The sequence below is a fragment of the Rhinolophus sinicus genome, linkage group LG01, assembly GCF_036562045.2.
Source record: "Rhinolophus sinicus isolate RSC01 linkage group LG01, ASM3656204v1, whole genome shotgun sequence".
Lineage (NCBI taxonomy): Eukaryota > Metazoa > Chordata > Mammalia > Chiroptera > Rhinolophidae > Rhinolophus > Rhinolophus sinicus.
This window is the reverse complement of record NC_133751.1, coordinates 49,074,705-49,363,062: the sequence shown is the minus strand read 5'-3', so window position 1 is coordinate 49,363,062 and position 288,358 is coordinate 49,074,705. Positions and strand designations below refer to the sequence as shown.

The 288,358-nt window shown below is 39.9% G+C and overlaps 3 protein-coding genes and 1 pseudogene across 12 annotated transcripts; 3 read left to right on the top strand and 1 right to left on the bottom strand.

Annotated features, from left to right (window-relative positions):
- The first annotated feature begins 56,704 nt into the window (after nucleotides 1-56,704).
- IGF2BP2 (insulin like growth factor 2 mRNA binding protein 2) lies at nucleotides 56,705-198,776 on the top strand. Of its 3 annotated transcripts, XM_074329046.1 has the most exons (17): nucleotides 56,953-56,989; nucleotides 58,546-58,606; nucleotides 138,918-139,000; nucleotides 159,309-159,357; nucleotides 160,443-160,494; nucleotides 163,982-164,045; nucleotides 165,990-166,262; nucleotides 168,126-168,260; nucleotides 176,022-176,144; nucleotides 176,503-176,638; nucleotides 179,209-179,337; nucleotides 188,242-188,310; nucleotides 189,195-189,311; nucleotides 192,141-192,215; nucleotides 193,656-193,787; nucleotides 195,396-195,509; nucleotides 196,905-198,776. In XM_074329046.1, exons 3-17 carry the CDS (start codon nucleotides 138,966-138,968, stop codon nucleotides 196,995-196,997), a joined length of 1,596 nt encoding a protein of 531 aa, XP_074185147.1. In that variant the 5' UTR covers nucleotides 56,953-56,989; nucleotides 58,546-58,606; nucleotides 138,918-138,965; the 3' UTR covers nucleotides 196,998-198,776. The 3 variants fall into 3 exon arrangements, with proteins under 3 accessions (XP_019591446.2, XP_019591447.1, XP_074185147.1); XM_019735887.2 differs by lacking the exon at nucleotides 138,918-139,000 and having other exon boundaries at nucleotides 56,705-56,989; XM_019735888.2 differs by lacking the exons at nucleotides 138,918-139,000; nucleotides 179,209-179,337 and having other exon boundaries at nucleotides 56,713-56,989.
- Nucleotides 198,777-203,675: 4,899 nt separating this feature from the next.
- Nucleotides 203,676-204,552, top strand: LOC109449470 (embryonic polyadenylate-binding protein 2; annotated as a pseudogene).
- A 6,459-nt stretch (nucleotides 204,553-211,011) lies between these two features.
- On the bottom strand, nucleotides 211,012-239,983 carry SENP2 (SUMO specific peptidase 2). 3 transcript variants are annotated; one of them, XM_074329028.1, is made up of 17 exons: nucleotides 239,678-239,983; nucleotides 238,074-238,129; nucleotides 234,468-234,601; nucleotides 233,981-234,013; nucleotides 231,554-231,644; nucleotides 228,000-228,168; nucleotides 226,155-226,258; nucleotides 224,496-224,590; nucleotides 223,894-223,945; nucleotides 222,867-222,930; nucleotides 221,063-221,239; nucleotides 219,545-219,676; nucleotides 218,267-218,470; nucleotides 217,646-217,725; nucleotides 215,540-215,624; nucleotides 213,860-213,955; nucleotides 211,012-212,327 (listed from the first exon to the last, which is right to left on the bottom strand). In XM_074329028.1, the coding sequence occupies exons 4-17, from the start codon at nucleotides 233,991-233,993 to the stop codon at nucleotides 212,265-212,267; spliced, it is 1,425 nt and encodes a 474-aa protein (XP_074185129.1). In that variant the 5' UTR covers nucleotides 233,994-234,013; nucleotides 234,468-234,601; nucleotides 238,074-238,129; nucleotides 239,678-239,983; the 3' UTR covers nucleotides 211,012-212,264. The 3 variants fall into 3 exon arrangements, with proteins under 3 accessions (XP_074185129.1, XP_019591398.2, XP_074185126.1); XM_019735839.2 differs by having other exon boundaries at nucleotides 233,981-234,047; nucleotides 239,678-239,971; XM_074329025.1 differs by lacking the exons at nucleotides 223,894-223,945; nucleotides 224,496-224,590 and having other exon boundaries at nucleotides 212,122-212,327; nucleotides 233,981-234,047; nucleotides 239,678-239,916.
- A 9,286-nt stretch (nucleotides 239,984-249,269) lies between these two features.
- On the top strand, nucleotides 249,270-286,324 carry LIPH (lipase H). 6 transcript variants are annotated; one of them, XM_074328998.1, is made up of 12 exons: nucleotides 249,270-249,584; nucleotides 263,899-264,088; nucleotides 264,421-264,573; nucleotides 265,326-265,693; nucleotides 266,891-266,999; nucleotides 271,498-271,599; nucleotides 273,257-273,346; nucleotides 275,854-276,021; nucleotides 277,322-277,417; nucleotides 279,431-279,542; nucleotides 283,252-283,425; nucleotides 285,044-286,324. In XM_074328998.1, the coding sequence occupies exons 4-12, from the start codon at nucleotides 265,406-265,408 to the stop codon at nucleotides 285,129-285,131; spliced, it is 1,227 nt and encodes a 408-aa protein (XP_074185099.1). In that variant the 5' UTR covers nucleotides 249,270-249,584; nucleotides 263,899-264,088; nucleotides 264,421-264,573; nucleotides 265,326-265,405; the 3' UTR covers nucleotides 285,132-286,324. The 6 variants fall into 6 exon arrangements, with proteins under 6 accessions (XP_074185099.1, XP_074185104.1, XP_074185093.1 ...); XM_074329003.1 differs by lacking the exon at nucleotides 263,899-264,088; XM_019735843.2 differs by lacking the exons at nucleotides 263,899-264,088; nucleotides 264,421-264,573 and having other exon boundaries at nucleotides 249,272-249,584.
- The last annotated feature ends 2,034 nt before the right edge of the window (nucleotides 286,325-288,358 follow it).

Below are 288,358 nucleotides of genomic sequence, written 5' to 3'. Positions count from 1 at the left end.
TTTAGAATCCATGAACTTACATGGACACATCATTATTACTCAAAGTCCATATTTTACATTAGGGTTCATCACTCTTGGTGGTGTACATTCTGTGGGTTTAGACAAATGTATGACGTGTCCCATTATAATATCAGAGTACCTTCACTGCCCTGAAAATCCTCCGTTTTATGCCTATTCGCCCCCTCAGTTTGTTTGCAACAGTGCTATTCAATTAATGTAGTATGTATGCTTATGTATATATCACACACATACACTCTTGGGCCTCTATGCTCATGTATAAGAGAAATGAATGGCAGTAATGATAACAGGGATGAGAGGAATTAAAATTACTTTGTTATTAAAAAGTACAATTCTGGTAAAGCAGTGTAGTGTTATTCGAAAATGGACGTAAATGTATATTGCAAACTCTAGGGTACATATTAGAAAAAGAAGCAAAACTGATATGCTAAGAAGCTAAGAAAGGAGAGAAAATGCAATTATATAAAATACTCAATTAAAACCACAAAAGGCATCTCAAACAAGAAAAAATTAAAGGAGTTCATCATCACCAAATCAGTATTACAAAAAAAGTTAAAAGGACTTCAAGCAGAAGAAAATACATAAAATAGCAATAACTACATACTCATCAATAATAATTACTTTAAATGGATTCAATGCTCCAATCAAGGCACAGGGCAGTTGAATGGATAAGAAAACAAGCCCCAAGTGTCCACTGATAGATGATTGGATAAAGATGTGGTACATATGTACAATGGACTATTACTCGGTCATAAAAAAGAATGAAATCTTAACCATTTGTGACAACATGGATGGACTTAGAGAGTATTATGCTAGGTAAAATAAGTCAGACAGACAAAGACAAATACCATATGATTTCACATATATGCAATTTAAAAAACAAAATAAAGCAGAAATAAACTCATAGATACAGTGGGAGGGGGTTAGGGCCTGGGTGAAAAAAAGTAAAGGAATTAAATGCAAATTGGCTGTTACAAAATAGTCACAGAGATGTAAAGTACAGCATAGGGAATATAGTCAATATTATAATAACTATATATGGTGTCATGGAGGTACTAAACTTATCAGGGGATCACTTCATAAGTTATATAAATGTCTAACCACTATGCTGTATACCTGAAACTAACATAATATTGAATGCCAACTATAATTGAAAAAAATTTTTTGAAAAGGCAGAAATAGAATGGAAGAGAAAAATACCGTGTTTCCATGAAAATACGACCTAGCTGGGCCATCAGCTCTAATGCATCTTTTGGAGCAAAAATTAATAAGACTGGGTATTATGTTATGTTATGTTATATCATGTAAGACCTGGTCTTATATTAATTTTTGCTCCAAAAGATGCATTAGAGCTGATGGTCCAGCTAGGTCTTATTTTCGGGGAAACAGTCGGAACAAAGAACAAGTGCAACATATAGAGAATATTAACAAATATGGTAGATATTAGTTCAAGTATGTTAATAATTACTTTGAGTATCAATGGTATGATTACACAATTTTAAAGACAGATTACCAAAAACACAACTACATGTTGTCTACAATGAGCCCACTTTAAATATAAAGACATATACAGAATAAGTAAATAAAGATATACCATGCTAATAAGCAAAATGAAGTGGGAGTAGCTATATTAATTTCAGACAGAGCATACTTCAGAGCAAGAAAAGTTATCCAGGATAAAGACAGGCATTCCATAATGATAAGTGCGTCAGTTCTTTTAAGAAGATATAACAATGTTTAATGTGTACAAGTATGCACCTAACAAAAGAACGTCAAAATATGTGAGGAAAAAACTGATAGAGCTGCAAGGAGAAACAGATGAATCCACTGGCATAGAGAGAGACTTCAATTCCCCTCTATCAGAAATGGATAGATCCAGCAGGCAGAAAATCAGTAAGGATATAACTGAACTCAATAATACCATCAATCAACTGGATATAATGGATATCTATACGAGGTGTGATCAAACAATACAGTGAATGTTTAAGTTAAAAAACATTTATTACAGTAAAAGACACATTGGCATTAATCCCCCTCAAAATACTCCCCCTCGCTTCGAACACACTTATCCCATCATTCTTGCCACTTTCTGAAGCAGTTCTGGAAGTCCTCTTTCGTGAGTGTCTTTAGTTGCACTGTCATGGCTGCCTCGATGCCCTGAATAGATTCAAAATGTTTACCTTTCATGGTCATTTTGACTTTGGGGAAGAGCCAGAAGTTGCAAAGTGCCAGATCAGGGAATAAGGTGGATGAGGACACACCGGAATGTTTTTATTTGACAGAAATTGCCATATACCAGAATCAATTGTGTGACATGGGGCATTGTGATGATGGAAGATGATTTGTAGCATGCTTTAAAACACACGTTCTCTCAGCCACAGCTCACACCTGTCTGCACTGAACAAGTTGAAACTTGTCAACACTGTTACTAAGGTTCGATGTGCCGCTTCCCATATTGAAGATCCCCGTCTTTCCATTGGATGGCACTCGGCAGCAGCATTCAGCATGTTTTGTGATCACAACAGAAAGGCTGCATGCAACGCATTGCTCCTGGTACGGTAATTTCTGTCCTATAAAACATTAAGATCTGCCCTCATTTACCTTATTCACAGGATCTGGTACCATGTGACTTCTGGCTCTTCCCCAAAGTCAAAATGACCATGTCAAGTAAATATTTTGAATTGATTCAGGATATTGAGGCAGTCATGACAGCACAACTAAAGACACTCATGAAAGAGGACTTCCAGAACTGCTTCAGAAAGTGGCAAGAATGATGGAATAAGTGTGTTGGAAGTGAGGGGGATTAATGGCAACGTGTCTTTTGTAATAATTTTTTTAAATTTAAACGTTCACTGTATTGTTTGATCATACCTCATAGACTACTTCATCCAACAATAGCAGAATATACATTCTTCTCAAGCTCACAAAATATTCACCTAGATAGATCACATTGTGGGCCATAAAACAAATCTAAACAAATTTTTAAAATAGAAATCATACAATGCTTGTTTTCAGACCACACTAGAAATCAGTAACAGAAAGACAACTATGAAACCCCCAAATAATTGGAGATTAAACAACACACACCTAAATAACACATGCATCAAAGAAGAAATCTCAAGAGAAATTTAAAAATATTTTGAACTAAATGAAAATGAAAATACAATTCATCAAAATTTGTGGAATACTGTGAAAGCAGTGCTTAGAGGAAAGTTTATAGCATTGAATGCATAAATTAGAAAAGTGGAAAGGTCTAAAATCAGTCATCTAAGTTTCTACCTTAGGAAATTAGGAAAAGAAGAGCACATTAAATCCAAAGTAAACAACAGAAAAGAAATAATAAAAATTAGAGCAGAAACCAATGAAAATGAAAACAGAAAAATCAAAATCAATAGAGAAAAATTACTGAAAACAAAAACTAGTTCTTTGACAAGATTAGTAAAATTGATAAACCTCTAATGAGACTAAAAAAAAAAAATGACAACACAAAATACTATGATCATAAATGAAAGAATCCCATGGGCATTAAAAGGATAACCAAGGTATACTAGGAGCAATAACTCTATACCCACAAATTTGATAATCTAGTGAAAATGGACCAATTTCTTGAAAGACACAATCTGCTAAAACTCACACAAGAAGAATAGACAATTTGAATAGGCTTATATCTATTAAAGAAATTGAATTAATAATGAAAAACCTTTCAAAACAGCACCAGAACCAAATGGATTCACTTGTGAATTCAATCAAACATTTAAGGAAGAAATTACACCAATTCTCTTCAGTTTCTTTCAGAAGACAGAAGCAGAGGGAATACTGGTACTTTCTAACTTACTCTGTGAAGATAGCATTACCCTAGTACCAAAACTAAAGACATTACAAGAAAACTACAGATCAATATCTCTCATGAACATACATGCAAAAAATCCTCAACAAAATATTAGCTAATGAAATCTAACAATTTATAAGAATTATACACCATTATCAAGTGGGATTTATCCCAGTTATGCAAGCTGGTTCAACATTCAAAAATCAATTTGTATTATCCATTACATCAAAAGGGTAAAGAAGAAAAAACATATGATCATATCAATAGATGCAGAAAAAGCATTTGACAAAACCCAATGTCCATTTATGATAAAAACTCTCAGCAAAGTAAGAATAGGGTTAATCTTCATCAGCTTGATAAAAAAAATATCTAGAAAATAAAACAAAAACCCAACAACTAACAGCACATTTAATGGTGAGAAACTAGAAGCTTTCCCACTAAGATCAAGAACAAGGCAAGGATGTCTCCTCTCACCACATTTTTTTTTTTTTAACATTGTACTGGAAGTCCCAGCTAAGGTAATAACACAAGAAAAGGAAATAAAAGGTACTGAGATATTGATACTGAGTACTGATATTGGTACTGAGATATTGAGGAGGTAGAAATAAGACTGTCTTTATTCGCTGATGAAATGATTGTCTATGTAGAAAATCTGACAGAATTTACAATCAAATTCCTGGAACCAATAAGCAATCATAGCAAGTTTTCAAGATATAGGTTAATATGCAGAAGTCCATTGCTTTCCTATATACCAGCAATTAACAAGTGGAATTTGAAATTAAAAATGCCGTACTATTTACATTAGCCCCCCAAATTTGCAATAATTAGGTATGAATCTAACAAAATATGCATAAGATCTATATAAGGAAAACTACAGAACTCTGATGAACAAAAATCCAAGAGTAACTAAATAAATGGAGAAATATTCCAATAATAGAAAGACTCAATATTGCCAATATGTCAGTTCTTTCTAACTTGATCTATAGATTCAATGCAACCCTAATCAAAATCCCAGCAAGTTATTTTGTAGATATGAGCAAACTGATTCTAAAGTTTATATGGAGAAGCAAAAAAACCAGAATGATCAGCACAACATTGAAAGGAAAGAAGTAAGTTGGAGGACTTGACACTACACTACCTGACTTCAAGACTTACTAAAAGTTACTGTAATCAAGACAGTGTCATATTGGAGAAAGAATAGACAAATAGATCAATGAAACAGAATAGAGAGCCCAGAAACAAACCAATATAAATATAGTCAACTGATCTTTCCCAAAGGAGGAAAGGCAATACAATGGAGCAAAGATAGCTTTTTTTTTTTTTTTTTTTTTTTTAATTTACGTTTATTGGGGTGACAAAGAGAGAGCCTTTTCAACAAATAGTGCTGGAACAACTGGACATCCACATGTGAAAAAAATTAATGTAGACACAGACTTTACACACTTTATAAAAATTAACTCAAAATTGTTCATAGACCTAAATGTTAAATACAAAACTATAAAACTCTTCGAAGATAACATATGAGAAAACCTAGATGACCTTGGATGTGGCAATGACCCTTTAGATATAACACCAAAGAAACAATCCATGAAACAAATAATTGGTAAGCTGGGTTTCATTAAAATAAAAAACTTCTACTTTGTGAAAGACAATGTCAAGAGAATAATAAAAGAAGGGGGAAAAAAGAAAAAACGAAAATATAAACCAAAAGAAGAGAATAACAAGACTAGCCATAGATTGGGAGAAAATATTTACGAAAGACACATCTGATAAAGGCCTATTATCCAAAATATACAAAGCATTCTTAAAACTCAGCCTTAAGAAAATGAACGAACTGATTAAAAATGGGAGAAAGACTATAACAGACACCTTCACCAAAGAAGATATACAGAAGGTAAATGAGCATATGAAAATATGCTACACATATATAATTGGGAATGCATAATTAAAACAACAATGAGATATGACTGCACACCTATTGGAATGGCCAAAATCCAAAACACTGACAATATTAAATGCTGATGAGGGTTTGCAGCAATAGAAATTCTCTTTCACTGCTGGTGGGAATGAAAATGGTAGAACCACTTTGGAAGAAAGTTTGGCAGCTTCTTAACAAAACTAAAAATACTCTTACTATGCAATCCAGCAATCACATTCCTTGGTATTTACTCAAAAAAGTTGAAAACTTACGTCCACACACACAAAAAAGTGTTTATAGCTGCTGTATTTATAATTGCCCAAACTTGGAAGTAATCAAGATATCCTTCAGTGAGTGAATGGATAAATAAACTATGGCACACATCCAGACAATGGAATATTATTCAGCACTGAAAAGAAATGAGTTATCAAGCCATGAAAAGACATGGCAGAAACTTAAATGCATGCAAGTGAAAGAAGCCAATTTGAAAAGGCTACATATCTTATGATTCTAACTATATGACATTTTGGAAAAGGCAAAACTATGGAGATGGTAAAAAGTTCAGTAATTTCCAGGGATTGAGGGTTGGAGGAGAGATGAATAGGCTGAGCACAGAAGAGTTTTTAGAGCAGTGAAAATACTCTGTATGACACTATAATGGTGAATACAGGTCATTATACATTTATCCAAACCCACAGAACATACAAGTGTGTTCACACCAAGAGTGAACCCTAATGTAAACTATGGACTTTGGGTGATAATGATGTGTCAATGTAAGTTCACCAATTGTAATGAATGTACCACTCTGGGTGTTGCTGCCAAAGGAGACTATACCTGTGTGGGGGCAGGTGGGATATGGGAAATCTCTGAACCTTTCTCTCAATTTTACTGCGAACAGAAAATTGCTCTAAAAAAAATTTAAATCTTAACAAAAAACTTAAACATAGGGTTACCACACAACCAAGCAATTCCACTGTTAGGTATTTACCTAAGCTAATGGTAAACATACATTCATACAAAAACTTACACATGAATGTTTATAGTAGCATTATTCATAATAGCCAAAAAAGTAGAAACAACCCAAATGATCCATCATCTGTTGAATGGATAAATAAAATGTGATATATCAATACAATAGAATATTATTCAGCAATAAAAATGCGTGAAGTACTGTCATGATACACAATGGATAATTCTTCAATACATTTTGCTACGCTAAGTGTAAGAAGTCAGTCAAAAAACCCTATATACTGTGTGATTTAATTTGTGTGAAATGTGCATAACAGGAAATTTTATATACAGATAAAATAGATTAATGATTTCCTAGGGCTAGGAGTTTTCAGGAGGATTGGAGAGTGACTGCTAATTGATACGGGGGTTTTTTGAGGGTGATGAAAACACTCGAAAACTGACTGGTGATGGTTGCATAATTTTGTGAATATATAAAAGATATTGTATACTTGGATGAATTTTATCTTAATAAAGTTTTAAAGAATTTCTGGTCATCAAAAGGCAGTAATAAGCATTCTGACTTGCTCTCTCTTGGGTCAGTGCTCTGAGCAAGGCCAGCAATTAATGTTGTGAGAAAAAGTCAAGCTATTCTTTAAAGAGTCCATGTGGCAAGGAACTGTGGTGTCCTGCCAACAGCTGGAACCAAGTTGCCAGCCATGTGAGTACACCATTTTGGAAGTGGATCTTCCAGCCCTACTCAAGCTTGCAGATGACTGCAGCCCCAGTTAACCTCTTGACAGCAACTTCATGAGAAACCCCAAGCTAAAGCCACCCACCTATACAACTCCAGAATTCCTGTCCTACAGAAACTAAGATAATAAATGTTTATTGGTGTTTTAAACCATTATGCCTTGAGGTAATTTGTTACTCAGAATAGATAATAAATACGCAACCCAATTTTCATAAAATGTGCAAAATCTTGAATAGGAATTTCACATTGAAAATAAAAAAGCTATCCAAATAGCTAATAAGCTTAGCAAGGAAATTCAAATTAAAGCTGCAATGATTGCTATATATCCACTAGAATGACTAAAAATTTTTTGCAGGAAAATGAAAGTGATTTATTGAAAATCAAAATACACACTTGAGAGGAAAGTGCAGGCAAACTCAGAGAACAAGTCACTAGAATGACTAAAATTTTAAAATTGACAATAACAAGTGTTGATTAGAATATGGAGTAACTGAAACTTTCATACATTGTTGACAGGAGTATGAATTGGTACAGCCACTTTGAAAAACTATTTGATGACATATTTTAAAGCTAAATCTTCATAAACCCTATGACCTAGAAATTTTAGTCCTGGATATATAACCCACAGAACTGAGTGCGTACATCTATAATAAACATGTACGGGAATGTGCATAGTAGCTTTATTCATAGTAGACCCAAACTGGAAACAACTCAAAGATCTTTTGACAGAAAATGAATAAATAAATTGTGGTATATTTATACAATGAAATACTATACAGCAAGAAAAATAATTAACAACGCTATATTTGATTAATGGATGAATCTCAGACATAATGTTGAATGAAATAAACCAGACACAGAAAGAACAGTACGTACTATATGATTCCATTAAAATGAAGTTAAAGAACAAGTAAAACAAACTGTTGTTGATAGAAATCATAAGAGTGATTACTTTTTAGAGGGTTTTATTGCCTGGGAAAGGTAGTGAAGGGAGCCTTTTGTGTTACTATATCTTGATCTGGGTGTAGTTACGTGAATGTGATCATGTGTAAAAATTCATCAAGCTGTAAAATTGAATTCTATAAACATTTCAGTAAGTAAGTTATATCTCAGTTAAAAAGTTAAGTTATAGTGGAGGGATTGGTATAAAAGAGGGAACAGAACAAAAATATTTTATAATTATCTTAACGGCATTAGAGTAATAAGATAAAATATTCCATGTATGAACCAGAATTATTACATCTAAAACCAAGAACAACAAGATAAAACCAAGATGACAAGATAGAACTCTTCAATATTAAAAACATGAATAGAACAGAAGTTAAATAAAGGGTTGAAAAGATAAAGTTGAAGAAAATTCCCAGAAAATTTAATAGAATACAAAACACAAAAGAGGTGGAAATTATGGGTGATAAGAAAAAATTAGAAAATAATTTCAGGAGTTTGGTAATAATAGAAGTTGCAGAGAGAGACTAAAGAATATGGGGGAAGTAAACTATTTAATATATAATACAAATAAAGGATGTAAATAAACCTCATGGCCGAGTGAGAAGACCTCTTAAATTTACAACTAGTTGGATATCTATAGCCTAACAAAGTTCTTCTCTGTTCAACACACACACACACACACACACACACACACACACACACACACACACACGACAGAGAGATCCACCCATCAGTACATCTGGAAGTGGGCATAATGGAACACATGCAGGAAGTTGGACAGGGATGGTGTCCACAGATGCAGGTCCAGGCCACCTCAGCCCCAGATAATGCAGCAGAAGTGAAGGAGTTTGCATACTGCAACCTGCCAGAGGGTAAGAAGGAAAGAAGCAGCATGTGTACCCCAAAATCTGGCTCCCTCTTTCTCACCATTGCTTGGAACTGGTAGCAGCAGTGGAGACATCTGTGTCTGTGGCCTCCCAGCTACCTCACAGTGCTGCTACTGGCCATAAGGAACAAGGTGGCAGTGCTGTGGGCTCACAAACTTGTACCCACCTGCACCACCACCACGTCCCCAACCAGGGTGATCAGTGTCTTGAGACCAAGATGACCTGGACACAGGGGGGACACCCACTACCCCAGTCATCTAGGCAATGATTCCCACAGCCTTAGCACCTCCCCCACCCCCGTGACACCATAGGAGCAAGTAGTGCAGGTAAGAGAACACAAAAATTTGTGCTGCAGCACCATCTACTGGAAAACAAAAGAAAGACCTCTAATTATCAACCTGCTGAACTAAGATCAAAATGGTACCTAAATAAGAAAAGAATTCACTACTTCAAATGTGCCAGCAGAGGAACAATCCATCACGTACCATGAACAACCAAGGTAATGTGATAACACAAAAAGAAAATGACAAGTCTCCAGACACTAAACTCAAATTCATGGAAGACTGTGATTTAAATGACAGAGAATTCAAGATAGTTGTCATTAAGAAACTCAATGAAATATAAGGAAACTCAGAAAGACGGTTCAATGAGCTCAGGAAGAAAATTAATGAACAAAAGGAGTACTTTACCAAAGATATTGGAACCATAATAAAGAACCAAACAGAAATTCTGGAGCTGAAGAACTTAATAAATTAGATTAGGAATGCATTAGAAAACATTGGAAATAGAGCAGACAAGATAGAAGAGAGAATTAGTGAGCTCAAAGATAGAAATCTAGACATAATTCAGGTGTAAGAAGAGAGAACTAAGTTTGTTTTTTTTAAAATGCAAGAAGTCTACAAGAACTGTCTGACTCCATTAGAAAGAGCAACATAAAGATATAGGTATTCCAGAAGGAGAGAGAGTGAGCAGGGAACAGAGAACCTATTCAATTGATCAAGACTTCCCAAACCTAGGGATGGAACTAAACATTCAGGTACAAGACACTAACAGAACACCTAGTTATCTCAATCCAAAAAGACCTTCTCCAAGACACATTATACTAAAACTGTCAAAAGTTAATGGTAAACAAATAATTCTCAGGACATCGGGGGTAAAAAAGACAGTAACCTACAAAGGAAACTCCATCAAATTATCATTAGATTTCTCAGCAGAAACACTATAGGCTAACAGAGAGTGGAATGATATATTCAAAATATTGAAAGAATGAAACCACCAGCCAAGAATAATATATCCAGCAAAGTTATCCTTTAGATATGGAGGAGAAATAAAGGCTTTCCTAGAGAAACAAAAGCTGTGGGAATGTACCACCACAAGACCTGCATTACAAGAAATGTTGATAGGAGTGCTTCTACCTAAAACAAAAAGACAAACATATACAAAACTTTGAGTGACAGAGAAAAGCAGGAAGTTACAACTCTATTTCAGAATAGGATATTAAATACTTAACGATAACATAAAGGTTAAAGGAGGAAAAGCATTAAAAATAACTATAGTTACTGTAATTTGGTAATGAATACACGACATAAAATTCAATAAGTTGTGACAACAAAAACATAAAAGAGAGGAGGAAAAAGACTGAACTTGTATAACCAAATGAAGATAAAATGCAATCATAAGAAAAGGATAATTTATCTGTGAGACATTTTATACAAACCTCATGGTAACCACAAAACAATAATCCAGAGTTGAGACACAAAACAAAAAAATAGGAAATGGGTAAAAACAGAAAAATCACCAAACTAAAATAGCAGATAAAACCACAAGAGAAAAGAAACAATGGAGATACAGAGCAACCAGAAAACAAAATATAAAAATGGGGGCCAGCCTGGTGGCTCAGGCAGTTGGAGCTCCGTGCTCCTAACTCCGAAGGCTGCCAGTTCGATTCCCACATGGGTCAGTGGGCTCTCAACCACAAGGTTGCCAGTTCAACTCCTCTAGTTCCACAAGGGATGGTGGGCAGTGCCCCCCGCAACTAAGATTGAACACAGCACCTTGAGCTGAGCTGCCGCTGAGCTCCCAGATTGCTCAGTTGGAGCGCGTCCTCTCAACCACAAGATTGCCGGTTCGACTCCCACAAGGGATGGTGGGCTGTGCCCCCTGCAACTAGCAATGGCAACTGGACCTGGAGCTGAGCTGCGCCCTCCACAACTAAGACTAAAAGGACAACAACTTGAAGCTGAACGGCACCCTCCACAACTAAGATTGAAAGGACAACAACTTGACTTGGTAAAAGTCCTGGAAGTACATACACACTGTTCCCCAATAAAATCCTGTTCCCTTTCCCCAATAAAATCTTTTTAAAAAAAAGATAAAAATGGCTTTATAAATCTTCATATATCAATAATCACCCTAAATGTAAATAGACTGAACTCACCAATCAAAAGGCACAGAGTAGCTGGATAGATTAAAAACCAAGACCCAAATATACGTATGCTGCCTTCAGGGGACTCATATCAGCTTGAAAGACATATATAGGCTCAAAGTGAAGGGATGTAAGATGACACTCCAAGCAAATAGTAGCCATAGAAAAGCAGTGTAGCCATACTTATATCAGACACAATAGATTTCAAGACGAGAAAGGTAACAAGAATCTGAGATGGACATTTTACAGTGATAAAGGGGATAATCCATCAAGGAGATATAACATTTATTAATGTATAAGCACCCAACTTAGGAGCACCAAAATAATAAAGCAATTATTAACAGATTTCAGGGTAGAAACAGACAAAAACACAATAGTAGGAGATTCGAACATTCTATTTACATTCATGGAAAGATCATCCAGACAGAAAGTCAACAAGGAAATATCAGACTTAAATGACATATTAGACCAGATGGACTTCATTGATATTTATAGAACTTCCCAATTCCAAATGACAGAATACACATTTTTCTCAAGTACACATGAAACATCCTCAAGGATACACAATATGATGGGACACAAAACAAGTCTTAATAAATTTAAGAAGACTGAAATCATACCAAGCATCTTTTCTGATCACAGTGGTATGAAACTAGAAATCAACTACAAGAAGAAAAATCACAAACATGTGGAACTTAAACAACATGCTACTGAATAACTATTGGGTAAATGAAGAAATAAAAGAAGAAATCAAAAGATACATAGAGACAAATGAAAATGAAAATACAACATATCAAAATCTTTGCAATAAAGCAAAAACAGAACTAAGAGAAGTTTATAGCAATACAAGCCTACCTTAAGAAACAAGAAAAATCTCAAATAACAATCTAACATCTTAAGGAACTAGGAAAAGAAGAAACAAAGCCCAAAGTCAGTGGAAGGAAAGAAATAATAAAACTCAGAGGGAAAATAAGTGAAATAGAGAATTAAAAGACAATACAAAAATTAATGAAACAAAGAGCTGATTCTTTAAAGAGTCAACAAAATTGACAAACATTTAGGTAGACTCACTAAGGAAAAAAGAAGACTCAAATTAATAATATCTGAAATGAAAGAAGAGGCAAAATTATAAGATACCACAGAAACACAAAGGATTATAAAAGAGTACTATGAAAGACTATATGCCATCAAATTGGACAACCTACAAGAAATAATTCTTAGATGCATACAACCTTCCTTGACTGAATCATGAAGAATTAGAAAACTTGAATAGACAGGTCACTGTCAAGGAAATTGAAACAGTAATCAAAAACTTCCCAAAAAACAAAAGTCCAGGACCAGATGGCTTCACTGGTGAATTCTACCAAACATTCAAGATTTAAAACTTATCCTTCTCAAATTCTTCTAAAAAATTCAAGAGGAAGGAATGCTTCATAATTCATTTTTATGAGTCCAACGTTACTCTAATAAATAAAAAAAAACAGACAAGAACATCATACACAAAAATAAAATTATGGGTCAATATCTCCAATAAACACAGATGCAAAAATCCTCAACAAAATACTAGCAGATCGAATACAACAATACATTAAAATGATCATACACCACAGTCAAGTGGAATTCATTCCAGGGATACAAGGATGGTTCACAAATCCATCAACATGATACCCCCCATTAAAAAAATAAAAGGTAAAAATCATATGAGCATCTCAATAGATGTAGAAAAAAGCATTTGACAAGATACACCAACCATTTATGATAAAAATTCTCAATACAATGGGTATAGAAGGAAAGTACCTCAACTTAATAAAGGCCATATATGACAAACCCTCAGCAAAAGAAAAAACTGAAAGCTTTTTCTCTAAGATAAGAAAAAAGAGAGGGGTGCCTACTCTCACCACTCTTTTTCAACATCATACTGGAAGTCCTAGTCAGAACAATTAGGCAAGAAAAGTCAGTAACATATTTAGGAATAAATTTATCCAAGGAAATGAACAATCTGAACCCTGAAAACTACAAGACATTGATGAAAGAAACTGAAGAAACACAAACAAAAGGAAAGCTATTCCGTGTTCATGGATCATAAGAATTAATTTTGTTAAAATGTCCATACTACTCAAACTACTACCACGTGGTCTCCAGATTCAAAGGAATCCCTATCAAAATTCTAGTGGCAGGTGGCTGGTTAGCTCAGTTGGTTAGAGCATGGTGCTGATAACACCAAGGTTGTGGGTCGATTCCGCACATGGGCCACTGTGAGCTGTGCCCTCCTCCTCAAAAAAAATAAAATAAAAAAAAATTCTAGTGGTATTTCCACAGTAATTAAAAAAAAAAAACCAACAAAAAACAATCTGAATATTCACATGGAACCATAAAAGACCCTGAATAGCTAAAAGAATCTTGAGGAAGAACAAAGCTATAGGCAGCACACATCCTGATTTCAAATTATATTACAAAGCTACAGTAATCAAAACACTATAGTACTGGCATAAAGACAGAAGCATATATCAATGGAACAGAATTGAGATCCCCAAAATAAACCCATATACATATACATATACATATACATATACATATCTATATCTACATCTACATCTATCTATATATCTATATCTATATCTATATCTATATCTATATCTGTCTATATCTATATCAACTAATCTTTGTGCCAAGAATATGCAATGCTAAGTCAACTAACAATGGTGCGAAGAATACACAATGGAGAAAGGATAGTCTCTTCAATAAATAATGTTAGGAAAAGTGGATATCCATGTGCAGAAAAATGAAAGTGGATCCTTATCTTGCACCAGACACCAAAATCAACTCAAAATAGAGTAAAGACTTAAACATAAGACCTGAAAATACAAAATTCCTAGAAGAAAACACAGGGAAAAAGCTTTTGACATTGGTCTTGGCAATGATTTTTTTATATTTTATTTGACACCAAAACTACAGGTAGCAAAAGCAAAAATCAACAAATGAGACTACATCCAACTAAAGTTTCTGCGCTGCAAAGGAAACAATCAACAAAATGAAAGGAGATTTATGAAATGGGAGAAAGTATTTGCAAACTATTTAACTGATAAGGGGTTACAATTTTTTAAAAAAGGAACTCATACAACTCAATAGGAAAAAACAAATAACCTGATTAAAAAATGGGCACAGAATCTGAAGAGACATTTTTCCAAAGAAGGTATACAATGGTCAACATTTATATGAAAAGATGCTTGATATCACTAATCATCAGGGAAGTGCAAATCAAAACCACAATGAGATATTACCCCATACACAGTAGAATGACTATTATAAAAAAGACAAGAAATAATAAGTGTTGGAGAGAATGTGGAGAAAAGGAAACCCTTGTGCACTGCTGGTGGGAATGTAAATTGGTACAGCCACTAGGGAAAACGGTATGAAGGTTCTTCAAAAAATTAAAAATACAACTACCATGCTACCAGCAATCCTATTTCTGGGTATATACTTCTAAAGGACATAAAATCACTATCTCAAAGAGATATCGGCACTCCCACATTCACAGTAGCCAAGATATGGAAACAATCTAAGTGTCCATCAACAGATGAATGGATAAAGAAAATGTGGTGTGTATACATATATACAATGGAATATTACTCAGCCATGAGAACAAAAGAAATCCTGTCATTTGTGACAGCATGGATAAACCTGGAGGACATTATGCTAAGTGAAATAAGCTAAACACAAAAGACAAATACTGCATGGTATCACTTATAGGTGGAATCTTAGTTGAACTCATAGTAACACAGTAACAGATAGCAGAATGATAGTTACCAGTGGCTGTGGATGGCAGGGAAAGAAGATGTTGGTCAAAGGATACAAACCTTCACTTATAAGATGAATAAATTCTGGATACTTGGCCTGCCCGGTGGCTCAGGCGGTTAGAGCTCCGTGCTCCTAACTCCGAAGGCTGCCGGTTCGATTCCCACATGGGCCAGTGGGCTCTCAACCAGGTTGCCAGTTCAATTCCTCGAGTCCCGCAAGGGATGGTGGGCTCTGCCCCCTGCAACTAAGATTGAACACGGCACCTTGAGCTGAGCTGCCTCCCGGATGGCTCAGTTGTTGGTTGGAGCGCGGGCTCTCAACCACAAGGTTGCCAGTTCAATTCCTCAACTCCCGCAAGGGATGGTGGGCAGCGCCCCCTGCAACTAAAATTGAACACGGCACCTTGAGCTGAGCTGCCGCTGAGCTCCCGGATGGCTCAGTTGGTTGGAGCCTGTCCTCTCAACCACACGGTTGCCGGTTCGACTCCCACAAGGGATGGTGGGCTGCGCCCCCTGCAACTAGCAACGGCAACTGGACCTGGAGCTGAGCTGCGCCCTCCACAACTAAGACTGAAAGAACAACAACTTGAAGCTGAACGTTCTAGAACCCCCTACAACTAAGATTGAAAGGACAACAATTTGACCATTGTTCCCCCAATAAAGTCCTGTTCCCCTTCCCCAATAAAATCTTTAAAAAAAAAAAAAAAAAAAATTCTGGATACCTAATGTACCGCAAGGTGACTGTAGTTATAATAATGTACCGTATACTTGAAAATTGCTAAGAGAGTAGATCTCAAGTGTTGGCACACACACACATACATATACACACACACAAATGTAACTATATGAAGTGATGGATATGTTAACAAGTCTGATTGTGGTAACCATTTCACAATGAATACGTATGTCAGAACATCACATTGTACATCTCAAATATATGTGATTTTACTTTGTCAGTCAGACCTCAGTAAAGCTAAGGGAGGAGGACAATAAAAAAAGCCATTCATAATATATTATATAGTACTTGGACTCAAGTGAACAATACCAAAATAGTCATAATAAAGTAAACACTGCACATTAATAAACTGAAAATTGTGACATTCCCTACACGATGGGGAGGAAGAAAAGGGTGGAGGTATATACAAAGGGTGCTAAGAATGCAACTTCCATAACAGGAAATGAATATTTTCTAAAACTGAGAAAGTAAGAAATAACAATATGTGCATAATATTTGGAAATAGAGGTAGACACTAGAAAAAATATTAGAAAAAATGGTAGAATAGTTGTTGGTGAGTTGTTGCTGGGGATAAAAACAGAGTGGAAGAGGAGGAGAGTCTCTTGTGTGTCTATAAGTTTTTTAGCTTCATATGATTTTAAAAGTATTTTGACAAAAAATAACTTTTATAAGATAATTGACAGACAAATTAATTCTGTTCTACCTTATTTACTTATTAATGGGAGTACCACATTAATAAGTAGGAACTGATTTCACTGACCAATATAGAAATTTATTATGCTTGGCATGAAGTAAAAAGAAAAATGTACAAAAACGTATGTGTGTGCGCATATGCACATCTGCACGCGTGTGCTAATGTAGACATATTTTTCATCACTATTTCCGGTTACATTTTTCCTTAACCTTCAAAGAGGTTAGTTAATGCTTCTGAATTTCATGTGGTCTGGGAACTTTGAAAATAGGCTCTTCTGTCTGATGTCCTTCTTGTTTCTGGTTAGACTTTTGGACCCAGCTGTGTGGCATTTCAGGAAGTTTAACCACCCTACTAGTAATCAAAACTGATCTGTTGGGAAACCAAGACATAGACGGAGGAGTTGCTTGGTATAGCTCAAAAGAACAATGGAAAAGAAAATGAAACTCTGCTTAGAATAAGCAAAGGTTATGAGAAAATAAAACTCATTCAGCAGGATCGGGCTGTGTTTATGAGCTGTGGTCTCGCTAGTGATTGCAGTGATTGGCTTTTTCTTGAGGAGTTGCATGAGCCAAAGGCATGGAACTGTAGATTAAACTAGATAATGCAAATGTTATACAGAGTCATTTCAGGAACAAAGCATTTCTGTTTTGTTCCTGGTGTGATAAAGTGAAACAAAAAAAAATCTGTTAAAATCATTCATTCATTTATTCAATACACTGTTATGGGATTAGATATTTTACTAGGCCCTGAGAGTGAAGGTAAGAGGTGGGGGCAAGTGGATGGATACAAAGAGAAATTGGCCTATGCAGGTCCCTGGCTTTAACAGAGAGGAAACAAGATAGCAACTATTGAAATAAATATAGCACATTTAAAAAATGATAAAAGAAACACAAGATAAAAGCCAAAAGAAGCAACCATCATTTTCAATGGGGGAATCAGGGCGGGTGTGAGGAAGGAGATGCCATTTGAGCCTGTGCTCTGGAGGATGGCTAGGGCATGTGGGCTGGACCTCATAAAGAGAAGTCACATAGGGAAGGAACTACAGACATTTTTAACCGTTATTAAGGAATTAATATTTACAGAGTTAATGGTCTGGTCTGGATCGGAGGGCTGGAATCAATTTTCCTGAGACACTCACTTCCATCTAGCAGGAAGCAGGAGGGTGTCCAGCAAGTCACTCTCTGACCGGAAACTGCTGATACCAGGCACCACTAGGCCTACTGACTCAGGGCAATGGGAGTGGCTAAATCGTCATCCCCCCTTGGCGTATGAGTCTTTACTACAGCTGTTGGAACAGGGCCAGGCTTGCAAATTGCCTTTCATGCCGTTTGCCAAGAGTGAGTGTTCACTAATATTTTTCCCCTGGGCAGAGGAATAAATGACAGTGATTTCCTTGGCTTTCTCTCCTGAGGAAAGGGTAGTTGGTTCAAAATGTAGACAGTCTAGTAAACTTTGTGCATTTCTGTACAGGCCCAAGGCTAGAAATTCTATAAATATAATTATGTTTGTGGGTTTGCCTATTCATTATCATTTAAAAACAGCTAGATGGATGAAAGAAATACGTATGTCAAGTTTAAAAGCAAGGAAAACAATAACATATCTATTAAGATACATACATATAAAGTAAGATAATATATACATATATGAAGTAAGATGATAAAAATAAGTATAATAAAGACAGTAAACACAAAATCCATGATGGTGGTTAACTGCAGGGAAGAGAGGGATACACAGGGAGATTCTGATTGTATTTATATTGTCTTTTTATAATCTAAGTGATAAGGGCATTTCCTATGTATTCTCTATACTTCTTTGTGAGCCTGAAATACCTAATAATATTGCTTTGTCTCAAAAATCTGTATTTTGCCTTTTTTATGAGGTTTATTGAGGTATAATTTACATACAATAAAATGTACCAATTTTTAGTACAGAATTGTGTACTAAAGTATCAGTGAGTGGTGACAAGTATACAGTCATGTAACCACCCCTAAAATCATTACTTAGATCATGTCCATCACCTCCCAAAATCAAAAATATAAAATCAGCTGAGAGGCAATGATTTATGTTTCCAGCCATGACAGAAACTGATATTCAAGCAGCCCTCCCACTGTAAACAACCATAAAACTGGACAAAATACATGAAATAACTATTTTCAGATGTTGCGTAGCAGGCACTACAGGAGCGTGGTCCTTGAGAGAAGGAGAAAAAAATGAGGTGAGTCCGATATGCCCTGTCTTTGTATCTGGAGTTAATTTCTAGATTGTGGTATAAGGAGATGTAGCTTAAACAGAGCAAAACAGTCTAACCTTGACTTAACAAGACAGAAATCAGAGTTTAGGGCTACTTAGTTATTTGGAATTTGTGGGCAGAGTACGGAAGATAAAGGAGCAGCACCAAGGAGCTACTCCAGAAATCTGCAGAGGGACTATCTTGAGTCTTTGGTCAAATGCTAACCTGTGCATGCACAGGACAAGACTCAAAGAGGCTAAGTAAACAGGACAAGACTCAAAGAGGCTAAGTAAAGAACAGTTATCAGGGGAAAACAACTATCAGTAGCTCTGAGCTAAATAATTACTGAATCTCATACAGGGCTAGGAGATATTCAAGTTTAAACCAGCCAGAGTAGAAATACTTTACAAAAAATGATGTCTCAATAGAGGGTTTAGAAAGATCCTATCTTAGGAGAAGGACTAATTTAGCTGTACAGTAGAACAGATCTACCCTAATAAAGCCTAAAAACTAGTCTCAAAAGGGTTAATTCCCAAGTAACTTAACTCCCTGAGAGAAGAAATTCCAAAACTCTATTATGAAATTTTAAAAAATAATAATAAAATTTAGGCATTCAATAATGCAGCATTCATAATGTTCAGCATATAATAAAAAATTACCTGATATATGAAGAATCAGGAAAGGATGATCTGTAACTGGCAGAAAGAGTAGTCCCTAGAAATACAACTCAAAATGATGGAAATAATCTTATTATCAACAAAGACTTTAAAACAGTATTATAAATATGTTCACTAGATGAACACAATGAAGGAACAATTAGGAAATATCAACAGAAAAATTGGAAGTCCAAAAAAGACTCAAATAAAAATTCTGGAACCCCAAAATAAAAATATGTAAATTGAAAATTTCACTAGGTAGGTTTAATATCAAATGGAGACACAGAAAATAAAAATCAGTGAACTTGAAGATGTGGCAACAGAAACTATCCAAACTAAAGTACATAGAGGAAAAATGCCTAGAAAATTTTTAACAAAGTCTCAGCAATCTACTGGATAATATCAGGTCATCTACTATATGTAAAATCCAAGCACCAGAAAGAGAGGTGAGAGAGGTTGAGACAGGAAACTATTTGGATAATGGTCACAATATGGTACTTGAATAATGTACAAAATTTTTTCAAAATTTCCAAAATATAAATAAAATATAAACTTGGAAATCCAAGAAGCTCAAAGAACCACAGGAGGGTCAAACTAAAGGAATACACACTGAAGAACATAATCAAATACCTGAAAACCAATGAAAAAAATCTTTAAAAACAGCCAGAGGGAAAAATATGCACAACATAAAGGAATAAAGAGAATAACTTCTGGGTTCTCATAAAAAGTAATGCAAGCCAGAACACAATATAACAACCATTTAAAGTGCTGTACGAAAAATAAAACCTGTCAAATTAGAATCTATTCTAAGCAAAAATATCCTTCAAAAGTGAAAGTGAAATAAAGGCATTTTCAACAAACAAAGCTCAGAGAATTTATTGCCAACAGACATGCTCTATAAGAAATTTTACATATAGTTCTTCAGACTGAAAGAAAATAATGCCAGGTGGACGCATGAATGAGTAAATAAAGGAATACGAAATAATACTAGAAATGGAAAATATGGAGGTAAATGTAAAAGACTACTTTCCTTGTTTCTTAATTTCTTTAAAAGCTAATTGTTTAAAGAAACAAAATAACAATGTATCTCAGGGATTATGATGAATGTAGAAGCAACATGTATGGAAACAATAGCACAAAAATATGGAGGAAAATGAAAATATACTAGTATCAGTTTCTTAAATTACATGTGAAGTTGTATTATTTGAAGGTAGAATATGATAAATTAAAGATGAACACTGTAAATCCTAGAGAAACCACTAACAATATAAACAAAGAATATGTGTAGCTAATAAGCCAATAGTAGAGATAAACTCGAATACTGGAAAACACTCAAATAATCAAAAAGAAGGCAGGGAAGGAGGAAGACAAGAACACAGAACATATGAAAAAAATAGAAAACAAATAGCAAGATGGTAAATTTAAAACTAGCCTGATAAAAATTATATTAAATGTAAGTCGATTAAATATTCTAATTAAAAGATAGAGGTTGTCAAACTAGATTTTTTTAAAAGCAAGGAGCAATTATATGCTGTTTAAGAGACGTCCATTAAGTAAATGACCCAGAGAGATTAAATGTACAAGGATAGAAAAAGACATGCCATGTAAATGCCAATATTATGAAAACTTATGTGAACACCAATAATCTTATGCAAACACTTACATATTCTTTTGAAAGCTAGAATGGCTGTCTTAATATCAAAGAACAAAGAGATTATCAAAGATGAAGGGGGACATTTTATAATGATAAAGGATCGTTTCATCATGAGGACAGATAATCATAATGTACATGTAATTAATAACAGCTTCAGCATACACAAATCAAAACTGGCACAATCAAAAGAAGATATAGAAATTCATAATTATATTTGGAGATATCAAAACTTCTCTCTCAGTAACCAATAAAACAAGTAGACAGAAAATCAGCAAGAACATATAACTTAAAAACACCATCAACTACCATAAAAGAACTAACATCATACAAAAGATATTTTATGACAATATGGAATTAAAATAAAAATTAATAACATAATTATTACAAAATGCTAATGAAAGAAATCAAAGAAAACCTAAATAAATAAAGGAACATACTATGTTCATGGATTGGAAGGTTAAACATATTTAGGATGTCAATTTTCCCCAAATGTCCTACTCCTTTTCTACAAATGTAAACTCACTAACATGCACATTGAGCATTAAGGGACTGTTTGTGCCTTATGCTACCTACTATCACTGCTTGATAACTGAGCACCTACTTGGGTCTGACACTAGGCTTTGGGGGATAAATGCAAATGACATGATCTTCTTAGGGACACACAATGAGAATGTAAAAAACACACAAGAAAATAATAGAAGACATGATTAAGATGTTGCCTAAAAATATCTCATGAATGATATTATCTCACACTTGTCAGGATGGCTATCATCAATAAATCAACAAACAACAAGTGTTGGTCAGGATGTGGAGAAAAGGGAACCCTTGTTCACTGTTGGTAGGATTGTAAATTGGTGCAGCCACTATGGAAAACAGAATGGAGGTTCCTCAAAAAATTAAAAATAGAACTACCATAGAACCCAGCAATTTCACTTCTGGGTATTTATCCAAAGAAATCCAAAACACTAATTTGAAAAGATACATGCAACCTATGTTTACTGCAGCACTATTCACAATAGCCAAGATACGGAAACAACCAAAATCCCCATCAATAGATGATTGGATAAAGACACTGCGGTGTATTTATACAATGGAGTATTACTCGGCCATAAAAAAGAATGAAATCTTACTATTTGCAACAACATGGATGGACCTAGAGAATATTATGCTAAGTAAAATAAGTCAGACTGAGAAAGGCAAACACTATGTGATCTCACTCATATGTGGAATCTAAAGAACAGAATAAATGAACAAACAAAACAGAAATAGACTCATAGATACAGAGAACAAACTGATGGTTGCCAGAAGGGAGGGGGACTGGGGAATGGATGAAAAAGATGAAGGGATAAGGAAGTACAAATTGATGGTTACAAAATAGTCACGGCAAGGTGAAATACAGTGTGGGGAATATAATCAATAATATTATAAAAACTATGTCAGATGGGTACTAGGCTTATTGAGGGGTCACTTCATAAATTATATAAATGCCTGAACACTACAATGTATACCTGAAACTAATATAATATTAAATGTCAACTATAATTAGAAAATATATACAGTGATGGAATGTAAAGTACAGTACAGGGAATATAGTCAATGGTATTGTAATATCTATGTACAGTGACAGATGGGTAGTAGACTTCTTGGGGTTAATACCCTGTGAGGTGTGTAAATGTCTAATCACTATGTTGTTTTGTATACCTGAAACTATCAATAAGAAATAATAAAAAAATAAAAACAATAAAATATTTTCCAATTTGTTAGGGGACAAATTGTATTTTAATTTGCATTTTTATTACTAGTGCTCTTGAACGTTTTTCATGTATATTTGTTAGCCATAGGACCAGCAAGTTTTGATAGGAAGAAAATGAGAATATCCCAGATCTAAAAAGAACAGTTTTGAATAGAGGCCGTGGATGTTTGACCTCAAGCATGTATTTAAACCCTCAGTCTCAGTTTACTTATCTGAAAAATCGGCATGACAGTAACAGTAAAAACACCTAAGGGTTAGGATTAAATGAGATCATGCATGTAGTGCACTTGGCCTAATGCCTGGAAGAAAGTAAGCCCTCAAGAAATATCAGGATTACTACACAGGTATTAAGCAGCTGAGTCAGAACTCAAACTAGGACTGGCATACTCCAAAGTACGGAGTGTGGGAACTGGGGCAGGGCTGAGTATGCAACTAGATAGGCAGCAGGATGAGTTGTCGGGAGCTGTGGAGATAGATAATATAGAGATGGGAACTAGAGTAACTGAGGAACTGTCCAAGTTAGGAAAGTTTTCAGTCATTATTTCTTCAAATAGGTTTTCAATTCCTTGCTCTCTCTTTTCTTCCTCTGGTAGCCATATGATGTGTATGCTTGACGTTGTCCCAGAGTTGTATTATACTATCTTCAGTTTTTTGGATTCTTTTTGCTGGTCTGATTGGGTTTTCTGCTACCTTATCTTCGAAATCATTGATTTGATCCTCTGCTTCATCTAATCTACGGTTGATTCCCTGTAATGTAGTATTCATTTCGGTTATTATATTATTTATTTCTGACAGGTTCTTTTTTATGTTTTCTATTTCCATTTTTATGTTTCCTATCTCTTTGTTGAAGTTCTTCCTGAGATCACTGAGCATCCTTATAACCAGTGTTTTGAACTCTGTATCTGGTAGATTGCTTGTCTCCATTTTGTTTAGTTCATTTTCTGGAGCTTTGTTCTGTTCTTTTATTTGGGGCACATTTCTTTGTCTCCCCATTTTGACTGGCTCCCTGTGTTTGTTTCTATATATTAGGTAGAGTGGTCTTAGAAGAGTGGCCTTATGTAGTAGGTATCCTGCGGGGCCCACTGGCACAGTCTCCCTGGTCACCAGAGCCGGGTGCTCCAGGTTTGTCCCTTGTATAGGTTGTGTGTGCCCTTTTGTTGTAGTTGAGCCTTGGTCACTCTTTGCACACCAGTGGGAAGGATTCACCCTCGGGCTGATTAGTCAAGAGTACTGGGCATGACTACAGTGGAGGAGCTGTTGTGCAAGGGCTGACCCTACAGAGTAGGATTCACTTTAGCAGGTCTCTGGTGCCTGCCCAGTCTGCCTTTTGGGTGTGTTGTCCTCAGAGACAGCCAGGTAATGCTTCAGCTTGGTCTGAAGCTGGCCTCTGGGCATGCTGGTTCCCAGGGTCTCCTGGGAAAGGCCTCACCTCAGGCCAAGTTCAGCCACAGCCTATGCCCTGCTAGGCTCACCTGGCATGAGCCACAAAGCAACCCATAGATGGTAACCACCTGTGCTCAGATTGGCGCTGCCTCAAGAGACCTAGCCGTGAACGGAGACCAGCTGTGGTTAGTGCTGGGCCTAGGGCTGCTTGGCAAGAGGTACAGGACATGCCAAAGCCAGCTGCTGATTGTTTGGGTTTTGTGGCCCTCTGAGAGATTTTAGAAAAGTCCACAGCATGAGCAAAGACAGGCTGTTTGTAGGAAAGCCACTGAAAGTGCCTTGTGTGTGCCCAAAAGTTGCGTGGTGCTGGTCTCCAGGAATCACCAGGTGTGGGGCAAATGAAGGGTGTTAACCAGCTTGATGGAAACTCAGATATAGCAGCCAACTGTGTCTGCAAGCCGGGAGGTGTGAGGGCTCAACAAAGCGACAGTGGCTTCCACCAGCTCCTCCATCAGGGAGAAAGCTACCCTTCCAGCCCTCCCCTTGAAGCTAGACAACTCAGTTCCTCCCTGGTGCCTTTCAAGCTGCTGCCCCAGTGCTGGAGCTCAGAGTGAATCCATCAGTGAGTATGTCTGTGTGCCCTTTAAGAGGAGTACCTGGGACTGCAGCCACACTTGTCTCACTCAGCCACAATTTCCACTGGTTTTCACAGGCAGAGCTTATGGGGGCTTCTCTTTCTGGCACTGGAACCCTGGGCTGGGGAGCATGGAATGGGGCTGGGACCCCTCAATCCTCCTGGGGGGACCTTCACAGCCAAGATAACACTCCCGATTTTTAATGGTCACACGTCGGTGTGAGACCAGCCCGTTCTGTGTCTCTGCCCATTCTATCAGTCTCAAGGTGGCTTCTTCTGTATGCCTGTAGTTGTAGGGCTTTGGTTCAGCTAGACTTTAGGCAATTGCCAATGATGGTTTTTCTGTAGTTCAGTAGTAATTTTGATGTGGTCATGAGAGGAAGTAAGCACAGTGTTTACCTACTCCTCTATCTTGACCAGAAATCTTCTCTTCCCTTCTTCTTCTTCTTCTTCTTCTTCTTCTTCTTCTTCTTCTTCTTCTTCTTCTTCTCCTTCTCCTTCTCCTTCTCCTTCTCCTTCTCCTTCTCCTTCTCCTTCTCCTTCTCCTTCTCCTTCTCCTTCTTCTTCTTCTTTAAATTGATCTTATAACACCAATCCTTCTCAAACTTTTCCAAAAAATTAAGAGGGAACACTTCCATACTCATTTTATGAGGCCAGCATTACTGATACCAAAGCCAGACAAACATCGGGCAAGAAAAGAAAACTACAGACCAATATCCCTTATGAGCATTGATGCAAAAATCCTCAACAAAATATTAGCAAACTGAATCCAGCAGCATATTAAAATGACTATACTCCATGAACAAGTGGGACTTATTCTTGAAATGCAAGGATGGTTCAACATGTGAAATCGATCAATATAATACACTACATTAACAGAATGAAGGAGAAACACCCACATGATCATCCCAATTGATGCAGAAAAAGGATCTGACAAAATGCAACACCCTTTCATAATTAAAAAACACGCAATGAACCACAACTAGAAGGAAATTACCTCAATATAATAAAAACCATATGTGAAAAACACAAAACAAACATCATAATTAATGGTGAAAATCTGAAGGCAAAGTAAATTACTGTTGTTTTACACCACTAAATTTTGGGGTGATTTTTTTATGTAGTAATATAACCAAAATATAGTGAATAAATTGAAGCTTCACCTGGGGCTTTTTACAGTGTATGACATGAGGTAGAAATTCAAGCTAATTCTTTTTTTTTTTTTTTTTTAAAGATTTTATTGGGGAAGGGGAACAGGACTTTATTGGGGAACAGTGTGTATTTCCAGGACTTTTTTCCAAGTCAAGTTGTTGTCCTTTCAATCTTAGCTGTGGAGGGTGCTGTTCAGCTTCAAGTTGTTGTCCTTTCAGTCTTAGTTGTGGAGGGCGCAGCTCAGCTCCAGGTCCAGTTGCTGTTACTAGTTGCTGTTACTAGTTGCAGGGGGCACAGCCCACCGTCCCTTGCAGGAGTTGAACCGGCAATCTTGTGGTTGAGAGGACGCGCTCCAACCACCTGAGCCATCTGGGAGCTCAGCAGCAGCTCATCTCAAGGTGCTGTGTTCAACCTTAGTTGCAGTAAATGATAATCTTTCCCTTTATTTAGCAGTTCTTAAAATAATGAATTGTTCACTTGTATCTTCCAACAGTGACCAATAAGTTTTTTGTTTTATTATGAGCTGGTATTGTCTTAAACATATTGACATGATACACAAATTACCCCATCTTTGGCCAGTAAGAGACTCTTAAAGTTGGCTTCTAAGCCCTGTTGACAGGGCCTCAGTGGGCTTTGATAACCCTCTTTCTATTTGGTGTTGCAGGCTGCCCAGATATGGGAGCAGCCATTTCTCCAAGGAATCCTAGTTCCCTTTAGAGAGAAATAATATTTTAAGATCACAATCTGGGTACCAGCATGTTCATTTTTACTTATTGTTCATTGTACTTAGGCCTCGGAAATGGACAGAACTAGAAAATACTTTTTCCTAAGATAAATTCATCATGAGTTTATAATGATACTTCCAATTCAAATTCAGGGTTTAGACTTAACGTCTATCTTACTTCTGCATTTTCTTTTGCCCAGGCTAAGAATCCTGGTTCTCAGTGACACTGTGAATGATACTAGAATATCACATCATTAACTCATTTTCTTCACCCCACACCACACACATGCAACAGACTCAGAATAACAATACCAAAACTACTACCAACAGTATGATGGCCATAAACACTTTAAACATTTTTAAGCAGTTCTTTTTGTCCTTAGGGTTTATCTCACTGGGATAAGCAATCAAATTACTGTTTTAAACTTACTTGACATAGGTCCCCTCTGTGTGTCTTTGCCTCTAACTTGATTCAGTTAGGTTCATTTGTTTTATTTTGCTTTCAATTTTTAACAGATTGTTTTTAAATCTGAATTTTGTTTTATAATTGTATAAAACATATAGTTGCTAAATCAAACCTGCAAACAAGTCTAGCTTCTACCCTCTCCTCTCCAGTCTATTCCCCCCCCCCGCCTCATATAGATAACCTTTCAAAAAATAGTATGACTTATCCTTCCAAATTTTTTAAAATATAAGCAGTTCTTTTACATAAATAGCTTTTACAATGAGATCCATTTTACTTGCTCTCTCCCTTTATTTTTGTCTTGGTATATATTTTTTGGTATTCAGGAGCACGCCTCCTGCGACCCATCTTGGATCCCCCTTACAAAGAAAGAGAACCTGACAGGGAGAAGAATCAGGTGCAATTCTTGGGAATAATCAGGACTTCTTGTCCAGAAAGGATGGGTTGGGGGTCTGGGGAAAGAACAGTCCCACTCAGCTCTTAGCACCCTATAGGTGGCTGATGGAGGTGGAAAGGTAGCTAGAGACTCTGTTCTCACAAATACCCTGTCTTCTCCTGCCAGGCAATTAACTGTAGGTCCTCTAGATGGTCTGGTTTGTGTTTTGTTTTGTTTTGCTTTCACGACTGAGCTATTTGTAGAAACATAAGATCAGGTTTGTGGACAAATCTGAGAAATCACATTTTTGTTTTCCTGGCTGGTGGGGGATAAAGGACACTGGGTTGTTCTCCTCAACCTCGACCCATGACTGTCCAGGAACTACTTTGGCCCCTACCTGGGTAGTGGTTCCACCTGCCAAGTGGCAGTCTTAGGAGACCGCCACAAACTCCATGTGTGGGTAGTTAGGCCATGGCCTACTACACCACTATGTGTTTGCTTCTTGCCAGAAGCTAGATTTGAGAGAAACCTAACTATGGTCTCAGTTGGAGGACCTCAAGGATTATACTATAAATCGGCCAGATACTCTACATAACCAGAAGGATTATGACCCTGGAGCCCTTAACCCCATGAAACATAATCACATTGACCTTCAGATTCCTACTATTTAGTTACCCTCTGGTCTTGTCTACTGTCTTCTCCTAGTTCTTGTTCTGCCCAGCCTTTGAAGACACTACCTCCTCTCTGTACTCAGAAACCAAACCCACTGACCCAAACAGTGAATCCAAGTATTATATAAGTGAGGTACTATATTTCTGGGGATGCCAATTCCAACACCTGGTCACTTATGAGGGGAACAGGCTGGAGGACACCCATGGGAACTGGTCTACTGCCCCAAGCACTTTACTATCTCTAGGAATTGGCTCGCCCTAGAAGGAGCAGTCTCTCCTCTCCTTGGGTTAGCAAGGCCCTAGATGTCAAAGCATCAGAAATAGAAAAAAATAAAAAGGCATGATTAATATATTCCATGGGCCAGTGTTCAGAACTCTGCTCAAGTAAGCATTTTTTTATTCACATATTATTTTCCTCTGCTGGTCTGTCGGAAACATTTTTTCAAACTATAATTGATTTGTCTTAATATCTTTAGCATTTAGCACAGTGCATTCTAGCCAATTATATGCAGCCAGAACCAGCTGGTTGGGATGGAGAGTAGCAGATGGTGACAAGAAAGCAATGGTGGTTGTTCTAGCAGTATTCTCCTTTTTCTGTCCACATGTAAATGCAAGGCCCATCCTGGTTCTATCCTGGGCCATTTTCTCTTCTCACTGCTCACTGCCTCCTGACACAAGCTTCTTTGTGACTATGGCCTCATTGTCATAATAAGCAGATAACTCCGTTCTCTGAATTCCCAACTCCAAGTTCATGTCTCCAGGTGGCCACAGGACTTTCCTCCTTGGGGATCTCCCTGGTATTTAGAAATCAACATGCTCGAACTGAAAATCTGTTCCCCAAACCTTCTCCCACATTGTACTTCAGTTTGGGTCACCCTCATCCTCCCACATGTTTTACCTGGAACCCTGGAGTGCATCCTCTCCGCTACCTCCTTTATCCTATCAATCATTCTGTCCTATTGATTCCATCTTCTAAAGATATAGTGAATGGGTTTGTCTCACCATCTGCACTGCTAATACCCTGTACAAGTCACCATGCCCTCTCACCTGGATACAGTAACAACCTTCTAATTGGTCTCTCTCCCTTCAGTCTTCTCTAAAATGTAGACATACTTTTCTTTAAGTCACAGAATCAGGGCTTTCTCAGATCAGTCTTGATTTAAATTAATACAAATTTTAAATTTTTCCTAATTTTAGAATCCTAAATTTGTTCTAAATACAGAATAGGACACGGTTGGCTTTCCTAGGTACACTGCTGTATTTGTCGACTTGTTTCAACGAGCATGCATTCCTATTGTATTTGCAAGGAAAATACAAGCGTACTAAGTGGTGCACACTCAGGTCTACGTGGCATGAAAAGGAGACTGAGAAATTATTGCTGGAGAAAAGGAGAATGTTATTATGGACGCCGAGGCAAGAGAGGGGTTCAAAGAAGAGGGGTGGTAAACAATACCAAGTGCTGCAAAAACATTCAAGTTGGATGAAAACTCGACAGCACCACAAATTCGCCAACTACAAAGACTTCGGTGACGATGGCAAATGTTCATTAAGGTGGAATCATGGGAGAAAATTCACTGCAGTCAAATGAATGGCGTGTGGAGAGGGAGAGAAAATGAAATTCGGCTGTGAAGGAGGAGACACAGATGTGGCAGCAGCTAGCAGTGAACATCTCTGATGGAATATTTTTAAGGGTAGGAGAGGTGAATGATTTAATGAACCATTATACTGGTCAACATGCTAAAAGAAACAAAGGGGCGAGACTGTGATGTCTTACTGTCCCTTTAAAAGGTTTTAAACTTGTGGGAGAGGGCCTTCCTTCACTTCATGAGCGGTGGGGAAGACAAGATGACATGTGACAAGGGTAGTGATGTCAAGGGGCTTTAACAGCCAGGCCATCCAAGCGCAGCAGAGGGAGAAGAGCACGAGGCTGGCAGGTAACAGGGCTGCCACCAGGACACCACGCCTGGAGCCAGAGCAGAAAGCACGACCTCTTGGACTGGGAAGGTTGGTGCCTGTATCTTCAGAAAAGCTGGACTTGAGGAATTTTTTTGTAAACCACCTTAATTATCAGTACTTAGGGATATTCCATCCTCTTTTGATTGTGTGTCTTTTGTCTGTGACTCACAATAAGAAATATATTTTACATCGTGACCTAATCAAATATATATAAGAAACAAAAAATTTCACAAAAGAATATATATTCTCACTATGCATGATAAAGAAAAAGTCTAACAAAGTTTGTATTAAATACTATTCATATTTAAATATTTAATTTTAAATATTTAGAGAAATTCCAAATAAATAATACAAAAACAAAAGCTGGCAAAGTTTGGGACTTGAAAAATGTGAATGTCCTTCTTAGGTCCATACAACCTGCTTAGTATTTTCCCTGGAGACAACCAACAAACTTGGTTATAGGTAGTGCCAGTATTTGAACCAACTATTTTAAAGGTCAGTTATTTAATTATTTATACTAAGAGACTAGAAATAACCCAATATAAAATATAATCCAATAGACTATCCATTATAAGAGGAAACTGGTAGGATTAACTATGGTATACGAGTATACATACAATGGAATACCATGCAGATATAAAAAGAAATGAGGACTACATTTATATATCGTTATGGAGTGATAGTCGGACATATCAGTAAATGAAAAAAATCAATGAAAAAAAATATATGGTTTACTAGAGAGAAAGAAAAGTTAGAGGAAACAGGGACAGAAGCCAAAACTTTCTGAATATATTTTGTTTGATACATTTGATTATGGAATCATGTAAACATTTTATAAAAACCAATCCCTAAAACTCAAAAGCAAAATGAAATAAATAAACCTAACTGTATATTGAGTTGGTGGCATAACCAACATATAACAAATAACAAATATGTTTCAAATGAATTTTAAAATGCTATAATTTGTCTGTATATTCTTAGTGAGTCAAATGCTACAATTTGACTGTATATACCCGATGGACAAAAAGAAACGGCAAAAAACCACTTAAACTGTTTTCAGTAATTATAATGTTTGTGTTAGTGTCAGAATTGTTATTCTAAGATTGTGGTGTGTGCATTGTGGGGTAAAGCAAAAGTGATTATGTTGGTTTTTCAGTGTGAGGAAAAAAAGTAGAAATAGACTAAGATAGATGAGGTTAAATAAAAATCCTGTAATCCTGAATGTGAATGGGAAATAGCACTATGAACTCATGATGTATTTTATCATTTAAGAAAAACATTCCCTAGCTATATTTATGGAAAAGGCCTAGAAACAAGGCCCAATCAAACATCAGTGACCCTACCCAGACTGTGGTATCCAAAATTCATTTCATACTTAAGGAAACTAGAGTTCTTCAGAGAAATGATCGATTCCATAGCCGGGGCAGGAAATATGTAAATTGAGCCTGAAATATGTCAGAAAATAAGAAAGCCATTAAAGGCTACTGAAGTTGTGTTAAAATGGCCCAAGAAACAATTTGAAGAGGCATCCATTGCCTCAAAATGGGACAATTGCCCCCAAATGCCCATAAGAACCATGCAATTATTTGAAATACCTGAAATATGTTCATAAGCTCATAATGATCCTTAAAAAACAACAACAATGCTTATTAGTCACCTTTGGAAGATGGTAAGAAACCAGATCATTATTTTGAGCTCTGGTAATTAAAAGGGGGGGAAAAGCAAGCATTTATACTCATTTATGAATTGTGCCTCAGAATAAACAAACAATTGATAAGAAATTTCTCTTTATAGAAGTATTACAGCTAATAAATGAATATTTATAATAATATTACCATTTTGCAAACAATGAAATAATGGATCTCAGTATTGATCACCCCTGACTGCTAACATAAAATAGAGACAACCAGACATCATATATCTCCTGATAGAAATATACAACTGCTGTTTACATCTTGATCCTCCCCCTGAAAAAATCGAAGCTCAAACCGGTCAAGCCTTCAGATCTACTGTGTTTCCCTGAAAATAAGACCTAGCTGGACAATCAGCTCTAATGCCTCTGTTGGAGCAAAAATTAATATAAGACCCAATATTGTATTGTATTATATTATATTATATTATATTATATTATATTATATTATATTATATTATATTATACCAGGTCTTATATTATAGTAAAATAAGACCACAGTTTTTGCTAAACATCCTTATGATGAACTCTGGTGTTTTCTATTCCATTATATTCTGGTAGATTCTGTTTCATTTAAAAAAGAAAAAGCTGGTTGAGAGCCAGTAACTTGATTGTATGACCTACTAATGGATTATGACCTGCAATTTGAAAAACACTGCCCTAGGCTGGATTATATCTACAATATTATAATTATCCCCTTGCTAATGTTTAAATTCACAAACTTCTTTGAGTCTCTACATCTTTCTATATTTTTGTTCTCCATGTATGTACTTTTTGATTTCCACTGCTCTTACCGTGATCTTTACAGGTCAGGGGTATCCTCTTCAGTCTCCCTTTTATCTAACACCTTACAGACAGGTTTTAAAGTCATACTTTTCCATGGGTCTCTAAAAGTTATAACTCATGAAGTCTTACCTTTGTTTTTAAAATTTAATCACCTGACAAAGAGATACCTTGAAAAGGTGTGGATGGATATTGCTCTGATTACTCTATTGCTACATGACATCACCCCAAACTTGATGGCATAAAACCACAATCATTTTATTATGCTTATGGATTCTGTGAGTCAGTAATTCAGAGTGGGCACAGAGGAGTTTTCTTGTCTCTGCTCCACCATATCTGGGGCCTTGGTGAGAGCTGACTCATATGGCTGGAAGATGAATCATCTGGGGGTTTCTTCATTCAGATGTCTGGTGCCTGGCTGAGATGACTTGGGCTGGGCTTTGTGGGGTCTGTCAACTAGAGTGCTTACATGTGGCCTCTCCATATACCGTGTTTCCCCGAAAATAAGACTGAGCTGGACAATCAGCTCTAATGCGTCTTTTGGAGCAAAAATTACTGTAAGACCTGGTATTACATTATATTACATTATATTATTTTATATAAGATCGGGTCTTATATTATAGTAAAATAAGACTGGGTCTATATTAATTTTTGCCCCAAAAGATGCATTAGCGCTGATTGTCTGGCTAGGTCTTATTTTCAGGGAAACACAGTATATGAGATGCTTTGTGAACACAGAGGTGCCACCTAACCTAGGTTGGCATCTTAAAAAGTTTCCCAGAGAATAGTAGGAGGAAGGAGCTGCTGGGGAGAATCTTTGAATTGAAGAGCAAAGTCTGAAAAAATATATCCAATAGTATAAAACTGTTTTATATTTGGAGAAGTGAAAAAAACTATTGTTTTCTTAACTCAAACTACAAAAAGTAAATACAAAAGCACCCCAAATGGTAGAGATACTCAGAAGATAGATGATATATTCTATGGATCAGCAGTTCTCAAAGGAGAATAATCAGAGTCTTACAGGAAGGTTGGTCTGAGATGTTCATACACTGAAGGATTCTGGGGCAGGGAGTGACAAAGGCAGATTTGTTTTTCTAAAGCACCTATAAATTCCTTCCCGAGTCAGGATTTCTTATTTAATCTCTAGGAACGTGGTAACTGTGGGCTTATAAACCCTGGCTTGAGTCTTAGCTGGTATTGCTCCTGCCACAGTACATGCCCTCTTTCCTACGCTGACTTTTTCTTTCTCTTAGAGATTTCAATACTTATTGATTGCACGATTTGACCCAGGTAGTTGTGTTGTTTTGAAGCTGCTCTTACTGAATTGTTACTTTTAAAATGTCACCATTTTCCCTTTTTGGTGAGTCTAATTGGAAACTAGGAAGTTTCCAGTTCTCAGTTTACTGGGAGGAAGCAAAAGGAAGTGAAAAATAGTCTTAGGCTTGTAGCTTCCAGTACTTCATTCTGTACCTTGTCCTGCGTGACTCTGAACTGAGCAAGTAACCTCTCTGAGCTTCAGTGTCTTCACCTGAAACTTGGAACTAATAAATGCACTGTGTAAAATTGTTGTGGGGAGTCAAGAAAATGTTCTCTAAGTGCCTGAATCACAGTAGGTGTTCAATAATAGTAAACACTGCAGATGTTGTCCGTGCATTACCCATAAGGCTTCAGCACTCATCGTTCCCATATAACCAACAGCTTCGCACTGCAAGCACCTGTGCCTCTCTGCCTGAGGGCTTTCTCTAACCAGAGAAGGGTGATCAAACCTTGCTTTGGGCAGGCGGCAAATGCCAAGAAGTTAATGCCCCCAGGAGCAGCTCTTTTAACCAGTGATACATGGGAGTTGGTATATTAAAACTCCTTCTTTCTTGCCCTCTGAGTGAGACAAACTGAAGCCTATTCTACATATTCTCTCAGCTGTGCAATCGATTGTGGCCCAGTTGTCTCCAGTGGCACCTTCTCACAAAGCACTTTGTATCGGCTTCTTTCCCGTTCTTGCCTCTCTTTTACCACATTTCTTCACGATCACCTCCCAAATAAACTGCTTGACCTCAAATCCTTGTCTCGTGGTCTGCTTCTGGGGAACCCATCTGAAGATAGTAGCTATTATTCATTCATTCAATGATTATTGAGTGCAGACAACATGTCAGGCACTGTTTCTTATTATCTGCTCCATCTCCTTGTAAACCCCTATGCCTAGGATTTCTGGTTGCTTGAATTTTTAACAATTATATTATTAAAAAAATAAAGGAAAAATGTAAAGAAAAGTTTTCCCCATAATCTCACCAGGTTAGCACAAAAGCTGGCTTTATTTCTTCCTATTCCCTTCCATTCTTTATCCATGTATACATGTTTTACAGTTGTGATTGTAGATACAATCTACTAATCCAGGTTTTATTTTTCCACTTAGTTTCCTATCATACTCATTTTCCCTACCATTCAAAATTAACATTCATGGTTGCATTACATTCCATCACCCCATTGTAGGACATTGAGATGGTTAATTTTATGTGTCAACTTTACTAGACCATGGAGTACCCAAATATTTGGTCAAACATTATTCTAAGTGTTAATGTGCTTGGATATGATTAACATTTCAATGGTAGACTGAGTAATGCAGATTGCCCTCCCTAATGTGGGTGGGCCTCATCCAATTTGTTGAAAGCCTGCACAGAACAAAAAGGCTGACCCTACCCTAATAGGGAGAGTTCTTCCTAACAGAGAGGCAGGGAGAATTCCTTCTGCCTGATTGCCTCCTAACTGGGACATTGGCTTTTTCCTGTCTTCAGATCCCAAACTGAATTGGCTCTTTCTGGGTCTCAAGCTTGCCGACTCACCCTGGACATCTTGGGACTTGTTACCTCCATAATTGTTTGAGCCAATTCCTTATAATAAATCTATTTAAATACACACATTATTGCTTCCATTTCTCTTGAGAAACCTAATACAGACATGTAGGTTTCGATTTTTTCCAATTATGGCTAGCACTGTACATAAAGGCTTTATGCCCATAATCTATTCTTTTTGTTTTTAATTTATTTTAAATGAGCAACACATAAACATTGTTCAAATTGAACAGATTTTCCTTCCTCCACAATAAAACCCACTGTTACAAATTTCTTGTACACCCTTCAAGGAATAGACTATCCCTATATCACACAAATGGTAGCATACTACCCACACTATCCTGTGCTTTTTTCATTCAGTGATACACCTTGTTCTTCTTTCATGCCAGCGTGTGCTGCCTCAGTGCTTCTGACAAACTTATGCCTTCAGCTCTTCTCGCTGCTATTTTTTGTGGCAATATCTTACCAGCAAAGGGGCTCTCTCTCTCTCCGGCAGACAAACCAGTGTCTTCCTTCTCTCCTCATTCACTTAGTCCCTCTTTTAGCCACTTGACAATTGGAGCCACTTGAGCATTTACTATGTGCTGGGCACTGTGCAAAGCCATGGCATAGAATGGTGAGCAAAACAGGCCTTGTCCCTGCCCTCATGGAGCTCATTCTAGGGGAACAGAATCATTCAACCAGAAATTTCAGTGAGGCCAGGTGAGTGAAGTGATAAAGGACATTTGTGATACAATGGACCACCACACAGGGGAGAGAACCTGGCCTAGAAAGGTTTTCAAAAGAAAATGTCACTTTGCTGAGACCTGAAGAATGAGGAGAAGTTAGCCAGGTGAAAGGACTGTGGGAAAGGTGTCCCTGGCAGATAATGAGAGAGAGATTGCAGGGAGGGAGACTGGAGAGAAGAAGAACAAGCTTAATATGGAGAAAGCTTAGTGGGCTGGACGTAGGAGGCCAGCAAAGTTGGCAGGGCAAGGCCATGGAGGGCTCATGAATTTTGTCTTGGGAGCAAAGGGAAACCACTGAAGGGTCTGCTTTTTGTTATTTCCTTCAGTTTTATGTTTATCTGTTCATCTGTTTCTGTCTTTTAGGTATTTGAATACTTTTTATCTATTTATTTATTGTTTTTTGCATTATTTTTAGTGTTTGTTCTAGGAATTACAGTACGCATACTTAACTTTTAACAACATAATTTAGAGTTCATGTTGTATCACTTTATGTAAAAGGTAGAATCTTTAAACCACATAGGTCCATTTACCTACTCATCCCATCATCCTTTGTACAATACTAGTCATATGTGTAACTTCTGTATACATTATAACTACCACTAGAAATTATTATAATTTTGTTTCAAACAGTCTTATTTATGTTAAATAAAGAAGGAAAATAGTCTTTTATATTTATGAAAATATTTACCATTTCTAATGCTCTTCATTCCTTCCTAAAGATGAGTTTCCATCTCAGTAGCATTTCCCTTCAGCTTGAAGAAGTTCCTTTAGTACTTTTATTAGTGTAGCCCTGCTGGTAAAAAAAATTATCTTAGGGTTTTAAAATCTGGAAAAGTCATCCTTTCATTTTTATTATTGAAGGATATTTTCCTGAATATATAATTTTGGGTTGACAATATTTTTTAACACTGAAAAAGTGTTTCCACTATGAATAATTATATACCAACAAATTAGATAAGCTAGAAGAAATGCATAAATTCCTAGAAACACACAAGCTACCAACACTGAATCTTGAAGAAGGAGAAAACCTGAACAGACTGATTACTAGTAAGGAGATTGCTCAGTAATCAAAAACTTTTCAACAAACAAAAGTCCAGGACCAGATGGCTTCACTGGCAAATTCTACCAAACATTTAAGGAATTAATATCAATCCTTCTCAAACTTTTCCAAAAAAATAGAGAAGGAAACACTTCCAAACTCATTTTATGAGGCTACCATTACCCTGACCAAAATCAAAACCAGACAAGGACACTATAAAAAAAGAAAATTATAGGCCAATATGCCTGACAAACATAGATGCAAAAATCCTCAACAAAAATATAAGCAAAATGAATTAAACAATAATTAAATGATCATATATGATGATCAACTGGGATTGATTCTTGGGAGGCAAGGATGGTTCAATATTCACAAATCAAAAAAAGTGATACTCCACATTGACAAAATGAAGGATGAAAATCATATGATCATCTTGATAAATGCAAAAAAAAGCATTTGACAAAATTCAGTATCCATTTATGATAAAAACTCTATATGACATCCATTAGATGAGAAAAAAAGTGGGTACAGAGGAAATGTATTTCAACATAATAAAGCCCATATATGACAAGCCAGCAGCTAACATCATACTCAATGGTAGAAAACTGAAAGCTTTTCCTCTAAGATCAGGAATAAGACAAAGATGCCCATTCTCACCACTATTATTCAACATAGTACTAGTCAGAGCAATTAGGCAAGAAAACAAAATAAAAGAAATCCAAATTGGAAAGGAAGAGGTAAAATGGTCTCTATTTTCAGATGACATGATACTATATGTAGAAAACCCTAAGGACTCCATCAAAAAAAACAACTCTTAGAATAAACAGATTCTGCAAATTTGCAGGATACAAAATCAATACGCAAAAATCAGTTGTATTTCTATACACTAGTAAGGAACTATTATTAGACAGAGAAATTAAGAAAACAATCCCATTTATAATTGCATCAAAATGAGTAAAATACCTAGGAATAAATTTAATGAAGGAGGTAAAATTTATACTCTGAAAACTATAAGACACTGATGAAAGAAATGGAAGAAGACACAAATAAATGGAAAGATATTCCATTCTCATGAATTGCAACAAGTTCAGGAGTTTGTCAGACCTGTATATTTCAGTTCTAGAATTTCCATTGAGTTCCCTTTTTATAGTCTCCCCACTTACTGTGTAATGTTCCTTTTTTCCCTGAATGTTGACTCCTTTCAAGAGTCTACCTGCATTTGATTACTCTCAAATGTCTTGTGCTTTTGTATTTTGTACAATTTATAGTAATGTGTGGGAACACTGACTCTGACAGTTCACTGAATCTAATCAGCCAGATGCCTTATTGTCTATTCTTGTTTTGAATCATATGCTTAGGATAAATTTTTAGGATTGGGACTTGTGAAAGAAGGTATACATATTTTATGTTTCATAGTATGCTTGCTAATAAATTTTTTAAATCAAATATTGATGAATATTTAGAGAATTTCATCTACATTTATTTCTTGTTTCATTGTTTTGATTGAAGTTAAGTTTCTTTAATTTTTTTTCTCTTCTTCCATTAATTCACTTTCTGGTAATTTCATTTAGCATGTTTAGTTTGAATACAGATTCATATTTTTTAAAAAAACACATAGTGTTAACATTTTTTTTTTAAGATGATGGAAGATAGAACATGGGAAAAAATGTTTCTATCTGAATTTTCATCCTAAATAAGTGGATGCCCTGGGATGTGGGAACATAGAAGAGAATATTCTGTACCTATAAAAAACTAAATTATAGAAGAATGTATTTAATGATTTGGAAAATAGTTCGTGGTATACTGCAAAATATAGTTAATTAAAAGAAGTGTGATCTCATTTTTGCCAGGAATACAAAAGGTGGAGGTGGGTATAAATGTGGGACCAGTGGTTGGCTTCCAAGAGTATAGTTTACAGACTGAATCATATGACTTCAGAGCCCACACAAGGTGCCCACAGTGAGTGGTCTCAGGGCCTTCCAGCTCCAACCTCACCTTTGTTGAGCCTAGAACTTTCTATCCGTTACATTCACATCTGTGTGATGGCCTCATGACGGGCAGAATGCATTTCCATGTCCCCACAGAAAAGAACTTCCGTTTGAACTCTGGAGACCAGCCTATTTCTTCTCTTTTCCTCATCATTCATCCCTGCTCTGGGCCTGGCTCACATCAACTGTTTTTTCCAACCCTATGCTTGAGAGATGCGGGGTTTCTGTCCCTTTTTCTCCCAGAATTCCATGTATTTCCATGTGAATTTCTCCCTCCTCACTGGAGACGAACTCTTATACCAAGCAATGAGGTATTTTGTATTAAATAAAAGGCCTCATTATCCACTTTTCCCAGATGATGAGAGCCTGTAGACCTACAGCACTGGCATAACCAAATTTGGACTCTTACTGACATATCAAGAGATTCAGTTTTGTTACTTAGCATCTTTTTGTGTCATATCAATCAGCCGTAGTAATTCTATATAAAATATAACAATCAATGACCTAAAACCGTAATCATTTATTTTTCACTAAGTATCTTCAGATTGGCTGAGATTTAAATTTTAAGCAGCAGGTTGGGTCTATGTTTCCTTCATCGATTTCTCATCTCCCTTGGACCAGAGGTTACTCGAAGCATATGATTCTCATGACGAAAGGCAGGAGGGGTGTAAGAGAAAAGCCCCGATTGTGCTAGTCCATGTTAAGTACTCCCTTTCATTATTTTCACTCTCAACTCATTGGCCAAAGCAAATCACATGGCCAAGCCCAGAATCAAAGTGCATGGAATACATTCGATCCATTATGAGGCCACAGCCAGGGTGTGAATGTAAAATATTTCTACGGGGCAGTGAATAATTGGGACCAATAATTCAACCCACCACACTAAAGTAACATACCATATTTGTTTTTCTTTTACAATTTAAGTAAAGTCATCAGCTGGTCGAGCACAGACTTTATAGTTTGAATATTTATTCCTGCACTTTGCTGGCTATGAGAAGTTTGGCAAATTACCTCACCTCTCTGAATCGTGGTTCCTAATGGTTCCCCATAAATCATCCACAATTCCATCACGCAGATTTAAATCCTGTAATAGTTTGGGGTGTTTATTTTTTCTAAGCATACATAATTCCTCTACCCCCACATTTGGAATAACACAAAGTTTTTTTAAAAAAATTCTAACTTCTACTAAACTATTGTCTGTGTCTATGAGTTTCTGTTTCTCATTTGTTTGTCTTGTTCTTTTGTTGTTTTTCATTTATATACCACATATCAGTGGTTACCAGAGGGTAAGGGGGGTGGGGTGTGGGAGATGAGGGTAAGGGGGATCAAATATATGGTGATGGAAGGAGAACTGACTCAGGGTCAGGGAAAGGCATAGTTTTTAATTGCTGCATAATGTTTATCATATGGATGTAACAGTTTATTTTCCTTTTGCTGTTACTATCTCAAATAAATAATGTTGCAAGAAACATACATAAATCTTTGCCCACATTTCTGATTATTTCCAGTGAAAAGATTCCTAGAATTGTAATCACTGAGCCAAAGGGTATAAACATTTTGAAGGCTCTTGATAAGTACTACATTGCCAAATTGCTTGACAGAAAAGTTATACCAACTTATTCTCACACTAGCACAATCTTTACAAGACGTTGTTAATGCTTTTAGTTACAACTCCAAAGTGACTGTTTTCACTTAGGGTGAGAATGTGAAACTGTCACAGAATAGAATTGAATGTAGAACACTTAAATATAAAGTTTTATTTTAAAAAAACTGAAGTTGGAAGAAACAAAAAAAATTGGTATGAAAGATGATCTAATTTTCATTAAATATGCTAAAAATTGATGTCCTATAGAATAGGGCTTATAGAAAGCAATCTGTAACGCTAATGATTCAGTATTCTGCCTTTAACAAGCAATTGAGAATCAGAGATTAAATGAATTGCCCCAAGGTTATAAGCGTGAAGAAGAGGTGAGGACTAGCCTTACAAGTAATCTTCAGAGATGAATGACGAATAGCAGAGAGATGTAGGAAACAACCCCAAATCTCTATCAATTCACTTCTAAGAAAAAGAAACAAAACGATAAAATGAGTACAAGCTAGAAAATAACTTGAGAACAATATAGAGGGGTTTAAGAAACATATTGAAAGGAAAAATATTAGGGGAAAGTGCCTCCTGTTCTAATCAAAGTATTGAGGATACACAGAAGTGGATCCTATGAAATCACCCCTTAAATCGACACTGACGTGAAAAGGATGAAAACACTGAAGATGAAGCTGGCAGCGGTGCTCAGATGGTAGCCTGCAGGCCCCCCAATAGCAGGGTACCCCAAATGTCAGCGGGGCGCCACTGGCCCCTTTATTCCTGAGCCCCACTGTGCCCAGCTGAGGTCCACAGTCCTACCAAGTTTTCTGCTGACTGATGAAGGCATGCATTTCAGAGTCCTCTCTGCCTCCTAGCTCCAGCTTTTCTGAGACCATCTCTGTTCTCCAACATGTCCATACGGTTCCCTGCTTCTCTTTCAACAACCCTGACTCACACGGATCATTAGTACGTTCAAGTTCACGGAGACGTGGAGATCTTGAGGAAGGGTCACATTGCCCTCTATTCCGTAAAGCACTTGAAGTTACATTTAGGCTTTCTGCTTCATAAACGTCCTTTGAATCATTCCCTACTGGAGGTTTTGCCCCAGACGGGATCCTTACTCCAACAATCGTCCCCTAGCCTTCCCTTCACCTCTTCTCATTCCCTCACCCTATAAGGAGCACCTTCTCCCCATTCCGACCCCCAAGAAAAATTAATTTCCTCCTTCTGCAAATGCAGCCTTTTGGCCTTTTTGTTGCCTGAGCCCTAGCCAGCCCTGATGCCCTAGGGGTTTGTCAGGGTATTTCCTGAAACAAAGGCAGCTACTTTCCCAAGAAGAATTCTGCTGATAGATCTTACCACCGAAAGACAACCCCCCAAAAGATGATTAGATCCAGCGCTCTGCCTTTAACAAGTAACTGAGAACTGCCCCCAATTTATAAGCGGGAAGAAGTGCTGAGGACTAGACTCCGGGTTTTCTGTTTCAAACGCTGTGCTTTTCCCTTGTCAGGTTTGTTTGCCATGTGATGGTAGCCATTTTTTGTTTCTGATATGAGTTAGTAACTTACTTCAGAAAATCTGCTTTTGTCTCTCTTCAAAAGTGGCATCTTTGTCACCATGGTTTGTGCTTCTTGTTTTTGGTAACAGTATTTGGGAGTAACTGAGTTGGACAATTCAAAATTCTTTACTGCTGGTTTCAAAAGTCAGCGTTCTGACAAAAACAACAATTTTTGTTTGGGCATGGTACTTACTTAGCTGTTTTTTGTTTTGTTTTTTATAGTAATTAGCTTATCAGATCAGCTGCTTCTGGAGACCACTTCTGGTATGATTGTTAAAAATGCATTTCATGTAAAGGAGGGTGATTTTCTTAAAACATGTTATCCAGCAGGGCATATGTCCAAGTGGAAACAAAATTATCTAGGTAAATGAAAGAAAATAGAGGTACCTGGGATATAAAAATAGATGTCTCCCATTAAAACTAGAATTTAGTTTACCCGTTCTAATATCAATGGTCATTGGTTTTTGAGATTCAGAAAAGAAAATCTCAAAAACCAATTCCCAGATGTGGTACTGATCTTAAAACAAATCACTGAGGCAAATGACGTCTTGTTAAATATGTTGGTAATTACAGTAATTGCATAAAAACATTTAACTTCTCTGAGGATTATTCAGTTAAATACAGTAATATTTTCAGCCATGCCTCCTCCTTCATCTTCTCAGAAATGTTGTGAGAACCAGAAATAATTTATCTGACTTTGAACAAAAGGACTCACCGGTTTTATTATATCTTATTCTAGGCAGTTCTTTATTGTGCCTTCTCTATCAACATTAGCAGAAAATGCCGATAACACTGGACTTCTAGAACTTCTGCTTAGGTTTATTTTGAAGTAATGTGATACGTCCAATACTTTTTTGGGGAAACCACTGATTAACAACTCTGGTTTGGGGACAACTGGTCTATTTCTTTCATTGACACTTTCCCCAATCTCTAATCCCTCTTCTTTCATTTATATTTGTTGGGGGTGGGGGGGGGAGGTAAAACTAAATCTATTAACGAATATTACTGAGCACTTTTTGATGATCTGGCACAAATGTTTCAAAAGTGTATGTCAAACTCTAAGTGTCCAGGGAAGAGAGCCTGTATAGAACTAAACAACCACAACTGCTTCTGTTTCTATAAATGACTGCTAGTTTTGTCCAACTCAAGTTCTTGGCCTTTCCAGGTTTAGTGGCCATACCTTGCCCTGGATCTGATTCACAGATAATCTTATTTCACTCTGCTAGGGCCAGATCACAATAAGAATTAGGTTTAATTCTGGATATTACAAACTTGCATTTGCAAAGGTGGGTGATCAGAGTGGTGAAGAGTGGACCTTGGTTCATTTGGGGAAAAGTTGAGGGAATGGGCGGCTCTGGAAGAACTAGAGGCCATGCTGATTGCTGACCTTGCAGGGCAGGGAGGAGACTGTTCTGGGAAGCTCCACAAAGCATTACCACGAAGAACAGTACTTCACCTTCCTTTCTGAGCCTCAGATTCCTCATTCATAAAATAAGCTGGGGAGCTTGAAGACCTTAAAGATTTCTTTGAGCTCTAAATGGTTTTGTCTTAATTAGTGGGGAACCTGATTTCAGCTCAGTTCAAGGAAAAGCTTTCTTCCAATCAACCAGTCCTCTGAGAACAGGCAGCTTCAGGAGGTGGTGAGTTCTCCATCGGTATGGGCAGAGCTGGGGTGACCACCTGTCACAAAGCCTGTGGCAGAATCTCCTCCATCTGCTGGGAAGATGGACCAGATTACTGCTCAGGTCCTTTCCAACTTCGTCCAAAAATTTTTTCTGTTTCAAGTAGGTATGTGGAGGGCAACTCCCATTGTAAAGTGCTCCAAGTCAAGAACCTTGGCAGGACAAGGGAAAGCCCAGTGGTCTGCAATAGAGCGGTAATATCCTCACCTGCCATCTACTGAGTGATAGACCTTGTGCCAGGTACTTGATGTATAACATCTTTAACTCTTATAGCAATTCCATGAGGTATTATTCTTTCACAAAATGAAATTGAAGCTCAGAGAGGCTAAGTAACTTTATTAAGGTCACAGAGCCAGTAAGTGAAAGTTAGGGGGTTCAATTCTAGGTCTACTGATTGCAGTACAGAACTTTCCACAATACTTTCCTGTCTCAGGAGTGGTGTACAATTTGATGAGGCAAAGAACATAGAGAAGGGCCAGAAATCAAGGAATACAAATATAGTATAAATTAGAAACCATGGACTGAAGACTAACTCCCATGGCTTGTGTGTGTGGGGGTGGGGTGGGGTGGGGGCTTGTTTACTTACATGCTGAGTTTGAGAGGCCACTGTATCAATAATGGACATTTAATTGTATAATAAAACAAGAGGCTCCTGGTGTTCCTCCTGACATGACTGTTTTACAAGGAATGTTTGTGTCCCCCTCCAGAGAATCTGCCAGGATTCCCTCACTGGGAATATCCCCAATCTCTCTACAGGCATTTATCAATTTTCAACCTTTACTCTAATTATTTGACCCATGTGCTCTTAGACCATAAGTTCATTGACTAAAGTTTTTTTTAATTGTTATTTTATTGTTTTGTTATATGCCGTACATTTACATATTTAAGTGCATTCTAGTAGTGCTTGGATAGCTTCCATGTGTCCCTCCGGCAGTCCTCTCCTATAGCTGTCTTGGTTCCTTTAAATTGCCCCCCCCCCCCAACTCTTTAGGCCACGCAGTGGTAATGGCTCCCTGTTGCTGCCAGTGGCACCCATCCTTGTTTATGTTCTTTAACCCTACTCACACCTCTCAATCGTACTTCTATTAGATTCTCTATCACTCTGATTGAGTGTGCTATCTGTTTCCTACCAGGATCCTGACTGACACATGTACTAAAAGCCTCAGTAAAAAAAAAAAAAAAAAGAGAAAAAAAATAAAAAAAAATAGCTCTCTCATTCTTGTAGCTCTCTCCCTTGGTTTTCATCTATGTATTTCTAGTTAATTTGCTTACACCATTCCTGGATTTATCAATTTTAGCCATTATCTATTGGCTTTCCATTGAGGTCAATGACATTTGGCTTTTCCACCGCTCCCTCTTTCTGACAGACCCCAATGTTTTTTTGCTACATGAGATTGGTGAATGGAAAGACAGCCTTTGTTCTTACCTAGGATGATTCAACATCATAAAGATGTCTGTTATCCCTAAGTTAATTTATAATGTAATGTGATCTCAATAAAATACAAACAACTTTTTATGGAGCTTGACAAACTGATACTAAATTTCGTATGGAAAAACAAAGATAAAAGAATAGCCAGTAAAACACTAAAAAATAAAAAAGTTACAAGAGAGACTAGGCATACCTTAAAACATACTATAAAGGCTTTATAATCAAACAGTGAGATATAGGCACATGAATAGATAGACCAGGAGAAAAGAAAATCCAGAAATAGAACCTAGTTCATATGAAACTTTGCTATGTGATAAAGGTGGCATCTCAAAATTCCTGGGCTAAAAGGGTTTTTAAACAAATACTACTCAAACAACTAGTTTGCTATTTGGGAAAAAAGATAAAATTGGATTTACACCTCATGTCACAGTCAAGAATAAATTCCAAATGGATCAGGAATCCATATATAAAAACGAAACCACACAAATCCTGTTTTAAAAAATGAGTGAATTTCTCTTTTACCTAGGCGTAGAGGAAAGCTTTCTAACTATAACTGAAAATCAAATGGGATGAAAGATTGATAAACCTGACTACATAAAAGAAAAAATTTTGCATGGGAAAAAATGCCATAAACAAAGTCAAAAGACAATTAAAACCTGGGAGAAAATATTTGCAACATGTATATCACAGATATATCCCTAATATTTAATTAACTCATAAAAATTGAGGAGAAAAATAGATTAAAATTGAACAGAAGAATGAACAGAAAACATGAACAGTAAATGTACCAAAAAAGGAAATAAATATGATCCTTAAACATGAAAAGAAGTTCCTTCTCACTCATAATAAGAGAATTACAAATTAAAACTACACTGAGATACCATTTCTCACTTGTCAGATTGGCAAAAATTAAAAAATATGATCACACACCTGTTGGCAGGCTAGGAGAACACTCATACATTGCTGGTAGGAATGCAAATTGGTACAATCTTTATGGAAGAGAATTTCACAATATATATTTAAAACACATACATGTGCATGCATAATCTTTTGACCTAGCAGTCCCACTAAGAATTCACCCTGAAGATAAACCTCCAATAATACAAAAATACATACATAAAGGTTATTCATAGCATCACTGTTTGTAAAATTAAAACATATCGAAAGCCATTGACACGCGCATATATAGAGGGTGCCAAAAAAATGTATACACATTTTAAGCAAGGAAAACTGTATTAAAATTGTAATACTCAATATATACTGATAACAAAAGATGAATACAAGTCATATGTATACTTTTTTTGGCATCCCTGGTATATATGACATATGAATTCTATGCAGTTGTTAAAAAAAGAATGAGAAAGATCTCTATGAGCTTTGGAGTGATTTCTAGGATATATTATTAACCGAAGAAATAAAAATGCAAAAGAGTATCTACAGTATGCTACCTTTTTTGTAGGAAAAGGGGAAATAAGAAAACTTACATGTATATATTCATTTGTACAAAAAGAAACACAAGACAAACTAGAAACTAATCAGATTGGTTACCCTCAGGGGTTGGTTGGGAATGAACTGGATAGAATCACAGGAATGGGGAGGGGATAGAAATCATCTGACTATACCTTCTGTGTTTTGGAATCGTGTTAATGTTTTACATACTCAACAACAACAACAAAAAGAGAAAAATAAATAAAATCAACAAAGATGGAGGGGAAAACTAAAACGTAAAAAACACATGAGCCAACAAAATTTCAAATGAATAAGATACCAATTACGGAAAGAGGAAATAAAACTCAAGTAACTTTTGAACACTGTATTTAGACCATATGCCCTCGGGCTAAACACACAACTTTAAACTAATATTAGATAATAGTTTGAAGCCTAGTTAATACCTTTTTTTTTTTTTTTTCAGAAGCACGGGTTAACAATGCTGTGTATTCTAGGATTGAGCAAATAATGCATTATGGATAATGGGAACCAGGTTTCTCACTGTTGAAGGAAAGCTACAAATATGAAAAGTGAAGAGGCGAAAAATGAACCCTGCAGTATTTCATTGAAATTAGAGGTGTCAGTGTGTACCTGTGATTTTTAATATAGTTACAGGTAAACATAGACAGGTATAGAGCTGCATGTGTGTGTATTTATATACACAATCCATTTCCTAGCTCTTAATATTTGTAAAAGTTTATAACACTTTGAATGAGAATTCGTTAATCCACAATGATATAATAAATGGAGAAGGGAAATCTCTTCCTTACAGTAGAAAGCTAACTGATAAATATAAAAGGAATGACAAAATTAGAACCAACATTTGGCAACTATAATAAAAATAATTAATCTAGGCAAGAATCAACAATAGATACTAACACTAATAATTGAAATTTTCAGGAGTAACAGAGTGTTTACGTAACATCAAAGTATCTCCCCAAGAGATACTTAGTTACTTTATAATAGAGAAACCAGGCACATACCACCTTCAGCAAGTGAGCAAAGTTAATATCACCAGTTAATAATGAGACAAATCAGCATCGCATGCCTCCTGATACAATGCAATTTCACTTCTGTGGTATTCCTGCAAGAAAATCTGTAACTTAAATCTAATCATGAGGAAATATTAGACAAACCCAAACTGAGGGGCATTCTAACAAATAAGTAGCTTTTTTTTTTTTTAATCAACAATGTCAATGTTAAGAAAAACAAAGCTGGACAGGGGTGCTGTCCAGATGAAAGGAGAGTAAAGAGACAACACAACCAAATGCAACAACTGATTTGGAATTTCCTTTTGCTGTAACAAACCCTGTTGACGCAACTGGTGAAATCTGAATACCGAATACGGTATGTAGATTAGATAACAGTATTAATGTTTATTTCCTAGTTTTATTATGCTGGGGTTATATAAAGACTGTTTTTGTTTGTTTGTTTTTTAGTAGATATAAAAGGCGCTTAGGCATACAGGGACATCCTATTTTCAGTTTACTCTCAAACTGTTCAAAGAAACAGAGAAAAGGATTAAAAAAATGCAGCAAAATGTTAACATTTGGAGAATCTGGGCGAATGTCATAAAGGACTTCTTTGTATTACTGCAGTCTTTTTGTAACTCTAACATTGTATATAAAATATATATTATGTATAACACGTTTGTATATAAATTTATCTATATCTATATCTATATCTATCTATCTATCTATCTATCTATCTATCTATCTATCTATCTATCTATCTGCAGGTATGTATAAACTAAAAACAAACAAACAAACAGAAAAAACCCTTAGTTTCTAAAAAATGCAGATTCCTGGGCCCCAGCTCTGAAAATTTGGGTTCAGGAGTCCTAGTAGTGGGTCTTGGGAAGTGTGTATTTTTAAAGTTCTTGTGGTAATTATGCTTAATCTGGTTTGAGAATCATCTCCTGCCAGGTAAAGAAAAATGTTGTTACTGAAGCGGTAAGAAAAAGAAGATAACTAACACCTTTTACCTACCACCCAGCTTTATAAACAAAAAAATTAAAACGGAAATTCCATGTGTGACTCTCCAATTCCTATTCCCTTTTCTCCCTCCCAGAGGTAATAATTATCTGAAATGTGGAGCTTTCCCAGAAGTAATTGTTATCTCAAATTTGAAGTTTGTCATTCCCATGCATGTTTTTATACATTTATACCATACAAATGAGTCCATATCAGCAACAAAATTGTTGTTTTCAAACTTTATATAAATGGTACCATAACACATCCTTCTATTAATACAACTTTTCATTCAGCATGTTTTAGTTTTTAACGTTGATACATGTAACCTATTTCATTTATTTCATCCATAAGGGAAAAACTAATGAGTCCAGAGAAAATGAATCAATGTGCATACTCTTTAACCTGATGTATATTAAATTTATGACTATCTCAAAATCTTATTTTTGATCCATTTTCTTGTTGATGGATATTTAGGTTCCATTTTTCCCTATCCTTGTGCTACACTGAAACTTGTACATGTTTCCTTGTAGAAACTACCAGGTCAAAGAATGTGCATGTTTCTTCATTTTCTCTGAAGTCATCAGTTTTCTCCTTTTCTGGATCACACACAAGCATCCGTAGTAACAGGAGAGAAGGCAGAGTCTATGGGCACTGATGCAGTTATGTGAGCCGGTATAGCTGGAATTTGTTGAAGTGCTCTTCTGATTGCTATTTTCTCAGTGCAACAGAAAGCAAGGTTATCAGCTGACACCTAGAGTGGATGAAGAGCAATAGGAAGGTGTGAAGAGAGATGAGATGGCCATGGGAGAATGATTGACAGGGAGTGCTGAGGCCTATATCATTTTTACTAGATAATGACAAATTGTTCCTCAGAGTAATTGTACCAATGTACACTCTTGCCAGTAGTGGATGGCTGTTTCTAATGCTCCACACCTTTGCCAGTATCTTATATCATCAGAAGTTTTAAATTTTTGTCTATTTGTGAATGATTTTAATTTCTCCAATTACTCATGAGTTAAGCTTATTGTCTATTTGAGTTGCATGTTCTGTGAATTAGCCCATTCATGTTATTTCCCATTTTTCTAATGGTTGTCTTTTATGATTAATTTGTAAGTTCTCTTTATGTGGTTTGGATAATACATCAGTGTTTACATTATGACTGTACAAATATTTTCACTGTTGAGCCTATGACCATTGCTCCTTTCCCGTATGACCATGTGTTTTTCCTAGTTAATGATTTCCTTGTTTTTCCATTTGCCTAGTTTTTCATATAGCTATGATTAATTTTTTCCAAATGCTCCAATATACTTGCCGTCATATCAAAAATAATTACATTTATATGTGAGTTCCATTTTTTTGTTCCTTGACATCCTCACTGTAAAGGCTTCTATCTTCTTGTCCCTTTCTGCGCTGGTTGCTCTCTGGATGGCTGCATCGCTGGCATTCTGGATCTTCTATTCAGTTTCCTGGGTTGGATTCCATATTTCTCAAATCCCATGTCTTTCTCCTCCACAGTTTTGCTGGCATTTAACCTCTAGTAGCTCCCCCCAAATGGGGCATGTTTGAGACCTTCATGTCTTTTTTTTTTATTTTAAAGATTTTATTGGGGAAGGGGTACAGGACTTTATTAGGGAACAGTGTGTACTTCCAAGCCTTTTTTCCAAGTGAAGTTGTTGTCCTTTCAATCTTAGTTGTGGAGGGTGCTGTTCAGCTTCAAGTTGTTGTCCTTTCAGTCTTAGTTGTGGAGGGCGCAGCTCAGCTCCAGGTCCAGTTACCGTTGCTAGTTGCAGGGGGCACAGCCCACCATCCCTTGCGGGAATCGAACTGGCAACCTTGTGGTTGAGAGGATGCGCTCCAACCAACTGAGCCATCCGGGAGGCAGCTCAGCTCAAGGTGCCGTGTTCAATCTTAGTTGCAGGGGGCAGAGCCCACCATCCCTTGCGGGTCTCGAGGAACTGAACTGGCAACCTTGTGGTTGAGAGCCCACTTGTCCATGTGGGAATCGAACCGGCAGCCTTCGGAGTTAGGAGTTAGGAGCACGGAGCTCTAACTGCCTGAGCCACCGGGGAGGCCCCCTTCATGTCTTTTTAATCGATGGTCTAACCAGGTTTAGAATTCCAGGTTGAAAATAATTTCCATTCAGTTTTGAAGGCAGTGTTATACTGCCTCCTCGGTTCCTTTATGTTTTAGAAAAATACATTCCCATTCTTTCCAAATCCTTAAAAAAATTAAAAATTTTCAATTACAGTTGACACACAAAATGATATTTTCAGATGTACATTAGTGATTAGACATTTATATAGCTTATGAAGTGATCGCCCCAATAAATCTAGTACCCAACGCCATACACAGCTATAGCAATATTAAAAATCTTTTTTGTGACCTATTTTCTCCCAGATGCCTTTATAATTAGATTGAGATCTAAATTTCACCACAATGTACTTTTGCTCTGGATCTTTTATTCTCAATGTGGAGATCCATGTCTTCAATTCTCAAAAACTTTTTTTTTTGCATTGTTTTCTCAGTACTCTTTCTCTTATACTTATTTCTGAATCCACATTTAGATTTGATTTTAGGTGTGGAGCGCATGCTTTCTTATGTCTCTGTGCGTTTGCATATGTTCTTCCTTGTCTAGGATGCATTTCCTCTGCCATTCCTCTTCTCCTAGCAAACCCTTCAAAACCAATTTCCAACGTCAGTTCTTCTGTAATGATCCCCTTACCGACCACAGGCCGAATGAGACAGTCTCTCCTCTATGCTCACAAAGTCTATTGTGGCACCTCTAATGCCAACTATAATCTGTTTACTCATCTGCCTTCCCTGCTGATCAGAAACTCCTTGAGAGCAGCACACGGTTCATCCATTTCTGTATCCTTAGTGTCTAACATCGTGTAATGCTGTGAATAAATGAATGAATTTAACAAGGGGAGAAAAGTGAACATTTTCTCCTCCTACCTATCAAGCATGACACAAGATACGTACCATCATAAACACCTTCATGTAATCCTTACAGAAAACCTCAGATGGTCCTTGTTTCATCAACAAGTGTTACCTGAGTCCCTATTATATGCCAGGTTTGATAATGGCCAAAGGATGAAAAATACAAGCTCGCATTTCTCCAGAAATTCACCATACAGTAGGGAAGAGAAGACTTTTTTCCTCATACAATTTTTAAAACTTGACATTTAATTCACATACCATAAAATTCACCCATTTAAAATGTACACTTCAGTGGTTTTTAATGTATTCACAAAGTCATGCAACTATTACCATCAGAAAGATATTTTTTATCTGAGTAAATGAAGTACAGTGTGTATCCTGTGGTCAAGTCAGAGGAGGAGGCTGGAGTTTCTTGGGGGGGAGGAATGCATTCGAGGGAAATGGAACAGTATGTGCAAAGGGCCAGAGCTCTGAGGTGGCCCAGAATTTGGAAAATATGAAAAATAAGGGAGCCAGAGTTTATGGTGAAGAAGTAGGTTGGGCTATTTTACAAATGAGGACTCTGAAGGCTAAGGGAGGTGAATTGACTAAGGTCAGCCAATTTCTCTTCTGCCAACTCAAGAAAAGGTGTCTAAAGGAGGTCACCCTACCATTTCCTAAGAGTAGACAGGTGCTGATGCCACCAAATACTGTTTTTCCTTCAATCTTCCGGCAAATAGGCTTAATTTCCCCTCCCAACTCCCTACATTACCTAGAAACATTGGCCATACTGATGACCATCATTAGCTGAACAAAAACATTTTCACAGTTGTTTTGCAGATTCAAAAGGTTAAGGTCACCACAGTGATGCTATGAGAAGGTGCTCTATCCATGGACAGAAATTTGCGTATTTTGGTCATAAAGTCCAAGATGAAACCTTAATATTTTACAGGCTCTTTGTGAGGCTAAAATGTGTTTGCTAGTCATGTTTCAAGCCCTCTGTATGACCATGAAGAAATTCTTCTACTTTCTTAGGCCTGTTTTCCTACCTGCAAAGCAGGTAGGAATCTTTCCCCACCTACATTAAGAAATCTTTCCCCAGCTACCTTACCACCATCCGGCCCAAAAGAATCATTGAGAAACTGTGAGGATGTGCACTGTCTTTGAAACTCTTGAGGAAAAGGTTAATACATGCTTTAAAAATTAATATGCCTACTATAAGATTTTCTCCAAAATCTGACTTCAGTTAAACTATCACAAGAACTTGGCTTATTAGGCTTAAATTCAGTTCAAACCAATTTCCATTTCATCTCTGAAATGTGGGGGATGAATCAGGGGAACTCAGGAGAAAACATGTAGAAAATAAAGTTTTGTCAGGCAGGACAATGACCTTTGGATTTCTGGTTTTGTATTTGGAGGCTGTCCCCTTGCTGCCCCCTACCCTCTTCTCTATCATGAGAAAGAGCAACTCTGCATTCTAAGAGAAGGAACTGTAGGTGCCACACATCAGAGATGGAGTAGAAATGTGTTCTCCATCAACCTTACCATTCAGACCCTTTTGCAGCACCACCATTTACAAGTCACCAGCAGGTCAAAAGACACAAATTACAGCAAAGAGCAATTATTGCTCAGAAAACACTTTGAAAGTGACCTGGTGAAACAGGGTAGAAGAGTTCATCAGAAGCCACATCTGCCAAGAATCCTTACATGCTTGCTGCCCACCAGAGAATCCATGCTAAAATGTTTGTGGTTTCGAATTGACATGTCTGAAAACATTCTACAATGAAAAAAATTTTACTACCGTTTCAGAGATGAATGAGACCAAATATCCCTGCCCCTCTCTCATTTCTCTTTTAGAACGTGTAACTCTGAATTAGTGGAAATAAAATAAGCAAACATGCTGTCCTATAATATGAAGGTGACCACATCAATTAGGGCATTTTGTATTAATATAAATTATCTGACAATAGTTACCTCACAGTCTGCTGAAATTTATGCAAATGTTTGTGATTCTCCACTACATTTTAGTAGGGAAGCATCCATACCTACCGGGTTTCCTGGAAATTAAGACCTAACCGGAAAACAAGCCCTAGCATGATTTGTCAGGATGACATCCCCGAACATAAGCTCTAATGCGTTTTTTGGAGCAAAAATTAATATAAGACCCGGTCTTATTTTGGGGGAAACACGGTAGTTTGTCTAGTAGTTTGGGGAATAAAGGCAAAGTCCATTCCCAACTCCAGGAGCAGTTAAATCCATTTCCTTTTCTAGAGAAAGAAAGTATGTGAATATTTGAGACCAAAGCCAGAATTCAAACAACTGCAAATATCTAGGTGAGAAAACATTATATTTTCCCATGTAGCTAAGTAATTATTTAAGATCTTCACCAAAAGAAAGTGTTTTAAAGCTCTTGAGTTTCTGAGGGAAAGAAAAGAAACAAGCACTAAGGGTATGTCAGCTGTGTCTCAACACACTACTGGGGATCTTCCATGCAGCCCTCACAACAGTTCTGCCAACGGTCGGTTGTTTTGTCCTCTCTTTTAATGCATGAAGAAACTTAGGCTCAGAGATATGGAGCATTCCCGGCTACACAGCTGTGGGCCGAAAGGAGGAAGGCCTGAGTCCTAAGCAGATAGGCCTTCCACCTGCCAGTGTTTTTCCGGACATGAACGACCTGGGGGTACTTGTAGAAAGTATAAAATCCAGGCGCACAGGGTCCGTATTCAAAGGAAGGGGCTGGGGAACGTGGATTTTTTTTTTTAAACAACAGTGCTCCCTCCACCCCCTTCATCAATAGGAAAGCTTGGGAAAAGCAGTACTATACAACTCAGCCAGGAGACCTGAACCTGTTCCATCCCTACATTTGTGGGCCCCAAATCCCCCCAAAACCCACATTTCTCTGGATTAAGCCATCATCTCTCCTAAGGCCCCCCTGAAATCCAGATCATGGAATCGTCTACTTCTCCATTTCTGAATCTTGCCTCCCCCCCCACCCCCGCCCTCTCCTGTAGAATTTCATTTCCTGGCTGGGACCAGGCTCTAACCACCAGAACTCGCAACCGGTTTCCAGCCTGTCTGGTTCCTTCCTAGCCCCTCAGCTTGGGCTGCTGTCATCCCAGCCCTGCCTCTTTCGTCGGTCACGTTGTTTCCTCCGCTTGCAAGGACCTCTTTCCTTTCCTGGCCCTTCCCAATGCTCGGGAAACTCCTACACAGCCTGAGCGCCTCTGCTCCAGTCCCCCTCGCCTTCCATCGCCCTGGCTCCGGGACTGAACCCGGCCTCGCCGCGTTACAGCGAGCGTCCGTCCTCCCTGCCACAGCCCCTGCCCCCTCCCCGCTCGCCTCGCTACCCGCCACCTGGCTTCGCAGCGGCCGCTCGGGAAGCCCTCGGCACTTCCCAGAATAGAGAGCAGCTGCCAGCGTCAGGCTGCCGCCCACCGCGGGGTTCCGGACGCACCGGGTGCAGGCGGAGGGGATGTGACTGCTCTGGCCTTCCGTCTCCCCACACGGGTCGGAGCAACTTCCCGGGCGTGCACAGTCCCTGAGGGCCCCCAGCGTCCCGGCTCCAGCCCGCGATCCCTGACCACACGCGCTGCCCGGGAGAGCGGGGCTCAGAGAGGGTCTCGCAGCAAGCGCTCCGCTCGGGAACGCGCAGAGCGCCAGACTCGACTAACTCGCCGCGAGAAAGTTGTTGTCTCCCAGCCTGCCCTCGCTCCTCACCTCCGAGACACACCTTCCCGCTCGCCCTGGCAGCCGCGCGCTCACATCCGGTCCACCTTGCGCACACCCCTTTCCACGCTCTCCCACAGCCCCTCTCCCTCCCACGCCTGCGGCTCCCAGCCGCTCCCCCGCGCCCCCTCGCGCACTAGCGCCCGCGCCCCGGGCGCACCTTCTCCGCCCCGCCGCTCGCCCGGCCTCTCTGCGCCTCGCCGGCCCGGGGTTCTGGCGCCCGGGAGTCACAGCCCCGGGCCGCGACTAGCTTCCGCCCGCTGAGCGCGGGGCAGAAGCCCGGGGAGGCGCGCGGAGCGCTCGGAGCGCTGGGGGCGCGAGGCGAGGGGCGCAGCGGCGCGGGGCGGGGAGGGGGCGCTCGCTCGCTCACTCTCGGCTGCGCACACGCCCGTACAAACTCTCACACAGACACACGCGGGGTGCGCTGCCGCCGCCCGCCGCTGCTCCTCCTCCCGCCACCGCCTTGAGAGGGAGAGAGGGAGGCAGAGAGAGCGCTTTGTCCGCGCGCCGCCGCCCGGCCCCGGACTCTGCCCCGAGGAGGCAGCAGCGCTGAGTCCCCGCCTCCGCCTCTGCCTCTGCCCCCGGGCGGGCCGGGCGGCCGCGGTGGGGGGAGCCAGGCTGAGGGTGAGGGTGGGGGTGGGTGGCGGGCGGGCGGAGAGCGGAGAGGGGGGGCGGAGGAGGAGGAGGAGGAGGAGGAGAGACGAGGGCAGCGAAGGAGGCGAGGAGCGCCGGGTACCGGGCCGGGGGAGCCGCGGGCTCTCGGGGAAGAGACGGATGATGAACAAGCTTTACATCGGGAACCTGAGCCCCGCCGTCACTGCCGACGACCTCCGGCAGCTCTTCGGGGACAGGAAGCTGCCCCTGGCCGGACAGGTCCTGCTCAAGTCCGGCTACGCCTTCGTGGACTACCCCGACCAGAACTGGGCCATCCGCGCCATCGAGACCCTCTCGGGTGAGCACTCGAAGCTGTCCCCCTCCCCCCGCCTCTCCCTTCTCTGGCCCGGACGGCGCCGGGAGGGAGGCCGAGCCCCGCGGGCGGCGCCCGGCGGGGGCTCACGCGCTCGCACGCTCACTTCCACGCACCAGACCCTCAACTCTGACCGCCGGCCCGATCTTGGGACGGCGCGCTCCCCTCCCCCCACACCTCCGGACTCACCCCTTCCCCTCTGAGCCGCAGCCCTGGGACCCCTGTGCCGCCCCGAGGGTCCCCGAGGCTAGCTCGCTTTCTGGGAGCACCCTCGTTCCCCTGACTCCCGGAGATGGTCTCCGGAGTTCCCCACCCCCATCCTTAGAGAACCCCCGTCCCCCCTCTTCCCTGACCTTCCTGTCACCCCCTTTGCCAGGGACCCCTCAGATCCTGCATCTCTTTCTCGACCGGACCTTACCCCTTCGCGTGCCTCGTGCCCAGGACCTCTCGCCCTCTGGCGTCCCCGGAGCCGCACTCTCCTTTCGAGCCCCCTCCCCACCTAGCCCCGCGGTACCCCACTTTCGGCACCCCCTTGGCGCCACCCTGATGATCCCCCTCCGAGGTTTCGAGGCTCCCCCAAGCCCTGCCCCATGCACGACGGCACATCTTTCTCGGTCCTCCTCGAACCTCAGTCCCCTCTCGCTCGTCTCTCAAGCGCTCCTATTTTTCTCTGAATTTTTTGTCCGATTTTATTAAGAAGAACTCGGGGCTGGGGGCTTTCCGCCGCCTGTCCCCCCGCCTCCCGCTCGGCCAGAAGCACCTTTTTACGAGGTGCCCTGTCTCAACTCGGTGGGGGCCCGGGCTGAGAACCGGGAAAGAGGAGACCGGGGGGCCCGCGAGCGCGCTGGAGCCCAGACGGGAGACCGAGAGCGACACACACACTCGCGCGCGCGCGCGCACTCACCAACTCTCCCTCTCGCACACGCACCGCCCGGAGCTGCGCGGGCCCCCAGACCCTGAGCCTTCGCCCCCCGAACCCAGGCCGGGACGGAGCCCCTTCCCCACTAGCGCGCGGGGTGGGGGCGGGGCGGCGGCGAGGCCAAGGTGACACCCAGAAGCCGGCAGGGACTGGGCTCTCGCAGCAGCGGACCCCAGAGGGCTTTTGCGCGTCTTCTGGGGGGCCATCAGAAGGAGAGAGCAGGGAGGGGATTGCACTGGAGTCTTCTGGACCTGGGTTAGCGGAATGGAGAAGTGGGGGCCGAGAGAAACGGGGCCGCGCCAGTCCTGCAGCTTGAGTTTCAAATGAGCTCATCCTTTCAAATTGGCGCCGCTCTTTATTAAATTTGTTTTTCCGGTAATGCCACCCACAGCTATACCTGGGGTCGGCTCCGGGCTCGCACCCTTCCCACCTCGTCCCGAGACTCCGGGCGCCCATCTTTTTTCCCACTGGGAACCAAGTTTGCCTAGCTGGAGCGGGGTAGGAGACCCCTGGAGGGCGTCCGAAGGCGGAGCCCGAGCGTGGAGTTCTGTACGTGCTCCTCCTAGACCCCCGGTGGTTTCCTACAAGCAAGGTTCTGAGTGCTTTAATTTCTGTTTTAAAGGTAAAGTGGAATTGCATGGGAAAATCATGGAAGTTGATTACTCAGTCTCTAAAAAGCTCAGGTAAATATATTTTGCTTAGTTATTTTGTGGTCGGGCTTACGTATAAGTAAAAAAAAAAACCACTCATTTTTTAAAAATGTGCTTTTGTAATTTTAAAAAAGGCTTTCGTTTGTTTTGTTGTTGGAGATAACATAGTTTAGAAAGTTACAGGTTTTACTTTCATTATATAAGGTGTTTACTAGTCTTGGAAAATATCTGGTGCCTTATTGGGGGTAGGGGGTGTCGAACATTAGCTGTGTTAAATTCGCTGAGACTGTTCAACTTGTTTATCAAAACTTGCCTCCCACCCCTACCCCCAGCACAATGGCAACAAATTCTTGTCAAGACTTCCTGTGAGATGTTAAGAGTAAATATTTACTGTCAGCCAAGTTGCTTAACTAAACCTCGCGATTAATTAGTTTTCTTTTTTAGATAGCTTAATGTTGAATAATAAAATAATTCAGTAATGGGTCAATATTTTGCATAGCACTCTAAAGAACTGGGTTGTTTGGATTGGATGCCAGTTAAAAGCCAGACTTTTGTAGTCACTGAGACTACTGATTATTGCTTCTGAGAGTTTTGTTGCTGTTACTGTTGCTTTTAAGATATGTTTCAGGCTAAACAGATACCACTCTGAAATCTATAGTTATATTTAAGTGCATTGTTGTTAAAGAAGGAGTAAAAAGGTTTGTGGAGGTTGGATTGCTCCAGTGATTTGCTTACATGAGAAATATCTGTATGAGGAGAGAAATGGAGGGAGAACAGCTTTGTTTGAAGTTTATTGTGGACTTTAAATTTGGGCCCTTTATTACTCATTCTAGATTTTTTTCTCTTATGTGTCCTAACTTAGTTTATATCCCATTCACATACATTTCTTCACTATTAGTCATTAAGTAGCTGAATTGGAGAGACTGTAAGTGAAGTCTTTGATTTACCACCTTTACAATCTGATACTCAATAGTGCAGCCACTTGATTTTTGCCAGGATTGAATAGATTTTAAAACAAACTATCCTAATTTTATAAATACTTAGATATTTTGTTAAAGTGGTTTTTAAAAATTGTGTGCACATTTGCAGATATGTTTTATCTTAAGCAACAGGATATCTTTTGTTTGCAAATGATTCTGTGGTATTATCAGAAAACTACTTAATGCTTATTAAAAAAAGAGGTAAAAGTTATGATTTGCAGTTTCATGTGTAATATTAAGCCAGTTCTCTCTAGGAAAAGATGTAATGTGTAACTGATTGGTTTTTCAGTTAAGTTTTCTAAATTTGTATACTTTTCTTTAAAATTAGTTTTTGCTTGAGACATCCAAGTTGTAGCTTCCTGCTATATTAAGTAGTTATTGTAAGTTTCAATTACTCATCTTACAACACTTAAAAATTTGAATATATTAAACAGGGTTTGAAAGAACCACCCAAAATATTTGATGGGCGCTGTTTCTGTAAATGCTTAATTCTATTGGCTAACTTGCTGTTTTGTGTCCTTTTGAGGGTTAGAGTTAGTAAATATCACTACTTTTTAACATTTGATGGGCTGACACCTCATTTCACGTTGCAAAGTAATTATTTAATGTTGCAAAATAAGTGAAATACTAGTTTAACGTTATTAATATCTCCTAAAATTTCTGACAAATATACTACTTTTTGACATTTTGTTTCAAAATACAGAGGTTATTTGCTGTTAGCTGGAGTGCCATTGAAATTATTTTATGTTGTTTATACAAGAGTTCAGAATTTAAAGCACGTCCCAGATTTTTACTATTAATTAAATAAAGAGCAATTTAGGACTTACACAGTCCGATTAGTACAGGGTTTCTTTGAACATGTGGGTGATATGAAATATCTAGGAGGCAGATTAAAATGTGCTGTGTGTGATTCACTACACTGAAGACGTCTGACATACCAAATGTATGCATAAGCTGCTGCTGTAGGGGGTTACATCATTTCTGATTGGATGGTTTTAATGTGTTTTTTCCCCCTTTCCTTTATTAGTTTAAAAATATAGAAATTAGTTACTTGTGTTGTGTACTGAGCTCAGACTCCTGGGATGAAGCAGCTGGCTGTATGTTCTCATGTACAGGGCATTACCACGGTGGTGGCTTTTAAAAAGCAGGGTACTGTGACATTTGAAACCAAAGCTTTTATGTTATATGGTGACTGTTTTGGTGTTCTTTTGTTGCATTTCCATGAAAATTAACAAGTTAGGAGTAAATTTGTCAGCGTCAAGTCAGTTCTATATGTGGTTTTTGTGTCAGTTGAAGTGAAAATGTGAAGAAAACAATTCATACTCATTGCTTGCTTACTTAAAAAAATCATTCAACAATTGAGTGCTCGTTTTCTTTAGATTGTTCTGATTTCTTTCTGTTATCAAGAATCAGTTTTAATGTCTACATTCCAATAGATTTTTTTTAAGCTAATGATACTTTGGGAGGAGATGTTTTTAAGTTATGAAATTACTGGCATGCCATTTGCTTGCTACTTGCATCTTTTGTTAGATATCATTCTAGCATCATTTTATATGTACTATTATAGTAGGCAGACTAGATACCATTATTTTCTCAGGTCATTCAGAGATAGAAAACTTCTATATTTTCACCACATGTTTAATTCTTATTAACTGCAAATTATTGTAATGTAAACCATGTACAAGCCATCTATTTCTCTTCTTAAGTTGGTTGTAGGCGCTGTTGAATAAAAATCTTTGCATCTTTTTTTCTCTATTCATATTTCTTGTTAATGTATATGAATCAAAGTTTTCTTAAAGAGAAGAAAACTGGTAGGGACTTTCAAATTCTATTGAAAGTTGTGGACATTTCCATGATAGAAATTTCATTTTTGCTGTTGATGAAAATTTAGTTTTACACACACACTTTATCTACACACATGCACACATATACTGCAGCTAAGACATAGGCTAACCTGACTGTGCTTTGTAACTCAAGTTGAATGATTCTGTGAGAAACAAAACTTTGAAAAATGCCCTTTCTGCCCACTTCTAGGAAGTAACTCAGTGGTGCTAGACATGCTTTTACTGAGATGGTGTAAATACTATGAGGTAGTGTAGGAAAAAGCTATGAATTTGTCTTTCATGACTTAAAAATCAGTAATTGTGTTCTCTCCAATGCAAATGAATTTGGTCTCCTATAGGAATGTTAAAGAAAACAGTATCTCAATTGTGTTTTGCTTGTATGTACTACATTGTGTATAGTTGAATTAAATACCAAAAGAAAAAAACAAAACACAAAAAAACACCCAACCTCAAGCCCTCCCTGCAACAAAGGCTTTTGCTGCATCAATTTTTAATTTTGTAGTAACAAAAAAGACTTTATTAGGTTAAAATCATATGGTAGCCTCCTATATGAAGAATTTGTTGAATAATAAATTTGTTGAATAATACCTCAATTTAATTATATAGATTCCATGTGTGGGTGTAATATATGTTAATATAAAATTTATATCAGACTGTCAGGTTACTTTTGATTTGGCTTTGAGTGGGACATTTAGTTTTTCCATTTTAAAAGCGACTAATAATTTTTTCATATGGTTCTAGGTAATGTCATAGAGAATTACACACTTTTATGACCTGTAAGAGATAAGTATTAGAATGAAAATAAAAGCAGTAAAGAAAAAAATTACTTGATAATTCAGGTGACAACATAGAAATTCTACTTTATATTTTTAAAAGACTGATCATTTGATATTTTTACACTATTTATATATTAGAAACCATTGAAACCTACAAATCAAAGTAGATTTTATATATTGCTTGATTTTCCAATTCTACAAATTCATATCAATTTTAAATTGTAGTGATTTATAAAAGTATTAAATGGCTAAACACTCAAATGTTAATTCCAAAAGGTGATTTGATGGTGTATGATACATTTACCAAATTGTATTTTTAAAAATAATGATATTTCCTTGTAATTATGCCTGGGTATGAGATGACCAATAAGGGTTGGTCTCAGTTTTGTTTTTTATTATGTGAACTAACGTGAGATTATTATTTATATAGAGAAGGTTAGTAATATTTGTACAACAGTTGTTATATTTAATGATCTAAAGTACAATATATTTTCCAAGAAGAAGTTTTTAAAAGGACATTAGAAGATTTATAACTAATTGCATATCAAAATTAACATTTGAGTATTATTTTGAGTAAATGTTTTTATTTTATGGAGGTTGCTCCAATTTTTAAACCAGAGGATGTAAATGATGAAATGTGTATAAAAGCAGAGTAACTTGGGCACATTTATGTAAAGTCAGAAAAGCTCTGAAAATCAGATTTCTATGGGAAGTAGTTACACGTATTTGATACTTTTCAACTTTATAAATATTTGCTGTCTACTGCTGAATCACTCTTCCAAGTCTGCTAATGAAATCTTCAAAAGTAGATGAGCAATTGGTCAGAGTTCTTAGAAGATATTGTTTGAGCTAAGTGTGTCATCTCTGATTCAGTGGGGTGTGTGTACTTGGGTGTGTGTGTGCTTGTGTATTTTGTGGGTGACAGTAGACAGATGCTATTAAGAGGGAAGAGGAGGAAATCTTTAATTGAGCAACAGTTGCTCTGGATTTCAGTCCAGAGGCAAACGAAAATCACTAGGTGTTTGAACGTGTGGCATAGAGAATCAAATGCAATGATACTTGCTTTGAGTGATGTATAACCCTTGTAGGAGGTTAACCTTGTGGAAGTCAGGGCACAGGCACCTGTAGTGGCTTCATCAGTGCACATGCTGCTGGAAGGACCATCCCATGCAAAATCTACTCTCCTTCGTTTTTGCTTGGATATCCCCTCTCACTAATACAGTTAGGCAAGGGACTGTGAAGGTTTTAATGCTCTGTAAGCCATTTTTTAAGTGTTAGAAAATTCAAAATATGGATATGTATTTTCATTTAGAAATTCTATATCGTGGAAGGCAATAATACGTTATTTTGCAAAACAAAAGTACTCTGAGGAAATCAATTTCATTAGAAGAAGCATAGTATTGAACTGGTTTCTTTGGAGGCTGTTAAAAAGTTGAATTATAAATTTCAAAAATATATTTTAAAAAATTATATTTAAATACCACTCAAAGTGTCTTTGATGTTCTTTTTGGTGTTAAAGAAGAGGTGGGGTAAAAAAAAAAAAAGAGGTGGGGCTTGACTAAACCAATTTTTTAAACCAGTTTTCTAAAACTTTTAGTCAAAAGCATAATCTCTTAGAAGTTACCATTAATTTCTTAATTTGAAGGATGAGACAGTTCTGTTTAATAAAACATGCCCAAATAATTTGTTAGTCAAGGTTTATCCTTTTTACACTCAAGTTCAAGTTCAAATTAGTTTGAGTTGTTGTTTAAAACACTATCGTTGAAGAAAACATAATAGCAAATAAAAATAAACACCTACTAGTTAACAGTCTTTCCTCCCATTTATCATCATTAAATTAAAAAAAAATCTTTTACTTTATAATTTGACTTCATGCTTACAGACTTGTAATTTTCATTTGGTGGCATGGACTGTATGGGTTCTATTTCAGGCAGTAAAATTGCAGAGTGCTCAGAGCATTATTTTTAAGGTTTTACTTTTCCTGTTTTGATCATGGACTTGAGTCTGGTCTTTCCATAAAATAGTGAAGAAAAATTATTTTCTCTTACAAAGAAATTCAGAGTCTGTTGCTTTGGCTTCCAAAGAGGATGGGGAATATAATAACTGTATCTTTAGTTTGGTTTAGAGTTTGATGGCATATTGAGGTGTAGAGTAAGTAGACCAAAGGAAATGAATGCCTTTGCATTAATAGCAGACAATCAAGTTTAAAAGCTCACCAGACGTCCATCATTTAACAGGTATATGTCTCTTCCTCAAGCCTCTGGTTCTCACTAAATAATAAGCTTGCATTTTTGAGATACATTTTGTTTGTTTATTCCTGGATTTCCTGGTTATTCATCTGTTCTCAACTTTATTTCTTAAAATATGAACCTTTAGTAAGAATTTTCCCATTCTGTTTACTATCATAACATTTCATAAAATAGATATTTGACTAGGCCTAATAAATGAAGATTAAGACTTCTGATGCATGTTTCGGACTTTCTAATAGTTACCTATATCATAACAAATATACCTAATGGCCAGGAAAATATGTATGGGACCATTGCAATGATAATATTTTCAGTTTTTCTTATTGTATAATGTGTACCAGCGTGTGAGAATTTGCCTTAAGGGGAAGCTTGGATTTTTAATTTTTGTTTTAAATGTGATCATAAATCTTGTTTCATAATTCCATGTGTTGATGTTTAAATAATATTAGTAACATCTCAGGGAGATACATGTATTTTTATGTACCTGCTGCATCTTATATTCATATGGTACTAGTGATGCACAGCCTCTTCCACACATTTTCATTTATTTCAAATTATAATTTTGTGAAGAAGATAAGACAGTTAACATTATCCCCACTTTTCAGATGAGAAAACCCAGTGTCAGAGAAATTTAATAATTTGCCTAAGGCCTCATGGCTATTAAATACTAAAGATAGGGCTAGAACTCAGTATTTCTGAGTTTCAGTCCAGTGTGTTTCATCTACCTTTACTATTTTTGACTGAAGAAGTCACCTGAAAGTATTATAAGCTTCAAGGGTGCCTGCCAGTCAGGACTTAGGGAAATCTATGAAAGTAGGTTTGTTTGTGAATGACACTTTGCAGTGATCTTATTCTTGCATCAGTCTGCATGACCTGTATGTTGTTACAGTTTTATAGAAAAAAGTAATTAGAAACAGAGGTAATTTTAAAATTACCAGCAACATTACCTCCTCCCATCACCGTGCTTGCCTTGGACAGAAATGGGGAGCATGTCTAACTATGCAGGTTGGATTTTGCTGCTGTTACATGCTTTTTTCAGGGTTGCATTCCTTGGGTTACGAAATAGGACATTGTCAAGAAAGACGTTTCTTTCATCATCTGAGCCACACAAGTCATATAGGTAGCCCTGGTGAGTGAAAGTGCCCTGTGGTAAATGAAAGTCTAGGGTGGGTTCGTCACAGGTTTCAGCCAACACATTGCTGGAGGGCAGAACTGTGTTTTGGTTTAAATGTTTCCTGGTAGCCTCCAAGTCTTTCCCCACCTTGGATGTCTCTCTCTGTTTCGCTCTCTGTATAATCTTGGTTTCTCCTGTGGGGACGGAATGAGTATTAATATGATAGCACCCATAAAGTTTTCTCAGACTTCTTCATTAATGATATAATCACTCAAAAACATAGTAAATAACTAAGCATGTGAAGTACAGTCCATTTCCCCTTAATTGTAAACTATTTCTGCATTTATTCTCTTGTTTCCTTTAACTTTTGTATACTGTCGTATTTATGGTGGTGAGAGAGGAGGTAGGAGGGAATTATCAAGAAAAAAATAGGTGAAAGGTTATTTCCAAATCCCCATGCATTTCATTTCTTTAAGTTAGTACAGTTCAGAGTGGGGGTATTACACGTTCTGTGGAGTTTTGACTCAGAAGATGGGGAAAAGGAAGAAAAGTAACTAATACTTCCTGAGTAGCTGATGTGCTAGGCACTGGACTAGGCCTTCTATGAATCTTATTTTATCCTCACAACAGCTGGGAGAGGTATGTATTTCATCCCTTTTACAGATAGGACTGGAAAGCTTCAGACTCCAAAGCCACTCCTCTTCCCACCTGACCAAACCTGCTTGGGAGAAGCAGTGGCCATATTACCGTTGCTGTCTAATTTGAATACAGCAACAGCACCCTAGCAATAAAATAGGAAGTTTAATAATGTGTACATAGGTTATAGAGTAACTTTGTATATTTTTCCTAACTCAGAATAAGAGATAAAATTTACGTGTATGCTACAGATATGCAGAGGAAGATAAAGAACTAAACTTTAGTATATTTTTAATTTAGAGTAATGGAAAAGACAACTAAAGTGTTAGTCATAATTTGAAGAAATTTTCTTGAAGTAGTCCTACAGTAGAAACATTGGTAATTATATAAAGATAAAAAGATGTTTTTGAAAATCATTGTGGTTAAAAGTTAAGTGTAAAAACCATGTATTTCATGTGGGGGGAGGGTCTGTATTTGTACTTTTGGCCCAGATATTTTTTTAAAATCCTGAAAAAAAGAACAGGCTTTTAAATATTTAGGACCTAGAATGTTGCAGAAAATTTGGCATGTTTTCTTTTTTATCTGTGTATTTTTTAAAAAGTATATGCTTTGGAAAAGGAAAATAAGGGATTCTTGCAAATTACTTTTTATAAAGTGGTTCATCTTATTAACATTAGAAAATTTTAAACCTTTTGACGCATGAAAAAGTCAGTGATAGCAAAGGGAGTAGAAAGATTTATATTTTCTTTTTGACACAGTACTTAAGCTTATGCATTCGTGATTTTTTTTAAAAAATAAATAGGACTTAAGATATAATAAATGATACTGCCAGTGAGATGTTCAAGAGTTTTACTTCTAGATACAGAGGTGGTACTTTTTTTGATAAGAAGATACTTTTATGAAATTTTAAAAAATGGCTTTTCTCAGTCAAGAACCTGTAATAGAGCTGAAAATATCAGAAAAGACATTCTTATCACCACGTTATACGTTCTCTTTACTCTTTCTCATCAAACAACAAAGCAAAAAGTATGTAATTGAGTGATGATTCTGTAGACAGGTTAACCTTAAACCAGTTCATGAAATAGAGGATATTTTTAAAGAGCTTATTTGAGGACAGGCATTTTTGTTTCACATGGAGACACTTTAGTCTCTCTGGATCTTGGTGATTTTAACAATGCATATTTGAAAGATGGATGTTTTTCTTATCATTGTGTGGATAAGGTTTTGAAGTAAAGTGTTGTGCATCTTTGAGTCAGAGGTAGATGATGAAACAGTTTAACATTGAAAAAACGCAGTTTAGCCTCTTCAATTATTAAGGAAGGAAGGAAGGGAGGGAGAGAAGAAAGCAGGTGGCCTAGAAGCACAGGTGACTGAACTTTGTCATGCAGCTAGTACACTCTCTCTCTCTCTAATTCCAGAGCATGTGGGAAAGACTGGTACTCAGTCTGATGGTGTATAGAAACCGTAAGTGATTCCAATGGTGGCAGCAGGATTGGGAATCCCACACAAGTTACTCTTTTCTTTGATGTTTAAAAACTCGAGTAGTATGTGGCTGGCCTGCCCCACAAAGGGTTTTGCATTTGTTTCTATGAGGCCCTGCACTGGCCACTTCCTCTCTCTTATTCTCCTTCCCCTTTGTATTTGCAGGGCAGGGATGGCAGGGCAGGGCTAGAAGGTGCCTGGTGTGCAGGCTGTTTGGGGAAGCTGGGAGGCTTGTGTGTGCTTGCTCAGTGTGATGGAATGTATGGGTTCCGTGGCATACACTTACTTGGCACGTGCAGCAGACACGCGCTTCTCAATGGTTGTGGGGTCAAAAGTCTTAGGCTTTTGAGTGGTTGAAAATTTGGAAAGGATTTTCCCAGTGCTGAAAGTTCTTTTTTCCTTTGCAGCGCAATTGTATTTATTCTTATAAAGGGAAAGTAAAAAAAATTTGTAAACCGTTGAAGGATAGAAAAAAATTTGTGGGTGCACAAATAATCTGGCCTTTCTCCTGGATCAGGCTGTGTTCTTCTCCCTTGCTCTTCAAACTGGTAGTGGTGTCTTCAGATCGTGGACACTGAATTTGCAGACTCAGCTTGTTAACTCTCCCTCTGTGTTACCACTAACGATGACGAAACCGAGGATCTTTAGAAACAAGTGTTAAGCCCAGATACTTAAAAAATGGAGGATTTAGTCACCCTTTTAAAGAATAAAGAACAAACTATTAGTTGATTCATAGTCTTTAAATGTTTTATTACTTAATATTTTTTTAAAATTTACATTTTATTTTTTTCTGTACAAAATATTTGAGATGACAGTTTTGGTGGCTCAGTTATTTGAAATGAAAACAGGGATTTAAATTTATGAAGTAGATACCGTGTTTCCCCGAAAATAAGACCTAGCCAAACAGTCAGCTCTAATGCGTCTTTTGGAGCAAAAATTAATATAAGACCTGGTATCATATCATATCATATCATATCATATCATATCATATCATATATCATATATCATATCATATCTTATACCCAGTCTTATAGTAAAATAAGACTGGTCTTATATTAATTTTTGCTCCAAAAGATGCATTAGAGCTGATTGTCCAGCTAGGTCTTATTTTCGGGGAAACACGGTAAGTTTAAAAGCGACTTCATTTTAAGGGTTATAAAAGACTGGGTACAGGTGGTGGTTCTAATATAATTCTTTATATATCTTAAGAAATTTACCAGGGAAGAATTAGTTCTTTTGTTCACTGATTTTTTATTAATGGTTTTCTGTATGTGTCTACCTTAATGATTTCAAAACAATAATTTTGATATTGAAAATGATTTGTGGCTTTAGTTCACATACAACAATTATGGTCAAGGTGTTGATATCTATCTTAAAAAATTCTAGACAAAAGTTATGTCTTTCGTTCCTCATGGCAGTGCTTTTAACAGTATTGTTCTACAGAGCCTTAGGATTCTGAGGACATGGCAAATTTATGGGAAGAGAGAGTGGACATATGTACATGGGGATCCTGGCTTCACCTGCCTTTCATTCAAAAGATAACTGTATTCATTGCTGTTTTATATACTGGAGTCCAATCTAGAATTTGGGGTGTGGTACTTTAAAAATCAGTTTGAAAGTATCAGTCCTACAGTATATAATTGTAGGCCTTGAGTCCATTCCTTGATCAGGCATCCTAGCAGTTCCAAAGCTCTTTCTTGAGGAAAGTTTAGACCCTGACTTTGTTACTTCTGAATCTACTTCCTGTGGAATGGCCTTTTTATTTCCTGTCACTTTCACTTTAGTAACAAACGTTTGCTTTGCCAACTGCATGCCAGACTACTAAATCTATGGATTTTTCTGCAGTCAGCAGCACAGAATGTTTGCCCTTCAGGAACTTTCCAGGGAGCTCTTTGGCCAATGACGGTACTCCAGCTCTTGGCAGAACCATTAGAGGCAACTGACTTTGAAGAGGGATGGATCTGGTGACATGGACCCACTCATTCGTTGAGAAAAAGCTTTTGCTTCAGGAGGTCCAAGCAGGTCTGCCTTCCGACCCCTTCTTCCCGCAGATTAGCCCTCCTGTGATCTGTTCTATATGTTGGGGTTCCATGACCTCAAGGATGATCTTCAAAAGTACTTTCAACGGGTTAGAATGGATGCCCAACAAATCGGAAGGGGCATGAGCCATTATGCTTTTACACACACTTCTTTTTTTTTTTTAAAGATTTTATTGGGGAAGGGGAACAGGACTTTATTGGGGAAAAATGGTCAAATTGTTGTCCTTTCAATCTTGTGGGGGGTTCTGTTCAGCTTCAAGTTGTTGTTCTTTCAGTCTTAGTTGTGGAGGGAGCAGCTCAGCTCCAGGTCCAGTTGCCGTTGCTAGTTGCAGGGGGCACAGCCCACCATCCCTTGCGGGAGTCGAACCGGCAACCATGTGGTTGAGAGGACAGGCTCCAACCAATTGAGCCATCCGGGAGGCAGCTCAGCTCAAGGTGCCGTGTTCAATCTTAGTTGCAGGGGGCAGAGCCCACCATCCCTTGCGGGACTCGAGGAATTGAACTGGCAACCTTGTGGTTGGGAGCCCACTGGCCCATGTGGGAATCGAACCGGCAGCCTTCGGAGTTAGGAGCACGGAGCTCTAACCGTCTGAGCCACCGGGCCGGCCCCTACACACACTTCTTCAGTGTCCGTCCTGCATGTATGATCTTTTTCAAAAATGGTATTGTTTCAAAAATGTATTGTTCTCTCAGTGATTTCTTAACCTATGGCCAAAGACTCTTGAGGGGAATCCTAAAAGTCCTCGGGCTTTGGCTTCTGTGTTGTTTAAAGAGCCTTCTATTCTAGTTGGTTCTGATACCCAAGGAGAAAGAGGGGCTCCCCTCTTAGCTCTGCTCCGTGCTCCTGTGTTCCATCACTCTAGCTTCCTGCAGACTGGTCTTCGAAGATGGATGATTTTATATTGTGCACCCAAGTTTTGTAGTAAGACTGTTATAAGAAACCACCATATATTTACAGGAGTCCATACTCAGACACCTGCAGATTACATAAGTGTTGTCAAAGGGGGTTCTGTGGACCATGAGAGGGGTAGCTGTTAGCTCCAGCCACTGTCGCCATGTGGAAATGTAGGGTCACTGTTCCCAAATCTGAGATTTCAAGAGAAGCCAAAAGTTAGGAATAATGGGAACAATTCAAAAAATTTTAGGGACACTGCGAAGGTCAAAGAAGACAGCTGTGAGTTGAATCTGGCCTGTGGTTTGCCCATCTGCCGTCTCTGCCACATGGAAATATGTATCTTCTACACAATATTATTGAAGACACAGTCTCCATTATGTTTAGTATCTCTTACCCTTAAGGCCTATCTGAGTGAGAGGGAAAAGTCCTTCTCTTGATAAACTGGACAAACTAGTATGTCTCTTATCTAACGACAGAAGCTGTTTGGAAACTCAAAATTAAAATTAGGTCTCAGTTGCAGCAACCATCCTTAGTTTACTTTTCTGGAATAATTATTTTCTCCATTATAAAGTATCCTATAGTTTTATCTTTATATAGTGATCTTATTGTGTTATTGTTATTTTCAGCCATCTAAAATCCTTTTTAAAATATGTAATGTACATATGTTGAATATGTGACAGTCTTATAAATTTATGTGTGAAGTGTTTGATAATATATGTTCACGAGAAAAAAATAGGCCTCTATTTTCATTAAGTGGAGGAACATATTTCCATATCAGTCTAAATTACACCTTCTCTAGTTAAACACTGTGTCAACTATAGATACTGTTTTCAACCATTTCCTAAAAAAGTGTTGTTCTCATATGTCCAGCAAACATTTTTAAAAATAAGAACTTGAGTTCTGCCTGTAAATCAATGTCTGATACAAGGCAGGTAGTTTTAAAAGCATAGAATCTGCTTGGTAGGAAAATTCAGTGGTGAAAAACTATGCTTTTAAAATATGTTTGAAAAGTGTTTTGATTACTGTTGCACTTTCTTGTATTGAAGTTGAAGAAATTGAAGGCCATATGGATTCTGCTTCTTGGCCTTGGGTTCAGTAAATACTCATTAAGGCCAAACTAAATGAAAACTTCCAATTGCCTAAGGGACCTTTTAAAAAACAAAACAAAACAAAACAAAAAATTACTCTGACAGTTGGAATTAACATTTTAGAAATGTATCTTTTTTTTTCATCACTTACATGCAGAATAAAATAGCTCATTAGTAATCACTGTACTGGTGAGGTAAAGCACATGTCTTACAGATTGTAAGTTAGCCAGTCACCTGCGATAAGGCATAATGCAGTGTCTGCGGGAGTGTAGGAGTTCAGGATTTCATTTGGCTCCTCTCGCTGTGATGGATCTAATTGGTCAGTTCCACAAAAATAGTCAACCCTATTTTTTGGACTGGTCTTTGGAACTTTAAAAATGTGAAGTTCTGGGTCTTATTTTTTTTTTTTTTTTCACTGTTGCATCTTGAATGCCTTGAGTAGTGGATATAGCTGCTCATTAAATGTTTTTTGGATGAATTAACATTAAAGCTATAATAAGGTATCACTAATACTTCTTATTTCTTTCTCTTTTCTTCTTTATTTTCAAACAGGGTGGGAGGATTGGTGAATAGTGTTTCAAAGATTTTGCTCTTTTGTGAATGGCCTAAGTGGAATAAAACCCTCATAGACATTTTTAAGTACGAAGAAGGCTTTTTAAAACATGAGGTGGGCTGCAAAGAGCAGTTGCACAGGGCTGCAAAACGAGTATTGGAAAGCAGAGATTCAAATTTGGTGGAACCAGAATAGGTTGTGCAAATCAGTCTTTTAAAAAAGGATAAGTTTATCTTAGTATTATTAGGTTCAGTATGATTACAAATGGTTACAAGTGTAGTTTCCCCTGTAGATATTTCTCTCTGTAACCTAAGTGCATTAAAAATCTGCTGGAAATCACAAGAGAAAAACTTACTTGACAAAAACAACTATCTTATTGCAAGATAATGGGTGGATACAAGAATCACACTTAAGGTGTGTTTTTATATAATGAATCAAATATCATCAGTTTAAGCACACAGCATTGAAAGTTATTGTGAAAAAAACAGGCAAGTGTAAAAGTGATAGGATTTACCAATGGATAAGATAATTTATAACCAAAGAAGTGACTGATCTTACGTGTTCATTGCAAAGCAAGATGCTGTCAAATGCTTTGTATTACTAATCTATTGCTGCATGCAAATTATCCCAAACTTAGCAATTTTAAGCAACACTTATTTAGTATCTCAGGTTTTCTGAGGATCAGGAATGTGGCAGCAGTTTAGCTGGGTTCTTCGGGCTCAGCATCTTTCATGAAATGGCAGTCAAGTTGCCAACTAGGGCTGCAGTCATCTGAAGGCTCAGCTGTCGCCAGAAGATTTGCTACCAGGCTCACTCACATGGTATTTTGGCAGGCCTCAGTTTCTCTCTGGCTGCTGGCTGTAGGTCTCAGTTCTTCAAAACATGGGCTTCTCCATAGGTCTGCTCACAGCATGAGAGCAGGCGTCCCCCAGTGAGTAATCCAAGAGAGCATGACACCGCACTGCCTCTTGCGACCTAGTTACGAGTTGCACATTGTCACTTGTGCCTTATTTTGTTCATTAGGCATGAGACACTAGCCTAGCCCCCACTCAAGGGGAAGGGATTAGTCAGAAGGTGAATGTAAAGAGGGTGGGAATCGTGGGGAACCATCTGAGGTTTAATTATGTCAATCAGGAAGAATCAGCAAATCAAAGACAGACTTGCTTGATTTGGGGCTGGCTTATACTGAAAAGAATAATCCCTTTATATTAATATTTATAATTAGCCCTTTTGGAGTAAAACTGAAATTCCCTATAAAACAACAGTAATAACAATTACAGATGTCTGGATCCTTTTATAATACTTATTTAGTTTTCACAACACTTTGTAGGGTGATGAAGGCAGATACTACTATCCTCATTTCATAGATTAGGGGACTGAGGCCCAGGTTGTTCAAAATCCTTGGGGTCACATATTTAGCATTGAACTTGTGTTTGTTTTTCTTTTTCACCTCTCTATTCTTTTCCCTGAAGAATGATTTCAGTTACTTTTATAAAACAATTTAATTTTTCCCTTTCCAGCTTATCTGAAAGAGCTGACTTTTTTAAAATGTCTAATTGAAAAGTTTAAAAATTGTTCTTGTGGTATCAGTAAAGATGATTGTCACTTTTCTGCCAGCAGCAAGAGTCCTTTTTGTTATTTTTGTAACTGGGCGAGGTCTGATTTCTCCAGAATTGTGCCATACTGTGGTTAGTCATGGTCTACAAGAGGCAAATATATTTACTCTTCTTTAAAATCATTGGTTTTCTAGGAAATATGCAATTTACTACACCAAAGCGGAGTAAATCTTTCTCAGGCAAAATGCAGTGATCACTTTGACATCTCCCCTATTGAAACTGTAAAACATCAGGCCCACGGACCTTTGGTACCTACCTTTATTATGCGTTTATTTCTTGAAATTTGATAGAATGTTGTATTGCTTTTGATGTTGGGCATATCCATGTGGATGTTGAATGATAGATACATTTTGTATGAGCGTTTTGCCAAACTCAGGCAAACCTATCGACTTCGTCTATAGAATGTCCTAAATTCTTGGACTTCAGTCAAATATAGTATTTTAATAGTCATGTGTTTAAATTTTTATTGAATCTCAGTGTTTGCTTTACTTGCATTACATATTCCTATAACCCATTTAACCTTTTCTCTTAAAGGACCTGATAATGTGATAGTTATGTGAAGTGAAAAGTTATCTTGGTTGTTACCTTTTGAACATGTAGACGGAGGCTTATGGAATGTTAAAGAGTCTGTTAGGAGTGCCGGCTTTTTAAGTCAGACCGAAGCTTTTTACATTGTTAAAAAAAAACACTGAGGGTAAATATATTAAATTTTCTACACAGTTTATATATTCTAGTCAAACAGTATGTCCTGAATTATCATCCTTCTACTTTTCTTCCTTTTTGTATGTTTTGAGCGGATTGTTGACCTCTCTCTATTGTTTAAAATTTTGATGTATTTTTTTTCGCAAAACAATCAAATGATTATACTTTATTCTCTTGAGTAGTTTAAATTTACCTCTTATGATCTTGTTTATGTTGATTCCTTTGTTGGGTAAGCACCCCTTTCCTCCCCTCCTTTTTAAAGAAAAGGTAAATTCCAGTTCTGTTCTATTACAACTAGAATTGATGATATTTCACCATTCAGTGAGCTATAATCTTGATTCATTTTAGGTTTCCAATGCCCTGGAGAGGCAAACAGTTACTATCTGGGCATCATCTTGTTATGGAAGAATTGAGGATGTGACAGAAAGTAGTTACAAATCCATCCATTCAAAGAGGCAATTTTGATCACAATCATTACAGAATAATAAAATGGAAATAACCTCTTTTTTCAGCACTTTTATTTGGGTAATATTCCCAAAGACTCTAATACTAGTACTTTAATTAAGGGCTATTTAAATATTTGATCATTTGACATTTGATTCTGTACTACCCTTTAAAGGTAGAATTTAAATGCATTTTAGTTGTAAAAGAAGTAATTGCGGATAACTTCGAAGATTGAGCCTAACAAACTACACTTGTTGGAAATAAGATGATAACTTCCCATATCCAGCTGTACGATTAAGTAGAAGAACCTGCCTGGGAGCTGTGTTGTCGGAGGCCCAGAGCCTGGTCTGCTCACCCCTACGGCACTGGCATTCCAGAAGGTGCTGTCAGCATTTCACTTTCTACATTAATTTCAGTTCTTCTAACAACAAAAGTGTGTTTGTGGGGGTGCTTACCTTGAGAAAAGCTTTGCCTTCTGATTATCATGTCCGTCGGGGTTCTTCCGAGATCTAAGCTTGGCTGATAGTGCTTCATTCTGGTTGGTGGGTGTAGAAGAGGGATTCTGTACCTAGTTGGTGATGCTGCATTTTGCATTTGGGTTTTGAAATTAACTGCTTGCCAGCTCTCAATGACCTCAGTGGAATCAACTGCTGAATGTCACATAACGTCCAAATAATTTAAGAAATACTTTTGAGGTTCAGTAAGGAACCCAACAAGTTATTTCAACTCGGTAGAGCATTACTTGAGCGCCTACTACAGTTTAGACAAATGCAGGGCACAGAAGTAGCCAGCTCTCAGTCCTTGCATTAAGGAGCTAGGCTCTGACTCTTTCCCGATCTACAGACACACACCATGGGGAAACGGCTGCTTTTCATCCTTACCATCCCAACACCAGCTTAATGTGCTACCATATTTCTGGTTAGTTGAGAATACTTCTTACATGCCTGTGGTGTATTAAGCCTGGAATGGGGTTGCTACTTAGAGAGTAAAAGTCCGGTAGTCTACACCTGACCTCCCTCTCTATCTGTGTGTGCCCCTGGGATGCATTAGGTTTACCTTCCAGGTTACATTTTTTCATCACTTACTCCCAGGTATTCAACAACACTTATGTGTAAGGCCTTGGGCTAATTGTTGTAAAAAGTTCAAAGGTAGGTAAACCACAGAACCTGCCTTCAACTTGAAAGTAAAATTTGCCCGTAGTTCCCGATCACTCCTCTAATGCCTGGGGACAAGGTCCAGATGTGCCCGCGGGGGCGGGAAGTATGCTGCACTGATACTGGAAAATTGCTTGTGGACAGTGGAATAATGGCAGCTGGGTAGTCCCCTTGAAGATCCTGCTAAAAGGCCCCCTCCTGTGTAAAGCTCCCCTAAGTCCTTCTGAACACGCCTTCAATCCCCCCTTCCGGCATTCTCACTATTACCTCAGTTGTGGTCTGACTGCAGTTACCTGTATGCACAGCAGTCCTGTCTGACTGGCTCTTCACTGCTGTGGGAAGGAAAGAGTCACTTACGTGTGGTGTCACTAGCCGTCCCATGGGAAGTGCTTACTAATGGTTGGATTGTATTGTGTCTGATTTTATCCTGGTTTTACTTCAGTAACTATGATCCTCAGGGAATGATGCATTCTAATAAACTAAGTTTCCTGTTTTAATTAACGGTTAAGCAGAAAATCCTTTTTCTTTGGCCCACACTGTTGAAAACCTTACTAAATAAAATGTTAGACCACTCCTTCTCAGAGAATGATCTAATATATTTATAACAAAATTAATTTAGAGTATTACTATTCAACTAGAGAAAGTATAGGGCTGTAATTCTCAGTGTGGTCCTCGGGCCATCAGCATCACCTGGCAACTTGTTATATAAATGCAGATTTTTAAAATCCCACCCCAGCCTTACTGAATCAGAAATTCCCAGCTGGGACCTGACAATCTGTTTTAACATGGCCTTTAGGTGATTCAGGTGCACTCTCAAGTTTAAAAGCAAATGGTATAGGCCAACTGTTCTGAACCCTGGAGGCATATTATAATTACTTGGGGAGCTTTAAAAAAAAATGCAGTACTTGACCCCACCCTCTGAAATTCTGATTCAGTTGGTCTGGGATGGGGCCTGGCGCCACTATTTTTTAAGTCCCCCCATGTGGTACTGATGTGTAGCCAGAGTTGAGAACCACTGATGTAGGAGGTAGGAGAGAAATTCGGGACTTCACATTATCCTCTGCAGCCTGCTTAAAAAATAAATGCAAAATAATGCTTCTTTCTCCTAGAAGTTGGATAAAGAAAAACTCAGTTATATTTTGCTTAATCAGGGTTTCATTGAGCAAGCAGTTCCCACTTTTCATGGCATTGCATTAATAAAAACTCTCCAATAAAAGTCAGTGTTTTAAAGCCAGTATTTCCCGCAGGAACAATGTCATATTTGGGTGTTAACTTCCTGATTGAGGACTCAAATAAATCATAGATGGGACGAATAACATGTCATAAAATCAACAATAACAATAATTATAAACCTCTACGGTCATTTAAAATAATAAAGTTATGCTCCAAGTCCAATAAAATCAGCATAAATATAGTGCACACCCTAATACCTCCCCCAGGGGTCTCGGTGCTGTAAAAAAATGCATGCGGTCATAGGAAAAACAGTTTCCTGAATCTACTATGTAATAAGTATTAATTAACACTCCTTTTGCACTCTTAGAATTTGGAAAGGAAAGATTCGGATCATCTAAATCTCTAAAAATGTCCAAGCAAGTCTTGAATAGATAGATGCCTTTTCCCCCAGTAGACTTCCCGGTTGTAAGCCTGGAGGTGAATGGAAACACTGGGACCCCATCAGTGTCCACCGCTGTTGGAGATGGTGAGAATGTGGGTGTTTCTATCTCGATAAAGCGTTTTTTAATAAAAGGACTGACTGATCCAGGATTTCTCCTCTTGGTTTTAGTTTTTTTCAAAGTTTGGCCTGTCAGCAGAAATAAAGGTAAGAGAATAAATTATGTGATCTGTATACTTCACACTTGACCGAAAAGCCATAAATGAATTGTTACATCATTAGGGCCTGCTTTTTAAGAGAGTAACTTCTGATGTTCTCTTTGGGGTGGCCAGGTTGGCATAGACTGGAGAGTTTGGGTAAATGGTATACGTAGTAGAACGGGCAGTGGCCTTGGGGCCGGAAGCCCCTGTCCAGCCTGGCTGTGCCCCTTACTGCCTGTGTGGCTCTAGACAGGACACTTCTCTCAGCTCCCATCTCCTTTCTTACAACTTGAGCATGAAGACACCTAACTCACAGGACTATAAGCATTGAATAAGTTAATGCAAATAATTGTACCCAGCATAGAAAGCTTTCCACAAAAGTTATTTTAAATATAGTAGTTGAAATAATGATTGGTGAAACATATGTGAGGAATTTTATCTGTATCTTCCCCTTCTTGCCCCTGGAGTAGAAAGCCTGCTGCATGGTGGACACTCAAGCAGATAGAGTTCTGGGAAGCTGGGGGCAATTGGGTGGGGAGTGTTTCTCACCCTGCAGATGCTTCCTGGGAAAGAGGAATGTAGAGGCTGGGTGGTTAGGAAAGGCCCAAGAACAGCTAGGGTTTAGAGCATGTGGTTGGGGTCATACTTACCCAGGTCTACATTTTGAGAATGCATTTTCAGTTAAGGATCTTGGTGACAGTATGTTGCTCAGTAACTGAAGTGTTGTTTGTACCCAACTATTGTAGCAAACTTTTCTTGGCAGGTATTCCCTGTTGATACCGAGCTCAGTGTGTATATGATAGTTTTATATCAACTCCTAGAAAATAAGCACAAATTCACAGTGACTCAGGTATACAGGGTACTACACTCTAGAAATTCTAAGGCCATTATCAAATGTACAACTAGGGGAAATTATTGCCTATGATAAAAAACTAGTCTCAATGATTTCTTTTTCTAACTCAGTTCTTCTCTTTTCCCCTGGAACTCTTGTCTCAAGGATACACTAAGTTTTTAAACTAGAAACAGTTATTTAAGCTACAGTATGCTTTGTAATTCAGACAGAAACAAAGGAAAATAAAAAACACACGAATAAACATAGTAATCCTCTAAGTTTTTCCATCGATTCATAGAATCCACAGAATCCATACACTTCAGAGATTATCTAGACCACTCTCTCTTCCCTGTGGACATTCCCGCTCGGAGGTCAAAAGCGTGTCCAGTGCTGCATCAGACATTAACACAGTCATCGTCCTGTCATCGCTATGCTTCCCCTCTACTTCACACAGCCTCGAAGGGGTTTCTTATAAAATTTGTTGTTTTTTAGTAAAGCTAAGTTCAGGAACAAAACATTCAGTATTTTTCATTTTCTTAAAGAATTCACCAACCAAAATGATTTAGTCTCTTCTTTGTCTTCTTTGAGACACATTTCAGTATAGCACAGATACACCATATGATCCAGCAATTTCACTTCTGGGTATGTACCCAAAATATTTGAAAGCCGGGATCGAACAGATATTTGTGCACTCATGTTTATAACAGCCGTATTCACAATAGTCAAAAAATGGAAGCAACTCGGGTCCATCGATGGAAGAATGGATAAATAAAATGTGGTATATTCATACAATGAATGTTATTCAGCTTTAAAAAGGAGGGGAATTCTTACACATGCTACAACATGGATGAACCTTGAAGATATGCTAAGTGAAATAAGCCAGTCGCAAAATAACAAATACTGAATGATTCCACTTATGTGAGGCACCTAGAGTAGTCAAATTCATAGAGACAGAAAATAGAGTGATGGTTGCCAGGGGCTGGGGAGTTATTGTTTAATAGGTACAAAGTTTCATTTTGGGAAAATGCGGAGTTCTGGAGTTGGGTGACGCTGATGGAGCGCAAGAGCGTGACTGTACTTAACACTACTGAACTATATATTTAAAAATGGTTAAGATGATAACTTTTATGTATATTTTATAATTAAAAAGTTAGAAAAAAGAGGTGACCTCCAAATAAAGTCAAGACTTAAAAAAGGAAAAAAAAAAAAAAAACACTAGTAGAGAACTCAGGCTGTTCACGAATGTGAATGAGGCAGTAAAGTCTGATGGAAGGGGTACTGGCCTGGGCTCTAATTCTGGTTCTGTTGTTAACCAGCTCTGTGACCCGCCCATCTGGCTATTATTTTCTCATCAGTAAAGTGGGGATGTTGGCATGGTTCGTCTCCAAGCTTCCTGCCTGCTCTAGATTTCTGAGTTTACAAGTCCTTAGCGAAGAAGTACTTGTTTAGAACAACTGTCTGTGTGACGATAAGGGGCCAGGCACACCTGCAGTATGAGGGCAGACTAGTTCTCCAGAACTTGTTCTGACCAACCCTCACCTGGGGCATGTTTGAGAATACAGTCAGCATTGTAACCTGTCCATCTTGCTCACGGCTCTCTGTGCTGGACCTGAACTCCACAGAGCTGTCAGACTCCAGAACTGTATTTTAGGGTCCTGAACCTGCTTGGACACCAGGCCCAGAGACGGGCTATTTCTCGCAGTGCTTCTGACTGAGCAATAGTGGCATCAGAAATCAGTCTTCTTTATTGCTCCCTCAAGGATGGGACTGTTCCTTCCAAGTTTTTTTTGTTTTCAGTAATCCATGAAGAAGGCTCTCTCCTACCTGAGCTATCTATATAAAAGTTGTTTCTTTTTTGGCTTTGGAGCAGATAGTTTGGTACCAAGTTAATCCTTCCCCTTAGTTTTCATAAATAGGCTCCTGTTTGCATTGTTTTGCTTTTGTTAAACACACAGACCGATTGACTGGCTGAAGCTTACCTGTAACACACTGGAAGTGCCGTGTGTGGGCAGCATGTGGTTACATTGGATGAGAGGATGTATAGACAACTTGGTGTGAAAAATAGAGGCCATTGACTGGGCTAGTGGCTTTCTGTGGATTATTGCCCATCTCTCAATAGCTCTGTGCGGCAAGTGGTGGCAACTTCTCTAATTCAAGAAGGCAGTAATAGAATCATTTGCTGACCCGGTTTGTAATCCACCCTCCTTACAGTGCAGAAATCTGAACAATTTTGTGACTATTGAGCCAACATTTCCTCTTTGCCTTTGTGTGTGAGGAATATTCCAGCCAGGATAGAGGAGGAAGAGCTGTGGGCTGCTTTTGAGGACCTCAGGTGTGGTTCAGGAACGTCATAGATCTACTTACAGTGCCTTTGAGGAACGCTTGTGGTGTGACCAGATACTCGCCTCATTTCGCACCTGTGTATCTTTAAGCGCTACTGGCTGTTAATCTATTTTTAACTTCTACTCTAATTTATTGTGTGGTAGGACTTGGAGTTTATCTTCACTTCCTATTCCACTTGCTAAGTCATTCAGTTAGACTTTAACAAGTCAAGATAAGAAATAGAAAGAATACTACCTGAGGGTGTGTCCGCTTTTTGTGTCCCTTTCCCCTTATATTATTTCCTGAGGCTAATGTGGTATCGGACACATAATTGATGTCTCATGTATGAATGGATGGATCGATGAAAAGAGTTTGTAATTTTTAGAGAATCTTTGTTTATATCTGATAACGCCGATGTTAAATGAATACACAGGCAATCTCTTTTTTTACTTTGGTATTGGAGAGAAAGGCAGACACCCAATTTCAAAATTACACTTTTATTCTCTATATTGGCTGTCTTTGGAGAAGTCATAATTTGATGTTATCTGGAACCAGTAAAGTAATGATCTGCTTTTTAACAGGATTTGCTATAATTTGATGAGTGATTTGTCTGTGTTCACATAGTCAAGCAGATAGCAGTAATAGTGCAGTTCAGTATGAGAAAATGCATCTGGGTTTAATGATGTTGAAAATGAAAGATGCGGCCACTCCCAACTTCAAATACTCAAATGATCCATATCTTATATAGGAGTGTCACACTGTCCCCCATCTTTTCTTCCATAGTTCCCCATCCTAGGAGAGCTCCCGTTGTCAAAACTGCTATTTATTCCTTCTCTTTCCCCCTACATCTGCCTGGCAAAGCTCTAAGGGGAATTAGGAATGCAGAAGTTTGTTCCTGGAATTATACCATCCCTATTAGAATGTATTTTTTTTCTGTAGAAATAATGTGATGGGCATGATAGGGTATATGATACTATAAGCTTTTAATGTCTAGTTAGGATACTTGAGTGCATTTATTAAGTTTTCCACGGTCGTCTCCTTTCCCTTCTCCCACTTTTGCAGTCTTACTCAGATGAACCTGCTGGTAAGCGGTAAGTCCTGTGAAAGTGCGGCCTCCAGCTGATGTCAGCTCACTCTGCTGCGCACCTTGGGGTAGGAACTCTCTTGTCTTTATCTGTGTCAGCAGCTGCTAGTCCAGGGCACTGAGGACATGCCTCCCAGTACTTGCTGAATTAGTTTGAATTTCGGGAGGAGAAACTTTTACATTTTCTACTTTCATCCTTGTCAGTTTCCCGGGAATTTTCTTATGCCAAACTCTTCATCGATGCTGGAAGTAAGACATGCAGTTGGATTTATTTATTGATCCCTTTATTTACTTATTCCCCAGACACTTATTGATCACTACAATGTGCCAGGCACTGAAAGCGTAGCTGTGGACCTGTGTAGTTTATTACCTGCTCTCCTGGAGCTTAAGGTCTGGTGGGAAGAAAGGACCACTGTCAGGAGGGCATTCACCTGGTCTGGGGTGGAACTGTTCTCTAGAAGCTGCTGCTATTTTAGAAATGCATAGACTGACTTTGAATTAACCTAAGTGTCTCATGGCAAAATCTCTTTCTTACCTTAACTACCAGGGATGAAACAGTGACTTTTACAATTATTCAGAATTGTCCTTAAAAATAAATTACTAAAAAAGATGATGTAGGCAGTTTGCTTTTACAGTCTTTGATTAGAAAGTAGTTCGTATTTACCTTCTTTTTAAATAAAGTCTTAAAATAATCTTAGGGGGCTGGCCCGGTGGCTCAGGCAGTTAGAGCTCCATGCTCCTAACTCCGAAGACTGATGGTTCATTTCCCACATGGGCCAGTGGGCTCTCAACCATAAGGTTGCCAGTTCAATTCCTCAAGTCCCGCAAGTGATGGTGGGCTCTGCCCCCTGCAACTAAGATTGAACATGGCACCTTGAGCTGAGCTGCCTTCCGATGGCTCAGTTGTTGGTTGGAGTGCGGGCTCTCAACCACAAGGTTGCCAATTCAATTCCTCGAGTCCCGCAAGGGATGGTGAGCTCTGCCCCCTGCAACTAAAATTGAACAGAGCACCTTGAGATGAGCTGCCGCTGAGCTCCCAGATGACTCAGTTGGTTGGAGTGCATCTTCTCAACCACAAGGTTGCCAGTTCAACTCCCGCAAGGGATGGAGGGCTGCGCCCCCTGCAACTAGCAATGGCAACTGGACCTGGAGCTGAGCTGCGCCCTCCACAACTAAGACTGAAAGGACAACAACTTGACTTGGAAAAAAGTCCTGGAAGTACACACTGTTCCCCAATAAAGTCCTGTTCCCCTTCCCCAATAAAATCTTTAAACATAATCATCATCATCTTAGATATTTTAAAATAACCTTTTCCAAATATTCTTATAAATTATTAATTTTCTGAGTTTTCTATTAAGACAAGCTATCAGTTTTCCTTGTGCTGGTGACTAATTTAGGTACATGTTTCTATTCATAGCTCTACAATCTTAAGTAAAATTGAGTGGATTTAATGGTGAATAGCTTCAGCTAGTTTCATATGGAAAAAAATAATTAAAATCATAAGAAGGAAAGGTAAAATGATACAAAATCAGCAAGATAAAAGGTGATTGGGTTGATGGTTGGTTTGGAAGAAAGTGAAATGTTTTTCTTTATTCTCTGTGATGCAAGATTTCTTTCAATAGATTAGTATAATTTACACGAGCAATTTGAAGGGATTACATACGTTCTTAACAGTTCCCTTAAAGCTCTTTATTATGTATAGCCTGGAGCCCTGTCACTTCATCACACTTGTTTCTGGATGCTCTATAAAATGTGAAGGGACTTTCAAAATGGAAACAATCCTATTTGGGGATTTTGGGGAGGGGGCTCACTTTTGTCTAAAAACAAAAATGCTTCAACAGTACATTATGTCATATCTGCCTGTTTAAGGGATTCGAGCATACCTGGTAGCAAAGAGGTTTGACCTAGTTTCTCAGATGAAAACTCGAGGTTGAGAAAGGCTGAGGAACCAGTCCAGGGTGAACTGAGGAGCTGGTTACCTTTAGCCCACTTTCCCTGGGATGACACACTTTATCCTTCCAGGTCAGTCAGTAGCCTCAGCCCATGCATTAAGATTCTTGGTTGCAAGTGACAGAAACTCACTTCATCTAGCCTAAGCAAAGGGGGTGGGGGGATTATTTCTGTTTGTTTACTTTATCAAACTTCAGGATGAGCTGGGTGGAGTGGGTTTTCAGGACGTTCAGAATCGGACTTGAACAACAGCCGTGTATCTCTGGCTCCTCCACTCTTTCTCCCCACCTTTCATCTCTGTCTTTCACTGTTGGCTTCATTTTTTTCTTACTGCAGATGGGCTTCCTCTACACTGAAGGAGATGCCATGGTCAGTGTCAATCTGTAGATGTCTTTACAGCCAATGGCCTGAGAAAATAGGATCCTTACCTCCTAGTTTAAGTTTGAAAAATCCCAGGGAAGAATTCTGGTTGGCCTGGCCGAGGTCATGTGCCTTGTGACAGTCAGATACAGCCAAGTGGATAAAGTCCTGGAAGGCTGGACTATATCACAAGCCCAGGGAGTCCCACAGACCTTGCCCTGGGGGAATTGTTATAAAACAGGCAGGCCCAGCAGTTTTTTGCCTTTTTTAGTCCATATGGGACCCAGTTCCAACAACTAGTTAAGATTCTTTTCCTAATTCATCGAACAATAAAAAAAGACCAAATCTTTTAAAGTCTTTTTTTATTGTTTTGTCAGGTTACGGAATTTATAATATAGTATTATCACTAAACTTTAGGTTCCTCTTTTATTTTACTCTGTGTTTTTGTAAGAACACACATGAGCACACGTTATGGTTAACTGAAGGAATACCACTGGAAAAACTATATTGAGTCATGGAATCATAAAACTTGAACAGTGAAAGAGATCCTAGATTCTGTCTGCCTTCAATACTTTCACAGATATTAGGAGTCTCCTAAACACAAAGAATTCAGAGGTGAAGGAGGGAGTGTACTTCGCATTTCTAAATATTCGGCCCTGTTCTGAGAATTGAGGATCCTGGGGTGAAAAAGACAGATAAGGAACATCCTTGCCCTCATGGGCCTTACATTTATCTAAAGAAAAAATCTTAACTAGAATGCCAAATTTCTTTGATTTTTGGCGGAAATCCTATCAGTGTTAGAGCTTATCTTTTAAGAATGGGCTGACCTATGAACAGATCTGAAACTCTGTTTGTCAGTATGTATCTTTGAATAATTTTTAAGAAGCAAAATAAAGTATTTGGTTAGCAGGTAAAATCTTTGGAAATATGACCATCTGTTTGAGAAAACAAATAAATAAACGGAGTTCTTAGTTGTGATAATGACAAAGAGCTCAGTCTTTTAAACTGACAGGCGAGGATTCAACTCTCAGTGCTGCACTTGCTAGCTTTGTAACTTGGGCAAGTTGTCAAAGCTCTTTTAGCCTCACATTCTTCAGCTACAAAATTAAGATATCTAATTTATTTGTTTTCTTGGTGAGTATTATGTGAAAGTTAAAGTTACTTTTTTTTATTAACAGTTTTTTGTGGTAAAATATACATACTGTATTTTGCCATGTATAATGCAGCTCCCATGTGTAATGTGCACCCACGTTTTTGGCTCAAACTTTCAGGGAAAAATTCTTTCATTTTAGTTTTTTAATTCAAATTTTTATTTGTTTACATTTAGGTACTTGTTTTTTGTGTTATAAAGAAATTTTAGCTTTTTTTTTTTTTTAACAGGACTTTGTTGGGGAACAGTGTGTATTTCCAGGGCTTTTTTTTTCCAAGTCAAGTTGTTTTGTCCTTTCAATCTTAGTTGTGGAAGGTGCGGTTCAGCTTCAAGTTGTCCTTTCAGTCTTAGTTGTGGAGGGCGCAGCTCAACTCCAGGTCCAGATGCCGTTACTAGTTGCAGGGGGCGGAGCCCACCATCCCTTGCGAGAGTCGAGGAATTGAACTGGCAACCTTGTGGTTGAGAGCCCACTAGCCCATGTGGGAATCGAACAGGCAGCCTTCAGAGTTAGGAGCATGGAGCTCCAACCGCCTGAGCCACCGGGCCGGCCCCAGCATTTACTTTTTAATATAGTATGGTACAAGAAATTTCACATAAGTAATTACAAAACACAAGAACAGATACAAGGTACAAGAAATTTATGTACCGGTAACAAATTTACAATATTTATGCATCATAGAAGGCCAAGAACTCTTCATCATTGCAAGTTTGTCGTAAGTTCAACAAAACCGATTATCATGTTCCAGTGTATTATTGTGCATACACATATCATTATTGATTTCTAGAGTTACACTTTTAATTCATAAGCATAAATAAAAGAATTAAAAACATTTATACAGATGTAGAATTAGTACTACCCTTATGTAATGCGCATCCTTATTTTTCCCTTACAAATTTGGGCAAAAAAGTGTACATCATACACGGCAAAATACAGTAATATAAAATTTACCATCTTAACCATTTTTAAGTGTACAGTTCAGTGGTATTAAGTACATTTCATATTATTGTGCTTCCATCACTACCAACCATCTCCAGAACTCTTTTCATCTTGCAAAACTGAAACTCTGTACCCTTAAACAATAACTCCCATTCCTCTTTTTACCCAGCCCCTGGCAACCACTGTTCTACAAACAGTTACTTTTTGGAAATGGTAAGATCTCAAAAAATGTTAGTTGTTATCCCTCTAAATCAGGAGTCAGCAAACTCTAGCCCACAGGCCAAATTTGGCCAGTAGCCTGTTTTGGTATAGGGTGTCCTTGAACTAAGAAAGGTTTTTATATTTTTGAAGAGTTGTAAAAACAAAACAAAACAAAACAAAATAGGAGAATATGCCACAGAGACAGTATGTAGCCCACAAAACCTAAAATATTTACTATGGGGTCCTTTAAGAATTTGATTTTAAAATATGTGGTGTGTGTGTGTGTGTGTGTGTGTGTGTGTGTGTATACCCTGCCACATATCTTTTGGGAGTTGTATGAACATCTTCCCTAGACCATGAATTCTCAGTAGGGCCATGTTGCCCCTAAGGGGGTGAAACTGGTTCCTGGGAGTGAGAAATCTTAGGTATTAGAATGATTTGCAGTCTTCCACAGGGCCACATTACATAAACAGATATATGTGTATCTCTGGTATTAAAATTTCCTGGAGGTGTGGCAATGAGAAAAAATAATCTAGTTAGGCTTGTTAGGGGAGGAACAGTGAAAAAAAGCTTGAGAATCACAACACCGCCCAAGACTGAATTCTGGAAGGGAGGCCATGCATCTTATTAGCCTCTGAACACACCAGCATTTAGCAGGGGATCTAGAACATTTTCTTCATTAGTTAAATTTGTTATAGCATAGTTGAATGAATGAAACCTCTGATCTAGTTCAGTGACCCATTCAGTCTAGAAATTGCTTTCACAGCAAATTCTACAGCCCTAGAAATTAAAAAAAATACAATTTAACCTTTAAGCAGTTTGTCAACTGATTAATTTCTACGATATAACAGGCAGATACTTCTTGCTTATTAGATTAGAATTCGTATTTTTCCTTATTTAACCTTAAACCTCCAGGTAAGGCTCCTCACAGTCATATCAACTGTAAATTGGTAAGAGAACACAGGTATATCTTTATTTTACCTGAAAAATAAAGTCAGATTTAGAATACACAAATTTTGATAGCAGGCCACTGAAATGTCAGGAACTTAGGTCGTCCTGATCTCGCCTCATAGGCCAGGACTGTGTCTTGTGTAGCTCTCTACCCCTGAGTGCCTGGCGCATAGTAGGTGGTTAGTGAATGTGCTTCTGGTACTAGCTGTACTGGTGATATTTCTGCACCTGTGTCATTGTACCCTGGAGTTCTTTCTACTAGCAGTTTTTCTTTGCCCCAACTTGTCCTTACTCACAGACCCATTCTTGTAGATACAGTTCTCTTGTCTCACATTGGTCCCAGTACCTGTTGGTCTTTCCACCATTGTCGCAGGGCTTGATGATGATAAGTGGCAGGGGATTGTTCAGGCAGCATTCACTGCACAGGGAAAGTCTTCATGGCATAACCCCTGTCCCCAGCCCCATGGTTGACTTAGTGTGTGGCAGTGTGAGGGAACAGAAAGAGGCAGTGCCAAGGGGCCATGCCTCCTGCTGGGCTGGGAGCTGGAAGTGGCATCTGGAGATGATGACCTTCCGTTCCAGCCTGAGGTTCTGAGGGAACAGCCTAGAGATCCAGCAGTCCCAGTTCCTCAAATATTTCTACCAACAGCCCCCTGATGAATCAGGAGGTAGCCACCAAAGTGACCTCTATGAACTACTATTGTATTTTTTAACATTTCTGTGTTTCTAACAATGTATTCCACCATATAGGTGTTTGCTTTAATATAAAATGTAAAAATATCTTAAAAGTGTATCTGGAGTTGATATTCCACAAGAATGAACTACATTCATCTTGTACCCTGAGCCCCCACTGGGCATCCCTGGGAAGATTTACATCATAGACAGAGAAGCACAGCTGGGCTGTTGGTTGGGCACGAACAGATATTAGCCTCTTCGGTCAATCAGATCTTGGCAGTTGAGGTGTTTTTGCATAAAGGGATAAAAACCCAGAACCAGGTGCAGAGGCAGTGGCCGGTGGTTAGAGTGACAAAGTGACAGCCCTCTTAGACTCTTCCTGGTTTATGTCCCTGAGTTTGTAATCAATTTCTGGATTTGAATCTCTGGGAACTCTCTGTCCTGCCCTCAAGGATGAGAACTGCATTTGCTGACCGTGGTGATCACACTGGCCCTGGGCCTCCCTCCCACTTGGCGCTTCTCCACCTCTGCACTGCGCCCTGCAGCCCTGGGGAGGCCCCCCACATTCTCCTTGCTGAGGGCCAAGGTAGGATTAGGCCTTCAATAGCCTTCTCAGAGAAGAGGCATTAGTCTGTTTTCAGTTAGAGTCCAAATGTTCAGAGACCTATATGTGTGAGGCGCACGTTTCATTTTATTGCTTGTCATGGAACAGGAGGGTCCTCTCTTGGTTTATAAGTATCTCATGTGTCTCAAATCTGAATCAAATGTATAACTTTTAAGCTTATCATTATTCTTTTATCCATACACCTCCATAAACGGCCTAATTCCATCATGCCATTTTAGTGAAATTAAACTTGAACCAAAAATTATGTAATTAATTACAACTATTAATTGAGTCAAGCCTGTAACTTGATAACACAAGGCCCAGAGCTGACAGGTGGTTAATCCCTACTGCATAACTTCTTCATATGTGTTCCTTAAGATAGGATTTAAAACAACAATCACAACAGCAAGACTTTTTGTAAAATCTCAAGTGGGTGCTATTTGGTGAGCAAGCTAGAAAGCCAGTGACGTCTACTTCCCAGCCCTCAACCTGGGGTCCTGGTCTCCCTTCCTTCCTGCAGACTCCCCTCTACAAACGTCCTGCATCCCACGAGTCTTGTGCTTTGACATATTCTAGTCACTGTGTGGACACAGTTAGTCATGAATCTATTTTCAGGCAAGACCAGTAACTGTGCCCATTAATTTACATTCTGAGCTTCTGATGATGCAATAAAATTACTAAGAACCATTTTTGGATGACCACCTTGTAAGTGCCATGGTGTAGTGGAGGCTTCTTTCTCAGAATTCGTGGGTGGTAATATAACTTTCTATATACATGAATGTGAACTTGCAGAACATGGCATATTAGAGAAAGTCATGACCAAAAAGTTCATTCCAAGCAGAGATGGTCAGAAAAACGTATTTCAAGACTGTCTGCAACAAACATATGGTGCCACTGCCCTAGTTGTCAGTGTGGTAGAGGGGAGAACGGGTAGATTTTGGAGTCAAACAGACCAATGTTGGAAATTAGCTGTGATCCTAAGCAGGTTTTAAACACCTTCAACCGGTTTTTACTCATTCAAAAGAAAGAGGGGGAGGGCTAATAATTCTCTACATCATTAAAAAGTTCCTGGCAAATGAAGTTCCTGGCGCACAGAGGGTGTTTTTCGCAGTCCCAGTAAGGCAACTCGTCCACTCTTCCCTCCTCAAAAGAGAAAGGAAGGGCTTGTCTTTACTGAGTCGGGGTTAAATTTAGCAAGATCTCAGCATTCGTACATACATGTTTTAAATGGTTATGGGAAATACGCCTAATATTTGAAATAAGCTGTCCTTGATTCATATTTTTTAACTATATATATTCAGCCCAATTCTAAAAAAAAAAAAAGTTTATTTTTAAGGCAGCTAATTCATTTCTCAGTCATACTATGAACTCCTCGGGCCTTATCCCACAAATGCAGCCCTTGTTAGAGCTCTTTATAGAACCGTTAATGCTTCACACCCACTAACCTCATTTTGCACATTTCCCAAAAGCAGGCACACACGCGTGCATGCACACACATATACACAACTTATGACCCAACTTTTGGGAACAATGTTAAAACAAACAAAATTCTTAGAAAGTTGTGAGATGCTTAAAATAGTTTGCTTTTTCAATGGTTTAGGAGCTTTTCCCATAACACTTGGTGCTTGCTGCTATAAATAGAGGGAGGCATGTGTGTCCAGAGCAGGTCCTCTCTAGTCGCAGTGCTGACGAGGATCCAGAAGTCCGCTTTGTTATCTTGCTACCAAAGCACTGCGGTGAGCTTTGAACCTCATTAACTCCAAACGTACAGAAACATTTAACTTCACAAAGTCTATAAATGACATTGAGAATATTTCACAGGAAACACTTCGAGGTATCTTGTCACTTTATTAAGGACAGACAGCTGGATTCTCTCTTTTGCCCCGACTCCCCACCACTATTTACGTTGTCACTAGGATTTTTCTAACGGGCTATGATCATGGTTAAGCTGGGAGATGGGTACGTAGTATCTGTCTACTTTTATATTATGTATTTTTTATAGAAATTAGAACAGACACATTTAAAAAAACTCCAAATAGCTAGAATTCCTCCTTTTTCTACTTTATGATTGACATAGGATGATAGTAGTATTTTTTTTTTTCAGTCTCATCTCCTTGGACTGTTCAAGGCAATGTATTGGAAAAGAACAGAAACTCAAACAAATAATTAGATACGAGATCCCCAAAGTGTACATATTATTTGTTGTTTTTTCCCCCAGTGATTTCTTTTTTTTATTAGTTTCAGGTGTACAAAACAATGTAATAGACATTTACACCCCTCACAAAGTGATACCCCCCCAGTCTACTACCCCTCTGACATCGTATATAGCTGTTACAATTCCATTGACTATATTCCCTATGCTGTACTCCACATCCCGTGACCATATATGTATTAAAGTTGACATTCAGTATTATTCAGCTTCAGCTTCAGGTGTACAGTTCAGTGGTCAGGCGTCTACACAGTCCATGAAGTGGTCTCCCTAATATTACAAGTGACCATCTGACACCCTGCAAAATCTTTACAACATTATCAATTATATTTCCCAAACTGTCTTTCCTGGTGACAGTATCCCTTTACTTTCTCCCTCATCCTCACCCCCCTCCCATCCAACAACCATCAGTTGTTTTTTTCCTTATATCTCTGAGTCTATTTCTATTTTGTTTGTTTATTTATTCTGTTCTTTGGATTCTACATATAAGTGATATCATATGGTATTTTTCTCCGCCTGACTTATTTCACTTAGCATAATGTTCTCTAGGTCCATCCATGTCATTGCAAATGGTAAGATGTCATTCTTCTTTATGGCCAAGTAATACTTCATTGTATAAATGTACCACAGTTTCTTTATCCAGTTGTCTACCTATGGGCATTTTGGTTTCTATGCCTTGGCTGTTGTGAATAGTGCTGCAATAAACATAGATACCCAAGATTGGAAATGCTGGGTTTTAAGGTAGTTACATTTTCCATTTTTTGAGATACCTTCATACTATTTTCCATAGTGGTTGCACCAATGTGCACATATTATTTAAATTCTAAGATTTTTCCTGAGAGTTTCCAAACTGATGCTATCTGAAAAACTTCCTAGAAGTGTAGTAAGTGTGGCAGCATGGCATACATAGTGTAATTGAAAGGACGGAGAACTTGGAATCCCACAGTGGAAGCCAAAGTCCAGTTTTGCCGTGCTAAAGAGTCCTTGGGCATGCCGTTAAACCTTATTGAGCCTGTTTCTTCAGCTATATAATGAGGACACTACATGCTCTCTGTCTACCTCTTAGGGATTTTTTAAAAGCTATTATTATTACAATACATAGGTTCTTGAGTTAGTCATTTAGTTAGTGTACATCACCATTATCTGTTGAACCAGGAACCTGGAATATGCAGCAATGAAAACAATCACATATATAGCTTGTTCTCACGTAACTCACAGACAAATGAAGGAAATATAAAAGTACACAGAAACACGAACAAACCACTTTGAAGACATTTTTAAATAGTGCGGAATATGCCCAGTACCAGCTGAACGCATGTGTTGAAGAAAACGGAAAAAAATGGTCCATGCAGTGTCAAAAGTCTTTAACTTTCTGTGCATCTTTTTGTAGCCTTACCCTGAACATATTTTCTCTACATAAACTCATTTGGTATAAGAAACTATATAGCTACTTAAAAAAAATGCTTGTTCCACAGGGGGTGCATGAGTGCATTCTCCTTTCGATAAATAAGCAAATAGATAAAACATTATATTAATAATCCTCCTTTAACTCCCCTCCCCTAATCCCAGTTCCCTTTATCCGGTCCCAGATATAACCACTGTTTCCTTTTGATACCTGTCCTTTCAGACCTTTTCTCTTCCTTTACACATGCATATATTTATCCAGAGAAAATACATAGCGATGCATTTGTGTTTCTTTTGTTTTAAACAAATGTTATACTAAATGGAACGTTCTGGAACTTGCTTTTTCTCACTCAACAACATGTCCAGGAGAACTTTCCATGATCTGGCTCATTCACTTGAACCTCTGCTTACTGTTCTGTACCGGTTTCTTTACCATTATCTTATTGATGGGCAGTTAGGCTGTTTCCAATTCCAAACAATGCTGTGATAGACATCTTTGTAATATCCTATTTAAGTATGTGAACATTTCTCTAGGTATTGAGAAGTAGAATTACAAGGTCAGAAAGTACATGCCTTTAAATTTGAGTAGTTAATGGCAAATTGTCTTCCCAATTAAATGGACACTATTTTTTCACACCAGTTTCTTGCCCAGCTCCTCGGAGCCAGTTAATTAGGGAAAGATTTGCAGAGGACAGTTAGAGCGGTCTAGAGTAGACCAGTGCTTCTTAAACCTTAATGTGCAGGCTAATTCCCTGGGGATTTTTGTTAAAAAGCAAACTCTGACTTAGTCACTTTGAAATGGGACCTGAAATTCTGTCTTACTCTCAAGCTCCCAGAGGATACTGGTCCTGTCCATCAGGGATCATATTTTGAGTCCCAAGAATCTAGAGAACAGCACTCGCTCCAGCTTGTTTATCCATGTTGTCTGGAAGTTAGTGTTTGTATGGGTGTGTATGTCCATTCATGAACTCATGGACACAAGCGTGTTTCCAGAAGAAGCTATGTTTTGCCATAAGTATTTGAACTCTAGCCTTAGGAGATGTGATCTTTCAGTTTAAATCCTGTGAACACTTACTGCAAAATGCTGATGGTTGTTGAAACTGGGTAATGGGTGCGTATAAGTTTGTTGTACTATTCTCTGTACTTTTGTAGAAATGCTCCTATACAAATTTTAAAATAAAAGAAAGATCCTTTGAAATTTGAGTTGTTTCTAAAGATTTTCATTTGGTATATGCTGCTATGCCTTTCCTAGATTTCCTCTGGTAGATCATTTGTATTTTATTTTAATCAATAGTGTACTTTGATTCGTATGAGTTTTAATGTTTATACTATATCTATGTATTTTTATACGTTTAAAAATAACTGTGTAAAGAGCTTTGTTCCATATCTGCCTCCCTTAGCAGCCGCAGTCAGATCTCCCTCAGCCTTTCTCATTCAGAGAGGATGCCACAAAATATGGCAGACACCACGGCCGCAGCTCGGTACTGTTTGGGATAGCATGATACTGCGCAGGTCCTCTTGAGAACCTCTAGGGTCTGAATGTCCATGCTGATTGGTGGTTTCCTGAAAAAATGTTGAGAAGGATTCTGAGTTCTTTTCAGGATCTGGCCGAAAAAAGTTCTGTGATTAACTAGCAATGTCTGTCAGGTTTGCTAGATGGGCGAATGATAGCACAAATGCTGTGTTTAGGTTGACCCTGGCTCGATGAAAGCACTTATTTTACAGTTGAGAAAACGACGCACAAAGAATTTAAATGATCTGCCTTAGGTTTGTGGTTAGCGAGAGAACTAGTGCTGTGGTAACTAGGTATCCTGATGCCTAGTCCAGTTCCCTTTCAATCATCCCACTCTAATAATGGGACTCTAAGTATGTGAAGAGTATTTGCATGTTGAAGCAGCTTGTAGAGTAGAAGGAGCCGTTCACATTAAAAACAACAACAACTTTTATTAAGTGTGTTTTTCCAGGACCCATCAGCTCCAAGTAGTTGTTTCAATCTAGTTGTGGAGGGCGCAGCTGACACTGGCCCATGTGGCGGTTGAACCAGCAACCCTGGTGTTTCGAGCATCGTGCTCTAACCAACTGAGCTAACTGGCCGCTCCCCACCCCCACCCCCCGCCCGCCACTCACTTTTTAACTGGGTGATCTTGGGCAAATCAGTTAATCCTGAGGAAGAGGATAGTTTTTCAAACTTTTTTTTAGTGGAGGTAACTGCTATCTTTTCACTTTGGTCGCTAGGAAGCTCAGAGCAAAACTAGCAACTACTGTAGCAACTCTGTAGTCCCCTTTGGCCTGCATAATTAATTCTCCTTCCCCCAACCTGCCTCTGTCTCGACCTCCTAATCTAATTCTATATTTTCTTGCTCTGATTTATTCGTTACATTTTATTTTGCTGTTTTATTGTATGTATTTACCATAAGCTGCCTCAAATATGTGTGAAACATGGTATATAAATAGAGAACTTGGGAATGTTTGAAAAAGTTGTTACTGACAAGACTGTTGAGGATGAAAATAGTGTTATAGTTCTGAGAAAATACTGGAGGCTGTGGTATCTGCTTGCTTTTTCTCCCTGGTCCTCTTGTCTCCCTAAATCAATCCATCTTAGTCACCTCCACCCCTCTGTCTCTCTCTGTGGCTTTGGCTGCACCGTAAGCGGTGATGGCTTATCTCTGTCTCCACCCTCACTTGGATTTACCAATTCATGTCCATATTTTTTACTTCTCTCTTATCAGATGGCTCTGTCGGAATATCTGGTAGGTATCTCAACTCAACATGTTTAAAACACCTCAGCACCCTCTCCCCAAAACCTCTTCTGCCTCCATCCCAGTTGCACCGCCATCTACCCCACTGCTGCAATCAGTAACCTGGTGCTCACTTTGCACTTGTTCCATTCTCTAATCCTCCACATGTAATCAGCAACGAAGACCTGTCACTTTAACTTGTCAGTATTTGGGCGGGAGGGTCTGTTCTCTCAACTCGAATGTTTCTGTAAGATCCTTTTAATCTATCCTTGCCCACGTGGCAGTTTTTATTATTGCAGTAATCACCACTCAGCTTCTTCCCCTATTACTCCCCCCACCCCACCTCATCGTTTGTCCTGAAGTCAAGGGTCTGCATTTTTTATCTTCAGGTGAATGTTCAATTTAGTTACTAGACCTTTCTTTCGTACTCTTGCCTTTGCTAAGCATATAAGTCTTACGTTTTTGCCATTCCTCAACCTTGCCCAGAGTGACCTTCCCAGACCTTCCTTTGGTGTACGTGCACTCCAGCGCTCCTTTTAAGACTTGGCTCATTCTCCCTTTCTCTACCTCTCCAGTCTTCTTGCTTCTCAAGATCCCGTCCACATCTCGGTTATAGAACTTACCACTCTGTGACATATTATCCCATTTGATTGAATGCTGTTTGAGGGTCCATATTGTGCCTTTTGAGTCGGTATCTCCAGTGTTTCACACCATGTACATGATGTACATGGTAAGTGCTCATTAAAATGTGTGTTGAATGAAGGCATTGCAATTCTTAGAACTCCTTTAGAAAACAGCACTAGTAATAGTAATCACATCAATGACTACTGCTTACATGCCCAGGACTATTCTAAATGCTTTACATGTTTATCTCATGTAACAGTGGCACAATCTTTTACAGTCAGCACTGTTATTAGCCTTATTTTCCAAATGAAGAAACTGAGGCACAGAGCTTAAGTAACTTCCTCGAGTTTACTCAAAAAATAAGAGGAGGATTTGAACTGAAGCTTTAACCATCACGTATCCTGTATGTGAGATTTATCTATTTATCTGTGGGAAGGCAAGGCTTTGCCCAGTAGTTATTTCTGAAAATCACTTTTATTTCCTTAGTTTGTGATTTTGCAGTGTGGAGGAAGACAAAAGGACATTTGAAATCTGGTGAATGTCATTAATATCATGTAAGTCCTATATAATAGGCTCCCTGCTTCCCTCCCTTCTGCTCTGAACCTTCACGCTCTCCTTAGCTGTGTGAACTGGAATAAGGATGTTGCCACAATTCTTTGCTCTTCTAGAAAGCACACATTCTGGAGCTCCTCTAGAAACGGTGTTGAGCGCTGTATTAGGGAGAGAGAGAGAGTGGCAGGCGGCTCTCCCCCCAGCATATCAAGAGATTTGTTTTTCCCCTTAATCAGCAGAGTCAGGACTTCTGGAAGGGAGGGCCAAAAGTGAGAAAATTCTGACATGGTGAATGGAGCTGAAAAAACGATTTGCCTTTGTCAGATCACTGACATAAGTGTGCTCGACGAGGTGGAAGTATGACAAAGGGCTTTTAGAGCACTGGTTTTTAGATTACTCAGACTGCAAGAAAGTAAGATTGAGCTCATGAATGGCTGCAGTCTGAAAAACAAATTGTAAATACAGGTATTTAAGCCTAAGGGGTTATATTAAGAAATTAAAACAAGAAAGGAGAGTGTGGCACGAGATGAGGTGATGAAAGGAATTGTAAGAAGCTGTAGGGATAGGGCCAATTGCTCATGTATCCATTGGTGATGATGTTTCTTCTTGCCTTATAAATAAGTGCCTCCTTGCTTTCTCCTTAACTTGGTTTTTATGTTGTGAAATTAAATTTTAGGTGAAGTCTGTTTTGTTTTGTTTTTACCAATTGATTTTAGGCTTATACACTGACTTTTAAAGCCATATATTTGGGGAAATTTTCTACTTACAGAAATTATCTACTTCAGTATGTCTCCATTTGAATGTGTAATCTGGATTTGAACTTTATATAGGAACAATTTATATGTATTTAGCACTTCTGCTTTTTAAATTACTTAAAAATTGAATAGATCATTTTATTTTAGCCAAACGCTCAAGCTCTATAATCTAGGTGTTATAATAGCAGTTGTTCCCCCTTAATAAGGTAGAGAAATTGGAGTGATCAGTTTTACTAATTAACACACAGAGCAGTTAAATGGCTTAGTCACCCGAGATGGAACAGCATCTGGGAGGTACAAAGATGCGACCAGCTGCCTTTTTGCAGTTTGTGTGCTCCCTTGGTCCTCAGTGAAGGGATTTGAGGTGTGTTGACATTGCTTGGCCTTCTGGGTGGCAGTTACTGTTTTGCTCTCAGGAGCCTGGTTGGTACCTTATTGGAGTCAACAGGCCTCCCGGAGCGCCTGCCTTTTTATTCCCTCTCTGGCGTCATTTAAATCCTGGAGCTTGGGAAGCAGGAATGAGGTCTTCTACCCATTTGTTAATAGATGGCCTGGCCCGTGACATTAAGAGCAGACATTTGGAAGGTAAAAGAGACATGTAGGGATTATCCCATTATGATGATGATAATACAGTACCTGATATGCAAGAGATGTAGTGCTAAAGGGTCAGTGTATAAGGGGAAGAGGACAACTTTTCAGAGACAGAAGCATGGGCAACAGCTACTTGGGAAAGGATGAATTTGAAAATCTTTCAGATACTGTGTGGAAGCATGATAAAGACCGAACTCTGCAGGATTGAACCTTCTGTCTTAAGCACATAGAGTGTGTACACTGAATAAAACTCACAGTGGAGAAAACTAAGAAAGGCTCTCTGTATTTGTTATTCAGCAAACATTTCTGAGTACTGTTGTAGGCACTTGGGATGGAACAGTGATCAAAACAGACAAAAATCTCTGCCCTTGTAGAGCAAACAGTTTAGTGTAAGGAAGCATAAAATAAATACCTAAAATGTATGATTTAGAACCTTTTGGCTCCAAGTAAGAGAAACAGAACCAAGCTAGCTTAAGCAACAGAAATTGCTGTGGGTGGGAAAGTTCTTGATTGGCTGTGTTTGGGACAGATGTCTGCTCCTGATCAATCAGATATGGTTACAGGGACAGGGTTCCAGGATATAAACATGGCCTCCAAGAGCTCACCCCTGGGATCTAGAGGCAGTTCCTGAGGGGGTGGGGTGCCGTGTGAGGGTCTTAAAAATGTGTCTGTTATGGGCTGTCGACCTTTCCAGTTCCATTGTTTTGTTGTCTTTATTACCAAGAATGAGTTTTGCAATGCAAATAAGCTCATAGGATTTGAAATGTACTGTCTTAAAAACTCCAAATACAAGACTACTTTATTAAAACTGTAAGTAAACAGAAGGAAAAATGAGAGCACAGGAAAAAGAGAAACAGATTGACTGATTGACTGAAATTGTTGAGAAGGGATTTTAGCCAGAACCTGGGTTATCCAGAAGGTCTTCGGAAAGTGGAAAGTTTACCTCTTTAGGCAAATGTTTTAGCAGTTTTGGGTGGCAGTCGTTCTAAAATGGATTTCTCACTTTTCTGCTTCTTAAACAGAGTATAGCGGACATATTTTAATTGTAATACAGTGATAACCTTAGGCTCTCTTCAAGTGTTGTAGGCCTGTTTGTTCCCATTCTAAATGGTCTTAGGCTTCTTTTGCTTTTTAACTTTTGTGATGTTTCTTGTATTTTGAAAAGCCTTTCCACAGTGTCATCTGTTACCAATCTCTTTCTGCTGCTCTGACGCTGATCGCCTATAGGAGCTCCTCCTCCTCTCATAATGTATATTTGCTGCTCATTAAGCCACCTCCCACTTGGGCGTCACAGGTGCTGTGGGGAGCTCAGTAGACATCTGGGTGAGTCTGGAATCTGCTAACTTGCTAGGTTATACGAACAAGCTACCTAACTTCTCAGACTCTTCTCTTCTTCATCTGTAACCTTGGAAGAAGGTACTTTTCTCTACAGGGTTATAACCAAAGGAGCAAATGAAATGTTTGTGAAAATACTTTGCAGTGTATAAAATACTCTGCAAATGTAAACCACTACTACTGCCCACAGCAACATGACAGTCTCTGTTCTCTGGTTTTGCCTCTTACCACATCCCATTTTCCCTGAGAGAACTAGAGAGTTTCCTGTAAATGACTAGATGTGTTCCCTGGGATTGGCTGGTCCTACTTGACCAGTCCTGAATCCTAACTCTGTGGGTGTGCTCCTGCAGAACAAAGATATAAGCTCCATTTTCTGATGTTAATTATACACCCACCACCACATCCCTTCTTATGAGACATGGATTCTCTTGGCATTTGAGCCTCAGAGGGAGACAGTCTCCCCATTCTACTTACTGAAGGATGTGGAGAAGAGAGTCATTTCCCTTCTGGGCATAGCTGGACCTTATGCAGTTTTGTGTGGGCCTCTAGTCCACTGGGGCTGAACTTTGGGGGGAAAAAATGTAGTGGTTGCTGCTGTAGGCAGTTGGCACTTTGTTAGAGATAAAATGTGAAATAATGGCTCGTCCATCCTCAGTTTGTGGTTTTTGCCTAATAGGCAATAAGCATGGCAGAGACATAGCTCTCTGGGTTCATGTGACTGAGATGAAATCATTTCTAATCTTTTGGGGCCCTGGTTTTTCTATCTGTAAAATGGACCTGAGAGCAAATCAAGGAATGGCCATAAAACTGAATACCTTTGTTTTGTCAAGGTGTTCACATTTAAGAGTTACAGTGCCTTTAGAAATGTTTGCTGTCTCTTCATAACTTTATTTTTGTGAATTTGACCCTTTAAAGATGCTTATTGATCTATCAGAAGCCTCAAAATGAAAGTGTGATGCTCTACCACTAGAGGGCATTGCTGCCTTAGTCACATGATCTGAACCTACAAATTGTGAACTTGAAGCTCCCTTCAATCCTACACTTAAAATTTCCATTCCTTTATGTATGTTAAATATATACAAAATATACACAATACGATAAATAGCTGCATTTAAGTAATATTAAATGGTCTTTTAAAAAGTATGTAAAGTAACTTGAAACAATAAATATTTAACGTATAGTTATCATCATCGTCTTGGTTTTTACCAAGTTAACCTGAATCCTGGAGTAAAAAAGTCTGTCCCAAAGCTTTGTGGTTTCTATCAGATTTGAGGTTAGCTGAGCCTCATAGCTCCTCTAACTACCTGTCCATGTCACCCCGGCTTCTGCTCCCTGCTTTATTTATGCTGTGTGTCTGGCTTAGGATGTTTTAATTAACGGTAGAGATATTCTTGGGAAAGTTTTCAACTTTCCTTCTTCCTTTTTCTGCAGAAGGTAAAGTGCTAAATAAACGTTTCTGTAACGTCATGTTGCCACTAAGAACATAAAAGCGACTTTGTCTCTTTTCCCTAGGTCAAAAGGAAGTCCTTTTTCTGTCACCTGAGTAGAAAGATGAAGTAGCCTCCTTTTGTGTTTTTCTCAGGTCACAACATATTGTTTTTCTTGTTCATAAATGACACAGGTGTACATAGAACTGAGGATCTGGCATTTGTCCATTTCTGATTATTTTTTTAGGATATCCTCCTAGAGGTGGAATTACTGAGTAAAAGAGTGTAAGTATTAGGACACTTGCTAATTATTGCCAAGTGGCTTTCCAAAAAGATGGTACTAATGTATACTGGCCCCAGCAGTGTATGAAAGTATTTTTTTCACTGTAGCATACTCCAGAATTGGATTCCTCATTTCAACAACCCTATTTTTATTACATATAAATAGTTTTCCTAGATAGAGGATATGTTGATCAGTATTTCCCAAAATGTATTACTATCCTGGTGAGATACTATATTAGAAAATGGTTCACAGGTCCAGTAAATTTTTCAAATGTGCATACTTGTCCCGTTCTTGGAGATTTATAAAGCACACGTGCATATTAAGGCTCTGAGAAGTCCTGCAAGAAAGAAACATTTAACCCAGCGTTTCCCAATTTATTTAATTACAGAATCCCTTTTTAAGAATAACATCTGGTAGTATTTTAGGGAAATAGTATTGTATTTTGAAAGATGGTGATGTTGGTGGGAAGTTGTTCCAGAAATTTTTAGTGACCACTATAGTATTACATGGATTTCATCTGAACTTAAGTTGTACTGGTTCATTATCTTAGTTCTGGAAAACAGAACACACAGTAGCTTAATTAAGCATAAATGAATGTGTTGAGGTACCCTGTTTCCCCGAAAATAAGGCTTAGCCGGACAATCAGCTCTAATGCATCTTTTGGAGCAAAAATTAATATAAGACTCGGTATTATATTATATTGTATAAGACCCGGTATTATATTATATTATATTATATTATATTATATTATATTATATTATATTATATTATATTATACCTCCTCTTACTTTACTATAAGACCGGGTCTTATATTAATTTTTGCTCCAAAAGATGCATTAGAGCTGATTGTCCGGCTAGGTCTTATTTTCAGGGAGACACAGTATATAGATAGAGCACAGAATTGTTAGGCAGCCTGAAAAAACAGACTCCAGGTTGAGTTTCCAGGAATTCCATTGAACTGGTCGGCCAAGGGAGCTGCAACCTCTTCCACCATCAGGAAGCTTCCATGTGAGATGCCTCTGCCAAGATGGGAAACCACAGAATCCACAGTATGTGTCTCTCCTGGAGCAGGAAGTGGGGCTGGGAAGTGTAGTGTTTTGTTTCCTATTTTGGGAAGGAGGGATTTTACGTGATGCTGATCTCTAACAGATGGAGAGAATGTTTTAAAGAGTTAGTAGCCACAGTTGGCTCCAAGAGGAAAGAGTTGTGTGATGTGAACACCTCTGGATGTAGGTCAGAAAACTGTAGTCTAACTCTGGCCTAGCCACTTAGCAGCGACATGACATTGGGCAAATCCATTTTCAAACTTCTGTGTCCTCATCTCTAAAGAGGGGATAATAATTCCTGCTTATCCAACTCACAGGAGTGGAGTAAAGATAAACTAAAAGTATTGAGTGTGAATGTACCTGGAAAAACTAAAGTATGAAATAAGTGAGTGATATTTTTCACACCCCAGATATGTCTCCAGACCAAAGGTTGACACACTTTTGTAAAGGGCCAGATAGTAACATTTCTGTCTTCGTAGGCCATATAGTCTCCTTCATGCCTACTTATCTCTCTGCAAAAGCAGCCGTAGGTAATATGTAAATGAATGAGCATGGCTGTATTCCAATAAAATATTATTTATGGACATTGAAATTTGAATTTCATACATTTTTTTGCATGTCGTGGAATAGTATTCTTTTGTGTGTGTTTTTTTCCAACCATTTAAAAAGTGAAAAACATTCTAACTTGCAGGCTGTGTGAGAACAGGTGGCAGGCTGGATTTGGCCTGTGGACTGTAGTTTGCTAACTCCTGTTCTAGAACATTACACTTGTAATATTTAAAAATTAGAGTTTGCTTTGCCTTCATGTAGCAGCAGATTTAATTCCACTAATTAAATTCAGTTAGTGGCCACGTGTGGAAACACAGTCTACATTGAGGTGAGAACGCTGAGTGAAGGATGACTCCGCTACCCAGCCATAGGTGCTTAGAACCCCTTCCCCGACTTCTTCCGTGCCTTTGCTTTTGGGAAAGCGGTGAGGCAATCAAGTACTTCTTTTGTGGGACAAGCTAAAGCTGCCATTCCCCTTCCCTGCCTGGAACCCATGTTCCTTAAACCCACCGTGTTCCCTCCCTCAGAATGTCCTGTGTTTAGGGTTGTAGTTTTGCTGCCTTGTGGACAAGTTTTTCTCAAAACCCTTCTTGCTATTGTAGGCTCATTACCCCTCTTGGAAAACCAGACCAGAGTGTTTCCCTTGTCTTCAAGTCTCATAGAGGTTCCTTCAGTCAGCAAAAGCTTACTTTCCGTTTTAAATAAATCAGCTGAGGTAAAATGTACACTGTATAGCAGTTACAGGGGTGTGGTTCTGCACGCTGATATCTAGAAATGGTGAGTGGGGGTGGGGGTGGTAGTGAAGATGAGGCGTGAGGAGATGTGGGAGCAAGAAGGAAAAGCAGCGGTCCGAGTTGGAAAGAGGGCGGTGGTGTGTTCGTCATCCTGGGCGCACCTGCCTTCGGTGAATCAGGTGAGGCTGCAGGTCACCTTGGAAGGACAGAGCATCTCACGCGTATGCATGTGTCCGTATGAGCTTCGCTGCCTCAGCTGCTGCCACATAGACTAACCCTGGGGTTTTCGGATTCAAAGAGACTATATTTAATTTTGCTTTGCCTGTATCCCTTTTATTTGCACTTTACTAAATATAGCTCGATGGGAGGGAGGGGGAGAAAACTGTGTAGAGCAGAAGTTGAAACATGCCAGAGCTTTGGGGCAGAAAAATAAAACTTTAAACCTGCTTTCTATTTTGAGGCCATCACAAGATGTTTTGTGCTCTGTTCATTCCCAAGTCATAAACAGGTAGGAGGGGCTGGGAATTAAGTTATCTCTTGAAAAATACTAATTTGAAGTTGAATTAAAATTAGCAGAGGGAAGAAGGGGGAGGAATGAAACATTGGCTCAGCCTATTTGGAAGCAGAATAGTAAACACCTCGTGGGGGGCACGCAGATTTCCTTCCAGTGTTTGGCCGCTGCTCCTGCACAGAGCCCCACTGTCTCCAAGCAGGGGGCAAGGCTGAGTGCTGTGAGAACTGACTTGGCAGGAAAGCCTGCCACAGGTCAGACTCTTCTTGAGGCTGTGATCTCAGTCAACACGATTTCTGACTAATAGGCTGTAGCTGTCACACCATGAGCTGTTTTATCATAATGTAATTGTCACATACTAGATGCCGTAATTGCCTATTTTTAGGTGTTTCCCTCCTGGGAACTGTGCTTGGTGAGGATGGTCTCTAGGAAAGCTTTCTCCAGTCCTGGGAAACAGTCCCCCTTCCTGAGACAAGATGTCTCTTCCTGGAAACCTTGCCTGCTGCTTTGCAGAGTAGTCTCTCCACCTCCATCAAAGCCTGTCAGCCTTGCTGAACATTATTAGGAATGCTGACCCCTAGGCTTTGCCTTTCCCCCTTAGGTGCCACTGGCCCCTTAGGACAATAGGTGTGGGTCTGCCCTAAATAGCCACGCTCTCTTCTGACTCACGCAGGTGTAGAAACACAAGCAGGAGAAGCTGTGCATGTGTGTGAGGAAGCCTCAGCGGGTCACTTCCATTCCCAGACACTCCACTTTGTGCTTGGGCCGCCTTGTAACCCAGCCTTCCTAAATCATAGCCCTGCTTACGGCACATTCCTCCTCAAAAATCTTCCAGAACTATTTACGTGTAGAGGCAATTGAAAGGAAATGTGCTGAAATACGGACAGTGGTTTCCTCCTGATGAGCTAGTTCCTGGTGATAACTTTTATTTATGGTTTTTAGTCTTCTTCAATTAATTTGACAATAAATATACAATGCTATTTTTTGAGAAAATGTTATTTTTATACTAAAAAAACCATTTAAAAACCTTCAGTGTCTCCCAGTTGCTGATTACAAATCTCCCCCCTCTACCCCCTGACCTTCCAGGCCTTTGCAATACTGCCCCCGTCTCTACAACCTTATCTCCTTCTCTCTCTGCCCTACACCCCAAGTTATAGCCAAACGGAGCTGCTCTCATTACCAGATACATTTGGTGCTTTGTCTTTGTGTATGCCCCTCTCTGTCCATTTTCCATTCTTCAAACTGATTTTACCTTTAGTGAATATTTTTTATCACATGCTCCTTATAAAAGACTTGGAAAAACATAGAAGAACACAAATAACAAAATCCTTAATCCCACTTCCTAGAGATAACCTTGGTTAACATTTTGATATATGTCTTCCAGAAATATTTTTGTGCTCTGCAGCTGAGAATGGTCAGCACAGCTTAGATGTCTGTTGTAGACTTTGAAGTCTAACTTGTGTTGTTATTCATCTGTTTATCTCCATTCTGTATTTTAAGTTCCTTGACTGCAGGTATAGCTACAAGAGTGGGTTTTCATCTGTGCAGCCTCCAGGGGCTTGAAGCATAGTGCCTTTCACATAGTAAGCAGACCAAAATCATCTAATAAATGAGGGAGATGCCACAGGCACGTAGCTTAAGCCATAGTAACAAACACAAACGTGATGGTTACATTATGAATATGATGCTGAATATAACCATAAATACAAACTCACAGGAAAAATAAAAAATATTGGAGGTGTATCTGGAATGATTAAATGACTAAGGTCTTACCACGGTGCATCACGTGGAGGAGATCCAGCCTTGAAAGAAGGAGAAACTTATTTGAGGCGTCTGTATAGACCATTGACTCTCAGCCCTGGCCCATGTTGGAATCATTGGGGAGCTTTTTAAAAATACCAGTGCCTGGGCTCAATCCCAGACCAGTTAAATTAGAATTTTGGGTGGTGGCAGTGGGGGGTTAGCTGTTTGAAAAAGCTGTACAGGCGATTTTCATATGCAAGCAGGATTGAGAACCACATCCAGGAAGAGAAATAAGTAAATGTGTCACTGTGACATTGTTGGAGAAGCCAAGAGGTTTTCATTGGGAGGATGGGGGCATTGTGGTGGTAAGAAGAGCAGGTGCAGCTCATTCTGTGTTCTGTGTACGTGGAAGCACTTGGGTACGAGTCCTCTCTTTGCTTTTATTAAGAAAATAGCTCTTGTGCATCTCAGATTGCCCTGACTTTTGCCCCTCCCAAAGGCCGCTTTCTGTTAGAGCAGTAAGTGAAATAGATAACACCCATACACCCCTAACGCCCATAACACCAAGTTATGTTATCACATTCACCTCTCTTATTGTACTGAAACTTCTTTCCCCCCAGGGATTTGACCCCTAGTCAAATACTATCCAAAATATGCTTACTGTCAGAAATAGTATTTCCCACATTTGTATCTCTTTTTCACATGTTAAAACCAAATACCCTGGTTGTGAACACACAATGTGATATATAGATGATGTATTACAGAATTGTACACCTGAAATCTATGTAACTTTACTAACAATTGTCACCCCAATAAACTTGAATAATAATAATAACAATAATAATAAACCGAAATACCCTCTGCCCCCAACAAAACAAAACAGAAAACAAGAAGCGAATTTTTCTTGTGCAAGCTTTTCTAAAACACAAAGCAGGGTGGAGTATCTAGTACAGTTTATCATATGGAAAAGGAAATCCCAGTCCCTTGCTCTAGTAGCTGTCAAGTAACCATGGACTCTAGAATAACACACTTTTCACTGTTTGCTCCTTGGAATTAATACAGGAAATGTTATTTTGCTAAGTTGTGTTTTCATGTTCTGAAACATGCTTGTATGTTGTCACACAGTAGTGTTTAAATCCAAACCAAAGTGATTTGGTTGCAATGGAACTATTTCAATTCATGTTTATGGTTAAAACATCTAAACTAAACTTGGGTCGAAATTAGTTGATTAATCATTGCATTCCTGGGTTCAGGAAGAGTTTTGTTGAACTCTATCAAGAGAAGGATTAATGTCCTCTGCCTGTGAGGTCCTTCCAGACAACTTTTCCTTGGGAAAGCCTGGGTTTTAATGTTACTGGGTACAGGATATTTTTCTTTTGGCAAGAGCAAAACAACACCACCAAGTAAAATGTGCTAAATAGCCAGCACTTGGAATGGGGAATGTATGTCACACTTCTAGCAGTAAAGCTGCAGTTCTTTTTCTCTGAGTTCTTGTTCTGTGATGTGTACACACATACCCTTCCCCCTCCCAGGAAGTGCAGTAATATGTTCCTCAGGCACCAGCCCAGCATCCTAGAGTATACCTGCCACGTCTCTTCTTTTCTCATTATTTTCCCTGACCACCCAACTCTTATGTTTACTTCTCTAAACCATTGAATGACCAACTTTTTATTCACAGATTCTGCTCCCACACATACATGTCTTTTTTGTGTGGCATGAACTTCACACATCCTAACTCAAGCCACCTTTTCTGCATTTGTATCCCCTAGTAGGAGTTATAGGACTATATTTTTGGAAGCCTAAGCATCCGTCATCAAAAAGAAAATAATCATGGCCAAATGGGAAAGATTTTCCTAGGCTTTAAAGATATGATAGGATAGTACCAGAATGTCTGGAGAGAAATGTTATGTATTTAAATCTTTCCTTGTTCCAAAAAAGTTCTTGAGATAAAGCACAAAAATTCTTTAAATAAAAGGGGGAAAATGAACAAACAAAAGGAAAATTAAGGTAGAATGCTAAAGTGAGGACAGAGGGAAAATTTGGTCAGAGAAATGTATAGAGTGAGAATATGCTACACGGTTATAAAAGTTAGGCCACAAATTCAACCCTGAGCTTTCTAACAGCTAAAGCAAAAGAAATAGCTGATTCTCTGCTCCCAAATTAGGGGGGAAAAGGGGATGCCCCTGTTAGGGAATCTTATTCCAAGTGTCATTCAAGTCTTATTCCCAGGGCAATTCTTATCTTGGTTGGGGGCCTGGGAGCAGACCCCCAGATAATTTTGAAACAGTATGAGAGTGGAGGAAAAATGTCCAGAAAAGACAAAATCCACAGACACAGAAAGCAGACTGGTGGTTTCCAGGGACTGGGGAAGGGGCGATGGGGAGTGAGTGCTAATGTATATGGGTTTTTTGGGGTGGTGGTGGTGGTAGAAGTGTTCTGAATTTGGGTAGTAGTAATGGTTGCATAACCTTGTGAATATACTAAAAACCATTGAATTATATACTTTAAATGGGTGAATTTTATGGTATGTGAATTATATGTGAATAAAAGTGTTAAAATAATTTTAAATTATTATGATAAAGATGGTAAAAGACCATGCTGGAAAAAAATCACCTCATGAGTCTAAGATTCACATCTCCCACAAGATGTACACTTCTCAGGGACAGTGTCACAGCTGAGGTACTGCTTCAGGGGGATTGGATCATATTCGGTAGAAATTGGACTCTGCGATTGCTGGGTTTCTTTCATTGTGAATGTTCAATTTTTGACCGTTGTAAAAAGATGATGAAGTTATGAGACGATTGGGACATATATGAACCATTGACAGAATATTTGATAAGATAAATTAATTACTTTTCATTGTTAATGTATAATAATGGTATTGTGATGATTTTTTTTTAAAGACTTTATCTTTTAGAGATACATACTGAAGTATTTCTAAATAAAATGTTACAATACCTGAGTTTAGCTTGAAAATAACACAGTGGATAAATGAAACAAGATTGGCCATATGTTGATTACTGTTAAAGCTGGGTTCGTGACACTGTCTTTCTACTTTTATGTAAGTTTGACAATTTCATGATAAAGCGTTAAAACAGATTTTTATCTTTCTCTGTTAACTACACACAAAAAATCAAGCAACATAGCCAGGGTTCTTGCTCATGAGAAATGCTATTTGCAGCACTTGTCTCATTTGCTGATTTATGGGTGACTTCTGAGAGATTGGAAGCCTGGCTCTAAGTCACACATATAAGTAAGCGTGAAATTCTAGTAGGGTCATCCACAGCTTTTTCAGCCTTCCCCTTGCTTCTCAGATACTGCTGAATGGGGTTATGGAAGGAATAGTTGTCACTCTTCAGGAAGGTGGAGGAGAACACTGATCTCTTTTCTCTTAAGAAGAATTTTGCCCTGTATATGTCTTTGTCTCCTTATTCTTCCTGCTCTTCAGTGGGATTTGAGTGCTAAAGTACTTAAATTTAATACCTTCTTGAGAGCGGAGCTAATTTTTTTAGCAAGAGGATAAAGAATAGCTTGTATCCTTGACTTCCTACATGAACTTGCAACCCACACAACTAAAACATGCTCACACACACTCCTAGGACTATGGAGAAGAGGGGGTAATGCTGACACATTTGTGAGTGAATTCCAGCTTCTCGTTCAGTATTTTTTTCAGGTACTCTTTGTTGTCAGGAGAGGTTGAAACTGGGCGTTTGTATTTCCTTCTCTGATTCTGAAGATTACAGCTCTGATTCATAGAAACATTTATTACATTGGTATCCCAGGTGTTACGTTACACTGGATATACAGGTTCATTGTAACTGAAATCCATTCTTATGTTCAGCAAACATTTGAGTGTCTATGTGCTAGGTGTGTCCTCTTTACAGTGGCCTGCGTGGGACCTGAGTCCTTACACTAGTTCTGGGCTCCCCATATTACCTTCCTGAAAGAACCAACTTTGAGTTTTGGAACAATTATGGCTTTTTAGGACTTTACAAGCTGTTCACCTTAAGATAAAATAGGTGGAAGTACTTTGAAGTGCAGTCAAATGTTCTGCCCTGACCTGTATCCCAAAAGCACCATGTGACTGTGACATGAAAGTAGTTGGAGATGAGTGTTTTGCTTCATAAATGCTTTGGGATAATGATACTATTCTACATGGTTGTCGGTGAGACAGCTGAACCCCACCTTACTTAGACGTCAACGACAGATACAGAGTTCAGGGTATAGGATAGTTTCCTTTCTGTTCATATTATTTCTCTCACTAAGTCAGGGTCTTGCCTTGTTTGATGTGCAATAGCACTAATTAAAGCCCAGTGCCCCGCCCTGCAGATGCTACTCCCTGCTATTCTCCTTCAACCACAGCAACAACTTACCATCTACTAACAGCTTCCTGTGCCAAGTACTTTGCACGCATTGTCTCATTTATTCCTCAGCAACCCTGTAAAGTAGGTGGACCTTTCCCTGTTTTACAGAAAAGGAAACCAAAACTGAACAAGGTCCGATGTCTTTGCACACAACTATTTAGTAGTAAATTTAGGAATCCCAGGTTTTCTTAGTTCCAAAGCCCATGCTTTTCCCAGTGAAGTGCCTCTTCTTGGTGTTTAATAAATATTTGCTGAATTGATGCATATTTTGGATACTTGACAGCGCTTTTGCCTCTTGTCTCCTAAATTTTTATGCGATAAAATGGTTTCAAATCTATAAGGAGTATCAGAGGCATTATATGATGGCCAAAACCCATGTTTTGTTGCCTCGACAGATGAAGGCAAAGACTTCCTGTACCACCTCCTGTACCACCTCCTGTGGCCATGCACAAGTGTGCCTTTTGCTGCTGTATCAGGGTTTCACAAAGTGCTTTTAGCAAACTGCTCACTTTCTCTATGGGAAAGAAAATTAATTGTTCTCGGTTGGGACAGTTAGTCCAGTTGGTTTTGGAGCATAGCTTTAATACAGAGTAGCCTCTTCAGATAAGAGCCAGTTAGCTTGGATACAACGATAGCTGTTGTCACAGGCAGGTCAGGGTGTGAATATGGGGATAGATTGGGTCTATAAGCACTAATCAAGAAATAATCAGCCAACATTTCCTGAGCATTTGCCACATGCCTGACACTGTGCTAGGAGTGCTGAAGGATTTAGGAAAGAAAAAAAAAAGATGTGCGAAATAAACCTCTCAAAGGTGGTTTACACCTACTTGGTGCAGATATGACTCAGAGAGAGAGGGAAAATATAAAAACAGGAGCCATATTTGTGGGGGGTTTTTTTGGTTTGTTTTTGTCTTTTCATATTCAGCAACTGGATTAATGCCTGGTACTTCATTAGAACTTGATAAGTATTTTTTGAATGAATGAGAATGTAGAGAAGAGAAATTAGTAGCTTTTTTGATGGCTTCCTAGAAATAGTTGGATTTGAACTGGGCACTCAAGTATGAATAAAATTCAGGGAAGAGGAGAAAAGTGGGAAACTGAGAAGGACATTCCAGATGCAAGAAGTAGTTTGGAAATACAAGTATGCCTCAGGAATAGAATAGACCAGTTTTGCTAGGCCAGAGATATGGCTGGAGCCATGGAGTATCTTGAGTGCTGGACGAAAACATTGAGATTTTGTTCTTTAGTCACATGAGTTTCTGATCAGCAGAGAGGCATGATGGAATGGTGGTCATGGATAGAATGGACTGGTGGGTGGGGAGGCCAGTTAAGAGGCTATAGATATGTTGAGGGGTTTGGGTAATAAGGACCTGAACTAGGATATTGGCTGAGGAAGCTGAAAGAAAAATGCAGATAGAAGAGATGTAAAGAGAGAAGAAACAGGATGTGGTGAGTTAGTGACGGTGTATGCAAGTCTAATGAAGGTAAAGAAGAGGAATAACAAAAGATGGCGGGCCGGCCCGGTGGCTCAGGCGGTTGGAGCTCCGTGCTCCTAACTCCGAAGGCTGCTGGTTCGATTCCCACATGGGCCAGTGGGCTCAACCACAAGGTTGCCAGTTCAACTCCTCAAGTCCCGCAAGGGATGGTGGGCAGTGCCCCCTGCAACTAAGATTGAACACAGCACCTTGAGCTGAGCTGCCACTGAGCTCCCGGATGGCTCAGTTGGTTGGAGCATGTCCTCTCAACCACAAGGTTGCCGGTTCAACTCCCGCAAGGGATGGTGGGCTGCGCCCCCTGCAACTAGCAACGGCAACTGGACCTGGAGCTGAGCTGCGCCCTCCACAACTAAGACTGAAAGGACAACAACTTGAAGCTGAACGGCACCCTCCACAACTAAGATTGAAAGGACAACAACTTGACTTGGAAAAAAGTGCTGGAAGTACACACTGTTCCCCAATAAAGTCCTGTTCCCCTTCCCCAATAAAATCTTTAAAAAAAAAAAAAAAAAAAAAGATGGCCAGTCATCCTGAACTGGGGATCCTGGGAGAAGAATGATCCTCTTTTTTTGTTATGTTTTATTAAGTGTAATGTGGGAATCTGAAGAGGGAGGTAGATTTGAGGAGATGAAGTTTTAAATTTGAGGCACTGGGGAATGAAGAAGAAATGTCTGCTTAGCAGTAGGAGAGGATGGCAGTGCCCTGCTGGCCCCTTCGGGTTGGGCGGTTGTCTTGTCTGCATATTTCACAGTGGCAGACCCTTGTGTCTCTCAGGGATGACTTATTATGGGAAGTGATGAATAATTTTTTGCAGGGGATATATGAGCTGATTCTTTCTAGATAATATATATAATCGTCTCTGCATCTTTCCTAGTAATGTTTGTCCTTCCAAGATGGGAAGAAAGACATATGCTTTGAAGCAATTAGAAATGAGAAACAGGAGGCACAGACGTGGAGGGGCTGAGTAGAGGGAGCAGACGCTCCCTTTTTAGCAGAGTGCACCCATGCAGGTACTTGACAGTACTGGGGAGTGATATCAGCGCTGGGTGTGAAGGCCATGACTATGTGTGCTTCCTGAGGTGAATGCAGCACAGCGTAAACAGAGAGTTGGACTTTTCCTCACTCAGGGTCTTTGATTCTTTAACAGCATTAACTAATTAAAATATACAGTGTAAGGCTTACGTTGGTCCCCCCCCCACTCTCTCCCTAGTGATTACAGAATTGAAGCACAATAAATAGCTTATGTAAGTGTTAATTATCCCTCTTCTTTATTTAAATGTTTTGCTTATCTTTAGACTGAGGAGGGAATATATATAATGTATATTCTGATTTAATTCAATTTCATTGACAAAATTAAATTTCTCCTTAAAACAAAAGTGGGGGGAAATGTTTACCCTACATTGGAGGGCAAAAGGGAAGGAGTTTGTGTACCACCTGCTCTCCAAAATTAGAATGTCCAGAAATTGAACAGAAGTATTTTTTAATTAATTATTTTAAATGTTTTTCTCTAATTACAAAACTTAGTCTGCAAGTGTTTTGGGTAGTATTCCTTTAGCTTTATCAACCTAACAGTTCTATTCTTGCACGTCCTAGTGATGGAGAACAGCAGTTGTAAATATACCTGTTCATTCTGCTGGATCCTACATATACAAAGTATGTGTGAGAGAGAAAAGGCTCCAAGGGGTTAAGTAAGTTATTGCTCAGCCATGCCATGAAACCTAATGTCAAAGGCCAAGTGAAGTGGTCCCCTTACTATCAACTAGGAAGTTTGTTAGAAATGCAGATTCTCAGGCCCCCCCCGCTCAGATCTGTTGTATCAGAAACTCTGGAAGTGGATCCTGCAACCTATATGTTAAGTCCTCCAGGGGATTCTGATGCAGGCTAAAGTTTGAAACTGCTGAGCTAGGATATCATCTCCACTTTTGAAGAGTTTATACTCACATATTAAATCAGCAAGAGGGATAAAAGCCAAGATGCCATTGTTGGTTTTGGAGTACTTTTTAAGATTTTTTATTAAAATATAGCTAACATACAATATTATATTAATTTCAGGGGTACACCATAGTTATTCAACATTTATGTACCTAAGGAAGTGATCACCATGATAAGTCCAGCAACTGTCTGACACTGTACCACGCTATCACAATGTTGTTCACTATATTCCCTGTGCTATACATTGCATCTCATGACTTACTTGTTTTATACCTGGAAATTTGAGCCTTAGTCCCCTTCACCTATTTCCCCCTTCTTTTTTAATTTTTCAATTATAGTTGACATTCAGTATTACTTTATATTAATTTCAGGTGTACAGCATAGTGGTTAGACATTTATATAATTTAAGAAGTGATTCCCCGCTGACTAATCTAGTACCCACCCAGCAATATACATAGTTATTACCATATTATTGACGATATTCCCTATGCTTTACTTTACATCCCCATGACTGTGTTGTAACTACAAATTTGTACTTCTTAATCCCTTTATCTTTTTCACCCTGCCCCCCAACTTAACCCCGCCCCATCTATCACCCTGATAAATCTCGTACCCATCTGACACCATATATGGTCATAACAATATAATTGACCATATTCCTTAGGCCGTACCTGACATCTCCATGACTACTGTGTAACAACCAATTTATACTTCTTAATCGCTTCCCCTTTTTTACCCATCTCCCCAACCCCCTCCCATCTGGCAACCATCAAAATGTTTTCTGTATCTGAGTCTGTTTCAGTTTCTGTTTCTTTGTTTGTTTTGTTCTTTAGATTCCACATACAAGCAAAATCTCATTGCATCTGCCTTTCTCTGTCTGATATACTCCACTCAGTCTAATTCCCTCCAGGTCCATCCATGCAACTGCAGATGGCAAGAACCCCTTCCCTTCCATGGCCAAGCAATATTCCATTGTATATATATGTACCATATCTTAATCCATTGATGGACACACAGGCTGCCTCCACATCTTGGCCATTGTAAACAATGCTGCAATGAATATATGGATGCACATGTCCTCAAAGTAGCATTTTGGGTTTCTTAGGCTAAATACCCAGAAGTGGGATTACTGAATTTTTCTTTGTCTTTTGTTATAGCCTTTGTTTTACTGTCTATTTTGTCTGGTATAAGTATGAATCGCCAGCTGTTTTTTTGGGGTTTTTTTTGTTTTTTCAGTTTCCATTTTCATGAAATATCTTTTTCAATCCCTTTGCCTTTAGTCTGCATGTGTCTTTCAGTCTGAAGCAAGTCTCTTGTAGGCAGCATATGTAAGGGTCTTGTTTTCTTACCCATTCAGCCACCCTGTGTTTTTGATCAGAGCATTTAATCCATTTACATTTAAAGTAATTGTTGATAGATATGTAGTTATTGCCATTTTATTTTACATTTTCTTTTTTATCTTAAAGAAGTCCCTCTAAGATTCCTTGTAGTTCTGGTTTGGTGGTGATGAACTCCTTTAGCTTTTCCTTGTCTGGGAAACTTTTTATCTATCCTTCAATTCTAAATGATAGCTTTGCTGGGTAGAATAATCTTGGTTGTAGGTCCTTGCTTTTCATCATTTTGAATATTTCCTGCCAATCCCTTGTGACCTGCAAAGTGTCTGTTGAGGAATCAGCTGATTGTCATATGGGAGCTCCCTTGTAGGTAACTAATTTCTTTTCTCTTGCTGCTTTTAAGATTCTTTGTCTTTAACCTTTGGCATTTTAATTATGATGTATCTTGGTGTGGGCCTGTTTGGGTTCAGCTTGTTTGGGACTCTATGTACTTCCTGGGCTTGTATATTTACTTCCTTTACCAGGTTAGGAAGTTTTTAAGTCATTATTTCTTCAAATAGGTTTTCAATTCGTTCTACTCTCTCTTCTCCTTCTGGTACCCCTATGATGCGATTGCTGGTACACTTGATGTTGTCCCAGTGACCACTTAAACTATCCTCATTGTTTTTGGATTCTTTTTTTTCTTTTTTTCTGGTCTGATTGGGTGTTTTATGCTTCCTTATCTTCTAAATAGCTGATTCGATCTTCTGCTTCATCTAATCTACTGTTGATTCCTTCTAATGTATTTTTTCATTTCAGTTATTATATTCTTTTTCTGACAGGTTCTTTTTTTTGTTTTCTATTTCCATTTTTATGTTTCCTATCTCTTTGTTGAAGTTCTTCCTGAGATCACTGAGCATCCTTATAACACAGAGTTCAGTGTTTTGAACTCTGTATCTGATAGATGGCTTGTCTTCATTTTGTTTAGTTCTTTTTCTGGAGCTTTGTTCTGTTCTTTTATTTGGGACATGTTTCTTTGTCTCCTCATTTTGGTTGGCTCCCTATGTTTGTTTCTGTGTATTATGTAGGGTTTCTATGTCTTGGTAGAGTGGCCTTATGTAGTAGGTGTGCTGTGAGGCTCAGTGGTGCAGTCTTCCTGGTCACCTGGGCCAGATACACCAGGTGTGTTTCTTGTGTGTGTTGTATATGCCTTCCTGTTGTAGTTAAACCTTGGTTGTGGTTTGCACATCAGTGGGAGGGATTTGTCTGCCCTCCTATTGTGAGGATGTGAGGTCTGGCCTTGACTACAGTGCAGGAGCTGCTGTGCTGGGGCTGACCCTACAGAGCAGGATTTGCTTTAGCAGGGCTCTGGTGCCTGCCCACTGTGCACTTTGGGTGTGTCATCCCTGGAGGCAGCCTGGTATTGCTCTGGCTGGGTCTGAAGCTGGCCATTGGACATGCCAGCCCCAGGACCTCCTGGGAGGAGCCCCACTGCAGGTCAAGTTCAGCTACAGCCTGTGCCCTGCCTGGGACCACCTGGCATGAGCTAAAAAGCAATCCACAGATGGCCGCCACCTGTGCTGGGCTTGGAGGTGCCTCCAGAAGCCAAGCTGCGAATCAAGGCTGACTGTCACTAGTGCCAGGTCTAGGGCTGCTCAATCAGAGGTATGGAATATACTGGTTGAGTTTTGTGAACCTTTGATAAATTTTAAGAAAGTCCACAGCATGTGCCAATGCAGATCATTTGTACAGAAAAGTCACTAGAAACGGCTTGGGTGGGCCCAAAATGTGGGTGGGTGGGATCTCAGGGAATCAGGGTGAACGAAGGGTATTAGCCCAGTTGATGGAGACTCAGATGTGGCAGCTGCCTGCGTCTGCACACTGGGAAGGGGGAGGGCTCAAAAAAGAAATAATGAATTTCTCCAGCTCCTACATCTGGGAGGAAGCTGCCCCTCTAGCACTTGCCCTGAAGCCAGACAACTCAGTTCCTCTCTGTATGTCCCGGGCGCCTTTCCAGCTGTTGCCCCAGCACTGGAGCTCAGAGCCAGTGAGTCCATCAGCAAGTAAGTCCATGCTCAGGCCCTTTAAGGACTACCTGGGACTGCAGCTGCCCTCGTCTCACTCAGCCACAATCTCCACTGGTTTTCACAGTCAGAAGTTATGGTGACTTCTCTCCCTGGCACGGAAACCCTGGGTTGCAGAGCCTGGTGTGGGTTTGGGACCCCTCTGCAGCCAAGATATCCTGCCTGATTTTTACTGGTCACATGCGTGTGTGGGACTAGCCCGTTCCACATCCCTGCCCCTCCTACAAGTCTCCAGGTGGCTTCTTCTCTATGTCCTTAGTTGTAGGACTTCTGTTTAGCTAGACTTCGGGTGATAGTCAATGATGGTTATTGTGTAGTTTAGTTGTAATTTTGATGGGAGGAGGTAAGCACAGTGCTTACCTACTCTGTCATCTTGACCAGATCCCCTTAATTTTGTTAAAGATGTGTGCTTGCCTGATTTATTTCTGGAACAGGCTCTTTCCTACCTGAGCCAAGCCAATTCATGTTCTTGGGATGATGTCAGGGGCCTTTTAACACACTGCAAGTGTGCTAATTGTAATAGTGTCTTTGCCATTCAGTGAGAGCTCATACCCTGGCTAATTCCAAGTCCAGTTGTAAGCCCTGTTTTTTTCCACACTGGTTAGTAAAACAACTTGAAGGTTTTTCTCAAAATTACCCAGAAGAAGAAGTGATGGCATAAAAGATACCCTGTATTTAGAGTATTACTAGTTTTCAAAGCTTTTCAATATGCACCTAGGAGGAAGTGGCATGGGAGTTACCATAGATTTGAGGGTAGACCATCACAGAGTCTGTGTGAGAAATAGGGGCCAGTCTCCATTTATAACATCAATTAGCCCATTTGCTAATTGTTTACACTTCTTATATCACCCCTAATTGCTTGTTTGAACTATAGACTCCAGCATTCATTATAATCATTAGTGTCTAATCAGTAATTGATTATGCATTTTAATATCACTAAGTGAATTGAATTTTTGAGTGATGACCCTAACTTCTCGGTTTTGTTCTCTCCTGGCATTTATTTTTAAGGACAAGAGTCTAATAAATAAACCAGCAGGTAATTACCCTTTACAACACAGCCTTGACATGTACACGTTTAGGTTACATTACCATTCTCAATACAATCAAGCAGGAAACGGAGAAGTTCTTAAATTACTGTACATCTTATAAAATAACTTTAATGGCTGGAGAGAGGAAAGAGGATCTTACAGAATTTCTGAGGTTATCAGTGACATTGGAGTTCTTTGTGTCAAGAACTTGAGGAACAAGTATTACAAAATGGAACTAATCAGGCTGGTTTTTTAATTAGGTAGGGGCAGCCAGACCTTCTGGAACAGGTTGCCACAATGCAGGCTGTGGGGGAGGTTGGGGTGAAGGTGAAAGTGGTCTATTCTAAATCAAGAGTTGGGCAATTGAGCCTCTGATGACTGTTACGTATTATGCTTTACCAGTTCCTACTTCTGGTCTACAATTTTCTGGTTGGGAATTTTTAGAAATACAACACATTCTGTTACTTGAAGGAGAGCTTCTATATAACCTGTTATTGAGGGATAAATGAATGGGTATTTGAAAAGGTTGCTGTTTGACTTCCTACAATAGTCACAGCAGCAGGCTTTGTGGTATATTTTTCTATTTGCCAGTTGCTGCTTCTGGTGTTAGGGGACAACAGTACTTGTTTACTGACACACCGAACAGGCAGTAAACGTCATATATCTAACGGTGTGTCTGTTATGCCCACCCATTGTTCGTTTCTCTGCCTTTTTGCTGCTGCTGAGGACAGGCTGAATAGGATCCCCTAAAAAAGTGATAGGAAGGGAACTTTCATAATCACCTTTGGGACACTCCAACCTATTAAAGAAATTAAAGTAGTCATTGTCCACATATATATATTTTTAAATCCTGTAAAAACAGAGCCCCTAGGTCGTAGATACCAAACACCTGATCCCAGGGTTGGTGACTGTACCAAAACATAAGGATAGTGAGAAGTGTTGTCAGTGGGTTACTAATTTTCAGAACTTTTAAATATGTTAACATCTTAAAATCTAAATTCAAAGCAGTAAAAGAAGTTAGGTAGTTGGTAAAAGGTTAGAAACTATTAAGTAAGTGGGTAATTCATTTTGGAAGAATGAGGATCCTAGAAAGTTAAAACATGGTACTGCTGTTGATACATAAGTAGGTAATTATCCTCAGCTCTTAGTGATTTGGAAATTGTTCATTTTGTTGTTTTCTAGGTGTCTGACTGACTTCTTTGTTTTGCCTGGTTTTTGCTTTTGTTTATTTTTTATTTTGCTTTTTTGCCCAATCACACTTAACAAAAGAAGGCAGGCCAGGAATGAAAAAGCCTACGCTCAGACATAACTTTTCAACTTAAAGCATCAAAGAGAGCCTTTTCTGGTCCTGCTTCCAAACGTTAGAGTATTTTCTCTTCCATAAAATATTTCAGGTCATTTCTACAGGAATCCCTAGCTCAAGAACCTGTCATTTAAATAAAAGTTATAAATAGGTATCTTTCTAGCATAATATGACATATGCTTCTTGTTGGCTTTATCTCCACTTCTGCTCTACCCCCATATACAGTCTTCTTCACAGAGGCCCACAAAGCTTGTAACTCAAATTAAGCCTCATTACCCATGTTTGTGAAAGTCAGCTTTTTTGATCCAGAAGGAAGAGATACTCAGTTTGAGCTTGGGTTACAGTACTGGAGAGGTTAGTCCTTCTAAATTATGGTCCCCCAGCTGGCCTCCCCAGTGTGGCTCAGGAAAAGAATGACTCCATCGAGCAGATCAATCCCTCCTGTTACTGGGAGAACATGGAGTTGCTTGTGTGAGAATCAGCTCCACGGGTGAGCAGTGCCTTCCCTTGGGAGTACCTGCCCTTGGGAGTACCTGCCCTTGGGAGTACCTGCCCTTGGCAACACTGATGTGTGGGCCCAGCAGGTTTTATGTCCACAGTTGCCCTGAGCAATCAGGTGCACTGTGGCGTTAGCAGCTCTGGAGGATAATTTCCATCTTTGAATGTCCCCCACTGACTCAGGCAGTCCCCAAGAAAGTTTGTCATGCCACATAGGCTATATTTTAAGTTATATGAAGCATGGGTTTATTTTTTAGAATCAGGGATTACATTAGAATTGACTAGGGGTGGGCATGAATTTCCCAGTAAACTGTAGCTAAACATATTTGAGTTTTCCGGTAGGTTTTGGAATCACTGTCTCTGGGGTCCTTAGATGATAGGATCAGTCCTTTTAAGTCTGGAGTGGTTTAGTTGTGGTTCTACCTGAAGGAAGGTCATCTTCCCAAATGTAGGTTCGTGGCTACTTCAGTTAGCAAGGAATATAAAGGAATGAACATGGATTGGCCAACAAGAGAACTTTCAGACCACCCACCAACCCAGAGGTAGGCTAGGACTTTTTTTTTTTAAATGTACAGCCTCCCCATAGCTCAAGATTTTAATTGCCACCCAGTGGCTTTTGCAGGATGCAATGGTGCCAGTAATATTTCAACCTGTTGGGAAACAGCTGAACTGTGTACTGAGACCAGAGCTATTTGTTTGGCCAGCTCTCCAGCCTCTCATTTTTGTGGCCAGTGTTCTGTTTATGAGTATCTTCTCCTCTATGGTTTCCGGTCTCAGTGACTAGGGGTGGGAGTTGTGGGGGATCGGGGCAGAGGACAGACAGAGGATGGTTGGACTCATTTCATTTCCTGAATCATGTTAGGCATTCTTGCGTCTCTTGGTTCCCTGTTGTCTGGGCAGCATTTCCCACTGGTTTGTCACACCAGCTTTCCCAACCGTCTCCGGGGGTGGGAAGGAAAACCACACCTTGCTCTGTCACCAGTTAACAGGCAGAGTTTTGTTCAGTAAATATTTATAGAGCCTCCCTACCTCTCGAACCCTGCAACCTTTGTACCTTTGAGAAGTTTATTCTCGCTCGCTGGCCTCCCCAGTACCCGGGCCCGGCAGTACACCTCAGCGGGACAGCGACGGTTCCCTTCTCACACCGGAGACCAAGGAAACATCTTTCCTCAACTTGGCGGGTTGTAACGCTTTTTAAGGGAAGAGAGAGTTTATGGGAAAGGGTTAGGGGTGATTGTCCTGTATTTTTTCCCTTTGATTTGTCAAGTTAAACCCTTGTGATCAGAGGAAATGCAGAGCAACCGATGGAGAGGAACGAGCCTCCACAGCCAGCGAGCTGCAGCCTCTCCGGGTCCTGCACACAGCAACTCAGGGTGTCATCCTCCATACGCTGTTCCTTTTCTGTGAGAGAGAGAGAAGTGCCCTCTGGTAATTGTGGAAATAAATTAGAAACAACCTAAATATCCAGCAACAGGGAATGGATTAGAGACACTCAGGTTTATCTTTGTTAAGAAATACTAGTTGACTTTTTTAATGTATGAAAATATATTGAAGAAAAAGAGACAAAACATTACAGAAAGCATGATTCCAATTTTATAATAACAAAGAATGGAAAGCATCAAGTTGTTAATGGTTTCCTTTGTGATTATAGGAGATTTGAACCTTCTTTTTAAATTTCCTACAGTGAACATTTACTACCTTTTGTTCTTTCTGTTACAGACTATATCATACACAAAAGGACATACAACACATACATGGAGTTTAATAAATGAGTCTAAAGTAGATACCCATGTAACCACTACTGAGGTCAAGGACATTAAAAGCATCATTACTGTTATCATTGGAATACTGACAATAAAAATTTTATTAAAACCTGCTTTGCCCACGTCCCTCACATACGTGGCTGTGGTAGGAATAAAATAAGACTGTATATGAAAGTGCTTGTGCTTATGAAATCTTAAAACATCCATCAAACATAGGAGTTGTCTCTTTCCTCTAAAGTGCCAAATATGGCAGATGCACATAAGCAATGCATCTGGCCGAAGTCTGACGCTGCTTGTGTCACACAGAGATTTGCACTGAAAATGTATCAGTTATACCACTGGTCCTATTTGCGTGTTCTTCCCTCCCAGGGACGGCCTGAGGCACCGCCGTGGACTCTGGGAGAAGTATTGGTGGCTGACTTCATGGAAAAACCTCTTTTGTCCGTTTCAGGCTGAATATGCTTGGTTTGCTGTGTTTCCCTTGGTGGTTGCACGTGGTGGAAGAAGGTTGGGTGTGTGTTGATTAGTTGTTTCACCAAAGTTGGAATTCCAAGCAGTAATATTTTCTTGCTTTACTATTGAATTATCTAGTCTTTCACCTCCTGGTTTGAAGTTTGATTAGAAGCAAGCAATGAATTGACCATAATTCAATTCTTTCACCTGTTACTGTCTGTGGTCAAGGCGGCTACAAAATTTGTGAGGCCAAATGCAGAATGAAAGTGTGGGGTCACTTGTTCAAAAAGAAACAGGGAAAAAGTGTTGTTAAAGGTAGTAAAGTATAAAGGTTTTTTATTTCTTCCATGTTCTCTATCCTGACTTGTCATAATGTTGTTTTTATTTGCTATGTAATGTCATTCTAAGTAAAGAAAAATTAAAAATTTTAATTATTGTTATGAATTTTACTGTTCATCTTTATGTTGTATAATACTAGTTTAAAATGCAAATGTAAGAGCATTTAATAGGTTGGTGCAAAAGTAATTGTGGTTTAAAAGATTAAAAATAATTGCAAAAACTGCAATTACTTTTGCGCCAACCTAATAGTTCATATGCAAAGTCACCAGAATTACACAATTTGCATTTTGTAGCTCATACATTGTTCTTACGAGAACAGTGCTGCACCAAACTAACACAGCTGTTTTTATTTCACTTAATATGTGCACTTTCTACCAACATTCTGTCAGCTTACTGAGAACATTCTACACATGATGGGTCCCCAGAATTCGGTGCTCCTAGGGCATCTTGAATGCTCTTTGCAAATAGAGCGACAAGGAATGGCAACACGCACATTGCACCTGGCTCCTCTGCTCACAGACATGCTCCAATGCTTTGTGACTGGACTTCAGTCACAAAACACAGATTCAGAGACGGAATTATTAAGAATTCCTACATAGCGACAGGAAAGCAATAAAACAAGTGCAGGACCCTTCTGAGTGCAGGGCCCTGTGTGACTACACGGGTCACCATGCCCATGAAGCCGGTCCTGACTCTTGTTGTTTTGTAATCCTAATGACCAGTTCTCATCCTTCCCAGGGCTTTCTGATCTGGCTTATGAGTCCACCTTATCTGCAATCCCATGGGACCTACAGTTCTGTTCACGGTGAATCCCAGGTTTTCTGACAATGACAAATAGCAGTTATTCAGGGTACAGGTGCGGCTCACTATTGATACCAATTATTTCTTTCATTGTATGTTTATCAAACACATTAGTCTATGGGTCCTGAATAGGAAAGAAATAAAGCCGAATCTAAAAGGCCAGACTCTTGGGATTTAAGAAGTTTAATAAAAAATAAAATTCTATAACCCGTAGCTTCAAAATTGTACTTCTGCTGGCAGCAGGATATTCCCATATGTTACTGATGGGTTTATAAAATCACCAGTGGACTGGGAAGGCATTTGCAAACCAGTAACTTTCTGAACTTATCTCTCTGACTGGCTGCTGGAGTGTTTTGCCCCTGTGCCTTTGGTAGAACAATTCCTTAGAAAATATCCTAAAATTCTTTCCATTTGCAACTAATCTTGAAAGTCTCTTGAGTAAGCAGAGGCCACATGTCTTGGTAGTTAAGAGCATAAATGCTGGTCCGGCAGACCCAAGTTTACATGCTGGCTCTACCTCTTCCAAGGCGTAAGACTTTAGGCAAGTCAGCTATCGTTCTGAGCTTGGTCTTTTCACCTGTGAAGAAGCAATGATAAAACCTAGCTCCAAGGATTGTGCTTGATCGTAGACTGGAAATGGGTTAGTTTGACACAGAACGGACATTTGATTTTAACTACTGCCCTTATTAGTATAAAACTGTAAAAAAGAGACTTCAAATGGCTGTGCTTATAAAGTTGGTTGGTGAATAAATCTGATAATGAACATATTATCAGATGAGTATAATAAATAGTCTAGTCCTGTCAGAAACCCAGCAAATAGAAATTGAATACAAAGGAGAAAATGGTGTTGGTCTTACTAGACTGATCATTTTGACAACAGGAGCTGTGTATCATTTATTTCAGCATTCTCAGCCCAGCACAATGTCTGGCACGTAGCAGGGGCTTGAGGAATGAGTGAATGAATGAACAGGCAAATGTTTTATTTTTCACCTTGTGTGACATCTATTCTTCTAAGTTTACAAACAAACCAAGAGATATATTTTTCAAGCCCAGTAAAAATTGTCTGGGCATATGTGATTTTCTGTCTCTCTGAGGATCCCCTTTGCTGTTTGACAATTGTGGCAGGGGAGGGCGATGAAGAAAAATAGGAAAAAAACCAAAGAGATAAAATCTGGTGGTATCTTTATTTTTCATAGATGGAGTAACTGATCATTTTCCATATCTGAACACATGCATGGCCTGTGAATTGTGGGCTACATGGCAGATGGCCGGGAGCCTCAGCTGGGATGTGAGCTGCATTGTGGGGCTGGACAGAAACCATAGCTCCATGTGGTTGCTTATCCGTTGCTTATGGGTCATAGCTCCTAGTGCTCCCTGGCTGTCCCCATCATGGGTGCAGCATCGGCGATGATAAGCGTCTGCTCCTGGCCAAGCTCAGCTGCTTTCCAGCAGGTGGTGGTGATTCCTAGGGAGCCAGGAGAAAGCCAGCCTGTCCTTTCGACTCAGGGAGGATCTGTTTGCCTTTTGATAACAAAGCCTTTAGGAAGACATTTGAGAGCCGTAGGGCACAATTTGAAGGGCTTACATTTAAAAGAACATAATTGACAAAGTAATTCAAAAGCCATTTTCTAATTTATAAAAGACCAGAGGCCCTTTTGCATGTGATTTTCTGCCAGTTCTATTTAAATCCTCCACAATTTAAACACCAGAGGATTAGTGACCTGGAGAGGTGCTTTTTGGCTTTAAAAATTCTGGAATAAGTTAGAGGCTTTTAACCTAGTATAGTTGTAGTTGTTCCCTCCCAACACACACGCACGTACGCACACACCTTTTTTCTTTTTTAAGAGTGCTGCTGAAAACCATATTCTGCAAGACTATGTTTTTCAAAAACAGTTAAATCTCAGACATGGGTATTTATATCTGCCACTAATAACATGTGAGAACACGTAAAAGGGCAGCTTTTAAGGATGTTTCTATTTGAAAATGATCGGATACCATTAATAAAATCCTGTGCTAGTTTTAAACTAGATTTTGTGTAACTCCAATTGATTTGTTCTTTTAACAGTGGAAGGGAAAGTCATTCATCTCATTTAGGTAACCTCCCACCTCCCACCTTCTCAAATAGTTGAAAAACTATATAAGGATTCTTTAATTCTTAAAGGTCCTCTTAAAGCTCAACAATCTAATTTTTAAAGTTTATATTCAGCAAAATGGCTTTGTACCCGTTTTTGTGAAACAGCGTTGTCCCCTGTGAAGGAAGAAGGGGGTAGTCTTGCACCCTAAGTTTTTGGATGAAGTAGCAGGATGATTTGCTGATTGATTTTTTTATGGACAGAAATGCAACTGCAAATGATAAAGAGAGATGAAAACAAACAACCCACAAGCCTTAAATCTGGATTGCTAAAACTTGATGTACTAAAACATTTCCTGGGAGAGGATTACAGCAGTTGCAAAGACCAGCAACTGTTTCCTATGCCTGGATTACGTCTTCCTTGTTCTGCCTTCTCTGGTCAAGATCTGCTCATCGTTCAAAACCCAACTCAGATGTTACTACTTTCTTGAAGCCTCTCTGACTGCTCTCCTGGCTTCCTCTTGTGTTGCTTTTGTACTTTACCTGTGCTTCTCAAAGAAGTAGCACCTCCCACAGTGTTCATAAATAGTAGTGTTTCTCTTTTGTACTGGATTATGAGCCTTTCGAGGCCAGGGTCTGAGTCTATTTCTTTTTCATGGTCTAACCCTAGTAGATTGCCTGGAAAGTAATAGACATTCAAAGATTCTGTTGAACACTTAACTATCATAAGGTGACATCAAATGATAGGTACCAAGTGGGGATGTTTTGGGTTGGTAGAAATGAATTTATTTTAGATTTTCTCATGTTTTTGTTTATGATTGCCAAAAGCAATCCTTTAGATGGGGGAAAAAATAATAACCAATGTTGGCAATGGTGTGGTAAGAGACACTTGGTGATTAGGGTATAAATTTGCACACCCTGTATGGGAAACTTTGGAAATTTGAGGCTAAAATATGGCACACCCTTTGACTTAGTAATTCTGTTTCTTACCTATTCTAAAGAAAGAATTTTAAAAATCGCCCTAATGTTATAACAAAGCATAATCAAAGGTATAGCAGTTATATGTCAACTATACTGTAATAAAAAGATTTTCTAAAGTACAGCAGCAACAGCTTTCTGGTATTATGTGATCCAAACCAAGCCGTGAGTCCTGAAGAACTTGGGATGATATGATAACTTCTTGAATTCCATGTTTTATGTTCTCCCATATCATCCAGTCTTACATCTAGTAGAGGGTTCAGTAAATAACTTTTAGTGAGTGTATAAATGAATAATTCCTTAAATTGAAATAAAAAACACCAAATACATAGAATAATGTAACCATTACTCGTAATGCCACCACCAGATTTAACTATTATTTGACAAACTTGTTTCCAATCTTTCTTTGTTTATGCTTTTAAGATGATATATGTACATATTCTTGATGCACAGTACTTTATAATCTGCAGAGTTATTTTGTATGTTCTCTTGATCATCAGAAGAGGTATCCCTCCCATTTTATAGAAGGGACAACTGAGGCTTGGAGCAGAGCCAGGACTAGAGCTACCACTTCTGATTCCTGGCTCAATATTCTTTTTACTGGAGAAATCTTTGGAGAATGCTTAGCAAACAAGGAGTACCTAGAATGTTTATTAAGGGAGGCTGTGCGTCAGTTCCAGAAGGATGTCGACAGATTAGGAGGGATTTAAAGGGAGCCAACACTGCTGGAAGGAAGGACATAGGAGAGATGAAAGGAGCGAAATATGTATAGCTTGGCCAAGGGATGATTAAAGGGGATGTGATAACAGTCCCTAAGAATGTGGACGATGTAAACATCATGGAAAGAGAAAATGTATTTAAAACTGATCAAAGCAGTATATAAAAAGAAATAAAAATTAATGTTAAACGTCAAGTAAAGCTGTTTTCATGGAGAGATTTGTTGGCTTGTGAGTTAGAATCCCCAGAGAAGTATCAAAAGCCCTATATAGGAAGTATTTATGACTAAGCTATCCTGCCTACACTTGGGGAGGCCTTTTCCAGTTCTAATTTTGATGGCTGAGATCATGGCCCCTCCTAGCATGGATTTGCCACCCAGTTCTGGTTGCACAGTTCTGCATGTCAGGGTCAAAAGGAAGAGTCTTGTTACAATCTTGTAGAAGCCAAACTCAGGCACGTCCCCAGCGCCCTGCAGTCCAACCTTTCAGACTGTCCATGAAGCCCAAATTGAAACTGGAAGAGTTTAGCTGATTAACTCTGCCATCAGAAGGTGACTGATTCTTCCCTCTCGGTGCTCCCTCCTGGGATAATCCAGTTGTGAACAAGACACAGAGGTATCTTCTTAATATAAAATCAACAGCCACATTGAGTAAGCAAGTGGGAATGTTCCTGAGAGAGCCAAGGAGGCAGTGCATTCCTTCATCCAGGAAGATAATGCCATTGCCTGGGTAGAGCGTGATCTTGCACATGTGGCGTGTGTGAATCGCGTCTCCAGGAGGGGCACCAGAGCCCGTGCGGACATCAAATAGAATCTGAGGTCAAAGCTGTCAAAGGTATGCACCTTTCACTGGGGTGTAGCCACGGAATTATCTCTGCCCCACAGGACTCAAGCAAGGGAAATGTCCAAACTAAACAAGAACTTAGAGGACAGTCTTAAAAGGAGTGATGTTTGGAATGGGAAGGGATCAGATGTCTACTGGGGCCCTTGGAAGGAGCTGGAAGGCGCTCAGACCTGTGAAAGAGTGGGCCACCCCACCTCTGAGGCCACGTGACCCCTAGTGAGGGGGGTGGCCCAGTGCCACCCTAGACCTAGCGGTGCCAGAGCGGCTTCCACCAGGTGCAGGTGCAGCCAGCCTCAATGGTCTGGTGAATTCGATCCGGCCAGCTGAACGGGACTGAAAAAGGTGATCTGGGGTCTCCAGTGGGGCTTGTGCCACTGCCACTGAGAAAACATTCTGGGGGGAGCGGAGAGTCTTACCCATCAAACTTGCGGGAATGACCTAGCATTCTACCACGTCCGAGCTGAGCTGGGACTTTGCTGAACAGAGTGTAAAACAATTCTTCCTCAACCTGCCCCCCCGCCCCCGTCTTTGCAGCCTTCTTCTTTAGGGAACAGTGACACCCCTGTGTATTCACTCATTCACCAAACTTAATAATCTCACTTCTATAGCAGTTAGGAGTCCCTAATGATAAGGATATGAATTGTGACCATGGTGGTAGAAATGAGGAGGAAAAGGTAAAGCTTTAGAGAGATTTAGGAGCTATGGATGTGAAATTAGGAGGATGCTGGTTAGTGGCAGAGCTGGGACTGCAACCTGGGTCCAGGACAGCGAGCTTTCCCCTCGGCCCTGTAAAGCTTGTTACCTCCTCCTGGAGGAACTGTAATTGAGCTTTCCTTTCCTGACTAAGGACTTGGCAGCAGAATAACCGTAGATATGACAAACAATGTGATCAAAGCAAAGATATGAGCACTGTATACTCCTTAACAATTGACATTTTATGCTCTAAATTCTTTAAGATAGATATAATTGGCTGTGCATGTAGATCCTTAAGGGATTTAAATGTATTTTCAAGGGTACATGTTGTCATAAAATGCAGTTCTGGGACATAAGGCATATGAAATTATTCTTTAATAATTACTATAATTAATCATTCTCTCTGTCCTTTTAGAATAAGGACTGTTGCTTTGAGAGCTTACTGTGTACGTGTGTCATGTCACGACTGTATCTTCTCTATTACACTGTGAGGTAGGCGCTGCTCTTCTCTCCATTCTGCAGAGGGAAACAGACACACTGGACTTGAGCAATTGGCAAAAGTCCCACGGTAAGTGGCAAAACCTGGACTTGAGCTCATGTAGTCTGGCTGCCAAGTTCAAGTCCTTACCCACTGAGCAATACTGTCTCATAAGAGAAGGCCTTTGGAGTCATGCTTCAGCCTGAATCTCCTAAGATCTGTCCAAAGAAATTTGAGTTTACAGTTAATTCCCTTTTGTAAGCAACACTCAGTATTATTCCAGTCCACGTTAATGCTGCTGTAAAATACTGGAGTCAGCACACTCCACACCTCATTGGAAACCCATAAAAATAATTGCCAGGTGTGAACATACACTTTTTAAAAAAGAGCTTTAATACTGCAAAGGCAAGCAAAAGCCTGATCTGCTCCGTGTATGTATGATTCTTTGCTCCGAAAAAGTAGGATGGATGGATAGAGGTACTGAGTGATTGCGGTGTGGGTTTTGATTTTGCTCTTAATAGGGACATAAGGAAAATGTATGGGGGGTTTGGGAATCAGAAGATACTAGTTCCAGTTTGGGATCTAATATTATCATCTCCCTGCCCTTAGGCAAGTGACTTCACCTCTGAGAATGATTCCTCACCTTTAATGTGGAGTTGCTACGTCTCCCTTTACCCATTCTCATAGAGCTATTGTTAGAATTACAGGAGATAATGTATGTGAATGGGGATTAACCTCTATGGCTGTGCACAGATGCTCATTACCCCTGAGGCTCGGGGACGGGGACGGGAGGGAGGGACCCAGCAGAGGTAGCAGCTGCTAGAGGAATTGGAGAGGGTTACCCTTGTTTACTGTATTAATAAGGAAGTGTGCGCCCTCTTGTGGCGAAGTGAGGGGGTAAACGAGTTTTCTGAAAAATACTTGAATGTTATTGTTGTGGGTCTTTCAAATTGTCACCAGAAATCCTTTCTTAGTCATGAATGTACACAGTCTTTCTAAACAAATCCTTAAGTTGCAGTGTTAATAAATTACTTAGTCTTTACGCAGGTTTGCTTGCAGTGAGATTACGTTTGTTTGTTTTTTCTTTAATCAGAATACATGTGTGATGTTTTCTTCCATTTCCTCCTTCCTGTTCCATTCATAGAAAGCCTTGCTTGGTTTTTAATTTTCCTAGACTACTGTATTTATTTTGCTTTCCTTTTTGCTGTTTGCATTTCTTTCTTCTTTCCTTTCTTTTTGCTCTGGTTTAATACCTGTTAAATTTTTAATACACAGTTGGGGCTTTCTGTGTCTGCCTGTGCTAACACAGGGCTTCTGGCACCTGCATATAGTAGATGCTCAATAAATGGTGTTCAGTAGGTGCCACTCTTCTTAACCATTCCTCGTTTCTTTCCCCCATTTACCTATGGGCGCCCATCTGTTGTCCTAAAACATAAATGAATTGAGGAAGCATGCATTTCAGTCACTTAATATTATTTTTCTCAGTTTCCTTTCTTGTAAAATGAGGGAATGAGAATAGGTCATTTCTAAGGCTCGTACTCTGTAGAGGTGAGGAAATAAGATCCCATGCTTTGGCGGTGCCTGAGGAGACTGTGACTGTCTCATGCCTATCAGTCCTCCTTAATTTATGCCTTTGTTAATCCTCCCTCAGTTTCTGGGTGAGTAGAGGGGGGAAGACGCAAAACGAGGTGTAGTAGAAGGAAAGACAGAAGGTGGGGAAGAGGCAGGATGAACAACAGGATAAGAGAACATTGTGTGAGGAGAGTGGGTGGGGGGAGGAAGGGCTGCCATTAACAGGACAGTAGCAGCATTCCAGAAAGAAGCTGTAACATCCTGAGCTATGTGAAAATTTTTCATAACTTACACACATTGTATTGTCTGTAATGCTCACGGGATTATCTGAGTCAACATCCTTCATTCTCACATATGCTTACATTAACTTTGGGGGGAAAGCTTTGTCTCTAATTGATTTATGAAGTCCCTGGTTGTGTAGCAGTTCAAACAGCAGTGGTTTTATAATTGGCTTTATATGCTCTTCATTTTATTAAAATTGTTTTTCTTCAAATCATTTGAAGAAACATTTTTTTGTTGGTTTTAGAGAGCTCGTGTCACTGGTATCCCAGAGAGCGGCCGATGTATGCACGGGGAGGGCCCTTGCAGTGTGGGGAGGGTGCAGAGAGTGCTTGTCTTGGACTGGGTCTTACTTTTACAGTTTCAGGATTCCTACCAATCCCACCAACAAAAGACTTGATAGTGAGTGAAAATATGTTGAATAACATTCTGAGAAACACTAAAAAAATCCGCTGTACTATTCTTAGCTGGCCAGCGCTCTTCCCCTGGAGAAGTCAGGTTGCTGTCGGTACATGGTAGGGAGTAAATCAGTTTCATTAGCTGAACGGATCTTTTTTGAATTTTACTCTGTGTGCCAAGTACTGAGCAGAGTGCTGGAAGTCTAGCTTTCAAGGCCTCACACTCCCAGCAGAACCACGTAAGCAAATACCAGAGCCGTACAGGGTGCTTGGGGGTAGACAGAAGAGGTGAGCTCCAACTATGGTCTTTAATGCTTATTGTCCTCACGCCATAAAGCTCAGTGAGAAATTGGGGCCTTGATATTCATGGTGGTTAGTCATGGTACCCTCTTCCCTGGAAAGTAATGCAGCTGCACGGTTTCTTCTTTTGGCTTCTCTTCTAGATTCCATGCTGTCCAGAAGTGATTTTCAAACTTTTGGTCTCTGGACCCCTTTGTGCTCTGACACATTATTGAAGACTCCAAAGAGCTTTTGATATTTACCATATCTGAAGTTAAAAAACGAGGGAAGTTTGAAAGTATTTATTAATTGACTTAAGAAGAATAATAAAACAATTACATGTTAATATAAATACCACTTTATTAAAAATAACTATTTATAGAGCTAAAAAACTTAGTGCTAAAAGAGTATCATTTTACCATTTTTGTTTTTGCAAATCTCTTTAATGCTTTGCTTGAGAGAAGGCATATAGGTTTGCATATCTGCTTCTCCATTAAACCTGATGTAATGATTTTGGTTGAAGTATTTAAAGAAAATCCGGGCTTACCCAGATATGTAATTAGAAAAAAGAAAAGCATTTTTGTAGTCTTTTCAAATAATTATGGATATTCTTTGATACTATGCCAAAACTTGACAGTTAGTGGTTTCTTAAAGGTTAGTTGCCATATAGTACCTGAAATCATGTGAGTGAATTGAGTGAACTTTAATATTCTGTTATAGTAGAATCTTTTACTAATACAGGATTTTGTAACCTCATACATTGATCATTTCAAAATATTGGTTCACTGGATTTTTCAGATCTTCCAAATGTTCACATGTTGCATTACATAGTATCAAAAAAAATCACAATCATCACTATTATGACCAGTCTTATCCCAAAGTCTTTAAATATTGGGAAGCTGCAAACTCATCATGGTAAATACAAGTTTCCAAAAATTCTGATTTTTTTTTTTTCTTGAGCGGTCATATTTTGTCCTTAGTAACAAATACTGTTGGTTGTTTTTCTTGAAGTAATAGACTGACTGCATTCATTTTTAAGACTGTCAGATACCCAATATTGAGTAGCCATAGCCATCTGTCAGTCTGTCACGTAAAAGTGGTATTCCATGAAGAAAGTGGCCGTTTAAGCTTACAACTCAAGCAATCTCATGCCTTTCCTTGAGACATCTTACTTCAGTGTGCAGAAGTGCTTTATGTGTACTTTCCATTTTGTCAACACAATTTTTTTTTAAATTTATTGGGGTGACAAATGTTAGTAAAATTACATAGATTTCAGGTGTACAATTCTGTATTACATCATCTATAAATCCCATTGTAACACAGAATATTTTAAAAGATCAGTATTCCAGGGTCAAGATTTTTTTAATTAATAATTTTTACTGCTCATCATGGACCCCTTTACTGAGAATGTATAACGGTGAGACCACTGTGACTCTTAGTACAGTTTGGCACCATTGCTTTGGTTCATGCGAAGGTTCCAGCAATTTTACCCACCATTGCTTTTGTATCAGCTATGCCAGTATCAACACAGTGAAAAAAGTCAAATGATATTTTGGTAGTATTAGGAAAATAGTTTCAGCTTGATGGAACCTCTGAAAGTGTCCTGAGGAACCCAAGGGTCGGCACACTTTAAGGACTACATGAGCTAGTGGTTGAGGGTATGACTCAGGGTCTAGAGTGCCTGGGTTTGAATCCTGCTTCTGCTACTGGTCAGCTGTGTGACTTGGGAAGATACTGAACCCCGCTGTGACTCTTTTCCTCTCTATAAAATGGGTGTAATAGTAGTACCTACCTCATTAAATGAGTTGATCTGCCCATCAGTGAGTATTGGTAAAATTTAATACCTAGTTGTCAGTCATCTGGGGAAATGCCCAAAGGCCAGCTTTCCTCTACTCTGTCTCCTCTGTCAGTCTTCCAGGATGCTTGAGACGTCCACCATTATAGTGACTCTTTGTACCCTTATGGTGGTAAAGCACATCTTAACTGAGTTAAAACCCATATCCTAGAAGGGAAGGTATTAGCTATCAGATTGGTGCAAAAGTAATTGCAGTTTTTGCAATTATTTTTAACCTTTTAAATCACAGTTACTTTCGTACCAACCTAATAGTAACTTAGCAGGGATTGGCTTATCTATTTAACCTAACAGCTCTTGCCAATTGAGTCTCTAAAGGAATGGAGAAGAAGCATAGTGTTTGATGAAGGGATTGTGGGGGGGAACCAAGAGCAGGGAGGTGGTCCATTGGACAGCTAGAGGACAGAGGGAGAGTGCTGAGTGAGGGCTCTCGGGGAAGGGCAGGAGTGGCAGTGACTGCCTCTGGTACATTGGGGTTGGTCCTGGACACTGCGTCTTTTGGAAATTGTGGTCCTTTTACCTTTTGTGAATCATAAACCTAGTTCAGGCGAACATAATGTAAGTGCCCCTCCCTATACATTCTCCAGTTCTGAGGTGCTGTCATCTCTGGGGTGGGCAGTACCATAAATCTCATTAGTTCAGACCTGACTCATGTTGAACTTGCGACTCTTGGGCAGTAGGCAGTGCCACGCACAGAAGACAGCATGAGCTCTGCAGTGAGAGGCATGTCAGGGCCCAAGGCCTGGCTGTTAGAAACTGGCTGTGTGGCTTTGGGCAAAGGATTGAACCTTTCTGAGCCTCTGTTCAGTCTCCGTAAAATAGGGCTGCCAATACCTCATGAGTTGTAAGTATTAAATGAGGTAGCTCTTGGTAGGCACTCACCAAATGCCTGTTACCTTCCCCTGCCAGCTTCGTTTTACCTTAAACTACATCACTGTTCGTTGATAAAAAGGCCCTAACAACTATTCAGTGTCATTGCTTTTAGCAAAAGGTAGATACAGGGGTGACCGGTTAGCTCAACTGGTTAGAGTGTGGTGCTGGGCTGTTTCGACCCCCCCGTGGGCCACTGTGAGCTACGCCCACCTTAAAAAAAACCCCAAAACAACCTTGAATAAATAAGAGCTAAAATCCTTAAAAAAAAGGTAGATATAGTACTGGAAGAATTGTGATACGGCTTCTTCTCCAGTGATTTCAAGCAACATATTGCTCAAAACCATCACCCTTCCTCTTCGCTCTCTCTGGGGACCCCTGACGTGCTCTGATCCAGATCCCCTCTGCTCCATGGCACTGCTCTTTTGTTCACCAGCTCAGCCTCAGAGTAAGTCAGTTACAGCTCTATGTTTGAGGCCAAAAGTCTTAGTCCAACCCAGCCACTTTCAGGCTGTGTCTGCTGAAACGGAAGAGGCGGAAGGAAGCTGTGTGTGGAACGTGTGGAACAGCTGGCTCACAGCCACCTCTCATGGTCCTTCCCCAGACGCCTCTTCCCTCCTGGTTACCACCCAGACTGACTTCCCTGGTCTCCCTTGCTGTTCAGAGAATCCCCACCGTTCCTGGAATTCCTTTTATTATTTCTAGAATCTGGGTGGCTGCACCTTTTTTTCTATATCCCCCTCAGTAAGTTTCACAGAACCTTATGGTCATTAATGAATCTATTTTCACAACCTCCCCAGAAACAAGTCTGTTCTGTGTTACAGATCAAAGAACCTGTAACTGACATACAAGGAATCCAGCCAACTGGCCTTTCCCACACAGAAGGCAGGCCCTGTTCTAATCTTACCTTGGCTTTTGACTTGCTGTGTGGCCTTTGTTTCCTCATCCAATGATAATATCTACCTCACAGGAGTGTTGTGGAGTTCAACAAATGCTGAGAACAGTTCCTCTTGAATGCTGAAAGCTAGGTATTGGATCTACTACAGTGCCGGAGAACTCAAAGCACTTTATAGGAATGTAATCTGTGCTTTGTGAGGCAGATAAGTGGCAGGTGTTCCTGTGCCCACTTTATATCCTTAGAAATGTGCGTTTCACCATCTCATTTTAATAGTTTCTCTCCACTTGCCCTCTCCAGATACACGGGAAATTGTCTTTCTGAATGGAGACTGAAGACGCTGATGTACTAAGCAGGCTTTGTGTCGTTGCCCTCTTCCGTTTGTGTATCTGATTCTACTTTTGGTCAGAGGCGGACATGTCCTGCTCGGCTCCTGGGCCCCTTCCCGGTCTCCTTTTTGCTTCTGGTCCCTTTTCTCAGTATTTTGTTTCTTTGACCTCTCTGCAGCATTCGGCATTAATAAAGATCATACCTTTCCAAAACTTGGTTGGGACATCGTACTCCCAGAATTCTGCCTCTGACTGACAAACCTGGGCTGTCTTACCTTGTTCCCCTCCATGTAAGCTAAGGTGAAGGCCTTTCCTCAGCATAAGCTCAGAAGTGATCGTATCCATTTTGAAGATTTTAACCAAAACTAATGTTCAGTTTCTAACTTCTTGCTTAACAATTCTTTTTAGATTATCCTCACATCATGCAAATTCAACATATCTAGAATGGAATTTACTTTCTTTCCTGTCTCCCAACTACCCATCTGAAAAAAAAATTAGTCCCCATTCTGGAAGAACCGAATTCTGTCGGGTTCCACCATTAGTTCAAATCTTGGTGTCATTTGAACTTTCTTTTCCTCAACCCCCACATCTAATGTGTCCTGTGTAAACAACCCCCACCGCACCCCCACATTCAGGTCTGCATCACATAGAGGCTGCATATTATACCAGTGCTTTCCTACTAGGGCCCTCTGCCATCGGTCTCAACCCACTGCAGTCAGGTTAGCCTGCTAACTTGGAAACCTTGATCTTGCTTTGTCACCACTCTGGAACTTTTCCATGGCCCTCTATTGCGTTAAAACAATTGTAGTGATTATCTGTTGCTGTGTAACAAACCCAAACTAAAAGGCATAAAGCTACCGCCGTTTTTTAGACTCACAGATCCTCTGGGTCAGGAATTGGAAAGAACAGAGTGGGTCGGCTTGTCTCTGCTCTGTGATGGCCGGGGCCTCTGCTGGGAAGATTCAAAGGCTGGGGTGGCTTGACATCTGAGGGCTCACTTGCTCACATCCCTGGTGACTTGATGCTGGCTGTCAGCTGGGACCTCAGCTGGCGTGTCAGCTGTAACGGTGGTTTCTCGATGTGATTGCTTTTGCTTCATCCCAGCAAGATGGCTGGGTCCCAAAAAAAAGCATTTCTATGAGAGGCAGGGTGTGATCTAGCCTCAGAAGCTACACACTGTCACTGTCACTGTGGTCGCAAGCCTGTTCAGATTCAGGGGGAGGGAACGCAGAACCCCATCTCTCAATGGGAGCCATGTCAACGTCACATCATAAGAGCATGTGGGTAATTTTGTTGCCATCGTCTTTGGAAAATACAATCTGTCACCAAGTCCAGACTAATATGGAAATTCCTTTAAAATATGGCCCAGCTTCCCTTTTAAATAGAGCATGAGAGTACCCATCAGTCACAGAATGCTTCCTATGTGCCAGGTGCTGTCCTGAAAGACGTTCTATACATTCTCATCTAACCTAACAGTTCTGAGACTTTTGGTGAGGGAACCGAGTCAGGGAGGTTAAAGCAGCTTTGTCAAGTAGTAAATAGCTGGATGCGATTTGAACGCAGACCCTTGGCTCCAATTTTAATCTCCAGACTATACTGTCTCAACTTCCATCAGGGCAAAAGCCCAGGTGCAGGGAGAAAAGGCTAGCGTTCGTACAAACTTACGTGGACTGAGTGTTAGTGTAGATGCCAACCTCCTCACTCGTCCAGGTGCAGTCCTGGAGGGCTCACAACTCAAGGGAAACAAGACTCTTGTGGGCTGATAGCTCGAGCCACTTAGTCCTCGGGCCACATGTGGCCCCAGTGGACAAGCAGTGCCCCGGGAATGATCTTGGTGCCTGTCTCTGCATCTGCCTTTTCTGCCTCTTCAGGCCTCAGCTGGCCTCTGCCGCTCATGTGGTCTCGGAGAGGCTTGCTTCCTCTTCCGGTCTCTGCTGATCTGTTTGTTCCCGCCCGGTTCTGATGGCCACTTAGGACTCCTTGGCTCCCGCATGTGATTGCTTTGACTTCATGCCCATTGTGGCCTCACTTAGCACAGAGTCTTGTCTCCATGTAGTTTGGCTTCTCTCTTGATTTGGCGTCTCTGGCTTTCCTGGGAATGCCCAGCCTGAACCTGCTTACCTGATGCTGCCTCCCAACCTCGCTCGTGCTGTTTTCTCTTCAGGATGAGTGCCCTTTGCTCCCATTCTTTACCTGGATAATGCCTACTTTTCCTTTAAGATTTAGGTCAGGTTCTACCCACTCTCTCAATGCTGGTTACAGCCCCTCCTCTGAGCTTTTATCGTTCCTGTACATTCTCCTAGAATGGTTTTCACCTCATTCTGTGTTCCCCTGTTGGTTTAGTTCCACATAACCCTCTGTTGAGCCTGGGAGCTTGAGCAGGGAACTCATTCCTCTTGGGCCCTCCATGCCTGTTAAAAGCCGGGCATATCAAAGACACCCAAGTCCTCCTGAGGCGGCTGGCAGGTCGCTGGACCACTAGTAGTAGTTCCCATCTGTGAAAGGGTTCACTGGGGTGTATGCTGCCAACAGAGACATTGGAGTGGGAAGAAGATGCAGGGATCTTGAGACTCGTAATCTGTGGCTTCTCATCCAAAAAACTATTGTGTGTCTTTGGACAAGTCACTTCTCTGGGATGCAATGTCCATTATTTATGAAATGCAGGGTTTCCCTAAGCACCTTCCCAGCCCCAATACTCTGTGACGATAACTGTCTGATAAGCTTTTGACTGTAGTCTGCCATGGAGCCAAGCTGTAAGTTCTAAGTATTAAAAACATGACCCAGTATCACCATTTCCTAAGGATGGAGATTTAGTTATTTACACAATTCGGTTGTGCCCCTGGTGGGGGCTGTGGCCGACTCGATTTAATGGAATCATAAGTGTGTCCACAAATCCTTTTCCCTTCCCACATAAAACTCAATGGATCCTAATTCTCAAGACTTGCCACTCTTCATTGAATTTTATTGTCTTTCCAGTTTAGTCAACAAGAAACATTTCAACAACTTTCAACTCTTAATTAGCAAAAGCAAGAAAAAGGACATATCCCTTTGGGGATGAGGCAAAATAATGTTTTTATGGCTAACAGTTTTCCCTTATAGTAAAGTCTGGTCTTGAAAACACCCTAACAAAGCAGGTTCTTACAACTCAATTATAATTACATAATTATATGTAATAATCTGCATGCAAATATACAGTAGTCCTCCTTATGCACAAGGGCTGTGTTCCAAGACCCCAAGTAGAAGCCTGAAACTGCAGATTGTACCAGTCCCTACATGTACTATGTTTTTTTCCTATGTATATATACCAGTGATGAAGTTTATAAATTACGCACAATAAGAGATTAACAACAATAGCTAATAATCAGAACAATTTTAACAATATACTGTAATAAAAGGTATGTGAACATGGTCTCTCTCTCTCTCTCTCAATATCTTATTGTACTAATCTCAGCCTTTTCACTTAAAGGAAGCACCTTATGGCTTCTCTCTGGCATATCTGAATCGCCAGCATCACTACTCTTGAGCTTTGGGGCCATTATTAAGTGAAATAAGGGTTACTTGAAAGCAAGCATTGCAACACTGAGACAGTTGATCTGATAACAGAGAAGGCTGCTAAGGGACTAAGGGTGGGTAGCGTGGAAATGCTGGGCAAAGGGGTGATTCACGTGCTGGATGAGACAGAGCAGGATGGCACGAGATCTCATCATAGTACACGATTTAAAACATGAATTATTTATTTCTGGAATTTTCCATTTAATATTTTCAGATCCCAGTTGACCGTGGGTAATTGAAACCACAGAAAGCGAAACCATGGATGGAGGGGAATACCTACTGCATGTGTTTTAATGTGTATGTATACATCTGTGTATATATCCGTGTGTGTGTATACATATACATATATTTACATAATCACGCAGCATCAGGCCTCAGTTCTGTACCCACCAGCCCTGCTGTAAAGAGGCCATTCCTGTAGTTTTCCAGTGAGTGAGTGCAGCTGAGGGGGATTTCCTGGCATCTGTTCAGATCCACCCTCCCACTGTATCACCTACTTCCAGACCTGTACTTCCTCCGGAAAGCACAAAATGACACGACATTGAATATTAAATCTGTCAGTGTTGTCCCTCACTGGAGGTGCATGTCACAGTTGGCCGGTGAAGGAAGGCAGTGCTGTCAGAAGGTACAATTTAGTTCTTAGTGCAACTCCTTCTTCAGTGTTTGAAAATTACCCATGAAGCTGAATGACTCTTGTTTCATAGCTTGCTCCCGTGGCGTGTCCTGACAGTGATTCCTTCCTCTTGTGCCTCAGTTTCACCCCATACAAAACGGGGATCAACAAACACTGCACCTGGAACTTTCTAAGGGCTGCCAAGAAGGCTGCTTAGTGGTTAGTGAATGGTTGGTAAATAGAAGACATGATCTAGCTGCCACCCAGAAGAAAAGCACCTCACAAACAGACCAAAAGGCTGCCCTGACTTGCCAAAGTAGCATTCTCTGTAAGCAGGAAGAGTCAGGAAGAAAGCTAACATGGGTGAATTGCCCCCGGGGTCTGTTGGTCCCGACGACAGAGGGAACTCACTAGGTGGGTGTCCATGTCTTTTCAGATGAAAGCAGGCTATGGGGGAGCGGTGGACAGAAAGAGAGGAGGGAGACAGTGCACGAGAAACCTGCTTGATATCTAGAGAGATGGACAGCATTGTATTAATCTGGAGGAAACCAGCATGGATGTACAGTTTTTAGAGAAGGAATCGATTTCCAGTAAAATTTGTAATTCATTTGCTGAGGTGAGGAGGTTGCAAAATTTAATGTTTTAACCATAGAAATAAAATTAAGAGGAAAGAAAACCACTTGGAAGCAGAAGAGAACATGAGCCTCTCCTTTCACATGTGACATTAACTGGTTGAGATTCACACACAAGTATACACACCCACAGAGAGCTTCTGGTCACCCCTGGGGCCTTTTCTTTGACCAGACTCCCCTTGGAGTAATTTGCCAGCCCTGTGTCAGCTGCACTTCGATGTGGCATGGCCATTTGTGATCTTCTCACTTTACAGTTTCTCCCTGTGTGGCTGCAGAATTTGTTTCTGTTGTGCAAAGCGTAATGATCCCAGCTCCGCCATGCAGCCCAATGCGAGCCTTTCTGAAGCTACAGGCCTCAGTTTCCTCATCTGCAGAATGAAGTTATTCTGAGATCTGAAACTGAGCTTCTTCAAAACCTTTTGAGAATGTCAACCGTAAGAGTGTGGTCTCTCAGCAACTGGGTGGATAGAGTGGTTTCAGCAGCGTCCCTGCTGACCTGGCCGTGTCCTCTCACGTCTCCGGGGAAGAGCTGCTCAGAGCAGCATGCTGGATTTCCAGTGGTTTGTTGGAGGAGGCTCCCTTGGCTCACCAGAGCCAGTTGTATGCATCTCTTTTCCAGTTTCTGTTTGGTGACATCACATGAATTGCTTTAAATTAGCTGTGGTGAGAGTGTTCCCACCGTGGAAATTGGCAAGAACCACATATCATAGGCCTCAAGTCTTAAGTATTCGTGGTCCTTGGATCCAGGATAGCTTCCTTCTCTCATTTGAGTTTGTCTCTGTCAAAGCTCACTTCTTTGTACTCCAACGTTTGCTCCCCAGTCAACATGCCTGGGCACCGCCTTCTTCCTATTTAACTCATAGAAATGTCCTTACAGAAGAGCTGAAGCACATGAGAGAAGAACTGGCATGGGTGGTTTTGAGCCGGTGGCTGCAGCAGATTCTCTCACTGCTAGTGATAACCATCTTGGTAACACCTTTGTTCTAGCAAACCCGATGCATTGTCTTTTCTACTATTGTTAGTCAAAGCTAGGTAGTATGTTTTACAGTTCTGGAGAGCTTTGTCACGCCCGCTATCTTTGCCTCACAAATAAGCGGAATTACTGATGCCTGCCCTGCGCCCGCCTGCAGTGGTCTCCCATAGCCTACTCTGTCAGTGCAAACTCCCCCCCAGCCCCGCGTTCAGTAAGGCTCCTGCAGTTGTTCCGACGTATATTCATCGGTCTCTCCGTTAGCTGCACCTGATTAGCCCTTGTCCAACCACTGTCTGTTATTTCTCCTCCCCACCCAAGCCCATTGTTGATCATCACAATCCTGCCATGGGCTACACTGAGCACCACCTGGGAAGGCATGATGGGGGTCCCTGGCTCCCCAAGGACATGGCTCCTTTCACCTGCAAGGCGCAGCTTCTTGGAAAGGTTTGGGAAGCCAAGACTAGCCCACCACAGGGGCGGTTCTTGACTCCAAAGATGCAAGACTGTTATCTCTGGTGTTACCCCATCCCATGCTCATCTTCTCAAGTTCTGGTCCTGGCTTTGCTCTTACTACTTCAGTTTTCCACTCAGATTCCTGCCCGTTCCAGGAGGGAGTTTCTGACTTAATTTCTCACAAAGTTATTGTTCTGGCCCTTGAACTACACTCACACCCTCCCTTGGCCCTGATCTTCTCAATTTCAGGGTCTGGCCTCAATCAATGCAAGGGTCAGCAATTTTTTTTTTTTTTTTTTTTAAATAAGGGCCAGTTAGTAAATATATTAGGCTTTGTCGTCTATATGGCCTCTGTCACAACTATTCAACTCTGCCATTGTAGTGGGAAAGCAGCTATAAAACAATATGTAAACAAATTGGAGTTTCAATAAAACTTTAGGCTGGTTGTAGCTTTGGGCTGGTTGTAGCCCATGGGGCCATAGTTTGCTGGCCTCGCCCAGGTCAGATATCTGTTACTATCCACTCCTGATGCCCGTTGGTGTAACTGAGGGCCAGCCTGAATGTGTGCTGTTCATTAGTGTAACCCATGCAGGAGCTCATGATTGGGATATGTCCAGCTGAGAGCCTTGAGGGTCCAGAGGACATTATGTGTCCTGTTTGCTCTACCGACAAAAGAGGACTGGTTCAAAACTAGGCAGAAGCACTTGTATTCTGCGGGCCAGTATGATAGAGCAGCATTTCCAGATTTCAGCCATCTGTGTACTGCTTTCATGTTTTCTGCCCTACCTCTACTATCTGCACTGTTAGCTTCTTACTCTCTTTTTAAAAATGATCCCCCTTTAAAAACCTTAACCTAATACTTTAAAAAGAAACTTTATATCATTTATATAAATGGAAGACCAGTACCATTTGCAATAAATATAAAGTAACCAGAAAAACAAAATATACTGAAAACAAAGTGTTGCTATTAAAATCTAGCTACTCTTGCTAGTTGGAAGGTTTTAAGCCAACACTTTATTTTTCTTAAAGAGGGAGGAGTATTAGTGTTGCAGAGGTGTTGAAAGCTGTCCAGCCCCACACTGAGACGTTTTTCTTGATGTGAAAAGAAATATTAGAAAATAAATGAAATGTGATGCACTGTTTTTCGCTGCATTTGCTCACTTCTAGTGGTGATTGCATGGAACTCTTTGTCTCACGTGCCACCTAAAAACACTACCAGAATGAAAGGACTGGCGATTTAGGCGTGAGATGGACCTGTGTTCAAATTCTTGGCTTCACCTTAGATTCCCCAACTGCAAAGTCGAAACAGTTAAAACTTAATCCACCTTCACTCATGCAGCAAAGCAGGAGTCAGGTATTGAGTGTCAAGGCCAGGCTGGATGCATTGGAGTTGGTGTTGGTAAAGCACCCAACACCATGGCTGTCCCTTGCTTGGACACTGTTGTCCTTGGAACCCCTGCGAATTCAAAATGTCTCTTACAATTGTATCTGTGAAATTTCTGTCATGGGTCCTATTGCATCACAGCCGAGAGACTTTGGCCAAGTTACTTAAATTCTCTTGTGGCCCCACTGACCAGTGTGAGAATGAAATGAGATGACATGTGTGAAATGCTTGGTAATGGTAAAGCCGGCCCCGGTTTTATCATTGGCAGTGTCTTGGTGTCCCGTATTCGCCTCCTGCACTGAGTTCCCGGAAGGCAGAGACTGGTGGTGGTGGGCTTCTGTCCACATCAACCCGTTTGCATTTGCCACTGTGAGAAACTGTCAGTGAAGGGAATGGAAAACGTCATTCCTGTTTGTTCTCATTTCCGTGCTGTCTGCCTCCCAAGACCAGAGTTTTTGGCCTTATATAGACTCTAATGAATCTTGGTGGTCCCTGCTAGGATGGTAGGCTGGCTGTCCCTGTGGTGCTGTCCTGGGATGAAAATGGGTCTCCTCGTCCTCTGCTGACTCCAGGGGCTGCTTGGGTTCACGTGTGTCACCTCCCGCACTTGCGTTTTGCACCGTTTGCCCTTTAGCTGCTTAATTCTCTGCCATTTCAAAGCACACTCTCCTCCTCCTGTGACCCTGCCGATTCAGTCTTTCCCTTAGAACTTGTGTTTGTTATAGATGTTTTTACAAGTTCTTAGCCATAGGGTTCTTTTCTTCTCGCCTTTACAAACCGTTTTTCTTGGCTCGCAGATTAAAGTCTATCTGTCGATGTCATTGAGCGAAGATTTCTAAAACTCTGAGTCCTATTCTCAGAATAAGCCACTCAACAGCACAGAAATTCTTCCTTTGAAGGTTTTTTTTTTTTTTTGCCTGGACAACTTAGTTCTTGTACACATTTCTGTGAGAGGAAAAGGCCTCTGTTCTGTCCTTGAGGGAAGACAGCGGCAGGACTGGAGAATTCTCGACGCTGAGGCGGGTTGTAGAAAGAGGCCATCTGGCCGCAGAGGACTGAAGTAGCCTGCTACACTCACATATCTCCACCACCCACGCTGGCAGGTCTGATGCCTATTCTGACTTCCTGCCCATGTCCTCCCAGTAGACTGGGAGGAAAATATCAAACCCTCAGGGACTGAGCTTTCTCTCAGGTCTGTGGCCACAAAGGGCTACAAGGAGCCTGGTCAGAGACAGAGTGGTCCCTTTTCATTCAGATGCTCGGGCCTGACCAAAATGGGTTGAATGGAGAGGCCCAGTTACATGGGCTTAAAGGGCAGCCACACCTGTAACTGTTTACTTGTGTATAATCATCCCTGGAGCGTGCAAAGTGTTGGATGGTGGGATGAACAAACCACAGAGGGGCAGAGTCTGGCTCGGCAGCAGAGATGTAAACAGAGGGTTGTGATAAATGCAACAAACAAGGCATTCGCTTGGGGCGCCACCCTGCCAAGCTGGTCTGCCTCGCCTCAGTTAACATGGAGTTTTGACCCTGGCACCTGATGTTAACCAGACATGGCCTGGAAATGGAACGTGCTCCCCTGGCCCTATTCTGATCATCACAGATGGGGTTGGCCTCCCCGTGCACCCTCAGGGCCCTGAGTGAACACTTCCCTTAACCAGACCAGGGAGCTCAAGACAGCCAAGGGCATTATTCTCCCTGGCACCGCTCTTCTCAAATTCCCCCAAAGGAAAATGGGGGTGAGTCATTTATGAGAAGAGGTGGGTGACGTGGCCATCCCAGCAGTCCTGGAATATAAGGACGCATTTAAGGCAGCCATGTCCCAGACAGCTGTGCTCTTTGCTGTAAGTAGAGGCAGGCATAGGGAGGCCTCCAAGTTTTGCTTCTGTTGAATACAGAAAGAGGAAGAAGAAGGAAAAGAGGCGTATTGTTTCAACACAGCAGAGCCGTAAGATTGTACTACAGAACAAAGGCAAATTAGTTAAATCGGATAGATGCTACAGGAAATATCAATACAAGATTCAAAAAATATGTTGGGCAGCGGACTCATTATTGCAGTGAGTAAATAGGGCATTACTTTTGATGAAGGCATTATTTATTCATGTGGACTTAAAAAATAAAAGTTGTCGGGTATTTGTTTAGAAACATCAGTCACATCATTCACTCATACCATCCACTAACCTAAAACACGCTTAATATTTTAAATTGATCTGTCTGTTGCACTCCAGAGGTATTGTAAATACCTGCTGGGAACTACCATTATAGTGGTAGTTGGCAAGGTGCTTTTATTTTAAGATAAATAAGCAGTTAATTTATTATTTAAGTGTACCTGACAGTCCTGGGAAAAGGGAAGGTGAGGAATTGTCAGTAGACTGCTCCAGTGGTGGGGTGCACACAACCACAGGAAAGGGCAGAATTTTCAGAGCCACAAGCCTCTCTTTTCTAAGGAAGGAAGTCAATTAGAAGAAAACAGCGTCTGGAAAGAAAGCTAACGCTCAGGGCTGTTTATGTGTTGCCCAGTGTCCCCCGGTGTTCACTGACCCTGTGTGGGGCTTGATGATTCATCTCTGGGTCTCGTGAAAGCTTTATCACCTTCATGGTCCAACTCAAGAAACAGGAGGCCTTTCCTAACCTTGCTCCCGCCGGCCTCTCCAGCCTGCTCTCTTGACCTTCCCTAGAAGCATTCTCTGCTCCTCTCCCACCAAATGCGCTGGCCACCATGTCTTTGTGTGCCTTATTCCCTTGCTTTGGAAGGCCTTTCTGGACCTCCTACACTCTGAACCCTTACCTGTGTTCACCTGGCCCACTCTGCCTCCTACTGTCAGGACGCTGAGGCATCACCTCCCCTGAGGGCCCTGCCACGTTCTCCTCCTGTCTGTCTGGCCACCCTGCTCCTCTCCAGCGTGGCGCAGGCCTGTCCCCTGCAGGGTGTCCTGGCTGCTCACTTGGCTGCGTGAGACTGTGCGCTCCTCATGGCATGGAACAGGTTTTGCACCTCTCTAGTGTCCGACAGGATAAATGCTCCATAAGGGTTTGTCAAATAAATGAAAGAAGTTGATCAAACTGGAGTCACCGGCCAGAATACTGAATAAAAGCAGGGAAGGATTCTGTGGCGTTTCCCAGGGTGGATGAGGTGGGGTAGGTTCTTTAACATATGAGAAATGATCACCCTTATTCATAATTAAAATGCAAATAAGATAGTATTTTTTACCTATGAATAGGCAAACACCAAAATTTGATAACTGTTTTCAGACTTGGGGAAACAACTTTGCATTTGTATGCTGACATTAGAGATGCACAGCCCTCTGACCCAGTGACTCCACTTCTGAGAGCTTATGTTCCAAGATAGACTCATACGTGTGCGATATTAGATAGATAGATAAATAGATAGGCATTCATTATAGCAATTTTGGTTTTTTTGAAATAGCTAAAGATGAGAAATATCATATATCCATTAGTAGGGAACCAGTTAATTATGGTACATTCATAAAATTGAATATTATGCAGCTGTCAAAAAGGATAATGTGGCACTGTGTGTATGGATATGAAACAATCTCCAAGTGAAAAAAGCATACACAGAGCATTAATGTTTGTATTTGGTGGGAGGGGAGAATATTTCCATACATGGTTTTGTATAGAATACTCTGGAATGATAAAAAGTGGTATCAGGAATTGGAGGGCTGAAGGGTAGGAGTAGACAGGTGAGTTTTTCTACTATATTTTTTCTATTTTGGTAGCTTTTGAACTTTGTGCAAAAAATATGTAGTACTTCTAAAAAACTAATCTGTTTTAAAGAAAGCAGCTGAATGATAAGCGTCCAGGTTTGCTGAGAGACGCAGAATCACTATATAAACATCACGACGAAGAATTCCGTGTAACTATGAACACTTTTCATCCTAATTTCTCCCCATGCCCCCTCATCTCCTGCCTCTGAAGTCTCTCCTACTCACCTGTTACCTAGACCGTTGGAGTTAGAAAGGACCTTGGACAATTATCTCGTGGTGTTTCCATTAAATGAAGCTGAACACTGCTGCTTTTCCAATAAATGTGCAATGCCTTAAGTTTCTCTCATCTGCTGCTAAAGCGTCTTTACTTTAAAAATATGAATGTGGGCTTTACAGAGTTATTTCGAGTTGCAATAACAAGTAGAGTGTCACTACAATACTAGTTAACTAACTATGAATTCTGAGCCAGAGCTCTAATTCTGTGTAGTGGAAACATAAGCTTTGATCCAGTGGTTTATGACCTCAGTGGAATTCCTTGGAAGCAATTCCTAATCTCCTCATTCACAGTCCCACGCTAAGACCTGTTATTTATATATATATACACCTATAGGAAGTGGACAAGGCCCTACTTAACTGGGCCATACTCTCCATTCCCAGTGCATTTCATGAAATAACAGAATACCTTAAAACCCAGGCACCAGAGATTGTACAAGAGTAACCCTACCAGTATTGAAAGCTTTCTGCAATAAGGTAGAAAAGGAAAAGGGAGGAAATGGGATAAATTGTGGCTGTCAGGGTGGGTTGTGACACAGGAACTAAGTCACAAAACCACACTATTTTTGGATTGTAAGCCATCCAATTATAAAATACTATGGACTTTGTCATCTAACTTATTTATTGGGTGATTAAAAAGTGTGACCCAAAGAAAACGCAAGATTTGTTGAGATGATTTTTCTTTAATTCAGTTTCTATTTGTAGCCTAAGGTTGCTGCTCCTTCCCTTCGCTCTGTGACAGTTTTGTTTTGCTGCCAAAATAAAGTGAATCTTAGATTTGGAAAGAATCTTGTCTAACTGCCTGTCATTTTGTCTCAACGGCCTCATCTGTCTGATAGCTTGTCTGAGGGACCGTTGGGATTCAAACCCTGGTCTCCAGGTCCGAGCTCAGCAAGCCTCCCACTCTGCTGCTCTGTTGTGCTGAAATGATGGTAGCCTTTGGTGACAGTGAAAGTTTTGATTAGGGGTGGGGAGAATTATCGAGTTAGAAAATCCAGGGAATACATTTAAATTTATATTTTTTCTTAAATCATTGTTCCCTAAGAAATTAAGGCCTTTTGCTTTTCTTATAGACATTAGTAAATAAAAGTGTTTGCATTTCCATAAATATCTTTGCTTGGATACTACAAATTTTGTATTTCCCACCAAGAAAACGAAAGTCCTCTAACTGAATTAAGCGCAGTAAGCCCCATGAAGATGGCCCCATGAAGATGCTCTTACATAAAGAAGTGTCGTCCCTCGGTTTGCCCATCGTACTTCTCAGCTTCTGAAATTAGTGTGGAATGGGTCTTCAGCCTGAATCCACAGGTGGTTCTGTGTAACTTCAGTCGCTTCTCTCCTGGTTCAGTGCTGGCTCCATGCAGTGCCTTCTAGTTGGTTACCTGGTTGTGACTTGCTAGGTGAAGTCCAATTCATTCACATTTCATAGGAAAACCAGGTACCAGCTTTCCTGGCACATCGGGACCAAATCTGGGAATGAGAGGTACAAGAGAAGTTTGAGGGTGTTGTGCTTCTATCAAAATAATACTAATGCCCACATTTGTAGGGTGCACTGCAGTTTACGGAGTACTTTCTCATACTTCCCTGAGGTTTGGTGAGGGACAAATAAGAGGAGACGGGAGAAACTTACCGCAGCACCGAGGAGACTGGGATTCTGGAAACAGCTAAGGGGAGGGCCCCTGCTAAACTCTCTTCCCTCCTCTAGTTACGCTGTTGAGCTGGCTCCACACAAAGAAAAAAGCTGCATCCTGGAAGTAGTCGGCAGCCCTGGGCTACATCCAGGGAAGAGAGAAGAGATAGGAAAAGAAATCTGAAGCTGTGGTAGCAGGACTTACTGTGGTTACCTCCTGAGCCAGTAGATTGTTCACCTTTATTCAAGTCAGGGTTCCATTCCTATATGTATCTTCCCATGGATGGGTCCTGCGGGGCCCGCCCAGCTAATGGTGCTGGCTTGAGAGGAAGTGATGAAAAGGCAGAAAGCAACGGAGACAGGTGCTCTGTTTACTGTCTTTGTAAGACAGGGAACTGGGCAGAGAATGTGAATCAGCAGCTGGAAGGAATTCCTTGTTTAAGCACCAGAGACATTGGCCCTGTCGTGTACGTGCATTCATTCATGAAACTTACGGGGCGACTGCTGTGTACTCGTCACCAGGTGAGCAGCTGTGGGTGTGCACCGTGCAGGAAGGGCGTAGTGCAGGAATGTCACATTTCTATGAGCACCACTGGACAAATGTCTCTGTGTAAGTCGTCTCCCAAAATTAGTGATAAATCAAATTTGTATATTTGGAGTTATCTCCCTACTAATTTGCCTCTTTTCAGAATTGATGTAAAGGGGTCTTAAGATGAATCCTCATTAAGATGATGAATCCTTTTAAAAATAAGAATAATTTATATGCCATCTTTCCCCAGCTCATCCATCCATCTTCAAAATTGGTTCTTTTCAAGATTTTAAAAAGTGGATTTCATTGTATTCAAATCATGTAACATTAAGAGCTAATGATTTTCTTTTTTCATTAGCACCTTATGAGATATCAAAGATGTTCATTGATTTGTTTTTCTTTGTATCCTCTGAAGTGCTTTTATTTTTTTATGGGTGTTATGTGAGATGTTGTTTTTCTGATTCCCAATTTTGAAAAATAACTTTCCTTACGATCTTTTTTACTTTCTCCAGAGCACCCCTTCGTGTAGCAGAGGAAAATCAGGGGGTTAAGTGCCAAGGGGCAAACCCTGGGTGACAAGGAAAGCCTTACCAGCACCCCTTTGTGGCACTGCAGGGATCGCACTGCAGGGATCCTACTGCTGTTATACCCAGAAATAACCTGCCCCAACTTGAACTTCCCGTGGTGCTTGAAGCAAGGACTTGAGAGTTGCTATTTGCTAGCTGCAATTACATGATAAGGAAATTGTGCAGAAATAAGTGTTAAAAGACATTTGGTTCACTTCTAGCTAAAACCTAAAAATACAAGCAAGGAAACAGCAGAGATAGCCTTTTTCCTTGAAGATTTCATTGGCTCAAGGAACCAACTCTAAAGAACGTTCTATTGTTTCATTGAAATTATAAGTAGAGAGTGCTAAGGGTTGCTGAGGTCTATATTGTGTATTTCCTCCCTAGAATGTAAGCAGCACGAGGACATTTTTGTTTTGTTCACTACTATACCCCAGAGCCTAAAACCAAGTACTTAACATATAATAGATGTTTAGTGAACATTTGTTAAGTGAATTTGGGAAAGTTTTTCCGTTTAATCTCAGAAATCATTCTATTCTCTAAAATCAGATAAAATGCCCAGTATTTAACCTCCCGTCAGAAATTTGGGTGTGGGTGGTTGGGGTGTTCACACCACCCCAGTCTGCACGTATTTGAGATGGTGAATGGCGTTCGATTCAGCATGGTCTGGGGAGAGAGTTCTCTTATGAGGGAGGAGTACGTGATTTGGCTGAGCCTCTCCGGCCTGTCTCTGCCGACTTGGGATTTAGGGCTATATTAGGGCTGTCTTAATTTCTCTCGATCATCATCATGACTATAATGAATCAGATCAAAGTCTTTTATAACCGCTGGGAATAGTTCCCTCTTTTCAGAAGTAAAATGCTGTTGGTTTATCACTCATTCACAGACATTGAGGACTCAAAGCTTTTCTGGCTTAAATTTTTAATTGTGGAACTATTTCTAAAGTTCTCCAAGACATGCTGTTGTACTTCTTGTCTTCAGGAAAAAAACGCAACAAAATAAAACACCACCTCCACATGAGTCACAACGTCTGATCACAGGAAGTGTATGCAGTGGCTACTCTGTCAGGAAATGTCTTCTACACTTTCCAGTCAGCAGCCTATTGTATTGAGCTGATGAGCATAAACTGGAGTGAAAGAAATTGGCTTGGTTGGAGACCAGTCAGTGTCTTCCATAAGCACGTGTTCTTATAGTTGGAAGACGGAATATGGGCTGGAGTGGGCCAGGAAAAAGAAGCCAGCTGTCAGCAGCACAGACTTCTGGTGAATTTGCTGCTTGCTGGGCACCTGCTGTGTTCTAGATGCTACTTGGGCTGTGGACAGAAAAAAATGAAAAAGACACAGGGAGGTAGGGAGGAAGGAAAGGAGGGAGGGGGAAGGAGGAAAGCAGGGGACAGATTTGAGTGCTGTTTGGAGAACTGAAGAAGACAATTATTTGAAAATGAAGAGATGATGGAAGCACAGTCGTTGGTGACGAGGCACATGGCTCCCTTTGCCTTTGCAAAGATGATTTTGTATTTATCATGTGCCGCACAAGGCAAACATTTATATACTCAGATTATGACTTGTATTGCATCATGTTTGTTTGTTTATCTGGGCTCAAATTATGACGTGTAAATATTTGTTTTTACCCTGGTTAGACTTAATCACAGATAATGAGTTGAAGTCCTCATAAGGGTAATTAATCACTTCTCTAGAAACACAGTTTGGTTTTGTTAACTGAAATCTTCACAGCAGAATACAAGCATTAAAGAAAATGCTTTCAGTTCTGACTTGGTTTAGATCTTGAAAACATGGAAGTTGGCGTGCAGATTTTTGACTTGCAGAGACTCAGCTTTACCTCTCACTTGTCTGGATCCAGATGCATGTTTGTGCTCAGGCACATAAGAATGTCCTAACCTTCTGAGGACTTTGTCTAACTGTCTGGGATTCACTCCACCCTTCTTCTTTCAGCAATCCATATTTTGGGGAGGATTCTCAAACTTTATCTTGCCCCATGAGGTTCAGCACAGCCCTGGTTGGGGCCAGTGATAAAAATAGCAAAGACTTTATTAGGCTTGCAGCTCCCGGCTATGGGCCAGGAGAGACTGACTGTCAGCGAGGAGTCCCCTGACCCTCTGAAGGAGTTTACTAGTTAATACTTTTATTATCCTCTCTAAAAAGCATTCATATTTAAGTAAATTGTTTTAAAGAGCAAGGAGTGAGCCACTATGGTGAAATCTCCAAAATAACCTTTCCTGGAGGAGATGATTTTGGTAAGAGAGTCTGCCATGAGGTTGACACTAAGACGAAAAAGCTAGAAATTTATCCCTAACACCCATTTTCCTAGGATTTGCTTGAGGGGGCACATCTTGTCCAAAGTTGATTGAACTGAAATATATACATGAGATGTAAATTTTCTTATTGGCGCATTGGTGGTTCCAGAATGACATTTTAAGAGCAGAGATTTAAACTTATAGACCACAAGTCAAAAATAACACTCCCTAGCTGTGAGATTCAGACAACTTATCAACTCCTCAGTTTACCTATCTGAAAAATGGGGATAACAATGTCTACTTCATAGGGGAGTGGTAAGGCTTACATGAGATGCTGAGCATCCATAACTGTAAGTAATAGTGGTGGTTTGGGGAAAGTTCCTGCTTAAAACACTGTGACGAGTGGTTTTAGGTGTATCTCTGAAACTTTATTAGCCTTCATCAAATAAAATAACTGGGAGGATGGGGAAGAGATGGTGTGCAGTGAGGCCCATGGAGAAGTTCTGTGAAAACTAAAGTTAAAACTGTATTTCTTTCTCTGTATTGTCACAAAATGAATTAAGGAGGGGGATGGTGGATAGGAAAGATGGTATTACCTGTAGGGAATTGTACACAAACTTTGATAAGAGCGGTCACAATTTTCTTAAGTCAGGGCTTTTTGTTTTTGTTTTATTTTAATTTCCTAAAGAAGTCTTTGACAAAGAAAAATATTAAGGCTTTCCCCTGAATAATTAGTAGATGTTCAATATTCCTTCATTTGAAGTACTTCTGTTTACCATTATTATAGTAAAAGGAGCCCCTTTGCTAAAAATTGAATATGAATTAAAGAAGATAAGATTTTAGATATTGACTTCCTTTTTCAAGAGCTAAAATATTAACTCTCTGAGATATCTGGTTATCTACTTCACTAGACCAGTGTATGGTGGTTTCGATCTACAGTCAAGCATAATGAGTCCCTTTAACAGATGATTTTAGCCTTCATCTTATATACCCCTTTCAAAAGATGTGTAGAATCCTGCAGCTGGAACTAAACTTAATGGTCATTTAATGCAAATTCTACTCACTACCCCAACCCAGAAGAGAAATTCCTCCTCCATCTTGCCCAGGAATAACAGCCTGACCTGTCTTTTCACGAATAGCTAAGCATCATCTAATTATCCCATTGGCTTTTCGATGTTTTTCTCAGAAGGGAAATCTAGAATTGTGTTAGTAACCTGTTAAAAAGTCAAGGCCTTTTTAAGAGCCAGTAGACTCTTTGAGAACGGATGGGAGGTAAATGAGGTATAAAGTCTCCTCAGACTATTGCTTACCACGTTCACTGATTTATGTACCATTCAAGCAGTGGACTTGCAAGAGATCCTGTCCCTGAATGCTCATGAAGCATGAGTGTGTTAGAGAGGCTTGGGGGTTTATTGTTTGTGGACATGAGTTTATAGAGCAAAGGAGGTTACTGGGTTCATAACTGCAATTCTCCTAGCTCAAAACCCTTTACAACGGGTCACCACAATATCTGTTTTAATCCTTTTATGATTTGGCCCGTAACACTGCTAATATTCACAAGAACTTTACTTGGATCATGTGTTTTTTCCCTCCCAAAAAACCCAAAACCTCTTTTTGTTCATTTTTCAACAGTTTTTATGTTGAAAACATTTCGTTTTCTAACAATTGCTGTGCTACATTTGCTTTAGATTCCATAGAAGTAGAGGCAGTTGTTCTTAATAATTTTGTAACAAAGTGACTAAACAGTTTGTTTTATTGACTTTTAATCGTGTGTGTGTGTGTGTGTGTGTGTGTGTGTGTGAGAGAGAGAGAGAGAGAGAGAGAGAGAGACAACTCTAACAGGCAGTTGGATGGAGGATTGGATTCGGCTCTCACCAGTTACTCATTTGCTCCCAGAGGAGCCTTCGGTCCTAGTTCAGTTTAGTACAGGATGTCACTTGCACAGAATGTTCACAGATTTTAAGGGGAACTTTCAGAACTAATGAGGAATGGGTAACAGATAAAGTGCCTCAAACACGTACTAATGAGGGCGTGGGGTGCAGTGGAATCTGTAGCATTAGAGGAGGCTGAGAGCTCTGGTGGTTTCAGTCTCTGCTCTGCCACAGTCCTTGCAGTTGGTTAGCACACCTGCCTCTCTTACAGGTAATGCACAATCCGTGGTGCTGTAATTTCCCTCCAAGAGGAGGACCATGTGTCTGTCATCTGATGGAGCTCAGAATTGCTATAGAAATGAATGGGACCTAGTTGAATAGAATCTCTCATTTAACCCCAACACTCTCTCATGGGACTCTCTTCCTCTTGCTTCTCTTGCAGTTGACCTGGGGATCCTCCAAGCCTTAGCTGGTTCCATTTTCAAATGGAACCTGAGATTCTATGAGCTGGGTCCCCACGATTTATGGTAACTTTGTTCTCTATTCAGGTCCCCAGCATGGTCAAGGTTTGGGTTCGAGTTCCCAAGGTGGCTGATCCGACTCGTGATTAATTGACCATATGCCTGAAAATTATGGCATTATCTTCCCCACGTGCAAGCAGGCATTTCACTTTTTTTTTAGGTCCAGGTGAAATGGTTCTTCAGAATCACAGAGATTTCTCCACAATTAAGTATGATTTTATTTCCCCAGCTGATTGCCCAGTTATTTTAAGCAACAAATTCTACCACAAAACAATTTCAGCTGGGCCCTTGAAATTCCTAACAATGGACATCTAGTGCATCTGAAACTCACTCAGCTGGAACCTCCTGTTTCCTCTGGGCATCTGTAGTACACGATATCATTCCTAAACACTACCCTGAGGCACATACGCTATGTCCAAGGGCCTGGGAAACCATCAACTAAATTAGAGTTAGGTGAGCTAGGGTTAAGCATGTTTTATTTTGTAGTTCTTTAAAACTTGGTGGTCTATATGTGTATGCCCCCATCACTGGTTAACCAGAAGATAGAATCAGCCAGTGTAGCCAATGCCCCTGCCAAGCCAGATGACTGCAGGACTACACAGTTGGCCCCTGAACAATGTAGGGCTGAGGGGCACCAAACCCCACACAGTCAACTCTGCATGTGACTTTGTCTCCTCAAAATTGAACTGTAGTTGTCCCTCATTATGTGTAGGGGATTGGTTCAGAGACCCCCACGGATACCAAAATCCGCGGATGCTCAAGTCCCTGTGTAAAATGGCATAGAACAATGCATACAGCTGGCTCTCTGCATCACGGATTCCCAACTGTGGATAGAAAATACTAGTTTTTGATCCGTAGTTAGTTGAATCCACAGATGTGAAACCTGGGGATGTGGAGGGCCGACTGCATGTTTATTGAAAAAACAATTGCGTGTAAGTAGACCCGTGCCGTTCAAACCCGTGTTTTCCAAGGGTTAACTGTATTGCCCTTTCCTGGGTAGAATGGAGCCTGAGCTTGACCTTTCCCACCCCCCTTCACCTCCCCACCCCCCAAAAAACCCACTTCACTTACTTGAATATGAGAATAAGAAATTCTGAGTTCCTGAATCTCAAAGCCATGGGGAAAGAGCCTGTATCTACATTACAGGGCACCCTCTGCTTGACTGTAGGTCTTATGCTGCTTTCAGTTAAAAATGGGAAAGAAAAAAAAAATCAAAACCACGCTCCTTGCTGCCCTCTACTCTTGTTTTTAAGGAATGCTGAGAGTGTTGAAAGCTCAGACCTGGCACACACATAAACTACAGGTGTAGCAAACTGTTTCTTGCTGAAGGAGTAGACACACGAAGTTTGAGCAGTTTGGTGGGGCAAAAGTGTTTAACGATAAAGAGATGGAGGGGGGGCAGTAACAGGGTGTGAAAAGGAATTTGGACATGGTGACAGTCATTCAAAAAAGGCAGGCGTAACCAGTCATATTTGTGTTTTAGAAAGTCACTGGCAGCCAAGTGTAGGATGGATGGAGAGGAGGGAAACGCAAAATGGAAGACAGACCAGCTGGGAGACGGCTGTAATAGTGCTGTGGCAGTGAGAGTGAGGAATGTCGTTTATGTATATTTAGAGAAGCTTGAGTTCCTTTTTAAAATAAAGAAACTGTGAGATTATGCTTTTTAAAAAGGAACAATAATTATTTTCTTATACCAAATCATGTCCTAAGTTATTTTGTAAGTTTGACTTTTTTTTTTTTTAAGTAGGGCACACTTTTATGGATTTCAAAGGGAGAAAGATCCACATTTGTTGTTTGAGACTGAGCCAAACACTGGTTTTTTTCCCTAAAGGAAATAGGGAAGAGAACTCCCCGTTTCCTCTCCTCGTGACTACTTGGCAAAGGAGAAATAGACAGTTTGCCTTCCTGGGTGGTGTCGGGGGAATCGGGGTCTACATCATAAATTGACAACAGCCAGCGATGGCAGTGCTTTTCCCAGCCCTTGGGGTTCCACATTCTCCTTTTCTACTGTATGCACTTGATCTTGTGCTGCACAGGACACTGTAAACAAGGAGCCTGTCCTTGAGGAAATCGAAGAAGGGCAGTGTCAGCAGATAAATAACTATAACAGAGTGAGCTAAAGAGTTCAGAAGAAACAGTTCTGCTTGGGGACATCGGGGCAGTGTCTGTAGGTGTGAGCTGGGATTTGAAGGGCACACAGAAGTCTCTCCCAAGAGAGACGGGGTCAGGTGTGCTGGGTGGGGTGCCCTGACAAGAAGGCGTGGCGTGCAGGGGATGCTGTGGGACGAAGCAGATGGATCCCAGAGATCCCTTCACTCCTGAGCCTAAAAGAGAATCTCAGCATCTTCTCCCAAATGACCTAATTGAGCTCCAGTTTAATTGGTGGTACTGTAGTGATCTCAGTTTCCCTTTTTTTTAGTTCGTGGTTCTTTTTCTTCCTTCTGTCTGCTCTAAGATTAGAGATACTACAGATGAGCTTTTGAGAGATGATTTCTCCTAGACTCCTGCTTAATAAACATTCCATTTACTGAACTGACTGCCTAATGTGCAGTTTCTACATGAGATATTTCAGGGAGACATTAATGTTTTAGATCCATTAATTAGGATTTGGGACAATCTGGACTGTGTGGAGCTTGATTACTTGTGCACTGTGAACAAAAGGTTTGCTAAATAAATTAATATTCTGTCAAATAATATTTTAGAATATCTAACCTAATTATGGAAAAGGAGGTGTTTGGGGTTTTGTGCTCACCTTTTTCTTACTTAGCAGGTTCCAGTATACTTTTTAAAAATAAGTCTTGTAAATATTTATTAAAAGCAGCCCTAGTAGGAGTTTTCAATTGTGAATTTTTAAAAGCAAATAAGACATAAATGCATTCTCATTTTTTAAAAAAGCAAGTAAGACAGAAGTAGCTAAAATAAAAAGTACATGCCCATTTTACCAACAAGATCTACTTGTAGCTAGCTACCTTTTTCTATGCACTTACAGGTATACACATATTTAATAACATGTATTAGGTTGGTGCAAAAGTAATTGCTGTTTAAAAGGTTAAAAATAATTGCAAAAACCACAATTCTTTTTGCACCAACCTAATAGTTTTGTTTTGTACACTTAAAAGACAAGATCAACTTAATCTTTAATTAGCTCTTCTTGTAATAGCGTGCTTTGAAGAGGTCCCTGTGACAGTGCAAATACGTCTACTTTGTTCTTTTTAACAGCTGTATAATGTTCCATATTATGGCTCTACTATGAATTACTTTCTCCCTGTTGGTGGATAGATTTTTTGCAATCATTGATTGTTTTTTACAAGCAGTGCTACAGTAGCTGTCTTTGTTCAGATCTCTTTGTGTTCATGCATGAGTTTCTTCCAATAGGATTTCTACAAGTAAATTCTTGGTTAGCAGTTGGAGTCAATGTTTATACTTGGAGATAACAAAAGTATTTTTCTTGGGAAATATTCAATTTTTTTTACAAATTCTGATTTTTTTTTTTCCCCTGTGAATAGTTAGGCTTGTGACATCGTCTGTGGAGCATTCCATGTAGCCACTGTATGGGGTGGTGGCAGCAGTTTTACTATGGACTCTTGCCAAAAGCAGTGCCAGAATAGAGCCTTCATAGTGTAAAGGTAGAAATTAGTTCGTGGTTCTTTTTCCTCTGTCATGCCCTGATAGAAGATTAGAAGTTCTACAGACTGGCTTGTATAGTCATTTAAGGAGCCCTAGTAAAGCAATAATGCCACCTCGTTTTTGAGAAATCAGACAAGACAGAGTTAGTGTATAGGATCTGTGCAAGTGGCGCCCCTTTCATTCAGTAAAGATCTGAGAAAACAAGCCCCCATGTACTTCGTTGTCTGTTTCCCTGTTTCCTCCATCTGTGTACCTCTTTCTGTCTCTCTCCTTTTCTCTCTCCAGGAACTGTAACATCTCTTTCTGGGACTGTTGCCCAGTTTAAAGCATGAAGAAACAGGTGGTCTGTACAGCCACTATTTGGTACCTCTGACACTAGAAGGAAAGAAAAAGTAGTGGGGGTACCCTGTGGTCATCACATCCTTTCTCTTACAGCCCCCAGAATGGATATTTATGGGATTTCAGTGTCAAGCCCTTCTATTAAAATGACCTCTGTCGTATTTAAATGCTGATTTGTGTTTTCTTTCCAAGATCTAACATATTCTCAAAAGACGGAAAACTTATCCTCATATTTCTTTCGTTTTCCATCTAATTTTAATGCTTAAATAAAAATAAACCATCTAAATAACTCAGTTATTAGACTGGCAAGATGTCCTGGAAAAACAAACAAACAAACAAACAAAGAAACAAAAATCCTCTGAACAAAAAGGCAGGAGAAGGCCCAAATATCCATCAATAATGATGGGTTAAATACACTTTAGTACATCCAGATAGTATAAAATAGAACAAGTATACTCTACCAACACAGGAAGATTTTCAAGATGATACTGTTAGGAAAAAAAAAAAAGATGCAGCAAGTGTGTAGAATATGCAGATACTTCTGAAAGAAAAGGGGAAAAATAAGAGTTTTTATTTGTATTTGCTATTATAATATTTGCATGAAGAAACTGAAGGACACAAAAGCAACAAGAAAAATGTTTTATTTTTGTAAAAGATGAGGAAGGGGGTGAGTGGGGGTAAGACTTTTCACAGTATACCTTTTTATAGTTATTCTAATTTTTGAATTATGACTTATTCATAAATAAAATTTTTTTTTTTAAGATTTGCACTGTTAAATAAGAGGTAAACTAAACCTGATCTTGTTTATTAGCCCATTATATATGTGATTTCACCCATCATGTTTGAGCCTAGGTAACTTTTTAGGTAGGATCAGTTACAGGGCCATATTTTGAGGAGGAAGGTGGTAATTCTATAATTAGAACCTGTATAGCAATTTAAATTCTAACTACTTTGGTAGGAAATTGAAAAGGCAGATCTGCATTTAAACTGTTTCTTTAGCTTGTATGGGACTTCTTGGATTTGTTTTTTATTTTTTTTGCCAAAATAATTGAAAACCTTAAAACATGATGGTTATGGGAATCTCTTGCTACTTGCTGATGCCTCGGTGAACACAGTGAGACAATGAACTCAAATTATGATCTTAGCCTGTTTTTGTTATTTGATTAAGTCTGTGTCCTAGAGAAAGTGTGATAGTCTGTACTTTTATTTTTACAGGAGCAGGAAAATTCAGATTCGAAACATCCCTCCTCATCTGCAGTGGGAGGTAAGCCAGGGTCACTTCTGTATTTACTGTCTTCCTGCTGTCTTTCCTCATCTTACTTTTTAATGGGTTAGTAAGATATTTTCTCTCTTAGTTCCCTTTCACACTTAGGAATTAGAGGTCCTCAGACTTGCCCACAAATCCTCTGGGTTCTCTGTCTTCCTTTTTCAGTACTGTGATGTGTGTCATGAGTTTGGGGTCATATCTGTCCCTTTCTTCTTGTAGGATATGTATTTTGATCTATCATGTTCTGTCTTAAGCACCAAGCACCAACGAACTAAAACAAAATGTATACCTGCTTTGTGATTTTTATTTCATGATTTTTCTAAGATTTTTACCTCCCTAAATTATGATTTTGAAAAACAATAAAATCCATGGACAAGCAATAAAAAATAGAAGGTTCTTTGTTCACTTGAGCAGTTGTTTTTGTTTATTTTGAATTAATTGCCATGAGTAACAGTTAAGATATATGTTCTGCATTGTAAAACTTCTTATAAAATTGCTACCTTAAAATAAAATAAGATAAAATTTGAGGAGCGGCCTTATTGCATTGTTTAAAAACAAACTGCCTGCTGTTTTATCCCCCAACCCAAATGAAATCAAAATAGTCATAAAAGACAGAGAATATTCTAATATGTTCATTACTTTAAAAAATGTTTTATTATGGAAACTGTCAAGCATGCACATCCCATTGCTTTGTAAAAGAAAGGAGATTCCTCGAGGAAAACTGGAAGAAGAATGGTTAAATCTTCCAAGAAAGAGAAGTGAGCCTTGCACTTTATTCTGCTTCTCATTTCAAAAGTAATAAGTGGGTTCTAACCATTGTGATGAATGTGATTAACAGTTACTAAGACTCTGAAATTCTGCTGTGCCACAAATTACTTGGGAGCCAATAAGCAAAGGAAAGTGCCACATATTTATTCAGTTCTAATTCTTTTTATGAAAGACCTGAAATATCAATTTAATTAGATTATTCCGATAACAATCCTTTTTTGCTTTCATTCATTTGCTGGGAGTATTATTCCTGTACCATTTTTTTGGAATACAATCTTGTATTTTCATTCTAACATTAAAGCTTTCTTTTCCAGGTGTTGGATGGACTGTTGGCTCAGTATGGGACAGTGGAGAATGTGGAACAAGGTAAGAAATGAGGAAATCAGCCTACTGAATTTTGGGAGGGATATTATCTCTTAGTTCTTATAAGCTGGGTCGACAATGGGGAGACATAGTAAGTTCAAGATTCTTTTGACAGAAGCTTCCTAGATTGTATGTTTGTATATCTAAGTGTGAGAGCTGTCTATGTCTATCTATCCATATTTATATAACTTGTTTATTACAAGGAATATCATTTCCAGACTATTTTTTAATACTCTGTAATATGCCCAAGCACTGGACAAACACGGTCAGGCTGGGATAAGCGTAATTCACTTGGATTTACACCATTACAACTTTCTTTTTCCTGGATAAGAAAAACAGATCGCTAATGTCTTGGACTGGGTGTTTCTCCAGGAGTTGGACTCCTACACCAGAATCCCCTGGCGTGCATATGAAAATGCAGGTTCCTAGGGCTCACCATAGACCTACAAAGTAAGATTCTCTGGGGCAAGAGTTCATGAATCTGTATTTTAAATAAGAACTCCCAAGTGATTGTGTGTACTCAAGTTTGAGAGCCACTGTCTTGGGAACAGGTTGTAAATACATACTCTTCTGCTTTTTCTGTTTCTCAGTTTTTGTTATTTACCTTCTAAAACATGAAATACTGTGATTTTAACGCTGATATCTTATGTAGCTCTTTAAGAGTCCCAGAAAAGTAGATTCCAAGCTCCTGTATGACAGGAAGTAACATTTAATAAAAATTATTTTTGTGTTGACCAAAAAAGCAGAATGTGAGGTAAATCACTTAGTGACTGTGGGCCCTTGGAAAAGTCACTTAGCCTCACTGACTGAGTCTCCACATGTGTGAAAAGGGGAGAGTACTTTCTACCCTTCCTGTATCACTGAATAGTTGGCACCCAAAGAAAATTCTGTGTAAGGTATTTGTAGACAGCGGAGTCATGCATAATCTCAAGGGATTGTTAAGATTCACTTAGGAAAAATCACAGAGAACCTACCGTGTTTCCCCAAAAATAAGACCTAGCCTGACCATCAGCTCTAGTGCGTCTTTTGGAGCAAAAATTAATATAAGACCTGGCATGATATGATATGATATGATATATGATATTATTTATATAAGACCCGGTCTTATATTTAAATAAGACCGGGTCTTATATTAATTTTTGCTCCAAAAGACACATTAGAGCTAGTAGTCCAGCTAGGTCTTATTTTCGGGGAAACACGGTATTTTCTCATAGGCAATCTGTTCTATCTGCCAGCATAATTAATATAATAGTTTTAACATAGTGATTATTCAGATGTTCTTCACTCCATGAATATTAAAAATATCATTATTCAATTTCATGCTGCTGACTGCCCATGCCCAAAGGTGAAGGGAAAGAGCTCAGAAAGAAGACATGATTTACAAGGATTCTGTTTCTCAGTTCTTGTTATTTCCTTCATCATGGAAAAGAAGACATTCTAATAAGGATTGAATATAGGAGGCAAAATGGCCTTACAGACATGAACCTATAAAAGTTACTAGCTAAGGCCATATTATAAATTCAGGACAAGGTCAGGCAAGAAGGAAACATTTCAGGTCCCTGGGGGACTTCACAGCTCCTAAGGTACCTGTGCCCTGGAGAGCACACGGTTTCCAGCTGCCTCACAGCTAAAGGATAGAATTGTTGGGCATTTGTTCTATTTCATAGGTGATTCCTGTCTCATCAGGAAAACATTTCCAGTACTTTTAAGAAGCTTTATAGAGCTTTCATGTCCAGGGAAATAAATTATTTGAATGGAGCTCAGTTCTTTCCAGAACCAAAGAACTGTCCGATTTCCTGAAGACAAACATCTTTGAAGAACAGAGCATATGACTAAGAAGTGAGAGCAAAATCAGAGCAGTCTGAGTGTCCTAGTGGATAGTTTTGTTCAGAAGGGTCAAATCCAGCCCTTTCTCCCTCTCGGGGCATCTGCAGCCCCATTTGTAGCACTAGAAAGCAGCAGATAGGAAACCTCTGTCACATTTTGTGTCTGCACTGAGAGAGGACGGTTATGGGCTACCCATCCCATGTTTTGCACTGTGAAGACTTCTCTGGGTAAGTGTGAATTAGAGAGCAATTGGAACAGTCCCCGGGCAAAGGCCAGCGCTGGGCTCACGTTTATGACATGTAAGTCTCAGTGACAATTCCTTCCTGAGGGTTACACATGCCCTCCCCACAAAGGCCGCGGCTACTTTGAAGTTATTGGATAAACAATATTTTTAACACTGGTCTTTAACCCTTTTGAGAATCTTGTGGATATTATAAACCAGAAAAATTCATATATCCACAAATTTGAATCTTTGCGTGGGATGAGAAGAGTCACTTTGTAGAATTCCTGAAGCTCTAGATTGATCTACGCTTAAGAATCCCTACACTACAGGATTTTATTATTACTTTGAGAAGCAGCTTTGTTGTGTTTTTCCTGAATTATCCTTAATGTTGTTGTTAACTCCAACTCTCCCAATAGCTTAGATGTTTTAAAGGGGTGATTTGATTTAGTCATGTCTGCTTGTTTGGGGGAAAACCATTATTTTTGCTTTTTACTGGCTCGGATTGAGAAGGTTTTATCTTGCCTTTTGAATTTATTTTTAACTTCTGACTTTGAAAGAAGAGGCAAACAATTATGAACCAAGCTAAACCAATTCACAAGAGTGATTTCTTGTTAGCCACTCTTAGAGATTATGTGTTCTCTCCTTTAGCTAAGTGAGTTGGGATTGTCAGCTTTCTTTATTGTACACAGATACTAGGTTTAACTCACAGAAACAGTCAAGGAGTTCAGTCAAAGGAAAACAGAAATAGTAATAATTCAACCTTATCAATGAGTGAAGAATTAAAATTAAAAATTCTTATTATTTTATACATATATCCAATTATTTAAAGCTAAATGCAAATTGTAACAATTAAAACTCATACCTTGATAGTGGTACAATAAATTAATACCAACTTCTAGGAAGGTAGTCTGAAAATACACATTAAAAGCATTGTGTTTTTTTACCCAATTATTTTCTTCTGTGATTAGCCTTAAAAAAGTAATTCAGAGGAACACACATCAAATGATATTTGCAACAGAGGTGGTTTTTAGCAACATTACAATAGCAATGTTAGAATAGGAAATACTGGGAACAACATTTGTCAATAACTGAGGAACGGTTAGGCAAAAATCATGGCACATTTATTTATTACAATTTTATGTAGGCATTAAAAATAAAATATACAAAAAATGTACATATACATACACATATGCAAAAGTGTTTATAAAATAAGTGAAAATACAGCTTTGAGTTTTATATACAATTGATTACAAAGTATATACACACACACAGACATAATTGATTATAAATTACTATGAATAAAGTTAGAGATTCAAATAACTCTCGAGTTAGGGCAGTGAATTTTTTGGTGCATTTTTCTCTAAAGTAAATCTGTTTACGTTGAGCCGGAGGATGACAGCTTTTTTTTCTATGACAGTGTTGTTTTTGCTTCTTTCCTAGTCAACACAGACACAGAAACTGCCGTTGTCAACGTCACGTATGCAACAAGAGAAGAAGCAAAAACGTAAGTAGATTTGGACTTTTTTTTTTTTTGGAGGGTTGTCTTTGAATTCCACTGAGTCCCGTGTTTACACACCTTTTTTGAAAAGATGCAGCCCTTTGCAGTGTTAGTGGAACTCCTGGGCATTTATACCAGGATGTCTGTTTGCTGTCTATACAGAGACTTTGTCTTGAAAAATGGTGAGCCAGGGTATGAAAACCAAGGTGGGAGCCGTGTCTTAACAGCTGTGTGACACTGTCACCTGGACTCTGCTTTGCCAACCACTGGGAGCCACTTTTACCTGGACTTTCCTCCATGCACCAGGAGGATGAAGCACAAGCCTATTTCTGTCTACACTAATTGAATGGATACTAAAACATAAACTTGTCCTCTCTGTAATATTAGAAGGGGGTCCACCTCAGAGATATCAGCAGCAAGAACTGTCAGGTCGTGGTTAATCGAGGACACCTGGCTGGGGTTCTTTTTCCTGGACCCTCTTCACTCCCTAGTCCCCACTCATGACTCCATTGCTTCAGTGATGGTTCATTGTGAGCTTGGCTATTACTGAGCATGGCATTGAGGTTTTTAAAACACAAGTTCCTTTTCACAGGAGGTCCTTGAAGTGCCTGTCAGGTCATCGCAATGAAGATGTGGTCACATGTTGTCATGCTTCATGGATGTGACATAACCTTTGTTAAACATCCAGCATTATAGTTTTATTTCTTCTTCAAGGTTTCAATACACATGAACATAATATTTAACCCATTCATGTACTGAGTTTTCAGAACGTGAATTTTGCATTGAAAAAGGCAGTAGTTCATTTGCTACTGACTTTTGCACACATATGTAAGTAGGATATATACTAACACCTCACCTTTACAGTTCTTCTCCAGCTGCCACTTAGGTAGGACCTCTGTACACATTACTTTGTTGCTTTTATTGAATTCAAAAGGCATTACTTTGTAATAAATTCACAAACCCTAAAAATTAACCTAGTATAATAGGGTTATTGTTTTCACATGCTGACAGAAACATGTAAAAAAAACTGGCCCATTTCATGTATAATTTTAAAAATGTAATAGTGGGATGTCATTTATTTCATATCAAATAAATATTTTTAGATAATAATACTCTGTGCTTTTGAGGGCTTAAGGAGATAAATGGTATCTTAACTGCTTTGGGATAATAAATGTTGAAACCTTTCCAGAAAGACATTGGGTAATACTTAATAATGTTAGAATTCTGCATACTCTCTGACCCAGCAACTCCACTAGGAATTTATCCTGCCTGCAAAGTTGTGGTTGCAAAGGTGCCCAGAGCAACACTGTATATAATGGTAAAGATTGGACATTTTATATATTTATATATATATATATATATATAACAATAGCGGATCATTGCAAAAACGATGGCAAACCAGTAGAATGTTAAATGGCCAGTGAAAATTAAATTGCAGGATATTTAATGATTTGGAGAATGTTTGGAACATTAATGATTTTTTAAAGGTTAGGAAAAAAATATGTATGATATTTATTTTTATAAACATATTTAAGAAAAACAAAGATATAGAATTAATTAGGACTTTTTCTTATTTGTGCTTATCTATTTCTCAATTTTCAATAATAAATATGTATTATGATTAAAATGATAAAAATGAGTCATAATTTTATACTGATATTCACAGAGTCTTTGATAAGGGGACTACAGCCTTGGGTGGTGAAACAAACCGGAATTCATAATTGTACATCAAGCCTGCCCCAGCCTATACAGTGTGATGACTGTTCGTTAGCCACGAGGTCTGAGGGGGCAGAGATGGCGTCTCACTGCTCACTGCTGTATCCTCAGTGAAGATTAATGGCCCTCGCATAGGCTACTAGTAAATGAAAGTGAATGAACCAGCCCACTGACTAGAGGGTCTTCTCTGACTTCGCTCTCTGACAAAGCTCGCCTGTTCCTGCTGCATTTCAGAGCCATCGAGAAGCTAAGCGGGCATCAATTTGAGAACTACTCCTTCAAGATTTCCTACATCCCTGATGAAGAGGTGAGCTCCCCTTCGCCCCCTCAGCGAGCCCAGCGTGGGGACCACTCTTCCCGGGAGCAAGGCCACGCCCCCGGGGGCTCTTCTCAGGCCAGACAGATTGATTTCCCGCTGCGGATCCTGGTCCCCACCCAGTTTGTTGGTGCCATCATCGGAAAGGAGGGCTTGACCATAAAGAACATCACTAAGCAGACCCAGTCCCGGTACGTGCCTCCGGGGCTTGCCTTTGCTTCCTTCTGAGGGGTCCCCTGAGTGCTGGTGGGTCCCAGCCATCCTCAATTTGCTTTTGCTTGCATCAGCAGTGGGTGATAGTATGCTGTATGGGACGGTGGCTTCTTGAAACAGAACAATTAACAGACTAACAGAAAACCCTCGGCTTTAATGAGCTTTCCTGCCGGTTGCCTAAAGGTCATATCCTGAAACACTAAAGCGTCAAAGAAGGCAGTAATGACCTCACAGCCAAGAATTGTTCTTATAAGCTAACTAATGCTTGTGAATGCATCTGTTTCTAAAATAGCAGAGGTATGGGGCTGAACTTTGTGGGATCCTAGAACCCACTTGCCTTAGGTCTTAACCCCTCTCCTGAGTCAAAGCGCTAGGTGGTGGTCATTCTTTGAGACCACCGAGGTAATCTCACAAATAGCTACATAAAGGAAGTGGGTGAGTCACTGCTATATGGAGCAAGACATAAAGTACATTAGCCTTCTATTTAGTTTTCTGTCTGTTTAACTAGATTGCACTGATAGTAGGAGTTGTAGTGGGTGAAATGACTTGTGTGGTTGTTGATTTTTGTATATGGTTCATAAGACCACAGCATGAAGTAATAAAGCAAGCACAGGACTTGAAAATAAGGACCCATGTTCAGGTTTTACCACTTAATGGCTGTATGATCTTGGAAAAAATGTTTAGCATCTCAGAGCATCAGTTGCTTCTTTTGTAAGCCAGGATCATTGTGAGAAATAGGGCGATCAGACAGATTGAATGTAATAATTACTGTGAAAGCACCAAATTACTGACAAATACTAGTTATTTACCTGCCTAGTGCATTTTATTCATGTCATGTATTGAGAGCCTCGTACCATGAAAGAGAAAACACTGTTTTCCTTAAAGTATCTGAGTTACTTCCAAATAATGGACACTTACTTGTGTCCCATAGTAACTCTCCTTAGAAGACATAATAGAGAGGGGAAGTACTGTCTGGTGATCCTTTTATTTTAAAATCAGCCTTCCTGCCCCTCCAAGTTTGCGTCACTGTGAAAGTGATCTTTATTTATATGTCTTTTCCCAGAACTGTGAAAAGTGGCTTTAAAAATGCAACAAGTTTAAACAGAAGTGAGGTTAATTCTCAAAGTGTGTGCCCATTTTTTTAAAAAGTAGACCAAAGACTTGGATTTGGCCTTTCTAACAATCAAAGTAAAGGGGGATACAATCAATTATGTGATTTTGAAAGCTGACAAAAACAAGTAGGGCCACTTCAACCCAAAGAAGTCTGATAAAGTTATCAAGCTTTTGAGCCATTGGTTTTAAGAGCCTGGAAGAAGGCAGGCTGCCAGTGGCAAGTAAATCAAAACTTAGGCAGAGAAAGTGCATGCCTCTGTTTCCTATCCACAGTCAAATATATGACGCTTGCTTAAATTTGGTGTTTGGATTTGGGTTAACATATGGCTTTTAAAAGCTGCAATCAGTTGAGAGACTGGCACTGTGCCAGTGTGCCATATTATCCTGCTCACTTTACTCTTCACTTCTATGATCATTTGAGAGATGACAGAATACTTCATTTACCAAACTGGCTTCATGACCAAGTTGGCTTGGTGCCTTTTGTCCCACAGCATGCCTGTAAGAAATATTCCCTTCTAAGTGGAGCTGTAAAGCATTTAAGTTTGGCATAAGACAGCCCCTGTACTGCTTGCCGCCTTCTTGGAGAATGGCACTGGTTGCAGATGTGTTAATGACACTTCCTTGTCTGTGCCCTTGCTGTACGTGGGCTGGTGCGACACTTTCTTGGGACTGGTTGGGATCCTGTGCCAGACGACACTGTGCTATTGCACCTGATTCTTTTCCTACAGGGTAGACATCCATAGAAAGGAAAATTCTGGGGCCGCAGAGAAACCCGTCACCATCCATGCCACCCCAGACGGGACCTCTGAAGCATGCCGCATGATTCTTGAAATAATGCAGAAAGAGGCAGATGAGACCAAACTGTAAGTTTGCATGCAATGTCCAGATCGCTCAACAGAGAATAAGACCAGGTTCTCATTCATGTAACCCAAGAAAAATTTTAAAAGTTGTAACTCTTACGTTAATTAAAGGGAGCAGGGGAAGGATTATTTTTGAGAAATTTGTTCCCAAGGAGAACACAGTGGGAAACAGATCTTTTGCATCTATAATGTGGCTGTTTCTCCACTTGTGTGTTTCTCTTGGTGTTTCTAATGCTTCTGTCACTCACTGGTAGTGATTCTCAGTAGGGACATATGTGCTGTGCGGTCCAATGCCGTGCAATGGTGTGTTCTACATCTGCACTGTTCAGTACAATAGCCACTCGCCACATGTTGCTGTTGAGTGCTTGAAATGCGACCAGTGCAATGGAAGAACTGAATATTTTAATGTATTCAAATTTGAAGTCACATGTATGGCTAATGGCTATCACATTGGACAGTGTAGGTATAAAATGCACATGGTCATCCAAACTATCATTTACTGTTCTGGAAAGGGTTTTTGCCACCTGCTCCTACATCATTTGCACTGTTACATTTCCTTAAGTCGTAGAAACTGGCATCCAAGTGGCTACTTTATTCTTAATTCCACTTTTTTTCTGCCTTCTCCCCTACTTCTTTTTCTTTTACAAAATACAACTTGGGATTCCTGAGCATTGTAACGATTTAAAGAGCAAATACAGTTCTTACTAAACTAATTGACTTTGTATTACAAATGAATTAATGTTAATGAGTTAGATTAATAAAAAAGGTTTTATGTCAGTTTGGCAAAATCCACTTAGGGGCATTGGTAGCACTTCCATAGAAAACCACTGAGGGATGAATCGAATATAAAATTAATTTAGCAAATAATGTGAGATAAGAGTGTTCCAAAACCAAAAAGATCAAAGTCTTAGTCCCTAAAAGAAAAACATTACAAATCTATTCCAAGATTTCATAAGGGACTCTAACCCTTCACTTATGAATTATTTACTCTGTTTGGGGCTTTTGCACCACCCCACCCCCAGATGCCACAGCTTAATTTGAAGAAGCCCCTCTCTCATCCAAGTTATTTGTAAATAACACGCTCTTTCGTCCTTTAACCTAGGTGCAAACAACTTATAATATTCTACATAATCAAAAGGACTGATTTATAAATTGGATTTTTAAGTTTTTGTGTAAAGCCAAGATAGAGTTTGAATAGCTTTAAAATACATGTTTCTTTGAGTGCCACGCTGTATGAAGCACTGTGCTGGGGGGTTGAGGCTATAGTCATGATGAGGACCCAGTTCCTGCTTTCCTGGAGCTTACAATCCAGTGGGGCAGACATTCACTAAACAAATAATTACACCAGTACATGATTAAGCACAGCTATGAGAAGTGCTATAGTGGAAAATGACTGCATATTATTACAGACCCTAATTAAGGCTTTGGGGGGACAGGAGGAGATTTGGGCATTTCAGAGAAGGCCTCTCTGTATAAGTGACATTTAAGCTGAGCCTTGAGGGGAATGAATAAGAGGTGGAGGATGTAGGAGCAGAGGAATCCTAAACTTCCTTTTTATTCATGTACCAAATATTTATTGAGCACCTACTATGTGCCAGGTACTGTTCTATGTGTCAGTGAACAAAGGTGACCAAACCTCCTCCCCACCCCCCCAACCCTGCCCTCTGAAAGTTACAGTTTTTTGGATCTTCAACTATCTGTTTAGTGTGAGGCAATAATAATGCATCTGTTGGATGCTTTTGATCTCAATAACAGAAAACATGAATAACAACTGGCTGAAGCAATAAGAAACAATTATTATGTCATGTAACAAGAAGTCCCAAGTTAGAGTGACTCCAAGTTCAGTTGAATCATGGACTCAAAGACTCATGACTTTTCTTTCTGCTTTACCTTCTTCAGGGTGTCTCATGTTCCCCTGGTGATGACAGGATGGCTGTAGTGATTTCTGACTTTGTGTCTCCACAGAATACTCAAAAATTGAGAGAAGGCATCCTTTCCTTTTTTTTTTTTTTAATTGCGGTTAAAAAAAATAACATAAAATTTACCATCTTAACCGTTTTTAGGTGTACAGTTCAGTAGTGAGTATATTCACGTTGTTATGAAACAGGTCTCCAGAACTTTCTCCATCTTACAAAACTGAAACTATACGCTTGAAACAACTTCCCCTTTCCCTCTCCCTCCAATCTCTGATAACTCCCGTTCTACTTTGTTTCTATGAAGTTGTTGACTTTAGAGAACTCATATCTAAGTGAAATCATTCCGTATTTCTTTTTGTGACTGGCTAATTTCACTTAACATAATGTCCTGAAGATTCATCCATGTTGTAGCATGTGATAGGATTTCATTTCTTTTTAAGGCTGAATAATATTTGTGTATACCACATTTTGTTTATTCATTCATCCATTGATGAATTTGGGTTTGCTTTCCCCTCGACTATTGTGAATTGTGCTGTTATGAACATGGGTGTGCAAATATCTCTTTGAGACCCTGCTTCTGATTTTTTTGGATATATAACAAGGGAGGTTGCTGGATCATATGGCAGTTGTATTTTCAATTTTTTGAGGAGCCTCCGTACTGTTACCCATAGCAGTTGCATCATTTTACAGTCCTACCAACAGTGCACAGGGGTTCCAATTTCTCCACATACTCACCAACACTTATTATTTTCTGTTGTGTTGATCGTAGCCAGACTAATGGGTATGAAGTAATCGTTGGTATTAACAGTGTCTCATTGTGGTTTGTATTTGCATTTCTCTGATGATTAGTGATGTTGAGCATCTTTTTTATGCTTGTTGGCATTTGTACATCACCTTTGGAGAAATGTCTATTCAAGTCCTTTGCACATTTTTTAAACAGGTTATTTGATTTTTTTGTTGTCGAGTTGTCAGAGTTATTTATATGAGTATATTCACTGTTGATTGTGTCCTTTGATGTACAAGTTTGTTGATTTTTGCTTTCGTTGTCTGTGCTTTGGTGTCACATGCAAGATACCCTTGCAAAGTCCAATGTCATGAAACTTTTCCCGTGTTTTCTTCTAGTTTTAGTTTTACATTACATTATAGTTTTAAGTTTTACATTTAAGTTTTTAATCCATTTTGTGTTAATTTTTGTATATGGAGCAAGATAAGGGTCTAGCATATGGGTATCCAGTTTTCCCAGCACTATTTGTTGAAGCGATTGTCCTTTCCCAGTTGTGTAGCATTGGCACTCTTGTCAAAGATTATATGACCATATACGAGTATGTGAGAGTTTATTTCTGAGACCTCTGTTCTGTTCCATTGGTTTATTCATCTGTCTCAATGCCAGTACCACACTGTTTTGATTACTGTAGCTTTGTTTTGAAATATATGTTTTGAAATCAGGAAATGTGAGTCCTCCAACTTTGTTCTTTTTCAAAATTATTTTAACTACTCAGGGTCCCTTGCGATTCTATACACATTTTAGAATGAATTTTTCTATTTCTGCAAAAATTGCCATTGGGATTTTGATGGGGATTGCATTGCATCCATAGATCACTTTGGGTAGTATGGACATCTAAACAATATTAAGTCTTCCAGCTTATGAATGTAGGATGTCTTTTCATTGATTTCTTTTTTATTTTTTAATTTCAAGATTTTATTGGGGAAGGGGAACAGGACTTTATTGGGGAACAGTGTGTACTTCCAGGACTTTTATCCAAGTCAAGTTGTTGTCCTTTCAGTCTTAGTTGTGGAGGGCACAGCTCAGCTCCAGGTCCAGTTGCCGTTTTCTAGTTGCAGGGGGCGCAGCCCACCATGCCTTGCGGGACTCGAGAAATTGAACTGGCAGCCTTGTGGTTGAGAGCCCACTGGCCCATGTGGGAATCGAACCGTCAGCCTTCGGAGTTAGGAGCATGGAGCTCTATCTAACCACCTGAGCCACCGGGCCGGCCTTTTTATTGATTTCTGTTGTCTTTAATTTCTTTCAGCAGTGTTTTGTAGGTTTCAGTGTACACGTTTTTTACTTCTTTGATTAGGTTATTCCTAAATATTCTTTACAATGCTGTTATAAATGGAATTATTTGTTTAATTTTCTTTCTGGATTGTTCATTTTTAGTGTATAGAAACAACTGGTTTTTGCGTGTTCACTGTATATCCCATGCTGGTGCTGAATTAGTTTATGCTGACAATATTTGTGTGGAATCTTTAGGTGTTTTTACATATAAGATTATGTCACCTGTGAATAGAGATAATTTTACTTCTTCCTTTCCAATTTAGACGCCTCTTATATCTTTTCCTTCATTAATTGCTCTGGCTAGGACTTCCACTACTATGTTGAATAGAAGTGGTGAGAGCAGGCATCCTTGTCTTGTTCCTGATGTTAGAGGGAAAAGCTTTCAGTCTTTCACCATTAAATATGATGTTCACTGTGGGCTTTCCACAAATGGCATTTATTATGTTAAGGTAGTTTCCTTCTATTCCTAGGTTGTTGAGAGTGTTTATCATGAAAAGGTGTTAAATTTTGTCAAATGCTTTTTCTCTGTCTGTTGAGACAATCATGTGGGTTTTGTCCCTCTTTTTGTTAATGTGGTATCTTGCATTGATTGATTTTCATATGTTGAACCGTCCTTGAATTCCAGGAATACATCCCACTGGGTCATAATATATATATATATATTTTAATGTGCTTTCAACTTCAGTTTGCTAGTATTTTATTGAGGATTTTTGCATCAGTATTCGCATCAGGGATGTTGGTTAGTAGTTTTTTTGTTTCTTTTTTTCTTGAGGTGTCTTTGTTTGGGTTTGGTATTAGAGTAAAGCTAGCCTCACAGAGTGAGCTTGGAGGTGTTTGCTCCCTTTAGCTTTTTGGAAGAGTTGGAGAAGGATTGGTGTAATTCTTCTTCAAATGTTTGGTAGGATTCTTCAGGGAAAATATCTGGTCCTGGGCTTTTCTTTGTTGGGAGGTTTTTGATTCCTTACTCAATCTCTTTACTTGTGGTTGGTCTGTTCAGATTTTCTATTCATGTTTCAATCTTGGTAGCTTTTGTGTTTCTAGGAATTTGTACATTTCTTCTAGGTTATTCAATTTGTTGGTGTATAACTGTTTATAGTATCTCTTATAATCATTTTTATTTATGTGGTATAAGTTGTAATGTCCCCTCTTTCATTTCTGATTTTATATATTTGCATATTCTCCCTTTTTTTCTTAGTCTAGCTAAGAGTTGTCAATTGTGCTGATCTTTAAAAAAACCAACTCTTAGTTTCATTGATTTTTTTTCCCTCATTTGTTTTTCTATTCTCTGTTTTACTTGTATCTGCGCTAATCTTTATTATTTATTTCCTTTTGCTAGCTTTGGGTTTAGTTTATTCTTTTTCTGATTTCTTCAGGTGTAAAGTTGTTGACTTGAGATTTTCCGTTTTGTTTCTTTAATCCATTCAGCCAAACTATGCCTTTTGATTGGGGAGTTTAGTCCTTTAACATTTAAAGTAAATACTAATAGGGAAGGACTTACAATTGCCATTTTGTTCATTTGTTTTCTATATGTCTTGTTGCTTTATTTTCTCTTCTTTCCTCTCTTACTGCCTTCCTTTGTGAAGTTTTGGGTTTTTTAGTGATATGCTTTGGTTCCCTTTCATTTCATTTTGTGTATAGTCTGTGGATTTTTTTGTGGTTACCATTGCAATTACATAAACATCTTAAAATTATAGCATTCTATTTTAAACTGATAACAACTTGACTTCAATTGCATTCAAAACTATTCCTTTACAACTCCACCCTCCACTTTATTATGATGTCACAAGTTATTCTTTATGTATTGTATGCCCATTAGTATAGATTTATCATTATTGTTTTTGTCATTTAAATTTTGCATCAAAGTTACTATAGTGTAGGTCATTGTATTTGTGTATTTACTTTTATTACAGAGTCTTATTTTCATATGGCTTTGTGTTGCTGTCTACTGTCCTTTCATTTCAAGTTAAAGGATTTGCTTTAGCATTTCTTGTAGAGCAGATCTAATAATAATGAACTCCCTCAGCTTTTGTTTATCTGGAAAGTCTTATTTCTCCTTCATTTTCAAAGGACAGTTTTACCAGATACAGTATTCCTGGTTGACAGTTTTTTCTTTCAGCAGTTTGAATATATGATCCCACTCCCTTCTGGCCTGCAAATTTCTGCTGAGAAATCCACCGATAATCTTATGGAAACTCCTGGGTATGTTACTAATCACTTTTCTCTTGCTGCTTTCAAGATTCTCCTTTGCCTTTGACTTTAGACACTTTGGGTTATAATGTGTCTCAGTGCGGTTCTCTTTGATTTATCCTAGTTGCAGGTTTTTGAGCTTCTTGAATCTGTATGTCCATTTCTTTCCTCAGATTTGGAGAGTTATCCATAATTATTTCTTTAAATAAGCTCTCTGCCCTTTCTCTCTTCTCTTTATGGAGTCCCATAATATGTATATTGATCTACTCGATAGTGTCCTATAAATCCCTTAGCCTCTCTTTACTTTTTGTCATTCATTTTCCTCCTCTGACTTGATGATTTCAAATGACTAGTCTTCAGGCTTGCTGATTCTTTCTTCTGCCTGTTCATGTCTGTTGTTAAACCTTTTAAATGAATTTTTTTCAGTTCAGTTATTGTATTTTCAGTTTTATTGTTTCTGTTAGGTTGTTTTTTATAGTTTATGCTTCTTTATTGATATTCTCATTTTGTTCATGCATCATTTTTGTGATTTTGTTTAGTTGCCTGTGTTCTCTTTTAGGTCATTGAGTATCTTTATGACAATTATTTTAAATTCTTTGCTTACAGATCTACATTTCTTTAAGGTCAGTTCTTGGAGCTTTAGTTTTTTCTCTTGATTAGTCAATGTTTCCCTGTTTCTTTGTATGGCTTGTGGTTTTGTTTTGTTTTGTTTTTGCTTGGGTTTGAAAAAACAACCACCTTTCACAGTTAGTTTTTACATACTAGCTTCATTCAAGAGAAGACCTTTATTAATAGCCTGGTTGGAGGTTCTAAACCTCTTAAACTTTTTTGATCACTTTCCCTGGCTTCTGACTGTGGAACTGCCGCTATAATATACTGTTTACCTCTGTTTTCAGCAGCTTCCAACTTCTGCTGCCAGTCTCATGAGCACTCTAAGTCAGGCAAGACAGAAACCAATTCCTCAGGTATCCCCCAGACAAGCTAGAATGTTGGACTCATGGTCAAGTCTTTTGTTTGTTTTAGAGGGCAGAGCCCTGGTATGGAGGATTGCTTCTTAGCTGCCCCTTGCTGTGTTGTGTAGGTGAAGGAGCATGAACAGGCACTCCAAATATTACAATTTTTCTTCCCCTTTTGCTGGAATCTCTTCTTGGTTTTATAATAGCCTGGGTGCTGTAGCTTCTCAGCTGATCTTTAGAGTTCTGACAGTTATTCTGACCAGTCTCTTGTTGTTAACTCGGAGTCTCTGTGGGGGTAGGAGGGCCTGAAGCTTTCTAGTTTGCCATCTGACTAATGTCATTATCCCTTGTGCTTTTTCAAGAGCAAGGAAAACCTTCCTAAAGTCACCCAACAGACTTCTCCTTATACCTCATTGACCAGATCTGCCTCATGGACTTACTTCCAACCAGTCACAACAAGGGAGTATAATTCTCATGGTTTGGCTTATGTTAATGAGAATTCAGATACTGGGGTTAGTGAGGGACTTAGCTTCTAACTTGATACCTGAACAAAACGGCTTCTATTTGTAAGAGAAAAATAGGATAATAGCTCTTGGGAGGCAACCACTGTGTCCACCTGAAATATTAAATTGTTGATTGTCTCTTTTAGAGCTGAAGAGATTCCTCTGAAAATCTTGGCCCACAATGGCTTGGTTGGAAGACTTATTGGAAAAGAAGGCAGAAATTTGAAGAAAATTGAACACGAGACAGGGACCAAGATAACGATCTCATCGTAAGCCACTCATTCAGATTAATTGTGCCCAATAATGGAGAATTTGAGCATTTTGATATGTCCAATTCATTCATCTGGTTTTCCCTAAAATGGGGATACAATCACAAGTGATATAATTGTCTCCACAACCATCAAAACAAATACATAAATAGTTACCAGTGAAACATTTTTTTACTACAGATATGATCTAAGTCACTACAAAGATTTGAGTTAAGGTGGCAGGTATGCTGTACCACAGTGTGTGGTAAGGAAATCCAGTCTTCTCCCTGCCTCCTCCACCAAGACTTGTTTGTGACCCTCTGGGATTTATTTTTCCTTTTGGAAAAAAGGAAATTTCTCTCTTTTTCCCGGTGGCCAGCTTGCAGGATTTGAGCATATACAACCCTGAAAGAACCATCACTGTGAAGGGCACCGTGGAGGCCTGTGCCCATGCCGAGATAGAAATTATGAAGAAGCTACGTGAGGCCTTTGAAAACGATATGCTGGCTGTTAATGTAAGTGCCTAATGCTTTCTTCTGCTGGTTTTCACATGTGTTTTCAGGCAGGACCCAAGCCTCTCTCAGAATAATTACCATTCAGATAGTGAAGAAGCACCTTAGAATAGGTATGCAGTGTTCTTCCTGCCTTCTTGGGGCAAGCACATTAAAATAATCAAGAGACAACTAGTAAATTATGATGAATGCAGTGGACAAAATAATGTGAAACCATTAAAATCATAACTTTGAAGATTTTAAAATGATAGATTGCCTATGATATGTTAATTAAGAAAAGAATATATGAAGGCATATGTAAGTAGGGTTACAGTTATGTAAAATAATACGGACCAAAATGACTAGAAGGCTACATATAAAAATAAAAATAATGGTATGTTAGAAAAATGGGACTCTATTTTTCACTTTCCAATTTTAAAAATGCATACTTTAAAATTAACTTCTGATTTTCATTTCTTGCTTACTGATCTGCTGTTTTAGATTGCCCAGTAAATAATGTCAATCACCTCAGCTCTAACACTTCTAGCAGAGTGATTTAGGTTTACCTTTCTTGTTATTGCTTCCTAGTCCCCATTTCTTTTTTTTTTTTAAACCATTTATTTATTTATTTATTTATTTATTTATTTATTTATTTATTTTAATTAAATTTATTGGGGTGACATTTGTTAGTAAAATTACATAGATTTCAGGTGTACAATTCTGTATTACATCATCTATAAATCCCATTGTGTGTTCATCACCCAGAGTCAGTTCTCCTTCCAGTCCCCATTTCATAATGGGGAGGAGACAGCAGTCTGGCATCAGAAATTTTAAAAACATTTGTCCATTGGCATAGCCCAAAGCTCAGCAGTCAATTTTTGTATTTTCTATGATATTTTTATATATTTTATAACATATACAAAAGAGTAAAGGGTACTGTGATAAGCCCGCATATTCCTATAATCCAGTTTCAACAGTTATCAACTCATGGCCTGTTTTGTTTCTTCTGAACCTTCACCCACCTCCCCACCTCTCTTGAATGACCTTGAAGCAAATCCCAGACCTGGTAACTAACATTTCATAGAGAAATAAATGCTGACAAAGAGCTCATGTAAGTTAAATGCAGACCCCTCATGGCAGCACTTTCCACAGTACCCTCTTAGGTCAGTATTCTCTCTCACACCTTAGCAGCTCACATCATATGATAATTAGGAGACATGATGGGAAGATTCCAGTGTGACCTCTCCCCGTTTGTGTATATATTTGTCTGTGGAAGTATCACCCAATGATCTAATTGTGTGTGTGTGTGTGTGTGTGTGTGTGTGTGTGTGTGTGTGTCCGTCCTCTTGAAATCTTAGGATAAACATCTCTTTCTACGAACACACAGAAAAGCTACAATAGGGTCTGGGTGCTCCAAATATTTTCACCTGAGCATATCACTTAGCTTCATTCATATCTGTACCTAAGTCATGCATTGACAGATGAATAACAAAACTATTAGATCTTATGTATCAAATGGGGTGAAAGGCTAAGGATCCCAACTCTGCTGTTCCAGACAGTCTAAACAAAGGAGAGTTTGCTAGGTGACCCTAGCCACAGATGAGAAAATAGAAAATGTTAGAGAACTGTTTAGTGTTTGGAGAAGGGCAAGTTGGATACAGGCCAGGGTGAGTGACTACATCTCTCTGCCTTTGAAGGGCTGTGTAGTTAAAACTTGACTGTAATCTATATGAGTCTCCCGATGTTTAAATGTGAAATAAACAAGTGAGATGATCACGAACCTGGAAACTAAGTGGTGAAAAAGCCAAAGTTGTGAACCATGCTGAATCTGGATAATGGAGTTTATGTATGTGGTGTCCTAGCGAAGGCTCTGATCTTGCCCTGGATAGAGTTAAAACAAAACAAAAAACATTCATCCAATGTGTTTGAAACATTAGCCATTCAACAAATACTTATTGAGTACTTACTATGTACCAGGCACTGAGCACACGACACTAAGTAAGACAGTCTCTGTCCACGAGGTCTGAAAGGGGACGCAGTAAGTACACAGGTCATCCATATACCATTCGATGAGTGCTGTTTTAAGGAAACCTAGGAATGTTAGGAGTGCAAAGAAAGGGCATTTGAGCAGTGACCTTTGGGGTAAGAGAAGGCTTCCTGGATGAGGGGACACCCAAGCTCTGGTGAAACCCACATGAGGAGTAGCCAGGACTTAGCCAGGTGAGGAGGGAGAGAAGCACATTCCTTTCAAGCTGAACAAAGTGTGCAGGGGCCTAGAGGTGAGAGGGGAGCAGGACTGGGCAGGGTGGAGATCAGGACTTAGCAGAAGAGAGGCCATCCCCAGTAAGAGCCTCGTTTGCTGTGTTAAGATGTATAGATACTCCCAAGGGTGGCAGCAAGCTCTGAAGCAATTCCATGGTCAGGTTAAGATTCGGAGAGCCCATCCTGGCACCAGGGTGGAGAAGAGGTCCACAGGGCCAGGGCAGAGCTCATTAGGAGACACTGGTGCCATCCAGACAAGAGATGCAGGTTGACCCAGGCAAACGGGGGCTCTCTGGTCTCCTCCCCTCATCTTTTTCTCCATTTCTCCCCAGCAACAAGCCAATCTGATCCCGGGGTTGAACCTCAGCGCACTTGGCATCTTTTCAACGGGACTGTCCATGCTGCCTCCTCCAGCAGGGCCCCGAGGAGCTCCCCCCGGTCCCCCCTACCACCCTTTCGCTGTAAGTAGCTCAGCATTCAGGGGTTTGCTCATGTTCTGGGCACCTCCGGGCAGTGGCATGAGTCTGCTGTGTAAAATCTGAACTGTCGTTTGGAGGGGCCGTGCTCGTAAGTGACTGTAGGAGGAATCCTACATTTCTTAGGACTTCTTCCTAATGGACAGATTAATATTACTCAGCTGTGCTCCAAACGTGTGCTCTTAATATTAATAGCATGTGTCATATCTAGGAAAGAAAAACTACTAGCAAAATCACTAACTAGAAGCCTATTAATTGTAAAGGATTTGTTATCTCAAATAAGAACTTTCATGACTGTTGTTCATTTATTAAAATATTAGGGTACCTGGATGACTCTTGGAGATACATTTCCCACCTATTGTTGATATTTTGTTAATAGGCAGTTTTTAAAGGAAAATAATACACAGTGTTTGTTTTGAAATTTTTAGCACAATGCCTGGCATTTAGTAGGTTCTCAATAAGTATTTATGGTTTGAATCATAGTTAATAACAGAAAAAGAAATGTGAGTTTTACGAGTTTTCTACTTGTTGCTACCATTCGCAAGCATCATTCAGGATCAGTACATTACCAACCTAGGGTTCAGGATACGTGACACCTTTTTTTTTTTTTCTTTCATTCCTAATTCTTCTCCCCACATACAGCTTATTTTTAAAGCAAATGTGCTTATCCGAGTGTTTATGCTGTTTAAATGGGAAGAATCAGGTTGGTGAACGTTACCTTAGCAGCTCCTTTCTTTTGATGTAGGCGTCTGGTGTAGGCATTCCAGGGTGAGAATTCCTAGGATTCTTTGGGTTGTCTGTCGAGAGACAGGATGAACCCACTCTGCTGTTCTGCCAACAAAATGCACACATGAATTGGCACCCACGTCCTTAGCCACAAGAACATACACATCGTGTAGTCTTGTTTATATACTGATCTTCTGAGTCATTTCTAAATCTTCATACCATTTCTTTAGAGTGATATCCATTTTCCTGTCAACTAGAGGCTAGGGCCCAGTATTGAGCTGTGTGTGTGTGTGTGTGTGTGTGTGTGTGTAGCTGCTGATGTGGCAGCTATTACAATCATGTGGCTGCTCAACAGAGTGAGAACAGCTACGAGAGATACACATCCCCATATCTTTGCTGTGAGATTTGAGAATGACCAAGCTTGCTGCAATTCAACGGCATTGAGACACATCTCCTTTCTTAGGAGAAAAACTGTATACACTGCCTACAGAAGATTATCTAAAGCCAGGCCAGCCTTTCAGCCTAAGTAATATGAATGGTGGTGGAAAGGTATAATAACACAGACCACTTCTAAAATTGACAATCTAAAACGGGGGTCAGCAAACTACAGTCCATGGGCCAAATCTAGCCACTTATTTTGTGAATAAAATTGTATTGGAATACAGCCATGACCGTTTGTTTCCATTTTGTCTGTTTGCTTTCCTGCTGTGTTGGCAGAGTTGAGTAGATGCGTTGGAAACCCTGTGACCTGCAAAGCCGAAAGTCTGTCTGTGGCCCTTTACAGAAAAAGTTTGCAAACCTCTGAACTAAAACAAGAGGACAAATTTTTGTGATTGTGGAATATTTTCTAAAATTGAAAATAGGTTTTGCTAGTTAGAAAGCTTCTTTTATAGTCGAAACAGTCGAATAACCAGGACAGATCCCCAAAGCCACACCTGCGGTCTGCACTGCAGGCCTGTAGGCTTCCCTGGTGTGCCCAGACCCTGTGAGAAGGACAGGGTAGCGTGGGGTGCTGGCCACACTTTAAATACTTAGGAAATATTTTCCTGTCACACAGGCATTCAGATATCCAGGAGCTAGGGGTTTGGGGTTTTTGTTTCTTTTGTTTTGGGGTTTTTGTTTGTTTATTTGTTTTTGCTTTTATACATCACAAAACAATAGTGCTTTTTCTCTTGGCATTAAAAGGTCAGAAAGTCTGTGTACCTCCTAATAGCTGGCTCACACATGTATGGGTAGGTCTCTAACCTCTGAAATTTGTAATGTATATGTATATATATGAAAACTATCATTTTGTATTATGTTCTGATTATAAAAGTAATACGTGCATAGTATTTAGAAGCAAATAATACAGAAAAGTAGAAAGTGCAAATTTTTTCTTAATCTAGAAATAACTGGTGTTTTCAGATATGTGCGTGTGTGTATATATACAATTTACATATGTATAGTATTAAATATGTTATATATATTAAATATATTCCATATTCCAAATTTTTACTCTGTAATAGAAGTCCTTATATATACATCTTGGCTGTTTTATTCAGTTATTTCGTCAGGATAAATTTCTCAAAATAGAATTGCTGAGCCAAAGAATGTATACATTTTATATGTAATGTATAATTATAAAATACATAAATGTTGATACGTAATATATAAATTTTGATAAATGAAGGATGTGATACTTTTCCTTCCCACAAAGAGTGTGTGACAGAAGGATTATTTCTCTCATATTCTCACTACCAGTGTAATTATTCAGATGATAATAACACAATCTGCTACTTTAACATACACATTTCTTTTGTTATTATTAGACACAACACTTAGGAGTTTCTTAGCCATATTTTTCTCCTCTCTCATGAGCTGGATTTCTGTATCCTTTGCCCATCAGTCTGTTGAGAGGCAATGTGGATTCTGAAGCCAGACTACCTGCATTTAAATCTCTGCACTATCAATTGCTAGTTTTAACCTTGGACAAGCGACTTAACCTCTTTGCATCTTGATGTCCCTGTCTGTAAGATGGGGGTATCAATAGTATACATATTGTGGGGTTGTTCTAAGGATTATTAAATAAGTTAAAGCCTGCACGTAGGAATTGCTATGTAAATCTTAGCTACTATTGTCATCATTATTTTTCATCTTTTTCTTAATGATTTGTAACAGCTGATTATATATTAAGGCTGTTAGCCATTTGTTGTGTTGTAAATGTTTTCAACCAGCTTGTCATTTCTCTTTGCTCAATTTGTGGTGTCTTCTGCCATAATAATTTAAAAGATATATTTTGGACAAACTGTTGTATAAAGTAAAATGTAAATGTTTTCCTTCAGCTTTCGTTCTCTTATCCAAATTTTACCCAACAACCACTCTCCAGAAGTATAGCACTGTTATGTTTACACATTTTTAAAATGTTTTCTCAGTATATATATAATCCTATTATTCAGAAATACAAATGAAATCACGCCGTACTCAGTGAATTACAAGTTGTGTTTTGTTTTTTTACTTATTTTGGGCATCTTTCCATAGCTAGACCTAATTCTCTTTAATAGCTGCATAATATTCCATTGTATGAATTTACTATAATTTTTCTAACCAGCACCCTATTATTAGACATTTGGGTTGTTTCCAGGTTTTCTCTACTACAAATAGTGTGAAATGAATATCCTTATACCTACTCATAAATCTTTTCACAAGTGTGTGCGTGTATCTGAAAGTAAATTCTGTAAGATTAGAATTACTATATCAAAGAGCATATGCAATTTAAATTTTCACAGATTTCCCTTCACCAGAATTCATGCAGCAATTTTAAGAATTAAGATAGTTAAATAAGTGACTTTTTTTTTTTATGGATTTCTTGCCTTTGACGTCATGCTAAGGAAGAAGGCTTCTCACACCCAGAACTGTAAAAATATTCTCCGATGTTTTCTAATAGTAATTTTCAGTTGCTAGGTTTTGGGGATTCTTTATATCTGTAATTCATAGGGAATTTATTTTGACTTACACTTGAGATAAGTATCTGACTTGTTTTTTCTTTTTCTAAGTGGATAGCCGGTTTTCCTCAAATCACTCAATTTGAAATGTCAGCTTTGTCATACACTGAGTTCCCACTTAGTCATTCCTGGACTGTATTCCATTCCATTCATCTTTTTGTCTACACTGCAATTACTAGTTTTATATTCTCTTTGACGATTTTAACAGCAGGGTTATTTTTCTCAAAGAATGAATTGGAAAGATGACTTTTACTATGCTTGGGAAAATTAAGTCACATGTAGGAATTTTCTGTTCCTTGAAGATTTGGTAAGACTTATCTGAAACATCTGGGTCTAGCACTTGTTTGGAAAAGGATCATATTTATAAGCTTTTGATTTTCTTACAAGTTTTTGACTTGGTTTTTGTTGATTTATATTTTCCTATAAAAGTATTCATTTCATCTCTTTTTATACAGAGGGAGCCAAAAAATGTATACACATTTTAAGAAAGGAAAAAACTGTATTAAAATTGTAATACAATGAATGACACTAACATTCATTTGATTAATGCCACTTTTTGAGCAAACGTCATACTACACATTGCTATCGTAATTCAATTCAACTTCAAAAAGTAATACATAGATAACATCTCTTAAAACATGTATATATATTTTTTGGCACCCTCTGTATGTATTGGCATAATGTTGTATAGAGCAGACTGTTGCCTTTTAAATTTCTATTAAACTTGTGGTTATAGCTCTCTTTTAATTCCTAACATTGTATATTTGTGTTTTCTCTCTTTTTTTTCTTAATCAGATTTGCTAGGGCTTTTTCTATTTAAAAAATATTTACATGGTTAAGGATTTCTTTTTTATTATCTTGTAATTGTGTCCTGTACTTTGTAGGCAGAGAATGTTATTGGAACATTCTGGGTTTTGTGGCCTTGCTCACACGTAATCAGCTTTTGAAAATCATGGGCATTTGGAAGGAGGCACCTTTCCTGATGGGCTCAAAGTTGTATTTACATCTATAAAATCAAATCTAATTGGTGGCTCATATCCTCTATACAATTTTTTAAAAAATCTGTATGACATTAAATTTCGAGAGCCATTTACTGTTCTCCCACTATGATTATGGTTTTGTCAAATTCTTTATTTCTAACAGATTTTGTTTAATGAGTTTTGGTCATATTACTCTAGAAATAATCTGGAATTTTAGTCCAAATTATAAAGATTTCTTTCTTAATGAACACTCGATCTCATAATCCATAGTTATTTAAAATGAACTAAACTTTTACTGGTTTCTTTGCTCACTGCAGACAGTTTCTTGTGTTCCATATCCTCTCTTTTTTATTTTCTTTTGTTGTTTGTTTGTCTGGAGTACTTATGCAAATAACTTTTTTCAGGAATAATATATAAGTGGTATAATTTCGAAATCTTTCCGTATCTGGAAAGGCCTTTCTTTCCTGCTCACACATGAATGAAAGTTCCACTAGGTATCTAGAAATCTTAGGGTCATGGTTCCTTCAGAGCTCTGAAAACATTACTTCTAGCATTTCATTGTTGAGGTAGGTGTGCTGCCAGCCTGATTCTTTCCTTTGTAGGTAACTTTTCTTTCTGTCTGTAAGATTTTTGCCTTGTGTAGTATTTTTGCCTTCACCTTTGGGATTCCACAGTCTGAATCTGAGTCCTTTGATCAAGTTTTTCTTTGGCTCAGGATAATCTTTTGCTTCTGTAATTAATTTTATTATTCCTTCTCTTCCCTCCGCTTCATTTTTTTCTTCTCGTGTTCCCACGTGATGGAGAGTGGATCTTCTCACTCTACTGTACATTTCTCTCTAATTCCCTCTATTTGTTTTGCATGGGTTAATCTAATGCACGAATTGGCTTTCAAGAGTGTCTGTTCTGCTGTTTATACGGTTTCTGTTGAGTTTTTACTTCACTACCCATGTTTTTAATTTCCAAAATCGAGCTAGCTCTCTAACTGGGCTTTTCTCATAGCGGTCTCCTCATGTGTTAAAGCACTGTCCTCTTGAATCTCACTAAGAAATCAAGTAGACTTCTTAAAAAAGCTCCCCCTCTTTTCCCGAATCAATTCACTAGGGTTATTTACTTGCCTTGCTCTCCTAATTCATGCTGCCAGCTGAGGGCAGTGTTGAGTGCAGTGGTTAAGGTCTCATACTGCAGAGTGAGACAGATCTGTGCTCAAATCTTGCCTCTACCTCTTGCTACCGGTCACTTACCAGTTTCTGGTCCCCATGAGCTCTGGAGGTTGTCCTAGGAGAGCACGCACAGGCGGATAAGCAGGGCTGCGAGGGGGTCTTTTGACACCCTGGGGTAGAAGGGTGCACCTTCTGTGTCTCGGAAAGCCCTGCCCATGACAGTGACCCCGCTGGCTCGGTCTGCTGCCCTCCCACAGACCCATGTCCATATCCATATCCCTGGTTCCTTAGGTGAGCACACACGCCCTCTTTGCAACGTGGCATCACTCTGTCAACATACTAAAGCTATTTAAATATTTGAATATAATTTATATGCCTGACTTTCGCCCTCTACACTACCCCTTTCCCACCCCTCACTCTTCCCACCCCCTGGTTTCTTCATGCTATAAAAGGTCACCTAAATTGTGCATCAAATGATCATATATAACAGCTTGGAGCTAAGGACCCTACAGTTCTTCCTATAGGAAAAGCAGACCAACTGTTTATACTTCCCTTTTTAATTTCTACAAGTGCATTTGATATATACTCCTCTACTTACCTGCAAGCTCAGTCAAGCATAGAGGAAAAGTAGACACCAATTTCTCTCAAACTCAGGATAATAATGACCAGCCCCCTCCCCCCCCCGTTGGCAGGGGATGGGGCATACCTGGCAAAGGCACCTTCATCATAATATTTTCTCTCCCCCTCCCCAATGTAATAAAGTAGCTTCTCCCTCATAAAATAGCTGGGGACCCTCAAACTGAGACAGCCCAGCTGCCACATTGGGGTCGGGATTCCACACTGACCCTCCCCTTTCCTGGGGCCTTGGTTTGTCAGATGGCTACAACCAGCTTTCCCATTACAGAGAACAGTTATTCAAGTCATCAGTAGGTTACTTTTCTGCTCATCGGGACTAAGCTCTGAAAGCCGTCTTCCATGTGAAGGTGTAGACTCCACATAAGCTTGAGGGGATGGGAAGCAGAAAGTAGGCTCTGGTGAGCCACACATTTCATTATAACTAAGTACTCATGTAATATTAATTCAGCCATGCAAAGCCCGATGGTAGATTCTTCCATTCCTGTGACCTCATTAAATGCCACACAACATCCTTAGGAGGCATCCGTTGTACTTAGGGTCAAACTAAGGCCCACAGGGTCCTGCATGATCTTGCACTGCTGCCTCTCCTTCATATGCTGCTGTACTGTCTTACTTGCTTTCCTGATATGGGCCTCCTTTCTGTTTTCCAAACGAGCCAACTCCTTCCAAGCTCTGGATCTCTAAACACCCTGCTTAGAATGCCACCTCCCTGGTGCCTTGCACGGGGTTCCATTTCCTCATGGGTCCCAACCCCGAGATGACCTCCTCCAAGAGTCTTTGGACCACTCCGGCTAAGGTTGCCATCCCAACCCCCATCTCTGCAGCTCCTCTTCCTCACATCGTCCTGTTCAATTCTTTTACAGTATTTGTCTGCCTCCTCAGTAGACTGAATGTGAGATGCATGGTGACCATGACCTTTACTGTCCTAATAGCTGTGTCCCCAGCACCTAGAACAATGCTTCAGACATAGTAGATGCTCAAATATCTTTTGCGTGAATGAATGAATCCTCCCAGTATTATAAGATCTAGACATTATTTTAATCCATTTGTGGATTAGGTTCAGAGAGGCTAAATAAATTATTCCAACTTGTATAGAGCTAGTGATTCAGACTCAGGTTTTCTGAGTCTTCCAACTGCAAAAACCAACTTACGTACACAAAGGCAAATGGCAGCGCCTCGGGTAGAAACGAGCTCCTGTTGCAGGGTTCAGGGTTCATGCCCCATAATAATTGTCCAGTTGCAGTAACTCATGAATAAAAAGAGGAGTAGGGAATGCATGTGTTCTTTGTACCCCTTTGCAGTGAATTCTGTCCCCCAACTCAAGCAGGAGATCTAAATTTAATATAGTGTGTATGTTGGGCATGTTTGAAGCCAGAATAGCAGCCACACTGTGGCCTGTGTATTCTTGGCTTCACCTAAGTCTTTGTGAGGAAAAGGCAAATTACAATTCAAAAGAATTATTTCTGCTATGAGGGCTAAATTAGGAAAGGCTGTCTAGGAGAGAGGAGGGCAGAAGCATCCTTTCCCCAAGGTAGAGCTTTGAGCAGAAAACCTGCAGGAATTCAGCCCCCACCCTCCATGGCCCAGGAAAGCCCCCAGCACAGGGACCTGCACAGAGAGGAGTCCGGTGTTGATACTCGTCAAGCAGGAGGCAGGACCAAGTGAGCCAAACCTGTTCGCTTAGCTTCCTTTTTCAAAACTGGAGGTTGCCAGGAGAACGCTGGTGTCGTATCCCCCTCTTGTGGGCATGAAGTGTCACTGCAGCCTCTTTCCAAGTCTTGCAAGTCCCCGCAGGTGCATTGGGCACGTAGAGCTCCTTTGGGGACACAGTGTTCACTTATCTCTTCCCCCGAGGCCAGTCTACTTGCCAAGCTCATAAAGGAACAGTTGCATTTCGTCCCTAGTGAGTCATAAAGTGAAGTTGTGATCGGGAGCTCAGAACCCAGCTGGAGATGCAGGAGATGGAGGCCACCAGGAGATTTGTTCAAGGGCCCTCAGATGAAAGCCGTCCCCTGACTCCCAATAGCTCTTGGACATTGTCCTAGCACTCTCTGTTTTAATCCACTGTTCATAATTCCCTGGTACATGGAAGGCACCGGCCCTGCCTGAGGACAGGCTAAGACAGTGTGTGGGTGTGGGTGTGCGTGAGCATGCGTGCACACACTCCCACGGGAAGCTCCTACGAGCCTAAAGCATGGCTCGGCTGGAAATGCTAAACATTCAGCCCAGCCCAGTTCTCCAAGGGCAAATGGAGCAGAGAGCGGAGCTGCAGAGGGACGGGTGGGTAGACGTGACCGTGGGGCCAGGTGGTGCTGCAGAGAGCTGTGTTGCGTGTGGTAAATGCCACCTGGGTTTGCTGAGTGCCCTGAGGGCACCGTCTGACTGACTCTCTCTGTCACGCCGCAGACCCACTCCGGATACTTCTCCAGCTTGTACCCTCCTCATCAGTTCGGCCCGTTCCCGCATCATCACTCCGTAAGTGCCCTTTGGTTCAGCCCCAGCTGCCACTTGCCCTCTCCTGTGGCTGGCACCTCGTCGTCCTTGGCGGACTAGCCAGTGTCACTAACCAGTGAATGTTGGGTACTGTGGTTCCGGGAGTGAGTGACACACCAGGGCATCAGCACACCAGACTTGCCGCGCTCATGTGCATAGAGGTGCTTCCAAGCACTGGTGCTGTCCCGCCCGGCAGTCCTGCTGAAGTTTACAGTCCTCTAGGTGGCAGGAAACTGGTGCCAGGGAGCCATCAGCAGGTCAGATTAGGTGGTGTTGGTGTAAAGAATGGTTTCCAAAGACCTTTGAACAAGGTCTAGTAAATGGGGTCATGTTTCCATAGACCCCTGGAGCAAGGATCCCTGGTGGCCTTGCCCATGTCCTTCTGGGCTGTCACCATGCGACCAGGTCAGGGCAGGCTTCTTAGGAATATGGCACCACTGTAGAGAAAAGGCCGTTTCTGGCTCCAAGGTGGACGAGGCAGCTTTCCATTCCCTCTAACAAAGTGCCTCTGAGCCCTGTGCTCAGGCCGGGTACATTTAATAACTAATGATTTCTTGGATGAAGACACAGGAGAAACACATCACATTTGTATGTGACAGGAAACCTGTCAGTAGACAGTTGCCTGTATCCAAGAAATTTGGAGATGCTGCATTTTGATTGTCGTGCCGTGCTTGCCTGTGTTCAGGTTCATTCTTCAAGCTTCCCACCTGCAGAGCCCCAGGCCACAGAGGAATCCAGGCACCATTTTGGCCATTTGCTTGGTTGTGAGGCCATCCCACCACATGGCTCATAGTAGACGCTCGGTAACTTCCGAAAAGAGCAGCCCCAGTGGGAATGACATCTTCTGTCTTGTCTTGGCCTTCCAGTACCCGGAGCAGGAGATTGTGAACCTCTTCATCCCAACGCAGGCTGTGGGGGCCATCATCGGGAAGAAGGGGGCGCACATTAAACAGCTGGCTAGATTCGCTGGGGCCTCCATCAAGGTAAAGTTGCTCTCAGCAGCCACCTGTACCCCACCCCCTTCCGCCACCACCTCCCACCCCATGTACCTTATTCCTTCTGTCAGTTCTGGGCAACTCCTATGCCATCCAGGGACAGAATCCCACAGGATCTGAAAAATTGGCCTCCAGGACTATTCCCTCCTGCTCTCACATCCTTACCTCTCTTACTCCTTTTTATGTTCAACTAACAACTGAATTAGAAAAAGTATTAATACCAGATAAGCCACCCCAGTCCTCTCTGGGTTACCATTTTCCTCCTCTTCTCAAGGAGATAAAGCAAAGAAAGGCTGAGGAGCTTCCCAAATCTAAGGGAAGGGACTTAAGTGGAATGATGATTCCCACTTAGCAGCTATCAGCGTAGCCTCTGCTTCAAAAACCCTTGAGCTTTGAAAAAGTAGTCTGCATGAAAAACTCTTTGAAAAGCCATGGACGACAAACCATACATAAACAAAAAGCTGGTGGCATAACCTGAGGTGAAGCCCTGGGACTGCACAGAGAGACTCAGGAAGGAAGGAAGGCCCCTTGATTTATGGGAATGGCTGTGAGCACAGCCCTAGCTGCAGTTACATACCCACATCCTGCCTTCGCCAGCACAATGTGAAGACCCGTCAGAGAAACTGAAAGGGAAGGATTATTCAACCCTGGTCCTGCTCCAAGCCCAGCTATCAGCTCTGACTAGCGAGCAGAATGCTGAGCACATCCCGAGCCTCATGAAACACTTTCGGAAACAGTGTTTCCGTTGTTACGTAAAATAATTTGCTACCCATGGAACGGCCTGGAATTCTGAACAAGAAGTCTCATGACTTGGAGAGAAAGAATGCTTACACTTTCTCCCCAGGCAGAGCTGGAATTTCTCCCACAGCAAGCGTGCTGGAGAAACAAAACAAAAACAAAACATTCTGAGTAGTGCACGACGAGGATTGTAGTGAGACCGTAAAAGAATTTTATTTGGTAAATCATTTCCCCTTCCAGGCCTCATTTATCTCACCTGCAGAGTGGGTACACTGGATGAGAGCCCTGAGGTGTGGGGGGCAGTTGTGGAGCACCCGGGGCCTTTGCACCCAACAGGCTTGTTGCAAGTGAGACCCTGGCCCAGGTCATACTGGGTCATACTGGCCTCGCCCCTGTGACACGACAAGTAAGGTGTGGAAGACTGCAGGGCTGGCCCTGCCCCAGGGCCTCTCCCCGCTTTCAGTCCTGTGGTCTGAGATGCCCCGCAGGAGATAGAATGAGGCGATTTCACCTAAAAGGGACTTGAGGGGTCATCTCATCAAACCCTCCCTGTTTTCCTCTAAGGGAGACTGAAAGACGGGTAGAGGCGCGGCCCAGGTGTACAGGTGGCAGGACTGGCTCGCTGGTGTAATTCTGCTCACCTGCAGCTTATTGAGCCCCTGTTGGGACTGAGTGCAGCCATGGCTCTCCATTTACCGTTGCCCAAAAGGAACCAGGGCCCAGAGCCTTTCAGTGGCTTGGCGGAGGCCACAAAGTTAGTGTGTGAGAGCTGAGATTTGACCAAGTTCTATTTCTGGTCCAGTGTTCTCCCAGTGTAACAACCCGAGTACTCTACCAGAATCATTCCCAGCCGGCCTTGAGGAAAACAAGTAGAGAGCAATCCCGTGGGCTTCGCCCCACAGCACCCCCAGAGTCCCTTTCTGTCCCAGCAAGGTTGAGTGGTGGTGTGTCACTTGTCCGGTAACCTCTGTGATGACAAACAGCAGGACTGGACCAGGGGCAGGATGGGCTCTGCAGCCTGGTGGTGTGTATACGTCTGTCATGCGGGCCCTCAGCCTGCGGCTTCCCTGGCCCCTGCCTCTCTCTGCAGAGCAGTGAAGAAGAGACAGCACCAGGGAAGCCAAATATATGCGAGAGACATTTCCTACTTTACAAAATCAACCTGGCTTTTGCTAGATTCCTTGGATTCTGACAGGTTTCTAAAGCATGAGTCTCTGAAGCGAGATAATCTCCAGAGAACCCCTGCTCTTGCTTTGTCACCTTTCAGGGGCCACAAGCAGGGGTATGGGCATGATGCCACCAAGGAAGGGCGAGAGCTGTACACTAATATGTGGGAGCAGAGCCCTGGAAGGTGGGCGGAGCTGAGGTTCGGGATGGTGCATCCCAAGCGATGCTTTGGTGACAGGCAAGAGCTGCTCCCCTCGCTCCCCTGTCCTGTGCAGCCTCTGCTCAGCAGGCCTCAGAAAACCACACAAAATGCAGCCAGAGACACCTGCAGTGACTCCTGATCCTGCTCCAGCCCCTGTCCACCCTGTGGTCTTCGCAGTCACCTCACCTCTCTGGTCCCATTTGCTTCAGCCATAAAATAGGACCCTGGGGGGTGGGGGTGGGGGGGCTTTCAAAATCTGAACAAGGCAGCCAGCTATGCATCACCAAGAAGTGGACAGTACGACAGAATGACATGGTCAACGTGAATCGTGAATTAGCCTTTCAGCCCTTCTCTTAACTACACCTGCTCGAGCTCAGCTGTCACTCAGCCGACGGCCTCTGGGAGCCGAGAATTAGAACCAGGGTTACCTTTCCTGCAAGCTGAGGCCTGGACCCTCCTACTTCCTAGAGCTCTGGACTCCTTGGTGAAAGGCAGCCAGTCACTGCTGGTGCTCGGGGCAGGGACAGGCAGTGAGTATGGACCTGCTGCCAGCTCTCCCTGGGCAACCAAAGACCCAAGTTAGGTACCGGGCACTGCGCTCCTGGTTCCTAAGCCTCAGCGTGGAGGCAGCAGGGCTCAAACAGCGCACCAGGTGCAAAGACCTGAAATGCCGCCAAGCGGCAGCACGCCTTGTTCCTTCTGAATTGCAGATTGCCCCAGCAGAAGGCCCAGACGTCAGCGAAAGGATGGTCATCATCACCGGACCACCTGAAGCCCAGTTCAAGGTCAGTGCCAAGGGCCACCTGAGCCCTGCGGGCCCTGGGAACAGGGCAGCGTGTAGGGGTCGATGAGGGCCTTGCAGCAGCCACCCCACCTTTGGAGGCCCAGCCTCCGTTTCCCTTCCTGCTATTGCTCGCGAGCCTCAGACTTACTCGGTCTGCCCATCTTCAGGTTGTTCCCTCTGCTGGGAGCCCTCCTTCCCTGTTTTCCCTTGGAAAAGGAGGTTGTCTGTCATTGCCCAATTCAAAGGGTACCACCTCTGCAGTATCGCTGATCCCTCAGCCATGGTTTGGAGAATGGATGTTTCAGACTCGTTTAGTCTAGTCTCCCCTTCAAGCTATGGGGTATGAAGAGAAATAGCATGATGTGGTTGGATGTCTTTTTTTTTTGCCTTTTTCTCCTCCCCCAGAACATTATAACTTGAGTTTTCTAAAAGTCAGAAACATATTTATTTATAAAAGTATAATTCTCATAATTAAAAATATGTCAAATTTGAGAAGACAAAACTAACACATGTGGAACCATTCAAGAGCAATAACCCTTCAGGTCATGAATGGATAAACAAAATGTCTGTCCACACAATCAAATATGATTCAGCCATGAAAAGGAATGAAATTGTATACACTACAACATGAGTGAACATAGAACATGTGATGCTGAGTGAAAGAAGGCAGACACAGAACACCACATACTGTATGATTTCATTTATATGAAATGTCCAGAAAAGCACAATCCACAAAGACAGAAATTAGCATAGTGGTTGCCAGGGGACGGAGGTTAGGAGGAATTGGGGCTCACTGGTAATAAGGGTTTTTATTTGAGGGGGAAATGATGGAAATGTTCTGGATAGTGGTGATGGTTGTACAACATGGTGAATACACTAAAAACCACTGGCATCTACTCTTTAAAATGATGACTTTTAGGTAATATAAATTACATCTCTTTTTAAGGATTTTTTTGGTTGTTTGTTTTTTAAAGAACAATAACCTCTCGGCTACACTGGCTTTGGAGGTAGACATTAAAAAGCCAGATCAGGCTCATTAAATCCCATCACCACCGTCCTCACCTACATCTTATACTAACCTGATCTGAACATACCATGGTGGGAGGACATTAAGAATTCCCTGAACAAATTCTTCAAGCAAATGTTCCTAGAAGCTAGGAGTACAGAAATGACTGCCCCCTCACCACCACCCCCAGTCCAACATGGAGAAAGCTTCCTAGCGGAGGTGCCTGTGCACACTGCACAGCGCACTCACTGGCTGTGGCAGGAGCAGCGCCGCCAGGCTGTGCGCGAGCGGAAGCGGGGTTCACGGCTGCCCTGTGTCTGGCCCGAGTGAGTGAGGCTGGGGTGTGCAGAGGCGGGCTCAGGACTTCAGGAGCAGCAGTGCTGAGGCAGGTGGCTGGCGGCTGGGAGTGTCACCAGTCGTGTCCTGCTCTCTCAGGCCCAGGGGCGGATCTTTGGGAAACTGAAAGAAGAAAACTTCTTTAACCCCAAAGAAGAGGTGAAGCTGGAAGCGCACATCAGAGTGCCCTCCTCCACAGCTGGCCGGGTGATTGGCAAGGGCGGCAAAACCGTAAGTGTGCCCTGAGCTGGCTTCATTTCTGGGGCTGATCCCTTGCCTGGCCTGACGCTCAGAACCCCGTTGCCTCTTCAAGGACAGAAGTGTAATTAGCATCACTCCAGAGCTGAGGGCCCACGTCCACGGTGCTGCCTGGAGCGCAGCGTGTGCCCCGAGCCCAGGACACCGCCTCGCAGTGCATGCTGGGAAATGGGCCCACTCCCTGCACACAGGCAGGCTGCCTCCCGCCCCCTTTCCAGCCGCACGTAGCAGCGGGACACCCATAGGGACAGCAGTACCCTTGGCAGAGCACCCGCCGTCTTCTCTGATTTCACACTTGAGACCCTCGAGGCCTAGTGTCCTCACTCTCTTCTGCTCTTCACTCTGCTGACAAATGCCCCCAGAGGCCTAAGTCTCCCTCCTGACAGGTTCAGTCTTCTGGCAGTTTCCCAGACCTGGCCATCTGCTTACAGGGGTGCTCATTCAGCAGTAAGGTGGCGGGTGAGAAGGAATCGTTCTTAGAAGAGTAATCCAGGCTGCCAGCCTGCAGGTAGCAGTAGCACAGTGGGACGTGCAGAGCATCAGAGAAGTAACTCTGAAGCCTGTCAGGACGAGTGGACAGTGTGTCAGGCCCAGGAGCGCTCTAGAATGTCACTTACCCCCCGGCGGGGATGCCATCCCGGGCAAGTCCGTAGAGCTGAGCATGCTGGCAAAGCAGCAGTATTGGGGGGCAGGAATGGGGGGGGAGCTGTTTTCTTTGCATAGAAACTCTTACAGAGGAATCAAAGCCAAATTCTAGATAGAAGGAGTCACTTTTATGTAGAAGAGTCAAGTTCATAGCGTGTATGTTATTCCCCGTATCCAGAAATGTGGTCCACATATGAGCGCACACACACCGAGCCCCGGCAAGCTGGAGTGTAATAGGCAAAAGAAAGCAAATAGTCCACGAGGGAGGGGAAGCTTGGCCCTTCCATGTCCTGTGTGGTCATTTTAGAATCAAATTGTGTCCACTCCACGGGCGTGCTCAGCACTGCGGGGCCAGGGCTGGGGCACAAACCCTCGGGAAGTGCAGTCTTGTCGGGGCAGGTGAGGCGTGCAGGAAATGGGACTTAGGTAAAGGGAGGTCAGCATGGTGGCTTCATGGTGGAGGTGGGCCTGGGTCTGGGCCCAGGAGTGGCAGGGAAAAAAGATAAGGACAGACAGCATAAGCAGGACGCAGGCAGGAATGCAAATGAAGAGCGGGAATGGAGAAGGGCCTGATCAGAAAGGAAAGGCTACTTCGCTGAGTCAGAGGAGAGGCCATGTCAGCTCATGCTTGGCACCCAGGAGAGCGTGTCCAGCCGTGATTTTCTTCCCTGGGTAATTGGGAGGTCCGGTCACTGAGCACGGGCGTACGCTGCCCTGCTAGGAACGCGGAATAAGAATTCAGCCCCAGAAGCAGTTCATGGAGTCAGGAGCTGGACTCCCTCTCCCTGTCCCTGAGCCTCCCGAGGCCCACACCAACATGGCCCCAAGTGTCCGGGGCTTCATAGATTGAAGGAAAGGCCAGCAGCTTCCAGCCGCCTTGCCCTCCACCACTCCCCTCTCCCACTTCCTCCTGAGCCCACTTTTCTCCCTTCACAGGTGAATGAACTGCAGAACTTAACCAGTGCCGAGGTCATCGTGCCTCGTGACCAAACGCCGGATGAAAATGAGGAAGTGATCGTCAGAATTATCGGGCATTTCTTTGCTAGCCAGGTACCTGTGCTACGAGGTTCTGGGCTCTCTTGCTGGTCTCTTCAGTTCTCTGTCTAAGCTCTCGATGGCCTGTACACCCAGCGCCCCCACCACTTCAGCCCCCCCCACGGCACCTCTCCCTGGCTTTTCAGCCCTGTGGGCAGGGCACAGGCAGTTCCACACCCTGTCACCACTGCGGTCCCCCAGGCATGCTGGGGGAGCTTGAAGAAGAGGATAGAACTGGGAGTCAAGCCAAGCACATTTCAAGCCCCCTGATACTTGGAAGCACGAGGTCCCAGCTTCGCTTTTCTGCCTACTCAGGCCTCAGTCAGCCTCCCCCCCCCACCCAGGCTGGGAGCCACATACAGACAATGGCCTGCCTCGGGGCTCCCCAAGGGGGGGCCTGCCTGGGTGCCAGACTCGCACTATTCTGGGTTAAATGCCCAAGAGACCCTCATTTCTCTTTCCTCACCTTCCCCATCTCCCCATCAGGACACAGGGCCTCCACACAGCTCTTCCTTTCGGAAGCCCAGTGACTTGGCATCACGTGGCCTAGTTCTTTTTGATGCTTCTTGTTGGTTAGGTTCTGGGATAGAGCAGCCCCGGTCCCTGTCCCAAACCAGTGTAGTCAGTCTAAGCTTACGCTGAAGATTTTTCTGAGCCGTCAGCTTGCTGTCCCAAAGCTGTGCCTTTTCCGAGAGACCTGACGGCAGGGTGGGTGGGGCAGCCCCTGCTCTGCTGCCCCCCCTTCACAGCCCCCCACCGGGCCCTTTGAGATGCCTAGTCAGACTCCTGGCCACTCCCAACTCTGCTGCTCACGCACCCCAGCTCCAGCAGTGCCTGGGGAGTGTGTCTGAGCCCCCAGCTTCCTGCAGGGTCCCCCTGCAGTGGGAATACTGGTGGGGTGAGGGGTCAGGTGCGGGTTCCCGTGTTTTCTCCAGTTGTTCAGGGTGGAGTGTCTGGGCCAGTTTCTCACTTCTCCCCCCAATTGACCATTGTCTTTCCCAGCAATCACACTAATGTTCTTCCTTCTTCTAGTGACTGGAAAAATGGGCATGGGCAGCATTGGAAGCTCAAGTTGGGAGGGGGGTGCTGTCTGACTTCTGCAAGGTCCCTGGTCCCCGGTTTCCTGTTTCTGCTTCTTGGCCTGTCTGTCCAGCAGTTAAGTGGGAGCTTTTGGGGTCCTACTCCCTTATCTTCCACCCAGGAGCCTTGAGGTTGGAATGAGGGGAAACTAGGCTACTTCACTTCCAGGCAGAAAAGGCCCCCAGAGTAAGGGCTTCAGCGGGTAGACGGCACTTTCCTGAGCTTACCACCTCCTTCCCCAAAGCCCCACCCCCACTCCCTCCCCACTGCTTGTCCTCAGAACTCGGTTCCTTTTTTCCCCCCCTGTCCCCCTCCTTTCCCTTGCTGCAGACTGCACAGCGCAAGATCAGGGAAATTGTACAGCAGGTGAAGCAGCAGGAGCAGAAATATCCTCAGGGAGTCGCCTCACAGCGCAGCAAGTGAGGCTCCCACAGGCACCAGCAAAACAACGGATGAATGTAGCCCTTCCAACACCTGACAGAACGAGACCAAACACAGCCAGCCAGATCGGGAGCAAACCAAAGACCATCCTGAGGAATGAGAAGTCTGCGGAGGCCCTGCGTGTGAATCCTGAGGGCCATGAAGGGGCAGGGGGGCCGCCTCCCCCAGGGCCTCTGCAGGCTTCCCGGCCATCCACTTCACCATCCACTCGGATCTCTCCTTAACTCCCACCACGCTATCCCTTTTAGTTGAACTAACATAGGTGAATGTGTTCAAAACAAAGCAAAATTCACACACTTCTCTTTTTGTGGAAAATTGTCTCTGTACATGTGTGTACATATTAGAAGGGGAAAGATGTTAAGATATGTGGCCTGTGGGTTACACAGGGTGCCTGCAGCGTTAATATATTTTAGAAATAATATATCAAATAACTCAACTAACTCCAATCTTTAATCAATTATTATTTTTTTTTTCTTTTTAAAGAGAAAGCAGGCTTTTCTAGTCTTTAAAGAAGAAAGTCATTCTTTGGGAGGTCTAATGGTTTAGTAAGGAGCTTGGAGGCCACCCACACAAAATTCACCCAGAAGGAAATCTCATCAAAAGGACACTCACAGCAGTTCTGGATCACCTGTGTATGTCAACAGAAGGGATACCGTCTCTCTGAAGAGGAAACTCTGCCTCTCTTCATCCCTGTCTAGCTCACACACCCATTTCTCTTTGCTTCACAGGTTTTAAACTGGTTTTTGCATACTGCTATATAATTCTTTGTCTCTCTCTGTTTATCTCTCTCCTCTCCTCTCTCCTCCCCTTTCTTCTCCATCCCCATTCTTTTTAATTCCCTCATCCCTCTGTGTCACTCAATTCCCCCTACCTACGCACCCCTCTCCCCCAGGCAAAGCAGTGCTCTGAGTATCACATCACACAAAAGGAACAAACACGAAACACACAAACCAGCCTCAACTTACACTTGGTTACTCAAAAGAACAAGAGTCAATGGTACTTGTCCTAGCATTTTGGAAGAGGAAAACAGGAACCCACCAAACAAACCAAACAAAGAAAAATTCCGCAAAGAAAGAATATATTTTGTCTTTTTACATTTTGGTGTATAAGCCATCAATTTTCAGCAAAATGATTTCTTTCTTTTTTTAAAAAAAAAAAAAAGTGGAAGAAAATAACGATTTACACGAGGTCGTTGGCCCAGGGCGTTAAATTTACAGATTTTTTTGTTTAACGAGAAAAACACACAAAAAAAAGCTACCTCAGGTGTTTTTTACCTCAGCACCTTGCTCTTGTGTTTCCCTTAGAGATTTTGTAAAACTGATAGTTGGAGCATTTTTTTATTTTTTTAATAAAAATGAGTTGGAAAAAAAAATAAGATATCAACTGCCAGCCTGGAGAAGGTGACAGTCCAAGTGTGCAACAACTGTTCTGAATTGTCTTCCGCTAGCCAAGAACCTACATGGCCTTCTTTTGGACAAACCTTGAAAATGTTCATTAAAATAAAACCAAAAAAAACACAAAAAAATGAAAAAAACGATTACGAAGAAAAACAGAGAGAGAAAATGTTGGAGATTCCTGAATTTCAATAAGGGTACGCGCCATTAGGGCTTTTTGCGCTAAAGGATGGACATGTACTGGTTTATGTGAACAAGCCATTTTACCACCAGACTGCAATGCCAGTTTCCTCTACTGCAAACAGTGTTCTGTGACAAAAACAAAAACAAACAAACAAAAAAAAAGAAATATATCCAGCTAACAAGATCCTGGTGTCCTGGTCTCTTATTTGAATAAGCATTGCCCACCCCAAAGTGTCAGCTGAGTGCCAGCTCTGAGGGGACGCAGGAAAACTGGCAGCAAAGCTGCCCTGAGGGGCGGGCTCCTCCAGGAAGAGCTTTGGGAGAAGCTAAATTAGGTCAGTGGTTCTCAAAGTGTGGTCCCCAGAGAGCAGCAGCATTATTACCTGGGAACTTGTTAGAAATGCAGATTCTTGGGGTCCACCTTGAATCACTAATTCTGGGGGTGGGGCCCAGCAGTCCAGTTCGGCAAGCCCTCCAGGTGACTCCCATGCATATTAAAGTTTGAGAACCACAGAACCAGAGAAATAGATGGATTGACTGCATTTCAAGCTAGGTAAGACCAGCTCTTCTCTTTAATGGACTTTAAGCCTGGCCAGAGAGAGAGAGAAAGGGGGAGGACATGCGTGACAATTCAAGGACAGAGGCACTTCACCCCTCCCCAGAAGCCCAGTTGGAAGTATGCCAAGAGATCAGAGCAGGAAGGGCAGGGCCAGCGGGGTCTGGAGCAGACACTCCCACCGGTGTGCTGTGAGAAGGGTGGATGAGCACGGTCCTGCTCCTTTCCCAGCCTATGTGCACAGATCTGTGGGGTCTACCAGAGAGAGCCGCTGCCAGGCCACGCAGTCTTAGGAAGGAAGAGCTGATACTTAACTAGCTGTTCATAGCACAGCAGGACGTGAACTAATGGGACTCCAAAGTAGCCACATTCCCCTTCTAACAAACTCTGAGGGCTCCTAAATCACTTAAAATTTGTTCCTCACTGAAGTCCCATCCCTGCTTCTGACTTTCCCATTATCTTCAGTTTCTGTTTTGCTGATTTTACTTTGAAAATTAGTTTTATGGTTTGTAGATGCCAGCTGTTGCTCTCACTGCTATGGTTGGCATGGATGTGGGCCAGGACAGACTGTCTGTCATCGTGTGGCCATTGTAAAGCCCAGTACCTCTGGCTTCACCTTCTCTCCGCCATTTAGAACTCAAGCCCACCGCCTTCAGAGGGAGAAACAAACTACAGGTTGACAGCCCAAGAGGAGCCGTGGGGCCCCTGACAACCAGGGTTATTCCTGAGAACTGTCCCCTGGGTTGAGGTGTGAGATGAACAGACAGAAACAGCATATCTCTAAAGGAAGGGTTTTAAATACTGGCCTGAGGGCTTCTTAATGAATCGGTCAAGACGAGGAGGAATGAGGGTGGGAGAGAAGAGACACAGGAACCTCCAAAAGCGTACCCGCTTGGCTCTGCTGCCCAGGTTTCCTTCCTTGGCCTTTATTCCAAGTGGCACAATGAGGTTTAACTCTAGCTCCTAAACTACCCATTTCCATAATATTTGTCTCTGAACATATGAAAGACAGGTAAAGAAGTGCTTATGTGACCACTGACTGGCCCTGGTACAAAGCACCCGGAAGTTGTCCCAAGGTTGCAGCCATGAAAGCGAAGCCACAGGGAGAGGCAGGAGACAGGAACGAGACCAGATAACCTTGTTCCTAAGCAAAGATGGTCTCCATCATTTTCAAAGATGTTCAACCCATTTTCTAAGACCGCAAGGGCTGGGGTGGATTATCTAGCACTGAGCTCAAGGTCTCTTGAGTTTCCCAAGGGCAGCAGGAGCATGAGACCGTCCTTTAGTTCCATCCCATCTTTCTGCAAAGAACAGCTCCGTGCGCGTGCATTGTTCACCACATGTGGACTCAGGCTCGTACAAACTCATCATTTCTTCTGCAATAAATCCCAAACTTTTCCTGTCGTAACAAGACATCCTGACATCCCAAAAGTCCTAATTGAACATGATTTTATGCACAATAAAAGGACAGTTAAATGCAGACGTAAGTCAGTACAAGCCCCTCCCTGCTCCCTTGGACTGAACCCCTTGTAAACCCACGACCCATAGTGGCTCGACTGTGCTAACACCGGACGTGGTAAGTAAGCCTGACCATCCCCTGTCCTGGTTAATTTCCCCCAACTCTGCCTCCAGACATTTTTGTTTCCTCCAACATAGAGCTCTGGAAAGCAGGATGACAGAGGCTGGCTGCAGATTAGAAGAGGATTCTAGCTCGTAGAGGAAGAATTCACAAACATGAGAAAAAGGAGAACTGATAGAAGTTTGGAGGGGTTTCAACAAAGAACCAGAGGGAGCGATCAGCACTAGATACGAAGAACGCATCCTAACAGGACAGGAGGCAGGGTGGGAGGAAACACGACTTCTAAGAGAAGCAGGGAAAACTGGTAACCTGGCTTCCGTTGGGATCTGAATGACCCAGTGACTCAGTTGACGAGGCGGGGTAAGGACTTGAGGAATATGAAAAGCATTTGGCCCTGTCTGACTCCGACATCCCTGGGGAAGGAAGTGGGCACTAGAGGCATCCACATGGTAACAGTTCTGAAAGAAGCGCACACCTGTAGGTATGTAGAAACTACCTAGATTGTACATGCATCTAAATCTCTCATTGTCTTAGAGCCTAATGGAGATTTCTGTGGCCAGCTACCGCTGTCTAGTAACGCTGCTAGCAGAGTCACCTGAAGTTTACTGTCGATCGGTGCTGCTGCCTTTGATTTCTTCTTAACATTCCTCCTAAGGTGCTGATGAACTGAACCTTACAACTTAACCGCACATACAGGTTAATTTCTATTCTAGCTCACATCAGCCACATAAAGTCACTGTCTTTCTTTAAGCCAGAATGAGTGTTCTTAATAGCTCCGAAACAGTTGGTATGAGGAGAAAACTCCATAGAACAAAATTATATTCCAGCTTAACCTCAATGCTCCTTGTATTCTCATGTAAAAGCGATTTGGTCATGGACCCCAGGTACTTGGTTTGCTCCCACTAGCCAATTTCAGGGCACTGCCTCTCCTCTCCCAGATGTGGCTGACTCTTTCCATTTGCCTCTAATAACCTCTAGTGATCAGGGCAAACTCTGAATGAAAACCTAAACTCAGTCTGGTATTTCTCTCAATTTAGCTGTAATTTCAACAATTTCCCTTATGAAAAACTCACTGGCTTCTATGACTCATGAATGTCCGTGATTCTCCCTTAGTTACAAAATGACTCCAATCACCCTCAATGAACTCAGTAAAACCCATCCTCAACTCTGGATTCACAGAAGAGCAGTACTGGTAAAGGGCTTCCGAGGTCCTTCAGTCCGCCTTCCTAATATGGAGTAATGCCCTCCAAGATCTCTCCAGCCGAGTGCCCTATTGCTGAAGGGAAACGCGGCTCCTACGTAGGTGGGTCTGTCTTCGCACAGCGCAGTCTCAGTTCTTCCTTCTGCTGACCTGAAATCTGTTCTCCCTACCGTTTCCCCAGATAAGCTCTAATGCGTCTGTTGGAGCAAAAATTTATATAAGACCCGATCATTTTTACTATAATATAAAACTGGGTCTTATATAAGACCTGGTCTTACATTAACTTTTGCTCCAAAAGATGCATTGGAACTGATTGTCTGGCTAGGTCTTCTTTTCAGGGAAACACGATACGACCACCCACACACAGTGGGACAACTCTCTTAATGTTTGAAGACATCTGTCTCATCCTCCCTTCTCTCAGTTCCTCCAATCATTATCCCTCATCTCCAGGACTTGCTTTCTCTCAGCTCTCATATTGTGAAGGAATACAGCCCCCAGCTCCTGCATCAAACACCTTCCAAAGCCACAGTCACTGGTGGGAGGCATGGGAGGCCTCACTCAAGAGACATGGCAAGAGGCTGTGCAGGGAGCATTCCAGGACCGAGCTCTCATTACCCCAGGGCAGGCCTGAAGGCAGGGACCATGCCCCTGGCCCAGATCTCCTGTCCCTTTACCAGACGCTGGCTTTCTCATCAGGAAAGAAAGAAAGCCCAGACCCAGAAGTTTTCTCCAGGCTCACTTGTGTGAGCGTCATAGAGACCTGTCTCCTCATCTGTAAAATAAAAGCTTGAACACAACAAAGTCTTTGATTCCAATTTAAGTATAAGAGAAGGGACTGCCAAGTCAAAAATGGCTCTGGTTAGCAGCCTTCAATGCTCCTTCATAATTTCTCACAGTACATCAAAAAAGATGAAAACTTAAGAGCACCAAAAACAGACTTCAAAACAAAACAAAACAATACCAAAAAGCGAGAGAAATTGACAATAATTGTAAGCTACACAGAACTACAGTGGGAAACCTTCAGTGCATGACATGGTCTAGTTTCACAGAACCTCTTTTTCTGAAAGATAGGAAAATGCATACTTGCCATTTCCAGGATGTGGTCACTGCTTCCCCTTCCCACTGGATGGAATGCAGATGTGACAGTGAGAGCCATGGTATGGCCTTCCTAAAACAAAGGCCAAGTGTTAAGTATAGCCCGTGACACTGCTGCATCACTGCTGGACTGCTGAGGCTCAAATTGGTACCCGAGAGAGAAAATTCTATCTTGTTTAAACCACTGTTCTCATGGCCTTTATTATAGCAACAAACCATTATCTTAATACAACTAGACCAAATAGAGATTCAGATTTAGATAGATTCTGGTGTATTTTTTGGATAGAATAAAAATTCCCATAGAATACAGATGAAGACTAAAGTTACTTACAAAACCAAAAATAAAGCTAGTTTCAGATATCTCTGCTCCACTACTAAATGACAACAAATTTTGAGGAGAAAAAAGGCTGTGACTCAAGAATTCTCACACCTGGTCAAGTTACCCTTCATGTGTGAAAACATCAGAAAAATTCTCACATTTGCAAGGATTTAGATGAGTATTTCTATGCCCGTCTTGAAAACAAGAATGTGAAAATGTTTTTAAGTGACGAATAAAGCCAAATAAAAGTCACGTTATAAAAAAAAGACTAAAAGTGGCTGGTGTGGAGGTGGGCAGGCGCTGGAGGTCCCTCCTTCCTCCCCTCTCTCTGCCATGTGGCCTTTCCTCAGCGGGACTCTCTTCCCACCACCCACCGAGGCCTGGCTCCAGACCCCGAGGCCCAGGGCTGGGGGGCCTGCAGCTGGACTGAGAAGACCCTTCTGGGGCCAGGGTGTGGAGACAGGAGGGAGGAGGAGACCGGGGAAGCAGAGGACAATGAGGGAGAAAGATGCAGGCTTCCCTGTCTCTAGCGGAGAGTGAGGACATGCCGAGCACCCGGTACCATCATACGGAAGCTGTGGGCCATGGAGCAGGCCCAGGGGCCAGAGCCACCCAGGGCGCAGTACCTGGGCAGGAAAAGAGGAGGGCGCTGGGGCCATACTGGCCTAGCAGCTGCAGAGTCCAAAGATAGACGTCCAGAGTCCAAAGATAGATGTCCCCTGCCCTGGAACTCCCGTGGAGAAGGTGGAAGTGGACCACAGATCCAGCTATGTGGGCGACGTGGACTCCGGGGGCCCCGCTGAGGAGCTGGAGGCCTATTTCAACCATTATGGGGAGGTCCAGCATGTCACCATCCTGTGTGACAAGTTCTCCGGATACTCCAAAGACTATGCCTACATAGAATTTGCCACTGAGAGCACAGGCCAGGCCGCTGTGGAGCTGGACGAGAGAATTTTCTGAGGGCGGGTCATCAAGGTGCTGCCCAAAAGGACCAACTTACCAGGGATCAACTCCACGGACGGAGCGGCCTGCGGGGACACCCCGGTGCCAGGGGAGCACCCTTCCCCCACAGCAGTCTCCAGGGCAGGCCCCACTTCAGACCACAAGGGCGGAGCAGGGGACGTGGAAGAGCCTCACCATGGTATTCACCATGCTGAAGGAAAGACCCAATTTTGAGAGGGGCTTGATCAGGAACATACAGCTGTCTCCATATGGGACCATTTACTCCGGGGGGGTGGGTCTAGGGTGCTGGGGGGTCACGCAGAAGGATGGAGAGGAGAACATGAAGCCAGAGGAGAAATTCAGAGTCAGTGTAAAGCTGCCCCCACGTCTTAAAAGGAAAAAATAGACAAAGTATTGAAACCAATTAAACTAGAAATGTTTAAATTGTAAATCTAAATTTAGAGCTGAATTATAACTAAATTTAAAATTGAATTTAAATATCAAAATTATCCTTGGCGAAGAAGCAAAATAGAGTAATGATAATAATAAAGTTCCCAAACACATATTATGTTCACAAAGACCAAAAATGTGTGAAATGTATATGGGGGCAGTGGGGAAAAAAACAAAACAAACTGGAAGTGCCATATAGGGAGGAAAAAAATTGATAATTGTGGCAGAGTGCTAGTGGCATGTGACTCTTCTAGCCCAAGGAATGCGAAAATAAGTGACCTGTGACACTCCTAGGCCTGGCCGTCAAAAACTGCCTACACTCCCTCCGTGCTCTCTGCTGGCTGGATGCTAAGAACTGCAATGCGGCAGGGCAGGGGTTGACAGCCCTTTTCTGTAAATAGGGTACATATTTTAGGCTTTGCAGGTGAGAATTTGAGGTGATACAAGATGACACTGCCCCTGTGGAGGGAAATGTGGCAAATTACTTATGCTAGATATTTGGCCAGCAAGTCCACTTCTAGGAATCTATTCCAAAGACAGCAAAAATAGGAAGTGACATGACAAGGTACATGCACTGCACCATTATTTGTAACAGAAAAAGACTGACAGCTTAAAAATCCATTGTGAGGGGATGGTAACACAGCACCCTGAATTATGAAGGATTATTATGGAAGTTATAAAATAAAGAATGAGGAGTAACATCCAGAGTACGTTTTTTTTTTTTAAATCAAGAAGCATAATATGCTATCTTTAGTGTAAGAAAGGAAAGAAATAGGAATACATATATTGGAGGTGCCAAAAAAAGGTACACATTTTAAGAGATGTTATCTATGAGTATGTATTACTTTTCGAAGTTGAATTGAATTAGGGTAGCAACGTGTAGTATGTTTGCTCAAAAGATGGCATTAATCAAATGAATGCTAGAGTCATTTGTATTACAATTTTAATAGTTTTTTCCTTTCTTAAAATGTGTATACATTTTTTTGGCACCCTCTATATATCCAGCTATAGTTTCAAAAAGGGGAAAGTTAGAAGCTAGTAAGTTATCTATACAGAGAAAGAGAACAGAGTGAAGCAAGCAAAACTGTACCTTGTTTTATAGTTTTGCTTTTGGACTAATGTTTATGTTTTACATAATTAAAAAACAATAGCAAAAAGCAAACTTCTGCACACCAAAAACAAACGAATCCAACTGTGTATGAAGTTAATAGCATAATCACGTGGAGAAAAATTAAGAGATTTTAAAACTTTTCACTGTGAATCACTGGTGGGATAAGAACAAAAAGAATTGCAAAGAAATCAAAGTATATTTAGTGGCCTCGTTAGTTGTTATGCTTATAATGATATTTTGACATTATTATAAATACACTGTAGGGTAAAATGAATAATTATGTTGATGTTAGCAACCAATATTTTCAGGGTTATAGTATAAAACCAAGGAAAATCTTAGAATCTTACATTTGAATTGTATTGGTACATTTGAATCAGTAAAACATGTTTTCCTTTGAAGAAAAAGTATTGCCTAATCTATTGTAAAGGCCTAGAAGCACCAATAACCTAGTAGTAATTAGCAGTGACAGTGCCCAAATTCTGGTCTTTAAAATTTCTCACTAAAAGAAATCCTTGAATAAATGGCCAATTCCAGGTCTGGGGCAGGAAATGGGTAAGATGACCCTTCATCATACTAGTGAAGCAGGGAAGCCATTAAAATCAAACGTGGGGTTCTGTGAAAAGGACACTAGAACCTAAAATGGGGCAATTTGAACATCAAAAACAATAAACACAATGAAACAAAACATCATATAATATTGTTCCCTATATGAGGTATATTTCAGGGTAGCCAAATAGTTGATCAGAAGTTTTTCTTTTATAGAATTCAAAACAATGAGCACAGAAGGATGACAGAATTAGAAAATCACCATTTTGTGCCTCTTAATGAAATAATGGATCATCAACTAAATTTAAAAACAAGAGAAAGATGAACAGGAACCCTTATGGCGTGAATCACTGATCAATCTTAGCGCCACTAAGTGGGACAACCAGACATTAGGCCACAGGATGCAATACAACAGGACAGCTGCTGAAGAAGTGTTCTGACTCATAAATTCAACCTGAATCTGATTAAACCTCTAGATCCAATGTACCAGTCTACATTAAATACAAAGGGCAGAAGAACTAGTTAGACACCACCAAAGAGCTAAAGGAAAGCCCAATTTCTCTAATAAATAACAGTATAAGGAAGGAGACTACTATTGAAAGAAACTCAAGAGATATAATAACCAAAGGCAATTTGTATGTTTTATTTGGGTCCCATGTTAGTTTCCTGAGACTGCTGTAACTACCACAACTTTGATGGGTTAAAACAACAGAAATTCTCTTACAGTTCTGGAGCCAGAAGTCTGAAATCAAGGTGTCAGCGTGGCCATGTTCCCTCTGAAGGCTCTTCCAGCTTTGGTGGCTCCTTGGCTTGTGGTGGCATCACTCCAGTCTTGCTTCCATAGTCTTATAGTCTCTTGGAAAAAAACCAAAAAACCTCCAAACACAAGTGTATAAAGTAGAAAGTAACAGACCCTGTCCAAGACAACCATTATTAACACATGGGCATCTTTTTCCAGATTTGCTTTCAGATATGTATAAAGACTTTTTTCCTCCAAAAATGGGTATAAAATATAAACACTATGTAACTTTACTAACAATTGTCACCCCAATACACTTGAATGTAAAGTATATGTATATATAAACACTGCCTAGGCCAATTTAAATGCCTCTGCTCTCTCAAAACCCCCTCTGCCTCTCTCTTATAAGGCATGTGATTGACTTATGACCCCCCCAGATAATCCAGGATCAATTCCTTCTGCCAATATCTTAAATCACATCCTTCGCCATAGAAAGTATCGTTCATTCTTTGCCATAGAAAGTAAATATTCACAGGTTACAGGGATTAGGATACAGAGTTGTTTTTGGACGCTACCACTCAGCCCACTATATGTCTTGATTAGAAGACTGTAATAAAATGTTTTTGAAACAATTGGGGAAATTTAAATATGAACTGAATATTAAATAATATTAGCAAATTCTTATTAATTTTGTTAGATGTGAAAATGACATAGGCTTTTTGTTTGTTATGACTAGGTAGGGAGATGTTCTTAAGTATTTAGGTAGAATAAGTGAGGGTTTTGCTTTCAAATACTCCAGACCCTCTACTCCCCTGAAAAAGAAGGTAAACCAAGAGGAGCCACATTTTAATTACTGCTGAAGGAGGGGGGAGTATGCATCTCTTAAATATTCCATAATAAAGATTTTTGCAAAGTAGTTGGGAAAAAAAGGTAAAATTGTGCACTAAAATGAGACATTAAAGCTCTCAGAAGGAACTTATCCAAAAGATCCATATATGAAAAATATAAAACTTAAATCAATGGAGATACAAATAATCATCCACTGCCAGGGGAAATAAAAGTCAAAGTATCAATGGGTGATTTTTTTCCCCCTGATTTTTTTTAACATACATAACTTTAACTCAGAAATTTTAATTGTAAGAATTTCTCCTAAGAGAATAACCCAAACATTGTGCATGTCCAACAATACTGGATTAAATAAAGCATTTTATAGCCGTACAATGGAACACTATGCAGCAATTAAAATGTCAGTATTTATTGACATGAAAATATGTTCAAGATAAATTAAGTGGGAAAGGGTTATATAGCCATATATCATAGTCCATATTTGCTAATTACAAAAAATATATACATGCACAAGTGTATACAACACACATATTCATAGATACACAAAGGAAGATATACCAAAGTCCAGGATTCATACCAAAATGTTAATATTAAGAGTTATTTAACTCTGGGTGGTGAATTTGCAAAATTCTTATTCTTTAGTAGTTATTTTTCTACGATGAACACCTATTACAGATACAATGAAAGAAAACTCTAAGTGGGACCACAGCCTTTATGATCACCATACGCTCTTAAGGAGGCTGTGTGCTTGGGGGGAGCATGGGGGAGGATGCTTCCCCAGAGTATATTTGAAGTACATGCTTTCCCTGACACTTTCCAAAGTGTTTCCATATAACAGTTCCACAGGTGTCACACAGAGACATGCTCAATGTCCAAGTTTTCAGAAATGCTAGGTTACGACATTAATTTGTTATGTTTGCTAAGCATCATACAGCACACATTGGGCCACAGAACCCTTTGTTTTTCTTCCTACATAGAAGTAATAGGACTTTAACATATTTTAGGAAATATCATTGTAAAAACCCGAAGAACGGTTGTTTACGCCACGTATTTCCAATGACGAGCTGAAAGCTTCTGGCCTGTTTTCGTAGATTTAGATTGATTTATCTCAAAACAGCTCCACAATTATATTTTTGTAGTCTCAAGCATTATAGTTTTAAACATAATTTGCATCGTTGTCACTTCATTTAGAGAGGTGTTTTTCAAACTGGATTTCTATCCACCAGTGGGTTGAGAAATCAACTTGGAGGTCACCACCCACATTTTTTTAAAAGACCGAAATAAACTCAGAAGGTAGCAAAAGTAATGTTTTTGTAAAACATTTGTGCCCATATATACTCACATAATATATATGTCTGTGTTATTGGTCACAATATAAAATATATTTATTACTATAAGTTGCAATCAAAAAACGTTGAAAGCCATTGAATTAAAGAGATGAATTTATTGGTAGATAAAGTCAACACCTATTTCAAACACCCAAACCCTTTCTTTGTATATATTAGGTAAATTTAAAGAAAAAAAAGTATCAGAGCAATACAGCCAGCTTGATCCCTAACATACAAACAAGTACCAAAAGTTTGTTTGAAAACTGGGTACTCAGAGGTTTTCTCAAAGAAACTATCAAAAAGAAATTAGGTTCCCAATTAGTTCCCAAAAGCCAATTTCAACAATGTAGTTTAACGATAGTACTTAACTTACTACAAACGTAAATTTCTCTACCGTGTTGATTTGTATCAGAGGTTCAGTGTGTCTTGGACACGTTCTCCCCACACCTGCACCTTGGTCCCAGCACCAAGCAACTCCTCACAGTGCAGACACTCACCATTCGACACGGCATTCCCCAACTTGTGCTTAGGGTTGCAGAGGTGAAGACCTAATAGCCTAACTGAGGTAGAATACGGGGCTCTCCAGAACATCTTCCACACGCCCCGAGTCTCTTTCCCTCCCACCCACGTCCCAGCTCTGGTACAAGGTCAAACACGAGAAAGACATTTGCTTACCAAGTTTTTTTGTTTGTTTTGTTTTTTACATCTTTCTCAATCTTTAGGAGAGATTGCCTACTATAAAGAACAATGGTTTACTCCACCTTTTTTCAGACCCCTGAACTACAAGTATAATAAAATATATAATCTCACTGGTTTTAATGTTGATAATTTGCTACTGATAAAATCAATAGCTGTTTTTATCACCTGACTGCTTTTCTCATAAACTGTTTAGATATAAAAATTCTATTACCAACAAGTTTCTCTACACCAAGAGAAACACATCAGTGCCTAGAGAAGCATGGCCTGTGACATCTCATACGAATTCAGGAAGTGGGGGTTAAGTAGAATGCCATTCTCTAACTTAACTCTCTGTTCTTACCCATTTCATTATGTCCTCCTGGGAGTTGATGAGGCGCTATCCGAATGGAAAGCTCAGTGAAAGCTGCTCTGCTTAGCCCCTCACGTACTTACAATGTAACAGAAAAACATCCCCGGACTCACACATTTGGGTAGACTACAAATAGCCATTCCTAGCAGGATTTATGCCACATGGAACAAATCTTAACCAAGGTACTACATTCTCAGGTGAAACCTACTAGTGCAAAGTGGGGTCCAGGTTTTGAACATAATGCTGACCCAGTAAATCTCTTTTTTGGCTGTGCCAGCTGCCTGATCCCAGTACTCACTGGCACCACTCCAGCAGCCTCAGGAAAGGAACAGATGCTGCAGGAAGAAGCACCTAAGCTTCAGGGAGACGCAGCACAACCGGCCTTTTAATCATCACCAAAGCACACGTCCTCTACTTTGGCCGTCAAGTAGGCACAGCAGTTTCAGCCTGCATCACAGGCCCCAGGTCCTACCCCAGACTTTTCTGTCTCCAGGAGGACTGGCTGCAATAGTATGGCCCCTAGGTGGCAGACATGTTGACTCACAGCTAACACATGTCCCGTTTCTCTGGTTTTACCTCTTGCTTTTGTGTACCAGGACAAGTCTGGGAGGTTTAAGTAGGGAAAGGGTTAGAAATCATTTCAGCATATACTTTTCAGGTTCTGCCAGGCAACCTTTTATTACATCGGAAAAGCAACACTAGGCACTAGATCTTGCAAAATACGTTCTGACTAACTCTAAACTTTCTGAAATTAAAAATGCATAACCACTGTAAGGTTTTTAATGAACAAAAAAGTTAAATACAAACTTTCATATGCAAAATAGATTACTGTACAACTGGTAACCTCAGAGCCAAGTACTAAATTCTCTTCCACAAAATTCAGTAGGGGTGGAATGGGGGGGGTGTAAATCCTAATGAATACAAAACTTAATTTTGGCTTTCTATATAGAAAAAAAAAGTTTGAGGAAAAATATCTTTAAATTGAATAGTATATTTTGAAATAAACCGCTCAGGCCAGCCCTTAACAATTCTGAGGTTCATACTCAACCAGATCTGGGATGAAAAGGAAGATTTAGGGTTTACAGTTACATCAAATCCAGTTTCAAGAGTAGCCAAGTCAACTCATTTCCAGAAAGGGAAGTCTCTTTAAGATGACCACGACTGTCTTCTGAGGATGCATGGATAGTCAAGTTCCTTGGCCACAGTTCCACTTTTCCATAACACCTTGCCAGTGCTGTCGTGTCAGACTTCCTCTGAAAGGCGATCGAAGCCCACACCACAGCGCTTCTCCCAGCATGTTCAAGCCTCAAAAAAAAGACCTCCAGCTTCAAGTTGGCAGTTACTGCTCCAGCGTTAGAGAAGTTAATTAACACTTCCTTCCCCCCCCCCCACTGATTTCCCTCCTGATCTTCAGCAGGGAGTGGCAGCTTGATTAACATTCTTTTCAGAAATAAATAGTTCAAACAAGTAATTCAGAGTTAACTGTAAATGAGCAGCAGAAAACAGCCACTGCCCATTATGTTTGCAAATGAGTGCGCGAATGAATACACGTGAACAAACACACCAAAAAAACACAACACAAATCATAGAATAAATCCTGCATTTCCCACATTCATAGGGAAAAAAAAAAAACCTCTTGTAAAAAAAGTATTAATTAGCGTTTGTTCTTGCGTGGGTTGAAGAGTCCGGGGCTCTGAGCAGGCACAGCCTTACAAACAGGGTTGCAAGCAGCCCTCCGCATAGCAAGTCATGACTAGGGTGCAGGGAGAGGCCTTCATGCACTTCTGACAGCTCGGTACCTGTGAGAGAACAGAAGTGATGCAGGGACTTTTTAACCCACAATGCATGAGGTATATGGAAACGTCTGTCTGTGAAAGAACCACCAGCAGCTGAGGGACTGGGCGGGGCATTCTCACAGCAACTGCTGATGAAGGATTTCCCACACCATCTTCTTCCGGAAGAGAGGCATCTGGTGCTGCAAAGAATACACAAACAACACTTATATTACACATGAACGTGTAGTGTCAACAACCTTTAGGTGTAACCATGCAAATAAAGTACGATGTACACGTCCTTTATGTAAATCTTGACTTTTTTTACAGACTTACTAAGCCATAAAAAAAGGTTTGTAATGCTTATCATATGTATCATAATCACTTCCTTGTTAAGGAAATTCAAAGCAGGATGCAGAATTATACAATAGAGTCCAACAACTGCATAACAAAAATGGGCATATACAGGCAGTGGCACAACCAGTAACATTTCTACTTAGTGTATTTTCAAAACATTCTGAAATTAACATATTCTGCTTTTTTATGAGACAAACATGAACTCCATTTAAAAAAACAACCAAATCCACAAAGTTCTTTCTGCTCTACCAAATGTTAGACATTGCCAATACTGTTAAAATAGCACCTTCCCGCCTTTAAATCTCATGTCAATAGGTTCAGAAAACAAATAACCCCTTGTTATTTAGAAGCATTGAAGAATGAGGCTTTGCTTAATGTTATTCTGTTTTAACTGATAATCACTCCATGGGCCAATTCTCAAAGCAGCAACATGGAAGACAAATCCAACATCACGTATAACTCCCCTAGTCCTTCCTCTTTTGATGAAATCAGTTTACACCCTTGAGGTACTTACTCCTGGTGTCTCAGGATAAATAGCTGAATACACCACTTAACTATATATAAACTAGTGATTTCCTATCTGGAGGAGCCTAAAAAAGTCTTAATACATGGATTCATAAATTACGTAATACATAGATTACATAAATTACTATATCAAAAGATATAGTAAAAAACTGCAAATTTATTCTTAGTAAAACTGCAGAAACTAACCAATAATAAGTGCCTTTATTTTAGACTGGAATTATATTAATTTAGCATGGGAGCCATAGTTATTTTATGTTGCTCCAAAGCTTGGAATGGGGTTATCAGTCCTACTATTCTATAAGTATACACTGGTAGACAACATCTATCAAAAAGAGGTTTAAGAAAATTATTTTTTTAAGGGGGTTGTCCTCAGTTGTAAAACGGTTGAGAATCCGCAATGAGAAACATAAATTCTCAAGAGTTCCCAATGTATTTGAATTTTCACTCAAATGCAGAGCTGTGGAGAACTAAATAAGGAAAACAGAAGAGAAAAGCAGTACTCATAGTTAGATCTTAAACCTGTGATTCAAGTTCTCACAAGGCCTGATTTCCCCGTGCTGTCACATATTCTGACATGCCCCCTTCTTTGGCTAAAAATATCAGAACCAGTGAACACTGGATTTCAGAGATATGCAAATTGTCCCAGTGGTCACCAAAGACTAGGATAAACTTAAGAGCAGATGCAGTGACAATCCCTGACGCTAGCCAAGCGTAGGGCGATGGCCAAGGTATACGGCAATAATAACAGGAGCTCAGCTACCATTATTAAGATCTTACTGTGTGCCAGGCACTGGGAATGTGTGTTCTAAGCTTAGAAACAAGTTTAAGTGAATGAGGAAGGGTCTTCACTCACCTGAGTAAATGCGATAGGTTTGTCCCTAGAGATATAATCTGCATATTTACAAGTAAACATTCCACAATCACTTCCATTCAACTGTTGAGGAATCTCCTGAAATTACAAAAAAAAGGGGAAGAAGGGGCAAAACGTCATCAATACAAACTCCTTTGACTTTTTCTAAATAGTACTCTGGATAAACAATGTTATAAAGGTAAATATTAAATGTGGTACTACACACACACACACACACACACACACACACACACACACACAGTCTTTATGTGGTATAAAAACCCTAACTATGATATACACTATGTGACCCCATAGAAAATGTTTTTCAGAAGGAAAGAGAAAAGCAAAGTGAGATTTCCATCTCTCAGTTTTCATACAAAGAACCCAAACTGAAAAAAAGGTTTATTATCAGGAACAGAAATTCTAGTCAGAATTATTTCAGAAACATTTATAAATTTTGAAAAGGGCTAAATGTGGCTCAATAAAAAACAGGCTTACAAGACAACTAACCTACTTCAATATGGCAGTTAAACTTCTCTTCACTAGCCAGCAAAATAAGACTACTGCTTTGGACCCCCATAGCTTCAAGCAGGAGGAAGAAAAAAAGTCCCTTGATAGGCTTTAACCAATCAGGAAATCATGCCTTGATTGCTCAGTTTGGTCCTGAGGCAAAAGGATATCATTAGCCAAAGTCAGTGGATTCCAAACCCATGTGAGGTAAACTCACACAGGCCCCAGGCCCAGCTTCAGGAATTTTGGCCAGCCTCTTACACACTCTGGCTGGCACTTACGAGCACAAGATTATAAGGGGATAAGAGGGTCTGATTCCACTGCTGGAAAATACACTAGATGACAACAGCTCAATTTTTATTCAAACAAATACAGATGATTATTGTGAAAAAAGACTATTTAAACATGCACACAACCCACACATATGGTAGGTAACTCTCACTTTTCTCCTGAGCCCAGCATGTCTCACAGAGTGGAGAGAACTATAGGCTCCAACATACAAAATGAAGAGCATTTGTTTTCTTTATTCTATTTCCCAGAACATTAATAGACTCTTATATGTGTGCTCTCCTCAGGAAATTTCAAAGCTTACCTTTCTAATTATTCAACTTAAAAATGAAAATGCTTCTGGATAGTTGAGTCATACACTGGTTACGGCTAAAAATAAATTCATGTAGCTTACTTTAAGAAGAAGCCATTAGGACTCAGAAGATGTATGCATTTTTAAACCCTGAATGAAATTCAAATCTGGCAAGACCCAAAGCACATTCACAAACAGTATGCTTGACTCTTGAGGACCTGGTGGCATGGGGCCCTAAAGACCTACATACATACAATTACCAGATAAGTTTTGAACAAGAACTTCACATTTTTATTAGGGTCAATCAAGACAAGTAGTTGGCTTCAATTTATTGAGTTCTTTTTCAATTCTCTAAGAGACATGCTAGCTATACTTAACATTTACAATTTAAGCGAGAAGATAAAGGCTAAGAAGCAAACATCCCGATTAAAAGATTTAGATAGAAGTAGATCATTGTTAATATGTATACTTCCAGAGAATACACGCCTACGGATGAGTGTGTGAAGGCAGGAAGGAAGGAAGTCAAGACTAAATAACATGCCTCCAACAGTAAATGCAACAAAGTATTTGAAATACAGATGACCATCACTTACGTGTGGCTTCATGCTGTAGTGCGTCCACTCTAAAAGATTCAGATCAATATTTCTTTTGGTCTTACTTTCATCCTGTAAATACTGACTAAAAAAAAAACGACAAAGAGGGAATATATTGATGGATCCCTGTGGAGATTTAGTATTATCATAACAAAGGACTGTGATATTTAACAGATATGCTATTCTCAAATCCATCTCCATTAGCTTTTGGATTTTAAATTTAATGTTTTTTTCCTGCTTATAAAAATTGTACATGCTTATTTTAAAAAATTAAAACATATAAAATACAAAACACAAAAGACCCCATAATAACCACTCCAGAATTACTATTAATAGTTTGCTATGTAGTCCCTTAGTTCTCTACTCCACCCCTATACAATTTGTAAAATATACATTTTATTCTATTAAAAAAGTACTTCATTTTATAACTTACTTTTTCTCACTTAAAAACAGAAATAAAACAAGACTCTTAGAAAAGGAAGAAAAACCACTGCCAGGAAAAACAAAAAAAGGCAGGAAGACTACTCTAAAGTAAAGGAGACTAAAGACATTAAGTGCATGCTTGAACCCTGGACTGGCTTCCTGGATTAGGAGAAAAAGACTATAAAAGATACCTGAGGAAATCAGAACATGAACCACGTGTTATATATTACTGATCACTAATTTTCTGAAGTGTGATATGGCATTATGGTTATATAAGAGAATGTAGGAGATACATAGTTAAGCATTAAGTTTATCCAACTCTCCAGAGGGTTATCAAATTTAACCCACGCATCTCAGTTCTCATTCCAATCTGCACAGAAGGTAAACCAGCGTGACCTGGGCACATGCCCACAATGGGAGAGGCAATATCGCCCCCAGGGGGTTGAAAACTGGTCACTGGAAGGCAAAAATCTTAGGTATTTCAATGGTTTGTAGACCTTTAAAGCTCAACCCAACAAACAAAAAGTCTTATTCCTTAGTACTATTTTCTCTTGTAATGGAGAAATTAATTTTTTCTTGGGGAGGTGTGTGGTGGGGAAGTAATGAAAAAAAGATGAGAAAAGCTAGATTAGGGGTATAAGGAAAGGGAGTGGGCCTCAGATACCCACAGGAGCTGAACTCTTCAGACTTAACAAAAAAGAAAAAAAAACCATTTTTTTGTATCCTGTTATAAGCAGCATATAAAACTTTGCTGCCTAATTCCAATGAGAACATTTCTATGCATGTGATAATATATGTATATCTATGTACATACATATGTATGTGTGCACATTTTCTATATATCTTAAACACAAAAGAGCGGAGGGAAATAACTGCTTTATAAACAATTTTGTGTATCTTATGACTTTAAAAACTTTCTTCTCTATGCCTTTTATTTAAGATAAACACCCAGAAATAAAAACAATATTGAAAAAGAGAACTGAACTAATTATTGTTAACTTTTCTTCCTATCATTCATTTAACAAGTTCTGTACTAAAGTATCCTTATTAAAATTCTCTTAGTATCCTTACTAAAATTAAAACCAGGAACCTGCATTTGTTTCCAGGGAGCAGCAAAGGTTCAAAATAGACTTGTCTTACTGATTTGCTTCCTCACTATGAAATGCATGTCACCACTTGACATAACTAATAAGTGCTATGCTTTAAAGGCAGGTTTTTAGCAATTCCTATTTGAAATAGTTGCCTACAAACCATATGCTTTAAAAATTACCTCTGGGTTTCTATGAGATAAACTCAACTATCATGGAAAGCACAGAGACATGAGTAGGTTTAAGAATATAGAGGAATAATACTCCCCAACTAACAGTTCTTTAGAACATTCAGAATAATGTATCAATCCCAAAGAAATCTAATTCAAATCACAGGATTCTAATAAGATACATCTTACATTGTAACACATGACAAACTTGTTTTCAATGATGCTACAGACTTCTCAATTAAGATCAGATATAAGGTTATTTTTAGACCAAAAGATGGATTCAAGTCAAGTCCTGAACAACTGGGAAGGCAGCCTTCACTATCCATTAGACTCCACCCACCAGAGCCTCCTATGATTAGCGAAAACGTAGAGCACCTAAGAAAGGCCTAATGAGACAACAATGAAGTGGTTTAGCCTTTACTTACAGGAGAATCTCACAGATCCTGTGGCCCTTTTGTCCCATAGAATCCAGATATTTAAGACACTTTTTTCTTAGGTCTATCACCTATAATGGAAAAATGCAACATCCAGAACAACCATAACAGGAGTGAGAATTTTATTTCTAAAAAGAAAAGCACCTTTTAAAAAAATCAATACCAACATGAATGCATTTCTAAGACACACTTTTTTGAAAACATCACAGATGATATGAGCTTCATTTCTATATAATTATATACTTCTATTCCTACAGAAAGGCTTAGAAACTTAATCCCCAAAACATTAGTGGTCCTCTCAGTGTGATGAGATTTTTTTTTTCTTTATACCTTTACTTTTTTACAACTAACCTGTACCAACTTGTAAACAAAACTAATAAATAACCTTTGTGCACTAGAACTTTCCTGTTAAAAATGAAAGCCCCTCAGCTACAGCAACTGTCTTCTATCTTTCCAAGTTGTTCAACTCAAGAACTAAGAAGAGACTCTGTGGAGTATGCCTTTAACTTATGCTACCGGACTTTCACTGAACAGAAAAGAAAAGGGTAGCCTTCATTATTTAAGAAAATTGTCGTTATCCAAATTCCAACAATTAACCCTCTCTCAACTCACCACCAGGCTCCAATGTACCTTCCGATGAATAGGCACCAGAATAAGTTCCTGTTCAAAGAGATTGACCCCTTTGGTCCATCTTTTCACTGCTTGGTAACCCCCAGACTTTAGTTTGGGATAGAAGAATGTACTGAATGCATGAAGTGCTGGATAGCCTTGTTTTTTATTTCTTTCCACAAGAAGATTCATGTAAAAATTAATGACCTGTAATACCAAGAGAGTAAACATCAGAACATGGTAAATACATTATCAAAACTAAATGTCTAACCTAACTAAATTAGGATGAATTACAAGATAAGAAGGGAAGGGGATAAAACGACTGTCTATAGCAGAAAATGGAAAATAAAAAATGATCAGTGCAAACTGGGAAGGATTAAGAAAGAATAAAATTGTGCTTTTGAGGTGTAGGAGTAAGAGGACCAAGAGAAGGGACTCAAAGAGAAAGTCTGCAATAATGAAAAGGTGTATGTAACTGCATCACTCCAAGAATATGCAGAAATATCAACTGGAAGTGAATTTTACTATATATAAATTATATCTGAATTTAAAAATATTAACTGGAAAAAAAGATACCAAAACATTAATATTTTGTTACTTTTTTAATGGTAATAGTGTTCTTTTTCTTTTCCTGTATTTTCTAAATTTTACATGATAAACATTTATAATGTGAAACAAAACATCCTAGTTTTACAAGAATGTGTTTATATACCACTAGTCATGGGGGGAAGAGGAAGGAACGCAAGAGAGAAAATGCAGGGACTGAGCAGTTGAGTAAAGGACCAACTGGAAAATTGGCAAGAACTAAAAGCTAGCTTTAGCTAAGTATGTAAGGCTACAAGATGACAATTAGGCAAATTTTTGCAGTTATCACTCAAATGAAATAAAGAAAAAATACATCATGTACACATAGTGATCAATATACCCCTCTATTATTGACAAAATAAAATGGCTCCTATAAGAATTCATCTAAAATAAAGTGTCACTGCTATTCCTTCCATTTATCAGTGGCACCCAGGGTTTATAAAAATGTCACTGAAAACTAGCAAATGAAGTCTTGGATGAAATGAAACACAGATGCAGAAGAGGGAAACATTGCTAATTAAAGGCAGCAAACAATCAGAATTAACCATCTTTCTATGGTTCAAGATGTTTTTGTTTTAGATGTTTTTTTAAAAGCTGCTTTACCAACTCCTTATAATTGGGTAGCTATCACTTTGGTTCTGGAGAGTAAATGGTTAAGCATAATGATAATAAAAGGAGGGATAAAAGACAACTTACTTCATCATTAAGCCAGTGATAGTTCTTCAAGGTCTGGATATCTCCTCGAGTGATTCGTAATTTGAAAGCACTACTTAGGATCTCATCCTGTGGGCCATGACCTAGGGCATTACTGATTTCCTTTTCCATGTCCTGAATTAGAAAGTCCAGAGGTTGCTACTTTAATATAGAACCACTATCAGATACTTAAAAGTCTGAGACTAAAAAAGCAAATTTCACCTCTGTAATACCTCACCCTTGAGAAAAATATACTATCAAAGACCTACTAAATTGAAGTATGAAAAGATATAAACTTAGACTACAAAGCAGTCTTACTAATGGTTATAAAAGATGTTAGTTGAATTACCAGCTTCTGGAAATAATACTTTGGTAATAATACTTACAGTTAAAGTATAGTCTTAATTATCCCACTACCATGTAGGCAGCACTATGAGCCAAGCATTGTAGCAGCTACTTGAAGCATATCATGAATCCCTGCTTGCAGGGAAAATATATTCATTTCACAGAGCAGGTAACACTCAGAGAATTCTGGTTACACGCTCAAACTCATAAATTATCAAATGGCAGAGCCAAGATTCTGAACTTAGGAGTGTCTAACTTCCTACCTTTGCTCCTTCCACAATTCTATAAAAGAATCTTCAGAACTTTCCTTATTTCCCTCCTAAACGTTTATTTAAGTACATCAAAGTAATAAAATTAGGACAACTAAGAGATCATACTATCCATTTTTGACACGAGGAGAGTCAGCAAACAGACAGAAACTGGAAAACTAGGCAGCAGTCTAGCAACTGAGTCCTTCTGAATAGATGGCTTCATTATTCTAAAGAATTATGCAAATAAACGCATATTTAAGCTAAAAGACTGAATCTATAATCCCAACAGAGATTATTTCAGCCAAACACCTGTTAATACCACTTCCCGCCACTGCACTCAATTTGGCAATTTTATGGCTTTCTCTCTCCACCTGCAGGCCCAGCACACAGTAAGTGCTCAAGAGATACTCCCTGAAAAGGACTGACTACCACCTACTAAGACAACAATTGACAAGGAGCCAAGATGTGGGCTCACCTTTAACATGAGAATTTTTAACTACCTTCATTTCCTCGTTTTCTATAAGTTTTCACTATTTTCAAATGCAATAATCAATGAAAGAAACATTTTAGTAAACCATTATCCCTTAAAAGAAAACTGCAATTAACTCAATCCTAATGCCAAACCACACTCTATAACCCAAAATACTTTAAGGTTAGAAAAAGATTCTACTAAGAACCCCTTATATTCCGAGATATGTGAGAATTATGTCTACTCACATGTGTTGAACATCAATCTGATGCCTTAGGCCACCTTCACAGCTCAGTAATGATCAATATATCCACTGCCTAAACAGCCCTTAGACCTGACTGTCTTCACATATTCACCCCTAGCCTGGAGAAACTCCTCGGAACAGTCATTCAGTCTTGAATAACTGAGGTTATTTAAAAACATATCTCTTATGCTGATCAACACAAGAAATAATACCTCTGTAAGTTCAAGGAGATCATCCGTCCTTTTATCCTTTTCTTTGCCTGAGCAATTTTTTTCTTTTGTCTCAAGTATGGACATTTTCCTCCTGAGTAAGCCATTGCTTCCACTGCCCAGGCGGAGTCGGGCTGACACTTCTTCGGATAGGTCAGGCTCCAGCTGGTGTACCCTCCTCTGATCAAAACAGTTCTATATTCTAGTTAAATGTTTCATACTTGCACATATAAGCATACATAATAACATGAAATATGAAACAGTGCCATTATCTTGAAAGAAAAGAGAATTAACAAATCCCCAAATGAATAGATATAGCATATTTGCCTATCCCTGCAAAGGGACCAAAAATTGTTCAAAACCTAAGGCTCACGGGACACGTCCATTAAACCATGAAACAGAACACTTATCATTTTCCCTGAAGGAAGCAAGAAAAGTATTTTTGGTTTTCTTATTTTAATTAAAAATAACATAGTTAAAAGATATTTCAAAGTTTTAAAACAGCAAAATATATGCCCCATAGTCCCATCACTCAGAACCACTATCCTTATACTAAGTAAACTTGCTGTTTCTTCTTTTTTAAAACTTACGTAATATAGAAAAATGCACAAAACATTAATGTATCACTTAATTTTTGCAAAATTAACACCTATGTAACCACCATTAAGGTCAACGAGTAGAATTCTGCCAGTATCCCAGAAACTTGGATAAGATCTTTCCTTATCATGACCGTTTGAAACACTTAATGCTGAATTTAATTCAGTAGGTAAACTATTTTAAAATTAGGAAATATATTTAGAAATAGAGCTTTGGACAAGAACCACACTCTCAACACACCTAGCTATTACTCTCTTCACGGTAGCTAACTGCCAGTCCTAGGAAACCATAGCTGCTGGCCCTTCCCTATGGTTGCAGACAGCAAAGCCTGCAGGGTTCAGCAAGGACAGTGGCAGGATATAGTCTGCAGCCTGGTAATAAATTACCACCCCCACCCCCACCCCGTCCTCCCTCAGGCTTAGTTGCCTTCTTCTTTCAGTTTTTGTTCCACAGGTCATAAATGATAATTAAACACAAAGGCTTCACTCTGAATCATGGGAATGGGGAACATTAGAGAGGGAGTATTTTAAGACTAATGATGTAAAACCGTGGCTTAAGACTAATTCTTATGAAGAGATCTAATGGGAAAAAAGAAAGCTGATCAAACTGATACTGTACTTAACACAAAGCTGTAACTAAACTTTGGTATTTGTATGTATCTAAAATGTGAAATAATCTAAAACTTCAAGTTTGCATTTAATTTACGAATATATTTCTTTTGGATATGGAGTGTTTGCCACTATTATTAAAAATGCTGGTATTACTATGGAGATCACTGGAACACTTTTTATTCAGATACCTATATAGAAAAAGTAAATCCAATTAAGCATAAAATTGATAGTATTTTCAAGTAAATCTGAAATCTTGACTCTGAAAATAAAATCCTAAACATTATCTTTTCTAGAGATGTATGGTTTTTAAAAATTCTCTGAAAGAAGCCAGGCAACACAGATGAGGGATGAGATGGAGGCAAATTGGTCTCTCTTATAAAGAAAGGTAGCTACCGCACACAGATAAAAATCCAGCAAATCAAAAGGAAGCTAAAGTTGTATATATCTTCAATGCCTGCTGCTTTTTCAAAGAAACCAATGGAATTAGAATTAAAAGTAACGTGTATCATCTTTCTTATTTTTCATGGGCACCAAAATTTTAATACTAAGTGAGGTGAAAGAGCAAAAAGATACAAAATTCAACTAGTGTTTCTACTTACACCTTCATTGTCAAGTCTGATTCCAACTGTCTTCTCTGTATCAGAAATTTTCCCCTTTGAACACCTGAGGAAAAAAATATAGAGATTACAGACTGGATGTTTTTAACTTGGTACATGTTAGACTAGTTTTAGAAATAAGATTTAATAATTTGCAAACAAAAATTGCCTTGAGTTTATATAGTCCTCTAAACCAGAGGTCAGCAAAATTTTTCTGAAAAGGATCAGATAGTAAGTATTTTAGGCCTTGAAGGTCTTAACCATTTTGCCGTATCTTCTCAACTCTATTGTAATTTAAAAGCAGCCATAAATGGTATATAAATGAATGAGCATGACTGTGTTCCAATACAACTTTACCTACAGAAACAGGCAGGCAGACCAGATTTGGCCCATACTTTCCCCAACTCTGCCGTAAATGAACCATCATCCAAAATCCTAAGGCACATAGAGATACGTTTCTGTTTATATACTAGAGCTGCCCATCACACCCACATTTGTACATGAGCGGCACCTTCATCTCCCAATCCCTAATGCCTAGGAGAGAAAGGCACCCTCCCAAGTCAGGGTGAGCATCTGACACAAAAGCTACCTACCATGTTTCCCCGAAAATAAGACCTAGCCGGACCATCACCTCTAATGCATCTTTTGGAGCAAACATTAATATAAAACCCGGTCTTATAGTAAAATAAGACTGGGTCTTATATAATATAATGTAATATAATATAATACCCAGTATAACATTATAATATAATATAATATAATATAATACAATATAATATAATATAATACAATACAATATAATTAATATAATACCGTGTCTTATATTAATTTTTGCTCCAAAAGACGCATTAGAGCTGATTGTCCAGCGAGGTGTTCTTTTCGGGGAAACACGGTATGTCCCCATATATATTGACCAGCTACCAGAGCTGAGGAGAGTTCACAATTTCTCAGGCGTGGTTACTCATAAATGTAGCTCACAAAGTAAGAAAATAATGTCAAAAGAAAACTTAGAATGAACTGAACCATGTACCTCTTTTCACTCCTCACTGAACATAGAGGTCCCCTTGTGTCAAGAATTCTATCTGTGAGGATGGTAAAGAAAAAATTAAGTGTTTCCTTTATGAATCAATCATATAGCTAGAATTTCAACATAGTTTCCAAAGTATCAAAACATTAACTTATGCTGAAATGTTAGAATGAAATTCAAAGACACTAGCTCTTATGTTATCAAGTTGCTTAAAAACGCATAAATCGCTTTCTTAAATATAATCTTTAGTGTAAATTAACTGATATCTGCTCATTTGGTAAGCTATCACCTAGTGTCATTTAGTGGACAAGTGGAGAAATACAAGGAAAATATCAGAAATATAAAGAAATTAATTTTAGGCTAACAAAATATGTACTACTACTGTATAGAAGCTAGGAATAACAATCAAGGAGGTAATTTGTAAATCTGCTTCTTCCTGAAATAACTTTTTTACTAAACTACTGGTCTTGGATAAACCCCAGTCAATGCCTTGGGGTCTGATAAAGTTTTAAAGTCTGGTATACCATCTTTCACTCGTATGTTATTTTTCAATTTCATATGCACACGAACTAAGTTCTATATGTTAAAATAGGGCTAAAACTCACATTGTTTTGGAACAAACTGAGTTGTTCTGCCTCCATGACTTTGCTCTTCCCCCCAGCCTTTGGTCTTTATTGTGTCCATCTGACTTCTCTGAGAACTTAGAAACACAAAAAGTGAAGACAATCAGATACAAAAGGAGAATCTACCATAAATACTCATTATCTCTGATAAGCTTCTCCAAACAGAAGTTACTCATTACCCTGAAACATCAAATTACAAGAGAGAGGATGCAACATAGCGCCATCAGGGACTAGGATACAAGGAGTCTAATCCTGATTCTAATATTTCAGCCAAGTTACCTAGCCTCTAGTTTTTTCTATTTGTAAAATTGGAAGTTCTCAATCCCCAGGGCCATCTTCACTGAAAAATCTTGTGTGATAAAACTCATGTTAAAAGATGGAAACATTTTAAACAATATACTGAAATGGATCCTAAAACAACACATCTAAAGAGGAATGTAAAAAGCAAAAGTTTTAGGATTTTGCTGACATGACAAAACCAATAGTTCATGAAGCATACTGCTGCTTTCAATAGTGGCTAGTCAAAATGGAGAAAATATTAACATTCTGACTGACTAAACAAAGAGAATTAAAATTTTAAAAATTCACAATCAAAATTCAAATTCCCAGATTTTGTTATTTCTGCACTCAACATCCTAGATAGTCTTATAACTTTTTCACCTTCCACTTGCTGTTACATAATTTCTGGGACTCCCCTCCGTGTATTCTCACTTGTTAGAATTATCAAGTGCATGTCACTCCGAAGCTCACATATTTTTTGTCCCCTTTTTATAAAGGGATATAAGGCCAGACATCAACTCCTTGTGCCACACTATTTGCTTATTAGAGTATTTAATTAACAAGGAGTCTTTTAAGAAAACTTCTTATGACTTCGGGTGACTTTAATCTTCTCTCTAAAGTGGAAAGTTTCCAATTGTGCTAAGATACATCCACTAAGATGCCTCAGAGACTATGTGTATATGGGGAAGCAAGGAGAGGGAAAGGGAAGGCGGGAAGGACAGGCAGGAGAGAAGAGGGGGAAAGAGGCAGACAGAGAGCGCCATTGTGGGAAATGTGTATATTGGGGAGGTTGAAAAAATTCTCTGCTCCCTGACTTCAACCAGTGATTCCACTTTTCTATAACAGAGGGATTCCAAAGCTAACGGAAAATTTTATTTTGTAAAACCACTGTTCTATATAATCCTTTACTACTACAATTTTTTTTTTTTTGCCTCATAAATGTCATTTAATGTAATCAAAACAGCCCTTTGAGGGAGACATTCTCCCTCTTATTCTCATTCCACAGGAAACAGAAGCTCATGGCATTAAGGGAGTTTCCCAACATCTTATAGCAACTAAGGGTTGAGCTGGGTTTTGAACCCAAGCCTAGTTGACGTCGAGGCTGCATTCTTTTTTTTTTTTTTTAATTTACTGGGGTGACAATTGTTAGTAAAATTACATAGATTTCAGGTGTACAATTCTGTATTACATCATCTATAAATCCCATTGTGTGTTCACCACCCAGAGTTACATAAAATTTATATAAACTAGTTCTTTCAATGTTAACCTCTTTTTTCCACAAAACGCTTCCTACCAATTTCCTCTCCAAAAATAAGGAAAATGATGTCTAACAAAGCATTTATCTTGTTAGATTATCTTTACCTATGATGAGCTGAAGTTACAGGAGGAACAGAGTTTCCATGACCACCTTCTTTAAGTCGCTCCAATAACCTTCGGTACTTCTCTCTTTCCTCTTTCTGAACACCCTAAATAAAAGAAAGCATGTTAGATAACCTCTAGCACTTTAAACCTATAATTAAATCATAAACAAAGACCAAGAGGTCAAATGCAGTCCGTAGATGGGTTTTATTTGTTAGCACAGTGTTTTTTAAATTTCCTTAAATTAACTGCCAACTTTATCAATTGGAAAGAAAAATCCAAAAATCTGCCTCTTTTGAAAAACTGAATCCACAATCTCCAGCGAGGCAGGGCTACTCCCTTCAGAAGGGCCATTGGCTCCACCCCACTTCACTCATTTACATTAGCTCCTAGACCTTGCTGGTATCTGAGTTTTTGACAGTGGACCTGGGTTAACCACAAAACAACTCAGCATAAATAATCCACTTTCATATTCAGAACAGTCAGCTTCCAAAATGGAACTGGTCTCACCAAAGTCATCAGTGACTTTCTATGGCCAGATCCACGACACTTTTTCAGCCTTTATGTTACTTGACCTCTCTCTTCAGCATCTCACCCTGCTGACCTTGCCTTGCCTTCCTGGACAATACACTCTCCTGATTTCTTCTTATCTTCTCAGTCTCCACTGCAGATTGTTTCTTCTTCTGCCTGCTCCAAATGCCAATGGTTCTGCCCATTATCTCTTCTCACATTACATTCTCTCCCTGAATAATGTCTTCAGCTCCCTTGATTTACATAACACCAATATGCAGAAGATTCAGACACGTGTCTCTAACCCTGCCTTCTCAAAATTCTACCGGCCAGGTTTTCTTAATGTTTCACAGGCACTTTAAACAATGTCTAAAACTGAAGTCATCAACTTCCCCCTAAACACACAGGGCATCTTGGTCAGTAGCAAGTATTTATCAAAGACTGAAATCAGGGGCTCAGGCTCTTCCCTCTAACTTTATACTACACTTAACCAATGAATATGTCCATGCTAATATTACCTTCTAATGTTTCTAGAATATATCCTATATGTATATATATGCTCAGTCCCATCTCTGATTTCTCTTCTAAAAGGTATGAAGCTACTTTATAATTTCTCTCCTTAAAACCCCATCCAGGGCTGCAGCCCATTCCTCGCTCTGCCTACCTGTGTGTTGAATACAACTATTTATATATAAGCTCCTAGAGGACAGGGACCATATTTTATTCAATTTTAATTGCTGACAACTGGCACCCATATAAATAGTTCTTTGATGAACTAAACTAAGTGGCTCAGAAAACTATGCAGTAATAGGTGATGGTCCTGGGAAATGCCAGACACAGGAATAATTCTAAACTCTCCTGGAATAAGTGAACACTTCACGAGGGAAGTGAAGAGAAGATTGTTGATGAAGATATCATGCTAAGTGCCCTGAAAAGGGAAGAGCAGACATGTACACCATTTACTTCCCTTACACAGTCAGTTATTACAGCTAATACAAGAAACAAGTCAGAATAATTCACTCACCCAAAAAGAAAGAATCCATAACCTTATTTTTCCTAACGTAACTCCTTTTTCTTTTTTATGGTGAAAATAACCTGGAAAATGACTAAATTACATATGTACAGAATATCTCTAGGAGGATACATACAAGTATCAGTGGTTACTTGCTAAAAGTCAAACAGGGTGCTGGGGCCAGGTACGGAAGTGAGACCGGTCAATTTATTATCGCTGTACACCCTTTTATACCTTTTGAATTTTGTACCATAGTACATATATTACTTATTCCCTCCAAAATTCATAAAATAGTTTTCAAAAGAGATCAGGCTAAAAGGGCTTACCTCCTCCACAGTACAATGGGGACGCCTCAGACCCTTGCCACCCTCGTCAGTAATCATCTCTGTTACAACCTGGTCCTGAGGTTTCCACGTTAAAGAACTCTCTGGATTGCCTTTGCAATGGCGACGACCACCTGGTCTTCTGTTATAGCCTTCTGAGTTCAAAGTAAAACTGAGAGACAGAAAAAATTTTACAAAGTTATCACCTAACTGCTTCAATTGCTGGAATCTAAGTTCCAGATCATTCTGTACTTAGGCTTCTCAGGTTAAGCTTGCTCCTGGCAAATCAGACAACTACCATTCACAAAGTTAGATCTAGCTCTAGAGTAAGGGTGCCCCAGAATTCCACTATGGAATGTCTATTTCCAGTCACCAGCGCTGCTGTATGAAAGCCTCTGCCTTCTCCCTCATAACCATTTTTCAACCCCAACTCTGGAATTAGCTCCCATATTACACATACCCTCCTCTTGTACTGCACTTTTCCTCATGTCACTTGGCACCACTGGAATTAATGACTGGTATGATTGTATAATGTCTATATCCCACACTAAACTTTAAATTCCATAAAGACTGAGACCGTGTTTACCTGAAAATAAGACCTAGCCGGACAATCAGCTCTAATGCATCTTTTGGAGCAAAAATTAATATTAGACCTGATGTTATATTATAATATTATATTATATTATATAAGACCCGGTCTCATATTATAGTAAAATAAGATTGGGTCTTATTTTAATTTTTGCTCCAAAAGATGCATTAGAGCTGATTATCTGGATAGGTCTTATTTTTGGGGAGACACGGGATTATATCCTTTTACCACTGTATCATACCTATTACATAATCTAAGCTGAAAGGCACTCAATAAATATCGGCTGGATGCTAAACTAATGAATGTAAATTAATAAATGCTAAAGAAATGGAAGCCATGAAGCCCCAACCTAGTCATTGCTGCTGGTGACACAGCCTACCTCTCCTGCCATTACCAATAATGGGACAAACTGACCTCATACCCTTCTTGACGTGATGTTTTAAAAAAGATACAACACCACATATATAGTATTTTTACCCCCCAAAAAATGCATCCTCTAAAACAAATCATGAATAAACATCAGTCAAAATTAAGAGACATTCTACAAAAAGAAATGCTTTATACTCTTTAAAAATATCCATGCTACTGAAGACAAAAATAGAAGACTGAGGAGTTGTTCCAGATTAAAGGAGATCAATGAGACATGAAAATTATTTGACAGAGAATGATAAAGCAAATTGACAAAAATGATAACTGGTGAATCTGGGTCAAAAAAAGACAAAACACATGAAGCAAAAACTGACATAACTCGATGGAGAAATAGACAAGACCACAATTACAGTAGGAAACAGCAATACTCCTTGCTCATCAATCAATAAAAAGGTAAGCAGAAAATCAGTAAGACCTGTAAAACATTATCAGCAAACTTGAGCTGACATTTATGGAACACTCCACCCAACAATAGCAGAATACGAATTTTTTTCAAGTGCACATTGAACCTCACTCAGGTAGACCATATTCTAGGCCATAAAACATATGTTAACAAATTTGAAAGAACCGAAACCATACTAAGTATATTCTCTACCCATAATGGAATTAAACTAGTATAGTAAATAACAGAAAGATATCTGGAAAGTCCCAAATGTTTGGAAATTAAACAATGTAATTCTACATTTCAGAATAATCACTGGTTAAAGAGGAAGTAAAACAGAAAGTAGAAAATATTTTTAATTGAATGAAAATTAAAACCAACATTTCAAGATGTGTGGAATGTAGCTTAAAGCAATGCTTATAAGGACAGTTATAATATTAAATGCATAAAGATAAGTCCTCTAAATATTTAAGTATGCATCTCTCTAGAACAAGGACATTTTTTACATAACTATAATACAATAATCAATGATACAATATGTAACATGTAGTCCATATTCAAATTTCTCCAAAGATATTAAAAATATCCTTCACAGCATTCTTTTTTCCTATCAGGGATCCAATGTAGGAGCTCACACTGCATTTAGTTATCATGTATCTTTAGTCTCCTTCAATCTGAAACAGTTTTCAGCCTTTCTTAGTCTTTAAAATGAGAGTACAGGCCTGTTGTCTTATAGAATTAACCCTAAATTCATCTTAAACTGTTTTCTCATTCTTAGATTCCGATTATTGAATTTTGCTGGGATACGAATTAGGTGATGAGGTCCTACTCAGTGCAATATATCTGGAGGCCATAATGTCAGTCTGTCCCACTGTGGGTAGTTTTAACTTTGATCCTTTGGTTAAGGTGATGTCAAGCAGGTTTCTCCACCCTAAGGTTACTATGTTTCCCTTTGTAATTAATAAGTAATTTGTGGGGAGATATCTTGAGTTTATGTACATATCCTGTACCTCATCAAACTTTTACTTACTAGTTACAGCTCAATTGATGTTTCTTGTATATATCAATTATTACTATGATAGTTACAAAATGATGATTTTTTAAGCTCTATCATTCCTTCTACACTTACTAGGTGGCATCCTACTATAAAGATCTTTCCCTCCCACACTATACATTTATTTACTAGTATCTGTATTCCTGTCTTTATTTATTGTGATGCTTACACTGTCCCGAATTTGGCCAGTGGAAGCCCCTTCAAGTTTCCTCCTGTGTCATGTTACATGTCCCCAGTGCCTGAGCACTTCTTTAATTTCTGGCACAAGACGTTCCAAACTCATTTTGTACTTTCTCTCTTAGCCCTACAATCGGCCACTTATCCAACTCCAGAGAGCCCTAGTTTTTAGTTACTGTCTCATTTTTAAATATGAGTAGATAGCCAAGGATTGCCAGTATTTGAATAAAGACTCTAATTAATGAAAGATAAGACCAAAACAAAGGGGAGAGGGAGATTCAGAGGAAGCAAAGTAGGGAGAAGAAATTTTAAAATAACTAACAGCTTTAGAGAAATAAGAAAAGACATTGCATCCTCCAAGATGCTTGGAGAAAGAAAAAACCATGGGGAATAAGGAGAGGGAGAATGCTTACAACTTAAAAACTATGAAGCCAACAACAACGAAGTCGGTAAAAGATTTTTTTTTTAAAAAAGGGCAAGGACAACAACAGAGAATATATATGAAAATTAGATCAATCCGGAAGATCTAACAGCCAAGCAGTAGAAATTCTAGAAAGTGTTGACCACAGAAGGGAGACGAAAATTACTAATAAAATAATAACAGTTCAGTGTATGAAAATTCATCAGGCTAGACACACGATTTCTGCCCTTTTCTGTATGCACATGGTACTTCAAAAAAAGTTTAGGAATGAACAATTATTTTGTAAAGGTTTTGCAAAATCAGATGCTCTGGGCAGAAATGGCAGAAAAAGTAACAGCATCTGAGTTGAAGTCTCTCACTATCTGTATGGTATTCGGCAGGCCAGTAGCCTCGGAGTACTTACTTAAAATTACGTTAATAGAATAAAAGTGGGAATGCCTAACAAGAGAGAGCACCTAACAACTGCTAAGATTCCATTTAAAGAAAGGCATAATGTAACACTTACCCGAAGGAAGGCAGGACTCTGCGAGGCTGATCTCGGGTTACTGTCACTCTGATCTTTGGATAGTCACTTATTCCATTAGGAGATTTATTACCTATTTTAAAAATGTATTTGTAATTGTAAAACAAAACAAAACACCGGTCTGCATTAGAAAAGAAAATCTCTGAGCAATCTACATTGCAGAACTTAAAGTCTTATTTTTTCAAATTCTACTATGTACAGCACAGAGGTCCAGCACAAACTTTGTAAAGTTAAAGGAAAAGTAATAGTACTCACTGTATTTTGCTGTGGATAATGTGCAGTATTTTGCCCAAATTTGTGATGGAAAAATAAGGATGCACAGCACACTATAAACGGGTAGTACTAATTCCGTATCTATATAAATGTTTTTAATTCTTTTATTTATGCCTATGAGTTAAAAGTATAACTCTAGAAATCAATAACGATATCCATATGCAAAATAATACCCTGAAATACGATAATCGGTTTTGTTGAATTTACGAAGAGTTTGCAACAACGAAGAGTTCTTGGCCTTCTATGATGCGTAAATATCGTAAATTTGTTACCGGTACATAAAAATTCTTGTACCTTGTATCTGTTCTTGTGTTTTGTAATTATTTGTTACATGAAATTTCTTGTACCATAATATGTTAAAAAATAAATGCTAAAATTCCTTTATAATACAGAAAACAAGTACCTAAATGTAAATAAAAATTTGAATTAAAAGATTAAAACAAAATTTTTTCCCTGAAAGTTTGGGCCAAAAACATTAGTGTACATCATACACAGGAGCGCATCATACATGGCAAAATACGGTAGTTTGTCTTTGATCACGATAGGCAATAACAATTGTCTTTGATCTCGATAGGCAATAACCTAAAATAGGCAAGCTTCTAGTTTTGCTTACTGGGACCAAGGAGAGGCATGAAGAACTCAAGATTACAAACTCTTCTTAATCTACTCAAATTGAGTCAATTTTTCAAATTATTTCTTCTTCCCAAGAAAACAAAAGTATTTTTAAATGAAAACCTGACACGTTACTACATTTCACCGGAAGCTTCTAACACTTGTGAGATGGTTACTATACTTCAAAAAAGGTTCACCAAATTTTCATCAGTCACATTTTCTGCTGTAGCTACAAGGTTGGGAGTCCCTGAGGACTCCAAAATGCAGAAGTCTAAAACTGAAAATTTTTCATAAGTCAGTAGCAACAAAACCTAAACTGACCTAAATTCATTTGTTTCCCAAACCTGACTTGAACCAATGTTCAATCCCAACGGGTATTTTTTAATAATATTCAATAAACACTATATGTCTAAAATAGGAAAAATTCAGAATTTCCAAACACATCTCCAAGGGTTTTAGATTAGAGGCTGTGGACTTCTTTATAGAGGAAACCGGGCCCAGGAATTCCTGTGCCTCTCTGACTAGGCTACACAAACACAGAGAAATATACTACTGATACCTCGGGCACAAACTAAATCTACCATCCTTTCCCTGTGTCAATTTCAATGGTAAATAATTTTAAACATTTACATATTCCAACAACATGAATAGATTATGTGATTTAATTTGTATTAACTTTTAAAATGAAATGAAAGACTTCAAAGAAGTATCATCTTTGTCCCAGGTCCCTTAGAACTAGATTCTCAGACTCAGGGGTACATATTTACTTTCCTTTTCTCTGCTACCAGAGGTACTCTACTAAAAATGTTTGAGAAGCACTATGCTAAGGTTTTTATCATTTCCTAAGCTTCTTCGGTTTTGACTCCTGAATATACAAGTTCCCTAAAAGCTCTTTTTCCCTTTCCTCTCACATTTCACAAATCTTCCTGTGTGGCACAGATTACAATCATTTTCAGGACTCTAGCCTCTTCCTATTTTTCCCCACCATTTTGTACAGTATATACAATAATTACAATTCAATTTAGGGGTTTGGATGTATAAATATTCCTAATCCATAAAACTATGAGAACTGGGAGCCTAGGGTAGCTCACCAATCAGATGATGACCCTCAAAGGCAAGGTTTTACTATTTTGTTATTATTTTATTTGTTTTATTTTGTTATTAAAGGTTTAATTATTTTATTACTAAAGATTTTATTTGTTTTGTTATTAAAGATTTTATTTTGTTATTCCTGATTCATTTAGCACAGTGCCTAGCACAGAGTAAGCTCTCGGGATTTTTTTTTTTAAATGAATGAAACTTGATCTAAGTCACATTAAGGACACTGATAATACAAATAAAAAACACAACAGTAAATTCAAATACAATTCTAAAGGTAACTGTTTGCTTTTTAGAATGGCAGAGAGAATATGTCTGTGTTCTCATCGCAACCCAAATCAGTGTTTTCCTTTCATATTCGCAAAACTCAGAAAAAAAGAGGCAGAAGGAGGTAGGGGGAAGCAGAAATATTTTTGACCACCTCACCCAGTTTCAGCATGTTGTTCCAGGATCCAGAACCTGTCAGTTCACAAGATGAAGAGTTCGAAAATACCTTAAAATCAAATAGAATCACCTCTGTAGTATCTAAATTTTAAAATTAAAATAAGTTTCTAATATGAAAAAAAAAATCACTCTACTGGTGATTACTTAGCTAGCTCACAGAAGAGATATCATCAATAAGACCAAAGGTATAATTTGTAAAGACTCACAAAATGATGTAAAAAATAAAAATTCCAGAGTCTTCTCACATACTTATTATCAGTAATTAGGCTCTTCTTAAATACTTTTTAGATGTGTAATTTCTTAACTTTTAATTTTTTGGCCTATATATCAAGGCTAATAAAGACATGAACATTTCTGGAAAGAAGTCATTCTACACATTAATTCCTAAAATGAGAGAATATTTCTAAAATTTAATTTTAATGATTAAGCACAGAAATCAGTAGTCCTAAGGAGCCCTATCCCCACTGACCTCTCCTGAAGGGGCCACATTCCGTGTTCCATTACAGGCAGAAGTTACCATGGGCTTTGTGGTCAGCTGGAATGGGAATCCAAATAAGCTGGCAGCATTGTAGAGACTGTTTTTCACTTGGTGAATAAAGCAATCTAGAAACAGTAAGATAGATTACATATACATATAAATATGGAGTAATAAACTAGCAAAAAAATAAGATTGTATCTTAGAAAAGCCCTCTCAATTTTTATTAGAAGTCCTATTTTCAACCATTGAGATAAAAAGGTATCAGTAGAAATAATTTCTCTACCTGAATAGCTGGAATTCCAGCAGTGTGGTTTTTGTTTTTTTATTCAAATATCAGGATGCTACAAAAACATGTAACCATCACTTTAGCAAATCATACTGATACTCACAAAAAAAGTCCTGAACAACAGCTTTCAAGCAATGAGCCCTCCCGCATATAGAAAAAGAAATCTATGTCAGAGAGACAGGGGCATAACTTCACTAGGCATGGCAGAACCCTACAGGAAACACTTATCATTACTTCCAGGGCAGATAACAATACAGTTGTCCTAAACAACTACTTACTAAGTGCTATTTTATCTTGTTTACCCCCAGGGTGGAAATTAGTGAAGTATAAGATATGTAATTCTTAACATCCATGATGAAACAATGCTATCCCTCTATACTGGAAAAGATGTATTGGAAGATCTCAGACTTACCCCTCTGTGCAACCAAAAATAAAGATTACAAAATAAGGTAAGTAAACAAACAAAAGGGAGGGGGAGATTTCAGTGTTTTCCCAACTTCCTCTTTTCATCACTACCTTCTTTTTCTCGCTTCCTGCACTGCTGATTTGTTTTTTACAATTTCTTTTCTATTTCCTAATTAAGGATATTCCAAAGCACTAGTTTGAGAGAAAGAGATCATCACCCTAGCCACATTCTGCTTTGGAGAAAAATAACCTGAAATTAAAATTTCAGGTTATTTTAATCAAGAAGCACTCCAGAATATATATGCTATAAAATACTTTCCGGAAAGATAGGGCAATAACTTAATCAACAGGGAGGATGTGATAGCTGGGTAAAGCAGAATCCAATTCGAAGTAATTTGTAACTAGAGAATAGTTAGAAGAACCAAAATTTGCAAATGACCTGTTTCTCATTTTAGGAATTAGAAAGAATTCTGTGTTATTCCTCTAATAATGTTGAGCTGTAAGAAGAAGAAAAGAGCTTTGGGGATTGGTGCTTAACTCACAGACTGTCATCCAAACCCAGAGGAAAAGAGGCACTCTTAACATAGTTAAGTAGTAGACACTAAAAAGTACTATATTTATTTTACTACAAATTTTGTCAAAATCTGGGAATGCCAAAGATTATGTCAAAAGATCTCATTGACTTAAAAAAAAAAATAGTCTGCCTCATCTGTAAAATGGGAATAGGACCACCCTATTTTCCTGGGACTAGACTAAGATCTCTTAAAATCTTTCATCTATAAGATCATAAGTTTGCAATTCTAAGAGCCTCCTTCTTTTCTTTTACCCTTCCTGTTTTTTTTGTTTTTGTTTTTCTCAAAAGCAACCAATTGAGCTGTACTGTCCGATATAGTAGCCAGTAGACACATGTAAGTTACCTAAATTTAATTAAATTCAGTTCCTCAGTTGCATTAACCCCATTTCAAGTGCTCAGTAGCCATCATGGTAGAGAGTTCTATTGGACAGCACTGCTATAGACCTTTCCCAACTCTGCAGGAATGATTACCTCTGCTATCCACTGCTTCACCTTTGGCTTAGGTCCCCTTTTATAGTTTCCATTCATACTACATATCTCATGGAAATCACAGAGGGAGAGATCCTTAACATACAAATCCATAAAAATGTATAACTGCCAGAATTATTTCAGGAACTTTCTATAATTCCACTGTGAAAGTTTTTTGGTTATTATTATTATATATATATTTTTTTACCACATATAGCTATTTATTTATATTTTTCTTTAAAACAGACTCACGTTTTGCTAAACAAATGTATTTGAAAGGTAATTTTATATTGCTACTATGAATGTAAAGCAACATTATTTGCCTTATAAAGAAATGAAAACACAATGATATTAGGTTCTAACTGTGCCTATTAAAAACGGAACGATTAACATGTAGTTTGGCCCCTGAATAACATGGGTTTGAACTGTGCGAGTCCACTTATACATGGGTTTGTTTTTTTTCAATACATACTGTATTTTCTCTTCCTTATGATTTTCTTAACATTTTATTTTCTCTAGCTTACTATATTGTAAAAATACAGTATATAATATATATAACATACAAAATATGTGTTCATCAATTATTTATTAGTAAGCTTACATTTGGGGGGAGTCAAAAGTTATACTCAGATTTTCAACTTAGGGCTGGGGGGGATCAGCACCCCTAACCCCGTATTGTTCAAGGGTCAACTGTATTAAATCAGTATTGAAGACATACTAGCATTCAATCAAGATTTTCTGCTTAAAATAACTGAAAAGGATACAACTTTTTTAGTATATAACAATTCAAATGTTACATAATGCTATGAACATTGTATCTCCTAAAATTATTTCCTGTCTGGTATCTATCCTGTACTTTGGAAAATACTGTCCTAATGAATTTGGATATTCCTGACATTCAAAATCCTCCATAATCTGACCTCTCTTTTGCCAGCTTTTTTCCTGAGTTCTGTTCATTATTTCCTGACTTGCATAATTTTCCAATACTATTCCCTCTACCTAGAAAGCTTTTCCTTCCTATTGTTCTCTGTTGACATCCTATTCATCCTTCAAGACCCGTCTTACATACTAGCTCCTTCATCAAATATTCACTGAGACTCTTAACTAGCTGAAAATTGGACAGTATTTTGTTACGACTTTTCTTATTTCATTTTTATATCCTCACTGATATTGGTATTATTTATGTGCTTGTCTTTTATCCCCCACTATATTATCATATACCCCTACAATTATAAGGTCCTTAAAAATACAGAGACCTTGTCTTACTCATTTTTGTATTTCCTGTAGAACCCAAGACACTACTTAGCAATAAGAGACACTCAGTAAGTACTCATTGGATTTAAATGAAATCTTAATACAGATTTGCCCACTCTTAATGACCACTTCTAGAGGTAAATCTAAATTCACATGCATTTCTGAGAAAGAAAATATTATTATAGTATTCCATTGTATTCCTTTTCCCTTTAATCTAATTTGATTCTCTTCTACCAAGCTATGTCTAGCCCTTCAGATTATAGGGAAGTAAACAATCTGAGGCAACACATTAGATTGGTTCATTCAGCAGTCTGACTAGATGACTCAGTTTGAAGTAGTTTTTACAATGTCTTCTCCTCAAATTTAAAAAGCACCTTTTCTTTAGAGGAAGATTAAGAATTTTAAAATGTATGTTCTACATACAGGCTTATCTATCTTTAGAGATACTTAATTCCCTGGTAACAATGGTCACCTCCAGAAAAGATAACTGAGTAGAAAATGGACAGGAAAAACTTTTCATTGCATATACTTTTTATCTTTTAAATTTTATTCAGGCATATACTTTTCCTACTAAAAAGAAAAATGAATTTTTAAAATTAATATTCAATACCTAGTCTTGGTCTTTTGGCTGGTATCTCATCAGTGTCCACTGTAGAAAACACAGTGCTAAAAAAAAAAGAAAAAAAATAATATATATATATATATACATGCATATATACGCGTACAAGAAGCCTTAACATTTAACCAGAAAAGCTGTTATATTTAACTGCATTTTTTTCACATGGAAACTATATTACAGTGGTAATAAAGAATTTGAAAATTCAGCAAGTTATTGGACCTATACTTCAACAATGTTAAAGGGTCATGGTACACCACTAATCACCTTTCTAAAGATGATTATGACTGATGATATTTACCAAAAAAAGTGAACAGAATAAATCCCAGGAGAATACCACTGAGTTCATTATTTTGAACATCCCAACAATAACTCCTGGCTTCATTTTGACTGACAAATGGCTCACATTGAGGAGTTGTTTTTAGATCAATGATGTATGCTAAAGAAGAGGATTTTTTTTTTTTTTTACCTCCAAACCACTGTCTCCCTGACTAGCAGGGATTTGTAGCAAAAAGAGAACAGGGCGGAAAAAATTAACATTCCTTTATTCAGTAAATATGTACCAAGTGCCGATCATACAGCAACCTTTGCACCAGGCCCACAGGGTAGAATAAACGACTACTCTTCTCATCTATAGTATTAAGCATCATTCTAGGCACTTTACAATATGTTCTCAAATGATCCACATAATGGAATTTAGCCAACAGTCAATTTCATCAATGACCTGCATTCTCATACCCGTGTATTAATGATCTTATTCTCTCAAACTGCAAACACCCACCTTTCCCTGATCGTGAGGTTTAGTAAAAAAATGAAATTAACACTTGATCACTAAAAGTTGGGAGGTGTATAAAATTGGTATGATATTTTACTCTCTAGATTAATTCTAGGCAAGGGGGTACTCACTATGAAATGGGACAAGCCAATGGGTATATGCTAAGCAAGAAGAGCTTTTAGTTTCCCCCAAATTTTAACCGAATTTTAGAGTACAGACTAGTGCTCTTTATAAAAGAATGAGGTACCTCTTTTTTTCCTCATACCCTAATTCTAAAGCACAGAACCACTCTCCCTCCCTCTCTCCCAACACACACACACACACACACACACACACAGTTTGACAGCTGTTTCAGAACAAGACAGCTGCTGTTTCGGTGCTAAGAGAACAGTACTTGCAGTCAAAACGGCTTTGGGCAAGATATCAATCTCAACTGCACTCATTGCCCACAGATGACACTTGGGAGGGTGCTTTGTAAACAGTGAGCCGAAACACATTTTCAGGTTGCAATCTAAGAGCGGCAACAAATGATACCCACTTGATGACAGGAAACAGCGTGGACTCGGACAAGAATATCCAAGATCCTAACCATCACCGGCCGCTCCGAAGGCAACTAGCTCTTTCCATCCTGAAGAGCCGCATCCACACAGGGTGGAGGAAGCGACTACGTCACCAGGCAACCCGCGACCCGCACCCCTGCCGCCTCGGCCCAGTGACGCGTTTCGGCCGAGCGGGGCCTGCCTGGCTGGCTCAGCGCCATCGCGGCCGAGCCCGGGGTGGGGGAGGGGGCCCAAGGCCCGCACTCAGCCCCCTCTCCTCTCACCTGTTCGAGCGCCGCCTCTTCAGGGGGGCCCGGGCAGGGGGCACCGGCCGGTCACAGAAGCGAAAAATGGTGCCGAGGATCCTAACCAGCCATTTGTACATACCAGGCCCAAGCAGCAGCGGCGGCCGACACACCCCGAGACACAAACCCCAGAGCTGTCGCCGCCGCTGCCGCCTTCGCCGCCTCAGCCACCACAGCCAAGGCTCAGTCGCCGACTTGTGACGCGATCTGAAGGCCCACAGATACAACGTCCCCAGGGCTACCGGAGGCTCCCGCCTGCCACCGCTCTTGACGTCACCTCCTCCTACCCGACCGGAAAGCACCTTCCTCCTCAACCTGCGCACGCGCAGCTTAACACGCCCCCCACTTCCGAACCTAGCAACCAGAATGCCGGCAGGACGGTAGTGGCCCAATCCTGGACGAGAGCGAAAGGGCTATGGGCGGGGTTTTCTCTTCGGCGGACCCAATCCTGAGCCGGCCCGCGGGACAAGGCCCACAGGCTGCACGTGAAGCTTCTCCACCTGGGAGGGAGCGCCCCGGGACTGAAATACAGTAAATGTTTGAGTACACAAAGTAAAGGTAAGTTAGGTTAATTAACAAATGTTTACTATACGAGGAGCCCTTTATTTTGCTTCTGCCTTGCACTTGACATGCATTGTCACCTTCGTTTCTCCCAACCGCAAGCAATGGAGTTTTATCCCATTTTTAATAAATAAGGAAATCGAGGCATAGAGCGATTACGTTATTTGCTTAATGTCACTAAGCTAGCTAGTGCCATAGCTGGAATTTGAACCGGGATCTGAGAACCCGCGCCAATCCCTCTCCTTAAGATCTACTGAAAGAGACAAATTACGAGATAACTGGCTGCTGTGATAAAGGTGTGTACAAAGTGCAGTAGGAGCCCGAGAAAGGAAACCCACACGCTGAGGGAAGGGAAGGGCAGCACTCCAGGATGGCTTTACAGAAGCTTAACAATGAAAAGGTACCTGTGGCTTACTACTACCTACTAGTCTCCCCGTGGGCTGGCAGGGAGTGTTACCAGCCCAGGGGGAGACTAGTAGGTACAAGTAAGCCACAGACACCTTTGTCACATTTCTGGTATCAAGAAGTCACATTTCTGGTTGATTACCAACAGAAAAAGTCCTACCCTACTTAGTGATAGAAAATCCAGTCCCACTCCCAAACAATTCTAGGAATATTCAAAGATTTTCATGCCCCACAAATCCATCCTTGACTGCACTTGATCCTTACTTATGATTAAATTAAGGCCAGACTTCCAGATTTGCTTAAACTTCAACATAGGCACTGTCCAGTACTGCAGTGTTCCGGAATTCTGCTGCAAGCCATCCCTAGAGCTCCAGAACCGCCAGCTATGGCTACCACCACTCTGGCTTCGGGTGTGGGTGTGGGGGCAGGCAGTTCCTCGGAAGGTGGAACCAAATCCTAAATGTGGACATAGCCCCTCTCTTAATTCCCCAAAACACAGCCAACACCAGGATGTTATAGGAAGTTTGGGAATACTGTAATAGGGGAATTGCAAAGCCTCAAATAAGATTTAGAAGTGGCTATTTTAAGTACAGCATCTATAGCCCATTGCTTCCCAAAAGGACGCTTCCCTGTCTCCCCCACCCCAGGTCATCTCTCCACTCTTCTCAACAAAAGAATCCCCCTCCACCTCTAACCCAACCCATTTCAGGTGATTCTGTTAATCTAAGACTAACAATGATATTATTATGCAGAGCAATTCTGCTGTGTCCCAACTGTCCATTCCATTATGAGAACTGGTCCTTGCTTTTGCCAAACGAAGAACATCACTCAAGTATTGGGAAAAGAGTCCTCAAAACAAAAAAGCAGTCTCCATTCAAAAAATAAATCATAAAACTGCAAGCTGCTATAGAATATCAACTCCCAGGTTCTTACCACCAAGATTTAAGAAATATTAGCATCAAGTCTCAAAGTACTCTACTACGACACCACATGTTTTATTTTTTTCTTTTCCTACCTCAGCTATAGCACCTGCACATACCCAATACTGAAATGTCAATCACCCGCCATTAAAAGTGGGAGGGCTTTGGAATTACAGACCTCAGTCTGAATACCTGGGCCTCATCAGCACATAGTAACTCATGAGTGTGTCAGCCACCACCCCCACCCCCCTGAATACGTGCACTCCTTTTGTGTCGTCCTACTGTCTCCAGTTGACCTCTGAAATGGAGAATAGAAGGGGACTCAGCCTTACGGTCGCTCCTGCCTGGGACCTGTCTGCCCATTGATGCCTTCGCTGTCCTGTCGTCCACAGTAGAGGCATAAGGCACTGCCCATCCATTGCAAAAAGTGGGATTATCCTTAACCCCACCACTGCCACAGCCATTCCCGGACCCAGAAACTCCACTGGGGGCCAGAGTTGAATCCCAAAGCCAAATGGAGTAACAAGGACATTGATATTTCTGCCCCTGGTTTGGATAAGTTGCATCCTTGTACCACCACAGGGCCACAAGCTCATCGCTTAAGTTTTCAGTAGGTATCTTAAATGGTTGCCCCAGTTTTCTGAAAAGATGTCTGTCTATCTCTAGGTTAGATCCTCTCCTTTAAGCCTTTCCACGGTCCAGCCCCTCTTCCTCTAATTGGTACCTCCCCTCCACAGAACAATGAAGACCCAGCTCTCCAATCCATTCTTTAGTCTTACAAGTTTTCACTTTACCATTTTCCTCAGAGTGTTAAAAGATTTCCTTTCAACTTTGTTTTGGCTGACCCCTGAATAGAGTTCTGGGCCATTTGATGGAAGTGGGAAGGAGGCCACAAGTGAGATGTTGTTGGATTCATCTTAACATACCTAAAAATCTAACATCATTCACCACCCTGAAGATTCGTTTTCTTCTGGAGACCAACTTCTTTGCTACTCAAGAAAAATGTGTCCTCCTAATAACATAACTTTGATCTTATTCAATCTAATAATAACCTTGGCCTTATTATCCAAAAGCAAGTGCAGTTTTTCTTGTCCTAGATTTTATTATAAAATGTGCTCACATTGACTACAAATGGCTTGGCCTGCCTCATGAGGAGAAATAATAGCACCAGACCCTACCTAAACTAGTTTCCTAATCTGTAAAATAGAGTTAATCAAACCTGCCTCTCAGATCTATGGGCTGATGAAATGTGCTTACGTATGTGCAGGCCCAGCATAGCTAAGTTCTTCATGTTTCCTTCCCCCTCCTTACCTCTCATATCTAATAAATCATTTAACTTGCCAGTTCTGCATCCTACATTTCCCACAGACCTGCTCCCTTCCTTCCCTTCTCCAAAGCCAAAGGAATGCTGTCATTCAGGGCCTGGTTATTTCCCACATCACTGCAATAGTTACCTCCTTTTTTACACAGTCCCCCTTCTGTGCTATTTTCAGAGTGATTTCTCTTTTTCTGTCCTTCTTGTTGTTTTGTTGCCTTTTATTGTTGTTAAGGAAGGCAAATTTATATTGTTGTTCTTATTCAGTAAGAAAAGTAAATTTATAAATTAAATTTCTGGTTTCTCTTACTGAATCACTAAAATTGACTGGGGTGATTTTCACCAAATTCTAGAGGGTTTGGGGAGTGGTCTGACTTACATATGGGGCGACCCTAAAATTTACTTTGGATAGCCCTAGGGAGAACTATGAAGAGAGAGGCAGGTATCTTGGGGACCAGCCAACAATGAGGTGCAACCAGAAGAGAAGGACGCCACCAGGTGAGAAAGACCCTGCTGATTTAGACAGCAGGAACCCCTTGTAGGGGCTGAAAAAATAGTACTTTCCCTCCCACCTTCTAAATTTTTCTAGCTGGGCTAATAAATAACCAGAGACAGATTAACAGGAGAAAATTAAATTTTTATACACATACATGGGGAATTCACAGAAGCATTCAAATTCCAAAGACAGTGAAGTGAGATTAGGTATATATGTCATTTTGGACAAAGGGTAAAAGGAGTGAGTAGGGTCTGAGATTTCAGAAGTGAGAATGCGTGAGTCACAGGAAGTTGAGGAAGAGTGGAACATGCAAGGCAGGTAAATGTTTGGTAGGCAACCCAGAAACAATGAGATGGGGTAATCTAGTAAACAACCCCTGTTTTACACCCTTCTATCCAGCACACTCAATTTAAATTAGGCTGCTAAGGGGAACATCCTATGACTGCCTCACTGGAGTAGGTCTTTCCCTCTGAATCTCTTAGGCAGGAAAGGGTGGAGAGTCAGAGTTTCTTTCTGAGTCATTTCTTTTTTTCTTTTTTCTGAGTCATTTCTTAATAAGCAGATTAAAAATCAATATCCCAAAAGGCAAAACTTTTGGTCCCCTTCACCCTCAAGTGGTTCACAATGGTTCCAAATGGGAGGCCAAGGCAGAAGTCACAACGATAGACTTTCCAAATTATAGGGGTGGATTTGTCCATAGATTTGCTCCTCGCACAGACAACTCTGTGTGCATGCTCCAGGAAAGAGTTGTCTAATGAAGGTGCAGAATTCTCATGACCAAGGCTTAGGAAACCAACTAAGTAAAAGTAAAAACAAATTTCATTCTAATAACAACGTTTTGAAACAATGACTTGAGATCCAAATAAATCTAAAATAGTCCATACCGATGGACATTAAATACTAGACATTGCCCTGAAATTTTTGTTGATTTTATTTTTAGAACTTTTAGTAAGTAAAAGCACTTTGCTTCTCTCTTGCCAGTGTGCATACAGGCCTTGATAGAGTAATCTCTCCTTGAAATGTTCTGTGCAGCACCCCTGAAAACCGTTACTGAAAGCACTGGACTTCCATTGATTTTGTTTGATACAATGTTTGTAAGGAAGTTATGGTTCATGAAACAAAGTAGCTCTATTCCATGAAAAATACTTCCTAGGCCCAAAAAGTGGTATGCAGATGTTTTCCTTCTTGTTTTGTAAAAAAATACCTAAAAAAATTATTCATATAATACTGTTAAAAAATTTACATAAGTATGTTATCTTATATATGTTTATATTATTTATTACATATTATATTAAATATCATTTATTATGTTTATTTATATTATTATATAATAGTAATATATTAACATATAAATAAGTGAACAAGAAAAAAGCTAGGTTCCCGCTGCCTTAAAGATAAAATCCAATATCCTAAGCATGACATACAAAGTTCTTTACAGCCTGTTTTCAAATTACTTTATCATTTCCCTATTCAAACACACCAAATTCTCAATTCACACTTTTTTTATGCCACCAAGTTTGTTCCTTCTGCCTAGAATGCTTTTCCTCTACCTTCACCTCGAAAACTCCTACTTAGTCTTTGGATCCCAGATCCAAATTCACCTCCTATGTGAAATTTTTCCAATGGGTTCTCTCTCTGGGAATCCCAGCATCTTCCTGCTTCCGTCTCAGTTCTCCTATAGAATGTGTATCCATATCTCAATGTCAGTATTATTATTATTATCATTAATGTGTCTGTGTCCTTGAGGGAAGGAGCCATCTCCTATTTTGTCATTATTTTTTAAAACGGAAGCTCAAGAAATGTTCAATAAATGACAGAATGAAGAAATAAAACAAGTATATGGATTTGAGGAAAGTTACCCCAATCTCCGTGCGAAATATGAGTCAAGGAAACAGACTTAAATTTCCAAATGTGGTGAGAGGTGGCAGGGTCACTGATGTGGATAAGAAGACAGAAGGATGTTATAGTGAATCATACACCAGCTTGGAGCCCTACACCTGGGTGGGAGGGGACATCATGGTCTGACAATTAAGTTTGCAAACTTATCCTAGAAAAAGTGCTATATACCTCATTGCTGAATATCGCTACGGTCACCTTTGAAGTACTTCTTCTGGGAAGCTATGCACCGACGCCAGCACCTAGTCCACCCTTCAAAGCAGTTTTGGAACTCTTTTTGTGGAATGGCCATCAGAGCTGTCATCGTATTACCCTTGATGTCCTCAATGTCATCAAAATGTTTTCTTTTCAAATTTCCTTAATCTGCGGATAAAGAAAGAAATCACTGGGGGCCAGATCAGGTGAGTAGAGAGGGTTTTCCTATATAGTTATTTGTTTACTGGCTAAAAACTCCCTCACAGACAGTGCCATGTGAGCTGGTGCATTGTCATGATGCAAGAGCCATGAATTGTTGACGAAAAGTTCAGGTTGTTTTCATCTAACTTTTTCACGCAGCCTTTTCAACACTTCCAAATATTAAATTTGGTTAACTGTTATCCAGTTGGTACAAATTCATAATAAATAATCCCTCTGATATCAAAAAAAGTTAGCCACATCATTTTGACTCTTGATTTGGACTGACAGAACTTTCTTGATCTTGGAGAATTGGCTGACTTCCATTGTGCACTTTGACGCTTTGTTTCATGTATTAGTACACTCATGTTTCATCAACAGTGATAACACAGCCCAAAACATCCTCTTGCCTCTCAAAAAGATCTTGGCAAACTTTGACTCTCCTTTGCTCTTGTTCATTGGTGAACTCCTTCGGGATCATTTTTGCACACACCTTTCTCATGCCAAGATTTTCAGTTAAGATTTTCCTGACTTTCTCAATCAATGTTTACTTGGTCTGCTATGTTTCTCATAGTCAGCCGACAATTTTGATGCACAATTCAACAAATTTTTGCAATGTTTTCATCAATTCTGCTTGTTACTGTCTGCTCTGACCTCTCTTCATCGGTGACGTGTTCTCTCCCCTTAGAAAAATGTTTCATCCATTTGTACAATGCTGTTTTCTTCATGGCATTATCTCCATAAACTTGGACTAACACGTCCCTGATTTCAGTTCCACTCTTGCCAGGTTTAACAAGAAATTGAATGTTTCTTCATTGCTCTAATTCAAGCTCAGACATTCTCGCAACGGCACAAAAAACACACAACAACAATAATGAACGCCACTCAGCAAGACACCGCCACACATCAACATGAACACAGTTGTGAGACACTGATATATGAGTCCCAAAATTATGAAACCTTACTGAACTGTTTGTGCAGTGCCACCAATGTAAACACACAGTGGCGAGTTCGCAAACTTAATTGTCAGACCTCCTAGGTCACCTTTCCTGACTGTTGAAGTCAATGAGAGTTATAAAGCCACCTCCTCTCAGTTTCATTACACTTCCATACCTGTTTTTCCTGTCCATGCATTTGGAAGCTTGCCCACTTGTTTCTACCCTGCTCTCTGTAGCAAGTGATTCCTAGGTTTAAAAACAAAAACAAAAACAAAAAACCAGTACACAATACAAGAGTGGAAATGAGGAAAATTGTGATATTCTTGAGCTGTGATCATTTATCAGGGTCATAGTAGTGAGAAAATTGACCATTATTCACTTTTGACTATCTGATAAGAAATGAGGAAATGGTTTTCCTCAGAATACATTTGACTAAATGTTGATATTCAAATAGTTATGAGTTGGCCCATCTTTTGGAATTTTTAAAAACTTTTACTTGTAAATAAATATGGGTTCACAGGAAGTTGCAAAAATAGTTCAGGGATGTCCCATGTATCCTCAACCCCGCCCCACTTTGTGTTAGGTTGGTGCAAAAGTAATTGTGGTTTTTGCAGTTTTTGAACTGCAATTTCTTTTAAACTGCAATTACTTTTGCACCAACCTAATACCATCTTACATAACTAGAATGAACTATCAAAACCAGAAAATTGATATTAGTACAATCCACAGACCTTATTTAGATTTTACCAGTTTTACATGCTTGTGTGTGTACGTGTTTGTGTCTGTGTGTCTACGCAATCTTATCACACGTGTGGATTCCTATAATCACCACCACAATCAAGAGACAGAACTAACCCACCTTTCAAAGATTTCTTGGGCTATCTCTTATAGTCACAGCCATTTTCTAGTCTGTCCTCCCTTCTTCTCCCCTTCCCCCATTCTTTGGAATGCTTTGGGTTTTTTATATTTGATATTTCTCATTAACCCGAAAAAGAGGGATTGGGTCCTCCCACTGATTCTTGTGCCGTTTTGAATGCTGGAAGTAGAAGGGACCATACAGCTAGGAAGTTGGGGGACCTTTTGTGCCCACCAGCGGGAAAAGCATTAATAGTAACCCAAAGCCTCCTCACGGAAATGATTTTTATTCCTATAATTGGCTGGTTTCCAGGAAAATGTACATTGGCTCTGTCTGGATAAATACTTGGCGTGGTACTAAAACTGATACAAGCTCAACAAATATTTATCAGGCAAATACACGGATCCAACAGGAAGCAATGCATTCTATAACTGGTTCCTAACAGAATGTGAAACAATTCTCCATTTGTTCCAGAGGGCGGTTGTTTTCAAATTAGTAAAGCTTTTTGCAAATGGAAAAGTAAAAAAGCTAGCAGGTCATCTATTTGGTTTTCCCATTTACGTTTCTCTAATTTATTTCTCCAAGCAGGAGACAAAACACAAAAATAGACTAGTCATTCTCCTGAAATACCACTGCTGTAAGGGACCCTCCATTCCTGAAATCCTACAGATATGCTCCACTTGATCTCTCTTCTCAGCATTGTGCAGCCACCTTCTGTGGGGACGGAAAGGTGCAGATTGTGTGACCGGTTAGGTAATAACAATTGTTACCAAGTGGTGAGTGCGCTTACCATGGCAGTAGGCACAGTACTAAAAACTTTAGCTATAATATCTCATTTAATCCATGTAACAACCCTGTGACATGTGTGGTGTTATTCTCTCCATTTTACAGATGAGAACATTAAGACTTAAAGAATTTAAATATTTTCCTTAAGGCCACACAACTAGTGAGTGGAAGACATGGGATTGGAAACCAGGTTAGTGGACCTGTGCTAGGAAATCTTAGCATTTATTAAGTCTGAGGTGTGACACAGAAATACATATACAATACTTTGTAAAGCCCCCCAGGTGGTTCTGATTACTGATTCCTAGGGAAGCATTGCTAGAATCTACTTCCTACAAGGAATTCCCTGCAAACCGGGGTGCTGAGAACTGATACATTTATGTCAGAGATGCTCTTACTTCGTAAACTCACAGTTCAGATAGACAACGCTAACTGACTAGAAAGTAGCTTTTGCCTGATGCTTTGGATGAAAATGTATTCTTAGGTTGTTTGCGTCTTTATTTATTAATTTATTTTTAAGCTCCAGACCACCAGAAGTCTGAGTAAGTGTTGCAAGCACTTCTATTAGAAAAGGAATTAAATTACCTTGTAGCTGTGGGGCACAGTTTTGTTACTTCCAACACAGAGGTGAATGTATTCTGGCATAGTTCTTTATTTAAAGTCTTTGCATTTACTTTTCCTTAAAAAAAGAAGAACTAATAGCTAGATGGGAACTCTGGATAAGAAGAAATAAAAATAAAGATATTTAATACCATAAAATCGCTTCCTTTAATCTGAAATATATTTTGGCAAACGTGGGTATATAGTCGGATTTAATGAAACGTTGTTAAAATGTAAAGACTGCCCTATGAGGAATGACTGTGTGAATTAATATAAAAAGTAGTTTTGTGTACAAGGGCAACCAGAATACTAACTGGAGAGGAAAAGATCTCAAATCACACTTGATCTCAACACACCAAGCCAAAAGACTAATAAACCGCCCACAAAGAATGAAACTATTTTGAATACGTCATTCTGCAAATATGTATTATAATATTAAGATATGCATAAAATTGTGCAAGACAGAAAGGTACTTGACCTCTTATCGAAAAAAGGAGAAGTCAAATATCCTGAAAGGGCTGGGAACTGCCTACAGTCCCTCAGGAACTTCCTGTTGTCACCACACCTCTGGATTAGTCATCTGAGCTCTCTCTGAGCAAAGCATACGGTGGAAACTAAGGCTCTGCGAAGGAAATCATTCTTCTTGTGAATGTGACACACGCTCCAGTTTCCACATGCTGCGAATATACGTCTTCATCAGTTTGATGTGCTTGGTGAGATCAGGTAGGTCATTTACTGAATGGTTTCCTTAATTATTTAAAAAACATGATTAGAATTACTGTCCTTTTGCATTTTATCATCCCAGTTCCTTAATGGACTTTTAAATAAAGTTTCATCTAGTCATTTTTAAAAAAGAAGATATGGATTAAATGAACTCATTCTGGAAAAAAAATTATTTTTTTTCTCAGTAATAAAAAACTCTTATTCCTTTGAATTAACTTGTTCTTCTGAGGTACAAAAATTGGATGTGCTGGAATATCTACACAAGTTCTTTTACTTCATAGTCAAACTTTCTGTGCCTTTCCACCTCTATGAAATAAGATGATTTATTTTCCGGAAATTTTAAGTTTTATTTTATAATGTCTAACATATAGAGGGTAGGTATTTATAGCTTTCATGCATCAAGAGTTTATTTAAATTATTCTTACAGAAAAAAATGATTGTTATATATGAAAACCTCTTAGAATAGTCTCTGGCCTATTGATAGCTTAAAAATTATTAATCATAATGAAGAAATAAAAATTAAAAGAGTAACAAAAATAAAGTGAAAGGCTTTAAAAAAAATACCTCAATCTTTTTAGGAATACAGTTCTTTTTCACATAGCTTATGGTAATGAAGATTGATATAATTTTTTGAAGGAAACTATGTTATGTATTAGGGCCTGTAAAAATGTTATGCCTTTTCAAGTAGTAAAACCATTGCTGGAAATTTATTCTAAAGAAATAACTTAAAAAAAAAAAAAAGAAAACCTCATATACAAAGATGATTCTCTTATTTATAATAACTTGAAAATACATACAACAAAAATAAATGTTCCTACATATAGGAATGGATAAAGTATGATATGTCAACTTTCTAAAAAAATGTAGCATTTAAAATAATTCTGGAGCTGTGCAGAAATGTGCAAACAAATTTATAAAATAATGCAAAGTAGAAAAAGCAGAATTCAAATTTGTAGATAAACTAAAATTACAACTGTCTTAAAATCATGTATGCTGCCTGTAAATAAACTTTAGAAGGGAAATGGAAAAATTAAAATAATTGTTTTAGGATTTCAGGCTTATAAATACATTTTTCTTAATTTGTGCTTTTGAAGTTGATTTAATAATGAGTTAAAATTTTACTAGTGATATTTTTAACTGAGAAGTCAACATCTTTAAAAATGTGTTTATCATTTTTTAATTTAAAAAATGAACATAAATTTAGCAGTAGCTTAAGGGGACAAAGGGCTAACCCTAATACAAACACCTGATGATGATTTGTAGTTACTTACTTTCAGTCTCTATTTACAAAGTTGGAACTTAATTTTTTTGTGGCCTGCCTTTTTACTTAATGTTACCTCATTAATAAAATTTTGTTTTAAATGATCCTAGAAGACTCCATGCTGATTGATAGAATCAGCAGATAGAGACACATCACACTAAACTTATGTAGCTAGAAGGGGAAAAAAATTAACATAATTACAGCTGCAAACTAAATCTAGACTTCACTGTATCTGCAAAACTGTGAACTTAGAACTTTCATGGGGGAGGGTGTTGAATAATATACATCTGATAGAAAGCATTTGTCACAGATACATTGACTTTTTGCTTTTGCCTTCTTTGGCTTACAGTCCAAAAATGAACAACTATTAGGATGTGATTCAGAAATCTCAAAGATACAAATTATTCAGTCCAGAGATTTTGATTTTGTTGTTCTAACCATTGTGAAATCATGACAGGAGTGTTTGCAATAATCTTACCAGTAGGCAAAGCAAACTCTAGCGTGTACCAGAATCACCTGGGAAATGTATTAAAAATACAGAGATTCTACCCCCCAGAGACCCAGACAGACTCAGAGTTTCTGGGGTGAGATCCTGGAATCTGAATTTTAACAAACCCTCAAGGTTTTTCAGGGGCAGATGGTCCAAGTTCTAAATTGATGCACTTGTCATAATTTTTTAAAAAGCTACCCTGCTATCAATATTTTGGCCTGTGGCAACTTGTATAAAACTAGGTAGATATTTTCCTAGAGAAAATAGCTCAGTGCCAAAACCAGAGGGAATTATTTCTTAGGATATTGGAAATCCTCTCCAGATGATTTATAACTCCGTGTGTGTACGTGACTCATCCTTCTCTAAAACAGAGGCAAAGGTGAGTGAGGGGGGTGGAGCGTGAATGTACCTATTTTGCCCATGATTAAGAGATGAGAGTGAGGAAATCTGGCATCTGATTTGTTTTCTAAGTTGTATCCTAAAGAAATACAAGCCAGTGGTTAAAAGCAGAGATATCCTTCCAGCCAAGAGGGCATTTTGCCCAGATGGTTATTACCTGTCTCTGCCTGGAGGTATTGGAGGTGTGTGGGGTGCAATAAGATATTCCACTAGTTTTGGCCCCGGCCAGTTGTGAACGCTTCACACTCTAGCTCAGGACAAATTTTTAATACCAAATCAGGTGGTCCTCTGCATAAAAATATACACTGAGTTAATTTTTATACTTAAAATAAGTAGAATTTCATGGCAGGAACATGTCACATCCCCCTTCTACTTCTCTTAACAATAGAAGTCCAACTCATTTTCTAAATTCTCCAAGGCAAACTTTCTGGCCTAAAGAGATTTTTTTTCTGGGGCTTTTGGAAATTCCTTCTGAACAGTGTTTTCAGGCAAGCGTAACAGTGTGCTCAAGGGTGAGTTACTGGAAACATCCTGGCTTTACCAATTAACATATAGTGAGCTGTGTCCCAGACAGTGAGTAGCATTCATTGCGCAGCACGCAGAACACTTGACACTGCATCTTTTCATTCTGGTCTGAATCCCGTAACTATTTTCAGGCAGCATGATTCGGTATACCTGACTGTGGACCTCCATTCTAAAGTGTTAACACACATCTGCGACATATTTGGGGTGGGAGGAAATGATAGCTTGAGCACGTCTTGGAACCCAAAACTTGAAACAAAAGAAGTGTGAATCAGGACCGTGCCTGTTTTACTTCCTGTCTGGATACCATGCATCAAGGTTAAATTAGGTGGAATTTCACTGCTGTCACTTGGGTTTGGAGGTTAGTGGACTAAATGTCACTCCAACCATGGGTCTGAGAGAAACTGATATTTTCATTTTTAATAACTGGACTGAGTCATATTGAGCAGTTTATATGAACCTACCTTGGCTTCTTGACTCTCATAGAATTTCAGAATTTTCTTTCCTCTTACGCATACTCACAGTTGCTCATCAGTGGGTTATTTCTATACACAACACCATCATCTTTTTTTTACTGAATATCTCTTTGGATGTGAATGAGGAATTTCGTCTTTTTGTAGGAGTTTTCCTCCATTCAGAAATGTGAGAAATGATATCAGCTCCTCCAAAAGCAGGCAGAAACTAAAAAGCCAAAACTGAGTGTGATACCGATGCAGTGTAGGCAGTTTTATTTAGATTCAGGGCAGTGCGTCTTGTGAAGACAGAGCAGAAGGATCCCTTGGCAATTTCATCAGAAAGGGAGCAGGTTGTCAGGGCTTTGTCTTGTCTCGAGGACTCCATCCAACTGGGAGTCATATGAAATACGCCAATCTAAGGAACCCAGTTGTCTCTTTTCTCGGTTGTAGTCTAGAGAAATATAGCCAGTAGTTAGAAGCAGAGATGTCCTTCCAATCAAGAAGACCTTTTGTCTATCCAACCCAATTTTCTGTGGCAAAGAGAAAACAAAACAACCACTCTATTTAGTCCCTAAGCCTGAGAATAAGAGGTTTAGTTTATTTTGCACAGGAAGAAATAGAAACACACCACCACTCCCAACAGACCAACCAAGGTGGAGAGCTTTATTCAACTGTTAGTGGTACAAAATGGAGGTCCACCAACCTCAGTCTCCAAGGGGAAAGGAAACAAATTGAAACACTGGGAGACTATTTTGATTTGTGCAGAAATAGTAAAACTTCTGCCCAATCACCTCCAAAACACTTTTCATCTTTTCACTCTGGTCTTTCCATGAATGTGTGTAATTATAGGAATTATTTTTTTAAAGTTTTATTGAGAGATAATTCACATACCATGCAATTCACCCATTTAAAATATACAATTCAATGGTTTTTAGTATATTCACAGGTATGTGTAACTATCGCCAGTCAATTTCAGAACATTTTTATGACCTCAAAAAGGAGCCCAGTACCCTTTAGCTATCACACCCCAATCTCCCCATCTCCCCAACACCCCAGCCCTCTGCAACCACTAATTTGCTTTCTGTCTCTATAGATTAACTATTCCATACATTTCATATGAATGGAATCACAGAATATGTGTTTTTTTGTGACTGGTTTCTTTCACTTATCAAACTGTTTTCAAGATTTATCCTTATGGTAGCATGTGGAACCATGTTTGTTAACTAAAGGATATTTAATTAGCCAAAACAACAACAACAACAACAACAAAAAACACCCTGCTTGAAATAAAGGTGACAAAACACCTATCTGATCCATTCTAATTACAAGATAAAGTATGGTTATTTTCAGGTCTTTTAAATTGAAATTGAAAGAAATTTTAAATTCTTGCTACATTTATTTTTTAGACTGTGGTTGTCTTTGGTTATAAAACTGCCCTGGAAGTTTGTCTGAACAGATGCCTCTTGTCCTTTCAACTCAGCTAGCTTGCATATCTTAGAATTTTGTATCCAAAAGAATTTTATATCCTTAGATTTTGTATCCATTTTGTATCTAATGCTAGAGATTAGCTAAATCTCTAAGGAATGAGGGACAAAGCTCTCATTTTAATATAGGAAAAAAGATGGACCAAATTGGTTATTTGTTTCACCTTGTTAATGATAAAGCCAGAACCAAATTTAGTTCTCAGGCCACGGTGTAGCACTACCACCTGTATATGGGCAGATGCAGTTTTTCTTTTACAAAATCCTTCCAAAATGAAGGAAGGAAACGAATTAATGCTTACTGAGCACTTGCTTTATATCAAATCCCATGGTAAGTGATTTACTTATATTATTTCATTCAGTCGTCGTAACAACCCTATGAGAGCAATACTATTAACCCAACTTATCATTAACATCATGAACAATTACTAATTTTTTAGCATTTACTGTGTACCAGGTAATAATGCTTCAGATACTTCATAGATATTATCCCTAATTCTCAGAACAATCCTGATAGGATGTTTAAGATTAGGGTGAGGCAAGTGAAGCGCTCACCAGATACAAAATTTAAGGGGGGAAGGGACACCAAAACTCAGTAATCAAGATAAATTATATTTATAATTTAATATTTTAATGCAAATGGTAATATGCATACCATTAATAAGGCATATTAGAATGCATTTTTCTAATAATGTAATATAAACTATATGCATAAATAATATTCTAATGCGATATTTTTAAAAGATGAATAGCAATGCAAATAAGTCCATTGATGAACAAAAGATCAAAATTTAAATAAAGATAGACTATTGTTTGTTTTACAACTCTGTGTTATTGTACAATAGGAAAAATCATTTCCAATCAGCCAACTGTCCCTGGGCCTGTACCACCTTGATTTCCTTGCTGGATGCTTTAGGGAAGTTGACAATGGGAAGTCAACAGATTGAATGATGGGAAGGATTATATCTATAGTCATATTAATATTTTTTGATTATAGAGCTTTTATGAACTTTTCACACTTGGTTGAAAATATGGGGAAAATATATATATATATTTTATATATATTTATATTTTATATATATAAAATATATGTTACATATATTATATATATTAATAATATGTATATTATATATATTTTATATATAATATATATAATATATGTATATATATATGAACCTATCTTGGCTTCTTGACTCTCAAAGAATTTCAGAATTTTCTTTCCTCTTACGCATACTCACAGTTGTTCATCAGTGGGTTATTTCTATACACAACACCATCATCTTTTTTTACTGAACATCTCTTTGGAGATGTTCCAAAGAGAATTTTGTATGTTCCATACAGAATTTTCTTTCAGTATGGCTCTGTAAGCGCTGCCTAACAGATTGGCAATATTGTGATCATTTGACACATGTGAAACAGGCCCAGAGAGGTTAGGTAATTAATTACCAGAGGTCACTTAGCTAGTAGGCAATGGAGTTGGACCGCAGACCTAGGTCTGACTCAAAAATCCATGCGCATTCCAAAATTGTGTTGTATTTTTGTTTAAGATGCTGACATAAGAAATATCCAAACCTGCAGAGAACTTTAATGGGTTTATTTGAGCCAAACTGACGACAATTGCCAGGAAGCAAAATATCAGCGGATTAAGAAAATATCCAGAGAATGAAAGTTTTGCCGCTTATTTTATACATTAGAATAAAAGGAGAAGACGTAAGGGGGGTGGGGGTTACATGAAATCTACTGGTGATAGATTAAGGGGGTAGGAGAAAGCAAAGCAGGGAAATCTCGGGGATTAGATGAGAAGTAAAACAGAGAGACACATACTTCTTTTACATTGGTGGGCACAGGATAGTTAATAATTAACATTAACAGCACATAGAGATGGTATTTGGGGAACGAGATAACAATGAGGGGTTCTGTGGTCTCCTGCTCTGGTGTGGTGGGTGTACCCTGAGGGGTCCGGAAAAAGGGATTTCTGACATTCCAAGGGTATGTTATCTTAGATGCAAAAAGACAGTAGACAAGATCATTTAAGGTAAAGATTGACCTTTGTCAAGGAAGCTACAGGCCAAGGATGTGACTACCTGCCTTGACCTGCTGTTAGTTAGGCATTTTTATGTTCAGACCATCCTATGTGGTTAATTTAGGTCTCTGAGTTTGTAGGCCCTGCCATGCTGGTCTCCCCTGAGCTTGTCAGGTTTAGTATGTGGCCCCTTTTTCGTCTACAAAGATATTTGCCATTTTTCTGTAAAAAGCCGGATAGTAAATATTTTTAGCTTCGTGGGCCATTGGTCACTCAACTCGGCCCTATAGCAAGAAAGCAGCCATAGACAATACATAAATGGGCATGGTCACATTTGGTACATGGGTGATCATGCATCATGCATTAGATTGTAACAAAACATCTCGGGCACAAATATGTTATCTCTGAAGATGTTACAGCCAAATTTCCCTGACACCCTACTTGGATATGTTTCTTTTAATGTAACAGAGGGAAGGCACTAAATGATAATCAGGCCTATTTTACATAGGAATTCCTCATTGGATGGGAGACATCACACATCCCATTGTAATTTTCCACTTGTTAACAGGAAATGGCATTTCAGAGTAATTGAATTTCAAAGTACTCTGAAAAGGAAAGGTTAAGTTTCTCTTGTTTCATATAAACTCTAATAGAAACGGTGAAGCTTTAGAAACCAGTTTAACGTGTTCTGTGGTTATTCAGTTTGGCTCTGTTAATGCTACCTCTGAGCAAACTTGACTTTGTAGCAATACAAAACAAAACAAATAACCAAAAAGAAGTTTGCTTTCTGAAGGCATACAAATAATTAATCATTTTAGAAATACCAACATAAAATGGAACTTAAAAAACTGTATTTATGAGGGTGAAGCAATTTAACAAATTTGTTATTCACAAATATCTAGTACTTGCACGCTCTCCAAATTGCCTGAGAATTTAGGATCCAACAAGAAGACAAGTTTCTATACAAGGTGCTGGGAACACAAGACTGGACAAAAAAACAACACAGTATCTGCCTTCACGGACCTTAAATTAGTTTGGAACGTGGCCCCAAATAGGATAAATTTAATGTTTCCTTCATAAAATGTTATTAATTCTGAGAAGATAAAGGTTAATAATCTTAGGCAGTTTTAAACTAAGAACATTAGAAATGGAATGCATGACCCATTTTTATTTGTATGTTACCTTCTGGGCCTTGTCACCTGCAGATATATTTTTACATAGTTTGCCATAATACATGTGCCATTTCACACTCCATTTATTTTATAAACATTACATCATACACACTTTGTAGTATTCATATGGATCATTCTGAATGGCTGAATAAGGTGTCAACAGGTTGATATTTATCTGGGAAACATGTATTGATGCCAAGTCTGAGCCAGGCCCTTTTCTTGGTACTTGGAATACAGCAGAAGATAAACAGACAAATAGATCAGTTATCTTGGAGCTTCTATGCCAGTGGGGGAAATTATTTCAGAATAAGGAAAAGAATGCTTCAGTTATATGATACCAAAAACGAAACAAAACAAAAAACAACCATGTAACATTTAAGGAAACAAAATTCTCTGAAGTGGAATTCAATACAAGAAGAAAGTAGAATAACATCTATAAATCCTGGGGGAAAGAATATTGTTCAAAGCCAGGTCCTCATTTAGTCAAAGAGTTCATTTAATATGAGTGAACTTAGAAAATATGTTATTCATTGTTAGACCTTCTTGAAAAGACAGCAAGAGCCTTTCACCCATGGGTGAATGGAGAAGCATAGGAGAAAAACTCACTGTAAACAATGATTGTATACATTGTAGAACTAAACCGCATAACTGGGGAAATATGGACCCAGAAGATGATTTTTATTATATAGGCAGGCAATTCTCATTATTTATGGTAATGTTCTATACAGTCACTGTAAACACTGGAATAGCAAACACTGCACCATTGATCCCAGGGGAAATACAGGGTTAGGAAGTGCTGAGAGCCCCTGGTTACATTTTTGTTGACTGATCAACACATAATCTTATTTGGTGTTTAAAGATGCCTTATTTAACATGTGTTCATTGACATGGCCAACAGCACTGTAACTCATGCCTGAGCAAAGCTCATCCAACACATGGATTTTTCTCTGTTTAATCACAGCCTTCTTGAGTTTAGGAACACCAGACAGTAAAGACGACCTACATACATGAGGGCTGTTTTAAACAGTGAAATTGCCAAGTAAATGGCAATCTTTGCAGAAGAAGCAAAAAGCATGGCAGTAAATAGACAGTGAAAAATACATTTGTTGTGACAGCTGAAACAAGAAGGCAGAGTGTTGTAGTGTTTGACCTCAGCTGAGAGGGGGTATGTGGGGCAACTCAAAATTTTTTTCCGTCACACTGTGCATGTCCGCAAATGACCGCAAAATCACCTCAGGTATTGATTTTAGGGGTTACAAATAAATTTTAACAAATATGAAACCCACAAATCATGAGGATTGACTGTATTTGGACAATGGGAGCAAAAAGTGTATGTTTGTGTGAATGTGTGTATATGTGTGAAGGAGAGCAGTGTCTTAATTTTCTCCTCTTGGTAGGGAATGAGGAGATAGAACCGAGACAGTAAATAGAACAGAAACTCTCTGTGATTGATTAACCAATACAGAGGCTTTTAAAAATATATTTATTTTTAAACTAAGAAGAAAAAAAAGGACTCACCAGATGAACTAAAAAAAATTTTATAACTAATAAAATTGAGGAGGTAGAAGTCAGGTCAGTGGGGACAAGTATTGAGTGTACTAATGTCCTTGTCACGTATAATAGGACAATTGGTGCCTTCTTTTACTAAAGCAAGAACTAGAGCAGAGTAAGGAAAGAAAACTGTTCTGACAAAGGTCTGTAACAGGACACTTGGCAGAAATCAGCAATATGCTCCACAACAGTCTGAGATAGTTTCCTGATGCTCAAAATCCTTGGTAGGGGTTCACATTGGTGGGTAATTAAGTCTGAATAAATATACCTAAGTCTGGAGCAGTTCTGCCTGTAGTCTCCTTGAGGCCTACTGTCCACTCATTTATTACATCCCATGAAAATGAGATTTAAGTATTTCATATAACTTTATAAAGGTAAACACCGGAAGAATCAAAGCAGGCTATAAACGTCCCAGTAGGAGAAAGAATACATAAATGAAAACAAGAAAGAGAGACAGAGCAATCCATACAGCAAAAGATAGCAAACCAAGAAAGCACTAAAATGAGAAACCACAGCATTACCGTATTAAATTCAGTTATGCCAGTTTGGGTCCTCCAGGAAGCAGACACCAAGATGGGATTAGACACACGAGGGATCTATAGGAGGAGACGTATGTGAAGGATAAAGGAGCCGGGCGTAGGTGTAGGCAGAAAGAGACTTCCCACCATGATGCAGATCTTACTCCTGAGAAAGGAGATGGTAAAGGAAGGAGTGGGGCGGACGAGCTTCAGCATTATCCTGAGACCATTTCAGCCAGGCTGACGGGGAGTCCTGAACCAAAGTCGCCCATTTTTGGTATCCGACATGAAACAGGAATGGCCTGTGTGGCCTGGCACCAGCACCTCACAGTGGTCAGTCATTGGTGAGGAGCAGCCTGGGGAGCCATGGCTTCTGTGTGAACGTGGGGCAGCTGGATGCATGTCAACTCAGCTGTGCTCTTTGCAGAAGGTTCTCTGGAAGGCAGATCAGAGTGAAGCACTTCTAAGGCCTCCACACCAATTGTGTTTGTTATGCCAACAAATGTGAACGCACCGATTTTTCAAAAAAAGGCTCTCAGATTGTGTCGTAAAATAAAACCTAGTTAAATGCTATGTGTAAGACCCCTTAAAACAAAGGGATTCAAAGGTTTAAAAAGGATAAAAACATTCTAGGCAAATGCTAACAAAAAGAAAGCTGAATAACGGTTATAATGTCATGTGGTTGATTCAAGGCAAACAAAGCACATCATTGGAAAAGATATAATTCCTGAAACAGTAAGTCTAGGTAATACAGTAAGAGTAAAAATCTATGAAACTAAAACTTAATAGTTTGGGGAACTTGAATCTGCCCTTCAGTATGTTGTGGTGCTTTGCAAAAGAAATGCCCCATTGTTGGTTTTTAGATACATTATTTCCAGATGATAAGAGAATAAGATTCCTGATTCCCAGACCAGGCCAAATTCCCTGTTTAAATTCTCATTTTACACGATATCTCTGTTACATGGCATATGTCACAGGTTGCTGTTTTACACTGATTTGTGTGTTTTATTTCATTAATGCTTGACTCTCCCTCAGAAATGCCTGACACAGAACCTAGGGTAGAGCAGACTCTTGTTGAACAAACTGCACATTTCCTCTGAGGATTGCAGGTAATACTGGGGGTGCCAAAAAAATATATACACATGGCTTGCATTCATCTTTTCTTATTGGTATATATAGAGTATTACAATTTTAATACAGTTTTTTCCTTTCTTAAAATGTGCATACATTTTTTTTGGTACCCTCTGTATATGTAAAGCTGTTATAATACTTAGTACTGAGAGGAACTAGGAAATCTGTTTTTACTCAGTTCTTGCAATGGACTTTTCCAGAGTGCAATGCCATTATAAAAATAACTCAGACATTTAAAAATACATGAAGTCAGAGTGGTTCTATTAAATGAAAAATAAAAATCCATTTGCTCTGCTCTTCTTGCCTTTCGGTAACTTTCCATTTTAAGGGCTTCTAGTAAAGACTCAGCAAGTCAAGGAGAGTGGTCAGCCATCCCACAGACATGAAAGTTGGCGGTTGCTGCTGAAAAATAGCTTGGGGCCATACTTCACAGATCTCTGAGTCTTCCAAGGACTCTGATGTGTGCCTTGATGACACACTGGCCTAATATTGCTCATTTGGCTTAAAATGAACAGACATAATAAACAGTTCCCTTCTTTGGAATGGGATCTCTATCTTCCCCGGTATGAATTCATTCATAATTAATCTGCACAGCATTCCTCTCTTGGGCAGGTAGGTGGCAAATGAAAGGTGACATAATTTCTCCAGTCTACCTGTGAGTCAGTTACACAACCAGAAACAAAACCCGGTTTAACTGATGGCTAAGACCCAGAGGCTCAGCCCTTCCCATGATACCTCCTGTTCAATAAAGCGACTGAACAGTCAGTTATTTACTCTGGGACTTGCTCTACAAGCATCACACCAGTTTCAGTCCATGTTCTCCAGGAGCATGCAATCTACAAGAAGAGAAAAATGACGGGTACCAACAGATGGAGAAGATATTTACATAGATGAATAAGTTCTCACATCTAAGGCACAGAATAGTGTCTATAGTTAACAATACTGTATTGTATACTTGAAATTTGCTAAGAGACTAGATCTTAAATCTTTTTACCACACACACAGGAAAAAAGTAACTATGTGAGGTGAAGAATGTGTTCACAAGTAACCATATTGTGGTAATTATTTCACAATACATACAAATATCAAATCATAGCGTTGCACACTTTAAACTTACACAATGTTATTCGTCAAATATGTCTCAAAGCTGGAAGGAAAAAAGAAAAAAAGAAAAGTATATTATGAGCATGCCTCACTGTACGTGCAACTTGACAGTGTAGAGTAAAAGGAGAAATGTGTGAATTTGGGGCTCACTGTTTTCTAGGATGAGGGATTTCAAAGCCTCCTTAATTTTTAACCTTCTATTTGAGCTTCTTTTGCCTGTTCTATTTTGGAACTTCACTCACTCCTGCGTACCAGAGCCTTTGCAGGAAGTTTCAAATAAAAGCATACATGAATGGACCCAGATTATTAAGAAAGGGTAAGGACCCAGGAATAAAACTACTCTGAGGCTCAGAATGAGGGAGTAACAGTTTCTGGTTGTACAAGTGTAGATTCACTGAGAATAGGGCCCTGGGTAAATGGTTCCTAAATCCTATTGGAGGAAGTCAGAAGAGATGTTTCCCAAGGCACTCGTGTCCTCCAGTGGCAAGTGAACAACCTTCCCTTTCTTTTCCCTTCCTCTAAGGATGGTCATTGCAGAGCCTTGCCCACTCTCCCGAATGTCCCAAAGGGCCATCTCCAGCTTGCAGCCACGGATGATTTGTTGCAACACTTCACCTCCTACTTGGCTGTTCTCTCTCAGCCGAGCAGGATGTGGGAGAGTGGGTCACAGCACAGTTTTAAATAATTCTTATAATGAAAAATACGATACATTCTTCCCAGTCATTATATTATTATGCCTGGATACTAACATTGAGCAGAGGATTACTTTTAACTTTTATTTGATCATGGTTCTTCACGAAGGCCTTACATAATGTTGCAAAAGTAATTCTGTCTCCATACCCAAGGACCCCAAAGCCCTCTTTCCTTCCCACCCGCGTTCTCATCTTGCAACTCGACCTTTAGTTTATTTCCAACTCCCTATTCCCTTTCAAACAGTCTTAAACATTTCTGTCTCCTTTGGTTTTCTGATATGAGAACACACAGCCTCCCTCCTGCTTTATGTGACACTGGTATGGCCCTGTCCTCTTTCTTCTTCCTTTCATTTAAGCTTTTTATTTGGAAATAATTTTGAACTTGTAGAAAGCTAAAAGAATTAAAAAAAATACACAGAACACAAATAATACTTTGCATAGATTCATCTATTGGTAACATTTTGCTACATATGCCTTATTTGTTCTCTCTCCATCCCCGGTTTTCTTTTTCTGAACCAATTGAGACTAAGTTGTCCATTATATTTCAGTTGTACGTCTTAAGAATTAGGATTTTTCTCTTATGTAACCATGGTATGGTTATCAATCAATTAATTTAACACTGATACCAAACTTTTATCTAATTTGATGTCCATATCCCAGTTTTGTCCATGGGCCCAATAATTTTTTATGTTCTTTTTTTCTTCCATCACAGGATCCAGTCCAAGACCAGATATTGCCCGTATCTTGACTCTTTAGTCTCCTTTAATATAGAACATTTCCACAGTCTTTCTTTTTTCATTTATGACATTAACCTTTTTAAAGATTCAGGTCCCTTTTTAAAAGAATAGACTATTCCTCATTTTGTGTTTGTCGGATTTTTCCTCTTGGTTAGATTCAGGTTATACATTCCCCACTGAAATACTAGAGAGATGATGTTGTGTCATTCTCAGTACATTACAGCGAGAGGCACATGATGTCTGTCTGCCCCTCACCTGTGATGCGCGTTCAGGTAACCTAGTCAAGGTGCTGTTCAGTTTCTCCACTGTGCAGTTACTGCTTTCCCCTAATCACTAACAAGCAATCTGTGTGAGACACTTTCAGATCATATACGTATGCTCCTCCTCAAGCCACCTCCCTCTCGGTTCAGCACCCATTGATGAGTCTTACCTAACCAGTCTTTTTTTTGGGGGGGGGTGTGGAAGGGGAACAGGACTTTTTTGGGGAACAGTGTGTACTTTCAGGCCTTTTTTTTTTTTTTCCAAGTCAAGTTGTCCTTTCAATCTTAGTTGTGGAGTGTGCTGTTCAGCTTCAAGTTGTTGTCTTTTCAGTCTTAGTTGTGAAGGGCGCAGCTCAGCTTCAGGTCCAGTTGCTGTTTTCTAGTTGCAGGGGGCGCAGCCCACCATCCCTTGCGGGAGTCGAACCGGCAACCTTGTGGTTGAGAGGACGTGCTCCAACCAACTGAGCCATCTGGGAGCTCAGCGGCAGCTCAGCTCAAGGTGCTGTGTTCAATCTTAGTTGCAGGGGGCGGAGCCCACCATCCCTTGTGGGACTCGAGGAATCGAACTGGCAACCTTGTGGTTGAGAGCCCACTGGCCCATGTGGGAATCGAACCGGCAGCCTTTGGAGTTAAGAGCATGGAGCTCGAACCACCTGAGCCACCGGGCCGGCCCCCCTAACCAGTCTTTATCATGATGATTGTAAAATGGTGAGCCTCAACTCTAGCCTTCATTCCACATTTGCCAGTTGGCACTCAGCATTATACTATAAGTAAGAGTCCTCCACTTATTTATTTGTTTGTTTGTTTATCCATTTATTTGTGATGGAATCATGGATTCCTAGTTTTTTCCAAAGTCCTATAGCTCATTAGTGTCCTTAATTATTTTGTGCTCAAATTATCCCAGATCTGGCCAGTGGAAGCCCCTCCACCTGGCTCCTGTGTCCTTGTGACAAGTTTTTAAACACTCACTTTCTGCCATAACAAGATGCTCCAGGCTCATCTATGCTATTCTCCTCCCCACCCCTGACTTTTCTTCTAAGGCCATCCTTAGAACCTACTCAGTGGGATGAATGCTTGAAGGTGGTGCTTGAAGAGCAAAGAAGAGGGTCCAAAAACGCCACCGTGCTCAACAGTTTCAGATGCTACTGAAAGGCTCAGGGCAAGGCACACCCCGTTCCCCACCGCTGTCTCAGGTCGGTGCTCTAAGCAAGAGGTGCTTGGACCATGAACTTTCAGTTATTGAGCCCTCTACTCTGTGCTGGGATCAGTGAGGGATACACAAGCTTATAGGGCACCATTCCAAGGAGATTGTGGTCTAGCAGCATAGGCAGGCACGTATATAAATACCCATAATACACCCTTGAACGTGTTTTCATTGTGCTGTCACTAAGGTCCATAAAGGGGCTCGGGGAGTTCTGGGATGAACAATATTTATGGTTGGGAGAATTGGAGAAGGCTTCATCGAGGTGACTTTTGGGGTTAGACCCTGAAGGAGGGTAGAATTTGGAAAGATGGCTCTCCTGGTGAAAAAGGAGTCACTACTTATGAACTCCTTATCAGTATGACTTTGCAACTTCATTCAACTACCGTGTTTCCCTGAAAATAAGACTTAACTGGAAAATAAGCCCTAGCATGATTTTTCAGGATGCTCGTAATATAAAATAAGCCCTACCATAGTTCCCTGAAAATAAGACTGGGTCTTATGTTAATTTTTGCTCCAAAAGACACATTAGGGTTTATTTTATATTACAAGCAGCCTGAAAAATCATGCTATGGCTTATTTTCCAGTTAGGTCTTATTTTCAGGGAAACATGGCAGATCTAGCCTCCTGCTAGGTGCTGTAAGGCACATAGAAAGAACTCCAGCAAGTGTAGGACAGCATTCTTACTTGATGCCCAACTAAGGAAAGAACTGTCATGATGCCATGTATTTTTTTTATTTTTAGACACAGATGAAACATGTCCTTCATTCACAAGACTGAGCTTTCACAGTGCAGTGGTTGGTACGAAACTAAATGTGAAGCTGATGCTCTACACAAGGAGAAATCTGACCTGCGCACAGGCTCTCAACTCCACAGTTTTAGGGAACTTGAATGTAACCAAGAAAACCACCTTCATTGTCCATGGATTCAGGCCGACAGGCTCCCCTCCAGTTTGGATTGGGGACTTAGTAGAGGGTTTGCTCTCTGTAGAGGATATGAATGTCGTTGTTGTTGATTGGAATCGAGGAGCTACAACTGTAATGTACCACCATGCCTCCAGTAAGACCAAAGATGTAGCAAAAATCTTGAAGGAATTTATCGACCAAATGTTGGTAAGGGAAAATGCTCTTCGATAATTCAGGACAAAATTGAAACTGGCCCATTATCTGGAGAGTTAAAGCCAAGAGATGTCTGCAATGAACATGCGGTGTTATTTTGTAAATCCAAATAAGCCCCAGGGAAGGTGGAGGAAAGGGCTGGAGGGAAGGTCCCTAGGTATGGTTGTGCAGGTTGTGCACTGCACAACGCACCCATCTAAGTGAGCATCACTGTCCTTATAGACATTGTAGAATTGTATGTGTATTATGATAACTTTCCAGTGAATGACAGAAATGTGTCCTGAAAAAGGGACATTGTTTTCTAACTCACATGAAGTTGTTCTGTGTGTAGCAGAGATTCTGTGTAGGGGTTTCCCTGGCTTCAATGCCTAGAGCTTCCTCAACTTTATAGCTGTTCCTTTTCCTAGCAATGCCAAAAGTTTAGTGACCGGATTATCCAAAACCAAAACTGATACCCATGATCTGATGAGAAATTCTTTTGTATATTTGATTTATGTTTTTAGTAGACTTACCGAAGATTAAATAAATCTTAAATTTTATTTAGTGATCAATCTTATGAATTGACCCTTTTATAGAAAAAAACGTGGCTTGATAGCAGGACTATTTCAGAGAGAGCCACTGTGGCCAGAAGTGGCATCAGTTTTATTATACATGTGCTCCGCACCTAAGCCACAGCCCTGGAAAAGTAAGCATTAAAATGACTCATAGCGCCTATCTCAGCAGACTATGGTCAGTGTGGTCCATCCCCACCCTGCTTTCTTTCCTTCTTTCCTTCCCTCTCCACAGTGGATTCATATAACTGAATCAGCATGAAGATAAACGTATTGTTGTCCTTCTCCCCAACTAGTAAAGTTTTAAAGGTGTCTCAGCTTGGTTTCCAGCAGAAGTATAAATGGAGACACCATGGCATAAGGTTAAGGCACTAGTTTGGAGTTGGACAGACTGGTTTTATCCTGCTCTGCCGCTTCCCCCACTGCCTCACGTTGGGCAGATTACTTGAACTCTGGACCTCAGTTTTCTTAACTGTATCATCAAAAGAATAGCATATATTTTTTTGCAGTGGTGTTGTGATGCTTACATGAGATAATGGATATACATATTTCTCCAATGTCAACAGATAGGAAATTTCTGCAAATGTTGCCTACTCCTTAGCCTTGACAATTTATAATGATGGACCTCTTGAAATTTCAGGCAGAAGGAGCTTCTCTTGAGGACATTTACATGATTGGAGTAAGTCTAGGAGCCCACATATCCGGCTTTGTTGGAAAGATGTACGATGGGCAGCTGGGGAGAATTACAGGTAAGGCTTCCTGTGGATGGACAGGGGGTCGGCGGCCTGGGCAGGGTGTTCATGGGGCAATGTGATGCTTGCAGGCTATTCAAGTCCTTGGGTTCGAAGCCAGCTCTTCTAATTATTTAACATGTCTGAGCATGTGTCCTCTTTTGCAAAAGGAAGATCATACACTAAAGTTGACCTCAAGTTATTATTTAATATAATATGTGCAAAGCACTTTGTAAGTTGTGTATACCATGAACAACATGGTAGTGACTTTATTTCTCTTATGGCTAGGAAAACAGCTATGTCCCACGGAGATTTGATCTGCGTGTCCCAAGCAGATAGCCTTCTTCCTTTCATTTAATCAAGAGTAGCTTGAACTACATACCTAAAATGTTTTTGTCCGCAAGGATAGCTGGAGTCTCATGATAGGAAAATGAGATGGGAATTTCGATGGTTGGGGCTTACTCTCCGAATATCAGCTTTCAGGCCAAAACTGAATGAAAACATTCAGCCACACAGCAGGTCAAATCTCAAACAAACCCATGCTGGGCTCTCTTGCCTAGTGCTCTAGTAACTTTCCACAGCTACAAATGAAGGACTGAGGGAGGCTTTCTCTTTCAGACTTAAGACCTCTTCAATTTATGTTTCCTAGAATCCATCCTTACATGGAGATAGTTATTTTAATTCTAGGGAACATGGAAGGTAGAAGGAGGAAGGGGAGAGGTCAATGATTCAAACCTACTACATTTGGTAGGTAAGCTTTTAGGGTTACAAGTCTGAATGTGCTACTGTACTTGACAGGTAGCCCTGGGTAAGTGATTCTCTCTCTCTCTCTCTCTCTCACACACACACACACACACACACACACACACACACCACATTGGCTGGTCCTTGAGGTCACATTCTTTTTTCCTAGCTGTTTTTTTCTCACTTTCACCCCAAAGGCCAAGTCTGCCCTCATCTTATTATTTACCTGTTTTCCTAGGAAAGCAAAGCTCCACTTATTATCTATCTATCTATCTATCTATCTATCTATCTATCTATCTATCTCTACTACTACTATGTTTTAGAAAACAATGTGTCTTTATTTTTAAAAAATTTCCTTATGGGTACAAAAGACTGATAGCTGGAATTTGCTTGTGTCCCTTAAGGGAGCACCTCTTCTGGCAGGTGGGACTTTTTCCAGTGATGTGTTTAGAAGCTGATCAGTTCTGCAAAAAAAAGAAAGGAAGGAAGGAAGGAAGGAAGGAAGGAAAAATGGCAGAAAGAAAGAAAAAGAAAGAAACAAGATTCCTGATTTGTAGCGTTTGCTGATTTCCATGGTATAAATACACCCACCATGGCTAATTTCAAGCTAAGAACCTGACGTCACTGACCACAAAGTTTAGGGAGAGAAGAGCAAAATCTGCTCCCCAGTGCTAGTCCTGCTGGGCTCCAGCCTACTGCTGCCTTACTCTGCTTACCTCCCAGTTTCCTCCTCAACCTCCCAGCAAACGTGTTCCATGATAAGTTTCAATGTGAATGCAATGTAACCTGCTCCCTGACCATGGAAATTCCCCCACCCAGCTTTCCTTCCACTCTCCCCACGAGACCCTGCGCTGTGGCCTGGACTCAGCCAGTGGCCCACTGCTGACTTTTCTGACTCCCCCAAGGTCTTTTGATTTCTTATTCTCTCTGAGTTCCTAGGTCAATCTCAGCTGTCCCCCAGAGCAGTTTCAGGGGTAAAGTGTTTCCCTTACCCACTCACCTCCCACTGCCTTGCCTGAGTGGGCTCACTGAATTGTGGGGTAGGAATTTGGCCTGTTACCCAAGGACACAATTCACTCCCACTTCCCAAGTATCAGACGGTTCTGCTTGTTAATAACCTAGGCCAGAATGGCTGCTACATCTCTTCTATGTCCCTTTCTTTCTCCTGTCCTTCCCTTTGCTTTTCTTCTCCAGACACATCTCCTGGTTTTACTTTTCATTAACTTCTTCAACAGAAGATGCAGAGGACGAATGGATTTTAAAATATTTCAAGTATCTACACCACTTGATAATACATTAAAGTTGACTCTCAAAGTTGTGTAAAAACCACCTTGGGGTGTTTGTTACAACGCTGGCTTGCTAAGTCAGACTCTCTGGGATTGGGGTCCAGGAGTCTGTACTTTTAACCACAAGAGGCAGGTCGTTTGAACACTACCTGCCGAGAAACACCTATGTCCAGTAAGGTTGCTGCTAGGCACCTGCAATGCGGCTAAAGCAGGTTTTTAGATGTGCTGTGAGTGCAGTATACACACTGGATTTCAAAGATTAAGTACAAAAAGAGAATATAAAAAAAATCTTAGAGTTTTCACATTGATTACATGTTGAGATGATAATATTTTGGATATATTGGGTTAAATAAACTGGGTTAAATAAAGTGCATTATTAAAATTAATTTTCCTTGTTTGTAAGTGCTGCTAGAAATTTTAAAATTATATGTCTGGCTCACATTATGTTGGATAGCACTGCCTCGGAGAGTTCTTGGTGACCTTGGGGATGAGAATATGAGGATCCTGAAACTGCATGCAAATGACGTCTGTCCAGGGGAGAGGTCCGGAGCTTTCAGCAAATTCTCTGGATCGCTATCTAGACACTTTTTTGGTGATCTCAGAGCAACAAGAAAGAGCTCCATTTTCTCATTTTGTTTCCATTCTATAATCTCAAAATATTCTGGATTCAGATCCAGAAGTCCTTTTGTAAGTCTTCAGAAGTAGCTATTAATTCGACTTCCATCTTGCAGATAAGGGAACTGAGGTTCAAAGAAGTAAAGGAACACGCCTGAGGTCACAGAGTTGGTTGGTGCTAGGTTTGGGGCTCTATGTCACATCTACTTACTCCAGTGGGCTCTGCCCACACAAAATACACAGCATTTTAGGGCATCTGCACTGTGGAAATTCCCTGCGGCCCCTCCCCCACCCTGCCATTTTTGGCTGACATTATAAACCGATCATTTGCTATCGCTTATCACTAAGGAGATCATATGTCCACATTTACTGTGACAGTCCCCATTTGTGCCTCGAGTGCAGGTATAATTATTAATAGTCCCTCATCACTCTCAAAATTGCCCTGGTTTGGACTTTGTACAGCAAGCTGGTTTGTCTGCTATGATCTGGAGGCTGCTGTACAACGGGCTCTCGCTGTTTCACTGTTCATTTTATTGCACAGGAAGTGGTGCTGTCTTCTGGGAGGAGGAGGAGGCTTCTCCAGCAAACTCTTCCCCAAGTCAGGAGTTTCTCTCGCTCTGTTGAGAGTATCCTGTGGACTTGGGTGCCTGGGTGTAGCTCCATTTCCTTCCACATTAGTTTTAGTTGGGAGCAGACAGAAGAATAAAAAAAGTTGGTGGGTGGGGGAAAGAGAAGGAGGTAAGGAAAGGTGCAGATAAAGATATGCCTCAAGGAAGCAAGAGTGTTTGGAGAGGAGAAATGGAGAGATTGAGGCTAGAACCAGGAAAGTTGAGGCAAAGATGCTGTCTCTTGGATTTCATCTCTAACACCCGGGAGATGTCATTTAAAATGACATTCATAGATAGTATCTTTAATATGTCCCTTGAAACCTTCTTCACTCCAGGTAGGATTCTAATAAGCAAGGCATATTCGAACCTCTCATGCTTTATTTTTGTTTTTAGTCTCAAGTTTTTATTTTGTGGTTACAGCATCATGGGATCTGCCGTCTTGTTTTTACAGCTGTTTCAGCATGATGGTGAGGAACGCCCAGCTAGCATTGATCAAGGGCAAAAGAATCAGTTCAGGCCTTTATGGGGTGGATCCATTTGTAGGAATTGACACCCACTTGAACTCCCACTTCGATACCTTCCCTGACACCTGACCTCACCTGTGAGTTTCACTCTTTCCTACCCAGCTTGCCAGACTCAGTGCAGTGAAACCAAGGGCTCAGCAGAGAGAGGTGATTGAATCATGAGGCTGTGGCTCTGGTTGTGACACTTGATCTTCCTGAACGTCAGCTCATTCTTCTGTAAAATGGGAATGATGACAGCTGCCCTGCCTCCCTCACCGGCGTGTGATGTGGAGCTTACGAACTAGTATAAATGAGTAAACATGGAAACTATAAAGGACTTTATTAATAACAGGAAGGAAAGGCTGAGGGAGGTTTCTGGATCATTTAAAATGGTATATGTAAGTATAGCATCCACTTTTTATATGCACCCTCAGGTGATTTTTCTTGAGGAACCAGTTTATCCCCACACCTCTGGTCCCCATATGTCTGTGCACTCTCTGCTGTTGAGCTCTGCACAAGACATACCTCCTGATGGAGTCTGGGTGTCATTCTCAGGGGGCACTGCCAGGGTAACCATGTCTACCCTGGGAAAATGCTACAGGGCTGTGGAAAGCAGCCTGACGAAGCAGGATGGGAATGAATGCTTGCCCACTCGAGGGTGCCCTGCAGCCTGTGAGCCATCCTTAAGAAAGAGATCAAAAGCCTGGCTGCAGGTGACTCATGGCGTGGGGTTGCCAAGCTGACTCTGTTTTCCTTCCAGGTCTCGACCCTGCGGGCCCTTTATTCAATGGAAAACCTCCAGAGGACAGATTAGATCCCAGTGATGCCCAGTTTGTTGATGTCATCCATTCCGACACTGACGGTAACATTCCCGTCCTTGTGTGTCAGTGATCTGCTGCTCCAGACTCCCACGGAGCCTTCCCCCGGGGGAACTGTCATGCAGGGGCAGGTCAAGTTCCTCCAGATTCCCTCTTTTCGTACGGGGCGGGGTACCAGACCCACAGAAATCTTTCAGGGAAGCTGGTTTAATAATGAGGCACCCAGGATCTCTTGCTGGAGTGAAGATGCTTTTCCCATTGTCTCTTTTTATTTTTGAAGTTATCATCTTGACCAATCAAGGACAGGCTGATTTTCACACCGTGTGGACAAATGTTTCCATACATACCACTGGACCTGGATGCATGATTTCCTGTTTTTATTGGTTCTTTCTCATTATTTCCTTAAGCTGAAAGTTATGTTCAAGTGTTGCATCTCTCTACACAGAGTGATTCTGAATTACCTATAGCTCTCCAGCTCTCTCTGGGTCTTCCTGGCCATTTCTGTCTTTCAGGGTGCTGATTTCATGTCTGGGATTGGGTACATGTCATGGGGTTTGGGGTGATATAGCTTCATATCTAGATATATGGGAGAAGAGCTGGAACAGAAACTCGGGGAGGGGCGAGGGGACAGAGAAGAGTGCTCTGTACACCCTTTTCATGATACAACCACCTAAGAAAACCCTTGACCACTTTTCTTGGGCACTCTGATGTAGTGTCAGCAATTGTTTGCCTTAGGATAAATGTCTCCATGAAACAGCTATATTCTTGCTGTGTAGTTTGCAAAGTATTACCTTACTTAAGTGCAGTACCTCACTGCCATTTTAATGCTTGATGGAATAGAGCAATTTATGTTTTATTCTTGGAGAGAAAGTGTATTTTGAAGGAAAGAGTATAAGCTTTGTAGTCAGGGAGAAGTGGACTCAAAACCCATATTATGTTTTTTCTAGTGGTGCCTTGTTTATTCCTTAAACCCCCTGAGCCAAGTCAGTATTTTCATCTGTGAGTTACTTCATCTGAATTTCCCTATGGTTACTTTGTAGACATTGTGAAATTAGAAGGTGTGTAAAACACCTAGATAGTATCATGCCCATGGACACATGTAGGTTCTCGATATGTAATACTTATTGAGATAAAACGATGCACTATATATGTATGCGTATATTATCTTTCTAATCAAGCATTTTACTGATTATTTGGGGTTACAAGGTTAAAGAGAATAAGCAATTACTAAATCTATCTATAGTTCTTTAGGTCCCCATTTTCTAGAAGACTATCCAATGTTTTTACCACTCTGGATCCCAAATTTTTAAAGATCATTTTCTACTGAGTAGACATTCATTTTTCCCTGTTTCTTATTCATTAAAGATGTACACAAATGCAAATAGAGGCTCAGGAAGCACCTGGAAATTAGAGGGTTCCAGCCAAATGTAAAGAAGAAACATACCATTTTATCAACCCTGCAGTGAATGAGTGACCAAACTCTCTTATGTCTTTAGAAATATTGGAAATAGATTCTATTACCATCTTCATAGTCTCCTAGTTGGAGACTAACTAGCTAACTAACTAGGTGGGTAACTTTGGGCAAAATATTTAAATAGAAATAATAATAATACTACAACCCCCGCCCATAGCTTGCAGGCAAGTGAGCTATGAGATGTGAAAAGTTCAAAGCAGTATAAAGCATAGTGCATTCTCTTTTAGCACTGGGCTACAAGGAACCATTAGGAAACATAGACTTCTACCCAAATGGAGGATTGGATCAACCTGGTTGCCCCAAAACAATATTGGGAGGTAAGTGCAGAAAAAATTCTATTTTATAAAATAATGGCTTAAAAAAGGCATATTTAAAAAATATTATTCTATGTGGGGTAGTATTTAATAGAAAACAAATTTTCTAAGAAGATAAAGGTGGTATAAATATAAATTACAAATTGTTATGTAAGTATACTACTTTTAAAAACCATAAACATATGATTAAGAGGTATTATGAATTATTTCTCTCTCTTGCAAAGGTATTTCTTTGACCTAGAAATTCCACATCTGGAAATCTTTCCTAGAGAAATAATGGAAAATATAGACAAAAATTAGAGTGCAAAGATATTCAACACAGTGTTGTGTATAATAGTTAACTTTTTAGAAATAATTTCAATGTCCAACATAGGAAAATTACTAAATGAAAATGGTACACCCACCCAAAGAAATATAATTATTAAAAATTATTTGCAGAGATTATTGAAAATACTTACAATATGCTGTCAAATGAAAAAGGCATAGAACTATACAGTATGATCCCGACTTATTTTTTAAATGTATATTTGTATATGTGTGAGTATAAAAAAAAAAGACTAACCATTTAACCATAAATGCTCCAACAGATTATATTGGACTTCTAGGTGATTTTCTATCATTATTTCCTAGTATTTTGTGTTTTCTAAATGAGCACATATTACTTTTATAGTGAGAAAAAACTCACAAAAACAAAATGAGGAGTTGGAGGACAGGATAAAAGTGGGGTGGTAGAATAAAAAAACCCATCCCTGAGTGCTCTAAATCTATGTTTCACCATTGCCAGAGGAAGTTAAACAATTACAGAAATGACTCTAGAAAAAGATGATCTTGTTACAAAATGATAGCTGTATATGGCCCCACGGGAATGACATAGTGTTTAAAAATGATTCCGATGAAATGGCATAAATAGGGCCAACCATATGGTATCACAAATGGTGAGTGTTCAAACCCTGTCCTGTGTGACACAGTGTAATTACAGCCATAAGCAGTCAGAGGTAACGTGCTCTGCTTATAAAAGACATCATCTGTATCATGACTAACGTCGTTGTTTTTGCAAGTGGAAGATCCAGGAATAATAAGTAAATATTGGCTTGTTAGAGTTCACTCTGGTCCAGCTTGAGCCCACATCAGCACCGTGCTTCCCCTTAATTCCCCCAGTTTATTTCTCTTTGTCCTTCACTGGTCTTTTCTATGGGAGTAAGTGGACTCTGGAGAAAGAGGAAACATTGACGTGACTCTTGCACCCGGGGCCTCTCCAAACCACTAGCTCACAGGCATAGCTCCTCTTTTCATGGGGTTCATTCACTGTTTCCTATTCAGATCCTTACCTCCATTGATTACTCATCTTTGGGACCCAGTCCCCTTTTCTGAGTGACTTCACCATCTGACCCATCAACCTTCCGACAAGCTCTCTGATATTCTGTGCTGCCATGCTCTATCACCTCCAACTTTTCTGATACCCATCTCTGTGCCCCGTCAGACTCCTCTGTCACCGTCACACTACGTTTGAGGCCTCTTCTCAGCTCTCCTTGCCCATCCATGGCTTCCAGCGCTGTCTCCTTGTGTTCAGCCCTGCTCACTTCACCCCACCGCTTGGCTGCCCTCATGAGCGCCCTGCGCACCTCCAGGTCCTTAGGTCTCTGCCACGTCAGCCCCATCTTTGCTGGGGAACATTCTGGAAAAGCCATGGCACCTCTTCAATGGAGTACAAAGTCAGGCAAGCTTGCTAACTTCTCCATAGTCCACAATAATGCCAGAGAATCCTCTTGGTTATGTCTCACTGACTCCCTACGATCACTCCTCATGCTTCTATTTCAAACATACCCTTACTTATAACCCTTCATCTCTTAGACGTGAGCGAGATGGGACTTTTGCACCTAGTTCAAGGTCCTACCTGAGAAATACATCTTATCTATTCTCATCTTAGTTCACAAGGTTGGTCTTGATATTCATATTCCCTCCTGACCTAGGGTGGAGGCATCCACCATCCTTTTTCAAAGCTATCTCCTCTGCTTGCCCTCTTTGGGGATCTTCTTATACCAGTTGCTCCCCGATGTCTACTTTCTGTGATGTTTTTTACTAGTTTAATCATGCTTGTCTTCTGGTGAAAACCTCAGGGGAATCTTTGAATACCGTTGAGTTTTTCTTCTCCTGTTCACCGATAAAGGAAGGACATAGGTCACATCCTGATTCTACCATATAATAGCTGTATGACCTTGGTCAAGTCATTTAACCTCTCTGAGTCTCAGTGTCCTGCTAGGTCCAATGGAGATACCCATGCCTGTCCTCTTCTTTTCTCCTGCTACTTGCTGGCATGAATCCTGATCTATGGGGGTTTTATCAGAATTAAATGGAATCAAATATACTGAAGCTGTTAATACAGTGCTTGACATATAGGAGACATGATAAATTGTGTTTGTAGGGGTCTGTGTGCATACAATATGTGACAGACGTACTGTTATTAAGTGCTATAACAGGTCTATTCTTTAATCATTCCTTTTACCACCCAGGAGCACAGTATTTTAAGTGTGACCACCAGAGGTCTGTGTACCTGTATCTCTCTTCCCTGAGAGAGAACTGTACTATCACAGCATATCCCTGTGACTCCTACCGGGATTATAGGAATGGCAAATGTGTCAGCTGCGGCATACCACAAAAGGAGTCCTGTCCAATTCTGGGTAAGTCCAACAAGCAGTTTCACCTCTGATTAACAACGTACTAATTTTTGGTAGGCATACCAGCACCACCTTCCTGTCTAAACATGGGCCTGAACATTGTGTGTTTTTAAAAAATATATTTAGTCAACTTTTTCTAGCCAGTTTGTTCTGTGAGGTACTCTGGGATCTCCTAATAATAAACAGTGTTAGAAAAGCAATCTGTATAGGATTTCATCCAGAAGGTCATACATCGTCCCTGGACATTCTATTTTAGCATGGAAAAGAAGGCTCCAGAAGAGTTGCCAAGCCCATCCAAGGCACTGTTGCCTTATGTAGCCTGTTCCCATGGCGACAGGAACACCTTACACACACCTTTCTGCGGGGGGTGGGGCGCAGTGAGCCCCGAGCCCCTCCTACCAAATGAGCCGTGCAGAGCAATCCCTCCCAACAAGTTGTGTCTCTAATGCCCTCACGCCACACTCTGGCTCTTGTCCACGTAAGGGGGTGGGGTTGGTGATAGATACTGTGGAGGATGCTTGGATATATGCTAAGCATTGATAGAAATATTCCAGGTAGTGAGAACTTTGAAACTGGATAGTCATGAGAATTTTCTAATTGTTCTCAAAGGAAAAACCCAAGTTACCATCAGTGCATGCTATAGACAAGGGCTTCTCAACCTTGATTGTGCGTTAGAATTACCTAAGGAACTTTTACAAAATACTGATGCCTGGTGGTCCCACCCCAGATCAATTAAATCAGAAGGCAGAGGCCTTTCTCTGGGAGTGGGGACAGAGGAGAGAGAGTGCTCCCACTGATGGTCCTCAGCCTCATTCCTGCAGGCACACATCACATGAAGGACGACATTCACCTGCCTGGTGACAGTCACGTGGCAAACCCAGGCTCTGTGCAATTTAGGGGCTTGATTGTAGTTCAAGAAAGCACGTTGTTTTGCAAGAATGATGCTATTCCAGGTATAAATCTGAATTTGTTTTAACCTATAAAATGAATGTGTTACTGAAAAATATCAGCACTATTTTTAGTGCTCCCCACTCCCTACCCCTGCTGCTGAGAACCAGGGATGGGTGATGTAATGTTGGTAGAAAAGGGGAAAAGCCACTCTAGGGTCTTTTTGCACACCCCAGCTTTTAATAGAGTAGTGAGCAGGGTGTGGTGGCTGCTGGGCAGGCACTGCCCTGGTGGGCGACAGGGAGGTGATCTCAGCGGTGATGGCTGTCAAACTTGCTGTTCTCGCTACCTCCCCAGCTGCTTTTATGTTTATATAATACATGTTAATGTTATACTTTTCCAATCTGTTTTATAGGCTATTATGCTGATCATTGGAAAGACTATTTAAGGGAGAAATCTCCTCCTATGACTAAAGCATTTTTTGACACAGCTGAAGAGAAACCGTTCTGCAGTGAGTGGTGAATGTGGTTTTTTGCTTTTTCCCGACCCTTATACTGTTGGAATGGCTGAGTCTCAGCTTCCTGACTACTTCTTGGCAAATGAAGGCCATGGTGAGGCATTGACTTTGGAGCTGGAAGGACCTAGGTGGAATCCTGACTCTACTACATAATAGCTGTGTGACCTCGGTCATGACATTAACCTCTGTCAGTCTCAATGTCCTGCTAGGTGAAATTGGGATAATAATACCTATCGCCTGGGTTATAAGGATTAAAATCTCAACAAATCATAGCTGTTAATTTCACTGGATGGCCATGTTAATCACTAAGTTCTTCTAGAAAATTGCTTAATTCCCAAGAGACATGAGCTTGGGGCTAGGAAAAATAAGGTGTCAGCCACATTTGTGGGTCAGTTCCAGCTCCAAAGCAACTATGATGACCTTTCAAAGACATCGAGAGACTGGGTATTCCAGATGAGAGCTAAATGGGCCAACAGATAATAAGATGCCCTGGGAAGCAAGTAGGATATTTCCTGGGTAGATGTATGTCTTGCAATCATGTCTCCTTTTTCACCTTTCTCGGGAGCAACTCTTATAAAAGAGGTTGCAGATTACTGCGTTTCCCTCATTCTTTGGTGCCATGTGTGGCAGCCCAGGGTTTGGTGTCTGCCGGGTCCAAATGGGGCAAGCCCCTGAGTAATAACGGGCCATGACATGGCAACTCCAGGGCTTACCTTACTTCTTTGTGAGATGGCCACTTTCTCCCTGAGCCTCTTTTCCCTTCTCTGCAAGTTTGACCAAGAGATAACAAATCTGAATATCATGGTGGAATTCCCATCTTCCCAAAGCATCCTCGACCTTGGAGAGCAAAAGACTAGAGAGGAAGAAGAGCTCCTTGAACGCATCATGCACTCTCATTTATTCAATAGGAATTTATTGGGTGCCTATAAGATGTTACTGCTGAGATTACAAAGAAGAAGAATCATCAATCCCCAGCTATTGTTGTAGTATATTTAGTTTTATCTTTTTTCTGTAACTCCATAAGACATTATTCAGGCAATATTTGTTTAGATGTATCCATGAATTTACCACTTTTTTGACTATCTTTTCCTTGCATTTTGTAAATACAGTAGAGTGCTGAGTAATGATTGGAGAATCCTAGAGCGTGATGAGAACTCCAAGAGGTAGACCTGACTTAGTCTGAGGGTCAGTGAAGGCCTCCCGGAGGAAGTGATATTAAGTTGAAACCTGATGGATGAGTTGGCAAAGGGGGCAAAGTAAGAGTGTCCAAATGAGAGGAAGGCTCAGGAACAAGAGGGAAATTGGCAATGTAGGCAGTGCCAGTGGTGTGGCATGACTGGGGAAGGGATGAGGGAGGCTGGATAGGCTGGTGGACAGGGCCCAGGTTATGGAAGACCTTGTCACCTGTGGAGGGTCTCTGCATGGCTGCCTGGTTGGTTTATTTTAACACATTTTTTGCGGGAAACGAGTAAACTCGTCATATCGCTTTTTATACCAAAGCGCGGGAGACGAGAATAACACATATTTTGCACCTTTTTTTAAACTAAAACACTGAAAGTTTCATAGAAAAATATCAAATAGATCGAAAGATATGAATATTTTACGGAAAGTCTAATTTTGGCGAGAAAATGTCAAAAAAGCCCCACGTTACTACGCGATTTGGCGGGAAAATGCCCGCTTACAAATTAAAATGGGCAGGATTTGAAGTGAACCAGTCACACTCAGCCATAGGCCATGAGACCTCAGACACTAAGGTGGGAACACTGGTTTAACCATGCCTAAACATGGCGACTGGATACCATTGACCTCTGCTGTCACTCAAGCCATCTTTAACAAAGAGAATAGAAAGGAATGTTAGAAAATTCTGCCCTGGATCTTTGCAGAGAAACTAGAGAGGAAGAGAAAAAGAGACTCAGTTATTAGGGAGGCTGGGATTTCAGGAACTGACCTTTTAAGGGAACAGTTGGGAGTACCTCGCTCTTACCATGTTCTCTCCTGGTTTTTCAGTATATCATTACTTTGTGGATATTATAACTTGGAACAAGAACGTAAGAAGAGGGTCCATTACAATCAAATTGAGAGACAAAGCTGGAAGCACCACAGAATCCAAAATCAATCAGTAAGTTGTGTTGGGATAGTTTGCAGTTTTCTATTTCCCTTTTTGCTCAGAGAAATTAAATTCCAAATACCTATTTTCTTTTTTATATGTCTGTACTTTTCTTTGTTATACAAAGGATATAAGGGGATATTTTGTTTAATTGCTTCCTGTAGCTCTTGATTTCCCAAGTTCTTTACAAATGGAATCTGTGCAAGGATTTCCCTCCCCCCCTTTCTTCCCTTTTTTCTCCCTTCCTCCTTTCTCTCTCCCCCTCTTTCTTTTCTCCTTCTCCTTTCTTTGCTTAAGCATTTAATTACAAAAGTCATCCTGTTTGCTATAAAGGATTTAAACAGTAAAGAAGTGTGTACAAAAAAAGTGCAAATCCTTGCCCACCTCAACAAACCCACTCTCACAGGCACCCACCCCATATATATGTTTCTATTCTGTTATGACTCATAATATACATATATATATTTTTTAACTCAGAAGATGTAATTTGTAATAGAAAATTGGAAACACCCTAAAAGTCCCACAATGAGGAAATGGTTAATTTAGATATTCTCATACAATAGAATACTCTATACACTGAGGTTATTTATAAAACATATTAAATGAAACACTTATAATATGCTAAATGAAAAACTTCAGGATATCAAATTATATAAAATATAAAACTCAACAATGTACTATCTATATATAAAGTTTTAGCTCAACAATGTAAAAAAAATTAAAATGAAACAGAAACATACCAAAGTATTAGACTGCCCTTTAGACGGTGTAAATGAGTGTGTTTTTTAGCTTGTCTTTACTTTTCAATTTTTTATGACGTTGTATGTATTACACGCATGTGCATATTTACATATATTGTTTAAAAATAGTTAATTAATAATTTTTTCATCTATTACTTTTACAATTGGGAAAAAAAACACAACCAAAAACTCTTTAAGCAAAGGAATTTGAGTCTCATTTTATTTACTTACTCAGGAATTGTTTCTTGGGTCCTATTGTCTACTAGGCATTTGGGTTGTCTTTTGGCCTCACCTATAGAGGACCAAGTAGAATGTCATCTGAAACTGGCAATCTCCTTATGAGTTCACTGTGCAGATAAATAGAGAAAGTGTGAGTGGGTCAGTTAGAGGTGACTTTTTAAAATGCATCTTTGGATCATAGTGAAAACAGCCTTTCTTTATTGAAGTAAGCACGTTACACAAATTAGCTAATGCAATTCTCATTAAAACCCTGTGAGGTAGTATTATCATCTCTATTTTATATATGAGAAAACTGAGGCTCAGAGAGGTCAAGTAATTGGCCAATCTCACACAGCTGATCAGGGCAAGTTAGGTGAAATCATAGGCAGGTCTGTACAAACCCAAAGCCCATAGTTTTAATCACTACATTATATTCCTCCCACTAAGCTGTATTGCTCCTTCCACCCCACCACACTTGAGTTTTGTGAGTAGTGGTTTTTTGTGGTTTTTTTTAATGTTCTTCATTGATCTGTTTCAGCAACCTCACTATCCCCAAACTCACAGTAGGGCAGCATTTTCAGGGATGGCACCAGCAGGGAGCACATCTTGAGGAACCAGCCTCCGGTAGTTAATGAGCTGTGACCTTCAGTGAGGAAGCTAGGCAGAGACCTCATCTGGAGATTGTAAGAAATAGCAGCAGAGATCGTGCAGTTACATATCGTGAGGAGTGTTCACCTAGCAAAATTTGAGTATTTGTGCCAATAATTGATTACATATTTGCTTTACATGTCTTAGAAGTTTTAATTTTACATAGTAAATTTCTTCCGAATAGGAACTCCTAAATTTGGAGGGTTTTTTAATCTTGATTAGGATAGAAACCTTAATGAACATCTTTATTTTAGTCGTGTTTAGTCGTTCTCATTTTAGTTATGTTTGTGAAAAAGTCACCATCAATCAGAGGATATATGAGTATGGGAAAAAAAGTAATTGTTCTATTACTTGGGAGGTTATGGCTACTTTTTTCTTCAAGGTAAACTTTAACATTTTAGTATTATTTTTACAATTTAAGATAAAAGAAATGACATTAGAGTATGTACCTTGAGTTTATCCAGCCTTAAGATTATGGGTACAAATGAAGTCATATTCAAGATTATTACCTGCCTGATGACTCCTCTCCCTATCCCATGTGTTAGATGCCTTTCTTTTCTTTAACTTTTTAAAAAAAAATTAAAATATAATTCACATACTATAATATTCATCCTTTAAAAGTTTATAATTCAGTGGTTTTTAGAATATTAAAAAAATGTGCAACTGTCATCACTGTCTAATTCCAGAACATTTTTATCATCTTAAAAAGAAACCCCATACCATTCCTCCTCCCCAGCTTTGGGCAACCAGTAATCTACTTTCTGCCTCTATGGATTTACCTATTCTGGACATGTCGTATAAATGGAATTATACAATATGGGGCCTTTGGGGTCTGGCTTTTCTGTTTCATGTAATATTTTCAAGATTCATCTATGTTGTAGCGTGTATCAGTACTTCATTCCTTTTTATGTTTGAATAATAATTATATGTGTATTGCTGGATCATAAGGTAGTTCTACTTTTAATTTTTTGAGGAGCCTCCATACTGTTTGCCGTAGCAATTGTACCATTTTAAGTTCCCACTAACAGTGCACAAAGGTTCCATTTTTTTCATATCCTTGTCAACACTTGTTATTTTCTGTTTGTTTGTTTTTTGTTGTTGTTGTTGTTCTTTTTTGTAGTAGCCATCCTAATAGGTGTGAAGTGATTCCATATTCTTTTGAACATCTCCATCATTCTTTGAGCACTGCCTTCCTTTTTGGCACATGAGTTCTCCCACGATCACTTTGCACTTTCCCTGCCTTAGCCCCGGAATCTACCACTTCTCTGGGGAGCCCTGGGTTTTTTTTAGTGAAGATGGTATTTAGAAACCAAAATCTGGGTACCTTTCAAATGAGTTTTATTTGTGACACTTCTACTCTCCGCAGGACTTACATATAATTCCAGTGACGCTGGGTGACAGACAACCCCCCATCCCTACCTCCAATCTAAGGACTCATTTCTAGAACAAGCCTCCTGTTCCTGAATGCAGTGGTGCTCCTCATTTCTCCATGGCCTAGTGTCCCAGCTTCCCAGCTGAGCCTTCCTAGTGGACATACCTTAGGCTCGATTTGGGATTCCAGCTGGAGGAAATAACTCTGCACACCTGGAGAAAAGCACTGGATCCTGGGATTTAGCTATTTGAAGGTTTCTTTTGAGAAGCAGGACTGAAAACATACATGCTTAAGCACAACTTCTAAATAAGTATCTAGTGTGGCTAAAAATATATGTATGAAGTTGAATGGAAAGACCAGAACTTTGAACTCACCCAGAACTGGATTTGGGTCCCCTGCACTACGACAGATAAGCCCTGTTACCTGAGTGAGCTTAAGCTCTGCGGGCATTTGTTTCCTTGCCTATGAAAGGAAGATGATAACACTCACCTTGCGGAAGTGTTTAGGGGACTGGAGACACATGCCAAGAGTTGAGGACGCTGCCTGGCACATCGTAGGCACAGCAGGCAGCCCACACCTCTGTAATGTCACTGCATTTCTGCAGTCCGGGGGTTAGCAGCTTCACTCACGCAGTGCTTGTGGGTCAAACGGCTGCCTGCTTACGAGTGATGTGTAGGCTTCAACACTGTTTTCTTTCATTAGCAATCCATATCCATTTAGAAGTCTTATTTCTTTCTTCTAGTGAACCTGCAACATTTCAGAAATACCACCAAGTGAGTCTGCTTGCAAGATTTAATCAAGATCTGGATAAAGTGGCAGCCATTTCTCTGATGTTCTCTACAGGATCTGTAGTAGGTCCGAAGTACAAGCTCAGGATTCTCCGTATGAAATTAAGGTCTCTTGTCCATCCAGAGAGGTGAGCCATAGGCAGGGTTTGACAAGCCACTGTTTTGCAAAGAGGTTGTTGGTTCTTGTCCAGTCTGCTTGGTCTAATTTATAACTGGACTTCATCAATCACAATAAAGAAAGTGAGGGGATTTCCAAATACAGACTTGATAAAAACAAGTAGCCTGGGGCAGCCAGGTGGCTCAGTTGGTTGGACTGCCGGCTCTGAGCAGCGGGGTTGCTGGTTTGATTCCCTCATGGCCGGTTGGCTGCTCTCCACAACTGGATTGAGGACAATGTGCTGCCGCTGAGCTTCTGGAGGGGCAGCCGGATGGCTCATGGTTAAGAGTGCGAGCTCTTGACAACAGGGCTGCAGGTTTGGATCCCCCTTGGGATGGTGGGCTGCGCCCCCTGCAGCTAAAGATTAGGGACAGCAACTGGACTTGGAGCTGAGCTGCACCTTCCATGGCTGGATTGAGCGACGGCAACTTGGGGCTGGTGGGCCCTGGGCCCTGGAGAAACACACTGTTCCCCAATATTCCCCAATAAAATTTATTAAAAACAACAGCAACAACAACAACAACAAATGTAGCCTAGTAATCCAAGAAAATTTTACTGGAAGATTTTACTGGTATGCATTTAAAGATAAATGGCCCAATAATCCAAAGAAATAATGTCGTTATATATTTAGAGTTATACAATTCCTCCCTAAGCACTCTACCTGTACTGCTTTGCAAGTTAATAATTTGCTATAGAAAAGAAAGCGTCATGTAATTTGGAAAACTGATAGAACAGAGCCTAGTATTAAAAAAGGTACAGAAAAATTGTAATAGTTTATTCCAGTGATACAGAATGAAAGTACCATATCGATGTTAAATCTGATAACTGCATTGAGAATATCCTTATTTCTAGAAAATACACACCAAAGTATTAAGGGGTAAATGACCTCTTCTCAACCAGTTCCAAAAAAAAACCAACAACAAAAAAACAGTGTGTGTTGTGTGTGTGTGTGTAGACAGAGAAAAAGAGGAGGAGGAAGAAAAGGCCGTGATGGGATGTATGTTTTGTTACTAATGCCACGCCAACATTTAATCTATGCCACTTCTAGCATTTGATCTGTGGACGGAGAGACACAGGAAATGATGTGAGCAGTTCATACTTTATGAATTCCTTTTTCATGAAAGTTTAGGGTACCCTAAAACATTTAATAATACAAGTTTCTTCTAAGAGGATAGTCATTACATCTTAAAACTGTGGGACTTTTTAATATGTATTTTTTCTGATTATCAAAGGAACATATGTTCATTTCATACAATCTGCAAAGTTAAAGAAAGTATTAAAAAGCAGAGAAATATCACCCATAATGTTGTTATTCAGAGCTAACCACTGTTAATATTTTTGGTTATTTCTTTCTCATCTTTCTATTACTGTTTTGAAACCTAGTGGAAGTTATGTGGCAAATAAATTTTACATCCTGCTTTCTTGTGGTTGTTGATGTTGCTTTGCTTATTTATCATACATATTTTCCTATAACATTAGAAATAATTGCTAAATAATTTTATATCCTAAGGATATAATACAATTTACTTTATTACAATAGGGTCTTTTTATTATTTGATTGACAAGAGTATTTTGTCTTATTTTTACAGGCCCCAGTTGTGTCGGTATGATCTTGTGCTAATGGAAAACACTGAAACAGTCTTCCAACCAATTCTTTGCCCAAAATTGCAAATGTAACTGTTGTCAGTACATATGGGCACCAGCAACATGAAGAATGCTATGGCAGGTTGTTTTAAAGCTTCGCCTTACCTTTTCCTCAAGGCACAAAAAGTATGGAATAACCAGGGTTTTTTGTCTAGTAGTGTCCTATGGATGTCATGTTGCACAATGTCAAATGGCCTCGGATTTTAGAACAGTCCTGTAAAGGGGGCCCCTAAGTAGGGCAAGTCAGAAATAGCCAGGCTCTGGCTGCATCCTGAGGCCTTGTTTGTTCTGCCCTGTGATTCTGCTGCCGGCGGGAGGACCAGCACCTTCAAGGGAAGGAGTGGCTGGAGCCCTCACTTTGGACTGGATCCCACATTCCCTGTGCCAGATTCCTCCACGTCCCTGCGTGTACGAGGACGTGGAGACTGACCTACCTCACCGGGCTGTTGTGTGGGTCTGGGAGGCACGTCTGTGAAAGGTTCTTCAAAATCCCATGGGTACCACATCCGTGAGTGGTTTGATAAATGTGAATATGCTTTTATTTATTTTGATATTGCTTATCTAATGTACAGTAAAAGAGCTTCTCCTTACCAACACTAGCTTCTCTCTTGGTCTGTTTGTTCTGGGAAGGCAAGAAAGCCACACCCCTGGCTTCCCATCTTCTTTAAAGTGGGGAAAATGTTTATTTTTTCCTTGTTACTAACATAATCCATGATTACTGAAGGAAATTTAGAAAATGCATAGAGGAAAAATGGACATATACTATCCACAATCCCACCTGTTAGAGGTAATTAACGTTAACCTTTTGGAACGATGCTAAATGACTCGTGTTGCTAACATGTGAATTCAAAGCATAAACCGGTTTGTTCTTAGAGCCTTGGAAGCTTCCAGTTTGAGGAATTCTTAGGCTTCCCTAGGAATGTGTGACTATGTGTGAACCATGAATCTAGAATGACAGCAGCAGCCAAGTCAAGAGGCCCCAGAGGGCCAAGGTCAGAGAGGCCAGAACCAAAGAAGCCAGATGTGAAGATAGAGCCAAAGGGGTGGGACCACACATCCCACAGCTGTGGCCTCTGCACCAAGGTTCCTGAGATTCCTGAGTGTCCCAGGCCTGGTAACCTCATCCTCATCCAAGTGACTCTCCTTCAACTGCTTGCTGTGAGAACAGCCCTGATTTTAAAGAAATGGACTTTCTATTTCATAAATTATAGAATTCTGCAAATATATTCCTGTGTGGTCCTGCACTTGGATTAGCACAGTCACTTCTTTGTTCCCTTTCCTTTGCCTGGTAGGCAGTAAATCAAAATAACAGCAAGAACATGCCAGAAATTAGCATTTCTGTCATTTACAAACTCCTTGGGCCAGTGGGTCTCCCTCAGCTTTTGCTCTTGGTGTCTCCTAGCGTGATACCTTGCTCCCTCTGGGATGACTGGATGGATGAACAAATGGAAGAATGAATGGGTAAATGAATGAGGGAAGAAAGGAAAGAGTGGAGATGAATTTCAATGAGTTTCCTGTAACAGCGATTAGGAGAAATGAAGGCAGTTACAGGTGTGGCCACTCTCTTTTCAGAATCTTTCTCCCAAGGCCCCTGGAACTTTGGGCTCTGCTCTTGCTATCTTTTCCTCTCCTTCCCTCTCTTTGTCAGTGTATCTGTCTGAATCCCAAATCCAAGATCCCTCTTCACCATTATCACCATTATCTCGAGCATGTGGATCTTAGCTCGATCGGCACCTTTTCAGGGCAGTCTTCTTGGGCCTCATTTCCCATCTAGTACACTGGACCTCTCCTTTGTAGTACTTTTCAGTTGTATTGTTTTACATTTATTTGCAGGATTATTTGATGCCTGTGTTCTCCACTAGACTGCTCTGCAAGGCAGGAGCTATGTGAATAGTGTGCCTGCATTCAGGAAATATTTATTAAGTGAACACCTTGTGTTATCCTGTGAGCCTTGTGGAACCAAGTTCAGTTGTAAGTAAAGACTTCCCCTCCCCCAGCCATAGCCCATTTGCCCCAAAGCGCCCACCCTCCTCTGCCTTCCTTCTCCCCCAGGCACCTCTGTCATTATTGTCTCCATTGTCTCTGGAGGCCCATGCCCACTTCCCAGGTATCTTGGGAAAAGAGAGGTTTGCTCTTTTTTTTTTTTTTTTTTTTTTTTCACTATTCTTGGAACCTTCCAATGCTCCGGACACCATTCGGAGCAAGCCCACCTGTCCTGAAGCCTGGGAGACTTTGCTCTCCCCCATTCCTCCATTTCAGCACCTTGGTTAAAACCCTCCAGGACCCGCTATCATTCCTAGATGACTCCAAGCTGTGGTTAAAAGATCACCTTGTTTGCTTTTCCATGACTCCGTTCCACCACCCCCTTTGCCACCAACTCTGTATGTGCTTCCATTACTGCTTTTATTTTGCCATATTGTAATATGTTTCTGTGTCTGTACCCCTTCCGAGACTGTGGGTGCCTCAAGAGCAGCTGCTGCTTCTTCGTCCTTGCTGCCCTAGCACCTAGCACGATGCCAGGCACAAAGCAGGTGCTCACTATATGTCTGTGGAACAGAATGGAGTGGATTCATCCTTAGGGCGTGAGGGAGTCACCTCCACTGATGCAGACATCAACACACTTAACTGTGTGATTTCCAAAACCCTAAACTTCGGACCTCCCATCTATGGGCGCCTGCCCCATGCTCTCAGTCCTATAAAACCCTATCTTAGCCAAGGAAACTGGATGCCAGCAACAGAAATCCACTCGTTCTAACCCAGATTTTATTAAAAAGATTACTTGTAGAAATCCAGGAAGAGCCAAACCCTCAGAGCCAAACTCAGTAAGGACAGGAATGGGGACAGAGCTGAGCCTTCAGCAGCAAGAGTTCCTGGGCTTTTATTAATCCTAGTGCTCGGCAATGAGTCTCTCTGACTCAGCTTGGCTCTCTCCACAGGGCAGTTATGGACCATTGGGGTCCTTGGGACCACTGGGTCCCCAGCTACTCACTCATTAGGTGGCCCAATTCCAAAGTCCAGGGAGGAGAACAAGCCCTGGGATCCTCCTCTTGGGGAAGGTGGCCATCCTGTTCCAATTAGTTAAGTGGAGTGGGGTGGGGAAGCAAGTAGGTCTTCAAAGCTACTCCTTTCAATTGCTCTATGCAGAACTGATTAAGCCAGAGAAGGAGGTAGACTGCCATTGACAAAGAGCCATGGTGAGTGCCTGGCTAATTCACTCTCACTGGAACCTCTTACCTTTTCTTCCCTCTCACTTCCCTGAG

Coding starts and splice junctions, on each gene's coding strand:
- IGF2BP2 (XM_019735887.2), top strand. CDS start 56,812: ATGATGAACAAGCTTTACATCGGGAACCTGAGCCCCGCCGTCACTGCC. Junction 176,145..176,502: donor ACCAAGATAACGATCTCATC/GTAAGCCACTCA, acceptor CCCGGTGGCCAG/CTTGCAGGATTTGAGCATAT. Junction 195,510..196,904: donor GGCATTTCTTTGCTAGCCAG/GTACCTGTGCTA, acceptor CCCTTGCTGCAG/ACTGCACAGCGCAAGATCAG.
- SENP2 (XM_019735839.2), bottom strand. CDS start 239,778: ATGTACAAATGGCTGGTTAGGATCCTCGGCACCATTTTTCGCTTCTGT. Junction 224,591..226,154: donor GTAACTTCAGCTCATCATAG/GTAAAGATAATC, acceptor TGTGTTTCTAAG/TTCTCAGAGAAGTCAGATGG. Junction 222,931..223,893: donor TCAGTGAGGAGTGAAAAGAG/GTACATGGTTCA, acceptor TTTTTTCCTCAG/GTGTTCAAAGGGGAAAATTT.
- LIPH (XM_074329011.1), top strand. CDS start 257,363: ATGGAATGCATGACCCATTTTTATTTGTATGTTACCTTCTGGGCCTTG. Junction 276,022..277,321: donor GGAGTCCTGTCCAATTCTGG/GTAAGTCCAACA, acceptor TCTGTTTTATAG/GCTATTATGCTGATCATTGG. Junction 277,418..279,430: donor TGAAGAGAAACCGTTCTGCA/GTGAGTGGTGAA, acceptor CTGGTTTTTCAG/TATATCATTACTTTGTGGAT.